Source organism: Leuciscus leuciscus (assembly GCF_965113295.1).
Source record: "Leuciscus leuciscus genome assembly, chromosome: 13".
NCBI lineage: Eukaryota > Metazoa > Chordata > Actinopteri > Cypriniformes > Leuciscidae > Leuciscus > Leuciscus leuciscus.
In genome coordinates, this window is record NC_138737.1 from 17,538,477 (window position 1) to 17,781,325 (window position 242,849).

General features: G+C 37.3%; 7 protein-coding genes and 3 long non-coding RNA genes across 18 annotated transcripts; 8 read left to right on the top strand and 2 right to left on the bottom strand.

Moving 5' to 3' along the window:
- Window positions 1-11,606: 11,606 nt before the first annotated feature.
- On the top strand, window positions 11,607-41,091 carry fancc (FA complementation group C). 2 transcript variants are annotated; one of them, XM_082188250.1, is made up of 15 exons: window positions 11,607-11,850; window positions 14,432-14,597; window positions 18,628-18,715; window positions 19,280-19,374; window positions 25,682-25,789; window positions 26,514-26,578; window positions 26,708-26,872; window positions 26,981-27,137; window positions 29,944-29,999; window positions 30,689-30,788; window positions 31,067-31,142; window positions 37,118-37,211; window positions 38,249-38,423; window positions 38,542-38,733; window positions 39,991-41,091. In XM_082188250.1, exons 2-15 carry the CDS (start codon window positions 14,442-14,444, stop codon window positions 40,129-40,131), a joined length of 1,668 nt encoding a protein of 555 aa, XP_082044376.1. In that variant the 5' UTR covers window positions 11,607-11,850; window positions 14,432-14,441; the 3' UTR covers window positions 40,132-41,091. The 2 variants fall into 2 exon arrangements, with proteins under 2 accessions (XP_082044376.1, XP_082044375.1); XM_082188249.1 differs by lacking the exon at window positions 39,991-41,091 and having other exon boundaries at window positions 38,542-38,989.
- An 82-nt stretch (window positions 41,092-41,173) lies between these two features.
- aopep (aminopeptidase O (putative)) lies at window positions 41,174-125,731 on the bottom strand. 2 transcript variants are annotated; one of them, XM_082188247.1, is made up of 17 exons: window positions 125,672-125,718; window positions 121,147-122,048; window positions 119,352-119,518; window positions 119,103-119,247; window positions 117,037-117,303; window positions 106,904-107,093; window positions 105,939-106,045; window positions 98,936-99,038; window positions 98,747-98,854; window positions 96,978-97,021; window positions 92,629-92,689; window positions 87,585-87,647; window positions 86,940-87,023; window positions 58,070-58,186; window positions 47,409-47,495; window positions 46,926-47,081; window positions 41,174-41,410 (listed from the first exon to the last, which is right to left on the bottom strand). In XM_082188247.1, the coding sequence occupies exons 2-16, from the start codon at window positions 121,884-121,886 to the stop codon at window positions 46,941-46,943; spliced, it is 2,424 nt and encodes an 807-aa protein (XP_082044373.1). In that variant the 5' UTR covers window positions 121,887-122,048; window positions 125,672-125,718; the 3' UTR covers window positions 41,174-41,410; window positions 46,926-46,940. The 2 variants fall into 2 exon arrangements, with proteins under 2 accessions (XP_082044373.1, XP_082044374.1); XM_082188248.1 differs by lacking the exon at window positions 58,070-58,186 and having other exon boundaries at window positions 125,672-125,731.
- LOC309512588 lies at window positions 47,502-53,616 on the top strand. The gene is made up of 2 exons (XR_014211093.1): window positions 47,502-48,333; window positions 48,388-53,616. It is a non-coding gene; the product is annotated as an uncharacterized lncRNA (long non-coding RNA).
- On the top strand, window positions 60,309-61,716 carry LOC309512590. The gene is made up of 2 exons (XR_014211095.1): window positions 60,309-60,444; window positions 60,483-61,716. It is a non-coding gene; the product is annotated as an uncharacterized lncRNA (long non-coding RNA).
- A 193-nt stretch (window positions 125,732-125,924) lies between the features above and the next one.
- On the bottom strand, window positions 125,925-180,285 carry dock8 (dedicator of cytokinesis 8). Of its 5 annotated transcripts, none has more exons than XM_082188243.1 (48): window positions 180,133-180,285; window positions 168,415-168,520; window positions 160,141-160,316; window positions 159,563-159,634; window positions 159,329-159,437; window positions 156,869-157,081; window positions 156,660-156,745; window positions 156,371-156,437; window positions 155,243-155,392; window positions 154,280-154,360; window positions 153,699-153,855; window positions 153,482-153,606; window positions 153,120-153,210; window positions 152,846-153,008; window positions 151,602-151,719; window positions 150,922-150,992; window positions 150,684-150,828; window positions 149,876-149,977; window positions 149,607-149,702; window positions 148,560-148,794; window positions 148,188-148,352; window positions 147,879-148,051; window positions 147,011-147,106; window positions 146,823-146,918; window positions 146,547-146,696; window positions 146,277-146,390; window positions 143,940-144,095; window positions 143,710-143,846; window positions 143,438-143,601; window positions 143,123-143,274; window positions 142,307-142,489; window positions 142,083-142,209; window positions 140,901-140,988; window positions 140,655-140,751; window positions 140,434-140,568; window positions 139,150-139,302; window positions 136,424-136,582; window positions 136,225-136,325; window positions 135,733-135,925; window positions 135,425-135,568; window positions 134,817-134,948; window positions 134,239-134,373; window positions 133,929-134,018; window positions 133,476-133,712; window positions 133,224-133,367; window positions 130,070-130,176; window positions 129,096-129,266; window positions 125,925-127,066 (listed from the first exon to the last, which is right to left on the bottom strand). In XM_082188243.1, the coding sequence occupies exons 3-48, from the start codon at window positions 160,266-160,268 to the stop codon at window positions 127,015-127,017; spliced, it is 6,060 nt and encodes a 2,019-aa protein (XP_082044369.1). In that variant the 5' UTR covers window positions 160,269-160,316; window positions 168,415-168,520; window positions 180,133-180,285; the 3' UTR covers window positions 125,925-127,014. The 5 variants fall into 5 exon arrangements, with proteins under 5 accessions (XP_082044369.1, XP_082044370.1, XP_082044368.1 ...); XM_082188244.1 differs by lacking the exon at window positions 180,133-180,285 and adding an exon at window positions 179,778-179,899; XM_082188242.1 differs by lacking the exon at window positions 180,133-180,285 and adding an exon at window positions 176,640-176,803.
- On the top strand, window positions 162,085-164,140 carry LOC309512589. The gene is made up of 2 exons (XR_014211094.1): window positions 162,085-163,354; window positions 164,024-164,140. It is a non-coding gene; the product is annotated as an uncharacterized lncRNA (long non-coding RNA).
- On the top strand, window positions 176,903-197,396 carry cbwd (COBW domain containing). Of its 2 annotated transcripts, none has more exons than XM_082188252.1 (16): window positions 176,903-176,978; window positions 181,478-181,605; window positions 181,822-181,908; window positions 182,402-182,498; window positions 183,898-183,989; window positions 185,120-185,179; window positions 185,269-185,306; window positions 190,104-190,150; window positions 191,845-191,931; window positions 193,372-193,416; window positions 194,225-194,281; window positions 194,991-195,042; window positions 196,114-196,182; window positions 196,317-196,382; window positions 196,511-196,640; window positions 196,798-197,396. In XM_082188252.1, the coding sequence occupies exons 2-16, from the start codon at window positions 181,506-181,508 to the stop codon at window positions 196,869-196,871; spliced, it is 1,101 nt and encodes a 366-aa protein (XP_082044378.1). In that variant the 5' UTR covers window positions 176,903-176,978; window positions 181,478-181,505; the 3' UTR covers window positions 196,872-197,396. The 2 variants fall into 2 exon arrangements, with proteins under 2 accessions (XP_082044378.1, XP_082044377.1); XM_082188251.1 differs by lacking the exon at window positions 176,903-176,978 and adding an exon at window positions 181,039-181,196.
- Window positions 197,397-199,048: 1,652 nt separating this feature from the next.
- Window positions 199,049-200,705, top strand: foxd5 (forkhead box D5). The gene has a single exon (XM_082188253.1). The coding sequence runs from the start codon at window positions 199,560-199,562 to the stop codon at window positions 200,520-200,522; it is 963 nt and encodes a 320-aa protein (XP_082044379.1). The 5' UTR covers window positions 199,049-199,559; the 3' UTR covers window positions 200,523-200,705.
- Window positions 200,706-202,920: 2,215 nt separating this feature from the next.
- Window positions 202,921-238,121, top strand: pgm5 (phosphoglucomutase 5). The gene is made up of 11 exons (XM_082187488.1): window positions 202,921-203,594; window positions 206,177-206,339; window positions 208,472-208,618; window positions 208,723-208,848; window positions 208,937-209,127; window positions 210,163-210,317; window positions 217,971-218,086; window positions 223,156-223,291; window positions 223,657-223,840; window positions 235,055-235,192; window positions 236,661-238,121. The coding sequence occupies exons 1-11, from the start codon at window positions 203,337-203,339 to the stop codon at window positions 236,748-236,750; spliced, it is 1,704 nt and encodes a 567-aa protein (XP_082043614.1). The 5' UTR covers window positions 202,921-203,336; the 3' UTR covers window positions 236,751-238,121.
- LOC309512079 (uncharacterized protein) lies at window positions 223,847-232,893 on the top strand. 2 transcript variants are annotated; one of them, XR_014210883.1, is made up of 3 exons: window positions 223,847-224,326; window positions 224,589-230,890; window positions 231,153-232,893. XR_014210883.1 is itself a non-coding variant. In XM_082187484.1 (2 exons), exon 2 carries the CDS (start codon window positions 224,798-224,800, stop codon window positions 230,687-230,689), a length of 5,892 nt encoding a protein of 1,963 aa, XP_082043610.1. In that variant the 5' UTR covers window positions 223,847-224,326; window positions 224,589-224,797; the 3' UTR covers window positions 230,690-232,893. The 2 variants fall into 2 exon arrangements, 1 of the variants encoding a protein (XP_082043610.1); XM_082187484.1 differs by having other exon boundaries at window positions 224,589-232,893.
- Window positions 238,122-242,849: the final 4,728 nt, after the last annotated feature.

The window sequence follows — 242,849 nt, forward strand, 5'->3', positions numbered from 1 at the left end:
GTGTGTGTGTGTGTGTGTGTGTGTGTGTGTGTGTGTGTGTGTGTGTGTGTGTGTGTGTGTGTGTGTGTGTGTGTGTGTGTGTGTGTGTGTGTGTGTGTGTGTGTGTGTGTGTGTGTGTGTATAGCCCTCATGTTTCATTGGTCTCTTGTCTAGTATTGTTCTTTTAATCCACTGTTTGGTGAATTTAAGTTCATTTCAAGTCTTTTGTTTATTTTGTATCTGTTCATGTTGGGATTCTCAATAAACTACACTTGGGTTCTGCAAACTAGCCTACAGTGGACATTTGTTATAGTATACAAAAACATTGAGACATTTCTCAGAATATCTTCTTTTATGTTCCATGATCTATAGCGGGAGGGAGGGGATCGCAAAACTATCACCGGAAACATAATGGTAAAAATTTTGTGTGCATTAAACCATTGCAATACACACTATCAAATTATTTAAATCACCGGGAAATTCACCGGGAATATATAAAGAATATTCGATAGATCTCTCAGCCCCGGTTATAACTGACATCAGTGAAGTACAAGCACAAGTTAATCATCTCAGAATTTTTTTAAGGAGCCTTATTCAAAGAAGAGAACATCTCTCTGCCAAGACAGGCTATATTCTCCAGCACTGTTTGTCACTGAACTGTTAAGCTATTTGTTTGAAGTGTTTGGAAACGTGTATTTATATTTGCTAATTTAGTGTGACTGCATGCAAGACAGCTCTAGAGAGAGAGAGAGAGAGAGAGCAGCCATGAATCAGGATCTGCACTGCAAGCCGTTTCTCTCTGATTGCTCTGTCAGTCCATCTGTGTTTTGGCAAAGACTCTAACTCCATGCTTGTTTGTGTTAGGCCAATACGTTTACTTTAATCAAAGAGCGTACACTCCAACTTCGCTGATTAAATCCTCCCCATACCCCCCATAATCCACCCTCATCCAACACACACACACACACACAATCAGACGCACAGACATGTTTAGCCCAAGTATATAGGACATAATAAGACTGATCAGAGCAAGATGCTGTATTAAGATGCTTTCAATTTGGTTCAACTCTGACTTTACTATGAACCGTGACTGTTAACCCTTAAATGCATGAATGCCAATCATTATTACATATTCGGGTCTTTAGCGACCCAGATCTATATCTAACACTGATGGATCATACCTGTTGCGATAATATAAAACTCTCCTTATATTAGAGTTACAATTACAGAAGAATAACATTTTTAGTTTGAAGCTTGGAAGGGTTCAGTTTGAACTAATTTCCCAGTACATTCAGCATCTGGCTCATATTCCCGATCTCAAACATATTCTCAAAACTACCACTTTCAACATCTTCAAAATCAATATTTTAATCGCTGACAGCTTCTTCACCAGATCCACCATCAAGTGACAGTGTCACTAATATTTGTGTTTAGTACTTGCTCTGCAGTAAATTGCAGAGCCATTTCAAGTTTTGCTAATGATACTTCCTATTCTTTTTTTTTCTGCCTGCGGTAACTACGAGTGAAACGTCACTTCATCATTGTATCAGGCATTGTCACCTTGTGGAATAAAGATGAGTTGCATTTATTCAGTTATCAAAGTTTCAATTATTGTAGTGCTGTAAAAATACTTACACTGTTACACAGCTTGGGTTGTTAGCGACCCTATACAATTATTACAAAAAATGTATGGGAAAACAGGCATTATTTTATAATTTTGTCCGTTTTTTCTTCTTACATTGTTTATAATTAATTGATTGAGGAATACTAAGAAAGTTGATGTCAAACTGAATGGGGAGGGTAGTGAATGTTGTCCCATGCACATCATATTTTGTTGATCTTGGAACAACATTCCTGTCCGAAAATATAATCCGAACCCTATCCCTACCCCTAAACCTAACCCTACCCATAAGTCTCTAAAATCAGAGGGAATAATAGGTGAATAACACTGATGTAGAAGCACCTAACCCTGGTTGTAAGCCTAAACTTGACATAAACTTGTCCCTCAAATCTGATTGGTTGATTGGAATGCTGTTCCAGAATCAACAAAGATATTGATCCAGGAACACGTTGTACTTGGTGAAATCAGGTTCTGCCATTAAGCTCACTGGTGAAATCAGGTTCTGCCATTAAGCTCACTGGTGAAATCAGGTTCTGCCATTAAGCTCACTTCAAACCACGCAGCCTGTTGAAGTAAGGTGTACTTTTAATTTTCTATTGGTTTTTAACATGTAAGACAATAAGACAGGTGACATCATCTATAGGCCAATATTCTACTTTTATATATATATATATATATATATATATATATATATATATATATAATTTAATATATGTGACCCTGGACCACAAAAACAGTCACATGGGTCAATTCTTTTAAAATTGAAATCTGAAAGCTATTTGAAAATCTAGAATCTGAGGGTGCAAATAAAATTTTACATTGAGAAAATCGCTTTTGAAGTTGTTGATTTATGTTGGCGATTGTGCTGTATTCACTCACAAAAATAAATGTTTTATATATTTACGGTTGGAAATTTACAAAATATCTTCATGGAACATGATCTTTACTTAATATCCTAATGATTTTTGGCATAAAAGAAAAATCGATAATTTTGACCCATACAATATATTGTTGGCTATTGCCACAAATATACCCGTGCGACTTGTGACTGGTTTTGTGATCCAGGGTCACATATCATTAATTATGTATTGTGCATGCTGATTTCCACATTTTTACATTTACATATAAATTATTTGTATATTATTTGTATTTATACATTTATTTTATTTAAAAACATTTATTTTAAATTATGTAATTAATTTAATGTAATTTAGCAAATCTCAAAATGAATATTATTGTATTAATTTTATCATACTGTACATTATTATTCACTCATAGTATTTAAAAATAAAAATGTTCACATTACCAAGAATAAAAAAATTTAAAAAAAATAAAAGATTTAGAAAAAACGGGACGTGTTGAACGTTCAAAGAACATTCAAAAATGATGTTTTTCATAACTTAATGGGAAGTTGAATGTAAGCAAAACGTTCTTAGAACATGTTTTTGTTAACAGTCCATAAACTTACAGGAGAGACCTGAGACATATCTAGGGACTACAACATGAGATTAGAGAACTAACCACACAGAATATCCTAAAAACTGCATACTGTATCAACACCTTTGCAACCACTCGCATTGTGATGGTGAGTTTTGCATGGGCATTGCAAATGTAAAATTATATTTGCGTTTATTGTGTGTCTGTCCCTTAAAACATCATAAACTTTGCTAAAAAAAAAGGTCACACTACGAATCTCTGTTAAAAAGAAGCGTATTCGGTTTGTAAACAAGAATATATAAGCATTCTCTGTTTCAGATTGGTCACAGAGGATTCCCTTCTTCCCCAATGAATCCCTTACTTCCTCACTAGGCAATAAAGGACTATGCTGAAAAATGTTTGGAATTGCAGTAAAGCGGTTCAGAAGGTGACCATCTCTAGTCATGAAACCTTAGGCTTTCTCACTAACTTACAATAGGATGCCAACCACATAGAGAGCATGGAGACTTAGCAGCCTCTTTAAAGTTTGAAGATCTAAATAAATGAATTTATGAGGACATAAAAGGTGTATTTTTCATACTTTTTTTTTTATAACTAGCTAGTTAGCTAAAAAAACAAAAACAAAAAAAGACAATATGTCATTGTGAAGATTGTGAAGGCTTGTCAAAAACAGATTTCTGAAAGACTTATCCAGAATTGTGCAACATCAGTGCATGTGGAATGAGACAAAGAGTGAGAGAATGGTGGCATAAATTATTTTTATACAATAAACAATTTTATTTTAATATATGCATGTAACCCATTAAGAGAGTTTGAGAAAGGCAGAGGAAGAACCTCATATGATGCACATTAACTCAAATCTAAAGACTAATAAAGACCTTGAAGCTATAAATTAAAATCAGATGATCATTATTCATCTTGGTGTGCTAACCATTAGTCCTCATCTACGATCACCCTCTGATCATTGAGAATGACAATCTTGTCAGGAAGGACAAAGGGCCATGTAAGCGCAATTAACTCCATAGCCAACAACAAAGACAACAACCACATCTTTTTAATTTTCAGCTCGGATGATGCCATTACATGAGCATGCGAACACACAGACCATCTCATTTACACATGGCTTAGAGATCACAGCTCTCATGAACTCAACAAACAGGCCAAATGAGATCTAGGGCGAAATTTATTTGAAAGTGAGCAGCATCACTGTGTCCTGTGCAATCCAGAGAGCAGTGTACTTGAAGTGAGCATTCTGTGTACAGTGTATTGTCTCATAAAGTAGGCTACAGTATGTGGATGTTTGTCCATGTCACTGCAAACTAATTTTAAATTTCAATGTTACTGAGATAACAGCAGGAAAGTTTAAATTGTTAAAAAAAAGCTTTGCATAAAATGTAACCTCAAAAAAAAAAAAAACATAAGATATAATTTCCACAGTTGGAATGAGAGAAATGAAAAGTGCATCAACTCCATCCACCTACAGAAAGTCCACAAATATCCCTTTATTGCCCATCTTACATGCTATTCACTATGTGAATCACATTATCATGATAACTAATCAGTCTAGCTTTTCTTAATCACTTTGCGCTATCCAACGTGAGTAAGCTAAGCTGTTGGCGTTCTAACTGAAAACCCCAAACAAGGAAAATGTTTACTTTGAGGCTTTTTAGCTTGGATAATAATTGTCATGAAACTGCTCTGAAACACAGGTTAAGGATTCAAACACAGCTGTATTTAGGGTAATACATAATCATAATCCATTAAACAGGCATAAGGTCAAAACCACAGGCAAACAGTCCAAACATAAAACAAGGTCCAAGACACGGAGAAAATCAGAAGATCAAAACCAAGACACAGAGAACCAGGATAACACTCATAAATGCAACGTGACACTAAACAAGACTTCACAATGAGTAAATGAACACACAGGGTTTAAATAGGCAACGTTAACAGGGGTAATGACACACAGGTGGATGTGATCACGGAGTCTGGGCAATGGATTATGGGAGATGTAGTCCATGGTGGGAAAGCGAGGGAGTCGGGATCGAGATCATGGTAACTCCAGTCAGTGGTTGTGACAATAATATGTCATTTAAAAGACATTAATTCACAAATGTTCAGGATTGCAATTGTCTACCTAATCAGGCACTGAATAGAATGCAAAAAAATAAAAAATAAATCTTCAATTTTCAATGGGATTTTTCAATCCCAAACTTCAATCTTCCAGCACCATTTATTCATCATGGGATACTGAGCATGGATTTTAATACAAAGCCTGTGATACACTATTGAGTAATGAGGAGTGTGCAGTCGATTTCTCCCCCAGAAACAGACAACAGATTCCTCCACATAAGATTTATGAATTCTGTGCAAGACAGGACATCTGTTTTTTCATCTCCCTGCTTAAAGATGTTCCAGTCTCTTGATACCAATTTTTACTGTCTAATTGCTTTTGCTCTCTTCAAGCTGAACTTGAATATTACTTTATGTTTAAAGCCATTAAACATTTGTTTCACTTCCAATGCTAATTTGTCATCAGATGAACATAGTAGCCTACGCATTGTGCGCTCTTACGAAAGAATATTGGGTTAGTGAGTCATATGTTGATTCAGTAGCTGCTCTGACGGATTAGGTGATTTCATTCAGTGGAGGATTTGTCAGACTAATTCAAACCAGCAACTCCTACATTTGTGACAGTTCATTTTAAAGAACTGAATCATGATATGTTTGTGAACCGGACTACACAGGTTACGCTGTTTGGTTGTTTTCTCGTGCAGCCCGTGAGGTGTGCTGTTGCTATGCAGGAATCATTGCTGTGATCAATGGCACACTATTGGGGCTTTGCTGTGTCATAAATACGTAGAGTTAATACAAGTTACGCCAACCACAAATTTGCTGATTAATTATGCAAGCATAGTTTTATGTTCGGCATGAACGTACCACCATTTTCTCACTTTATGAGACCAATTATTCCACTGTACTACGAGTTGAAAACCATCCGTTTACATGTGTAAAGGCCCATTTACACTAAGAACAATAACTATAAAGATAACTACTATATTAGCGTCCACACCAATGGACAACAATGTTCTGTTTATTAAAAGCGCATGCTGCAGTTATGTTGTCTGCCACATTAAATGCTAATGCTCATTAAAGTCGGGTGGATTTTTGATTGGTTTGATTGGTTGTCTTCAGTCTTCAAGATGTTTGCTCTTAAACAATCATTTAGGATTGATCTATTTTTAGAGTTTACTGTGAAAAAACATGCTGTTTTAAAAGAGAAGTCACAGACAATTGCGCGTATAGTTTCAGTTTACGGCCCTACACTGTAAAAAAATATTGTGATTTTAACGTAAAAATGCTACAGTGAAAAACTGTTAAATGGTTAAGAGAAAGTTTCCTTACTTTATACGGTAAACAACTGTGATAGATCTAACGGTACATTTAATGTAATTTTACTGTAAAATACTGTTAAATTTACAGTTTTTGGAAGTGAAAAAGAACAAGTCATTGTATAATTTACAGTGAAAAAGCGTAAATTGACATTCCCACAATTCCCTGCGTAACACTTCACATTTGATGTATTTTTGTTGAAATAACTATGTTTCTTCATAGTTTTCTTAGTTTTTTCTAATCAGTTATGTACATTAGGGTTTTATATTACATTTAATGTTGTTAAATTAATGCTTATTGCATTTCAAAAATTTCAGGTGTGTTACCATGATGGTGTTTAGTGTTTGTATGAATGCCACTGAGCAGCTTCTATTATGTTATGATTAACTTTCTTGTGACAGGGCTGCTAGTGATGAACTTTAATTCATCATGTGACTTTCATCTCCACTATGATTGGTGGTTGTCAGTGTGTTACCATGTGCAAAACAGATATAAATACATCAATAGGTCAATAAATTAACATTGTATCATATAATTAAATGCGGTTTATTACTGTAAATTTAAGTAAAATCTAAAAAGTTCTGGCAACCACAGCTGCCGGTATTTTACCGTAAATTTAACAGATTTTTTTTTACAGTGTATGATTGGCTCTTTATAGGTTTGAAGTGTATTTTGTGCAAAAATATTGATTGTTTTCAAACAGGTTTCATTAACCATCTCCAAGATTTCCATTGATCAGCGTACAGATAGTTCCACCCCAAACTGATTTCATTGGTCGAGGCAAATTTTAATCAGATCAGCGTTGGATGGATTACTTTTCTCCACATGTTAACAGAACACGAGATGGTCACTGGAATACGAGAAATAATTCTAACATCGAAGAAGTTAAGGCTCATTTACACTAAGGACACTCATACTGTGCAATGGGGGACAAAGTACCGTTACTCCCAGAGGGTGAAAATGCCTTCCTTTAAATGGGCGGTCAGAATACCGGCAACATGTGAGTAGAATCTATTATTTTATATTTTTATAAGAGTCTCATTTTTACTCATTGCACATTTCACACCAAGCTCAATTTAGATGCAATCAAATGTTGCTTTATGCTGCACTTGATCGAAATTAGGGCAATGAGAAGGTTAGTGGCCAGAGAAAGTCCATTCCTATCCAAAGCATGGTAACCTAAGGAGAGCCAGGTTGGTCTGGCCACACCTTGTCTGTGTGCTTCTGTTCTCTGTGAGTTAGGATCCAGTCTGAAGCCAGCTGGCTTGGATTCTGGTTCATGTGGGCGGCAGTAATGCAGGCAGCCAGCACATTTTCATTCAATATAAATAAAGAGATTGGAGGGAACTCTGCCGTTTTGTACAGGCGGTCATATATTCAACATTTAACCGCATCGCATGTAAAACTACAAACCCAGATTTGGGACCTCTCTTGGAAACAGAACATTCAGCGGAAAAAAAGTGGAAAGAACGATCATTCCAGCCCCGTCGGGCAAGAAGTGGTTAAGAGACCCGCTGCCAGGTACAGAAATGAAACTGGTCTGGATCTGAACTGAACTAATTTGTCAGCACTACCATCTGTGCAGCTCTCGGTCTCTGGCTCGAAGACAGGCTTCAGCGGTTGACATCCTACTCCAGTCAAAATGCTTGGAAGATATGAGTGTTTCTCATGATTTGGCCAAGGGGAAGCTCTGCTCCTACCACCCACTTAGTGATCTCAGCGCTGGACATGGCTGCCTTCTGCCAATACCCCTTCCATCATTTCGGCCCCCTCCGCCCTTGCTATTTTCTCACATTGGCTCCTTTTTCCCCACATTCAACAACTCTCTTATTCCCCCACCTTATGATCGACCATTTTGAGCTCAAGGAAAAACACACATGGTTTCTAGCCCAGGCATTAAACCACATTTTTCTGTGTGTTCTTTATTCCTATTTGGATGACCAAAGAAGTTCCGCTCAGACCAGATGTATTTTTATGTAATGACCAAAGGAATCTGGCCCGAACTGACCTAAATGTACTTTTGGGAGAATAAACATTCTGTGACTGTGTGTGTCCAGTCAGAAATGCATGTACATTAATGGGATTTAATTTATTTTTAAATCAACTTCTTTGCAATTAGAGCATCACTATCAGAGAATCGATGGCCAGTTTAAACGATGCATTAAGATTTAAAAAATAAAAACATAATTAATCCAAGAAGAATGCCCAATGTAATTGTGTTATTGTTGAACATTTTATATGCATTCACAGATGAATGATTAAAATGAATTATTGCAATAAATATTTGTTTGACTTGGTAGTGTGCATAGAGGTTTTTCTGTGCAGCCTTTCCATTTGGTGAGTGAGCCAGAGGCACCACCCAACTCTAAGAAAAACACACACATGCACGAGCACACACACACGCAAGTTTGTGTGTAGAAAACCACAGGGGTGGTGAGCTCTAATCTGGAGCCACTAGCCCACTTTAAACACATTCCCCAAGTTATAGACTCTGTCTCACACCAACCTTTCGCAAGAACACACAGTCTTTCTCTCTATCCCTGTGTCTCCACATTACAACATACATGTAACATACCAACACACACACACAAATGTGGTACCATTACCTCTGTTTAAACAACTGTTGTAATTCGTCTGCCCTGCATCTGCTGAGGTGGCCTTGAGGAATCACTGTTCCCTAAAACCAGCTACATAGCCTCGGACCTCCGTGCATTTGTTTTTGCTTCCAGGGGGACAGCCGCATGCACAGACCCCTGACTTCTTGACTTCTTGCTGCTGGTATGCGGTCGACTCCAGATCCTCCAGATCCTGCTCTCGGCTGACCTTAAACAGTCTCCCCATTGTATGAGGCTCAGAGTATGTACCTCATTGTGATTGCACGTCACCTCCTAAATGAAATGTGTGCATAACATCATCGAAATTTTGCATTGGAGGCCATTTTTTTAGGGGAATAAAATGTCGAAGACTTTTGTGTAACAAACATGTTCAACAGTCAAATAGAATGATGAAACTATACATACTGTACACATATATATGCAGCAATTCAGATAAATCCAAAGATATGGCTCTATATTAAGGTGTGAATCTAACAAAACCTGTCAAAAACAAATTAAAAATAAAAATAATAATAAATAATAAATAATAAATAAAATAATAAAATAATAAAATTTAAATGAAATTAAAATTAAATAAATTAAAATTAAACTAAACTAAATTAAATTAATTTAATTTAATTTAATTTAATTTAAATTAAATTAAATTAATAAAACAAAACGAAACAATAAATAAATAAATAAATAAACAAACAAATAAACAAATAAATAAATAATCAATCTATGGGGGAGAGAGCTTTCTCTTTTGCTAACCCTATTGAATGTTCTTCCTTTCACTGATAGAAATGCTCCCACGTTAAGCTGGTGTAAGAAACTTAAAAACTCATCCTTTTAAGATAGCTTACAATGATTAATTTGACTTAGCCTATGCATTTTAATTGGGTGTTGCGTTATTTAATGTTGTTACGCCCATTCTGGGTTTGAGTTAGTTTTGCACTGTTCCCAGTTTAGTTGCCCTTGTCTTTGTTCATCATCAGCTGCCATGCTCTTTGATTTACCCTCATGTGTTACACCAGTGTCTTGTTAATTTTCTCGTTTTGTCCGTGGTGTGTCCCTGACTGCCTGTATATTTATAGCCCTGTCTTTGTCAGATCTTGTCTCACAATAGGTGATGTTCTCATTTGTTTGTTTTCATTAAAAACTGCCTTCAAATAGATCCAGCAAGAACACTTTAGAACCATGACAATTAACATTCATCCCAAATTACTATTATCACAATGCAAACAAAGGTTACAATTTCTTTTGTTTTTTTTTGTTATATTCTAATTATTTGTACTATTATTTGCTACTATTGTTGCTATTTTGACACTTAATCCCATTTCTTCTTTATCAGATCCTCCTATTTCCTTGTTTTTAAAGACAGAACTCCTGACATCAGAGATGTTAAATCAGAGTGTAATTCCAGTAAAATTACAGAGAACAGCTCCCCGATAAGCCATCATGCCTTCAAAGACATGGAGGACAACAGATGTTTCCATTAAAGGCTCAAAATAGATACATAAACAACCTGCCACCTATTTTTCCCCCCCGCATTGCACCTTAATGCTGAATAGGCTCTAACCGCACATATTGGTGTCCAGCCTGCAGCAGATCATGCCTCTGAACATCTCTTTTATTATCAGTCCATTTGACTGAGCTGTAAAGTCCTGAACACAAGTTTTTAAATAAATTGCGTTGCAAAACTGGAATGCTTTCTTGTTCATAAAAGTTTTCAAACAGCTAAGTAATAATACATAAGAGTTTACAGGCCAATAAGATTAATCTTATAGGCAATCTACAGTAAACCACTTTACAGGAGATCTAACTCTTTGGACAGAGCCCTGAGGTTCTGTACTTTAAAGATGTTGAAACAATTTTTAAACAGTGCCACCTAATGGTCAAATGCAAAACAGTCCTGCACTAGTCCTGCAGGAGAATGTGAAGAAGGATCAAGCATACACAAAATATTTCAAAACGCGCGATTAATGACGTAATCAAATACCATTTAAAGCTTTAGAAAGCATATAAATGGGTGGATGAACGCGCTTTTATGTTCTGGGTGAACGATGTTAAATGGAGGTCTTTATGTTAAAACGTTCTGCAAAAAAATTAAACCATGCCTTTAACATTTGTTTTATGCTGCATATTGCTATTTTACAAAGAATTATCTCAGATCCTTAGTCTTAAACAATTAAAATAATCATAAAAATAAAATATAATAAATAAAGAGTGAAATAAAAATAAACCATTTTACATTTCCAACATTACTGAGATTTCATTGAATAGCCTTAACTTGTGTCATATTTATTATATTAGTGAAGAGCTGAAAAGCAGCAGGTGGAAAGCAGTTTCTCATTTTATTTCAAAATGTATGAAATGTATAAAATGTAGTTTTCATCATACATATTATCAGACAGTCATGTGGTGGAAACATTTGACACATTTGTTGGTTCAGATAAGTGTGAAAGCTTTTGTGTGATTTAACAAAACAGTATTTTCCTGAATAATGTACAGGCGCTTCAGTTCATGCTGCGACTTTGCCCCTCCCCTTTTAGAGGCGCGCAGCCAATAGCAGATGACAACATCCGGTTTAGATGTCTGAGAGGGAAGTTCAGAAAGATTTTTACAGCATCTGATGCCGCGAAAATTCCGTATTGCGTTTAATAATCTTATATACAGTTAGCTTAGATTATTGGACAAGTAAGACAATACATGTACGTCAACAGAAAGCCTGAGCAAAATAAGGAAGCAGTGAGAGTGCAGAACTGTCAAACACGACGGCAGAAGTCTTCGCAGACCGTCGTCGCGCTTAGCCTGCTGATTTTGAAGGTAACATCTGGGTTTACTTTGTTTATTCAGATTACAATGAAGCCTTTGGTCTGACTGTGTGTGATTTATGACTGTCAGAAGCAGGATGCGCATTTGCGAATCATACTATGACATTGCTGCTTGCTCATGAATATTAATTAAGTTACGTGACCTAATAAATATTCATGACTTTACTCTTTATAAATGTTTGTTTGGAGGCGTGTATGTACTCAGACAGAAGTTGGAGTCAGAGAGAATACAGACAAATATGATATAAATTATGTACAATATAAAACCAAGGTAAAAATAAAAAATGGTACCCTTCTCTTAACCTTGTAAAATATAGTGTGCTCAATATTAAAAATATTAAACATACTTCCTAAATGTCTTAGCTCTTTAAAATCAAGATGAGTTTCAGTTTGGATTTTGGAAAGTTTGAGGAAGCTCATGACATGTCAGACATAACCCAGTTATAGTAACGTTATAGCCTATGTATTATGTTTAATTATTACATGTATGTTCAGTTATGGTGTATTGTGGATGTTGTTTAGCCTACTGGTTTATGTCTCCTTGAATTCTTGACACTAAAAGCTGCTACAATTCACTACAAGTAAAAACTGTTTTTTAATTCACGGGTCAATTTTGAGATATTGTGTCCTGTTTGGCTTTTCATACCATGTTGTTTCAGACTAGTGAACAGAAAACATCCGAAATACACTTCAAGGGTAATTTCACCTAGTTTCAACCTGCTTTGTGTGTTGAAAGTACAGTATATGTAAAGGGGCAATGTTTAGGGCTACTTGTTCTCTGTGTTACCTGGACAGAGAAATTCAAATTTATTTGTCAGCAAAAGTCCACTGACAGAACGGCAATTTCTTTCAGTTTTTTCCAAAACAAAAAACTGTTTCGTCGCTGTGTTTTCTCTGGATTTACAATTCTTTGCAAGCTTTAGCCACTACAACATACTGGAGAATAACTCACTCCCACTAAATGTTTAGGCTACTCTTTGATTTCTAGCAACTCGGGATCAAATCCATTATGACTAAAAGTTTGCTAAGAGCTATTTCCTACTAAAGCAAGTTGGTATTTGACTCTGGTAAGCGTATCCTTAGCAGACTGGTACTGTCTTGAATGGCAACAGGCCCAGTGCATTATGGGTGTTTTAAGTTTTTCTACTTGGCAAAAAGGAAGACAACAGCCTTTTTTCTCCGTTTTCTCTAGTCATGTAGCACCGATAAAAAAAAAAAAATTCACCTTTCTACTGCATATGTTGCCAAGTTTTATTAAAAGCCCATTTTGGCAGTGATGAAGTACCCCCTTGTACCCCTTTGTTTATTTAAAGGGATAGGCTAGTTCACCCAAAAATAAAAATTCTGTCATCATTTACTCACCCTCAAGTTTTTCCAAACATGCATGACTTTCTTTCTTCTGTTGAACACAAAATAAGATATTTTAAAGAATGCCGGTAACCAAACAGTTGATGGACCCCATTGACTTGTATTGAGTGTACTTTTTTTTTTTTTCATATTATGGAAGTCAATGGGGTCCATCAACGGTGCCCATAATTTGCTCTTGACGGTTGCTTATGTCAAGAGCCAAATTATACATTTGTAGTCACTTCTTTACTACAGCTTTTTTTTCTGTTTGGCATACAGTCAGGATATTAGTATGTGTTGGTACACGTCAATGTTGACACTCTCCAGCGCATAACATATAGGCCAAACCATTTACACTTGCATAGATTCAGCTAACGCTCTACTAGTATTCTGTGTTGGAATTACACCCATCTTGGCCGTGGCAGTTTATTGGCCAGGCGGCTATGTCCCCCGAAGGACTGGTGAAAGCTGTGCGGGGATGACAAGTCAACAAGGAGCGTTTGTTCATAGTTTGGTTAGATGAAAAAAAGGAAAGAAAGGCTAATTATATATTTACATTGTCTCACCCAAGGGATTTTTCCAGCAGGGGTGATGGCAAGACATTAAACAACTCCGCCGTTACGAGCAGATCATAAAAACACTCCCTTGTTGTGTTTTTCACAGACCTGTCATTAAGACTAAGAACAACAATTACCCACAAACTCCTGCTCCTGCACACACAAGCTGTTTGAGCGCTTTTTGTACCCCGTTACGCCGTGGTCACGGTGTGAGAACCTCGCCTCCCAGCAGGACACAGATGAGGATATGTCTCCATTCATGGCTTCAGCCTTGTTCCGTTTTGTTTATTTGTCAAAAATATTTCAGTGCTGAGTTAAGAGCGTTCTAGAAGTTTAAAATAAAGTCCGTGAAGACTTTATTGCACTACTCATTGCCTCTTTTATCCCCCCCCCTTTTTTTTTTCCAAACTGGCCGGCTCATGAAATAGAGGCTGATGACAAATTAAGAGACCTCAATTGGGTAACACATTTTCAACTCCCCATTTCCTGATTACAACCCCTGTCATCTCAGACTCTGTACAAAAGTCATCATTACTATGGACTTAACTCTCCTACTTTTTCTGGAATGAGAAACACACTTTTGAAGTTGCATGGTCCAAATGTGTAGATCTGCTGGCCTTTCAAGGAATTGTTCATCCCCCAAAATCATTTATTTATGTGTCTCTGCAGACTTCAGAGGATGGCTGCTGTTTCGGAGACAGATGTGCAGTTCTGGATGGCTAAAGCAGTGAGCTGGGGCGAGGCTACATCATGTTCCGCCCTTCTGGACACAAGCAGACATCTTGATTATCTGAGGAGTTTTCTCCAGCAGGTTCTTCTGGGGTTGCAGCAAATGGTATGAAACATTTCAGAACACACAACTTGAGCTTCACAAGCAGGACTTTTTTTCTGGAATTTTGTGAAACATTTGACACAGTCCTCAGCTGTTCTGTTAAACGTTAGGATCCGATCCAGTAAAGAAATGTTGATCTAATGTTGTTCTGCACAACAATATTCTTCATTCTTCACCAGGAGATTTGTAGCATTAGAGTTTACACCATCTACAGAATGGTCATCTAGTTGTCCAATAACCGACTAAATGGTTTGTGAGGTCAACTACTTTATGATTTTTAAATAATTTATTTTAATACAGGGTAAGACAGTAAGATTTGTAAGACATTAAGTCTCCAAAACATTATCAATTTTATCACTATCAATTTAGTGATTGCATTTATAAATTTCTTGTCAACATTTCCACTGTCTCCAAAACATTATAAATGTAAAAAAAAAAAAAAATTCTTGAAGTGTTCTTAACTTTATTAAAGTGTTTAACTAGAAACTATACATGGAATGAAATAAATTCATAAACACTTGAAAATTATGGCATGCATAGCAAAACATTACTGATTAGTTTGTATTTAAATTTATTTGATTTGATTTAAATTAGCAAACAAGTTTAAATCATCAGAGGTCACAACCAATTGCCACTGAAAACCAAATACTTAAATATGCATTAAAATAAAGGCATGAAAATACATTTACATAATCCACTTGCATGAAACTCTGACAACGTTCCTGGACGAAAGGGTCATACTTATTACTGAGTACTGTAATATTTTTTTTTAACTGTGGTGCTTTAAAAAAAGATAAATTAAGAGATCCAACTTCTTTGAGAGATTTTGAGCATACTGACAGCATGTTATGCTTTAATGTGCTGAAAGTCTCACTGTGACCAAGAACTAAGAAATGGAGTCGATTTTGAAAATGATTAGTTTTGTACATTTCTCCTGCTGAGTTCATAGAATCTCCTTCAATATTAAGGTCAGTGCTTTAACTAACTCTTTTAGCACCCCTAACAGAAGCCGCTCTGTGCGAATGAAGGCTGGACATTGGCACAGCGGCGGTGATGATTTAGTGGGCTAATAGCCACCCAGGGACTGCCAGCGTTAACCTAATGTATCCCTGCATCAAGTGTTGCAATTTTGGACGAGGTATCATGGGTTAGGGCGACTCTGTGAAGGACCAGTGTTAAGAAAAATTCTGCCTCCCACTGACTCTCCTCACCTTGAAAGAAGCTCTTTATTCAACCTGCAGCCGCCTTTCGCACCAGCAGTTCTCCCGTTGGTTCTGCACATCGTGCCGTTTGGTGCCTGGCATGTCAGAAAAGAAAACAAAATCTTGCAGGCTTTCTTATTTCAACTTACAATGGCTGCCCTGCCAAAATGCAATCACACCTTCCGTTTCCATCACGCTCAACATGCGTCAGCTACCCTGACAGCATTCAGCAATGTGAAGGGATCGGGATTTCTTAATTGGCACTAAAGCTTTATTCCCGGCAGAGCCTCATAAAACGGCCCGAATGAAGTGGATATGAACAGCAGTGCTTGGATGAGTTAAGGATGTGGCTCGCGCCTGAGGATGAAAAATGTCTCGTTTATATCAATTTCCTCATTTGCATTCCATCAGAACCGGTTTTCCCACTCCCTGCTTGGGACTGCTGGAAAGAGGAGGATTCACGGTCCCGTAAACGGTTTTCTTCCTAAGCCTGGCACAGTTGGGTGCCCGCTGGCGATGCGCCCGTGCTCAAGGGGAGACTGAGAGATGCATGTTTGCGTGAACACATTCCATAATTGCTGACTTGTGAATGTGTATATAAGACTTTTTGCCCTTTAAAACCCATGAGAAAGCATCCCTGGGATAGTACATGCAATTACAAATTTGCTCTTAACCCTTTGATGGAGCTGGATTATCACTTTGTCATGGTCAGATGAATGGTCTTTTCAAGCTGTTTTTCAAGAGTTTACATTAGGGCAGCATAATTAGTCAGATTAAAATTTATATTGGGATATGGTATAGTGAGATTATTAAAAAGCCGCATATTTTATTTGATCTATTTATAGGTATACTTGAAAATTCTAAAATTGTATTAATTCAAATTTAATCAAAATGTTTAAATGGTGTTTGGGGACCCAAGGTGGCTCCAAAATGTTTCCAGGGAATCCGCAGAAAATTGCAAAATATTTTTTTATGGTTGTTAAAGCTGTAAAACAGATTTGAAATAATATTAGGTTTGAAAAGCATTAAATAATTTAATTGAAAATTCAGGTTTATAGATAAAACATTTAAAGTGGGGATAAAATGATAGATTGTCAAAATATTTTCTAGATAATATTTTAATAATTTATTTTGGCTCCAGTACAATAACAATATAAAAAACAATTATTTAATTTTGCTAACGACACATTTATAATATAATATTTTTTTGATAATATCATGCTTTCTCTCACATGAAAATGTAGAGCTGCCTTCACATTTTAGGATCATCCCTAAAAAAATCATGACATGACATAAAATAATCCCTCCATTAGATGTTATAAATGCAAATGGCAGTTCTAGAGCTACAATAATTAGTTTAGTATGTGCTCTGTATTTGCATTCATTATTTTTTTGGCTGCCACAAGGTCTTTTTCCTTTTGTCAGACTTGACGTGTTAAAGTTCCACAGGAATGGTGTCATTCTCTTCATGCGTGCACTGAAATCATTTAGCATCCAACAATGTATGTGCCTATGGAATGTAAAAAGGCTCAGATCCTTTGTATGGCTTCCAGTGTACAGTAAATTGGCAAGGCACATCTTGAACTGATGCAAAAAGCTGTGATCCTCAACATGCCTTTGCATTAGCACGCTGGTTTTCATTAATTACGTAACTGACTTTAAAGAAATGATCAGTGACTCTTTCTGTCTGTCTGTGTGGGAATTGCTTTATAAAAGACCATCAAAAGGTTTTTTTGGGCTCAAATAGTTCTTCAGGAAATGATGATTAATTTTTTTCATATTAGCTAGTTGTTCATACTTTTGATGTCGGCTAACTCGGCAAGTGGCAGAACTTCATTGTGCACTTAAACTGTCAGTATTACTTTAAAAAAAATATTTTGACCACAGCTCATGAGTTGAGACAGTATCTGGTGTTGACAGTTCATTTTCATGACGAAAATTGTAAGCAATATAGTTCTGACATTAGCTCGTTTGTTCCTGCGGAGTTCCTCTCTGCAACTATGAGTTCTTCCGTGATGTGCCAACAAACAAAATGGGCCTCTAAAATGGCCCTTATTGTTGCATTACAGAGACCTTTGTGAAATACATAAAAAAAAACTAAACAAAGTGATTGGCTATTGTGGCAAGAGAGGCATCTATTTTAGGGTATAAATGAAATGTGTGCTGAATCTTCATGCAGCCAGTGCTGATGTGGTTATCATGGAAGCTGGTATTGCAGTGGAAATAAAAAGGGTCTTAGGACATATCCTTGTGGAATACAAGATGGTATGACTTTAATCATCTAGAAAGAAAGGTTTTTTCCATCCATTTCAAAACACATCCATCAGGTGTGTTTTATATCCGACCAGCCACCTGACTTGTGTGATGTATGTTCTGTATTCATGGTGTTGGAGCACCACGGAAACACCAGACTGTTTCTGATTGATTCACAGATGCCAACTTTCACACTATACAAGTTATGACTCAAATTTCAATGATATAAAGGGTGTGTCATTAACATAATCTATGAGATGAGTACTGTATATTTGGAAAGGTATTAAAATTGAGTATCCATGCTTTTGCACATTGAGCTTTAGTACTAATGCAAGTGATGAAAGTTTGAATCTTGCTTGTAACGTTTTTCGATATTGTTCAACCCCATTATTTATCAGTTTCTTTATACTATACAATGGAAAAAGCCAAAAAAACCTATTGTTCAATTGTATTATTCACGTGTGTATTATTAATATTAGGTATGCAATGTGAAAGGCAGTATTGCAGTTTAGTTTTCATGATTCCGATGCAGAGTTTTGCTATTGATGTCTGAGGTGTGTGTGTTTACTGTATAACAGAGCTCCACTAGTGAGGCCATGAAGACGTTTCCTTTTGTGGGCCAGTTCCTGGGAAGACTTTGTTGGAACCCATGTGTTATTGCGGATGGTAAATTTACGACTCTTCTACACTTGGGGGTGTGTTTCCCATTTAAGACCAAGAAATGTGTCTGCATGGGTTGGGTATTTACACTAATTTTCCAATGAACCCTGTAGTGGCCTGCTGGGCATTTGTTCTGTTATTTGGCTTTCTTTCACTACCTCTCTCGCTCTCTTGTCTGAACACTATTTCCCTTCCCTGAAATTTCTTATCAGATTATGTGTTCTTCACATGCAGCCTTAAAAATGACTTGGAAAAAGTTGAAAGATCTATCACTGTACTTTTTACCCCGTTATATAGTTAAACAATTATATTATGAATTTGATTTAAAGTTGTATATATATTTGTTATAAATTTATATTGTCAGCATAACAATTTGAGTGAAAAGTTGCATTGAAAAAGTTCTAGGTTTAAATGAGATATTTCGTTTTAGTTTAGTCTACAATGTGCCTGATTATAAATGCATTCATGCATGCATGCATTTTCATGGGTTTCCCATTAGATGAATAATGTGTCCATTTTCACATCTTATAAATGGCATTTTGTCCTGTGGTCTTGTTTATGTATGCTCAGAGAGAAGCCAGAGACTCCTGCTGCGGTGTTTGAGCTGTCTGTACAGCGCTGAGCCACTGAACGCTGTTGAACGAAAAGCCAACACTTGGATCAAGGTAAAGCCAAAAACATTTCACCCCTTAAGGTTAATGAATGGATAAATAAATTGGCAAAGAAGTTTAACAAATTGATATCCTTACAGAAACAATTTATATATTTTGGAATATATTGTTTAATTTAAAGTGTGAAGATGAAAGAAAAAAACCAAAGGGGTCATGAATTAAGAAATCAAATTTTCCTTGATCTCTTAACATAAGGGGCCCTATCTTGCACCCAGCGCAATTGACTTTGTACACCGACACATGTATCATTCCTATTTTGCACCTGCGCACAGCAGAGTTTTCCCTCCACAGACGCACGTCGGTAAATTAGGGAATGAACTTGCGCTCCCGGGGACGGTTCAGCGCAAAGAGGAGGCGTGTTCCGGCGCAAACGTTCCCTGATGCTATTTTGCAGGTTTAGAAAACAATTCCGCCACTGACCAGGAAAAACCTAGTCTAAAGTCAGTGGCGCGTTGCGCATGTTATTCAAATGCTATTTTGAGGGCGCATGCTTGGCCATTATCAATGTAGTGTGTGCAGAACGCGCATACACTTTGATTCTCTCATCTACACAGAAGCAGCAGTTTTCATTTTTGCAAATCATAGGCTACATTATTACAAGGAAAAATATTAATTTTTCATAACGTCCATGAAGATGTGAAAAAATAGGCATAAATCTAGCTTACACATTTATCCAAATTATCATACGCCTGTTTAACCAAAGCTAATTTGGGTGGGTTTCTTCCATCCCCAATGTCACTTCTCTGTCTTTAACGGCCCTGACGAGAACATTGGTCTCCTCGGCTGTGAACCGCTCCTGGCGCGCGCCTGGCAAATCCGCTGTTATAATAGCAAACCGCCATGGAACAAGCGCGCCTGCTCTTAAAGGGAATGTGAGATGACGCTCTGATTGGTTTATTTCACGGTACGCCCAAACCACACCTATGAATAATGAAGCTACTTCAGACCAACCCATTTTAGATTTGTGTCGGGCGCAAGAGTCATTTATCCCGCCGGTATAATAGCAACAGCGCCCAAGACCCACCCACAAAGTTACTTGCGTTTCGCGTTTGATACTTGCGTTTCAGATCGTTAAAATAGGGCCCAAGAGGTCATTGTGCTATAAAAAATGTCCTGTAAAATTCAGAACTGAAAACTTCCTCATTAGGGCAAAAACAATTCCTACGTGGATTCACTTTTTTTATTTTTTTATTTTTTTTACAAAGTTATATATTGCGTCAGTAAGTCACTGTTCATTTGTTTGCTTCATTTTTCTGTGGATTCATTTGTAAAGAATTTTCTGAGAAACAAAACAAACGATGATGCAGTGACATTGGATCCAACAGTAATGTCACAACTCACAAGAAAAAACAATGTTTTTACTTTGTCTGTTGCAGATCGTTTAATATGTACTCGCTTTACTATCACTTTTCTGAAAATGATGAACGACAAATATAAGAACAACAGTGTGACAAACAATGGTACAATCATAATACGTCTACACGAAACATGCATGATGTGCCGATTAATCTAATTGCACACCAAAAAGATAATTTCATTATTGATAAAGTCATTATTGTGTTAAATGATAACTGTGGCAACTCCAGGTACTTAAACTTTATTTGCCTCTACCAGCGTACAAAGCATATGTAATATGCATAAATGTTTCACGGGTGACAAATGTTATAAGTATGTAACAAAATAAACACCTTTCTGTTGTGTCTTTGTTTCAACTTGTAATAAAATACAAGACTACCTCACAAATGCATAAGGAATAGATATAAATAAAAATGGTTTACTGCCAAGCTGTTGCTGACTGAAGTATCCTTGGTATTTGAGGTGTAGGTTTGTTGTCTTCTGGTCCGGGATCAGACTCTGGCTCAAACATGTATGGCTGAACATGCAGTTAGAATGCTAGAATATTGGGACAAAAATACCCCTGTATGAGTTTTTTGTCTTATATTTATATCATATGATATAGTTAAGCAATATCTTATGAGCAACGAATGCAATATCACAGGAGTGCGGTTTTGTCCCGAATAGCACAAGCGCAAATGTGATATTGATTTTATCCAGCAGTTTAATAAATAAGAAATGAATATTGTGTTGTTTTAGACTCAATATTGTATGTTTTTGCTCAATTTTGCCAATGAAAATATAACAAAAGCCACAGCAGAACAGTTGTGCGTCTCCGAGCAACACAGCGGTGTCTCTTTCAAATCCTCGTTTTGAACGAATCGGGTGAACCAATTATTCAATGGCCCATTCATAAAGAGAACCATTTATTTAATTCCTGAATTTGAGCCATTTAAACAAATCGAATGAATGAATGAGTCAATTACTCTCTCATAAAGACATTTTCTGCCACCTACTGGCAGTTTTAGTTTCTAATTTAAAGTATAATTTCATACTTTAGAGATTAATGAGATTTAAATGGCTATTAAAAGGATAGTCCACCTAAAAAGGAAAATTCTGTCATCATTTACTCACCTTCATGTCGTTTTAAACCTGTATTACTTCTTTTTTTCTTTTTCTTTTTTTGCGGAACATAAAATAAGATATTTTTATGAATGTTGACTTCCATTGTAAAAAATACTGAGACATTTCTCAAATTATCTTCTATCAGACGGAAAGAAAGTCATACAGGTTTGAAACTATATTAGGGTGAGTAAATGATGACAGAATTTTCCTTTTTAGGTGGACTATCCTTTTAATAGCCATTTAAATCCCATTAATCTCACGCCATTATTTAATTGTAATTGCAGTGTAAATGCATTCATGCCACATCTGAGCTGCAATAAACGGTCTGTAAATATATCTAAATACCAATGCAGGTGCAGCTTCTGAAAAAAAAAATTGCCATTGTAGCCTAAAAGTTTATGTGTAATAAATTCCATGTTGAATCAAATTAAATATTTCTTTCTAAAGCTGCTTTTTTATGCTCATTTATTCTCATTTAACACAATAATGACTTTATCAATAATGAAATAATCTTTTAGGGGTCATTTCTCAGCCAAATTTGGTGTGCAATTCAATTAATTTATTGGCACATCATGTAATTAATTAAATAAAAAATATTAATCGCTTGACAGCCCTAATCATTTAATTAAAATTGTCATTAAAAATGGCAAAAATCTGACTGATTAGAGTTTAAAAGCACATGCTTTGAAGGTTTAAGCCCTTTTTTGCTTGTAATATACCTAATAAATATCATACTCTTCCAGACCCCAACAGTTTTCAATCTGCCAAAAGTGTTTTTGAAATTGTCAATGTACACTTTTATATTTGAATAGATGTAATCAGGGTTGGGAGAGCGGGGTGATGAAAAAGAACTCAAATAATTGTACACTTTCAACTTTTTACAGAGTTCACACAGATGGTTTACCATAAGCAATACAGAACCCCTCGCGTTTCGTGTGTGCATTCGTTTGATTATTTTTTTCATCTAATAAAACATAGCGCTAATTAAAGCAGGGCTTTTAAAGTAAACTTTTAATTTGCCAGATGTTTTTTGACCTATACGAAGGGAAGTGGAGTCAGAGGGAGGTGTGGGTTCTCTGTCAGGGGTTGAGACACGGTATTTAATCTTACATTATTTATTTGCTTAGCTAACAATCCCTAGTGCAGCAGCAGTGTGTGTACGTATGGTTTGTTGGAAAAAGATACAGGACAAAAAAACAGAGAGATTAGGACTATTTGTGTGAGGAAGTTACAAATTATATGTGCTTGGGCATTTACTTGATAGATGAAACATGGGAAGAGGAATACAATCTGTATTGTTTCCAGTGACTGGCCTACAAAAGGTCCAGAAGGTTGCTGTTTTTGACTTTCTTTTGGTATAGAGGTCAGTTTATTGTCAAAATTACACCTTGATACCATGGTAATCTCTTGCTTTTCCAGACATTTGAAGTACCATTTGCAGTGGTGAAGATAATTTGATTATGAGGGCACATTAATAAAAAAAAATATATAAAAAAATAATGATGTGCATGGATAAATCATTTAAAGCTAATACTGAAATATATATAAAAAAGAATTGTCAATTTGATTTCATGGTGACTTTAAGGGACATAGTTGTAACTTTTCTACAGGTTGAGTCAGGAATTGTGCCACTTTGTGTTCTCTGTTTAATAGCAGATCACATTCTCATTTGTTCTCTTGTGCTGAAATAGAATTACTGCCCAATGTTGTCGGTCTCTTTCTTGTTGTGTTTTAGCAAATTGATTTGGTTTGAGTTGATTTCCTAGGGGTCTATCTTCTCCTCTCAGTCTGACGTCTTGCCTCTTCCAAGCCGTTGATCTCTTATTTTTCCATTCTCGTGTTTGTTGCGGTCCTAATGGACTGTGTGTTTTTCCGTTTATCCCCATTCCTTGTTTGTTCCGAGCGCTGTTTACTGTCACTGTCAACATTTGAAGACTCACCCATTAGAGAAAGCCTTCATGTCGATCAGCATGAGTTACAATGTGAGGTCCATCTGGGATGATTTCAGCTGACCCCCCAGAGCCCCAACGGCAGTGATGGCCTGTGTTCCTTTAGTCACTCATCATGAATAAACAATCGGTCCTGTCATTCACAAAGCCATCTTGGTCGTGTTCTTCATGTGGGTGGTTTAGCCCAGAAGAAGAATGACGATGCTTCCACTAGACATTTTTGCCTGTTATTAAAGGGCCTATTGCCCATTCTACTGTAAGCCTTTGCTCTGGAGCGCCAGCCTGACTCGCTCTCTCCACATCACAAAGACCAGACCAAGTCTGATGGCCCCTCCGCTCCTTCAGGGCTCCTGGGGGTCTGGAACAGTCTTTAGGGAGACTTGTGTGGTCTCTTTACAATCACCTCTGCAGGCGCATTCGAGAACTATTTTAGGCTGAGCAGAATGACCCCATCTTTACTATTTCTGTCACTTTGTCTTTTGATGTGCCTTTATTTTTCTATTGTTTGAAACCCCTAACCATAAGGAATAAACTTTGTCAGGAAACTTACCCCTGCCCCAACATGAAGAATTTGTTAGCCTTCATTAATGCATTCAAAATCTGCTTATAACTTGTAAATCTGAAAACGGAGTCATAACTGAATGCATAATTTGTTTGAACGTTACTGTTATTACCAAGTTATTACTACCCCTTTTAACCAAAAATGTTTTTGAGAAATTCTTTGAAATGTAACATTTTATGTGAACTACAGAAAAAACGTTATGCAAGAAAAAAATATATTTCGTCAATATTAATGAGAAATGTAATGTGCATATATAGATATATAAGAACATATAATAAGACCATATATTCTGAGAATCACAAGTTTTAACTTCTTTGAAATCAATGGATATAATTAAATTTCTTTGAACTTATAACTCATGACTGCTCAAACACGGTCCGAATTTGAATAAATCTCACATATTCATTTTCTAACATAACGACTTCAACATTACTGTGAAATGTTTTCAAACAAAATATATACATTGAACTTGCAACAACTTGCGTCAAAAAAAACAGACAGTAAAATAGGTGGGCTCGTTTGACTAGAAACCACAAAGACCTTAAGAGTGCCCTAGCAACTATATAGCAACCACCCAGAACAAGCAATTGTTTGATTTTTAGCATTAATAGTTTAATAATGTATGTTGTTAGCTTGTTTCTTTGAAGATCTTTAAGCTAGAGTCACGTGATGCCTTGATCAGAAAACATCTGAGAAGTGAATATGTGCTCCTCTCAAATACTCTTGTTTTCTTTCTTTTCATTTTAGGAATATTGCACAAGTTGTTTTGATTTAGCCTGGGCATCCATGTGGTTTAGTACTGTCTAAATTACCACTTTGAAGACCAAAAAAAAAAAAAAAAAAAAACCCAGACAAAACAAAGAAAAAACATCATGGCAGATGCCATCTTTCTCCACCTCAAGGTAGAGAAAAAAACTAGAGAATATATAAGGTCTGCATTTCATTGGCCTGTGCTGTAGCCACAGCCCAGCTTAGAGTTAAGTGTGATCTGCGCTGTGTTTTTTGCTGTTCAGATGGTAGTAATTGAGCCTCTTTGGGTCTGTGGAGGACATCTTAGCATACTGTAAACCTAAAGAAACCACATGGCCCCACCACAAGCAGACATGTTTTCTGTCAAGGCTTAAACCCTGTGCTTTCATAAACAGACAGGCCTTGCCACCATTCCATTGTCTTTTTACCTTTTTTTATTTGTATGCAACATGGAGATGTATTTATGATGAGCAAGTAGTTGTCCAATTATAGATGTTATTGATGTTTCATGGTGTGTGATTACATTTTCCCAATAAAAGCTGTCGTCTGCATTTTTACATTCTGTGTCTGTTCTGGACAGAATATGTTGTGTCATCTGATCTCGGAGGAGGAGGGCAGTGTATCTCATGCTACAGTAAAACATGCTGGATCAAGCCCGAAGCGATACCACTCAGAGGCTCTTCAGAAGGTTTGGGAATCACTGTTCTCAGCCTTGGCATATTGGTTAATAATGACATGGGTGGTGTGATGGGTAATAAGGCCTGAGGCTAAACGATTTCTCTTTTTCAGTCTATTGATGATTTCGATTGAATAAATTTTTTCCCCCAATCACAATAACGTCTTTTTCTATTGCCAAGTAGGTTGAAAATGTTTAGTCTAGAAGTAAAATACTGTGAAAAGCATAGCATTATTAACCAAATTAACACCAGGAATATTAATATTGAATCATTTATGTTGAAATAATGATTTGGACCAATAAAATAGTACACAGTAATAAACAGCAATATTTACCTATATATATATGCATGTTTGATATACAAATTTTATTTATAAATACCACTTATGTATTCATTATGTAGACATAATGAGGCAGCATATGAAAAGTGACAGTAGCCATTTCACCTTGATATAGATGACTGTTTAAAAATGGACTAATAAAATCATTTTAAAATCATTCACAATGTTCACATTATCATTTTACATCACTGGCAAAATTATAGTGAATACATTGTGAATATTAGATATCTTTCCCTGCCGTGTATTTTCCACTCATTTACATGATAAATGAGTTGTTCATGTTCATGGTTATTATAAACTGAAACCAAGTTAAAGTCTGAGTTGATTTTTAAATTGCATTTTTATTACATTTGTGAAATTATAGGCAAACTGTTGTGTCCTGTTGTCACTTTCAGGTGGTGGCATTGATGACAGATGAGGTCATTAAAAGCTGTGACGGCTTGCCAAAAACATCAGCAAGGTAATGAACGCTTAATCTCACACTGGATTCGCCTTTAGAGCACCTCTAACAACAGTTATTATTAAATGCCTTCTATATATATATATATATATATATATATAATCCACACTAATTAATCACTCTTTGTAGATGTTCAAATGAGAACATTCACACCATGTCGACGGCATGCGCTGCCTTGGTCACATGTCCTCAGATGGCTCCTCTCATTGGAGCTCTGTTGAAGCATTCCATGTTGTGTGGCTCTTCCTGTCTGAATCAAGAGTTTATTAAGGAAGTCAGTGAGGCCTTGATCAGGTAAGTGTCGTTACAGTGAAACACTGTAATGCAGCATTTAATGACAGCACACAGATGATGTCCGCTCTTGACCAGTGTATGTTTTTCCTGTCTTTCTTTCTTACACAGTAAGAGGCTTGTGTTGGAGGATGAGGCTGTAGTGACCCTGTGGTGTCTTAGCCCCACCTGTCTGGAGGGGGCAGCAGTGAGTTTACTGGAATCGGTGCTGTCTGACCATGAATCAATGACACAGAGTCTGGACAAACATGTTAACGACTCATTACTGGTACGCTTGATTTCTTCTATATTACCATTAAATGCTGCTATTTTTTTTAAATTTTTTTAGATGGGTCTCAAGTTTTGAGACCACATTAAATATCTGTCATTTAAACTGCTACTTTTAAAATGTTTCACTTTTTGATGACACCAAATGTTGTATAGTTGCATTTGTCTCTTAAAAACGGCCAAACAGATATATCAGCACCTTACAACAACAGACCATCACCGTGTTTATTAGCAACAAGTTCACACTGTTATGTTTGGTGGCAACTAGTACCGCATGTCATAATATTTGCTTCGGTTGCTAATTCATTTTGTGCTGCTGTGTTGACAGTAAAACTATGGTAGTAAAGAAGGAATTTGATGGTCTGTTGTTCGTATGGTACACAACGTATGAAGATTAACAGCGGTACGCCGGCCTCAGACTCAAACAGTGTGACGTGAACCAGACCCGTGGTCCAAACACATCTTTATGAGGCTGTTTCATTCCTACATAAAGAAACTTAAAATGACTGAAATCAAGACCTTATTTACGTGTCTGTCTAAGGATGTCAAACAGTCATCATGTACACTGATGTTTGAGGTTCGTTGAGGTCTGTTTAGCATCTCATTCTGAACTGTACAGACAGGTAAAATGAGGCCCAAATGCAGCTGCATTCAACTCGTATTTGTTTGTTAAACTTGTTAAACTGTGCAGTGTGTTTACGTTGCAGGAACAAGTTGTTTAAACCGCAATCAAAAAGGGGAAACCAGAAATTAGTTTCACATTTCTGTTTTCATCCACCTTCCTCAAAGCTGAGCTCCAATAACAATAAACAGCATCTTCCAGCATCCCACTGCCAGAAAGAGGATGTTTTTGCTATTCTGTAATTGACCCTCCCTGAAGTGTTAGGAGAAGGTATGGATGAGTGTTTGGAGAACCCATCTGTTTTCACTAGGGAGAGAACGCTTCGGCCTTCATAAAAAGCAGACAGCTCTTTCCTACGCCTCTGCTTACATCACGGTCTCTTATGTGAGATTTTAGAGACTTAAAGCGATAGTTCTCAATTTTGGGTTTTGAAAATTATTGATAATTTATTCATCCTCATGTCATTCCAAACTTATATTACTTCTACTGTAAAACACAAAAGGCGAATTTCTGAAGAATACAATGGTTGCTCTTTTCCATTTAATGAAAGTAAATGGGGACTGGGGCAAAAAACACCATACATTGTCCGAAAAATTACCATGAAAGTGTAGTAAAAGTGGCCCAAACTACTCATGCTCTATATTTTAAGTCACAAACTTAAGTCATGAACAATATATATTTTTTTTTTTTTGATTATCTTCTCCACTGTAGCTCTTGACAGCTCCAGTTCCAATTAAATATAGAAAGTCATACAGGTTTGGAACAACATGAGGCGAGGGTGAGTAAATTATTGCATAATTTTAACTTTGGGGTAAACTCTCCCTTTAAGGAGAAATACTTTTTTGAGGCTGCCAAAGGGTTAGGTGATCATGCAAAGCCCTCAGGTTTGATCCTAGACCGGAAGGCACCTGTGAATTTATACCGTTGAAAAGTTTGGGTTTATTATGATTTTTAAATGTTTTTGAAAGAAGTCTTTTATGCTCAGCAGGGCTACATTTATTTAATCAAAATACAGCAGTGGAAAGTGATGCATATTTTTTTCAGGATTCTTGGATGAATAGGAAGTTCAAAAGAACAGCATTTATTTGAAATAGAAACATTTTGTAAAAGTATTAATTTTCTGACCCCTAACTTTTTAACAGTAGTGTATGACGATTGTCTGATGACTAGTGTCTGAATCGCTTATTTATGAAGATCAGGTGAGGAATTAAATGGTGTTGTGTATCAACATTTCGGCTCCAGGTGCATCTGAATTATTGTGCGAAAAATTGCTTGTGATTGCAGTCATACAGTTTCGTTCATTGGTTTTATGACTTTGGCTGTGAGTTGGTGAACTATTTTCTTGACGTGATCTTTCTCTTTCTTGTTTCTATTGCTCTGTCTTCTGTTTCTGAGACGGGATCATACCATCTAATATTTGTTGCCGAAATGCGTCTCTTTTTATTGGAGCAGCAAATTGGCGGCATTTGGCAAGCGTTGAATAGCTGGGGTTACGGGAATATCTGAGATGTTTGGGGGGTGGTGTGTGAGGATCATGTGTGTGAGTGTGTGTGTGTGTGTGTGTGCGTGCAGAGGGGAGATGAGGGTGCCTGTAGGCTGGGTGTGGCAGATGTTTTAATGGTCCCAAATGAAGGAGAGAATAATGAGGCTTCTCCCTGTGGCCTACACACACACACACACACACACACACACACACACACACACACACACACACACACAAACACATGCGCAAACAGAGACAAATGTTCTGAGGATCAAAGACCGCAGGGGCACATGTGGGCTCTCTGGAGCACTGATGTTTTGGGTCTGGGTGAAATGTTTTTATGGCATTCTTTGCCCATATGAACTATGGGTATATTAATGAAACCTGTTCTATTAAAATATGTGCATGTACGTTTACGTGCTGCACCAGACACGCATGTACAGCTGCTTGGATGTCATTTTTTTTACTCTCTTTCACATGAATTTAAAACAGATGATATTTGCTGTATAATAAAGCAATGTGCGTTTTGTTGGTAAGAAACTTGGCTGTTAAACTTGCAGCAGTGAATTATGGGTGAGGATCTGTGGGAGATGCCAACGGGTCCTCATTATCATTGCAGCATTGCCTCCTGGTGGTTGAGAGAGTAGATTACAACCAGACAGTGTTCCTAATGCACTGCAATGTTGTTCTTTCCCCCACCAGCCTCAAGCTTCAGCCCATTACTGCCACATCTTTCTCACAGTCACTGAGATTTACAGGTGAATATTGGCTTGTATTATTTTTTTTAGACCTACGCAAAATCTGTCTGCAAAACACCATAAAATGTGCCCCAGACCATCTTTGAATCCATTCTGCTAAAATAAAATAAAATAAAATAATTTAAAAAAAGACACCATCTTTTATATACATTTATACTGTATATAATATAATATATTAAGTGATTATATAATATATACAGTAGTGGCCAAAATTGATGTCCGGAAGGGATATTTGTTTTTAATAACCCTACAAATGTGATTAAACCATCAAAATATGAGGAAAATATATTTATATTTTTTTAAACAAAACACTACTTGGTTATGATATTTATCTTACAAAATTATTTGGCAAAAAAGGCAAACTGCTACAGGTTTTATTTTACTATGCATAAAAACCCCCAAAAGCTCACAGGAAAAAGCATTCATTGACTACAACATATTCAGTTATTCATATTTTGTTGGTTCTATCAATTATTATATAAGTACTGTCCAATAATATTATTTTTATTATTGACATTTTTCTGATTTAGGCTGCTATTGGAAGCTTTCAAAGAATACTAAACTGTTACCCATATCTTATGTTTTGATGCTTTCTCAATCAAAGCATATATTAGAGCTTTAGTGTGAATGTTGTTTTGTTTTTAAACAAAAACAGTATGGATTTATAATGTGTGTGTGTGTGTGTGCAGGAATGTGTTGACAGAGATTGATGAGAACCTGGCCCTGAGAGCCCTCGTACAGGTTTTCACTGCCTGCTTCCTCCAGAGAGTGACTGGACAGAAACCGCAGGTACAAGCTGACTTCATGAATGTGAATGTGTCATTTCGCTGGCACTAGCAGCACCAAACCGAATCACAAAAAAAAGAAAGATTGTTTCCAAAAATACGAAATCCCACAGAGGCCATAAACAAAAGAAAACAACGCAGAGAAATAACAATGCATGGCCTCTGTGGAGTTTCATGTGATTGGCAGGTCTGTTTGGTGCCACTAGTGGCTCTCAAACGACACAAAAGAAATATTTCAAAGTTGGACTTGTTGTGATATCTGTGTGCATATATGATTTGTAGGATCGTCTACCACTCAAAGCCTTCTTCCCAAACGTGACGCCCAGTTTACTCTCTCCTTTACTGACAGCACCGTCAGGTACAGCATCACATACTACATCTGAGAAAGCTCTTTTGATGATATAGAGCATCAACAGTTTATAGCACATAGGGGGGAGGGGGTGGGGTACGCTGTGCCACTTTTTAAATTGGTTTCAAATAACCAACTTAAAAAGTGGCACATCGTTTACAGTTTACCCCTAATATAATGTATGTATAATGCTAAATAAAGCTTTAAAGGAGCTGTATGTAAGAAATGTATTTCAATTAATCATAAAATGGCCCTGATATGTCACTAGATATTAAGAAATCATGTTCATTTCAAATACTTATATCACTGACAACAGTAGTCCGGCCAGGATATTGTCATTTAAAAAGTGAAGTTGCAGCCCTCAACTGATGTTGATGTTGTCATCTTGTGTTTTGGCCTGAAGCACCACCCTCCACCTATCTACCAATCACGAAGTCCGTAGTGTTTCGGCACCGGGGTTGCCAGCTCTGCTCTAGTTACCACAGCTACGTAGCAGCCTACGTTCTTGCTGGATCCTGCACCCTATCTGGCAACCTCGAGTCAGGGGGAGGGAGAGGGGATACACCGCTCTACAGTAATTTGAAAGTGATTGCAGTACCAGTTTTGGCCACAATCTTACATACGGCTCCTTTAAGTAAAAAAAGCAAAAATAATATTTTCAAAATATCTCTTTAGGGGTAAACTGTAAGTTGTTATATATACATTTTTATTTATTTTTTAAATATGAAGAAAATAAAAATTTGTTTATACAGAACCAACAAAATGTGCAGCAAAAATGCTTTGAATGTGTTTTATTCACATTTTCTGAAAGAAATACAAATTTATTTAATAAGAAAAAAAAATTCCAGAACATCTGGCACACTTTACCCCACAGCTGTCATTTTGTGAAAAATACTTAATTAAAAATTGTATTATTATAAAGATTTTATATCACATGTATTACAAGAAAAAAAACAAAAGAAAAAAAAAACTTGTATACTAGACTAGAGGATTGTTCAATAAGACAAAATCCTTGTAAAAAGTTTTCATTTAAAAATAAATGGCTGATCCTTAACCTGAAAATCACCTGATTTTATGAATTGGACACACTACAGTTCAAAAGATAAAAGAAAAAAAAGAAAATGAATACTTTAATTTAGCAATGATGCAAAAAAAATGATTAAAAGTGACAGTAAAGTCATCATCATGTTACAAAGCATTGATATTTAAAATAAATGCTGTTCTTTGGAGCTTTCAATTCATCAAAGAATTTCCACAAAAATATTATGCAGCACAACTGTTTACAACACTGAATAATAATAATATTAATAATAATAATAATAATAATAAATATAGCTGCAAGCAGCAATTATCGGGGCCAAGCGCAAGCAGATGACAGGATATGCCAACATGGCTGAAAGTGTCAGACCAACGGCAACAATGAGCAATTAAAGACATTTAAAGGGTCATGAAACCCCCCTCTTTCAGCTCAAGTCTAGCTCACAATCTTTTTGAAAAATGCAACTTAATTGGGCGTGGTGGCTGTGAGAAGAAGGGAGGGGAGTGGGTGTGGTATGGCACGGCAGGGGAGAGGGGAGGGGAGGGGGGGAAACTGTCATCGCCAGTGGCCCATGCATGCATATCGACTGTCACTAAAAATCAGTGGTAAAACGTGAGGAAATGCTAGATTTTTTTAATAGCTGGCAAAGTTACAATCTAATGAAATACACGGACACCTTATTTTTGTCCTTTTCAAAAGTAACTGAATGCCCTGCTACATATTAGCCTACTACAGTAATCATAATTGTATTTAAAACATTTAAATGTACATGTATAATTATGTCATTATAAAATAAATATTTGTTTATATACACACTATAAATGCATATATTTGAAAGTAATACATTTTCCGCTTAAAAAAAAAAAAAAAAAACACCTTCCGGACATAGCCTATATCTACGCGCCCCCTAAACCCACATAATAAAGATGGACAGTGACATAGAAATTTGCACAAACTAAGCATACGTTCCATACAATTGAGGTATTATCGAAATATCTACATTTTAATAACGAGTGATTATTTAACAAAAGGCATAACGGTCAGGGTTACGTTTTAGACACACACACACACCTCTGAAGCGATAGAAAAGTCCTCGGGACCGCATCACTCGCAAGACGAAACCTGCATTGGTGTACAAGGCCGAAGTCCACCATTCTCCAGTTGAATGGTTGCTACACACACATAGTTTAGATGTGTCCGTGGTTGATGGCCGGAGTCTAGCCCTGGCAGAATCGCGGGGAAAGATGCACTGGAACTTTTGCACCACGAAAACAAACGCGCGTCCCATCATTGCCTCTCTCATCTACTACGCGATATCACAGTTTGACATGTCTGTCATTGGAAAGTTCCACGTGGTGTCATGAATAATTAAGAGAAAGTGTCTTCTCATTGGATAAGAAAACTCAGTACATGAATATTATACGAAAACGGTTTCGTCTATCGACACGAAATCCATAACTTTTGTCCTAGACTGGTTTGGTTCCGATCTGGCGAAAAACCTAGGACTAGTTTGCAAAAGTAGGTTTTGGACAAAATTGGACATAACTGAATATTTTGCGGCCCAAATCGAAATCGGTTTGTCCGTCTTGAGCCAACGATCGCAGTGATGTGCGACACTTGAGTCTAGGACAAACGGTCTAGGAGTTATGAGCGATTTAGTACTTTTGCACTAAATCTGTAGCTGTAGCGCAACGTAAAATTTGTTTGCGCGGTATTCGAGAACGGTTTGACGAATCAACACGAATTCCATAACTTTTTGTCGGCACGGTCTGGAGATGATCTGGTTCAATTTTCGTGAAAATCGGAGCAACGGCCTAGGAGGAGTTCGAAAAAGTATGTTTTTCAGAAAATTCTAAATGGCGGAAAACTTTCCATGACGGAAAATGACGTCATAGAGTGCCATCGAATCGTCTTGAGCTAGGGAATCAGAGGAAAATGGAAATTTGTTTCTAGCCCTTGTGGTTCAAAAGTTATTAGCATAAACATGAGTGCAACTTTGGACAGTTGGTGGCGCTAGAGGGAATGAGTTGGAGACTCCAAATTTGCTATGGTGACTGTTCAGACTGTCTTCTATCAGTGTGCCAAATTGCACAACTTTCCCGCAAGCGGTTCTATGGGCTGCCATAGAAGCCCAGTCGGAAGAAAAAGAAGAATTATTTTTGGTGCGCCAACAGATACAATAGGTGCCTACGCACATTCTGTGCTTGGCCCCTAATAATAAATGTTTCTTGAGCATCAAATCAGCATATTAAATTAATTTGACTGAATTTATTGAAGACTGGATTAATGACTGGTGAAAATTCAGCTTTGCCATTACTGGAATAAATTACATTTTATATGGACATTTTATATATTAAAATAGAAAACAGTCATTTTAAATTTTAATAATATTTTACAAAATTACTCTCTTTACTGAATTTTTGTATAAAATCAGCCTTGGTGCGCACAAGAGACTACTTTCAAAAACATTTTAAAAAAATCGTACTGATCCAAACTTTTAAACGGTAGAGCATATTTGTAGACCTTGATCAGCTTGTGATGACACAAAATTAATTTACTTCCCATATAAATTACTTTAATTTGCTTTAAATGGATTATTAACATGAAAACAAATCACTATTCTCACGTACCTGTCAGTCATAGGCATATATACGGTCATATGACAGAAATTGTGAATGTTTCCTAGAATAAGGGGAGACACAGCTACATAGTATAGTCTAATTATATCAGATCGCCAGCAAATTACAAGACACACCAAATCTCTTTCTTTTACTCATATACCACCCAAAACAATAACCTCATCAACCGACTGAACATGACTAAAATATCGGTTTTGTCTCAGTGAGTGGCTTGAGCTTTATTTGAATCCTTCATCCTAAACCTCCACCATCTGAAGTGTCCAAAAGCCTGGCCTTATCTCCCTCCCTCCATCAGAGCAGTCCCACACAAACAGGCTCCTTCCTCCTGTACCCACCCTGCCCGCTTCAGGCCGGTCCTCTGATATCTATCTCTGGCTCGGCTCCCAAAGGCCCAGGGTCTGCAGCGCCTCCTAAACTCCGGAGGATATCCTCACAATGCCACCTATTCTATATCCAGCACAACAGAAGAATAGCTGCAGGCCTCAGGTGTCTGCTCCGCCAGGGGCTCTTTTTTAGGATTATTTGTTTGCGCTGGTTCAGTTGTCAGTGTACATGGAATGATTGACATGAAGGGGGCCTTCGACTCTGAAAGGAGATTTGTGAATGCCAGAGCTTAGGTATTTACCTCATCTAGCTAAGGATAGGTCATTATTCTTGAATGTGGGACAGTTCATCCAAAAATGAAAATGTTTCCATTATTTACTCACCCTCTTGTTGTTCCAAACCTGACCTTTTCTTCTGCAGAACACAAAAGAATATATTTTGATGAATGTCTGCTTTTTTGTCCATAATGATAGTAAATATACAGTGCTGAATATGTTTTAAGGGGCTAAACACCCCAGGTAAACAGGGTAAACAGTTTAACTGAAGTATCACCATACTTCCCCAGTTGATTGATTACATTAAGAATTGCATTCATTCTTGTGTCCACAATTTTTTGTCAACATTTTCACAATTCGCTATGTTTTTAGGAAAAAAAAATTCATAAAAGTCAAGCAAATGATATATGAACAAACCCCTCTGTAAATCCTTCAGAATATAGATAAAACTGTTACTGTTTAATGAAGTGGAGATTTTTGGCTCAGAAATGCATTTTGAGAAATCGGACTTCAAAGATATTGTATTTAAAGGGGTCATATAATGCCATTTTTTTATTATTATTATGATTCTTTAGGGTCTAAATGAAAAGTTTGTAATACACTTTAATTAAAAATTCTGATTAGTATTGTAAGAAAACACTCATTTTACCTGGTCAAAAACAGCTGTTTTCAGCACGCCATTTAAGTGCATGTGTCTTTAAATGATAATGAGCTTTGCTCACCCCGCCCCTCTGTTCTGTGCAGACACAGTTTGTAATAACACAATAACCATAACGTGTTGTTCATTATAAACTTGGGATTATGAATTATATTGAGAACGTTCTACATAGAAAACATGATGTAATGTACCCTGAGTGTAAACCTTAGCCGCATTCATCGTGAAGCGTGTTAGCGATTTGCAAAGATTAATATAAAGGTTAATAAAACGTTACACTCACTTCTTCTGGAGGTGCAGCAGGAACACGAATAGTTGGTACCGATCCTTTTTTCAGGAGCAGCTTCTTAGCAAAACCAGCTTTATACTGACCCTCGTTTATAAAGCAGTCTGGTGAGAAATGATTTGCGCAAACATGAAAGCATTGACGTTGATCGTGGGGAATATTCCCTTTGAAAACAAAACTCAGCCACTGTGTCTTCAGCGGTTCGGGTTTAGGAACATCAAAATGATGCTGTGTTCCTTATTACACCCAAGAACAGAACACCACAATCGCTTAGACGCCATTCTGCTCCAGTGTATCAACAATGTCCGCACGGACTATGATGACAGCTCGCTCAGGGCGGGTCTGTGTTGAAACGCTGCTGTCAATCAACAATCGTGGGAGGGGCGTCCGACCGTGTGACGTCACACGGTCAGACGGCTCAATTTGAGACGGGGGAAACATATAAGGAGATTAAAAAAAGACCACTGGATGGATTTTTATCATTTTATGATGGTTGTGTACAGGCACTGCCAACACACATTTCAGTACAATCAACTTGTAAAAGTGGATGTACCATTATATGACCCCTTTAAAATCTGCAGATGCAAATAGATAAAGTGCAATAAAATAAACAAAGATTGGTCAAGAACATTTTAAAGGCCTATCGAAGGGTCGGTTGAAACTATTTGAACCGGAGGTTTATTATCAGTGGGTGAGTTAGGTATCCAGCTCAAAATCAGTTTCCAAAGTGTCTGATTTCTGCGTTTCTCATGTCACCCTCTTTCAGAGGTTCCCAGAGAAGCCTGGCGGGATCATCTGAGCTGGATCAGAAGTTTACTTCAGAGCGTGACAGAGAATGAGGAGGCGGGGGAAGATGTCAGGTGAGATGAGCTTCAAAACACTCTGCACTTCATTGCTCTCTTATCATCTGCCGTGCTGTTACTTGAGAGATTTCCCACGCAGTAATCCGGTATGTTTCTGGCCAGCTCAGGCTTGACACAGGAAGGGTGTTTGGACACAGATGACCGGATATTCAGTGATAGGTTTTCACTTTAAGTACATAGCTGCTCTTCACAAATGCTTGTCCTGGAAAAATACCCAAAAGGTCTATCCACACCAAGTGGAATGTCCTGAATGACTTTTAAAATGGGTTGCAGTACATTAACCCTTTGTGCTACATACATAACCACCCCTTTAAAATCCCATTTATAATATATGTGTATATGTAATATATGCACATAAGTATAAAATATGTTTTTCATTTAGCCAGACATACGGTCGATTTGTTTCATCCTTGATGCGAGTAGACCTATTGACGCCAATTCTTTTCACATTTGGTGCAAGTAACCCTATACTGTAAACACACATACACTACCGTTCAAAAGTTTTGGATCAATAAGGTTGAATATTTTTATTCAGCAAGGATGTATTAAATCAATCAAAAGTGTCAGTAAATCAGAAAGATTTCTATGTATAAAAAAAGCACAACTTTTCAACACTGATGGTAATAAGAAATGTTTTTTGAGCAGAAAATCTGCATATTAGAATGATTTCTGAAGGATCACATGACACTGAAGACTGGAGTAATGATGCTGAAAATTCAGCTTTTGTTTATCACAGGAATAAATTACATTTTAAATATATTCAAATCGACTTCTGTGAATATTTCTAAATGAAAAAGCAAATAAATTGTTGAATCAAAGTTTGAAATTCATTGAAATTGACAGATTAAAGTATATACAGTATATATATATATATATATATATATATATATATATATATAATCACTTTAAGCTATCCATTTCAATGTTCAATAAGAATTAATATTGTCTCTCTATCTCTCTTCATAACACATATGTAACAGTAAATAACTGTTATGTTCTTCCATTGTGTGTTTGGGTGGATGGTGATTTTCCAGGGCGTATGAGTCTGTCTTTGAAGCTTGGTTCCTGCTGGTGCAGTGTGGGTACTGGGTGGACACAGCTGTTGAGCTGCTTGTTCTGGCAGAGCCTGAGAACGCCGAACCGCTGCTGTGGCTCCTGACGTTCTTCCACCACCCCACCAACAGAGGGCACCAGAGGTCCCAACAAACCGTAAGAGATCTAATTATGGCGCTGAAGTCAGTCAACCTTACGTCACAAGTTAAAAACAGCAAAGTGAAGCAGACTGGAAAATTACTGATGGTTTCCTCCTCTTTGTTTTTAATCTCAGGCAGTGGCCAGAGAAGCCTGGACTCATCTAAGGATCCTGTTTCTCACTCGTCCTCCCCTTCCTAGTCACCTCAGTGCTGTGAAAGAGCTCCTGTCCTCCTCTCTTTCAACAAACCTCGTCTTGCATCTGTTTTCAAACTTTGCAATCTTTTCCCATGGACCTGTTAGCATTATCACTGAAATAACTGACAAGGTGAGGTCTTCACTGATTCAGTTTCAACACATTGTGAAATTACATTTACGTCCACAAATGCCAAGGGTTTACTCATGCGAACCCGGTGGCCTATTCAAGACTAGACGAGGGCTCTGCTCAGCCCAATTAAGTTGTCATCAGTGCCTTTATTGATCCTACGCTAGTTCGTGTGGTATGCAGAGAACAACAGAATAAAATAGGCTGTTGGGTTTACAACACATTTAAAATCAGAAGCGTTTCAGTCACACACACACACACACACACACACACACACACACACACACACACACACACACACACACACACACACACACACACACACACACACACACACACACACACACACACAACACACACACTTTAAAAACAAGTTTACCCCCAACTGCTTGAATGCTGAGAGTCGCTCTTTTATGGCAAGGTTAGGCCTCAAATTTGTTTACATACAGGGATAATTCATATTGATGATAATGATATTTTGAATATTCATGCAGGTGTTTCCCATACAACGACAGTTCATAGTGACCATGGGCTGTCAAACTCTGAATCTGACAAACAGAAGACAAAAAGAATCATAAAAGTAGTTAATCTGATTTGTGCTTTATATTCCAAGTCTTCTTAAATCATGTTTTTTTTTGTCATAATTTACTTTTTATCTTATAATTTCAATCTAATAACATTGTCATACTTTCAACTTTTTATGTCAGTTGTGACTACCGGTAATTAAAACAATTTGTCATAATTTTAAGTTTCAATGTCATAATTTTGACACATGCCAAAATTATGACTTTTTATCTTGCAGTTTTGAAGTTTTAGGCCATATTCCCTTTTTTAATCTCACAATTTTGACTTTTTAATCTCATAATTATGGCTTAGTATCTCATAATTTCAACTTCTTATGTCATAATTATGATTTACCTATGCATGTTTATTTCTCATGTGGTGGAACCTTTTCTGCTTCTGTCATATTGAAACGCTTTTTATAGAACGTTTTTTTATACAATTTCTATTTTTTATTTTATATATATATATATATATATATATATATATATATATATATATGTGAGTCTCAATCCCATCAAATCAGCACCGAACTAGTGAATGCACCTCTATTTTTTTTAGTTCCATTGAAAAATGAACAGCATATGGGCTTTGCAACATGAAAATAGATAATGATTAATACACAAACTTAATTTCTGTGGTCCGGTGGAAATTGTGAGGGCTAATTACCCAAATGTGTGTGTTTTTTGATGCTGGCAGGTGCTGACTGAGGCCGCTGTGAAGCGCAGGGCACTGTGGATCCTCGCTTGGATACGCTGCAGACTAAACAGTGCTGCCTCGCGGGACGACAGAGTTCATTCCAGGCTGAGGACGCTTCAGGACACCCTCCTCCAAACCTGAGAGACTCACATAAAAACTCCTAGCTTCGAGAGCTTTCTGAAACTATTTATTAGGACAAGGAATCCTGGCGTGGCTCAGTTACGCATCAAAATGCTGGGTGGGACGATATGGCATTTATAGAAGAGAAGCCCAGCTGCCGTTTTTAACTTTAAAAGCAGTGGGTGTTCTTCCCCTAAACCCAAGAGGGGCCTCCGCACTTGATGTATTGAGCCAAATAAAAGGAACACATTTATTTCTATCTGTGTGTTTGGATGACATCAAACGTGAATCTGAGAGAGTAAATTTCCACCGATGTGACTGCTGTCAGATCTGCGGTTGTATTTCGTGAGTGTTTGGACTCGGCGTCTTTGTTGTTTGACTGCGGAGCTCCGTCTAGCTAACACGCCGTTTGTCTTCGCTCACTGTCCTCCCACACACTCTTTTGACAGGAGAGCATGCCGGAGTCCTTCTCACCACATGATCGCTCACATCTGCGCGTGTGTGTGTGTGAATCCCAGGGAAGGGCCTCCTGAATAGTTTAGTCTCTGTACTTTACACTCTAGACTCCATCATCACTAGTGCTTCTCCGTGGGTCTCTGTCTCCCTGTAGGACCATTTCCTCTGAGCGTTTTTCCCTATTCAACCCTCTCAAGCACGTGTTGATCACTCAAAACGGGGTCATACTGAATTTAAACTATAAGAATATCACCAATGTCTTTCATTTGAAATGCTGTTAAATTAAAGTAGATAAATCGTCACATTTAATACTAGTATAACTGCAACCAGTTGAATATTCATTGAACAATTAAAAGGCTATTATATGAGACAAAGAAATGTCAAATCGGCAACAGAAACGTCCCTGAATGTGTGAAGTGTTGTAAAAACACTAACAGTGAGTATAAGGTGACATGTTTAGCATGTAAATATGCGTCATCTGCGCATATTTCTACCACAAACATTTTCTTCCTATCTGATCGGGACTCTGGGACTGGACAAAAACAAGCTGTACCTTGGTGACTACGTTCAGGTAGCCCAGCCTTCCAGTACTTCAGAATGACACACATTTGAGTACAGTATTTGTTTTTAATTCTTTCTGACAATACAAAAGTATGACATTTTGGCTTTATTTCATGTCTTCTAGCTTGAACATTGAATTGTTGCAATGATGGAAAACAATCGCCCTAATAATGACAGTGATTTGTTTTTTGTGCATATTCCATTTGTCATTTGTTGTGACAGAGGGATCCTGCTTGATTTCCCTGAGTTGAACATGTGACTGCCGACCAAACAGATCTGAAACCTGCAAAAGAGAAGAGCCAGAATCACTACAACATGAAACATTATGATTCATTCTCAGGACATCAGAAGTAATGTATCAAGGCAAGATACATTTATTTATATAACACATTTCATACAAAATGGTCATTCAAAGTGCTTTACATAAAAGGATTTTAAAGAATAAGGTAACACTTTAGTTTAGGGTCCAGTTCTCACTATTAACTAGTTGCTTATTAGCATACACATTACTGTTTATTAGAACTTATAAAGTAAAATGAATGCCTGCATGACCATATTCTACATCCCTTAATCCTACCCAATACCTGAATGTAACTACCTTACCAACTATTAATAAGCAGTAATTAGTTTATTGAGGCAAAAGTCGTAGTTAATATTGAGAATTGGACCCTAATCTAAAGTGTGACCAAACTTTCAAACAAAACCAAACTATCTTTTTTTTTTTACCATTTATAATAAACGTTCTACCTTTTCAGTAGTTTATTTTAAATGGGTTTAAAAAATACAAATATTCCATGTATTTCTCAATAAAAGAATGACTAAAATGCTATTTAAAATAGTTTTGGGGGAATGGCCCCAAATGGCATTTAAGTAATTTTACTATGTAGTATTTTGTCAGTAGTTTCAATTTTAGTTCACAATAACAACACTAATGCGTCTCCCAAGGTTGGCACAGTTAAAATGCAGTGAGATACATGTGTGTGGATAGTTGTCTGTGGACCAGACTCCTGTTCCTGCTGAACTGAGCCAGTGTTTCTACAGTACTGTAATCAGCTCAGTAGGCACGGGAGGCCAAGTCCATCTATCTCTCGCACACGCTCACATATGACTCACGCTGATGGAAGGATCAGATATGGGATAATACGCTTCAGCTGAAGGTGCTTAGCACTTCATTTCCCACAAAATATCTCCTAATGACATTTTAAATACGGCCCGTGCAACTAATTCCATTTTTACTAGCCTTGGATGGTAATGCATCTTTAAACACTTTCTAAATATAGTCATTTATGGCCAGCTTCTCCTCAGCTTCATATTTAACTCGTACATCTGTCATGACTTTAGAAGACGGCATGCTGGCCGCTGGCCGTCCCGCTAACTCAATCTGCTGAGGTCCTTTTAAGCACAACTTCCTGTCTCAATTGCTGTCTTTCATATTTCACCCATCAAAGCTAAAAGTGGAGCTGTTTTTACAGTCCAGAGATGCAGATGTTTTGGTCTGTGTGGCCGGGTCTTGCTCCATTCCTCCTGTCCACATTTCCCAGAATTCCTCTGGATTACATTTGGATTTTGTGGCCCAGCAGTAGGAGAGAGCAAAATCATTTTGTTTTTCGCATAGAAGTACATAGTGACTCTATAAGACGCTTGAGCCTATGGAGAAGAAAAAGGAGGAGGAGGAAGACAATAACTCCTGCTCCTCATCTCACTGTGGGCTCCATTAGCTCAGTCTGTTTCTCTTCAGCCCTCATTACAGCCATCTCCACCATCTCAGACTCAATCTTCATCTGTCATGCCAACCCGAGCGCTCTCGGCAAGAGTTTGTTATGCTCGTTTTGGAAGGGATCTCACAATCAGCTCATTACGAAGGCAACCGCGTCGTACTGCACTGCTACGATGAAGTTTTACTCCACAAACCCTCAAAGAGCATTTGCACAATGATATATGAATTCTCAGTCTGATGGGAGAGATCTGAAAAAACTGTATACTGGAAAATATCAGGTTATGAAAACCAGGTGTCAAAGTTTTTGGGGCTTTTGTTTTTTAGGCTTGTTAAGCCCAAAGTATACGCCGTTGTTTTTTACATGTACGCTAGCGTATGCGTACAGTTGAATGGGTAGCCTTTTAAAGTGTACTCCATTTGATAGCGTGCGCGAACATAGTCAACGTGTGCTCTAGAAAGTTTCATCTTTGTTTGTTGTTGCAGTCTCTGATATTTTGTTGTTGTTGTTGTTGTTCTGTCTTTCTAGTTAAATTTTTTACTGTGAAACAACGGCCCGGGCCAGTGCTGCCACCTTGTGGAACAACTGATTAGTGCAAAACAAATTCAATGCGTATATGCGATCTGCACGTACAAAGTACATGCGGTTACAAAAATCGTGTGGTGCGCGTACTATTCTGGTGACGAAATTTGCGTCAGTGAATTTGCGAAATTTATTGTTAGAATAAAACAGCATCTTTCTCCATTATCGACCATACTAAGTTAATTATGAAAACAGGAAGATCATTTGTTTTAACCTAATTCATTATATTATAGCCTGATTTGTTATGGAGTGCTCTTAAAAGTAGCTGGTGAAAGGCTTTGTACTGTTAGCATCACTGAACCAGCAGTGTTGTCATCATTAATAGGGATGATGAACAGGATGGTTGACTAGTCGCCACCAACTAATCACTAATGGCAAGTTTGACTTTTATGTCAATTTAGTTTATTATCTTTTAATACTTTAGCTGCAGTGCTTTAAGAGGATAAATTAAGAGATGCAACTTTGAGGAAAGAGCCTTAACGTAAAAGAGCCTAAAAGTCTGATAGTAGCATTACTGACCTCAAACTTTTCAACAGTAGGAGATTATTTGTTGATTTTCTGTCCCTAGCCATGATGTCATTTTCTTGAGCGATTAGCCACTTTCTCTAGGTGTTATAGGCTTTCTCAAGGCTTTCTCTAGGTGTTATAGACCTCATTGGTAAAGACTGCTGAGAAGAAAGTCTTCTAATACAAATTAAACTACAGACACCCTCCACCGACTTTCTCTCTTACAAGTTGTCTTCCGTTTCTCGTGAATGTATAATAATGACACTTTTAGCACTTCACATCTGCATTGGGATGAAGAAAAGAGGGAAAAAGCCGTTCCCTGAGGTCTCTCTCCGTCTGTCTGTCATCCTCTCATCAGGTGCAGAACTTAGCCACTGTGAACAAAGAGTTCAATCACTGTTCACCAATCAGCTAAGCTCTGCACCTGCTCTGAGAGTCTCTCCTCGACACTCGTTCACCCACGCCGTCGTTCCTCCTCTGCATTTTCTTGTCATCCTGTCGGAGGCCCACAGAGAAAAGCCACGTCGTCTTTTATTTCTGTTTTCTGGAGCTGCGTGAAGACGGTGCCTCTGGTTGCCATAGCAGCCGTCCGAGCGGCGGTTGTGTGGTAATCCCTGGCAATGTGATTTTTATCTTAAGTCACAAATCAGCACGCCAGGAACCCACACAGCCAGCAACATGAAAGGCAAAACCTGCAGATCCTCTTGCTCTCCTGCGATTGAGCACGCTTGGCTGGGCCGCCGATATGTCCCTCATTATCCCCATCAAGACGCATTTCACAGGCCTCCAACTTTCAGATTTCAGCCCGACACATTTCTCAGGAGTTCTCTTACACTTGTGGGATATTTTTACTGTTTCTGAAGTACACAGGCTGAGTCTTAAACAAGGCCTGCTTTTAACATCTAGAAATGAGGGAACATCTCTCTGGATGTTTTTTTGACATCAGCTTTCAAACGCAGCTGAAGATAGAAAATAACCAATGATGTGTACGAGTGTATATGATAAAGAGAATTTTTTTAAATTAAAATCCAGTTTAAAATATGTGACCCTGGACCACAAAAACAGTCACATGGGTCAATTTTTTGAAATTGAGTTTTATACATCATCTGAAAGCTGAATAAATAAGCCATTGATTTAGGATAGGACAATATTTGGCAGAGATACAACTATTTGAAAATCTGGAATCTGAGGGTGCAAAAACATTGAAACATTGAGAAAATCGCCTTTAAAGTTGTCCATTTATGTTCGCGATTGTGCTGCATTCACTCACAAAAATAAATGTTTTATATATTTACGGTTGTAAATTTACAAAATATCTTCATGGAACATGATCTTTACTTAATATCCTAATGATTTTTGGCATGAAAGAAAAATCGATAATTTTGACCGATACAATGTATTGTTGGCTATTTCCACAAATATACCCGTGCGACTTGTGACTGGTTTGGATTTTCACTATTTTCAGAAAAGTTTTTAAAGGTTTTGATTTTTTTTTATATTTTAGGGTTTCATTTTAATTTAAGTAATTTTGTTATGTGCTTTTGTCATTTTTATTCATTTTTTTATATTTCTATTTAGCTTTAGTTTATTTTTCAGTTTTAGTTTTAGCCATTTTAATACTTCAACTGCCCTGGTAATAAAAAGTTCAGATTATCTGATATCCTCTCTATGAAAATTTACAGTTATATGCATGTTGGTTGACTTTCAAATGTTAATAAGCAATGAAGTTTTATTCAAATATTAATAAAAGATTATGTCAAACTACTTAACTACTGTTTTCCTGTTATCATATCAGGACAGTTTTCTCACATTTTTTTATTTATATCCCATAAAAATATATTTTCATCATAGAAAAGTATTTTTTAATAAATGATTAGACGAGTGACACACCATTCACCCAAAAACGTATTTAAGCGCAGCACCCATTATTCAGGTCTAATAGCTTTTTGTTTAGCGTGCTTCAAAACAACAGGTGTAACCTGCTATCAGAGTTTAGCACATTTCAGGGCACGTCCGAGCAAGGCAGGCGCCCAGTGTGTGTACCGAAGATTTATTGACAGCGGCTAGACGCTGACCTCTGAAGACAAACAGAATCAAAATGCTGCATTAGCGATGCACAAATTGCAGAATGATCGTTTTGACCGGCGTGATTCATCCAAATCAAGTGACATAAACCACAACGTCTTGGAAAAGCTGCCCGTCTCCTCCGAGTCCTCAAACAAATAAAACTGTCTTGTCGGCAGATTAAAAGCACCACAGCTTCACCAAAAACTCTGGAGCGAGACGACTAATGGATTTATCTCAGGGCCCATAAGTTGTCTCTTTCCCATTGGCTGGGCAGCGGCCTGTGCTGCTCGGTTAAACAGAATAATACCTTAGCGTGATGTTGAGATAGGCGGCTTCAAAGCCAGACAATTACTCTTTCTTCCGTTCATGGTTACCACAATATATCAGTCCTTCACAGCTTTTAAGGAAGCAACAAATTATGTGGACCCAGGGAATCCCTCCCTTGTGGAGGCAGGAATTTCATGCAGTAAGGGCACAGGGATCCACCTCTTGTCTAAAGCCCTGGATAAAAAAGCTGCTGACCCGTTTCTTTTCTGGTGCTTGGGAATTGTTTGAGGAGCACATTCCGAATTCATCATAATACAAACAGATCTTGACAGGCTTCCTGGAAAAGTGCAGATGAGGCAGGCGGGAGCTTCTGGAAGAATGTGAATGTGGCGTTGGCCAGGACACTGGGAGTGGATCTTTAATAATGTTGGGAGTAAAAACAAAAGGGCTTTTTTTAGGACTTCTGCATCTGAAAGACTTTTTTTCAAAGCAGCTCTTACATAATATAAGATTTTTTCGTTAAACGCGTCCAAGTAATGGGACTCTGAGCCATTCAAATCTGTTGACGGTTCATGAGCTGATTGTGGAACCTTTTTTTCCAGAATGAGCTGAATTGACTTCAAACTACAGTCAGGGTCAAAGGGGACGTGACACTCTTACCTGATTTGTCTGAATTCAGAGGATCATTTCCTCCACAACGCTGCGTGCTGATTGGTCCATGTCATCTTTAATGAAGGATAGACAACGGCGTGCTAATGCTTGCTGCCGGGCATCTTCCTGGACCATCAACTCACCGTACAAATACACACCCATGGCCTAGTTAGTACACACAGACACACACACACTAAAATCAAGAAGTGTTCTTTATGAGGGAAAGAGATCTAAGCTCTGTTCCTAAACCTAGTGAGCTCCCTTACTGCCTACTACCTACACAGGCAGCTCCCTTCCAAGGCAGCATCTTGACTGAAATATCATAATATACATTTATAAGTACATATAAGTATATTTTATAAGCAATTTTCCATTTTATAGCTCAGTGCATTGTATTCTGGGATTGAAAAAATATGAGCATGCCTTAAAAGGCTGGCCATAAAGACAGCTCATTAAGTTTGGGAACAAAGCGCTAGAGAACCACTCATGTACCTGGTCATGGATCAGAAAGAGCTCAACGTCTCGGTATGCCGCTGTGTGTTTATGCTTGACCGCAAGTTCACACCAGCGATGTTTCACCTAATAAGAAAGAGACAGATAGAAAGTGATTAAACAAGATGAAAGCAGTCCAACAGCTCTGTAATAACACTGAGCTCACAGGACGTCACCATCTGTAAGAATCACACGCATATGGGGAAATCTGGGAAAGCGCATGACTCTGTGGTTTTGTTATCAGTGTGTTTTATGTTGAAGCAAGCGTGTGTCAGTGGAGGTGTGTGCTCTGTTTACGCTTGATGTTCTCTCTCTCTCTCTCTCTCTTTCGTGTATAAATGGAGGCTGTGTTAGCGCAGCAGAGCGGAGAGATCACAGACTGGCTCTGTCTCTCCCTCGTTCTCATTCCCGTTCTGGTTCTTTGCTGTCATTCAACTCTTTCCTCACAGTGAACTAACAACAGCAGCGCTGAGCACGGCCCAAAGCCTGACCTCATACACGCCAGGGGGATCTCATTACACATTTGTATCACTGGCACACTCATCAGTTTTTAGGAGTGACCGTATTTAAAGGAATGTTCCATTTTCAGTATGACATTGGCATAATGTGCACTCTTAAATATAAAGGGTCCAAAAAGTGTTTTTCACAGTGATGCCTTGGAAGATTCATTTTTGGTTCCCCAAAGAACCTTTCAGTGATCAGTTCTTAAAAGAACCATGACAGTGTGGTCATGTGTGAAGAATATTTGAATAGTCTAAAGAACCTTTTCCACTATAAAGAACCGTTTGTGTAATGGAAAGGTTCCATGAATGTTAAAGGTTCTTCATGGAAACATCAAATCCAATAAAGAACCCTTATTCTTAATAGTGTACCGCAAAAATAATAAGTGACTTGTTTTCTTGTTTAAAAAAAAAAAAGGGTTACAGTAGCCTGGTTTCCATTACAGATTTGCGCAAAATTTTTTGCGATATTTTCTAAGATGTCAATAAAAACCATTAACCGATGTTATGCGACCTAAAACATTTTTTTTTTCCTCTCACGATAAGTCATTCCAAACATGGCAACGGATAAATTGTGGCATTTCTTTATTCTTGAATAAAGTTTAATAAAGAGCTGTCTCGTCTTCGTGTCCAAACATACCGTGCCGTCTTTAAAGAACTTTTGACTTTAACGTTATGCCAGGTGACCTGTAAATGCGAACAAACTTTCCATTGCAGTTTTGCAAAGTATTCCTTTTTTGGATTGCCTGAAAAATCACCTCATGTGAGCATAAAAACTTTTTAGTTTTTGCAAAATTGACGTGTTTTCATTGGCTGTTTTTTCCATTCGCAATTTCAATTTGCGCAATTTGAAGGGTGATGGAAACGAAGCTAGTGAGGCACTTACAATGTGAATGATTCAAATTTTTGTACTTTATAAAACAGAAATCTGAACCGTATAATTTTATAAAAGCACTTAAATTAATTATATTAAAATGCATCAAGTTGTTTAAATCATGAATTTTTAGTCGTTTGAGGGTTTTTTTAACAAAAAAAAGGTAAAGTGATTTCTTTCACACATGTTTATGCATTTGGCAGAAGCTTTTACTTAAAGTTAACACGGTTGCGTTGTGTGTCTAAACTATTGAGTACTTTAAAGTTTATGCATTGGCCCCATTCACTTCCATTGTAACTCCTGACTGTAAGCCAGATTTGAGGAGAGATGAGTTGAATTATAATTTTTTTTTTTTTTTGGTACCTAACATTATGCCTCAAATGCTTTCAATTTTGCTTAAGTGAATCTGCTGATTCAGAGGATGGACATGAAAGTTCTGCATCATAATAAGCATGTTAGTGATCTTAGGCAAAGTCTTTCGCTCCCCCACACGCAGCAGGGGTTTAATTGAAGCTGAATAGCCGGGAGTTTTCGGGGCCTGAAGGTGGCAGGCAGTTTAATGATTAATGAAGTTAGATTGTGTGAGTGTGTGTACAAGTGTGTGAGAATGTTTGCTTTAAAACGAGGTGTGAAGTGACTCAGGAAAACAACAGGAAGCAGCGGCACTGCAAAGAGCCTTCCGGTCACAAATCACCGTCTATTTAAGCAACATGTTCAAATGTCACAGTGCAATTACGAGGAATGAGGTTTCCGCAGTCTCCTCTGTCTTCACCTGCCTGCAAACGTTATCATTTCAGCTGATCGCTGTTGTGTTTCTTGTTTTGTTCTTTCTCTTTCATGTGTCAGATGTTGTGTCATGCATTTTTTTTGATCAAATGTTGTTCATGAAAAAGTTTGCACAGACATGATTTCAGTATCCACTGTTCAGTCAGTTTCACAAAATTAACACTTTTACTAAATTTACACTCGCCAAGTGCTATATGCACATAACAAAGGTGCTTTAGCGAGAAGATAAAAAATATATGAAATCTATGGCAGCACATTTATAGATCAGAAATCTATGTGGCAACTTATTCCCGGTTGGTAAGCCAGCAAATTGAATTAATGAGGAACAAAATGTTTGTGACTGGTAAAATTAGTTTTCACCAATTGACTGGCCTGATTTATGATGATGCGAGTGGCTTGTGCTCTTTGAATCAAATATGGAAAAGCAACCAAGCATCCATAGGAAGAAAATTAAATAAAAATGAATCAAATATTGGGAAAGTTAGAATGTGTTAAATTATAATCCTATATTTTGCACTGTATGCTGTCTATTTTTTTAATGTATAGCTATCATGGACTTTTTAAAAATAAAATGTAATTTTCAATGAAATAAACTACATAAAATAGATGTAATGTCAGATGTAAAATATGTTTAGATTTTTTTTTGCTTTTGGTTTTGATGTGAAAGTGTACAGTAGGTCTTGGGGCGCACAACACATTTCAGAAGATAAATGAAATCAATATATATAACATTTGTTTTCTTTGGCACAATTTTTTTGCTATTTAGCTATTTTTAAGTGAAAATGTTGGCAGGCAAGTTCAAAATTTGAACTGTTGGCTGGGCATTGTTAACTTGTGAAAGACTTGCGAAACACACACTCACACACATACTTGTATATGTGTTTTACGGGGACTCTCCGTAAAGGTTTTTGTACAGAAAACTTTCTGCATTTTTTGAATTTTGAAAAACACAGGACACAGGAAGTCTCTCATAAACCATGTTTATGTTGTAATACCCATGTCATTAAAGACATTTGTGTCCTCATAATAAACCACATATACGAGAACACACACACACAAAAGAGAATATCAAATTGCTTTCCCGTCAGGGTCACAGAACACTCGTAGCCCACAGAAGCCACAGTGACAACAGCCACATACTAGAGAAAACACACATCAGTAATTAGCAGTAAGGCAAATACCTTAGATAAACACACAGAATAACACATCTGTCTAGACACAAACAGCAAGCAAACCTGTGTGTATGGGATAAAGGTTCCTCTCGCCTGGGGTGTGGTAACAGTTAATGATAACAATGACCTAAACTCCCACAACAGGAAGACATTTTGTTCAGTCAGACAGCCTGACCTACATTAACCTAACCTAAGGACACTTGAAGAATCCAATAAACTTAATACGCACGCAGCATTAGGTATCTCACTCATTAAAACTGATGGGAATAGGAAGGGTTTAAGAGGTATTGGTGAATGTGAGAGAAAAATTGCTTAAATGATGATCTGTTGGCTTAAAGGGATAGTTCATCCAATTACTTACATTTCAGACTATTTCTTGCATGAAGCTTTACGTCTAGCATATGAACAGTATGGACTACTGGGTGGACGTTTTTAGGTAATACATTTAAATGTATTTAACTTAAATACAAATTTAATTTATATTAAATAATATACATTGAATTGAATTATATAGATTTATATATACACTAAATTGAACTTAAAAATACATATTTAATTTATATTAAATAATATACATTCAATTTAATTTTATACATTTATACATACACAAACGTTCAAATGTTTGGGTTCGGTAAGATTTTTTTTAAATGATTAGTTAATTTATACTTTTCTGCAAAGATGTATTAAATTGTTCAAAAGTGACAGTAAAGACACTTTACAAAAGATTTCTATTTCAAATAAATGCTGTTCTTTTGAACTTTCTATTAATCAAAGAATCCTGGAAAAAAAAATCATCCTGTTTCCATAAAAACATTTGGTTTTAAACATTGGTAATAACTTAATTATCAAATCAGCATGTTAGAATGATTTCTGAAGGATCATGTGCGACTGAAAACTGGAGTAATGATGCTAAAAATACAGCTTTGCCATCACAGGAATAACATATTCCTACATATTTTTAAATATTTAAATAGAAAACAGTTATTTTAAATTCTAATAATATTTCACAGTATTACTGTTTTTACTGTATTTTTGATCAAATAAATGCAGCCTTGGTGAGAATAACCAAAAACACTGAAAGATCTTACCAACCCCAAACATTTGAACAGCTGTGTACAGTATATATTTAATTATAGATATTTGTCATCTTAGAGCCAGTGGCCTCGTGGGATAGCAAAGTGTTGACTAGCTGCGCACTTCAGAACTTCAACAGATGCGGTACATCATCCAGGTATCAGTTGTTCTGCTGCTTTTTGCATTTTGTGTAGCAGGGAAGTATGAATAAATTACTGCAGAAATGATACGTAAAAGAGCGACCCGGACATTCTGTAAGATATCACTTTTTGTGTAGAACATAATCGTAGGAATTTCAGGGTGAGTAGATGATAATATTCATCCATTTGTGGGTGCACTGTTCCTTTAAAGTGAGGTCAGTATGTCTGATCACTATTGGCTGACCTCTGTGTGTCCACAGCGGACTAAAGTAACATGCCATGAGCATCAGTGATTACACTGCATCTGTGGGAGCGTTTCTGTGTGCATGTACACGTTTGCTTGCAGTAATAAATTGTGGAATGTCCCGTGTAATTACTGCGTCTCTCGAGGGAGAGAGAGAGAGAGAGAGAGAGAGAGAGAGAGAGAGAGGGAGGGAGAGAGAGAGAGAGAGAGAGAGAGAGAGAGAGAGAGAGAGAGAGAGAGAGAGAGAGAGAGAGAGAGAGAGAGACACACACACACTGCAGCTGTCCTGCCTCAGGGGTCTCCCCAGGAATGCAGCTCAACTCTGATCCCCTCTGCAGCTGCCGGACCGGGTCTAAACGGGGCACAGAGGAGGGCACAGCGACACACATGCACGTAAACCCATAACCATGCATACTCAAGCTTATTCCCAAACGGTCACATGCACACCAATACGTGCCTTTTAAAACGAGCAGGTTAAGCCATGTTGGACACATGGTGACATTATGTACTGAGATTGCTATAAAGATATGCCAGCCTTTCAAGAACTTCCTGATACAGCAGATGGCGGGACTACAGAGGCTCCATCATAACCAGACAAAAGCCTCAGGTCATTTATCACCAGTGATGCAATATTTCATAATACGTCAAGAGCGCAACCTTTAAATGACGTGGGTCACGTCACCCTGGGAAGAGATCATCCAGAAGTCCCTGTTTGATCTGTGAGTTTAATTACTGTGCGTTTTAAGTTATTTGGTTAATGATGATTGGGCTTTCTTGTAGTTTTAACGTAGTGAAACGTGTTACAGTCATTGGGTCTCATTCATTAATTATTGAGTACAGAAAATGCAGTTCCCACGCAAAATTTCCCAGGTGCATACACACATTATTCTCATTCTGATGTTGAGGAAAAAGGATTATTCTAAAAAGAAAGCACGCCCCCACAGTGAACATAATACATGCTCAAATCACCATTTAACAGCCTTTCTGCGCCTGTACAGGTGCAAACGCATCCTTGCGCTCTCTAAAGAGGAGCTCTCATATACGAAAAGCAAGATATTTGAGTAAAACCAAGTGTGCCGTTTTCAGAGTCACTTGTAATTACTTGTTCACAAACATGGTTTCCAAAAATGTAACACAGGCTCATTGGAAAAACGAACCTCTACCTAAAGTACATTTTTGCAAAACGCAATGTAAGTAGACGATAATAATACATGTTTCTTGAGCACCAAATCAGCATATTAGAATGATTTCTGAATAATCATGTGACACTGAAGACTGGAGTAATAATGCTGAAAATTCAACTTTGCATCACAGAAAACAATTATTTTTAATTGTAATACTATTTCACAATATTACTGTTTTAACTATATTTTGATCAAATAAATGCAGTCTTAAGCATGTGAGACTTCTTTCAAAAATATTTTAAAAATCTTACCGACCCCAAACTTTTCAATGGTTTGAATGGTATATATTTAATTGGAAGATATTTTTCCTCAACTTTTATGCACAACCAGATTAAGCTATAATACACATACCATACAATAAGTAATAATTATTGTATGTTATTTATTTTATGGGGTTACTAGTTATCAGATTTTTTGGTCACACTTTAATTTAGGGTCCAATTCACTATTAGTTAGTTAAATCACTATTAACTAACTATTAACTACAACTTTTACCTCAATAAACTCCTAATTTACTGCTTTTTTAATGGTTAGTAAGGTAGTTGTTAAGTTTATTGGGTAGGATTTTAGGTTGGACCCTAAACTAAAGTGTTACCGATTTTTTATAATAAAAATATTAATAAAAATAAATATATTTTTTGGCTTAACAACATTCCAGGTTTCTAAAGCCAACCATTTTATCCTTAATTTAAGTGCAAACCTACTGATGAATCATGATTTCTATGTAAAAATGTTCACACCGAGGTTTTAAATATTTGAGTATGTGCGGTAAATGAAAAAGATTCTTGTTTTATGCCGTCACTGTTTCATGCTTTTTGGATTCCAATAAAATGCTTTTCAAATGGAACGGGTGTCATCTAACCTCTCATCAAGCAGCCCATGTTGTGTTTCATGTGATTTTTTTTCTAGGAACACACATACTATTACAGAGCACATCTAGAAAACTTCTGATATGCCTTTTATCAATCGCTCTCTTCCTGGCCGGTTGTCCGTGTGAACTTTGTGACCGGGTTTTGAGAGTAGCTGTGATACAATGCGTTCTGTGTGCCTGACCAACAGATGGTATTCGCACTCACGCGCAATATACACACGCACACGAGTCCTCACATGAAACAGCATACCACAACGCTTAGTCCTCTTGCTTTTGCCTGTGCTCGCACGAAATACACGGCACACATCACACACCGAGGACTGAGAGGTGCTATTCTCTCCTGATTGGCATGCCTAATCTAAGCGGAATCCATCCCAAATACTGTTCAAACACCTCAGAAACTCCTACGCAGGGTTCTGAAGTACGATATTGTGTAATGGAATGGAGGCTGTACTGAAGGCGGATTAACTTAAACCGCGTCCTAAATTTGACCCTCTAGTATTCTTCTAAATGAATCATAGTTTCCTTATTCCTTTATAATTCAAGTACAAACAAAATATCTTCCAACACACACACACATGCGCATGTTGGGTTTTCATATTTTAAGGGGACTTTCCGCAGACATAATGACTTGGTAACACTTTAGTTTAGGGTCCAATTCTCACTATGATCTAGTTGCTTATTAGCATGCCTATTACTAGGATATTGGCTGTTTATTACTTATAAAGCACATTTTAATGCCTTATTCTGCATGACCATATTCTACATCTCTTAATCCTACTCAATATCTAAACTTAACAATTCCCTTATAAACCATTAATAAGCAGTAATTAGGATTTTATTGAGGCAAAAGTCGTAGTTATTGAGAATTGGACCCTAATCTAAAGTGTGACCAATGGCTTTTATACTGTACAAACTATATATTCTAGCCCCTAACCCTAACCCTACCCATCACAGAAAACTTTCTGCATTTTTACATTTTCAAAAACTTCGTTTTGTATGATTTATAAGCTGTTTTCCTCATGGTTGTTAGGTACTGACTGATTGTGAGGGCATTGCTAGGTGGTTCCTTACTAAATGTGTGCAAAACTGCCAGAATGATATAGGGCCCTATTTTAACGATCTAAGTGCATGGTCTAAAGCGCAGGGCGCAAGTTCACTTAGGGCGTGTCCGAATCCACTTCTGCTAATTTTAATGACGGGAAAAATGGTCGGCGCGCCAGACGCATGGTCTAAAAGGGTTGACCCTATTCTCTTAATGAGTAATGGGTGTGTTTTGGGATTTACGTGCGTTAAACCAATCAGAGTCTCCCATTCCCTTTAAATGGCAGTTGCGCTCACGCCATGGCAGATTCGCTTACATGACGGAATTTGATAGTGGAAAGACTGAATACGTCTCCAGAGCACAAACAGAACTACTCGTGCGCGAGGTAGAAGTGCGCAAGCAGATCATCTACGGGACAAGCCGGATTACACCTTATCTTTATGTACACAATAATAATCTTTTACATTGTAATCCTTTTATTTTTTATATTTGGCATGTTTGTGTGCGGCTGTACGTGCGTCCCAAGCAGAGTGCACATTACTAACATGCTCTTTAAATAACAAAAAAATGTATATTGCGTCATTGACTTTAGACCAGGTTTCAGTTGGTCAATGGTGCAGTTTATTTCTGTTGCCTCAAAATAGCAACGTGCCAACAATGCGGCAGAATACACCTTGTTTTCAGACCAGCATGCCCATGGGCACACAAATGGGCGCAAATGCATTTGCCATTTAAACAACGTGGCGCAGGACATGAAAATGATAACTGCGTTGGACTGAAACTAGCAAAAAACACTTGCATCAAGCTAGGCGCTGCATTGCGCCAGGTGTAAGATAGGGCCCATAATGTTGAACGTAGTTGCCAGGCTACACTGGCTGTTTGCTAGATGGTTGTTTACAGGTCCAGTCAAAAGATCCCAAGCCCCAGTTCTTAATGATATTCTGGTCTTTAGGTATGGCTCAGAACCCTCCATCATCATAAGTCCACAGGATGTTTCCACCCATTTTACTGTGCACCAGGTGAAAATTAAAAGTCTGATCGCTTTACAAAAGTAAATAGCACACCTCTCTTCAACAAGCCACACAATCTGAGGCATAATTCACGTCTGTAAACGAGTCATGACGAGTTTAATACTCAGGGTTAGGGGTTTGTTTAAATCCCTAACCCTTAGTTTGAGCAATATTAATGGCCATGCTTGCCTTTGCAAGTACCACTAATTATGATACATCTAGTGATTCATTTCTTATGTGAGAACAACGCCCAGTCGTGACCCACATAGACTGAGTGGCGCCGACCACACCTCTCATTTTTATTGTGACCTTAAAGCGATCTACAGGCAGAGCTAATAATTATGCACGGCTAATAAGGATTCACGTCTATTTTAAAACATGAAAATTATGTGTCAGCAGCAATTCATGAAAGGAAAAAAGGAGGCTAAATGGTGACGGTGTTTCAGAATGGTCAAAAAATGTCTATAGCGGGCAGGAGAATTAAATCTGTCTGAAAGAAAAGATGACCGTCGGAGCCTGGGAGAAGCAGCAGAGAAAAGAAGCCAGAGAGCGGGTGGGACGGAGGGAGGGGCACGTGGTAGTAATAACCTGATTTATTTTTAGAGGGCCTTTTGTTTTTCCTGGAAGGTCTTGATGAAAACCTCCCATTGGGCCTCGGTTTGAAACTAACTGTGGTAGTCTGGGACTTACTGTGGTCACATTTCGTATTATCTTACATCATTCGTGCTGCCAAATAGTGCTTCGTTTCAAAAGAACGTTGTGGTAGGTCACTGCCGGCCTGCCAAATTTTGCTCCCAAACAGAAGCTAGCCTCCTCTGAATTGACTAAGTATCACAACGTGGCCTAATTGGCTGCCGGGACAGTAATTGAATCAGGAGGCAAATACCACAGAGGTTAGCGTTTGGCTAGCGTGCGCTTCTCAAAGAGAGCAGAGCACGGCCCGAAACCCCTGTAAGTCTTAAGAAGAAAACTCCCCATAATCTGGGAGAAATCAGATAGCTTCACTTGCGTTTGTCTGATACGGCCAAGCGAGAGGACGTTTCAGGGAATTCAAGTAGACATGATATTTTCGAAACCTCTCTATCTTAAACAGAATGATGAGATTACTTACAAATAAATGCAAGCAACTTATTCACTGTGGTAGAAGAGTAAATGTCAGCAGTATTAGTGTTACGGTATACAAACTCAAGAAGGAGAACAACAGAAAATGATAAGACTGATGGATTGGTGTGGTTTTTCAGCTGTGAACATAAGAGGTGTTGGTGGAGACGTGACAAATGAGTTCAGCCTGCCTCTAGTCAATATTTGAAAAGGTGTGGAGAGGAAACGGCAAAAGAAAGAAGGTATTAAACACACTTTTACCGTTCAATAAAATGAAAACTAATGATTGTTTTTTTCAAATAGTTCTCCTGAACCTTCAGACTCAGAAAAATGCTTACTTACAGTAATCTCTGCATATTAAACTGGCAGAGAAGAAACTATTTTAACATTGAAAAGAAAACTATGACCTACTAAGACACTAATATGATATATAATGAATGCACTGAAGCCATAAAACAGATGTTTTTAATCTTTTTAGTTTCCTGATTGTCTAAACCTAGAATTCAATGTAATTATTGAGACTGATGACTGTTTTGTGGTATCATCAAGATAAATATACTGATGGATAAGCAGTACTGATGCTGGGAGCAGGTCTGGCGGCAATGTAACCAATCAAATGCAAGAGTGTATGGTGTAAATATATGTAGAAGTGTTGATTACCTCAGCATCCTGAGCCTGTAGGTTATAAGTAGTCTGAAGGAGTCTTAGCGTTGACAGACTCAGTTTTGGTTCCTCTAGAAGAAACTCCAAAAGAAGCACAAGCTGCTCTGGGCTCAACTGAAACAGAAAAACAAAAGGGTTGTGAATAATTTCATATAGCTAACATACAGGGGCTTTATGCACTTAGTATTTTTGAGGGGGCACCACTTTGGGAGAGAGAGAGGGGGGGCATAATATAATAAAACTTTACTTTAACTTTCACTGTAGTAATTACTGCATGTCAACATATCCGATTATTCTTTTGAATTATCGGAGCGAGAACATACATTATTAACGCATTTACTGTCTCTATTCCAGAATATTAGGCCGGCAACTGCATATATAAATCCTGCATCAATTTAGTCTTCCACGTATTTTGTTGCTTATAGAAAAAAACAAATTTAAAGCATATAAGAACTGACACCGCAAGGCGAACTGCAGCTTATCTCAGCATTGTGCACTGCTTTTTGTGAATCAGAGCCTTTTCTTTGAAGTCCTGCAAACCTAACGTCCTCAATTGCCTTTAACGTACAGTAGAGTTCAGTCGATTAGTAAAATAATTTTAACAGAAGGATAAAAATTTATTTTTTGTACAATTTTGGACGGATTCCCCCAACGAAAAAACGATGGTTCTGCACGAATCGCCAAGGCTGTGTGATTTTAGCTTCAAAACTAAGAAATTCACCAAAGGATGACAACTTTGGGGAACTATTCCTTTTGTACCAACAATATTCTAAGATTAGAGTAACTTCATAGTTAACTACGCAATGTGTAGAATATCGGATATCAATAAAACACGCCGTCAAATTATATTTGAATGGATTATTGCCGCTTCCATAGACATCAGTGCATATTTTACAAACTATAAATGTTTTTGCTAGTATTTATCTGTATTTAAATGTCATAAACATAAAATAAACATATGGTTGAAAACTGAACAGTTGTGATATACGTCTCTTGGTTTGAATGGGCATGACATCTCAGCTAACATATACAGTGGGGTCCATATATATATATAGTTCAAAAGTTTTAGGTCTGTAGTTGTTTTTTAAGAAATTACAACTTTTATAGAGCAAAGATGAATGAGAGTACAGACATTTATAATGTGCTGTTCATTAGTATTCTTTTTTAGTAGAAAAATGCACAAAAATGTTAAGCAGCACAACTGATTTCAACACTGATAATAATAAATGTTTCTTGAGCACCAAATCACCATATTAAAATGATTTCTGCAGGGTCATGTGACAATGACATTATTTTATATTTGTAATTTATTTCAATATTTACAATATTTTAATATTGCTAAATATAGTAAAATAAGAAATTAAATGTCAACCAAAAAACATCAAAATTAATTTGATTGGTTATTAGTGAAATAGTGAAGAATCATACAGTAACGGTTTCTTCTTCATTCTCTCTTTTTTTTTTTTTTTATGCTTTAAATCATAATACTTTGTTTATATAGTTTAGGATTCAATTTTATTTAGACCCCTAGATTTTTTTCATTCATAATTTAAATAAGACTTGATCGGGCACAATGTGAAACGTAGATAAAGACTCAGACGAAACACACCACAAAATGATTTAAAGGTTTCAAATTACATCCACGAACCATGACGGCATTTTCAGAAGGTTGAATAAGACATCAATGCTGTCTTTGAAGCGCATCAGAGAGCCGAGCAGGAAAAGAGAAGCACGTTTCGAGCACGAGCTCGCAGTGGGGAGAGCATTCCGGCGAGGTAGAACGAGAGGAAATAATTAAACCTTCCTCCTTTAAAAGAGCTCCTCTCATAATCTTCAGAATAAGAAGAAAATCACATTTCTCTCACTTCTCAAAAAAAGCAAAGTCTGCATTATGGTTTCTAGAGTATAGACAGCTAATGGAAGGAAGGAATGCTTTGGGATTTGAGTGCTGGAAAGATGCTTTAAAGTCTCATCTTGCAGTATGGAAATCAGGCCTAAACCAATTATCGCATGAAATAGCTATATTTACATGGGATTATGTTTCTTTTTTAATTCTTAGCCTGCTTACTCTTGTTTTAACCCATCTTTCAGTTGCTAAAACTTAATATTCCAGACGTAAGGAATCGTACAAAGAAGCAAGTCACAACAGTCTCAGACAGGTAAAAATGAAAAGCTGTACATTGCCATGATATTATCAAAAAATTCTGCTGCCCTTTGAAAGACATGACAGAAATTATGATTTATCCTCATAACGCATGCCGACAAGCATTTATAAAGGCACAACATGAGTCAGAGCCAAATAATCAAGAATATCGCTGACCTGACAGCATGCTTATTTTATTTGGTGTGTGTGTGTGTGTGTGTGTGTGTGTGTGTGTGTGTGTGTGTGTGTGTGTGTGTGTGTAAGAAGGAAGACCGACAAAGGAAATTCTCTCCTGCTGCTTTTATCTCAAGTTAAAAATCCTGTCAAAATTTATGCTAAAAATGCAGCTGTGGTTGACAGAAATTCTCTGTAAATATCCAGTGATAATGTTTCAGCTGTTACAGGCTGCCACTTTTGTGCCTGTATATTTTACAGTTTATAATGAAATACAACTTTTGATTTTAATAATGTATTAGTACAGTAAATGTTGTAATTAACATTAATTTTGATTAATAAATGCTGTAGAAGTTTTGTTAATTCTTAATTCATGTTAACTAGGTAACTAACGTTAACTACTGAAACCTTATTGTAAAGTGTTTCCAAAATTTGTCTTACTATAAACATGACACACAAAAATAATGCAGTAAACATGAACTAAACAATGTGTTAAATAAAACATCTAAATGTACAGTACAGGCCAAAAGTTTGGACACATTACTATTTTTAATGTTTTTGAAAGAAGTTTCTTCTGCTCATCAAGCCTGCATTTATTTGATCAAAAATACAGAAAAAAATGTAATATTGTGATATATTATTACAATTTAAAATAATTGGTTTTCAATTTATTATACTTTAAATTATCATTTATTTCTGTGATGCAAAGCTGAATTTTCAGGATCATTACTTCAGTCTCACATGATCCTTTAGAAATCATTCTAATATAATGATTCATTATCAAAGTTGGAAACAGTTCTGCTGCTTAATATTTTGTCATAACCTGTGATACTTTTTTTTAGGATACTTTGATGAAAAAAATAAAAAATAAAAAAAGAATAAAGAAGCAAATGTTTTAAAAATAGAAATATTTTGTAACAACAATATACACTACTGGTCAGTAATTTGGGGTCAGTAATGTTTTTTCTTTCTTTTTTTGAAATAAATCAATACTTTTATTCAGCAAGGATGTGTTAAATTGATCAAAAGTGATAGTAAAGATTTATATTATTAGAAAATATTTTTTTATTTTGAATAAATGCAGTTCTTTTTAACCTTTTATTCATCAAATATATTAAGCAGCAGAACTGTTTCCAACACTCATAATAAATCAGAATATTAGAATAATTTCTAAAGGATCATGTGATAGACTGGATGTCACACGTGACACTGAAGACTGAAGTAATGATCCTGAAAATTCAGCTTTGCATCACAGAAATAAATGATAATTTAAAGTATAATAAATTGAAAACCAATTATTTTAAATTGTAATAATATATCACAATATTACTGTTTTTTTTCTGTATTTTTGATCAAATAAATGCAGGCTTGATGAGCAGAAGAAACCTCTTTCAAAAACATTAAAAATAGTAATGTGTCCAAACTTTTGGCCTGTACTGTACATAAATGATAAGTAAGAAGAAACTTGAATATTTAAATAAAATGCAACTTTTGGGAACATAAACAAGGTTTATATAATGTTAAATATAATTGTTAAATATAACATAAAATGCAGTCTCTAAAAATAAAAACCATCATTTCTACAGGATTTTGCTGAAAAATAAAGTCGACTGTCCCATTAGATCTAATATAATTTACTAGATGGTAAAGTAACTTAGTTGACCAATTAACAGGTTTTTACTGTAGCATTTCTGCAGAGAGAGGGAGGGAGAGAGAGAGAGAGAGCAGACTGAGGCTGGAGATGGAGAGAGAAACAGGAAAACGGAAATGGTGGAGTGAGCGAGGGACACGTAGACAGAGCTGGCAGAAAGACTGATGTGGTGGGAGATGGGTGGTGGCAGGCCTGCTATTATTACTCCATTATCACATCAGGATCTATAGAGCAGTGATGCACAGTCTCCTCCCTCCTGTGCCACTTCCCTTTCTCTGTCCGGCCAAACCCACACGCACACACACCACACACACACACACACACACACACACACACACACACACCGCTGCTCAGCCTGGGACAGCTCTCATCCGCAGCTCCTGTTGTATTAAACTAGTTACACCTTAATATGGTGAATGAAGTAAGCAACAATCATTAGCATTAGCATTTTCAAATCACTTCTCACGGACGCAACTTTATCAACGTCTCCATCGGTTGAAATATCCTTCCCTAAAATGGTTGGGAAATGTAATGCTGCAACCGCCTAACCAAAATAAGAACTATATTTGTCTACATTACTGAAAGAGGGAACTATTTCACTCTTGACTGCTCTGCGACCATTCAAGACCTTAAAAGAACCATAACCCAGGACAAAATAACTGCATCAAAAGCAAAATTATAGTAATTTGACCGTGAGAAACCCAATAAAGTCATCGCACTTTGAAGAAAAAGTGGCAAGGGTCAACTGTTTTTCTCACTCAAGTCTGCTGTGAAGAATTAATGTGGTGGAAAGCAAAGACTTCTCACTTTGGGCCGATAAGCGGGTGCATCGCCGCTCTGTCATTAAGAGGCATTCACAGGCCCACCCAAGATCATCGGATCCGCCGCCTTTGAAAGACGAGAGGAATTTAAAGTCATAAAAGATAGAGGGGAGACGAAAGTCCTCCTCCACACTCAATTTGCCTCAGGGAATGGCAATTGTTTCGAGATGGCAGTAAAAAACTTTTCCACACAGGGGAACAAACAGCCCTGCTGTGCCCAAGTCCACTCATCTTGTCAAAAACAGGGCAGAAAAGAAAACAAGGTGATCAGCTATCCGGGGGAAACACCCTCCGACAATACATCACTCTGCAAAAAGCAAAACGGGGTTTTCCGTCACTTGCTTTGACCCAAGGAGAAAGTTGAGGACTGGATTTTGGTGTCAAGAAGGTTTTATGATACAAATACAAATATACAAAAGATTAAAAAAAAATCTTCCTATTGATTAATTCATTTAAAAACTACAACATGACTTAAATACAGCTTTTTTATTATGCATGTTTTTTTTTAAATTATTATTATTGTTTTTATGCACATTTTGAAGGGAATAAAGACATAAATATTGATAAAATAATGAAAAAAGACCCCAATGAAAATGATTATTTCTTAGAAATAATATTTTAACAAATCTGCTTCACTGCTTAATGATATTTTTGTCCACCAAATTCATGTGGTGTGACCAAGGCCGCATTAATGCACGGGCTTACCTGGGCTGAAGCCCAGGGGCCTCCCAAGTTCGGGGGCCTCGAGGTTCCTCCCATGTTCAGGTTCATGATGAGCTGAAAAGGTCATATTGTTTTAACTTGTCAGATTTTGTCGCTGTATGTCGCTAGTCGCTTGTGGACGTTGGTAGTGCTGTCGCTCTAATGTTATGGTGCATTCACACCAAACGCGAATAGCGCGTCAGGCGCGAGTGATTTCACAGTCAATGCAAAGACGCGTTTACGCACGTCGACTAGAGGTCCCGCGGCGCGAAGAGGCGTGTCCACTACAGCGGCAAAAGTCCGCTCAGTGCCGCTGGCAACGCTATAACGTCTCCGCTTTGGGGTGTGTCTGTTTCAAGTGTGTTTAATCTAAGTTTTTTTCAACACACGGACAGTATAATCATCAGCGATGCACGCGATTACATTTAGAAATAGACAAGCTTTGTTTCCAAATGTACCAAGCAATGATCCTTTCAATTTTATAAACTTTTATAAACCCAGCCAATATAATCACAATTAAAAACATCCAAAATAAAATCTTTAACATGTATATAACAACTGCAAAGCGTCTAATTTGTAAACAAAATGATTTACGCACTAAATCCAGCATAAACTCACTGAGACTGTCGACAGTTTCTTTTCCATGCATCATTTTATTATATCCATGTTTGTGGTTAGTTACAGTAAATCATATAAAACAGTGAAATCGCCCTCGAACTCTTCTGTCTTGCCTGCACTCCAGACGGTGACGGGAGCTGAGCTTCACTGAAAGGCTTCTTTCCTATTGGTTGTCGCTCGCGAAAATCGCTTCTCATTTGCATATAGTTGAAATTTAGTTGCTGTGTGTGGTTGTTAAATAAAGTGTCTTGTGTTTATGTGCTCAGTGATATGTTAATAACAATGTTAAAATTGAAAACAATATAAAAAAAACTCACTGTTGTAGGTCTCGAAAGAAATTAATGCAATCTGTGATGTAGATTACCTAAATATTACACTTTTTTAAAATGATACTCTATAAATCGAGGGGATGGGGGGCCTACACAACCTCTCAGCCCCGGGGCCTTACATTAGGTTAAGGCGGCTCTGGGTGTGACTACAGTGCTAAAAAAAAAGACATTAAACAGGAAGTGATACCATTGATACCATGATATCATTTCCCCATCATGACTATGTGTCCAGGTCAATGAGAATCTTAAAATATCATATTTCATACATCAAATATATTCACATAGGTTAGATCAGGCTGTAAAATGCCACTTATGCCACTGATATTTATGAATTAATGACTCATCATGATTTAAAAAGAAAATCATACTGTTTTTTAATACTAATAATTTAGATGTAAACCTATATGTACAGTAATCGAGGTGTAAGAACAATTTGCACCACATGATATTTAAAGTCATTAAATAAAAAATGTATGATGTTTAAAACGGTATAAAAGTTTGCAAAACCATTGATGTGTGTTAACCTAAATTTAAAATAAAAACATTGGTATTCATCCTTAACTCTTGTAATACTGAACATAAGAGTGCCTGAGCTCCAGACAGCAGAAAGCAAAGGTGAACATCTCCACTCCGAGAACAAACACACACCGATGAAACAGGACAAAGTGATTATTCAGTGAGATCACAGGCTAGAAACACTTGTGTGACAATGTCAGCAAGGCTTTCAGCACTTGCTCAAGGCCTAATTGTTTTACAACCCTGAATTCAGCATTTTGTCATTTGGGCCAAATCAAACAGAAAACCCTGAAATTCATCGTTCGCCATTAACACACTTGCCTCTGTGAGCCGTACGGACGTCCCGTCCACCATAAGACTCCCTCCACGAGCACAGCTCCACACATGCAGTCACTCTGGCCCGAGTGTGTGTTTGGTTTTCCGCTGCCTTTTTCATTTCTCTCCACATGAAAGACTCTTTTCATGCAGTGTCCATTAAAGCCATGGAAAAGTTAGCAGCGCGCAAATAAACAGAGCGAGGAGCTTAATGAAAAATGATGTACTTTCAAATCAGGAGAGCTTTCCTTTGCCTTGTTTCATCTCAATCGCCTCTGTTTTAGTCATCGGTACAGTATCCCACCACTTCTAACAGAGTAATCTTAATAAAATGCTTGATTGTCTCCAAAAACCCTTTCAATGGAAGTCAAAAAGACGCAATTAGAGTTTGTATAGAGGACAGACAGAATTTATCACTTCCCCGACGTCTCCTATAAGGGGGGGAAAACTGTGAGCGAGAAGCAAGAGGACGATGTGGTGGGTAAAGAAGAACAGTGACTCATTGGTGCTGAGATTATGTTTCTGTTTGTGGAAAGTGAAAGAACACACACACAGACACACCCTGCCACCGTTATTTCTACACAAGCTACAGGAAAAACAATGCTATGGGATAGTTTTAAGAGAAAGTTCAGCCAAAAATGAATGTTCTGTCATTATTTACTCCCCCCCATGTTGCTCTAAACCTGTATGGCTTTCTTTTGTGGAACACAAAAGGTGGATTTTTGCAGATTAATTGAAAGTGAATGGAAACTGGGGCTGTCAAGGGGCTCTAAAATGACAAAAAGTACCATAAAGTATCATAAAAGAAGTTCATACAACTCATGCACCATATTTCAAGTCTTCTGAAACCATACGAATACTTCTATTGTGTCTTTTGTCTGTGCTTTTGGGTCCTTTTTGAGGCTTGAAAGCTTCAGTCCCATTCATTGTAATTGTATGGAAAAGTGCAAGCAGCAAAATTCAAAATTTCTCCTTTTTTGTTTCACAGATTCGTAAAAGTTTATAACGACATGAGGGTGAGTAATTAATGACAGAATTTTCATTTATGGGTGAACTATTGCTTTAAGTGCCTTTGCAAACACCATAAAAAAAAAGAAACAAAAGGAAAAGTACTTTATATGTATGAAGGTATTCCGTTCAAACAGGGATTGCAATATGGTAGTGTGTGTTATCCTGTGCAGAGGGAAATTCCCTTCAATTACACTAACAATGTTCTTACACAAAGTCTTATGTTCATTCAAACTGAGTGACAGCTTGGAGCAAAATCACATAGGAAACCAGTGACATGTTCCACAAACACAGGAAAAAGGCCAAATGTTCTTTCACCTTTTGTTCTCTGAATGTGCGTCTGTGTTTCAAACGTGTCTGGAATATGAATCTAAAATGAAATGAATAAAAATAAGTCAGGTGCATTGTTTTCTTAAAAAATGAACCCATTAATTAATCAAACATAAATGGGGAGCTGTAAAACAACATGGACATTGACTTTTTTATCATCAAAGTTTTAGGTAAAACCCTAGGAAAAATTATAATTTTAGATGCTGTAAAGATCACCTTTTTGTTTCAGTTTTAAAACACTTTATTACCCACTTATAGCAGTTCTACACTGTCGGAGCTTGACATTTAGTTTTACTACCCAAAAACATTAGCAATTGGACAAAATGCTAGTGAAATAATTATGTTAATAGAAATGTAGACAATGATTTATTGACTCTCCTGTACTTGACATTTCACTTGTTGCATAGCAACTCTTTTAACAGCATAAAATGAGATTATTTACTTGTCTTTCCATCACGTACACTAGGGTCCAAATTATTTCCTATGCTACCAAAACATATTTGATGTGTTTGATTCAGGATGCTTTGATGAATAGAAATGTCAAAAGATCAGCATTTATTTAAAATAGAAATCTTCTGTAATAATGTAAGACTTTACTCTCACTTTTGATCAATTTAACACACCCCTGATCATATAGATCATATGAATAATAGTATTAATTCCCCAAAAAGAAAGAAAACATCTTACTGACAGCAAATTTTTGAACGTAACTGTCTCTAATCATTATAACTACAAAAAACATGGGATTCGGGTTTCTAAATCTTTTTTCTTCTTTTTTTTTGTTTGTAAAATTCAATCCAATTCTCACTATTAACTAGTTGCTTATTAGCATGCATATTAGCATATTGGCCGTTTATTAATACTTATAAAGCTTTATTCTGCATGACCATATTCTACATCCCTTAATCCTACCCAATATCTAAACCTAACAAATGCCTTACTAACTATTAATAAGCAGTTATTAGGAGTTTGAGGCAAAAGTCGTACTGTAGTTAATAGTTAGTTAGTAGTGAGAATTGGACCCTAATCTATTTTTTAAAGTATTGGTATAAGACTGTTATTTGTGAAAAGTGCTCACTCTTCTCCCCCCTGCATCCTGCCATTGTTAATGCATTTCCAAGGTAACAGTAGGAATATTAATTTGTAGACGTTCAATTCGTATTCAGCTGTGATGTCTTCTACTGTACTGACTTCACTCCAACAAAACGTCACAGGCTTTGGCAGAACATCTGGAAACGAGATTTAAATGTATTTATAATTATTACTATCTCAAAGATTACTGTAAATGTGCGGCATATGAGTACTGAGAGGCTTCTTCACCAAGCTTAAAAAGTGTAAAACGAGGTTAAGAATGCTGAAGGACGTAAGTGAATTGATGAAGGACGAAGCAAAGCGTTCAGTATAAAAGTTAAATGGATGCAAAAAACCTGGAGACAGCCTAGTGAACTGATGTGAATTTCTCAAAGCGCTCGCAAAAGACTCACTTTCATCTGCCGCCACAATAAAGCAAAACCTTGGAAACGGAGATGTTCTGCCTCTGTGAAACCTCATGCGTTGGGTCCCCTCGAACCTTTGCCCTGTGGAGGGTCTTGTGTGTAAGAATGCACAACAATCACTCCCTGTTATTCTTGCACATGAGTCTGTGCCTAAGTGGCATTATTAAAATGCCAAGTGTGATTTCTATGGCAGTTTTACTGCTTCTGGGCTTTTTATGCTGTCTGACCACAGCCTCATAAAAACACACTCCGGCATTGACAGACGACATAACACCCGGCCTGGGGTACTTGGGTTACACTTGCTTTTTTTCCCCTGTGTCTTTCTCTCCCTTATTGTCTTTATCAGGACTTCTTTGTCCCACCGGTTAACTTTGCCTCGGGGTTCACTTCCAAAAGACTTAAAGCCCCCTGCCTTTGAATGTGGTAGATCTCAGAGTATCTTTGCTGCTGCAGGACGATAAATGATGACACATGACGCATGGCGGTGAACACACATTAGCTCTATAGTTCAGGTAATATAAGCCTCTGAGTTTTAGCAGCATTAGGGTGCACTCGTCACCACGGGGAAGGCAAGACTTTTGTGAATTATAGATCATATGAGGGCAGGTCTGCCCTTTATAAAAGCACACTGACTGTGATTGTGTCAACACACACACACACACACACACACACACACACACACACACACACACACACACACACACATATATATATATATATGTCTTAATCAGGATTTTGTCTTGTTTTCCATTATAAATATTTAAACCTCCTTAAAACGAGATTGATTTACTTGGAAAGCAAATTTATATAAAATGTTAAGGGCCAGATTTACTAAACAGGGCAAATTAGCATGAGAGCACAATTCCAAAAAAGCGCCAATGGGAGTGGAAAGTTCTGCACGTGATTTACTGACGACTCGCAAATGAAAGAACACAGATGTAGCCGGATCATTTCCATAATGACAAACACAATCTACAGAGAGCAGCGCGAATTTGCATCAGGTTTAAGACACTTTTTTGGTGTGTTAAATAATGGCGCAAATACCAGGAAATTGACGAGAGCAAACCTTTCTAAATCAACTTGCGTGATTCATTTAAATACTCTCCTTCCATAAATTCTGCGTCTGAATAGGAAACTCCAGCAAATTCATATGCAACAAAGTCAGCCGCAAAAATAACTGTCCACGCCTTTTTTAGCGCAAATATTTCATTGCGGGTCTTTAGTAAATCCTGACAGTAGCTTTTAACGCCAAAAGAGGGTTTTTGTTTTATTTTATTAATCTAACCTAAATTTGTGAGGTTTATGCTAAAATATAAATATATATAGTTGCAAAACAATATAATATAGATACAATATATATACTATAGAAAAAATTGTGTATTGAACACCTTTTATATATATTTAAATGCATTCAATACTTTTTTCTATATTATATATTTTGTATTTATATTATATAATTTTGTTACTTATGCAACTACTTTGTTTACAGTAGTTATTCATAATTTTCTACAAGTATCCAAATATATTTTGGGCACACAATATTTTTTTTATAATATAGTAGAGTATCTTCACTAGTCTTGTTTTGGTACTGGAAAAAAAGACAAAAATACTGATTGAAAAATTGCTTTTGCAACAGTGATCTGCCTTTTTTATTGGAAAAGAAAAGACAAGGAAGTGGAAAAAAAGACAAAGAATACGTGTAGGAATGGGACCGAGATCACTACGTCACAGTTCTAACAGCATTAAAGGACGTTGGGTTAAAAGAATAAATAAATCAATAAACGCCCTTTTTAGAAATCCACCTGCCCTTGTTCAACAGGCAGCTGAAGGAGATACACTGACTCTGTGACTCACATTCTGAGTCTGAGAGCTGGTTCCTCATAAGACAGGAGAGTACGGACAGATCCATACCTGTGCATTATCAAGCAGACAGCAAGTCGACGAGACGTCACTAAGTGAAATAGATACAGTGCGTCCGTTTCGATCTCGACATGAGGGTTAATAGAGAGAAATCTGTCACGGAGATGGAAAAAGTATGCATAAAGATGGCCTTGAATTTCCAAACCTTCTTTGTAATATGTCAAACTAAGTTTCTTTCAAAGCAACAAAATTGATTTATAGCAATCCAAGCTTTAACACTCCAAGTGCAACAGTGTTGTTCGAGCTTTTGTTATGTTATTGGATAGATATAGTAAAAAAGCCTCTTTGTAATATGTCAAACTAAGTTTCCTACAATGCAACATCACCTAAAGATAAAGTGTGTAATTTCTACACCAATAACAGCACCAAGCGGAATTGCTTTCACATATCAACTGTATTGACCCTTCACATCTTTCACCAGCTTATAAAATCCCTCCTTTTGTGCCCCTTTACAGTAACACCTCCATCCCTATGGACCTATAGAGCTCAATGTATGTTGGCGCATTGTAATCACGAGTCCTCCCTCCCTCTCGTGTCCAGCAGCTGAGAAAACAAACATGCCATAGATGTACTGCCTCTAGATACCATGCACTTGAAAGTCCTATTATGTTTGACTACAGCTGTCCTAACAAGAAAGGTTGTGTTGACCTTGCCCTTCGAATACAGATAATATCCAGAAGCTCTCGATGGGTATTGCGATACAGTTGTTTCTGGGATCTGTTAGTTTCCGTCACCCAAAACAAAGCGTCAATAGTTGTGCATCCTCATCTACCGTCTTGTCTAGTTTGCAATTTGCCCTAAACTTTAACTTAGTTATCAACCACATATTAGCGCACACTAAACCCAAAGGTTTAATCAATGAAATCAATTAGCCTACGGTAAGGTTCGATTAGTATAAATTAGTTAACCTTTTGGATAACACGAACTAACAATGAATAATACTTTGCCATTCTTAAACTATGCTAATGTTATTTTTACATATACTAATATATTGTTAATATTATAATAAATTATAGTATTTTAATCAACTAAAACAATTAATAAACAATTAAATTAAAGCTGAAATAAAATAAAATATAAATATTAGATGAAACTTAAACTTCAGAAAATCAGAATCAGAAATTTTGCCTTGGCAGCTAATTGAAGTAAGTTGAAGTACTACAATTACTAAATCTAAAACTGATAAACTAATAAAACTAATAAAATGACAAAAGCGCATAAGAAAATTACTAAAACCAAAACAAAAATATTTTTTAAAAAGAAGCTAATTCAAAATATTAATAAACACCACAACAGTATATAAATAATACTAAAATAACATTGATTACAAATGAACATGAATTCACAACAAACAATTGAATTTGTATAAATCAACATTGATATAAAATAATCTATAGATTAATAAATACCTTTAAAAAATTGTTGATAGCTAATAACTAATGTGAATGAGTTTAACTTCATTGCAATGAACCATAAAATGTAAAATTGTGTAGTTGTTACCTTAAAGGTGATGTGTAATCTCATCCAGCCTGACACATTAACATTAGCTCAACCAATGATGTGACTTTGTGGCTGGGCTATCTGTTTGGCTGACCAATGGGAGACGGGGGGGATGGGGGTTGAACCTGGATACATGTGAAACATGGCGCTATTTCTAGCCAATGATTATTTGTTGGTGTAACCTACTATAATAAAGTTGGTTTAGTCATCATAAATAATTGACTTGAATAAGATTTAATTTAGAAATGACCACATCAGGCTATCTGACATAAGATGTTTTACAGTGTGGGAGGGTGAAAAACAGAGAGAAATTAGGAAAACAGGGAAACGTCCTCAACCCACTCCGTAGCACAGCCACATAAAGGACAGCTTTGACGACGAGAACAAAAGGTCTACTTGTTGTGTGCTTAATATCTGCAAATTAGGTGACAAAAACAAACAGCTGTGGGTGAAACGCAGAGAAGAAAAGGGGGGTCAGTGCGAGGAAGGGGGCACGTGTTCAAAGCATAGAGAAACAGGCCTGTATCGTCGCAGGTGCTCGGTGAACACACACACACAGACACCACAGCGTCTACTATATGGTGACTGATTGGTAAACAACGAGAGACGGCGCAACAGGGAAGATCAAAGCAACATATCTATTGTTAATAAAAGCACCTGTTGAAAGACACTTTGATGATACCTGTTTGAGAAGGCATCAAAGCATGAAGAAACCTTTGTGTTTGTCTACAAACAGCTCCTGACACCATAATCCAAACCAGAAGATGGCTTTGAAAAGCATTGCATCAACTGGCATGCATGTTGTGGTCTAGACCGAAGGAATTTCAGGATTTGTCGTCCAGATGTCATCGCTGGGTTACCTCTGAGTGACCCCTAAATATGACTGCACATGCCATTTGAGGATCCTGTTTTTTTTGTTGTTTTTTTACCAGCTACCATCTCATAGGTCACCTGTTCCACAGACTCACTCCACATAAGCTCCTTGTTCATATTGAGTTACAATTTAATCAAAATGAGAAATCTGATTAGACTCCTCAGACTCCTGGAATATGCCATCATATAAGCTTGCCAAGGGCTTAAAAGCCATTTAGGGTGCTTATATCTGCATGTTTTGTGACCTATGTTTCTGTATGTACATAATTACGCATAAAAGGGAACATATGTTTCGTCATCTGTCTTTTAGCAGGAAATGTATAGGCTAAAAAAAAACAAGAGGAAGATGGAGAATATGAATTTTACAGATAGATTATAGATAGATACAGATATAAATATAAGCCTACAGCTGGCATGCCATAATTGGTCATTTACCATTTTTATCAGATGATACAGTCAGTATTCATACTGCACATACACAGGCAGACGTTTCCCCATGTCAACTGAATTTCCTCCATATGAGTCCGAGCGGATTTGTGAGACAGGGGAGAGGAAAACAAATCTCACAAATAAATGAAAATGTTAGTGAGATAGCATCGGTTTCTGCTAAAAGCCTGCTCGGGTTCATCTCCCCGTGTGCTGGCATAGTAGCTGCCACCTGGCGAGACCCTGGCAGGAAGCGTTATGAAAATGAAATGTTAGCCTGTCTGCAGGGCTGGACAGAGGTCTGGTGACTGGCTGCCAGCTTACAGCCCCCTGCTAACCTTCAGATTAGACCTCAGAGCTCACGGGGGTCCGCAGAGAGACTAAGCCCAGATATCTTTCTCAATATTCGACGTTCCTTTCACGCACCACTGGAGCTTTGGGCCCAAACAAAACATAAAAAAGGGAGGAGGTGAGCAATGTCAGGGAGTAACTTATTTAAAGCAGCAATGCTACTGACTAGTAGCATGATAGCAGTTCAGAAGTTTTAAAAACAGTAACAAGCTACTTTTTCCAACAAGTAGCTGTGTAGCGTAACAAAATGCAACAAAACCCCAGTTCGCATACTTATGCACTACTCCATGCCATAGTATAAATACTGCATTTAGTGCATTTACATTGAAAATTTCATCAAGAAGTGCTCTTCAAATACCCAGATGATGCACTAATTTAACTGAAAAAACAAGGTAAGGAATGTTGGACACTTCAAGCACTTAATGGTCACAGCTTTAATTATATAAAAGGTGGGGGAGGGGCTATGAGACTCCAATGCTGGATGGCACGCTAGTCATCTAAAATTCACACACTAAATGGTAAAGTCATTTGAGACGTACTACTGTTTTTTTAATGTAGCTCTATGTAAAATGCTCTCTGTATATTAATATTGCCCATATGGTAATGTAAGGTAAGGCATTACTGACATAACAGTACAACTTTCTGTAAAGCTGCTTTGAAATATTGCGTATTGTGAAAAGTGCTATAGAAATAAATTTGACGACTTTGAAAAAACATATAGTTGAGCCTATAATAAATTTAGCTCTGCTAAACCATTCTCTCGCAGCTTGCTCAAGTACATCGCATTGGAAAGTTCTGTTTAGTTTGGGTTCAAGAAGAGCAACCAAGTTCAAGTCCCTGCACAGCAATGGATGAATTTCTGAATTTTAGAGTGTTTTTATTGCTAAATGTTTTGTTAAATGCTGATATGTGTAACTATATTTTCAACTTTGATTGTTTTGCTGTATTTAGTGAGCTGAATCTTGTACAATTTAGGGGTTGAACGGCTTCAGATTTTTTTAAGTCGACATTTATGTGATTAAAAGTTAAGTCGACGTCAACTAGTCGCTAATGATGTCATTAATGAACAAATAAGCCTGAACCTCGAGCTGAGACTCAAATGCAGGTTTTCTTGTGCATAGCTATGGCATATGACACAGCGCTGCCCACAATGCTATTGCTCCTACATAACAGCTTATTTACAGATAAAGTAGCATAGTAAAGATTACATTTATATGACTGCATTAGTGAGAGAGCGATTGTGTGTGAATTAATTCTACCTGGCAGAGTCTCTCTACTAATAGTGAAGCAGTGGATTTTAGTTACTAAGAAATATATGCTAGAACTTTTCAGTTTCTAAGCCATTTTACTGATAAATCGCAGAACAGTGTTGACAATACATTTTGGCGCTAGCTACTGAATGTTGTGCGAGCTACTGTCTGTACAGTATGAGTGTGCGTTACAATCAGCAACAGCACGTTTACAACGGCAATTAACATCCCTGTACAATAAGCTGTTTAAAACATGCATTAGACTTCAAAGATTTCTTATCCTGTTGCGCCCTCTATAGGCCATGATCAGCGACTAGTCGACGTCAAGCTTAAAGCGTCATGGCAGAGCATTAAAGTCGACTAGTCTGTGCAATCCCTAGTTCAAATCTTAACTTGGTATGAAAGTATGTCGTATAGCTTAAACATAAACAGACCATTTTTGTCAGTAAGTTATAGTATAACTACTTTTTACATTTTAGTGCGGCAGCCTTCGAAGAAGCTTTCATACGCATGAAAACTGACTACAGACGGACCGTTTCATGCAGCATCAGAGGACTGTGGCAATGGCCCTTTAAGAAGATTAAAGACTCCTGACAAGCAGCACGGGATGAGTCATCCTTACACATGGAGACTAATACGTGGCAGTGTCACAGCAGACGGCTGCAAACAGACCTGCTCTAAACATCTCCACCTGCTTTAACACTTTGATTCAGCTTTAGATTCCGCTCAGTATTGCATGCACAAATCAATCCGAGAAAAACAACCGCACAGATAGGCCACAATTGATCTTTAGACATTCTTTCGCAATTGGAAGTTTGCTTACCAAATAAACCAAATTAAAAGGTCAAGGTCACATGACTCATCAATAGTGACTCATATTCGCTTTTGGTCCGGATTAGTCAGAGATTTGACACTTACTAAAGGTCACTCTTGGAGCTTTCTATGTTTCTCACACTTGGAAACTTCTTAAAACCAACAAAATCTCCCATTACACTGACGTGTCTGTCTTTGCATCACTTCTTATGAAACAGGAGGTCAAAAACACTACTCCTACTGTACATGCTGAAGATTATTTTACCTTTCGATTTTCTGTTCTCAATCTAGGGTTTCAGGTTTATAATAGGCTGCAGGGATTAGAACGACAACGCAAAGGCATGTGAATGAACAGTAGCTAGTGGAGGGAATACTTACTAGTACAAGAAACAACAAATGCCACCCCACCCACATACAACAAATTAATTTGGACGCAAATATATCCATAAAAATCTGTGCGAACATATGGTCATCTTTTAATTTGAGTGTCATATTGCAGAGCAGACCTCCAGAGAGAATGAAGCAAACACAACAGAAGGCTGTAGTGCGATGGTAAGTGCGTTTTAATGTGCTATTGTCATCCTCCCTTTGTGCCCTAGCAGCGCTGATTACAGCAAGCCTTCCAACACGAAGTCCACTGATTGTGCCAGTCAGGCGGGCATCTATTTCTGCCCGCTATTCCTGTCTGTACCATTACTACTCGCTCTCTGGCCCCTCTCAATTCAAGACCCAAATATAGTGCCATCAAATGGATCTGATAAGGGCTCATTTTCCTGGCCCACTGCCAGCAAGCAAGAAAATCACTGAAACCATTTCACAATGGCATCAGTCCAATGGCATTTTGATTTGTTGGGGGGGGGGATTCTGTTTATTTTTAAATTTCGGTACAAACTTTTGGTGGTGTGGGAATTCTGAGAAAAACAGATGTGTTTCTTTGCTGAACAGAGATTATGTACTTCAGATTTAAGACTATGAGGGGAAGTTAGCATTATAGGTATGAGAGAATTAATAACAGTGTTTTGTGCCTCCTCTAAAGGATGAAACATATAGCAATATTTAATACAATATTTAGCAATTTCTATATACAATACCATTCAAAAGTGTTTTTTTTTTTCATGAAAGTAATAGTTTAATTCAGCAAGGATGCATTAAACTGATCAAAAGTGACAGTAAAGACTTTTACACTGACATCAAATGATCAAATTTCATATAATAATATCTCATCCTTCTTTTTAATCTTCTATTCATCAAAGAATGCCAGGAAAATGTACCATAGATTCCTGTTTTCAACATTGACAATAAGTAAATGTTTCTTGATTTTTGCAGGATCATGTGACACCGAAGACTAGAGTAATGATGCTGAAAATTCAGCTTTCCCATGCAGGAATAAATAAAACTTATATAAAAAAAAGTTATTGTAATTATAATTCACAATATTACTGTTTTTAAATGAATAAATGCAGCCTTGGTGAGAATAAGAGACTTCTTTAAAAAAAACATTAATATAAAATTTGTAGTCTGCTAAAAATAAATAAGAAAAATAAATTGCAAAGTTTATATATATATATATATATATATATATATATATAAAAAAACACACAGACACACACACACACACACACACAATACATGCGGAATTATGGCACAAAAAAAATAACTTCATTGCAGGAAGAGTACATTTCCAGCCGCATTTATTTAATAAAAGCAACATTCTGTCATTAAATATGACAATATTGCTCCATAGCAATTTGCCACCTAGTTATTAAATCTAGTTTTTACTTGAATTTGACACTAGCAGTGTATCTACAGTATGTCATTAGGTTAAGGCCGAAGAGTCATTAATGAAGCAGATTTCTTTAGCAAATTGAGTTTAGTAGTTCAGAAGTAGATTAGTCCATTTGATTGTCTCTAAACTAACCTCTTGTCACAACCTTTCTGAAAAAAAGAAAGAAAATGCAACCAGAAGAGTCACAGCATTCATAGCCTAAAGTCTTATTATGATTTTCTCCTTTGACGGAAGCACTTCGGCTAAAACAGCCCAAATTGATCTGTGCGCCTAACGACAAACAAACCCCCTTTAAAAGTGCAGTTATTGGATTCATATGTGTCTCCCTCGATAATCTCCACGCCTGTGAGCCCAACAGCATTAAGCCCCTGCATTAAAGAGTCTGCCGTGTATGCTGTGGGCTTTACAAGTCTGCTCTGTAGACCTTCAGAGAGTGGAAGTGTGCGAGGGGAGGGGGAACTCAATGAGGCTAATAGTACCATAGTGGTCCGTGAGACCCGCCGTCTCCCTCGCTCATTACCGAAAAGCTGCTTTGCCTCTACCAGACAGATGTTGGAGAGCGGCACTTACGACCAGTGAGAAACGAGATGAAGTGATGCCGAGTCACTTCACTACGTTTTTTTATTTGTGACCGTTGATTTCATTTCCCACCAAATGAGGCCCAAGGAACATGATGCAAAACATGCATGGAGTCGTTTAACACGAAGCTCGTTTGAGCACTATATGCTACCTCTCATTTAAGAAACCGAATTTATCCGCAAATTGGTATTTGTCATAAATCCAATTGGAGCTTGAATGTCACGGTTGTGGAAATACTGAGGGGCGACCATATGTAATCAGTTAAAGCGATGTGTGTCTGTGTATTTCCTAACTGATGCCTTTTCCATGTGCACTGGAAAGACAAACACAGATGGTATTTAATGACACTAGAGATGTTGCTAGCTATTTTTTCGGTGAGGAAACCACTCACGTTAAAAGCTTTGAGCCCTATTCCTCGGAGAAAACGTCAGCTTAGGCTTTCGATGGAAAAGTTAGACTGTTTGCTGATTAAAAACTTAATGATCTGAATCAAATGATACAATGATATTTGTCTCTCTTGCATTGAAGAAACTGTCGAAACAAACTTATTGTATGGTTGTAGCTGTAGCCGAACTCTCCACCTGACTCAAAAATCACAGTACAGGCCATAACTATCATCATCATCATCACTAAGGGCCGTCATTGGGGCAAAATAGTTCATTCAATATGCTGAAAATGTTGTTCCACAAAAGAAAGATATTTTTTTGTCAGTGGGGTCCAAAACACACTGGAAAGAAAGCCATACAGATTTGAGTTAATGATAACAGAATTTAGATTTTTGGGTGAACTATTGCTTTAAGCGTATACTGAACACCACATTAAGACCCAGACGTCTCCAGACACATGTTAAAGTGCTTCTATGCTGGATGGAGGGAAAAATGGAGAGACCGCAGAGTTCTGCTTTCATGCACCAGGAGTGGCAGAGCCTTTTATATACATACTGTTCATATAATGCTCTGGCTTTTAAAGACCCTGGGTCTACATTACAACCCTCTCCGTTGTTCTCTAGCGAGCGAGCGCGCCCAATTACCGTATCAAATAAAAGCCATCAACTATATGAGGTTTGCTGATTATGATGGGCTTGCATAGGAAGTTGGACGCAAGAGCTCTTTTGAGAACATGGCTTATTGCATCCTCATATAGTACAAAGCAGGCTGTGGAAATTATCAGCCATGCAATTCACAATAAAAATCTGTGCACAGGCTAACGCTAATACACACGCATACCAGGTATACAGCCTCAATAACAGGAAAAATGAACGAGCACTGCCAGTGCGGGCCTTTACGCCAATGGTTGTCACCAGGTAGATGTTGTAACTATACAATCTGCATGCAAAAAGCTCTTACTACATTGACGAACATTGTACCGAAACATTGTTTTTTGCAAGCGATACAGTGGGGAGAACAAGTATTTGATACACTGCCGATTTTGCAAGTTTTCCCACTTACAAAGCATGTAGAAGTCTGTAATTTTTATCATAGGTACTCTTCAACTGTGAGTGACGGAAAATCCAGAAAATCACATTGTATGATTTTTAAGTAATTAATTTGCATTTTATTGCATGACATAAGTATTTGATCACCTACCAACCAGTAAGAATTCCGGCTCTCACAGACCTGTTCGTTTTTCTTTAAGAAGCCCTCCTGTTCTCCACTCATTACCTGTATTAACTGCACCTGTTTGAACTCATTACTGTATAAAATACACCTGTCCACACACTCAATCAAACAGACTCCAACCTCTCCACAATGGCCAAGACCAGAGAGCTGTGTAAGGACCTCAGGGATAAAATTGTAGACCTGCACAAGGCTGGGATGGGCTACAGGACAATAGGCAAGCAGCTTGGTGAGAAGGCAACAACTGTTGGCACAATTATTAGAAAATGGAAGAAGTTCAAGATGACGGTCAATCTCCCTCGGTCTGGGGCACCATGCAAGATCTCACCTCGTGGGGCATCAATGATCATGAGGAAGGTGAGGGATCAGCCCAGAACTACACGGCAGGACCTGGTCAATGAGCTGGGACCACAGTCTCAAAAAAAAACATTAGTAACACACTACGCCGTCATGGATTAAAATCCTGCAGCGCACGCAAGGTCCCCCTGCTCAAGCCAGCGCTAGTCCAGGCCCATCTGAAGTTTGCCAATGACCATCTGGATGATCCAGAGGAGGAATGGGAGAAGGTCATGTGGTCTGATGAGACAAAAATAGAGCTTTTTGGTCTAAACTCCACTGGCTGTGTTTGGAGGAAGAAGAAGCATGAGTACAACCCCAAGAACACCATCCCAACCGTGAAGCATGGAGGTGGAAACATCATTCTTTGGGGATGCTTTTCTGCAAAGGGGACAGGACGACTGCACCGTATTGAGGGGAGGATGGATGGGGCCATGTATTGCGAGATCTTGGCCAACAACCTCCTTCCCTCAGTAAGAGCACTGAAGATGGGTCGTGGCTGGGTCTTCCAGCATAACAACGACCCGAAACACACAGCCAGGGCAACTAAGGAGTGGCTCCGTAAGAAGCATCTCAAGGTCCTGGAGTGGCCTAGCCAGTCTCCAGACCTGAACCCAATAGAAAATCTTTGGAGGGAGCTGAAAGTCCGTATTGCCCAGGGACAGCCCCGAAATCTGAAGGATCTGGAGAAGGTCTGTATGGAGGAGTGGGCCAAAATCCCTGCTGCAGTGTGTGCAAACCTGGTCATGAACTACAGGAAACGCATGATCTCTGTAATTGTAAACAAAGGTTTCTGTACCAAATATTAAGTTCTGCTTTTCTGATGTATCAAATACTTATGTCATGCAACAAAATGCAAATTAATTACTTAAAAATCATACAATGTGATTTTCTGGATTTTTGTTTTAGATTCCGTCACTCACAGTTGAAGTGTACCTATGATAAAAATGACAGACTTCTACATGCTTTGTAAGTGGGAAAACCTGCAAAATCGGCAGTGTATCAAATATTTGTTCTCCCCACTGTATTTATAAATAATATTTCAATATTATTAGACATTTAATCAATGATAGGTTTTCTTTAAACAAATTCAATTTAACACAAAAACCATGTATCAAACCAGGCCATACACACTTCAAACACACCAGCACATGTGCAGTGTTTAGGTTCTCATTACGCAAGTCAGTCATTCAGTTGGCAATACTGGTTACAGCTTTGAGCTGATCTGCATCTGACTTTGAAGTTTAAATACATTCAAACTTAAAATAACTTTTCTGGTCAAATGATTGCATGTTGTATAAACCCCTCTGATGTGAGGAATGTGAAGTATAGTGTGTGTGTGTGCGAGTGTAATAAAAAGCACATGACTTCATGGTTTATTCTCTCTAGCATTTGTTCCTCTCCACAGCCTCTGTCCTTCACTTGCTCCTCCGCAATTGGACATGGACCCTGGATCATTCCCACACATGCAGACAAGAGACACATGTGACATCTCTCTCTTTTGGACAGTACGTCCACGCACACTCCAACATGACAGAAAAATCTCAGTATTTTTGTCAGGTTTTCCAGTAAAAATACACAAACATACATATATAAGAATTTAAATTTACTAGCGAAGCAAACATGTTTTAATTCTTTTTTCTTACTTTACTGGAAATATTTTATTTTTCAGAATGTACTGTTATTTACTGTTTACACTTAAATCAATCAATCAATCAAATATTAATTTAATTCAAGATATATTAGCTCTAATTTCATAAAAAAAATAAAAAAAATGCAATAGTTTTACTGAAAAAGACAAATACTGATTAAGAATATGTTTTTAGAGAATATTTATGGATTAAATGTATTTTTACACATTGGATAATTGTTTCCCCCTTTGTATTTAGCATAAATGAACAAAACTAAAAACAAAAACTAAAAAAAAATATTTACCAATGCAACCAAATTTCTTTATTCAAGACATATCTTAAATGTATCCTGTTTTAAGAAAATGTCAATTTTTATTCTTTAATAAAAAAAAAAAAGACAAATTTATGATTAATTTTCCCTCCTTTACAAATCTCATGTTATCAGAGAATATTTCTTGAATAAAATTACTTTTACACAATGGATAACTGTTTGTTTCTGGTATTTGGCATAAAAAAAAAAAACAGTTATCAATGAGATAAGAAAAAAAATACATTTTATCCAACATATTTCTCAAATAAATGTATTTGTTTTAAGAATATTTCGATATTTTTTTAACTGGAAAAAATCTGAGAAAATGATTTTTGTTTGTTCTTTACAAACCCCATTAAAATATGTCATTTTAAATTTATCCTCAACAATATGATTGTTTTCTTAATCTTGAAGCTTTATGGTGTATATGCATTTGTCTATGCGTGTATGAGAGGCACTATCCTGTCAATATCCGTAGTAGCCCTTTTATATTCCTGCATTTTCCCTGACGTGCAGTTAGCTCATGTGAGGAATGAGTCAGAAGTAATGGAGGAGACCTCCCCACCTCTTCCCTTCACTTCTGGCAAAGGAGGGGCTGAGAGTGAAAAGGTCAGGCTTGTTTTGCTTTTGTTTATGAATATTTTCTGTTAGTTGTTTTTCATGGATATCGCCAAACTGAGCTTGTCTCTAATAACAGTGAGATTCCAGCCCTGGCAGTCGCACATAACCGCACATTTTTGGATTGAATTGTGCACTGTCTGATGCCAAAATATTCACTAAATGCAGACATCCCCCTCTCTATCACACACACACAACTCCAGACATTAGGAACTATAGTCTGTCATTTTGTGCTCTCAGGTCTTTGGAGAGGATTTGGATTGAGGGGCCTTACTTCCTTTACTTCTTCCTCCAAATCCAAAAATCAGCTTTGGGTTCAGGATGCGGATCACGGAAAAAAAAAACGTCAGGAAAAGAATGAGTTTGAGACTCTAAGGAACAGAAGGAAACAGGTCACGGCAATCAAGAGCTCTGTTGGACATCTCAGTGCACGGTAGTAAAAAGGAAAATGGGTTTATGCTGTCAGAGGCCTGCGAAGATAAACTTGAGTGGCGTACATTACCGCAAAATATCGAACAGGCCACAGGAACATCCATTTGGCTATGCAGAGTAACGGTAATGTCAGCACACAACAGGAACTTGGACTAGGCTCAAAAACACACAGTCCCGCAAGTAACCGCTTTCATCTACATTCCAGCGAACGTTCAAAGGAGCACACGACTGTATAAAACAAATGCCGAAAAAGGAATTGAAGAAATGACCGTGAAGAATAAAGATAAGGTGTTTGGTGTATCTGCATGTCACTATGGTTTCAGGCGCTGCGGTCTAAGTCTATGTTACTCATGAATGTGACCTTAATTTCAGACAACCCAGCATTCCTTTCCTTGACACTGTATATGCAAAGAGAGATTTCACAACAGCTAAACCTTAGAGCATTGAGGAACATCATATAGTGCTATAGCTGTAAGATTACCTGTTCCTAAACCACCACAGCTTAGTTCATACGATGGGGTGCTGTGGTTAAATGAGGGTGATGCAAACTGGAGTCTGGATCGAATTTCATTTACCTATCGCTTCCTCATATCTTTCTATCCTTTCTTTACTATCCCCTATTAATAGAAGTGTCAATAGGGCCAAAAAAATGACAATAAAACTGGACTGGTTTGGACCATGAATGGAGCACCTGTGCAACTTTTGAGAGACTTAATCACAGGGTACCTGAGAGGAACTGTTCCTGTAATAGGAACACCACTTTCAACACAACTGTCATAGGTATAATTCCAAGGAAGAACACATACACTGAACATATATAAGGGTTTCCACAAAAATATTTAGCAGCACAACTGTTTTCAACTTTGATAATATTAAGAAATGTTTCTTGAGCACCAAATCAGCAAATTAGAATGATTTCTGGAGGATCATGTGACACTGAAAATTCAGCTTTGACATCATAGGAATAAACTATATTTTAACATATACTTAAATAGATAAAACAAACATTCAAAATAATTCACAATATAACTGTTTTTTGGGTCATATTAATGCAGCTTTGTGAGCATCAGACACACACACACACACACACACACACACACACACACACACACACAACATTTTCAAATCTTACTGACCCAAAACTTTTGAATGGAAGTGTAATGATAAAATGTATAGCTTGAATGCTCTATAAATCACTTTGAGAATGCAAAATTTTCTTGGGCAAATTCTAAATATACCACATACACCACTTTTTATAGCTTAAAAAAGAAAATAACAAATAATAGAAAATAATCTAAAATAATATAATCTAACATAATCTAATATAATATGAAAAATATTTTCATACTATATTTTCATTTAAACCCCCCAAAATGTGTAGAACTTTATAGTTTGTGATCTTTGAATTCAGCCAAGAGGTCAATGTGACATTTAGATCCTCTAATGGGCACACATTTTCTCATCACACGAATTCGCAAATCAGAGTTCAGAACTTTCATAAGCAGTGAAAGCAATATTTCTTCACATTCGGGTAAGCTCGCGTTTTCAGTCATCCCCATTTGCATTTGTGTTAACGGAAGTCAAAAGAGCAAGTCTAGTATGACCACAGCTTATGTAACTTGGCATAAAAGTTTCTGCCACTGAAATCAATCAAATAAGTGTACTGTGAGTCTAATAAAGTAGTGACTTTCAAACAAGGACACCTGTGGCTCAATGTCAATATTACACATTATATAAATGGTTAGCAGCTACGTGGGAGGCTAGATAATATATGAGAACGTATGGAGGCCGGTCCCTCAGTCTCTGTGATTAGCCGGTGCAGACAGGCTCTCTCATTAGCTTGGCGTTGGATGAAAATGGTGCAAAATGAAGCTCATTATCACAAAGCGTAACTAATATAGCACAGCAACTCCCCAAACACACACACACTCAAATGGGAGGCAATAAAAAAACCCATTCTTTTCTGGGCCAAAACTTTCATTTCACATTAAAGTGACCCTGATCTCAGTCTGGGGTTAGCGGGGGGTGTCTGGACCTGAACAGTGCCAATTACCTATGATGTAATTACCTATGAGAGCGGAGCGTTTGCTGCACTGCCTGTAGGGCCCACATGCTCTCCTCTCGCCCCTCCGTCGCTTTAAGGGCCCGGCCTGAGCTTGATTTATGGGGGAGCCGAGGATGGGGCGCCTGCTTTTGAAGTCCATGAATGTGCAATATAAAATACACCTGGAAAGAGCCAGGGGCTCCCAGCGCCTTACACGAGCAGGGGGTGGGGTGAGAGGAAGGGGGCATGAGGAGAGGAGGGGTCACCAGTGTTTCCTTTCAGGTTGGCTTTTATGGCACCACTTCAAACAATCGCTCGCGCTCTCTCTTTCTCTCTCTGTCCCCACCCTGGTCATTGTACAGAGCCAACTGGACTGTAATTGGTCTTTCTTCTCTTTCATGGGCCTGTCTCTCTCTCTATACACCCCTATCATTGTTCTCTGAAGTAACATGTAACAAATGTGTCAATTCACCAGGTGCCAGAAAGACTGAGCTTCTCTACTCGTTCAGAGAAGTGCGGTGTGGGGAGGTTTCACAGCTAACATCTGTAAAACATCTTCAAAAATATCACATATAAAAAACGATCAAACTTTGAGCTGGATGATGATGATGAGAAAATTGTATGTGCTAAATCAGTGAGGACATATTTCACTTGCTGTACAATAGTTTGACCATGTAAATAACATGGCGCATGAATATGGTAATCATTAGATACATTGTATGTAGTGGTGTCCAAAAAAGCCGGAAAATCTGGATTTTACCTGGAAAAAGTTTTAAAATTAGGATTTTAAGTAAAGAAAATTATGACATAAAATATATAATATAATAGCATTGTATGTGTAATGTAATATGTAATGTCTTTTTTATATTAAAAATCCTAACAAAAATTCTATTATAATTAAATTCTTAAAATGTATAATTTCATTTCAAGGTTTAGGATTTTGAAAAACTTAAAACAAAGAAAAATTATGATATAAAATGAAGAATACTGTATAACATTATATTATTTATGTCATAACTTTTCTTTGTTTTAATTATTCAAAATCCTAATTCTAAAATGAAATTAAACTATATTATATCAAGTTTTCTATTATTTAAAATGATTTATTAATTTTGTTAATTAAAAAATATATAAAAAAATAATAATAATAAGAGCAACATACTTTAAACAGTGGACTCAGACATTTGGATCCCACTATATATCAAAATACCACTGAATTACCATCTGACATCATCTCTATTGCATGGTTATACTTTTACTAAGGGTTAACATCTTCATCAAGACAAATGGTAGCAGCTGTAAAACGTGACACATAAGAATGTCCTTTTTCACTAAGACAAAGTAATGTCTATAGTACTTCAGAATATTCTCTTAGCTCCAGCCACTGAAACACACACATACACACCTACCACTGAAGTGACAAAAACAGGATCTTGGCGCAGACATTACATCAGTGCTGAAACTTGAAGATGACATAACCTAATCCCACTAGATAGCACACACAATACACACACCCAGCACACACACATGCAAGAGTTTATGATGCTAAATCTGCCGCCTGATTTGTGAACATACTTTAATAGAGGCCCGACCGCACTGTTTGGTGTGCAGCCAGTCGCCGTGCAGATTCCACATGTGCGCGAGTTTCAGCGAGACAAACTGTTTGACAATTTGGGTAAAGACTTGACTTGAATCTGTATACACGTACGCATAACTTCGAAGTTTCGATAAACACAGAGAGAAAAAGAGTACACAAAAACATCATGCTCATGCACACGCATAAACTCACACGCTCAATGAGCAACAGGTATCTTCCTTGGCGGGAGATCAGCCATTTTGAAGCTAAACCCCAAAGGAGTGACTCATTGCCATCACATGATACGGCACATAAAAAAAACACCGGCCATAAGCTATTTCAGGTCGTGCCTTGATTTCCCCCCCACCTATCTTCTGTTGTCGGGTGGCCAAGGGGCGGACACATAAGATGGGTGTATGTGTGAACCTTTCTCCAGCATTCAATGCCCTCCAGTGCGTCATCTGCGTACTAAAATCTGATAGCCCTGCTCCACAACGAAACTATGTGCAAACTTGTGCGAATCTTAAACGGGCAATCTGAGAAGAGCAGAAGTTGGAGGACATCATTAGGCATGATTAACCAAAACTATGGACGTTTCCTAATCCTGAATGACTGAACTAAATGGGAAATTATTAAGGAAAGATGCAGTGAAGACAAACGGGTGGGGTGAGATCTATTTAAAGCCTGCTTGGCAGGGTCTTACCTCTTTGAAGTTAACCTTGGGCCCTGATCTTTTCCGCTTGCTGCCCTTTCCACCAGAGCCACTGAAGTGAATCCATTTTGCAACCTGCGGAAGAGGCAGAGGAGGGCGGGAGAGAGAGATAGAGATAGAGTGAGAAGGTGAGAGAGACAAAGACATCGTAAAATACCTGCCGCGCCACATTTTTCGCCTACTTCTCTGTAATGGAATAGTTGAATATGATGCACTCCGCACATACTAGCTCAATTCAACAGTTTCAACGCTGAAGGACGTCATTCAAACATCAGAAAAATAGATACAATGACTGAAAGACACTCAATAAAGAGCATCAGGGTAAAATCCCTTACTTTTCAACACAAAATACACCTTCTAACACTGTGATTTCCTCTCTTAGCCACTGAGTGATGCTGCAGGTACGAGAAACAGCAAATACGATCCGCAATTACACAATAAAGACGATTCGAACCACAAGCATTCTCAAATACTTTCTCAAAACAGAAGATCCACAATTATAAAAGTTACCAAAAGCTCTTGAATTAAGTAAATGAAGTGCTACAGGTCATACATGATGAACTATTAATCTTCAAGGGAAGTAAGATATAAACAGGTGTTCAATGGGAGCTTTAAGAGTTAAAAAAAGTGCTTTACCTCTTCTCTGACTTCTTGCACCGCTGGAGTCCGCAACCATTCTGAGCAGGAGTCCCTCAGCCACTGAACAAGAGGAAGAGAGCAGCAGAATGTTGAGTGGAGAGAGAGAGAGAGAGAGAGAGAGAGAGAGAGAGAGAGAGAGAGAGAGAGAGAGAGAGAGAGAGAGAGAGAATCACTTGTTCCTTGATGGGAACTAACCACTCGACACGGCGAGCTCTGCGACCAGGAGCACGAGTATCAAACCGAGGACAAAATCCCCTTATTAAGTTGAAACGGAGGAGTTCTCCTCTAAAGATCCGTGCTTGAGATCTTCCGCACGCTCGCTCTGCACTTAACCTTATTAAAGCTCGCACCGACGGCGCACTGAATACCTTCCCTCACTGAGAGAGGGAGGAAAGAGAAAGGAGGGGAGCGAGTGAGAAAAGGAGGAGGCAGAGAGATGAGGTGTGCGTGGGGGGGAGCAGACGGCAGTAAAAGGTCTGTGAGCGGAGCTTCATTGTAATCAACAGTGTTCACTCCCTGTGCAGTCAGAGGAGGGGCCGTATGTCTCTCTCTCTCTCTCTCGCTCTCCGTCACACACGCAAGCACGCACACACACTTCTCTCGGGGCCACTGCTCTCAGGAGGACTGTCTCTTTAAAACTGATGAGCTGTGTGTGCATAGAGGTGTGTAAACACAAAGGCAGGTATAGAAGGATTTCACAGACAGGCTGACACGGCCTCTCACAGGTAATAAGAAACATGTGGGAGATAAGAGGAGAAAAACAGATCCCTGTCAATTACAAAAAAGTCAAGTGATGGTATAAGTTATTAGTACATTCATATACCATGGTATATCAAAGGTAGTTCAAGAAATATCACAGTACTTTTTTGTTACCACGTGCATTTTTACATCTTCGGAAGAAAATGTGCAGTGTTGTGGGTGGTTGCCAAGGTGTTGCTATGTGACTGAGTGGTTGCTAGGGGGTTATTTACTCGCTCAGATTAAAAAGAGCCCATATGCTTCAAGTCTTGTTCAGACAGGCAGCAAAAAATCAGATTTATCTGATTACAATCTGACTTATAGCAAGGGTGAAAACCAGGGTTATTTTAGTTTTATCTTAATTTATTTTTCAGTTTGTCCAGTCAGATTATTTTGGGCGTTTGTCTTTACTCTGTGTATATTATTGTTGTATTTTTCTGCATAGTAATAAGTATGTTAAAAAATATAATTATAGTTTATCAAGTTATATTACTTTATTTCAGTTAACAATCAAATCTTGCCACGCTATTCAAAATAATACTATTGTAAATAATCAATGACTTATTAAATCTTTGAACTAAACAAGTTTATTCAATCACAAAGTTTGAATGTCCCTGTTTCCGTTCATTTATTTTCAAGATCTGAAGTAAATTATACCTTATCCATTTCATTATGGCTATTAAAGTCATGCACAAAGAACTCAAATTAAACCATTTTAAAATTATCCAAAACACAATCAGTCGAAACCTGTTTTGAACATTGCATCCTGCCGTCACAGATGGTTAGGACAAAAACTCTCATTAACATATAAAATGTTGTGTCACGTCTGGTTAGGACACAGTCTAACTATGAACAGTCAACCTACAAAAAGAAAAGAAAAAGTATTTTAAATATGGCTTGGGTTCCTATTTAAATGCAAGTCTATACATTTTTCTGGCCATTTTATTTTTCCAAAAATGTTAAGTCTTAGAAAAAGTAGCACATCTCTCCTCATGTGTCTTTATGTGCGTGCATGACTTTACTAGCCACTTTAAGAGTTAAAGAGACGTATTTTTGCTACTCCAGGGAAGAGAGAAAGTCTGCGATATGTGTGCTTGTCTATGTATGTGTGTTTTTGTGACTTGTGTGCACTTTCGGGAAAGGAGAGTGGGCAGAGCAGAATTTGACTCTCGGGCTGCAAACTGCCATTGTTAACTTGGATACCACACATAGCAGTTTTACGGCCCAGATTGCCTGGTTCATTCCCGGCACAGCCAGGCCTTTGTGCGCCTGCAAGACACTGCAATCAGCCCCCTCTCACAGCCAAACTCGTAAAGTACTCGCAAACTCCCATCTCACGCATGCTGACAGTATATACGATAAATGTAGTATTTCTGTATTCGTACGTCTGTATGAACTCCAAAAACCGGCCTGCTCAAAACTAAATTGGTGTTGAACAGTTAACAGTGGGATGCTGCCCTTGTGTTGGCGGCACAACAGCGACAGCTGCTTTTTACGATGACAGACGTGCTAACTGCTCTCACAGCTCTCTGTCTGAACTTGAGATGGATTTTTTTATACTGTATTATCTGTCAAATGATCTGATCCTTCTTACTTTCTTAATACATATTCCTGGTTTTAACGTGCTTTATATAATTCATTGAACAAACCAATCGTTCATCAAAAAGGTTCTTTTAGGTTACGCACATGCTATAAGTCTGAAGGTCGTCGCCCCCCTGCGCACAATTAAACATAGCTTATTGTTTTCGTTCGTGTTTATGCACACTTTACACAACTAAAAGCAGATTGCGCATGTAAATTATAAGATCATCTACCTCACCGACTGTAATTATGATCCCAAAATGGCTCATTTTGAGTACAATTTCGTACACAAGTGTTGATTCTTGACAGCATGTCAACAAATGACACGAAGGCATGGCTTGCAGACATTTTTACACTGCTTTGCACAGAAAAATATGGATGGATAGCACTTGAGGAGACATGGGATTTCATTAGCTCTGGTTTAATGCAATTCGCTCGCTAGTGAGTTTGTTAATACTCATAGACACGATTTTACCTCAAACAGATCTTTGTCTTTTTTATTAAAAAGAGGAAGCTGCCCACCACAAGATTGTGTGCTCTAGTAGTATATGCATGCTCACTCAGACTGTAAGAAGTGGACAAAAAATACACACTCAAACTCGTCCCTCAAACACACACACAATTCCTCTTTCAAGCCTAAAATAACTGGAAATGAACTTGCATCTGCTCACTAAAGTGGCAGTGAGCTTGACATTGGAGTGAATGCCACCTACTGTATGCTGCGTCCCAAATCCTAGAGAGCTGCTTAGAGCCATGTACATTAAGGCAATAGTAGCAACGCACAGATTGCTACAAAAGGTAGGAAACTTATACAGTCTCTTAAAGTGACAGCAAAATAATTTACTCACCCTCATGTCATTCCAAACATGTATGACTTTCATTCTTCTGTAGAACACAAATGAAGATACTTTGAAAAAAAGTTATTATTCAATGAAAGTCAATGGGGTCCAATGCTGTTTAGAAGTCATACAGGTTTGGAACAACATGAGTGCACTATCCCACTAATATACCTTGTTTTTGCGAAATCCTAAAGCAGAATTGCATGTATCCTTCATGGAGAAAACAAAACCAAAATCTATTGCGACAAGCTCAGTGAAAAAACATAAATCCAAGATGGTGGAGAAAGCAGGTGATTTATAAATTCTTAAAACATTTAATTCAAAACTCAAAAATATTCATAAAATAGATCAGCATATTTGAAAAGTGATTATTCTTCCCAATAATTGTATGTGCTATGTATTTTTAGCGCAATTGTAATTGCGCTCTTAGCTTAGCAACATGCTAGCATCATATTCTATTGAAATCAATTTCAAGTCAAGTGTCTTGTGCAGAGAGCTACTTGTGAGTTTCAATATTGGTTTGCCTATGAGGTTCCAGGACATTTAGGATTCTGCCTTAGAAGACAGCGTCCTATGTAGGCAAAAGGATGCATGCATAGGTTTTTGAACAGAGCTCTAGTTCTCTAAAACCAGCTTAAATTTGCCACTGTGAATTCCTAATGTCCTGAACCACAGCTATTTCCATACAGTCGCACCCAAGCTAATGATCTGAAAGCTGCTTTGCTTTTCTCTACAAAAGGTAAATGTCAGGATTGGGATTTGGTAGGCTGCTCTGAGCGTATCCTTTCAGCAGCAACCCACAGCGAGTGGAGTCAAGGGAGGTCATGAGATTCAGATTGTCCCAGCCTTAAACCCACCTCAAAATGCAGATATAGCAACTTATTATGCTCGCTCAAATGTTTGCCATCTTAAAAATAGCACAATGAAAAAGAGAGCTCCGTTCCCATCTCATCCCTCCCTTTTGTATGTGTGTGTGTATGTGGCTGTGATTGTTTATTGTGGGGATCGACTATTTCCTGCCATTATTTATTTAGAGGAACGTTCAAGAAGAACATGTTTTTAAAGCCAAAGTAACGGCTTCAAACAGGGGGGAAAAAACAAGGATTTTATCCAAAAGTGAAACTGTTCCCGTGCTGATTTTGGCAGCCATGTGTCATTAGATCCAATGGCGGCGTCAATGAAAATGGCACCGCATGTCAGTCTGGTTGGCCAATGAGGGTAAATCGAGCACAAAACTAAAACAAACTGCACAGGAAGGGAGAGATTAACGTTTGAATGCATTTCTTTGAGACATAGACTCAGGATGGATGAACGGAAAGGCTTTTGTGGTCTTCTCTGGTTGTTATAAAACACACAAAAAACATAAAAAAGATTTTCCAATCTTAATTCAACGAGAGTAGATTCCACACATGCAGCCTACAATAGTACTAGCTGGAAACATGATATCTTCAGTGTGGAAGTGAATCACCTTCCAAACTGTACAAGAATGACTAAATTCTATAATAAACAGTGGCCAATGCTGAAAGAAAAAGACAGATTTATGGCTTCATATTAGTCATCAATTGTTTAAGAGCTTGTGGCAGCCCAGTTTAGAAATGCTTGAGAGGTTAAATGGATCTTAAAGCAAGAGGGAAGCTGCTTCATTCATGCCATGTGTCAGTCCTGGAGAGATATATGCACGCGCTCTATGTTCTATTGCTCAAGAGGAAATGGATTAAAAACGGTTTTACATTCTGGGTGACAGGCATGAGAGGTAGCACCAATACATCTTTTACATGTTGTGTAACAAGCCTGCTTTTATTCCTTTTGCATAATCATAGAGTATATAATCTGGCTTGAATGACCAAACATCTCAAAATAGATCTTGGCTTTTTTCTTCTTACCTCTGGCATTTCAGGTGTATCTAACCAGTCTGAAAAGATGGTTTCAAGTCTGATGCCCCGACTGAAAGAGAAAAGTGATACATTCAGTAATTGTTGGAGGAGATCAAGTACTTCGGCTTTGCTTTCATGTGCTTTAAAATCATGTAAATCCTTTAAATTAAAAGCATTCTTAACAAGAAGTCTACATGCAATGTGCGTGACTACCTGGGTTTTGAATAGTTCAGAATTTAAGATTTGGCTCTCTTTCAATTCATGAGTTAGACTTTTTAATTGAATTGGCCACATGCGACAGGAAGTTGAATTGGAATGACAGGAAGAGGAATGACTAAATCGCAGTTCAACACAGTTTGCAACAAAACCCGAATAATTAAACTTTTTGAATGAATTATTCACTATTGATTATTCTCTTATTTTGTCCCTGAATAAAAAGGAATAATTAGACGTATTTCCCTAAACAATGTTCAATACTAACAATTAAGTCATTAAATCCATTTTCATTTTTTTCTCCATACAATGCCACAAAATGTCCAGATGACTTTTTTTCTCCAAAACACCAAATGTATATCAATTAGTAATATAAAATATTGAGTAATTGTATTTCATTCTGGGAAATAAAGTGTTCCTCCACTATGACCTAAATTTATTTTCATTTTTATTCCATTTTAATGTGACTTCAAATTCCAATTCCAATTCCAATTCCAATCCTGTTTGCTATCTCAATTAAAATTCAACTGGAACTGAATTGTGATTTTCAATTCAACTCTGTATAGATTTGCTTTTCTTCTTTCCCCTCAAAGTATTTTTTTCTCTGGCAGTAATTGAAGCCATTCACCACTTACTCCAAATCAATCTTGTTAATGTGCAAGAGCGCAGACACAAACATGCACACGCACACGCACAAACACAAAGCACATATAATCAACTAAATGGACTGTCTCAGACAGGAACAGTGTGTCTCCAACACTTGAGGCCCTTTGACACAACAGTTGAGCACATTAAGGTGATGACAAATGAAAAGGATGGAAATTTCCATCCCAGCATTGAAGAGGGAAAAGCCCTCAGTGTCAGAGCAAATCACTAAGCTCACCGGACTGTGATTACTAAATAACAGCGCTGTCGTGCCACAGCATGTTGTTGCAGAATAAAAGCAAGGCTCATTCTACAAGCAAATATTCAAATTCATGCTGAGATTCATTTGATGAAACATGAATGCTAATTAAAAGAACCTGTGAAGTACACTTAATAGTGCATGTAAACACTGTTCGTTCTGATATGATTAGTCATGCTTTTATACACAGTGCATTGCGAAAGTATTCATTTTTATTTTATTTTTTGCATTTTATGTTGCTGTCTTGTTAAATTACTTTAAATTACTTTTTTCCCCACATCAATCTACACTCCATACATGATAATGACAAAGCAAAAAAACAACAACTTTGCAAATTGATTCAAAAGGAAAAACTGTAAGTATTCAAACCCTTAACTCAGTACTTACTTATAGCACCTTTACAGCCTCAAGTCTTTTTGTGTATTATGTGACAAGCTTTGCACATCTGCATTTGCTGATTTTCTGCCATTCTTCTCCTCAGATCCTCCAGATCTGTCAGGTTGGATTGGGACCGTTGGTAGACAGACATTTTCATTTTCAGACATATTCGATTGGCTTTAAGCCCAGGCTCTGGGCATGACATTCACAGAGTTGTCCATAAGCCACTCTTGCATTGTCTTAGCTGTGTGCTTGGGTCATTGTCCTGGAAGGTGAACCTTCTGCTCAGTCCGAGGTTCTGAATGCTCTGGACTAGGCTTTCATTAAGGCTAACTCTATATTTTGGTGCGTTGAGCTTTCCTTCAACTCTACAAGTCCCCCAGTCCCTGCCGCTGAAAAACAGCCCCACATCATGATGCTGCTACCACCACACTTTACTGTTGGGATGGTATTGTGCAGGTGATGAGCACTGCCTGGTTTCCTCCATACATGACACTTGGAACTGAGGTCCATCAGACCAGAGAATCTTGTTTCTCACAGTCTGAAAGAGTCCTTTAGGTTTTTTTTTTTGTTGCAAATTCCAAGTGGGTTTTCATGTGTCTGCACTAAGGAGAGGCTTGAGTCTGGCCACTCTGCCATAAAGCCCAGATCGGTGGAGTGATTTTTATCCTTCTGTAAATCTCCATATATGATCATGGAGCTCCATCAGAGTGACTACCAGCTTCTTGGTCACCACTCTAACCAAGACCCTTCTCTATCGATTGATCAGTTTGTCCAGGAACCCAGCTCTAGGAAGAGTCCTGGTTGTTCAGTAGTTTAACATAAGGCAGCAATATAACAAAATGTGAAAATAACGAAGGGGTTTGAATAATTTCGCAAGCCACTGTATGTCTAATTAATAACTTCTAACTTAGTTAAAATGGAAAGCATGCTGCATACTATTGATTACCCAATGCCCCTTAAAATGTGATCATCTTCAAGCTTTCAAAATTATGTTATCCCTTTGTTTTATGCATTATTTTGATGACTGCAAACAAAGTGTTAACAGTAATGAAGTAAAAATAACTGTAGTAACTGCTGGTATTTTGGAGAATATTATGGTAACTGGCCATTTTTATAAGGATCTTCTCATAAACTTTTAAGAAAACTGTTCATAGTATAATAAGCATAGATAATTTGTGATATGCAAAGATAGTCATTCATATGGTCAGATCAATATAACTATAACTACCACTGCCTCATTTGAAATAAAAATAAACATATTGATTGAAAATAATACAGTCACTATACTAAATAGTATATTATAGTAGTGTAATTATAGTAAAATCATGGTAAATTTCTGAAGGAAACTTAAAAAGCATTCTGAACTTGCACTATAAACACACTGCTAATGCAAAAGTCGCATCCAAGAAGGTTTTGTGGGTGGCTGCCAGCGTGTTGCTATGTTTGTGTTTCGTTGCTAGGGTGTTTTTGGTGGTTGATAGGTGGTTGTTTACTGGCATGAGGGAAATTAGCCCACTCTCACCTCAAGCCTATACTATATTCTGGTACAGTACATATGGCTCAGGTGACTCTCTAAATGTACTGTATGTCTAAAAGGGATTTTTTGTCAAACAAGGAATGTTAATTTGCTGAGAACATGAATAGAAACAAAAAAAGGGGGACATGTAAAGCACAGATATCTGAAGTGAGTCAGGCAAACATTAACAGAAGCTGTCGTGGACTTCCTTAACTGGGGGGTGGTGTAGGAGGAACGGTTTGCCATGGAAGCATTGATTTGTCTTTGATCTGACACAAGGAGGCCCATCTGTGATTGTTTCACCACATCAGTCTGCCGTTCCAGCGTTGTGCCGCCATGAATGTTTACACTTCTGAGCAGCAGACACAAATATTGAACGCCCTTACCTTTCAGTTTAATGTAATTTAATCAATCATCAGCCAGTGGCTAGGCCTTAATGAGCAAATGGAGACTACATGAAACCGAAAGAGAGACAGGTGAAACAGAAGAGGAGAAATGAAGAGAGATGAAGAAATGAAGATCGCAGGTAGTAGAGAAAAGGAAGAGAGCTGATTGTTTTACAATTTGCCATGGTACCAACATAGTCAAAACCAATGCTAGTTAAAATCCATAATGCTCCTGAACAAAGTGCTTTTATTAATTATTTAACAACTTAAAAATAAAAACGGTATTACTGTACACATACAGTATTAAAATAAACACTGCTTCAAACAAGTAAAGAATAAATTAAATAAATAAAAATTATATTGTTGTTTGACTATAGTATTACCATTAACAAAACACAGCTCAATTTACACAGCAATGCCTAATGTACAGATCTGATATCTGATATGGTATCCAAAGACATAACTCACTATATAAATAACTCACTAAAGATGTGCATTTTGTGTTTTCTGCTAGCATACGGTAGCAGTGAATATGCACAGTTGAAGCATGAAGCAGCATGAACTCAACACTTCTATCATTCACCATGAAAAAGATCAGAACTACTCTAGACTTCCCACTGGCCACAAAGCATAACAAGATTATGAAGGGCAAAGAAGTCTCTTCATATTTCTTCTATATAATACGTTTTGGGGCAGTTTTAATAACAACATTATGTCAACATGAAAATGATGAAACAGTGAAAAAGGAAAATAAATATTGATGATACAACGGGTGAGTTTGGGCAAGAGAACCAGTGGAAAAATCATTTGAGGCAGAGCTGGAAAAGAAAGATTCCTGCAGAGTCTGGTTTAAATACCTACAGTGAAAGTTCCCCACACTAATAATAAAGGCAGAGCAGCTGAGGAGTTCACTGAGTATGTGTTTTTGAAAGCCAATGTTGACACCATTTCATCATACCTGCTCATTGCTGGAAATGTGTCCAGGAGCATCTGCAGGAAATCCTACAAGAGACAGACCACAGTATAAATGAAAAGCAGCGTGTGAATATCAAAGCTTCAAGCAGAGCATACGGTGTTTAAAAAAAAAAATACTGAAATGTCTTAATGTATTTCTCCACTAGCCTACTACCAAGGTCCAAAACTGGCAATCGAGCTCAACAGTCGACCTCCGGGAGCAAAAAAAAAACAATCCCATTAATTTTCTCCATAGGGGAATTGATTTTTAATGATAACTTAAAAACCTTTAAAGACAGACCTATTTTACTGTGATCAAGTCTCCTACACTCTCAAACGACTTAATATATTTTATGTTCATTGCAAAATATACATATTATATACAAATAATTGTTTCTATATACATATTCAACATCTTTAAATCAAGTTTTATATTCATTCATCATTTTATTTCGATTGTCAATCACAGTGCTTCATAGAATTATAGTTTTTTCTCTGGTTAAAGCTGTAAAGTACACACTCTTGTACCTTTGTCTTTTTGTCCGATTTACTTTTTTGCTTCAAATCATAGTTTGTAATGTTTTGATTCAAATCTTTAATGAAGACTTAGTGAAAAAAAAAGGTCAAAATACTTCCGGAACCAAGGCAATTGAAAAAGTGGACATCCACTGTTGCACTCTGTGGCAAGCAAATTGAGAAAATAGTAAGCTCTTTGTATCTCTCTATGAAACAGCACCTGCCACAAAATTATGTAGACTATTTGTGATCATATTTCCATTTTGGTGGCATAATATGAGGGATACTTCATATAAGTGTTGCCACATGATTTTCTGGAGGGGAAAAAACCTTTATACATCATAGACAAGATTCAGTTACACTTTATTTTGATGGTCCCCTAAGACATTTAGTTGACTATAAGTAACATTGCACCTACAAGTCAACTAACTCTCATAAGAGTATTAGTTGAGTATTAGTAGACTGTTAGATGTAGGGTTAGGGTTAGTAGAATAAGTTGACATGTACAGTAGTTGCAAAGTTACTAATAGTCAGTAGAATGTCTGTTGGGGACCATCACAATAAAGTGTTAGCAGATATTAAGCAGAGAGTCTACACTACTCTAATGAGAGTTAGTGGACATGTAGGTGCAATGTTACTTATGGTAAAAAATGTAATAAAAAAAGTCTAAAAGGGACCATCAAAATAAAGTGTTACCCAAGCTTCTGATGATAAACTGTCCACTACAAGCTTATAGAAGAATGCAAGCTGTGCCAGTACATTGCAGAGATTTGCATCCAGGTATTTTTATCCAAATTTTCAAATATGACTGGATGAAAACAAGACATGAATAAAAATTACATAAAAAATGTATACACTCACTTGAGGTGGATCAATTTTGTAAACAGTAAGACAATGTAAAAACTTTATTTCCTAGATCAAAACAGCTTCCCCTCACCTCAAGTCATTTCACTGACAAATTCGCTTTGAGAGGAAATTATTATTATTTTGCAGTTCCTAATAAAGTTACTAGCCAAATAGCTATTAACTCTTTTCTATATTTACCAGAAGCAATTTGAAATCTCATTTGGTGCATTGTGAGTGTTAATTTTGAACCCTGGATGCAGCTATGCGTCAAATCAAGTCAACAATTACACCTTTAGGGGAACTGGTGCATACTTTCTCTGATACAAGCTGATGGAATGACAGTGAGGTTAAAAGCTACATTTGCGTTCAGGCTAAAAATTAATACACCGCTCCTGTGCAGGACACACTCACCTGAGACAGAATGAGCTGCCCGTGGAATTTTCCCACAAACACTTTGAAGAAGTGCAGGAACTTCTCTTCGCCAACCTGATCAGCCAGAAACTTCAAGAGGAAGTAGCCCTGAGAAAGAAAGAGAGAGAGAGCAACTCTACATAACCCAGAGGATTTCCCAGAGTCTGCACTTTGAGCTATCAGACGTACCTTCAGATAGTGCACCTGCATGAAGGGTTTTTCTGGGTTGAGGGCATGTTTCACTAGTGACGCACCTGACTCGCTCACTTCCCCTGTGTTCTCTTTATTGGGCCTGTGAACAAATACATATGCAAACACACAAACACCACATGAATCAGACTGTGGTCTGCAGAGTTGGCATTTGCATTTCGGAGGCCCATTTCGAAGAAACAGTCGAAGGCCCCAAGAAAGTGACATGTGAAGGCCAAGTATGGAAACCCATACTCGGAATTTGTCCAAGTTAGTGAGAACACATATTAGGGGTAGTGAGTAGTGAACAGTGAACACACACACTGCAAACAGCAAAAATATTTGTTATTGTGGCGCCCAGGGAGCAATTGGGGGTTAAGTGTTTTGCTCAAGGGAACCTCAGTCATTTCCTGCCTGTATTGAGAATCAAACCCGCAACCTTCGGGTAATCAGTCTGACTTTCTTACCACTACGTTAGAGACAATGATAGGCTTGAGAGCAAAGCAATAAAAATGAGATAACAGGGATTAGATAAGTGATTTAATAGGAATTAGTAATACAATATGAACATAGGAATAAGCTACATCAAGAGAAAATATTTATCCAGCAATCTCATAATGTCGTGTTCAATTGACATCTGGGCAAGTGCGGACAGTCTTTCTTGCAGCATGGTGGAGTGCAGGAATAATTTATCGCAGGCGCAAGATATAAATATAGAAAAATAAAATGATGGGGGAAAAAATGTAATGAAACTAAAACTGCCAGTAGGTGGCGGCAAATCGTTGTCTTAATGAGTGAGTCATTCAATCATTCAGTCAAACAATCAGTTCAAAACGGCTGATTCATTCAGGGACAAAGCAAGTGACTGAATCCAAAAGCTTGTTGCCTCGCTGCCCTATCAGGCAATGACTTTGCAGGCAGTGTTTGCGCATGGAGGTACATCACAAAAAATATTTCGGACAGACTTCTGAGGCAGCATAACGGTTTAATGATCTACAACAAAATAGAGCAAGCTTTGGTGGTAACTAAGCAAATATTTAATTGCTACAATAGCAATTTCTCGCTAGAAATAACATCGAAAGTGGAAAAAGCCGGTAATAAACGTACATTTACACAAATTTCAGATGCCATATAGTATATATTTTTAGCCCTTCACTGTTGTATAAAATCAATAAGCTTCAGATTTGCAATAGTGCCGATGTTCCGGAAAACAGCACTCTATATCCTGAATTCTGAATGTATAATATAGGCTATTATAAATCTTAAAAACAAAAACTCATACAGCAAAGAATTTTGCCCTATATATCTTGACATTTTTGCACCAGGCCCCGACCATTTCCAACCATGGTGTGTGCGAATCGTGATGGGGGTGGGGCTCTTTTTAAAGCACAAGCCTTGAGTTGTGAGGCCCGTTTCAAGTGAACGGGTGAAACATAGCAAAGGCCGCTACTGGTGATCTCTTTAATGCAAAGTGCTGCATCTACAGCACTCTGGATAGGAATATACTTACATCAGCATACATTAAGACCTCTTAACAGTTTACTAAGTGTATAAACAATTGCATTTATGAAACCATTACGTCCCGGATAGCTTTTTCTTTCTATAGCACCATAGATAACAGTAATGCTGCGTTTTATGGCTCTTTGTTACATGAGTGCACATTAAGATTACTGTATGATTCAAGTCACGAGACAGGTGCATTTTTTTTTTTTTTACAATAAAGATGCATTGAATTGAATATATATTAAGCAATATCATTTGAGTAAGAAGCAATGACTCGCTCATAAAAACTTAGCTGCATCCGATATCCCTACTTCCCTGAAAAACAGTATGCGAAAACAGTAGTATGTCCAAATTCAAATAACAGTATAGGTGAAAAGCACCCGGAAAAAGGAAATTTGAAGTATTAATTTAAAGAGAGTATGGAATCAGCATGAATGAATCAATGTTTTGAACAATTCGGTTGAATGAATGATTCAATGACTTGCTCGTAAGGACAGTTACACTAAATCCCAACCACTAATGCACAGACAGTCTGTCTGGAGTATGCAAACACAGACAAGCCAATCAACCAATTAATCATAATAGGAACTACCAAATTTAGATATTAGATATTTAAAGATCTTCAGGACACTCACTGACATGTAAAGCATCAGACAGGCTGCATTCTCACAACTCGAGTGTTTCCTTCCTTATGGCCAAAGGTACTGTATATTGCAAGAGACAAACAGAGCTTTGAGTGTTGGCCATCTCTGCATTTAATGACGACCTCGGTTAAAAACTATTGATCTTCTTCAGGAGATTAACTGGTCTTGCCAATAAAAGGCTCTTGTAAAGATTTGGTCGATACTCAGGCGCCGCTAACACAGACAACAGCATTTATTCTTACTTTTTTCTTGCAGACAAATGGGCGTGTAGCTATATGCGTGCAGTGTTTTTCTAGCCATCATAACCTGCTTTTGTTTGTTTCTTTGTGTCACAGATTTGATCCTGATAAACTTCAGTATGATTGATCACGCTCTAATGCCTTATCTCTGGGAGCATGTGCACACAGTGCAGGTCTACGCTGTAAAATTCCACAGAGAAAGTAAAGCAAGATCTGGTAAGAGGGACAGATGTTTTCCCATATATGGAGATCTAGCCTATGGAGATGGAAAAAAACTGTTTTTCACTAATACTTTTAACCAGGAAAGCTTATTCAGAAAAACTTTACATTTCCTGAACAAAATAACAGTGGTGATTGCCTGTGCAAAACTAGCCACTATGATGAGTGTTCTGGTTGCTCCTTTCATGTCTCTATGATATTCTGGTCCCTCATGTCCCTCCTCCAATGAACTGTACAGGATTTCACCTGTGCTATAATCCACCACTCAAAATGATGAATGTAATACATATAATAATTAAATTAATAATAATATAATTTACCCATTTTTATTGTCTGCCAGTCAAAATAACAAAATAATACATTATCAATTAATAAGAATGAAAATGATCATTATTATTAACAAGCTGCTCATTTACATAAAACAACAACAATCTGTGAGTTCATGTCAAGCTGCCGCTTCAGATCCTCTTCAGGATCCAGTTACAGGTCTAAAGGAGTCAAAATGGCTTCAGCTACCTTCTAGCTGTATTTGGGACACTCACTTGTGCTTGTACATTATTGATGCTTACATTTGGTTCCCCTCCAAAAATAAAGAGCAATGTCTCCCTCCTTTCCCCTCTCTCTCTCTCTCTCTCTCTCTCCCTCTGTATGGGAGGGAGTGATAAGGGTGAGCTCCTTTAAAAGGCATGTATTATTCCTCCTAGTCACACAGGCTTTTACATGTGTTTGTGGAAGTGCCCACAGCTGTCCAATGAAAAGGGTGACAGGTATTTATCAAACACAATGGGTAGCCTTCCTTTCCAGACGGATGCATAGATGGACCAACAAATAAACAGATATTCTCGAGTGTCAAAATCAATGAGAATGACTGGCGCCTCCCCTATGTCTTTTTCCCAGTTGAGGAAATGTTTTTTTTTTTTGTTTTTTTTTGTACAACTACAATCATGGTGAAATAAGGTTTAGTTGTAAAATATGGTAAAAAATGGTTGAACGCAAGCACAGTTTGTAGTCTAAAGCAATGTATCGGCTATAACTTTTACTTTTGACATTAGTTTCTTGGTAATCTATGTAAGGAGGGCAACAATTTAAGAGGCCATATTATTCCATTTACAAAGTCTTGATTTAGTTTTTTTGGGGTTATTAAAATAGATTTTCATGCTTGAAAACATTATTTTGCACATATTTTACATTGTTGCAGCTCCTCTCTACCCAGTCTGTCAGTAACACTCTGTATAGTTCCCGGTCTCAATGAAGCCCCTCCTTCCGAAAAGCGCAATGTGCTCTGATTGGTCGGCTGGACCACTGTGTTGATTGGTCAACCATTTTAAGCTTGTTTCAAATTGCAACTCCTTTACCGTAACCGCAAGTTTCCAACACACTACTAATGCAACTCAACTATGCCTCATCCCTTTTCTTTCTTTTTTTTGCGTATGCCTTGGGTATTAATTATTTAAACGAGGGATATTGTGAAATATACGTTCCCTGAAGAAAACTCAAGACTACAATAGAGGCATTTCAGAGAGTTCAGAAACAGCGCTTACTGATATAGAGAATAACTCTTTGGCGTAAACTCTGTCCTTTGTATCTTTGCAGAGCTTTTTCATGCTCTACATTACACACCAAAGAAAGTAAAAAATGTTTGACAAACACTATAGTAAATACAAAAATCATAATAGCTGTTTGAAAACATATGTAAATAACATTGTTTAGCTGATAGTTCTGTATGTATTTAAACTTTTCCATAAGCGCCACCTACTGTCAGAGTGAATTTGCATTTTCATTCAGCCCATCTGCCGTTTTTTCCACATCTGAACAGTGTGCATGTGCATGCCACACATTTTTTTTTATTGAGAACAGACTTTTATATCAGAAACATACTTCAAGCAAGTGCTGAAACGCAGCTGAAACATGCCAGTGATTGGACAGACATTTTGAACAGACAAGTGATAATGAGAAAATAAACATTTGAATGCTTTTAATGCTTTTTTTAACCGACATTAAAATATTTTTTGTAGGTGTGAATAGGCCTTTAGGCCAGAAACATACTTCACACAAGTACTGAAACGCAGCCAGGAGCAATTGGATAGCGCACATACTTGCTTACAGTTATGAATTGCGTTCTGCCACATTTTGCAATGCAACTACATACAAAGCTGACCTTGCGTGGCTGGAAGCTAATAATTGAATGCAAGTACACCCACTGTCCAAGCATTCGCGGTTGCATACACATACTTGCTGAAAGTTTCGGCCTTACATTTACATTTATGTACTTGGCAGATAATTTTATCCAAAGTGATTTACACTGCAATCAAGGTATACATTTGATCAGTTCTTGTATTTCCTGAGAGCTGAAACCGTGACCTTGCAAGTGCTATGCTCTACTGTTTGATCTTTGAAAATGCCCTAGATTTGAATGGCATGTTTTCCTTGTCATAGTATTACTTACCGAATAGTTTACAAGACATTTCTATGTTTTATTCACAAGACGGGCATTCTTCCAGACTGTCTGAACATTTTATCCCTGAGATTATAGTGGGTGTGGGCCCCTTAAAGCGGAGGAAGGGCCAGACACATGCTGTCAGGTGGATCCTCAAAACCTGCTGGTATTGTGACAGCTGAATTCCTGACAAGCTCTATCGCTCTCTCTCATTTTCTCATTCTTAAAAGTTAAGCCAAGGTGATCTACTCCTACCACAAACCTACATAAAACCTTGTGATACTGTGCTCTTCATATGAGAAAATTACATTACATCTCATATCAAATAATACTCATGCAATGACATGCTCGAAATTATTCTGTGCAGTTGAAATGTCATATCTTTTTTAAGCTCTCGTTAAAATCTTGAGCTTACCTGGAAATTTGATCGCGTAAATATGGTATTTCACCATCATTTTTCCAACAGAACATTAGTTACACATATGTCACTGCTTATTACCATGAACTTTATAGGTCCAACAATACACAAAACTAACATGACAGGCTGAAAATAGGAAAAAATTGTGATTTAGCCAAACAAATGCAAGTATTAGCCATATATATTACCATGTGACAGATTCATTGTGGAAATATTACTATATAGTTAGATTTTATGTATTTGATGACATTTGACATCAACAAAAAGCATGAGAATAACTTATAGTCAAAGTAATCGCAAAGGCTGCTAATGAATTAATTATGTATATGTGCAGCATGTTTCATAGTGAGGTGCAGGACTGTGATCAAAGGATCGATTGAATCACAGTAAATGCTGCTTTATCTCTGCAGCGCTGTGAGTTTGACAATTTGTAATTTGAAAAAGCAACACGTGCCACAAATCTTTCCAAACTTGTAATGAGAAGCATTTACAAAACTGTCGTTCAACAAATTACATTTTTTTAAAATAAATAAAAATGAATTATGTTTTACTACAACTCACTTCATAACATCAGTTGTGTGTTTGAAATAACTTTCTTTTGTGATCTGACGACGTGGCTTCATATCACAGAATGAGACAGAAATGATATTATTTTATAATATTCTATACAGTGATCAATTCTGTCGATTAGCATCTCCTTATAAATATATTTTATTTTGAAAATACCAGAGATATCTAGAAGAACACAGATAAACCATATATTGTCTCAATCATATGTTTATTGTCTTCATGTTTCATCAGTCAAAATGTCTCTCAAATTATGACAAATTATGTCAGTAAATGCAAAATGTGGGAATCAGATTGCAGATATTAAATAAGACTTAAAGGGTTAATTCACCCAAAAATTAAAATTATCCCATGATTTACTCACCCTCAAGTCATCCTAGGTGTATATGACTTTCCTCTTTCAGCCAAACACAATCTGAGTTTTTGTTTTTGTTTTTTTTATCGATTTTGAAGATTTTGAAGCCCCAAAAAAACACACACCCATCCATCATAAAAGTAATCCAAGGGCCTTCTTAATAAAGGCCTTCTGAAGCGAAGTGATGCATTTTTGTAAGAAAAAAATATCCATATTTATAACTTTATAAACTAGAATCACTGGCTTCCGTACATGAGTCGATTTGCGGTGGAACCCTGACCCGACACATGAAGTATTGACAAAACCGGAAGTCTAAAATTAGGATTTTTAAAGAGAAATGTCAGAGGAGCTTGAGTTTGTTGCCTAGCCCTATTTGATTACAAATACTATTTTAATTACAAAACACTACTTTAAGCCAACTTTGTAACTGAGAAACATGTTAGTTTCAAAACTTCTCTTAAAAATTAACTTGTTCTATCGTGGCCTTTTGTATGTGCAGATGATGGATAAGCCCTTGCATGAGGAGTATTGAGAGTATATGCACTTAGAGATTGAAAGTTAGAGAAGGAGGAAAGCAAAGCAATGAGAGAGAGAGACAGAGACAGACATGGCCAATCATACCTGAGGACCTGCAGCTCTACTTCAGAGTTCTGTAACTCATCGCTCAGTCTCCTCCAGCGTAGCAGAGCTTTTAACTGTCTCTGCTCCTCAGCCTCTCTACAACCAAACTGGGGAAGACAAAAAAGTGAACAAAACAAATCAAACAACTGCAAATTAAGTGAGTCTAAACACAAAAGTTTCATTTTAAAGGTGAAGTGTGTCATTTCTGCACCACTAGCGTCATCAAATGGAACTAACTATTGTTTTCAGGGAATAGATGTCTTCAAATACTCCCCCATCAGTAATTGGTCAGACAAACAGATAGCCCCGGCATTGGTTAAGCCAGCACGTCTGTTGTCGGGCTGTTCAGGATGCTCCAAAAAAAAAAAAAAAATAGCACCAAAAAGCCCCAGAGTTTATACTCTTCAGGGGAATCAATCTATGAATGACCCACTGATAGCAGTCTCTGCATATTGAACTGGGATAAGAGAAAGTAATTTAAAACATCAATAAAATTACACACTTCATCTTAAAATGCAGCTTGTTGATTCTTAAGACATATTGGAAACATTCCATTAGCACAACAATAGTTTTCAATTCAGAACCGGTAAACACAGATTATAAATACATTCTGAATGAAGTACTGTGTTGATGCGGCGCACAATCACACTTCACAAGCTTGAGTTTGTGTCTCATTATTAGCTATCTCAGTCATTACAGGAAGTGAAGTCTTCCAGTTAATGCAGAAAATTCCATTTAATTTTAAACTCATTTTACACTCTGACCAGTCAGCAAGTGCTCTAATAGGTGTGTAATGAATTTTGGCAAGCATGCTGCATAAGATTCTTTCTTTTTTTTTGGGAGCTTTACTGTTTGAGAGGTGAAGGGGGAGGGGGGGAGGGGGGGGGGGGGGGGGGTATAAGGATGAAAACTTAGATTGGCAGCAAATAAGCGTTCAAAGATTCAACTTTAGTTTATCGTGATACCTTCTGAACGTGGTTCCAGAACGCATCCTCTAAATAAGTGGCAAAACCCTCGCTGATCCATTCTTCCGTCCAATCCCGCGCTCCAATGGCCAGCCCGAACCAGGAATGGGCGATTTCATGGCACACTCTTGCCCCACAGAGGTTCCTCTCACCCGTTAGCACGCTTTGAGACAGGAACGTGATATGTGGACTAGAAAACAAAAGAAAGATTTATTTTACCATTTAAAAGGGGAAGAAACTTAAAAAACAGACTAGGATTAGACGCCGTGGTTGTGCTGTAATTGGTCTACAAACAAATCATTGGTTATAATGTAACTGCGGGTGCTGAGAGCTCAGAGCTCTGACTTCAGCTCCGATCTAGTTATAACATGTTATAAAACTCAGCCACCCTGAAAGAACATCAAAGTGTGGGATTTTCTCTGCCGTAGACATACTATCGTTAAGGAGGTGGAGCTCTCAGCCAAAATGAGGCCTGTTTGCTGCCAGTGGATTTCAGAGTAGCCACCCGTGCCGCACCCTTCACCAAACAATCCGGGTGCATTTGCTAATAGCAGCAAATTACAAGGCGTATAACCGTCATCAGATGTTACCGGGAAAAGTTCCACTGTGAAATGTGCTGAACGACAACACTGTAAACTGGAAAAAATGTCAACTGTAAGATAAGGCTCTTTCAATTGTGTAAGAAAAAACACAACCTCAGGATTCAGACTGCACATAAAACCAAATGAAATATAGTATTGTTTGCCTCCTCACCCGAAATTACCTTGAGTGACCTTTTCAACCAGATAGCCTTGTGTTTCGCACAGCAAATGGGCTGTTATCAAGACCATGTTCCAAACAAAGTTCCTACGAGTCAGGAAAAACAAACCCGTTTCTTTTGTGTCCTAAGGCTTTGGTTTGGCCACATAATGGTTTTCAAATGTGACACATACTGTCGTAGATAGCCGCGAGCGCTTTTCTTCCCCTCACAAAATGAACCTGATAAAATAATCTGAGGTGTTTTATGTATGCCTTTTTACCTTTTCAGCCAGACGTTCACCTTGCCTGGGTCTGGAAAGAGTTTTTTTCTTCCCTACTGTTGCTTTCTTTACACAATGACCACAGCGACAAGCAGGAAATCAATAAAAAAGGTTGGCCTTGACTCTTAAGTTGAAGGTGGCAGGTGTGCCTTTCATTCACACAGTTATGGTTCCCAGAAGTCATCGATATGTTATTTTAGCGGGATTCTGTGTGCCCAAAGAGTTCTCTAAAGCAAAGCTGAGGGACTTTGAAAAAAGCCCTGTTTCTAGATATAGATGACAGAAAATGTACAACACTGTTAAAGAGAAGTGGTAAACAACAGAAGCTTGTTCTTTAAAGGTGGACACTGTTCAAATGCCAGGAAAAAGGGATTTCTTTAGTAGCCACAGAACCTTCTTTTCAGATGTGAAGCACCAGAGTCTGTTCACTGACCGACTAATGCATAATTCTCACAAAATGGGAAAGTAGTTTCCCAATATAGAAATCTCTAACCTGATTGGAATAAGGTTGACACAACAACTTATTAAATAATAACTGGATTTGCCTAAAATTGAACAGACAGACAGACAGACAGACAGACAATCCAAGTAAAAGTTGGATCCAAAACTGGATCCAGTAGTTCATCCAAGACTGAACTACACAGGTTCTCTTTTACTGATGCCACACACAAGCAAACACATGTAAGTCAATAAACCAAGAATTCCTGGAGGATATCTGTACTAAAATATTTAAGAATCACATCTTTTCATCAGAGAACAGAATATCACCACCTGCCCTGTAATTACCAGAGGAAACACTAAAAGTGGAATGTAAAGGTTCAGATTTCAAACATGGCAAAATCATCATCATAGTCATACTCTGATGTATGGAGTTATGGAGGAGGAAAACTTGGTGGGAATAAATCATTCCCCATCTACAATAAGCCTAATTGTGTTTATTGGTACCCTGCCTAATTACATTATCTTTTTCCAGTAAAAATATTTAAACATACAAAATAACAAGATAAAGCTACTTGAGAAGCAAAATTGCTTAAAGGGACATGTCATCATTTACTCACCCTCATCATGTCATTCTAAACCTGCATGACATTTTTCTTTTGTGAACACACAAAACAATATTGGACCCCATTGGCTTTCATTGTAAGGAACAAAACAAACAAAAACAGAAGAAAAAGAAGAAAAGCCTAAAAACATTTGTCTAAAAAATGTATGCCAGTCTGGTTTTTGTGAAATCATACTAAATTACCTAGATACCGAAGTGATGCTTATCCTTATCTAGTCCAGTACAATACTTTTTTTGAAGTTGAATAAAACAAAGATAATTGGCATCCGTTTAACAAGAAAATATTATTTCAGTCTTTATCCTTCACAATTTCACATTTTATATATCTTGTTAGTTATTTATCAAATTTACTAGCGATATCTGAGTGAAAATGTTATGTATGAATGCATTTTAATTGAACTATAATTGGCCTTGGAATTGTACGTGAATTTAATACTTCAATGCATTAGATCACGTATACTTGAGACAGCAAAACCGATTGTTGCTCAATTATTGATTATTGCTTTACAACTGCACATTGTAGCTCTAAAAAGCTGAAAAGGTAAGAAGAACACTTTTAAACTACATCATACAGTGATAGAAAAGCACTAAAGGGCACCAGCCTCCAACAAATGGGTAGTTATGCCCCTGAATTCAGATCATTAACCACTAGGCAATAAGCAACTCCCAATGAGAAGTGTATGAGCTAGTGCCATTTAAGACATTCAAAGCCATATTTATCTTCACCCCCCGTCTCCTCAAAGTGGCTCCATAATGTGCTGCCTGCACTTATTCTTTCTCTTTGTCTCTTATTTAATTTCCCACTCTCCTCAGTCTGATTGCATGAGCTTATTATAGATGGAAAACCCTGGAAGAACCTCGCAGAACAAACCTGATCTACCACAGTCCCTTTTCTTCCTGGCTTTCAGGCTTTAATGGGTGGTATTCCTGTCTAGACTGTAGATTAAGTTGTGGAGCTGCAAAATGAGGTGTGATTCTCTCTGTGGGCCCTGTGGGGCTCCTTTTTGCATGCCAGACCTTTTTAGGACAGATCACATGTGTCAAACATGTAAATCCTGGGAATAAATACCCACACACAGAGGCCGCTGCAGTGCAGAGACTATCAGGATTTGTGGCGCACGCTCCATGAAGCAAACGCAGCCTGTTGCAGATCACAACAACAATGCAATCCATATGTGGACGTTCTACCTACCATATGAGTGGGAAATCTGGAAAATAGACCCACGCTCGCATCGCTGCTGATGTTTATCGCAGAGTGCCTCATGGCACCATTTTAACTTGATTGCTCCACATTAACGTTACAGAGGATTGCTGAAGAGCGTTCGTAAACCGAGCCGGAGGCGCTCATCAGCGCCAGGAAAACCATCCGGACTGAGAAGCAGCAGCAGATGTTTATGCAAAGCTTACAGTGTGCAAGGCCCCATTATGTGAGCTTCCTTCCAACGTTCAAAGCTATCTTATGAGTGAAGTCATTGGTTGAGAATGCAGAATTCTGGCACGTGTGGAATGCAGGACACTGAAAAAAGACAAAATGAAATCAAACTTGACCCCGTTTACTTTCTTAATACAATATATTTGTCTTTGTAATCTTTCATAAAAAATATAACTATAACAACACTGAAACAACTTTTCTTTTCAACTGATGTCATAGATCCCTCTTATTTTTCAGTCTCCTCTGATCCACCCACTCTATATTTTGAGCTCATTTAAAATTTTGCTTCACCCAAAAATGTAAGAATAATGCATATACACAGCCACACACACACACACACACACACAAACGCATGCACGCACAACAACAACAACAATCAATTCCTGATGGATAAAATTATGGCAAAAGTCTCAACCAACATTTTTTTCTCATTGAATATTCTATTTCACTCAGAAATGCATCAGATTACACAACTCTGCCAACCAGGGTTATTATTATAGTTGACTAAAACAAAAACCATTAAAAAAAACATTCTGTTACTTGAAATAAAATAAATGTTGAATAAAATAAATAAATAAATAAATAAAGCTATCAGCTATCCGGCCATCAGAAGCACAGTAGGCTATACACGTTCAACACAAAAATTAAGTAAAGTTGTTTTTGACTTAAATCACCAAAGGTCAACAGAAAAAACATTTGTACATAAAGTAAGATTAAATACATAAAGTGTATTTGTATTATTTAATGTAATATTTCATTGTACACATTTGAGAACACAGTAAAATATATTTTTATTTTTATTTCAGTGACAACAGTCTACATAAAATGAAGTTTTATTGTGACTTTAGCTGGTTAACCAGTGTCAATTTCTTGTTCTTGTTTATAAGTGCTTTTGCAAATCTCTCTCCAGCTTGTATCCTGACTCCACTGGTAGGATGATTAGCTTGAATCTAGCAATAACACCCTCTCCTAGTGTGCAACAGACTTCTAAAGATTCTTTGTGCTTGGATTTGTTATATTTGTGTCTGGTCGGAGGTCTGGGGGAAGAAAGGCAGCTTTCTTGGCTCAGAGAATCAGATTAAACGCAATGGCAGGCGCTATTACAGTGTCATCAAGTGATTCAGTATACACATAGCAGGGACATCTGCCCAGTCTTTGAATGGCCTCATCCATTCTGGATTTTCGTGTGGTAGATGCTCCTCCAGGGATGCTGGGTAATGGCTCCCCACCTCACACTTTGCTCTAGTTTACCAGCCTCTACTGCCACTCCTACTGCCTTAAATCAGCCCCAGGGCCAAATAAACTCTCTCTGTGCCATACAGATTTGATTCATTTAGAGGCACGTTCTGTCCCACACAGCAAAATCCATTTGTTTTCTTATATAGCTCTCTATTTACAGTGGAGAATATGAGTCTGGTCTGAAACTGGAGTGAGAGACTCCATCCACACCAACGCAGACAGTTTTTTGGAATCAACCTGTCAATGAAGACGTGGCGGGGAAAAAAAGGGATATGACTCAGGCTGGATTTCCAGAAAGGGGTTAAGTATGAGACGAAGGAAGCAAGGGCTGCTGATAACAACGCAGGAATGTAATACTAATAACAACCTGCTTTCTAAATCGGAATGCTGCTTATTTACACTTAAAGAAAGAAGAGGGGATTTACGGCACACGTGGGTCCAGGCGGGGAGATCTGGAAGGTGAAAAAGCACCTAATGATTTCAAAACAGCCTAATAAAGTCAAAAATCTAGAAATATATCTGCCTTTTAAACATGCTTCCCTGTCCTCCAGGTGCAGGCATGCTCTGAATTCTTTTGCTCGTGGTGGCTTTTTTACACACACAGCCAAAGGAGGGACAGAAAACCCTCTCTGTGGACTCTCGGCAGAGAAAAACATCTCATCCCTGACAATTTGATTAACAGCCATCTTTCGTGCCAAAGTCCCCCTGGTCTGAAAGATGCTCTCTGTCACACACTTCTTAGGTTACTCAGCAATCAGAGAGGAGTGAAACAAGAAAGTAAAGCGAGAGAGAGAGAGCGAGAGAAAAGAAAGAGCGAGAGAAAGGGCTATTTAAGTGGTGTTATCTCAGCCTTCCGAGCTCCTTGGCTATTCCAGCACATTCCAAAAGCTTCACATCCGTCGTCCACATTACACTCCGCACCCATGGGACTCCACTTTCCTTTCCCCATATGGTCATTTTAAGTCTAAAGGAAGGGCATGTCAGCAAAGAAATGAGTTTGGTACTAGATAGATATTACAATGAGTTAAGTGCTACCTGTAACCACTAAAAAAACTAAAAACTGAGCCAGAGTCTCCAATTACAAACCAAAGTAATGCTGAAAAGTGGCACTACTTCATTGTTTGGGACATTCATGTGTGGCCCAATCAGAATATCTAATCAGACCTTCCCACTCGGTAGAAAAAACCTAATATTTGACCAATTTCGACAACCAAAAGCAGAGACAGCCTGATTATAATAAGAGCATTTCATGCAGCCAGAAACTCGCCGATATTAAAATGTGAGCCTACATTTAAATAACGTTTTTGCTTTTTCATTACCCCTGGTCCACATAATGCCTGTGTTATTCAGAACTTCAAAATCCAATCATTTATTTCATGGTGTTGTAATCTAACATACTCTGGTGAGTCAGAACGTTTGGAGGATGATTAATTCGCCCTTAAACATTTCGAATCCCGAATTTGTCGCATGTGGGTGGTGCATGTTTCTAAAACTGGTAAAATTTTTATATTGTTTTGTTAATCTTTGGAGAGTTTACATAATCATAACTCCGCTGAATACCAAAATCACTTCAAAGTCCTAAATCACGTTGTCCTACCCTGCGTAATATATGTACCAAAAAGCGTGTGCGAGTGCAGCTCTTGAACAGCAAACACAGCACCTCTGGGAAACAAACTTCTTCTTTATTCCTTCTATGCAATTGCTGACTACCTGTTCAGGTGGTGAAATATGAAGAGTAGGTTGCCCCCAGGCTGAAGGTCTCTACTTCTCTGGGCAGAACATACCACCTGCTCTTTCCTCCAACAAATAGTCAACATGAAAAGCATATTTGCCCCCAAAACTGCTCAAATCCAGATGGAGCACATAATTCACACAGTAGAATGACAGACAAATTTTGACTTTTCTAGGTTCAATAAAAGCTCAAAGAACAGCATTTGATGCATAATGTTTTTTACCATAACAAATCATTTTAATGTGTCCATCCTTCTCTTTAAAAAAAAAAGAAGAATATAAAAATAGAGGTTAATCTGAGGCACTTACAATGTAAGAGCATGTAGCAAAAAAAATTATCACTTAAAGAAGAAATGTATACTGTAGCTAATAATAGTTAAAGCACTTCTATTCTTCTGTTAAAGCTTGTAAATTATTTGAGCCGTAAAGCCGTTGAAATCATAATTTCTAGTTGCTTTAGGTTTGTAGGATTTACATCATGGCAACAAAATTATAAAATTGGATATAACTTTACACAGAAAAGGTAAGCCATTTTTTCCCACACTAAGTTCATGTTAACACACATATTATTATTGTCTTGTGGCTATCCTAAGACAGTGAGTATTTTAATATTTATGGATTGGCCCCATTTACTTCCAATGTGAGTGCCTCAAAGAAGTTGAAATGCAGGTTTAATTTAATTTGTGGTATTCAACTTTGTAACAGCCATCTGCCCTGTTAATTAAGCTTAAGTTGTATTGAACCCGGAATATTCCTTTAAGCTGTGAAGAGCTAGTGAGATTTTTAAGGCATGATTCTGCATATCCCCCCACCCCACACTCTCCTCGGGTGCCAGTCCAAACCGCCTCAGAGTTCAGACAGATCTAACAGGCTATATAAGGTCAAATGCTAGTCTCAGCAGCAGAGTAATTGCCAAGTAATTGACCGAGATGAGCTATTTATACAGTGTAAAAGTACACAAAATGCACTTCAAGTGGGCTGGCCATTACTCATGAGAACGTCTGGATGCATAATATTGAGCAGGAACATCCCAGAATTCCTTTAACCTGTCTCTCTACAAATTATTTATGTGGACATATCTGAATCTCTCCCAAAAGCACTACTGATGGTGGTGGTGTGCTTGTCTTAACATACAGCAACAATCCAATGACTTAATTGGCAGCTGCAACAATACAGCTTTGGATTCTACATAAAAGACATCAGTAAATAAAGCTATTACCCACCTACTGTCACTAAACACCTTACATCATTGACATAGCGTGGGAAAACACAATGAAATAAGATTTCTCTAAGCTGCAGAAGCCCTCAGTCTCGCAGAAAAGCAGCCGATGCCCATATTTGCACATCTGGCATATGAAGTATTCCAACTATGTCCTGCTGTGGCGTAAAAGAGGTGTTAAGGGACAGAAAGTGAGCGCCTTCAAAGTTGAGGAAAGTGCTGTGCCCTTCCTCTGAAGATCTGACGATACGAGCATCTTGTGTTTACGTCATCACCTCGTAGCCGTCACAGCCCAGAAACTTCCCTACGTGATCGGTCAGCCATACACAGGATGGAAGTGTGATGATGTTCCTCGCAGTAATATTTCCTCAAGCTTCAAAAAGCCTGTCATCAGATTCTAGGACTTCACGAATAAGACTCGGAGGAATCGAGCCAAGAATAACGTCCCGGTGGGATTGCTGTTTTTTTTTCTGCACTGGGACAGCAGTCATTCGGGTATTTGGGAGGAAGCACAGCGCACACTATCAGGCCTGGCCTTTCTTGACTTCTTAATCTTTACTTCCTTCCCTCCAGAGAACCACCAGCAGCACCACTTGTATGTCCAAAGCCCCAGCTGCAAATGAACAAGCATGATATAAAAGCAGATATTGGCTTGGCCCCAAGGATTTGGGCCCACATACTTCCCAATTTTCAGATTAAACAGCTCCTGTCTCTGAAGTGGTTCCAGGAGCGAATGGCTTTTGTTGCTGGAAATAATCAACACATCCTCTCCCACATCCTGGGGGATCGGCATCTCAAAGTACCCCTCTCCTGGCCCCAAATGTACTTTGTTGATCACTCTTTTTCGCTCTGATTTGTGCTTCAAGAATGGCCTGGAGGACTGTACCATTCCCTAGAGAAGGGGTGGCCGACTGTCTCCTGCTGTGATCCGTACAGGGCAAAGGACAGGGAGTATGAGTATCCGTTTCTCTCGCACACAGACATATTTCTGTCATCCACTGGCAGTTTTTGCAAGGAGGCTACTAAAACCAGGCTGTAATAAACGGTGAGTTAACTAAATTCTCTCCAGACCAAAAAAAAACCTGCAGTCCTGAGTCCTGTGCATCACATTAGCTCAAGCAGAAAAGGAGTAACTAATTCAGGAAAAGAAAAACACAGGAGTGACCGCTGTTAAGATGCATGCCCAGTGCTAATTAGAATGTGACATTTTCTCTCTGTGAATGGCTGGAACCAGCCTGGGGCACTGGGTAATGACCTCATATCCTGTGGAATACTTATTCCTGGACAAGGAGATGGTGGGAAATACAGGAAGACCTGTGGTCACCTTTCTTACTAGTGTTTGCTTATATTCAAAGCAATTGCTTCACTGAAAATTGTGCAATGCCTGAAATTCCACATCGAATTCTGGTTAAGGAATGATTTTAAGAAAACAGAGCTTGGTATACTTTAAACACAAACAAAAACAAAGTGCACGCATATGATTCATTGAGTATTTCCTGAACAGTGACCTTCCTGAGCAGTGTAAGGAAAATGAGTTCACTGCAGCCATTTAAACAGATCCAACAGGTTCTCACCACCTAAAGCCACCCAGACTACTAAACAAACAGCATGGTTAGCCAAGAAGAGCATTTAAATTGGTCAATTCATAAATAATGTGGCATGCTGGAGGGCAATGCCCAAAAGGAATCAGTGGGAACAGCTGCCAAGCAATGGCTTGATATCTGTGTTTCACTTCTAAAAACCTCTGCTGCTTTGCAGACTAAGAGACAGGTCAGTGTTTTAGTTTACCACTGTTGATGAGATACTACTGATACATATATACGTATGCAGTGTTAACTAACATGAGACTGAGAGGGAAAACCAGTTTTTCTGTAAGTTGTTTTCACTGAAAAATAACTGCAATTATGTTTTAAAACAAAACAATTCAGCCAGAAATTATCATGTAATAATCCTCATTTTGTTTCAAATCTGTACGACCTTCTTTTTTCCATGAAACACATAAGGAGACATTTTTGAAAAATGTCCTGGTCATTGTTTTCCATGCAATAATGATGAAAAGAATACAATGCACCAAAAAGCTTCAGAAGACTTGGAATAAAATGCATGAATTGTATGGACCACGTGTATGATATTGCATGATTTATAGAGAATTTTGTCCTTTTTAAAGATTTGAAACATTTTTAACATTTATTCATTGCAATCGCCAAAAAAAAAAAAAAAAAAGAATAAAAACCATCTCCTTTTGCATTCCAAGGATGAAAGTAAGTGGGGGGGATTTGTAAATCATGACATTCCTTTAAGTAGCCAAACAGGGGATAAAACGGATCAGTTCAGTTCTACCTCTACACATTATTTATGATTGCCGCACACTACAGATCAAACAAAATATTATTATTTCAGAATCACATTTGAGATAAATGCACCACTTACCTGGCCATGCCCAGACTGGAGAACCCTGAGGGAACAATGAGCACATCTAGACGTGAGAATGGATGGACACCAAGAAGAGAGTGAGCTGCAGTCATACAGAGAGGCAGTAGGGGTAGAACCATATCCTTTGCCTTTTGCAGGTGGCAGGGTGGGGCAAATACCCGGTGAGGAATAACAGTCTGTGTCCTAGCAGCGCTAAGCATGAAGCGACAGGGATAATCCACGTGGGAGCAAACATATTGCTGATCAGCGCTGTCCAAAGAAAGACTGCAAAACAGAGAAATATGCCAATATTAACGCAGAATACACTATAAAGAGTATTAGTTGTAGGCTTTGATTCAGCATATAGTAAACAAGAATCAACACAGAGTCACTACTATATGCAAGGAACCCAAGTCCAATCACAATTCAGTATGCAGATAGATGAAAAGGAAGACCAAGACACACAAAAGTGAGAGCTGCTAACTATGAATTAATAATTAAGACCATTATTCCATTAGCAATATAATATGCAAATATTGTGACATTTAATCAATGTCATCACTACCTAAAAAGAAACAATTCTGCATTTGTTTTATCACTGTTTTTACTTTGGAAAGTATTTGGAAACCTATCTAAACAGAAAACCGGGATGTATGATAGAGATGTGTGTATATTATTGGAATGTAATAAACATAATCACTTTTTTCCATATTTATTTTATAAGGAATATACGTTACTATAGAAGTGAACTCTTTGCAAACCAAATTTATCACATAAAAAAAAATACTTTAAATTATACATACACCTTTGGAACAAACTAAAAACAAAATTAACAAACAAAAAAAGCAGTGGAAACATGTTTTAAAAGTAGGGCTTCGCGGAAAAATTGATATTATCGAGCTCGCGATAAAATTTACGTCGATAACGACGATAAACTATGGACATTTGTACTCGACATGGATTAATCTAACAGCCTATCACACAGCAGGAAAAAACGCGACATCAGCAAGTCAGTGTATGTCGCTAATACTAAACAGTGATTTCTGTGTGAATGAACGGTGCGTTTTGTCTGATACACAAACTCACTCACATGTGACGCTCACGGTGTTTTCAGCGTCTATACCGTCTCAATATGTGCAGACCTGATCACATAAACTTCACCTCCAAAGCTGAGCTTTGAGAGTCACTTTACAAGCTTTTCACCGTTTAATTTGAGAAAAACTACCGTCAGTTACACACTGAAACTAAATGAAACATTTTCACGACAACCCGTCAAAATAAAAGTTCGGATTAACTTCAAGAAATGATGACTGAAATATATCACTACTGTATACTAAAATGTACTTCTCAAAGTAATAATAATAATATTAATATTTCTAAGAAATATCATACAACCAAGATATTTTTTCATCCATGTTTTAAATTTATACACTGTTGTACAGTATCTTATTTGACAAAAAAATAAAATTGCAATGTTTTGTTGTAAATTAATGTTGTATTTTCACTTGATTACATTTTAAAAACTCGATTAAATTGTTAAATTTGATATAAATTTGTATTAAATAATAAAACTGAATTTCTCATGCAATATCGTTCTGTTTATTCTAAGCGCGTGCTTGTCTGAAGCTTTAATACAGAGCTTGTTACAGCAGGATGGAATCTGATTGGCTGTCAATGTTTTTATCGTGCATTGGCTGGATAAAATCGTTCTGAAAGTGATTCCAAAAATATAATTTATCTGTGACATTATCGTTATGTGGTGTGGAGGCGGCTATTCTTTAATATTGAGAAAGATTTTTAGAACTATATCTTTATCGTCCTTGGTGTGAACAGGCCTTAATGGGTTTAGATTTTTGGGTGAACTAACACTTTAATGTTGTTAATAATGTGGTAATACCTCTTGTTCTTGTGGCATTGAATGAAAATGTATCAATGTCATTGGGAGATTTTCAAATCTTAAAAACTGTCAAATTTGCCAAAATAATAAGCTACCGAAGATCTCCAAAATCTCCAAAAAAGCCTGAACAGTCAATATTTTTTTCTAGACTTACACTTAGTCACATCACATGAACAACATAGCCTACCTTGGTACTTTGACACAAGTTTCGTCTGTCTTTTCCACCTCAAAGTTGGGAACGTTTACTCCAGCCTCTAGCCATTGCCCTACTGCTATGGTAAAGGTAGAGGCTGGCATTGGCATCGTGACATAATAATCCCACTGCAGAAAACCTGAACGGAGTAGAGAAAAGACTTCAGAATTTTCCATATTAAAATGATTGCACTAAATTACACCTCCGTGATTATAAACAGCTGAATTAGGGTTTCAACTGTACCTGTCTCTGCAGGCTTAGAAAAGGCTTCATTTTCCCCACTCATAAGAACGGTGTAATCGCACGGAGCTCTCACACATGCTTGCCACGTTGACATGGCAACAGGTGGCTCCTGGCACGGGAAGAGGGCTCTGTTGTTGATGGGCGAGCCCATGGTATATACACAGCATCTAAATGATAAGGATGGGTATAAATATACTTGCTATGTTTCTTGCTATGCTTTTCAGAGATGGTGCTAAATCTAAAGCCTCGCAGCTTTGAGATGTGAGAATGTGAGAAGATAAAAAAAGAATCTGAGAAGATAAAAATAAGGTTGTTACAACAATACCAAGAAAACATTTTTGCAGGTTGCATGGCTTACAGCTTGATCCGTGTAGTCTGATTCATGAACAAATAACTCTTTTAAACCGTTCTCTTTAGTGAATCAAAAACATACAGCGCAACCAGTGTTGTCCGATTCACGAACAAATGACGCCAATCCTTTTAATGAATCATTCAAAAGATTCACGAACTTTAGAGTTTTTTGTTTGAATCAATCTGACGAATGCTTCACTGAATTAACATTGTTGTCATTACTTTTATTGATGGAATTTTATGTGTAATTTAAAAAATAGAAATATTCCTGTAATGTACCAGGAGGGTTCCCTTTACACTCTTTAAAAGAGGGGTTTTGTGCCATAAAAGAGACTTTAAACAGTTATTAACCCTTGTCCTTTTTTTATTATTATTATTTATTTATTTATAATTTTGTCTTTGTTAATGCCGACTGCATAAATGTTGGCACAAATGTGCATTTTTATTGGAATTTTACTATTTCACCCCCATTTCCTTTAATAAATCTATTTTACACTATATAGGTAGTTACACTCAGGACCTTAAGAACAAAAAAGTCCCAATTGAAACCCATTAAAACTTTTAATCCCAGTTTATTTTGAATAGCCATTTAACTATACAAACTACTTTCATTCTGTTGGCAAGGCTTCAAAATTAAAAAATTTACTAGCTTTGTTCCTGTTTTCTTATGGATATTATAGAGCCATTTTGATAAATTATGCAGCTATAATTGTGTGGGTGTGCTGGTATGAATGTCAGAGTGTGGTTTGTATGCGTGTAAGAAAAAAACTGTGTGCATGTAATATTTGAGAGAGAGAAACTCTACTGTAGTGCAAATCACAAATTCAACCACTATGTGTGCCAGTGAAGCTTTGCTGGCATCTAACGGGGAAAATTTGTTTTATTTTTTCTTATTTAAAGCAATTTCTTTTTGTTGAGATATCAACCTCAAATTTGGAACACAACTTGTTTAGACTGATGGCTTTGATTTTCTAGCAGTTTTAGAGTACAAAATGTTTCATAAAATATATATTTTATATAAAATAATGTTCATAAATCACTCTGAACTTTTTTTGGTTCGACTTTTTAAACTTTTTCTTTTTATTTCATCAATAATCTGCCAAGGGTCTTCTTTAAAATGAGAATGAGCTTCACATTTTTAAGACAGTTTTTTGACACAGACATTTTTGCCCAGAGTAACTTTTTAAATTGAGGGTTAAGTGAACTTTTTTTTTTCTTAGCACGAAGAAGAACCATTTTCTCACTATAAATAATATTTTGTGGATTGGAAAGATTTTATGGATGTTAAAAGATCTTCACTGAACCATAGATGCCAATTAAAGACCTTTATTTTTAAGAGTGTATAATTTACAGCATTAGCTGATGCGGCAAAAAGGACATTATAAGTCTGAATGAATACCCAGGCCTAGTTGTTGGTGCATGTAAATATAAACATGGTTGGTACCTGCTATCCTGGTCTTTTGTCCACCTCACAGAACCACCTGTGGGCTTAGTTTCATACCAGATTCTGACAGCAGACGGGAAGTCATGAGGGGAGCAAACCCCTTCCTTCCTGACCTGAAGACTCCACTGGTCCACGTGGAACCGTAGAGGTTGTGCATTTAGGACGGCAGGGGAACGGCTGCACTGAAGGTACAGCTCGTGCTGCGATCTCCAGCAGACTGAAGGCATAGAGACCAGCCTCTGTACCAGACTGGATGACGGATGATCCGCGTTTGCATACCGATGGTCTACGTCAAGTTTCTTTAAATTAGATACTGTAGTTACATCCAGCTCCTCCACTTTTGACACCATCAGGTCACAACAATCCAGCACCAAGGTGAATTCTTCACTATCATCACCCCAAAAGACATCACTGACATCATTTCCTCCACTCAATCGTGATGGTTCCTCAGGGGATATCAACTCATTTGGCTCAGGTGTGATGGGAGAACTTACGTCATGTTTAGATGTCACCTGAGATATGTTTTGCGCCTCTGTGTTTGATACAGATCCCGGTTCACCTTGCTTGCAGGAACCAATAGCGGGCTCCAGAAACAGAACAATGCTGCCACCAATGACCTTCCTTTGAAAGTGAACAGTGAGGTCAAGCACATAGTGTCGGACGAGCATATGGTTGGTGTTAGCCCGCAGGGGCAGGTCATCTTTATTAGGATCCAGATCAACATCAGGGTTACTTTCCATAACTGATGGGGATGTTCTTTAAGCAGGAACAGATCTTGAAACCAGACTGAAATATCATTAGGAATAATGTTAACAGAATGCGATTTGTAAAAAATTATTCGGGCTCTCACAAAAAATCCACTCGTTATTCAGTCTGCATCTGGTCCTGAGGCATTTAATAGCCTGTAATTATAAATGTTAAAGAAAATATTACTTGAATTAATCTATTAAAGGTAAATATACAATCTCACCATTAAGCAGCAATACTGATACTTAAGATAGACCTCTTGAATAGCATAAACAACCCCAGGCCATCATACATTCTATTATTCAGTACTATCCGAAATAATTACATGGGTAGTTGACATGAAATTTCATGCAGTGTGACATGCTAACTATTTTGAACAATATATATATATATGTGTATGTGTATGTGTATGTGTGTGTGTGTGTATGTGTGTGTGTGTGTGTGTGTGTGTGTGTGTGTGTGTGTGTGTGTGTGTGTGTGTGTGTGTGTGTGTGTGTGTGTGTGTGTGTGTGTGTGTGTGTGTGTGTGTGTGTGTGTGTGAACACTTTCCATTACACACACACACACATACATAACTTAAACTAAAACTTTGCTGATGTATGGAAAAGTTCATGTCTATACTATTTGTGAACTATCAAAATAAAGATTTTTACTAAGAACAAGAGCAATGTTTCAGTATTTCACTGTCTTGTAACTGAGCTGACATTTAAAGAGTAGATTAAACTCCCCTTCAGACTCTTGAAGTGTACACTTGTGTTCTCTTTCGGTGCAAATGGGAAATATAATACTGTAAGTGGTTCTTAAAGTGACAATTTACAACCAGAGGCCCATAATTAGGTATTAAATCACTCACTTATAGACACTTCCATCAAACACTGTAAATAACCCTTTAAGATAAATACTACTTTCTAGGTGATGACAATAGGCAATCCATTCATATTCATTCTTTCAAAGCAGTTTTTCTCAATTCTGGAGTAGCCTAACCCAGCACTGCACATTTTGGATATCTTCTTTAGAGCTTTTCAGTTTGTAGCCCTAAAACCTGGAAGGTTTTTCAGTCACAGTGGGTTTTTATAATGGGTGATTTTGATTTACGAGTAATAGCCTACATAGGGACAGATTTACTAACAGCTTGCACCAGCCCAAACCCTGTTTTGGCATTAAAAAGCTATGGTCAAGATTTACTTAAGACAGTTATTTTTTGGGCTGACCTTATTGCATATGCATTTATGTAGGAGTTTCACTTTCAGACGCAGAATTTTATGGAAGAGTATTTAAATGAATCATGCAAGGTGATTTAGTAAGGTTTGCGCTAGTCAATTTACTGGTATTTGCGCCATTATTTAACACCCAAGCATGTCTTAAACCAGACGCTAGTTCGTTCTGCTCTCTGTAGATTGTGTTGGTCATTATGGAAATGATCCGGATGCATTTGTGTTCTTTCATTTGCACATGGTCAGTAGATCAAGCATAAAACTTTCTTAGTAGTTTAGTTAAGTAAATCTGGCCCATAGTCTGTAGTTACTAGTTAACATTACTGTTACGTTTTCTTCTACACCATATATTAAAAAGGATGTGTTGTCCTTGACAAATAACACAACCCACAGTTGTAGTCCAAATATAGCAATATCTAAGCAACTTTTTAGGTTAAAACACAGTGACTTAAAGTTGCGATGAAACGACAGTAGTTACAGACCATTCATTCCATATTGTGACGTACATCAGAGTAAAGCGGATTATTCACACACATGACCAGCGTCGGCCAATAGTGAGCCTAGGTTCTGACGTACAACCCAAGTGCTGCGCTGTTACACTACATGAACTCACTCAGAGACCCACACAGAAGAAAAAGAATAGTTGAATAAAGTCGTTATTTTTGTGCACAAAAAGCATTCTCTAGTCACTTGGACTATTTTAACGATGTCTTTACTAACTTTTCTGGGCTGGCAGATGAAATTGCATAGCAGCCTATGAAGGAGTGAGACAGCTCTCAGATTTCATAAAAAATTTCTTAATTTATTTTGAAAATATAAGACTTTAAAAATCTTTTAGTGTGGCCCCAGCTTCAGATGACATTCTCAGATACTGCGATTTCATTGTAATCCTTCTCACAACGTCACTAAATTCACCATTAACTACTCACCTGAACAGTTTATAAAGTGGTATATGGTATCATTGAAATCCTTGACTATCAAAACATAGTGGTGAACAGACATCAAATTTTCCATGCTATCATGTTTGGTTCAGGAGATATAATACAAAATACATAATTCAGTTATGGCGGAAAGCAAAATGGCAGCCATGGCCGCCACGAGGCATTTTTGCAATGGCTCCATTTCTGAAAATGTTCAGGGCCGCAAATTGTACATGTGTACCAAGTTTCATGCTTTTATGAAAAAGTGAACATAATTTTCACATCACCTGGACTAATGGGAAAGGAGTTGTAAATGGCAGTGAAGCAATGCAACTGATCCCTTAAGACTTAAGTCACATGACAATGAAGACATGGCACTATTTTCAGATTTCATTCACACTGCATACATTCATACTGTAGAACATACTTTTGTAATGGTTGTGAAATTTGTTGTATATAGCTGATGACTGGATAGAAGGTTGCAGTCGATTGTAAGAAAGTGACAGAGTTTAAGCAGAATAAGGGACCGTTCACTCACACAAAACACATTTTGAATTTCCACTGCACTACTTTTCCATTGTTTTTCAATGTAAACATGGCTCTACCTGTTGTTCTCACACCTTTTCGCACATGGCATTCTCAAATCACGGCGCTCAAGTTAAGGTAAGTTCTTCCACTTTTCAAAAACGCGTCACTAAACCTTGCGCATTTTTCCATTCAACTTAGCTGGCTCTTTCATTTCAACTGCAAAAAAACATGTTCCGTGTAAACCGGCCCTAAATAATTGGAGAATGCACTGTGTCATTTCACCAGAAGATTGAGTTATGACATTTTGTTTAAAATTGAATGTATGAAACGTTTACAACAACATGCATTTAGAAAATAGATATTGTGAATTTCTGCATGAAACAGATGTTGCGATAGTTTTTCTTCCCTATTGTGATGTAGTGAAGCTGCTTCTCAAATAAGAAAAAAAAAAAATAATGTAGGGTGGGACTTGATTTTGTCTATTGGGAATTGATTGGACGGTTGGGGTTTGCCCTGATGTGAGTGACAGGTTGTCCCGCCCTCACGCCAGTAAACACGTCATCAGAGAAGGGAAGTTATTTTGATTAAAGATTATGAGAGGACACAACTTTTAAAAAATAATGATGTGCACGGATAATTTATAATAAATACTGCAATATTATATTAAAAAACAAACAATTTTGATTTCATGGTGACTTTATGGTATTACTGTGTGCAATAACTCAAATTGACCTACAACCTACAAATTGACGTCGCAAATAAACGACTCTATTTAACGCAACATAATAAGACTTATTAACAGAAGTTTCAAAACCCATAGTATGTGTGGATCATAGAAGGGTGTGAAGTAGTGAAAGTGAAACAACCAAACTGTGCAGAGCTAGAGGACTTCAGGACCAGAACTAAGAACCACTGTTTTACACTATGACATCCATACAGGTTTAAGGCGCTTCTCAACAAATCAGCTTTAAATCTCTATTCCTTGTTTTCTTTTCTGATTCTCCAGATTTTCTCACAGAAAAGTATGCAACTGACAATAAACTGCAATAGCTGTTTTGTACCGCAGCAATAAAAGCTAAAAATAATTGTATAGATACTGAGAGTTGTTTCACGAACCTGTTCCTCCCTGTGACAGTTCTACAACGCTTGAAAAGCCGCTGAACCGCCGTCTCATGTGATGTACGTCATCACGCAGCGCCAGCAAGCTGTGTTGTATCTCATAAGGATTTACCTGTGTCCTGTCTGCATACTGTTTATGGAAATTGACGAACCACGCCAATTAATTCGTTTATAATGCAAGAACAGACCCCAGATACTGCTATCAAAAGTCAAATTAATATTTCATAACATAATCTTACTGCACAAAAGGTTATAAGCATGTGGCTTTTTATTAAGTTTATTGGCAAAAATATTTATGTACACAGTATTTAGTCATTTGTGCTTTCAGACAGAAAACCAAGTTGAAATTGTAATGACCTATGCACTTACAACCAACACACAGTTCTCATAGTTTTCAGAGTAATGTGTAACAGACAGAATGAAGCACTGAAAACAGAAAGAAACAACAGAGCTTATGTGCAGTGCACTTGAAAAAATGAGAAAGGGAAAAACTATTTGAGAAGAATGACTCAATTGTTTACTGGAATATTTTTATCAATGAACCAAAGAAATAAATTTGACACCATTTACATTTATTTATTTAACATTTGGAAAAAGGAAAAGGTAAACATTTGATGTGCTTTTCTCTGCCCTTTTTAACAGATTCTTCTGTCTCTGTAAACCTGCTTTACTTTTATTCTGATCGGATATGGTCACATTTTAATAATGGAATAGGAGCTAAATATTCTCTATAAATAAAATATAACTATATATACAAAACAATCAATCTTACAATTACAATATACATAGAAAAAAAGGAATAGAGTAATCATGATTTAAACTATATTAGCTATGTAAACGTACAAATGAAGAGGTGATCTGTTTTATACCATTATCGCATCTTAACTGTCGTTTTTTTACACCTTTGACGCTCTCAGTTGCTTTTAAATAGTGATCAGGCTTTCGTTCTTGAAGCAGTTCATTTAAGGTTGTAGGTTTTTTCCTAACATGTAACGTGTAACAATTATTGTATTAGTTAAAAATACAATATGTTGTAACATACTAAGGAAGATTAACATCATAACCAGAAAACAAGTAATAAAAAAAAAAGTGACTGGCAAAGGTTTTTTGTTCTAAAAACAATTATAAACAAATAATAATGCAAGTTCTAAATCCCTGAAAATCAATTCCATATATATATACAGCATACAGAATACAACAATCTAGGATATTTTCAGGGGCTTTTAACACTGTGCATGAAACTCTGCTCGAGTCATCTAATTATCAGCTGACGAAGCTCTTGTTTCCTGGCACACTGCAACATCCTTCCCTTGATATCCTCTAGAGACGCTCTCTTGACATCATGAATTTTCATCTTGTGTCCGACGGAGGCTCTGCCGTTTGAAGGAATCCCTGTTGTTACAAACACAAGAGGGAACAGGAGCTTAAGCAGTGACTGCAATGTTAGAATGAAATATCTCCACAAAAAGAGCTGCACTGTGCAATATGAGTGCTCACATTGACCACGTTCACACAATCAATGTTTGGCATTGTGCAACCCTCAAATTGTCCTGTCTCCTGTATATAAAGCATCTCATGGATCCAGCTCTATACAGATTTATCTGCATATACAGAAAATGGCGAACGCCGCCACTGAATTATAGTTTATAATGCAAGAATAGACCCAGATACTGCTATCATAAGTCAAAAAATAATCTATATATTTTAATAATCTATCTATAAATAATCTATCTATATATCTAATATCTATATCTATATCTATATATATATATATATATAAAACCGATAACCAAAGTCAACTCCTTTCTCTAATTTGAGATATCTTTCACTATGTCATTACTGAAGGTATTAATTAATAGATAATACATATTTAATTAATACAAATTATATTAATATTATATTATATGTTTCTATCAAAGAATATTGTGGTTTTCTCAAAAGTATTAAGCAGCACAGTTTAACTTCGATAATAATAAGAAATGTTACAATTACGTCATAGTTATTTCATAAAATTATTTCATTTCATAATGAAGCATCATGTGGCATTGAAGAATAAATTACATTTTAGAATATATTCAAACAAAAAAGTTGTTTTAATTGTAATATTTAACATAATTAGTTTTTACTGTATTTTTGATTAAATAAATGCAGTCTTGGTGAGCACAACAGACTTCTCTCAAAAACATAAAACAAATATTTTCGACCCCAAACTTTGAGATATATATATATATATATATATATATATATATATATATACACACACACACACATATACACATACATACATATACATATATATATATATATATATATATATATATATATATATATATACACACACATACACACACTACTTTAGACTACTGACTGTTGTATGGAAAATCTAATTTTACTGCTAAAATTACTAGGATATTGGCTGTTTATTAGTACTTATAAATAATAATATGATATAATATAATAATGCCTTATTCTGCATGATCATATATTCTACATTCCTTATTTACCAATACCTAAACTTAAAGCTGCCGTCGGCAACATTTTTTTGATCATATTCAGTGTAATCGACACTATAATCCGACAGAACAACATAAATAAGGTGGTTTTAGAAAAAAACCCGAGCTTCTAACTCCACCTGGAGCGTGTTATTTGTTTTGCAAAAATCCAGCGCTCCCGCTTCATCAGGTCCAATCAGCGCAGGGGGGTGTGAGATCTGACTGTCAATCACAGGTCGTGCACACGCCACAGATCCCCCCTCACTCGCGCACGTTAATATCACATGCACACGCCACGCCTGAAGTTCGCCTGGAGATTGCATGAAGCGTGATGGCGGAGAGAAAATCTACTAACAAGCTTCCAATTCCTCGGTTATTGCTATCTATGGATAGATTAGCCAGGGCAGCCTACCTCCGAGTCCATGGTGTTGACAGATGCTGAAGAGACGGACGCGTTCACAGAAAATCAGGTACACACGCACAGTGACGCACTGACGAGCACGACCTCGATGGGAGGGTGCTCGCTGGTAGTGGGGAGGGGCATGAGAGTTGTAAACATTCAAAATTTTGGCTAATCGACCCAATCTGCCAGACTTGCCGACGGCAGCTTTCACAACTACCTTACTAACTATTAATATGCAGTGACTTGGGACTTTGAGGCAAAAGTCATAGTTATTCATGAATATGTGTTCCCCAAACTAAAGTGTGACCAAAATTTGTTTTAAAGAATCTTTGCATAAACCTTTTCCATACAACAGTCTCCAACATATCATTATAAAAGCAAAGTAGTTCATAATGACAAATCTTCATTTTGGGGGGTGAGCTATTCTTATAGCAGCAATTATGGAAGTACTACTGAACACGAGAGAATATTTCCATCATTCACTGATTGCTGAGTCTAAGGTCAAGTATACCACTAATGGGTGTACCTATTCTCGATGCGAGGTTTGATGATGGGCTTGTAGAGCTCAGGTATCTTTCTCTCCAGCATTGGCCTCAGATTCTCTCGCAGTTTGTTGTAGTTTTTCTTCATCTCCTGCTGGTACTCCTTCTGATCAGGAGTGATGAGTTGCTTGTTCTTCTCGACAGCCTCTCCACACCTGCAGATACGCAATCACAACAGCATTAGCAACACAACAAGCACAGCCGAGCACCAGACAATGAATAATTGGTGCAATTATCTGCATTTGGACAGAAATAAACAAATGAGTTTGATAAGAAAACTCGACAATTAAGTTTTATTCCCCAAAAACTTGCTCAACAACAAAGTCACAAAAGCAACGCTGAGGAAAATGTGCTCTAGATCTACTTTTAAAATTGATTTTAAATGGCTCTATACCTTTCAAAATATATCTTAAACGGTCTAGTTATAGAATTAAAAGGCTAACGTCTTGGCATAAATAACAGTAACTTGGCTAGAGAAGGTTTGTGCTAGCTTGGCTGGATTATGGAGAAAAATAAACATATTTTAAATTACAGTAAATATTTGTCTGCACGCTGGCAGCAATCAAGGCCCAGAATCCAGCATGAACTATTCCGTCTGTAAAAAGCAATATGTAATATTTCCATAAAAACTGTATACATCTTGGGAAAGAATCACTGTATTCAAAATCTTAATTCGTTTCGAGTCTTGGTTTAAACATTATGATGATTATGCAAAACAAATGCAGCTGGGTGACATTAAGACGGGGTTTCTCCGCTTGCAGAAAAGCCCCTCGGGTGTCTTTCGCCCACGTATTTCAGCGAACTTTCAAATAAAGAACTTTAAACAAACCAATCACTATAAAATAAAGACACTTCCATATTTGCTTTGATCCTACGATAGAAAACTTGCTTCATTCGATCATACTTCACTGAAAAGTTTGTGTGCATATCTCTTTTTCCACTGGAAACGGCAACTCACCGCAGTATGAACTCTTTGAAACACAAACGAAGTTTGTTGTGATGACGGAAGAGCTTGGGGTCTGCTGGGATTTCATTCAAGAAGACCTGGGCCACCTCCAATGGACCCTGCAGAGACACACAAGAGTGAGAAAAGGAAAGAAAAGCCCCCCCCCCTCACTCCCACACCGCTAACGGAGAAAATGAATGCTTCATCCATTGGAGGCCACAAGGTAAAGTCAACACATAAGGGAAAGATCATGAATAAGTCTTTGTGTGAGTGATGTCACTGTGGAGCCAGGAGCAGAGGCATTGCCGCGCTCTTTGTATGTTGTTTCTCCAGAGGGCATTTATCACGTAACCGCAGCCATATGCACAGGATTTAGATATGTTTTAAACTTGATTGGTGTTGTAAACTGTCACTTTGGAGCTTCAGACATCACTATAAATACAGAGACGCCGGGAGCATCATTATGAATGCTTGCAACCCTAAAATTTACATTACTCTTTTATACTGTACTCACATTACCTAAAGTATTCAAAAACCACATCAGCAGTAGAAGAGGCATGGAAGGAGTCTGAGTGACTGGAAAAGTGACTGAGCCAGTATTTATGTCAAGGGATCAAAGTTTGGTTGGTTGGTTAGCATGGGTTCATTAGCCTCTGCTGGTACATGCAGTAACTACATCATCTGAACGCAAAAAGCATCTTTCCCCATTGATGGTTATTTGAAATCAGCAAAATAATTTTTCAAAATAATTGACTTTTTTTATTTTTTATATTTATTAATAATACATAAGCAGTAAATGGTGAATTGACAACTAAATGTATTTTCAATGTGTATATATATATATATACACATTGAAAATACATTTAGTTGTCAATTCACCATTTACTGCTTAATAAGGGTTATGCGCAACATACTTCCGGGTTCTACAAAACAGATATAACTACTTCCGGTAGTCAGCTACTGAGGTAAACACAGCGTAGGAATGGCGACCTTTTATAGCTGGTGTTTACAGGAGTTACCCATTCTATCCATTTCAGATGTACATCGTATTGCTAAACGGACTTCCAGAGCCCCGAGTACTCCGTTAGATAAAGGATTTAAGTTTTACGCCTCCTCATTTATTCATGATTATGAAGGTATGTAAGTTAGTATGTAGCTTTTGCTAATGGTGTAGGTTGTAGGTGTAGCTAACGGTGTAGAGTTAGCTAACTATCAGTAAGTTAGTTTAGACTTGTATGCTATCATAGTAGTTTAACCTTTTATATTTTCTTGCAGACGATTAAAACAATCAAATGAAGACTGCATTTTATTTTTTTTATAAAAAAAAAATTTCTGATACTTAAGCATTCGTGACATTTAATTAAAACAGAAATAAGATTTGTTTTCTAAAAAAGCGAAAAATAAGTTACCTCAGAGATCACCTACTGCTGCAGATGCGTAAGGTAGTGCAAACCGGAAATGCTTATACCTGTTTTCCGGTTCGAACGTTGGGCGTTCCGCATAACCCCTATTCTGTTTAGTATGTTCACAGTTCAGTAATTTATGGGAGTGACAACCACATTCTAAAACGGAATTAACTCTTTTAACTCTTAACTCGGAATTAAATGCAGGTAGTGAAAACCGCACTTACAAAAATTCTACAGTCAGAGAGGGAGTTATTATTGGGAGATACGAGGGTCCGTGGCTCTACCATTGGAGAAAGCGTAATGGCTAACTTTGATCATGTGTGCCTTGATAACCAATCACATTACAGCCTTGAAGTCATTGAATTTCGTTCAGAGTTGTGCGACAGAAATCACAGGGAAAGTGGAACAAGCCTTGACTCATTCCTCTTGCCAGATCAGTGCTAGAAGAACAGTGAACAAGCCCATAATAAACCAAAACAATTCCAAAATGCTTTATGCTGAAAGTAAGACCAAAATATCGCAGCCCGTACCTGCTCACTTTAATAACTCCGTAAACTCGATTATTTAATGAGCCAAGCTTAAACAACAAGCCCCATATCATTATAGCACCTTATAGCACCTTATAACTTTATATATATTTATAATTTATAATCTTTTTATTTTATTTTTTCTATTTTTTTATTTTATTTTTTATTTATACCTGTTACTTGTCACTTGTCTTGTCACTTTGTATTGTATGTGTACTGGAAGCTACTGTCACCAAGACAAATTCCTCATATGCGCAAGCATACTTGGCAATAAAGCTCTTTCTGATTCTGATTCTGATTCTGATATAACACCTATAATAAGTGGACATGGCAATACGTCAATTGTGCTTTAGTTAAAATTGATGAATATAACGAGTCTTTTGTCGCTGTAATATTTTTTGGTCAGAATAGAGGATACCAAACACACGAGATGGCAGAACGTTGCTTTGGTTACCAGGGTGTCAATCATCACCATTTTGGGAGCGAGTTGTGTCCCGTACACACATGGAATGATAATTTAGGGGACTCACTCCCGCATGTAAATGAGGTTGTCACTCCTGAAACTTTCGAGTGTGTACGTGGCCATATATACATTAACGCTAAAAAGTTTGGAGTCGGTCCTATTTTTTTTTATGCGTTTGAAAGAAGTATTTTAGCTCCCTAAGGCAAAAACAGTAATATTGTGAAATATTATTACTAATTTAAAATGACTGTTTTCTATTTGAATATAGTTTTAAATATCATTTATTCCTCTGATGGTGGTTGAATTTTCAGCATCATTACTCCAGTCTTCAGTGTCACATTATCCTTCAAAAATCATTTGGTGCTCAAGAGATATTTCTTATTATTTTCAACGTTGAAAACATTTTTTATATTTTGAGGAATAACCAGGATTATTTAATGAATAGAAAGTTCAAAAGAACACCAATTATTAAATAAAAGTCCTTTGTAACAATAAAAATTTCTTTTTACAGTCACTTTCGCATCCTTGCTATTTTATTAATTATTTTATAAAAAAATATATAAAAAAATAAAAAAATATATATATTCACATTATTTTTTATTTTTTTTACAAAAGAATTAATAAAATAACATAGCATTTTTAATAATTATATAAGATATACTAATATATCATAAATAGATGTTTTACCAGAGCATACATTTTAGAGGGCTTTTTACACAGCTCTGAATAGTTACTAGTGAAGGGTAAAAGTGTACATTCAAGTTTCAGACCTGATTGACAGTGGCTGTGACGGATCCCTGCAGAACCATCTGAAGCATCACAGCATCTGGCTTCTCTCTGTGCGTGGCTTCAGCCAGCTCTCGAGTCTTCTTTTGCATGTCCTCAATGGCCACCTCGATGGGCGTGAGGTCAAACTGAAAACATAAAAAAAAGTGTTGGGGGATTGATTGAGCAATTAGTCTATCAAATTCTTTTATCAAACTACTACTGCAGATGCAGCAGACCAGGGTTGTTGTGATTACCTCCTCCTTCTGAATGACGTTGATACGTGTCTTGATGTAGGGGAAGGCATGCATGGTGGTTAGGATGGTTTTCCTCTTGTATTGCTCATTGAGTTCCCCCCGCGGCCGCCCACTCTTTGTGAACGGCGTAGTGTACATGAAGCGGCGAAGGTTGAAGTTCTTCTCAAAGTTGGTGAGGCGGTCTTTCATTTCATAGTCATCAAAGAAAGGCTCCACAAAGGTAATCTGTACGTATACCTGATGTGATGTATGAAAATCAGCACACTATGTTAGGAAATCTCAATGGCACTTAAAGGATATATAAATCATTAGTTGATTAACATTAGTTGAATGAGGCAATTGAGATTTGACTGTAGAGGCAGACGACGGCCTTTCAAGCTAATGAGGGTCATACTGAAGAGAACTTTTGATTGTAATCGTGTTTACACTGGCACAAAATTTGATGAGACTTACCTTGTTGGGATTCAGCTTGTTTCTGTCTACTGGTGTAGAATCTTTAATCATTTCCAAAACTCCATCTCCAAAACACTCACTGTAGAAGTTCTGGAAAATTAGAAGACAAAGAGTTCACTACTAATAAGTTGCTCCTGATCAAACGAAATGTGTAAGTTACGTATAATATCAGAGCAAATTTCAGACCATTACATTACTGCCTAAAAGTATCAAAACCTGTAATTGAAACCTTAAGAAAAACTTCAAACTTCAAATTCATCTTCATCACAAATGCAGTTCAGAACTTCAGAGGGTTCCAGAGAAATTTCACCTCAAGCCGGTGGGATATCTCCGGTAAATGGGTGATTCCTGGCTCTTTGTAGATAAATTCTTGCTCATCCAGGTCTCCAAATTTAGAGCCATAAAATCCTACGCGGAAGTAGGTTCCAAACATCCTCTTGTGACCCTGAAAAGTAAAAATAAACATTATGATAAAAGACAGCAGCTGATGCATGATTTTAGGTTTAAATTTATATAAAGTTTTCATTTTATGTATGTTTTTCCACTACTTTTACTGACTTTTTGTCTTCACACTGAAAATAAATATTTTTTGAAGATGTAAATAAAAAGATTATTAAAAGTAAAGTTTGCCAGAAATATTAATTCAGTTTTCTTTCTTCAAAATTAAAAGTACACATTCTATATCCAGATTTCAAAAGTGCTCATAAAACTAAATGTATAATAACTATTAAATAACAGCTAAAAGCGGTTTTAAATCGTTTTGCCTCAAGTATAACATGTCACAACATATCAACTTCCTCCCAACTGCCCACATACACATTAGACAGTTTTTTTTTTTTTTCTGCCTGGCAGACTCATGTAGGAGGACATGTCGTTTGTATGCTTTACCTTTTGAATGATGCTCTCAAAAGCCCTTTGGAGCTTGTCATGTGTGGAAGCGAGCTTCCGGAAATCTCTGTGGGCCTCCAGTATAGGCACGATTACCTTGTACACCTCATTAACTGCCTCGTACAACCCGCCCTGTAAGTGAACAATGGTAAGCAGTAATGAACAGTATTTTTTCATTCTTAAAAAAAAAAAAATATATATATATATATATATATATATATATATATATATATATATATATATAATAAAATAATTATATATATATATATATATATATATATATATATATATAAACACACACACACACAATTAAGCTAAACCTATTAATAACACACACACACACAATTAAGCTAAACCTATTAATGTAGTTTACGCATTTTTTATCTTTCAATTATTATTAAAAATATATAAAATAAAATAAATACTACTACTAATAACAACAATTATCCATTTATACCTATATCTTATACATTATATATAAAAAAAAATATATATGTATAATGTATACAAGTAGTATCATGGTACAGAAATGATACAGAGTATCATAAAAGCGAATGGGCTGCTAATTTGGATTATGTCGTTGGCGCCTTGCTCCACGGATAACTCACATTGCTGAACAGCTCGGCAGCCTGTTCCAAAAGCCCAACTAGGCCACTTTCTGTGAAGTAGCGTCCCGAGCAAACCCCATCCTCGTCTGGAGACAATATGTCGTCTGAGACTGCAGACTCCTCCAGCACATTAGGAGAGATGTTCTGGTGGGGAGAGACAATTATTTACCACAGTCGGACATGGATCTCATTTAGACCGAGCCGTGTGTGTGAGGGTTCGAAGAGCAGCCGAGACATAATTCACGCCTACTGTTGTTTTTCGGAAAGGGAGCCGATTCAAGCGTTTCCTACTCACGATAATAACTCACTTGAAAGGTGACGCTGCCCACAGGCAAGTATTTGTGATCCTCCAGCATGCTGAGATATTCAGCTACCAGGGCTGCGGCATGGATCAGACACATGGCTGACTCTGTAAAACACTTCCTGCTGTTGTGCTTCTCTGCCATGTTTTGGAGCCAGGTTAGACGCAGGTCTGGAGAGGTCTGGTAACCCTTTGCGATCCTGGAGCCAAAGCAAACAATAGGTTTATTCAAAAACTAGGTTAATGCTCTGAGGAAATAAATACAATTTTGTTCATAATATCAAAGAAAAGTGTGGACTGGCATATTCACTCAAGTTATTACACATGTGAGGCACACTGCAGGGCTCAAATGTGCCACTCGGTTACCATAGTAAGTCCAAAAATAGTAGACAAACAGTAGAAACCACAGCAAAATGGGAAGCAGAGGGAAAAAAACCACAGGACTGGAATCCCTAAGCCAGATGCAGACTTGGTTTTAGCTGCAGAAGAAAATGTTTACCTATACATGAGGTCCATGAGCATCTCCGGATCTTTCTGGAACTCCTTCATCTTGACTGTATCTGAGAGGATACTGTTTAGGTTCCTCAAGAGTTCATCCACCTATGGAGACATACACCAATAAAGTAATTCATTACAACAGATGATCTATGACAATGATTAGTATACTTCTTGATTGGGCTGGATGTCTAAAGGTTTACCTGTGAGGGCAGCTGTGTAGATTGCATTTCCATGTCCTCTTCCGCATACGCTAGGATAGTTCTGAAAGAGCGACGTAGGTACTCCTCATGGATGTCTGAAGACTTGCCAACCAATGAGGCCAAAGACATTGTCACCTGCATTTTGACTCTGGAGAAATTCTGCAAGGGCAAAAAACAAGGGGTCAAGGTTTGTCCAGCTAGCCCCTGCTGGTCAATGATGTAACTACAAAGTCTAGCAGCAAAAAAATAAAAATAAAATAATAATTTTGTTCTTTAACATCAAATGTAGAAAGACTTATTGACTAACTACTCTGGAAAACTCAATCCAGGGTCAAAAAATGATGTGGTCCCATGAGCAACGACGGCAGCATGCAGTTAAAGAGTTATAAGCCATGAACCAAACCAGCAAGCCACTAGGTGAGTCACATTACAAACTTTGATTTGAAGCAAAAAAGCATTTGAAAATCTGCCAAAAATTACAAGACATAACAGCTTTAATGAGGGAATTAACTACAATCACATTAAGTATTGCTAATGACAATAAAATTAAATAAACTATGGAGATATATAAATTGATAAAAAGATCAATATATAAACAATATATTTTATGTTTATTGCAAAATATGCATACAGAAATATTTAAGTAGTTTGAGAGCATAGGGAGACTGACTTGATTACGTAATTTGCAGTGCTTCATGGGAGTGGGCGGACGCAAAAGTGTTCATTTGGCGTGATTTGAGTGTTTCGTTAGTCTGATTGGCAGAGATTTCTTTGCAGAGTCATTAGTAGAATCATCCGTAATGTAGTTACACCAGTTCACACCAGAAATTCAGCTGTTAAAAACGGTTATTTAAAAAAACGTTAAACTGGGACTGTAGATGAAAATAAGCTATTGTGCTAACTCTGACACATAGCATCAAAGGAAACATTTATGTTTAAAATTGTACATGGTCCTTTCAAAAAAATTCAATAATAATAATAATGTGTGCTGATGGCTTCAAAAAAAGCATATGCCCACGGTAATGACTGTGCAATGACTGTTGCCCTCTATTGAGATTGATGAGAATGCCAACAGATAGCTTTCTCCGTGGCAAAACATTGATTTCTTACAGGATTAGTTTACCCCCAAAATTGTATTCTTTAAAATTTAAGTTGTTATCCACTGGCAATCTCCGCCATAACTTTAAAATCTCATTTGCATTCATGTATATTCAATAATGCCAGGTCTCATATGGTTCTCAACTTAAATGATGGTCTTTCCTTCATGCAAAACTATCATATTACTTTAGAAAATGTGGAATACATTGTATGGACCACTTGTACAAAATGTATATGTACTTTTTTTTGCCTTTTTGTAGCTCAACAGCACCCTTTCTTTTTTCACTTTCATTATATGCAAAAAAGCAGCATGAACATCCACAGAAGTCATACAGGTTTGGACAAGCATTTTTGGGTGAACTATCCCTTTCATTTCAAGTCTTGTTCCAAAGTATGAATGTCCAAAGCATCATGACAGCAGAGGTCTGATTACTGCCTGAGGTTTCCTATTTAGAAAACAGCCCTTCCCCCAGAAGTTCCTGTCAACCAGAGCTGTGTCATTTATCTGGGTTGGCCCTGCTGAGGTTATTGAAGGTTACATTGTCAGATACAGGTGTTAGGCTGTGAAAGGAAACGCCACACTGCCAGGCGCGGTCGGCCATTGCTGTCATAGTTTCAGATCATTGATTCCAGGGGAGGCTTGAGCCAGGAACTGAAAATGCTCCATCCATCTTGCTTAGCATCAGGAAACTGCAAAATGATCCCCCATTAACCCCTGTATAATTGCCAATGGATCATTTCAATGGCACCATTATGTTTAATTGAGCGTATGCGTGAGGCATCTCTGTACGTCGCCAATATCGCATCAGGTCAGTTTTGCCGTGAAAAACGACTCGACATCGACACTGCTGAGAAGATTAATTCTGAATTTGTGCTTAGACCTGACTTCACTGTTTTCACAATTTAATCTAACGAGAGAAAAGGCCTTAGGAAACATTAAAACAAAGCAGAGAGGGGGGAAAAGACGGCCTGTCGCAAAAAAGGAATCAACATGACTTATTCAAGGTTACACTAATGACAGGAACGACTGCTGGAGCCTTTTACAAAGCAAACAAGCAAACAAACAGACAGACAGGGAGAGAAATCCATCCTTTCCCCATTAAAGATGAATGAGATGGCAAACAACACGGCCATCTGGTAGGGGAGGGCTGAGGGGGTGAGAAATTGAGTAAACAGAGGAAATACTCCAGCCATCAGCCTGGTGCATTCAGAGATGGCCGACCAGCAGCGACAGGCTCGTGTTATCAGACGACAGACAGACACGGAGAAGAAAAACATTACAGGGACCATTGTCAATGTTAGCATTTTAACAGAGAAAAAGACAAGGTGAAAGTGGTTTTCATTTATTTGGCAATAGACCCTACTGAAAAATCCAGCATGAATGTTGGTCCAGAGTGGTTTGTGTTGGTTGGAGCTGTTATAGTGTTGGTCTGGCTGGTGGACCACCATAGTCATGCTGTTCTCAAGCAAAACTGAGCTGGTGTAGCTGGTCTACCAGCACTCCCACTTTCCATGCTACCAGCATCACATGCTGGTCCCAGTATGCAAAACATACCTATGAAGGTGACCAGCAATGCTGGATTTTTCAGCAGGGGAGGTATTGAGTGGTCTGTTATGCGGTGTCTTACACTAGCAGAGCTGTAGCTGTATCTCATGATCAGGTACAGCGTAGCACAAGCCTGACTCCTGTTGCCGTCCACACAGCTGCTGCAGTAATGAAGAACCTTCTGACACAGGTCTGCACACTGCTCGGCCTCCTCCTCAAACAACAGGTCGCCAAACTGAAAAATATTACTGTCATTGATATATTCAATATAACATACATTACATGATTACAGGAAGGGGAGACAGGGGTTGGGAGGGTTCTTTTTATTTGTATTATTATATGCTGTAGTATAATCATATAATTATTATTGTACATCTTTATACCATGGTCTGTCTGAATATTCTGTTTTATTGCACACCTTCCAGCCAATCAGAAAAGTTTAATGCACAGGTAGTTCCAAATCAGCTGAATCCTGGTTGAATCACTGTTCTACATTAATGCGCTGTTTTCATTTTCATTGATTGCTTTCATACTTGATCTCTGTGTCTGATGCAAAGTGGGCAGAATATGTTATCTAATGAGCCGTAACTGACGGAAATAACCGTCAATTTTACCCTTCCGGTCAAATATTGCGCTGCGAACATCAATAACAGCTTTAAGTTGTCAATGTTGACAAATGACCATGGTATAAGTGGGATACTCAACGGCTAGCTGTGCATTAAACGATTTTAATGCATTTCGAGGAGGCAACCACCATGTCGCGCATTAAAATCGTTTAATGCCCAGCTAGGCATGGATTATCCCTTACATATCATCCAAAAGACCGGGTGTCCCCAATGTAATCTTTTAAGAATCAGCTATTGAAAAATATGGACTGGATCGGACCTATAAGGATTGGTTTGACTGCTAAACTGAATATTGAGGAAAGTGCATAACTCCCCTCAACATCTATAGTGCTTACTCACATACGTATTACTGTACGTATATGTCAAGGTAAATGTTCATTGACACACTCTTTTCATAAATGATGTCAGCCAAGTGACAATTTATCAGGTTTTTTTTTTTTTTTACAATATAAAAAAAAATAAAAAAATTAAAACTGGTTTCCTGGTTTGACCTCATTATTTTAAATCTCTCTCTCAAATCTCTTTTTTTTTTCTTCCTGACAGCATCCAATAATGAAATTAACCCTGTAGACAACCAACCCCAATCTAGCCTACAGCTTTATGATTTAGAATGAATTACACTAAAATAACCCACAAGAAAATGCTCTTATATAGTTGTGAATAAAAACAAATTCAATTTCATCACATTTGAAAAAGAATTGGTGTGTACTGTCAGCTGAAACAATTGCACATGGCAGTACCTTTACGATGAGAGCCCGTAGGGTGCTGAAACAGTGCGACAGGTAGGTAGTGCTCTGGTTACAGGTGAGAGAGTGCAGCAGAACTTTCAGCACTCCACCAACCACATTATCCTTGCAATCTGCCAGAGGAACTGCCTGAAAGAAGAATATCAAGCAAAAACATTTATTCATGCGAAAATGTCCAAATATGTTTTGGGTCCATTGTAAGAGTTCTCGGTTACCTGTACGATCATCTCTAGCAGGTCAAGGACTATGAGGTTGGTCTCAGTTGCCAGGTTACCACAGATTATGGCCTCCTGATCCAGCTCTGCTTTGGATCTGAGGAAACAACAATAGTAATCAGAACAAAAAAAGCTTATTTTTAGCACTAGATTAGGGCCATGGAGAACTAGAACCAACAATGAATGAGAAGCACTGCAGGTTAAACAGATGTGAACCGTGAAATGAAGGTACTATTTTACGCTCACTTGTCCTGCCTGTCGTTTGTCTGGCGCCACTGGGTAAGGTCTTTCCTCCAGCGTAGGTTCTCTCTCTGACCCAGCGTCCGGTCGTTACCTTGCAAAGCACACAGCCAACACACAAAGACGGGACATATTTAGAAAATATCTAAACAAAGGAAGTCTGCGGACTGCAAACATGTAAAATTAGACCGCATTTTACATGAAATGAAAAATTCTTTTAGTGCATTGTGGAAAACGAATAATATATTATTCATTGGGCCAACATTTACAGTCCCCTCTGCAGTTAATATTTCTGTAATTATTTATTAATCTGCATGTGGTTTCAAAAACCCATATGACTTTCTTTATGCTGTAGAGAACAAAAGGTAAAAGTTTATTTTTTTATAAATATCCTGTAACATTTAATGAAAGTGAATGGAGACTGGAGTCAGACTTACAGTAACTAATAAATACAAACTTTCCTCACAAAAAGTTAGTGTGTGGTTTCAAAAACAGTGCATGTAAAGTTATATGAAATACATTTTTGTATGCATTTATATTTGGATATAAATGTACTTATAAATGAAAATTAAATATTTATTTAAATGTACTGTATTTATATTTTGAATTGCAATAATTAAATTAAATAATTAAAAAAAGATAATTGCGAGTTTACTTCTCTTTTTTCTTAGAATTGTGTGATATGTAAAGTTGCAATTGCGAGTTACAAAGTCAGAATAAAGTAATTTATATCTCGCAATTCTGACTTTATAACACAATTGCGAGTTATAAAGTAAGAATTGTGAGATAAAAACTCGCAATTCTAATAAAAAAAACTATAAAAACGAATTTCAGTGGAAAAATTTAATGAAAAAAAAAAAACTATAATTTAATTATAAAATAATATTTAGCACCAAATTAATAGCACCACATAATGTTAGCACCAACAAAAAACGAAAAAATTCCCAGCTGCCCTCCCTTCTCCATTTCATTTCATCAGTTAGCCGCGTTACCCGGAATGGTGCGTAAACTATTCCCACGAAAGTGATGTAGAGTTTGACAAATATATATAGAATTTATAACACATTTTGTGTTCTATGGAAGAAAGTCACATAGGGTTAGGGGAAAATGAATAACAGAATTTCCATTTTTGGGTGAACTGTCCCTTTAAAGGCTAAGATAGAAAGTAAAACATGAGATGCAGCTCACCTCCCACCCTTTTCATCATTTCTCCCCTGGCTCCATAGCCTCCCAGCAGAACCTCCTCCAGACGCGCTTTAGCCTGCTGAGACTTCTGCAGGGCCTGCGTGCTCACCTTATCCGAACTCTGCTTCCCCTACACACAAACAATACATCACGTGAAAATGTTCTAATGACATCAGAAAGGCCATCCAGAAGATGTATTCCTCTTCAAAGTGCCTGAGTGTTTTTACCCTATACTCAAAGCAGGAGATGCAGATGGCGAGGAGTTCCAGCAGGCGGCTCAGCTGAGAGAGAGGCATATCCACGGTCCAGCGCTGGATCAGATTCTGGTCTGCATTCTTAATAATCCACAGGAAACACATCAGCAGATTGCGGCTGGTCTCTGCTGTCAACATGTTGCTGGATTTTCCCGTCTAGACAAAGAGAGATTGTAAAAAAATATTCAAATGAGAATTACTGTTTCTTTGGAATATCTCGGATAAATAGACAAATATCCATAGATATTACACGGCTCTCTGGAATACTTGATTCTGATTGGTCAATCATTGTAAAAAACTGTCATATCACAATAGTGTTGTAAACTATTGTTGAAAACTAAAACTATTAAAAGTTTAAAATTAATTGAACTAAAGCTGAAATAAAATAAAATATAAATATTAAATAGAAAAACTTAAACCTAACAAACTTTGCCTTGGCAAAGAAATTAAATAAGTTGAAATTAAAGATCTAAAATGATTAAAACTGGAATAAAAAATAAATTAACTCATAAAAAAATAAATAAAAAAAACTGATAAAAATGACAAAGGCACATAAACTTACTAAAATTAAAGTGAAATCTGAAAAAATTTAATTAATACTATAATAGTATATTAATAATACTAAAAAACACACTGATCACTCTACATATTTTCATATTTATTTCCATTTATTTACAATGTAAATTACGTTATTAATACATTTTATATCAATATGCTATAATATGCTATAATATAATATAATATAATGTAATATAATATATTCATTCTATTTAAAAACCTTGTTCATACCACAGAGGTCATAGATGCCAGTGCATTTCTCGCTAATGTGTTGAAAGGATTTCCAGCGATTGCCATGGCAACAGACTGATTGATGGGGGTGACGCTGTCAGTGTCATCCTCAGGTCCACCAGACTTGCCTTTACCGCCACGAGGTTCAGACACTGAGAAGAAAACACATACATTCACACATAAACCATAGGTCTGAAAAGCGTAATCCATTTTAAACTCCCATCAGAGAGCCATAATCGAGCACTTTGGCTCACTGCCTAAAAGCAACTATTAAGCCTAACTGAGATTAACAACTAGACTTGTGTAAGGCAGTACCTGTGAAATCAAGATAATTGATGGAGTCAATGATGATGCCCACTAGAGGGAGGTAGAGAGCAGCAATCTTGGCCTTGACCTCTGACCTCGAGCAGCGCTGGTCCAGATCGTGAGCGCATAATAAGCTGTATGTGGCATTAATGGCCTTTTGTTGAACTCTCCCCCTACACATGCACATAAAACAAAATTATTAGTTTGTCAAATGCACTCTTGAAAAAAAATTCACTAAACAGATGTTGCCACTTTTGTGCCACACATTAAATGTGACCGACCCCTCTGACTCAATGTCCAGTGCAGTACTGAGTTCGGTCAGCAGCAGTCCGGTCAAGTAATGCCGTTGCTTAAAGTCCTGCGACAGATCAAACATGGCTGCGATCTTGTTGTCCTGAAAACTGCACGAGCTGGAGTTCTGGTGACAGAGACAGATGACACTCATTGTTTCCAAACACTGCGAGTATCAGATCAGTCATAACAGCAGAATGATGTTGTTTTTTTGACTGACCTGTGAGGAGACAGAAGGTGACGGGGAGGCGGGGGCGGAGGCAGGGCTGCTGAAGAACAGGCTGAGGTTTAGGTAGTGCTCATGACTGCACAGGATCCTCAAAAACTCCAACCTCATACTGATCAACGTCGACATGTTCACACTCTTTGCTGCCATCTGTGAAAAAGAGTGACAGTTAGTTACATATTAATGCTGCAAATATTAAAGGGATACTTCACCGATTAGCATTAAGCTTTGTATCAGTAGAAACCCGGTAGTATTTTCGAATGACCGTGCTTCCCTCCCTCATGTCCCCCTGAGACGAGAGATTTCTGTATTGAGTGTCTGGAAAAAAACCTCAGATGACGCAAAAAATCATCCTTTTGCGTCATCAGGGGCTTTTTTTGGCCAGAGGCTAAAGACTACAGCCAGTAGTAGGAGCTAGTTCGCATGTTTTCAACCCGCCCATAGGGGGATCTCGCGATAAAACGGCGTATTTTCAGTTTCGAGTCGACTAGTAGCCTAGTTGAATAATTTCTTCCAATACTGCCCTTTGTGACCGGTAGGCGTGGCTTGGGAGTGGCCTCGTAGGGCAGCGAAGCAAGTGCATTCTGGGAGTTGTTGTCTTTCATCCACATAAGCCAAAAATACATTTTCTGGCTTTTCTCAGTCTAGAAGGCACCAACTTCTAAATTAATTTCACATTTCTACTACATAAATGACCCAATTTAAATACACATTCATCTTTCCAGCGGTGAAATATCCCTTTAATTAGTGGAGCTCAAAAAGGTGGTGCAGGATTGAGTCCAGTCTGCAACATTATCACACTTTCCCTTTTTCTCCAAAAATTTTTTATAGCAGACCAACAAAATAAATATACATTTATACGTACATTTTATAAAATTAAAAACTAAATTTAACTATAAAACTTTAGTTAATAAAATATTTTATCTATCTACCTATTAGGGCTGTCCCCGACTATGGATTTTCATAGTCGAATCAGAATCGTCATGTCTTGCCTATAGTCGACTAATAGTCGAATCATGTGTATGGGGGCGGGGCTTTAACGTTTCAAAGCCACGATGTACAGAAAATCACACAAAGATATAGAAGAAAATGTATAAAAACATTTTTGATCAATAAAACTAAGAAATAACAAATAACTCCAGAAAGGCCACACTACAGATTTGCATTTCACATGCAAATCAAATTAAATCGGGCCAGCAGGCCAGCCTACAGCACAACATCGATGCACCGAAAAAATAAACAATTAATTTACTAAATTAAATTAGAACAGAATATACCTTTCTAATAAATAAAAATACAAAACGAAATAAATCAGAATCAAGTCACAGGATGAGGAGCAAATGTGTGCAAAATGCCTAAAGTGCAGGGGAACATATATTCAAAACACAAGCCACAAATAGTTAGATTAGATAACCCTGACAGGTTAATAAATAAAATAAAAATAAATAAATTATTAAAATAACGATAGTAAAGTTTTGAAATCACTTGTACCCTACCTGATCAAGAGAACAAATCCAGTCTTTCACTCTGTCTGTCCGTTGGAGTCTTTTCAAATTGTGCGCGCGGATAAAATACATTCTAACGTGAAACCCAGTCTATGCGTGAAACATGTTAACGTTGGCCGGCAGAAGTGCGATCATGGTTTTCCTGATGCTAAATCCAGCCTTGGAGAATATCCTTTCTGATGGTGTACATCCACACTTTAGATTTTCTTATCCCAGACATTGTTAAAGATTTAAATCCTTGCCGCGAAGACACTCCTCTGTCGGTCACGGATTGAAAGTGAAACTTAAATCTGTCACGGGGTGTTTGGATTTATTCACGCACGTTAAAAAATATTTATTAAAAGCTTCTTTCTTTGCACATTTTTATATAGGCCTACAGCATTATCATAATAGGCTGAATATTAATGTATTGACATAAAAGCTAGTTCTATGTGAAATCAGACATTGAGCGCACTCATATAGCCAAAGTGGCATGATCCTCGTTTCATAACACCTCTGCGAAGATTCGACCGTGAGATCGGTAGTCGAATCAGGCTCCTCCTATCGAAGCATTGAATCTTCGACTATTCGGGGTCACCCCTACTACCTATCCATCCATCCATCTGTCATTCCATCCATCCATCCATCCATCCATCTTTCATTCCATCCATCCATCCATCCATCCATCTTTCATTCCATCCATCTATCTATCCATCTTGCTTTACTTCCAAAAGTCATGCCTTAATTTTTTATGCTGGACATGCTTGTGATGTTCACTGAACCGAGAGGTTGTGAATGATTTCCTGCTGTTAAGATAACGATTAGAAAATGAGATGAGCTGCAGTACCTGGTTGCAGTAATTCTTCACAAGCTGAAACACAAAGCCTCGGTCCATCAGAGACATCAGGTCATACAGGAAGAAAGCCAGGCTGACGTTAACCTTCTCTGCCTGCTCCAGCTCCTGAAGACAAATCAACACACACATCTCTTCTCATTATCACTGACAAATAACATTCCTCCAAATCTGACCTCTTGTTATTCTCATGCGCTCCATGTTTACTGAGTTACAAAACAGTTCTTGAGTCAGATTTTGATCTGTTCAGATGGATTCAATCACCTTTTGCTGTTTTACTAAAATGTTCCCAATCTCAGCAGTAACAACGTTGACTATAGTGGTAATGTCATCTTTGAACCGGTCCGAAAATCGATTCCTACGAGGGACTGCCTTCTTATCCAGCTGAGACACGTGCTGACTCATGCTCTTCACCTGGAGTGAGTACATTTGGACAATGAGAACCAGAAAAAAAAAACTCAAACAACATCTTGCATTTGGAATTTCAAAGACAGCCAAAGTTGGCTTGCTCAGCAACATGTACATATTTAAACATCTTACAAGAAGTTCAAAAAAGAACCAGGCGTATTTGTAGACGTTCTCTCTGCAGACTCCAGTGCTGACCACCATCTGAAGAGCCAGCTCCTCATGGAACAACTACAAAGACAGATGGATCTGCTTGTTTAGAAACACATCCTCTGCTGAAATGACAGACAGCTACGGTAATGAAGTGGCAGTTAAAGAGTCACCTTTTTGTTTGTGGGACGTGTGCTTGCTGTGGAGCTCTGTGAAGTGTTGGAGACATTTGTAGCTGCTGACATGCGACAGCCTGGAAGATTTAAAACCTGGTGGAAACCAAAATGAAGAATGAAAAAGTGTTTTATGTCAAGTCAAGTATATTTGTATAGCGCTTTTCACAATACAGATTGTATCAAAGCAGCTTCACAGTATTAAATTAAAATAATACAACAAGGTTTGTTTCTAGTGGAATTTATTGATTGATCAAATTAAATTAAATATCCCCAAAATATCCCCAACTGAGCAAGCCAAAGGCAACAGTGGCAAGGAACCGAAAAACTCCATCATTATGTGCCTGTAGAAGAGCTGGGTACCATTCCAAAAAAAGCTGGGAATACCTTTTAAAATTTTCATTTTAATTTAAGGAATTGTGTCATTGTTGTTGACTAAAATTGAAACTATTAAAAATCATTGAAAATAAAAAGCTGAAATAAAATAAAATATTGATATTAGATGAAAAACTGAAAAATAAAATGTTTTGCCTTGGCGACAATTAGAAATAAAGTGAAACATTAGTTGAAGTGCAAACAGTTGAAGTGCAAACATTACTAAAACTAATTAAATGAAAATAAAATAAATAGATATTTTAAAAAGACTAATAAAATGACAAAAGCACATAACAAAAACACTTAAACTAAAATATTAACAAAAAAAAAACGCTAATTTAAATTAATAATAAATAATAGAATATAAAAAAAAAAACGATGATTCCATATATTCCTCTTCCTACATCCTGTGACTCGTGAACTTTGACCAACACTTTGGTTAATGAGCTGAAATTTAGATTGGCATGTTGAGGCTGCATTTGTGCATATGTACCTTTCCCAGAATGTTATTGACCTCTGCGTCCTCTGGGGTCTGTGGTGCTGGTATATCAGGGTTGCTGCTGGAACGAATCCGTGACTGAAGCAGCATGAAGCCAACCGTGTTGGCTGAGGTGCGAGTCAGAGTGCTGTATCGGCTCTCTGGGTGAGCCATCAGACCTCCTGTGCCTGGTGAACGGAAGCCTCGGATCAGTGACAGACAACAACGGAGTCAATCCCAAACCCACTAAAAAAAACTGATTGTTTTGGAATGGCGAAGAATGACATCATTCGGGGTCTAGATGATATCACAGCCCTACTGTACCTGTGGTGTGGATTTCATGTTGTGTGTCAGGCAAGCGGAACACAAAGTAGAGATATGTTGCAAGGAGACAGTTCCTGCCCTGATGGTCCTTTGCCAGCTCCTGACTGTTGTGAAGGCTGTTGACAACCGACACCACTGACTCAAATGCAATCTGGGCCAGATTTGCTGCACAAAACAAGATTAAAACCCTGTAAAGTCAGCTGACAAAACCAAACATGCTTACTTGCCTTTGCAGCATGCAAAAATCAGAACGTTAAATTAGTAAAATGTCCGAAAACTCTGAAGAGAATGTACTTGTATGCTGAAAAAATGACTTTGTTTTTCCAGTAAGTGTAATTCAAAAGCTAAAAGCTCTTCTTGTCTGAAACGCACCAGTCTGTCCAGCAATGACCATGGGCTGCATGATGAGCCGGAAGAGCTTGTCGAGGACCTGATGGAGAAAAAGCACCAGCGGCTCCAGCCTAGAGGAGGACAGCGAGATGATGCTGAGCTTCAGCTCGTGCTCAAACATGTTTTCAGAAATCTTCTCATCTCCCACTCGGATGGGGAACGTGGTCTTGCCCTCCAGAGCGTGACACAGAGTAAAGAAACGGTCCAGATGATTGTCCTGTGATTAAATAAAAAAAGATTCAGTAACAGCCACAAGCTTCTTAAATAAATGTTCTGTTACATAACATTGCATAATATTATTAAAAATGTTTGAAATGTCACCTATAGAAGCTGATATTTTGATCATAGTATATTTCATATAATATAATACAAGTCATTTTTATCATTTTTTTAATATTCATTTTTAGCTATAATTAATTTTTATTTCAGTTTTACTCATTTTAGTACTTTAGTAATTTTAGCAGTTCTTTCAGTAAGTTGCCAAGGCATTTCTAATTTGTTTTTCAGTTATTATCTAGATTTAATTATATTTCAGAATTATTTCAATTAATGAAAATGTTTTTAAATAATTTTAGTTAACAATAACAACACTGAAATAAATCTGAAATATAATTAAATAACAGTTGTAATTATTAACAAAACCTAAAATTATGGACCTTAAATATGAAATAATTAAATAAAATAAATGTTTTTTTTTTGTTGGTTTTTTTGTTAACAATAACAAAACTGTTTTAATGAATATATATTTCTTGAATTGTAATTCAGTTCATTCTTCTTGTCATTCCATTTCCTGTTGGGTAGGTCAATATAATTCAAATTCCATTGAATTTTACAGAACACTAGTATATTTTAATGCTTGAAATTCAGCTGAAAAGGTTTGTTGGTGGCCGACCAGCACGATCTTTCACGTGACATTGATTACCATGCATGGAGGTCTTGCTAGTTAACCTAATTAAGAAGCCAGATGGGAACATCAGCAGCATTCAAAGCATAACCAGCAAGGAAGTGAGTTCTGAGAGCGTTATGCACCTGAGTTTGGACGGAGGACACAGCTTGTAGCTCAAGGTTGAAAAGTCCTCTATGATTCTCAAGCCACTTAACTGGAGGTACCTGAGCTGGCAGTTTCTGAAGGCATAAAACCCCACAAATGAACAGAATTTACACTATATTCAAACAAATGAACACACAAAGGCACAGATGAGTCATAGATTCTGTGCTTAAATAAGACATTGACGTAAGATTATAAAATGAAATGACTGGTATCCAAAAAAAGGCAGATGTGAAATGGTTGACTGTACCTCTGGGGGATGCAAGGAATAGTTCATGGGAAGTTTGTCCAGAACGATTGGCAGGCACTGCTGTCCAGTCTGCAGCCTGTCATTGTTCAGCATGGGTAACCACTGCAGGGAAGGAACTGGGGTCATGACACTTACATTTATGTCTCTTCTTGTTTGTGTAGACATCACTGAAACTCTCTCTAGTGTGTGTGTGTGTGTGTGTGTGTGTGTGTGTGTGTGTGTGTGTGTGTGTGTGTGTGTGTGTGTGTGTGTATATATATTATATTATATTATACTATATTATATTATATTATATTATATTATATTATATTTTAAGGCTGCATTTATTTGATCAAATTTTACAGTAATTTTTTTTTATTTTGCTAAATATTATTACACTTTAAAATAACTTTATAATATTATTAAATGTAATTTATTCCTGTGACGGTACTAACGCAAAATTTTCAGCAGCCATTAGTCCAGTCTTTAGTGTAACATGATCATTCAGAATTCATTCTAATATGCTGATTTCGTGCTCATTAAAAACATTTCTTATTATCATCAATGTTTAAAACAGTTGTGCTGCTTAACATTTTTGTGGAAACCGTGTTAATTTTTTTCAGAAGTCTTCAAATAAATGCTGTTCTTTTAAACTTTCTATTCATTAAAGTATAAATATTTTGTAACATTATAAAAGTCTTTACTGTCACTTTTGATTAATCTATTGCATCCTTGCTGAATAAAACTATAAATTTTCTTCTTTTTTCAATCTGACTGACCTCAAACTTTTGAACTGTAGTGTGTACAAACAATCTGTTCAGTCACTCACTGAATATCCAATGAGAGTCTCCATACTTCCAGTCTGGTTCTGTTTCTGCTGGCAGCTGATATGGTAGAAAGTGAACAGCAAATGGTGTTTCTCTGTTAAACGGGCTGGAAGACGAATCTTTAGCTCGTCATAGAAATCCGGAGACCTGCAGAGCAAATGGAAACAGCCACTGACTACTCCACCCTTATATTTGCTTGATACATTGATCACTGGAATTGTTGTTAGAGACCATGATTACCTGTTGTGATATGTGACTGGAGTGTAGACCTCTTGAAGAAACTCAGGGCCACTTGATTTTCCATAAATTACCTTTTGAAGGAAAGCGCAGAGGAAAATAAAGGCGAGTACAAAATGTATAAAATATGAAAACATTTTGAAATATGCTCGTCACACACTAGTTACACATTCACAATCATAATATTTTGGCTGATGATTTTTATACAAACAATTACGATTTGTTACTTAATTGTTTGCCACTTAGAGTGTAAGCTTTATATATTTTGTACCTCATAAAATAAAATGACTAATTTAGTATTTAATTATAATATAGTTTATATCATATATTATATTTTCTTTTATGGCTTTGTAAACAAATATCTACAGTGTTAGAATGACAGTAATTTAATATAAAATAATAATTATATTTACAAATGTTTAAAAATTCTCTTTTCGATCCACTTCAGTCTACTTTCAATTCTAACTGATATTTTTTAGAACCCAGCTAACCTGATTTTTTATTATATTTCTATTATTTTATTATGTTATATTAAAATATGTATTATTATTAATTTATTATAATTATAATAAATATAATACATTATAATCCTAATATTATATTATTTATATTACAATATTTAAATGCAATGGTAATATATTTTCGACACACATATAGACACATAAATGTGGTTTTGCACTCACAGGCATAGCACAGCTGGAGTCCTCACCACTCATGAACTGGATTTTAACCGTAATGTTTCTTGCTGAAGTCAAACGGTTAGTAAGATTCAACCTCAGAGGATACACGTACAACAGGTTCCTGTAACAGAATTAACATTTGAAGTCCATAATTGGGTGTAAAAACATGAACTGACCACTAGATGGCGCAGAGCACTCAGAGTTCTACATTGATAACAAGTAAAAAATAGCTGAATGCGTCATACATCCAATTATAAATATCACATTAAATATGAGATATGAGATTTCCTGTTGTGCTTTTGTCTGGCTTATATCCATGTAGCAGCTGTTTTTTAATGCAAGTTTATCCTATAATCAATCAAATAAATTAAACAGTTTTATGTTTTCCATAATCTATCCATAAACCATAATCTAAGCAATCCTCCTAGCCCCAAAAACAAAAAAACAGGGCCGATTTTGAAGGTGAGGCAAGCTTCTTTGGGCTTGTTTTGTAAGACCAGATTGCTTGTTTTTCTTATGAGACCTGCCAACACTGATATGCAAAAAGTTTTTCATGCACTCAACCTATTTGTTTTCATAGTCAATGAATGACTAGTATCAACCACAGTTCTGCCCTCCAAATTCTGACAAACATTATTACTTAGAACTAAGATTTATTCAAGATTACTGATTAATCACTGCAACCCAGTTCTGCTGGATCTCAGCTTGACAATTCACGTGCGTGCGTGTGTGTGTGTGTGTGTGTGGTGTTTAACCTAAATTGTGAACTAACAAGGACTAACCAGCAGTCCCCACGAGGGAAATTGATTAATAAACATGCTAAATGATGCTTATTTGAAAATGTAAAGATTCAGAACGTTTTCTATGTGTAGTTTTAGGGTTAGGGAAAAGAATATACCATTTGTACAATATAAAAGTCATTATGTCTTACAGAGATACCAAAACCTAACATATGTGAGAAAGTGTGTGTGTGTGTGTGTGTGTGTGTGTGTGTGTGTGTGTGTGTGTGTGTGTGTGTGTGTGTGTGTGTGTGTGTGTGTGTGTGTGTGTGAGAGAGAGAGAGTTTGTGTGAGAGAGAGTTTGTGTGTGAGAAAGAGTTTGTGTCTGTCTGTCTGTCTGTCTGTCTGTGTCAGAGAGAGAGAGAGAGAGAGAGAGAGAGAGAGAGAGAGATAGAGAGAGAGAGAGAGAGAGAGAGAGAGAGAGAGAGTGAGAGAGAGTGAGAGAGAGAGTGAGTATATATTTATTACCGGTATATATTGTGAGGCACATAGACTTCACTGGAAGGGAACTCCAGCACCTCTTTAACTGGCCGTGGATTTTTCTCAGATACAGGCTTGACTGGAATCAGTTCGGGGGACAGACACCCAGGCACCGTCTCCGGGACTGGCGACACTTCCAGTTTCAGATAGCCTATCAAACAACATACATATGATGTAGGATGAGTTTTTCAACTTTTACACAAAATACTTTTTCTGTGGAAAAAGTGGGCAGCAAAAAGGCACACTTGAGTCATCCACTCACCAGGTATGAGTTTAACACGTCGCTGATTGGACGACCTCTTGATATCTGTCAGGAACTTGAACAGGTCCTCATCGCTCAGACGCTCTCCTTCCTGCCGCCACATATTTCACATAATTAACATCTTTTCAAATGTGTCTGGATTCTTTAATGGAGAGTTTAGATGATAAATGTTGCAAAAATGTAGTGTGATATTATCTAGAGCTAGCTGAAAAACGCAGACACCATTTAATCAGGAGAATGTGAAGAATGGAAAAATGTACTTTTTGCACTATGGAACACTCCCTTTTCACAGACGGATAAAATCAAGTCCCTCTAAAAATGTTGTTGAATATTCTATTCACTCTGAATGGTTCAAGCAATACCTGTTTGATGAACGTGCACATTGTGACAGCTGGTTTAAAGCCAGACAGGACATAGTTGTCATCCGTCACGCTGAATCTGTCAGAGTTACGTCTGGGCAATGTTTTCTTTTCCGTACCACCCCTGCCTGTGTCCAAAATTCAAAATTGTACATAATTACGGATTAACATTTTTGCAGGGTGATGCTTTATATTAATAGACCACCATTCAATATCTTACCATTTATACTGTCTGTGTCACTTGTGTCTCGTTCCAGTGTAGAGTTGATGGCACTCATGATGTTGACCGTAGCGAAGGCAAATGGCATCCTGTAGCGGCCCAGTCTGTGACAAAACCCCTCTGCCTGATTCTTCAACTTCTCCAGCTTCTCTTTGTTCTGAAGGACACAGAAAAAGGATTGAGCTTCATAAAAAGATAGTGGTTTTATTCATCATAACATTTCTCCTTAGTGAAATCATGTAGATTAACATAATTTGAGAAATAATTGACTAAATTATACACACTTTATGGCCAAGTATGTGGACACCCTAACAATCAACTCTTTTGGGTTTGTTGAACATTTAATCAAAAAAAAAAAAAGCATGCTTCTACTCTTCTGGGAAAGCTTTCCATTAGATGTTGGCACATGAAATGTAGGGTTTTGAAGGTGTTCTTCTCCACCAGACTCAGTGAATTATTACTTTATGCAGGGGCATTGTCACAACTCTAGCCAGACCCGATTATTAGAAGGGGGAGTCAACATACTTTTGGCCATGTTGTGCACATTAACAATGAGAGAAAGTGACATTTTCAATAGTTACCTTAGTAGCATCACTCTCCCTCAGTACCATATATGGTTCAGCACAATCCCCGATCTCTCCTTGCTGAAGAACCTTCTCAATCTACACATACACAACACCAAAACACACTATTAATAACACTATTGTTTCACAACTCTGCCATTTATCATCATCTCCATAATAATTTCTACTATTATGGGAATCATCACTATTGATCCTATTGGTCCTGATATGGACTGATATCTACAGAGCAGGTCACTGACAAAAATAATACACATATATAGACTAACATTTGTTTGGGGCCAGTAACATTTTCTTCTAAAGAAATTAATACTTTTATTCAGTAAGGATGCATTTAATTTGTTTAAATGTGTCAGTACAGACTTTCATAATGTTACAAAGATTTATATTTAAAATAAATGCTGTTATTTTAAATTGTATATTAAAAAATGTATAAAAATTAATTACTGTTTCCACAAAAAAATTAAGCAGCACCACATCATTTCAACATACTGGAGAAAAAAATGCAGCCTTTCTACCACAGTAATAAATTACATTTTATATATTTAATTACAATTATATATTTATTTTTTAATATTTATATTTATTAACACTTTTTTTCATATTGTAATAATAATCCGCAATATTAGTGTTTTTACAAAGAATTTATGTAAAATTTCAGCCTTTCAAAAACATAAAAAAAAAAAAAAAAGACTCAGATTTCACTGGAAAAAATAAATAAATAAAATGATTATTATTAATTGACAAAGTCTCAAAATGGCCAGACACCTGTGAATTAATCAGACTGGGCAATATATATATATATATATATATATATATATATATATATATATATATATATATATTTTTTTTTTTTTTTTTTTTTTTTTTTAAACCAGATGATAAAGTAATTTCAATATAATAAATGTATGCATTTTATTAATTTCTAAAATGACCTAGTCCTAGACATTTACTCAAAACTACCTTAATGACCAGATAAATGTCTGGAGAGGGGTAGGAGATGGAGAAAATTGCAGATCTGGCCAAAGTGGAGGTGTCAATGTTGGGAGTGTGGGGTCGCAGGAAACCCTTCATGTGATCTGAGTTCAGGTCAAAATGGAAGTTCTCTGAAATCTGAAGGAAAACAAATATAACATGATTTGCAATGGACAGCAGGAAACAACCAACCTGCTAATGATTTCATCATATCACTAAAGAAACAGAAGGGAAATTGTGGTGCACAACAAACAAAAGTACTTCCTTACACTTCAGACAGAGTGAACCAAATCAGAATTGAAAGACAGCTCACTCAGAGTCACATTAGCATAGTTTCTCCCTAAATGAACTCTAAATCTCACTCAATCTGACAAAAGTCATCTTCAACATTGTGAAGGCAAGTCTTAAACGGGCATATCAGGAATCTTAAATTATGTTTTTTTCTCTCTTAACATTGTGAAATGGGTAATTCCTCCCATTCCAAAACACTCTCTACACCAAACCATGAAGAAGAAAAAACATGCTGCATAAAGTCCCTATTTAGCATGAATCATCTGGTCTGTCTCATGTATTAACCTTCTTCAGTGAAAGCTAAAGCTAAAGAGGATTAATGTAATACTTCAGGATATTCCTCCCAAATATATCTGCTGTCTGTCCATTTAATATGAAAATACACATGCCACTGCATTTAGTTAACATTATAACTCACTAATTCCTTAAGATCCATGACTGTCAGTCAAAGACATTCTTGAATTTGCTGTACAGTTTAATGTTCACTGGTTTTATAGAACTCGGTCTGAACCGTTCAGACTATATTTTGTGACCCATTTCTACTTTATAACCAAGTTGTTTTAGATGTTTACAAAGACTAAGTCCAAGGATGTTGATTTAACAAAATAATGTTTATGGCATTGGATAATGAAAAAGTCTCATTAACGTCCAGCTTTGTTCAGACTAAAGTCGAGGAATGTGGGAGGACTAACAGAAAGAACACTCACAGGAAGAATATTTATTAATTATGTCTCCTCAGCTTAAGCAAAAGGGTCTAAATACAGAAATATACCACATATTTTAGTTTTTTATTCATAGCTCTTAAGATAACTATCAGAAACTGACCTTCTTCTTCTCTTTTGCGTCATAGAGGGCCATGGTTGCAAACAGAGGCTCAATTTCAATCTCAAATCTGTAGAAGGAAAAACATTCTCTCAAAACCATATTTAAACCATGGAGAGCATTTCAACCTCAAAGTAAAAAATAAAACTGGTAATATATGAGATGTAATGGTTTAAAATATGAAGTTAAATCACTTTGTGAGATATAAAGTTGTAAATAGAAGAAAAGAAGGTCTCAAGTTTAAACATTCAGAGAAAATAATCAATAATAGTGGACAGTGAAGAAGTATTACTTGATGGTCTGACATCGCACTAGTATCCTCTGCCCAAAGTGTTCCTTGGGACAGTCAGGAATGGGCCGAATTGCTACTGCATCCTCCTGTACACATTCATGGGGAGATTGAAGACAATATTTAGTTTCTAATTCAATACTTATGTTAAAAAAAAAAAAAAAAAAAAAACATTTCAACATTTAAGCCTGTATTTAAAGCAAGTGCTGCACCTCATCCACAGGCGGGTAGAGGCCAAAGAGCTCGCCATAGCGGTAGCTATGTCTGGCCTCCTGGTTGAAGCGATCCAGTTCCTCCGGGCTGCTGAAGCGCAACAGACTCTCCACACGACGGTCCGGCTGCAGAGCCCGTAAGTTGAAGTCTGAGCTTGTGAGGGTGGTCCGTGTTGGATCATGACATAGTGCTGGCAGGGACGGTGACTTTTCCTGAGGGACAGGAGAGGATATATGGAGAGACATTTAGATATTATGGTTTCAGTCTGGGGCCTGGGGAAGCACAGGAGGCCAAAAGAGGGTCCTAGGGGGTTCAAGGAAAAGTTTTTATTTTTTTATTATATATATATATATATATATATATATATATATATATATATATATATATATATATATATACATATATATATACACATATATATATATACACACATATATATATACACATATATATACATATATAAAATAAAATACAAAATAACAAATAATAAAAATAAGTATAGTTCACATTTATTACAATTGAAAAGGTTTATATATAAAATAAAATAAATGATAAAAATAAGTGTTTTTTCACACAGTATTTGGGTATATAAAAGGGAAATTTAGGAAGTAAATCATATTTGGAGGTCTTTGGACATTCTTTCACTCTTCCATTTGTCCTGTTGTCGACAGATTCAAGTGCGTGGAGTATGTCAGAAACTGAACGTGCATCTGTATACTGTATCCAGTGTAGACAGCGTCAGGGATTATAATAGGTTCTATTAGCTATTGACGCAACGCTCACATCCAGTGTAGGCAATCGTCAGCCGTTAAGCAACTGAATGCCAGTGGGCGGGGCCTATGGTGCGATGATGTATAACTATTTGTCAGTGTCTTGCTCTGGAGGCAGTCATATGCAAATGTATTTGCCCATGAGACGTCAAATATCCCGCTAAATCAAAACAAGCCTTGTTTTAAAAAAAAGCTTGATTAAATGCTTTGTTTATAACGAGGACGTTTTAAGCTATGAAATTTACAGGATGTTTTAATGGTACAAAGACCTCTTATATGTCAAAAAATGACCCCTTTGAGAGCACAATGGATATACAAGCTAAAAGCAATGGTTCAGATTAAGTTCATTCATTCACTTTTATTATTTGACACCCTTTACTGTCAAAAGTACAATGAAAAACAATAGACACATAGAATTAAGTAACACATAGAATTAACTATTTTCCAATCTTATGTCTTTTGATTCTGACTGAACTAGCAATACCACATAGCTGCATGTGAATTAGAGCAGAGGAGCTATGTATAATTCTGAGACTAATGCTTTTTTCCAGGAAGATCATAAGCCTTTGAGATGGATGAATTCTCAAAACCCTAGGAGAGATTTCAGTTAATCGCCAAATATAAGAACCATATGCACTAGCTCTGATAGTGGGCATCATGCAGAGTTCCCATGATACATTGCGTCTAGCCTGTGTAATAGACCTTCCCGTACCATTTGTATTCTTAATCTACTTGCTTAAAGACACACATCACAGAAGAGAGCTGGCTAGCGGGGTCTTTGGTACTCCTCTGGATTGCTAATAACCCCTGCAGTGAATGCGGAGGCCCTTTAAAGGATCCGAAACTAAGGGAGGATTTTGGTGTTCCCGCAGACTCTCAATCTAAACTCATGAAAAATACATGGAGTGAAACAAATCTTTGTGGTTTGGATAATTAAATCTTGGCAAAGCTGCATTGGGACGGAAGCAGTGAAGACAGAATGAATATTCATGCCTCATTTTGTCCCTGGACCCTGACAAAAAGGGGTGGGATAGAGCCAAAATAGTGGTCATAGGGACAAAAAGAAAAGAAAAAATACCAAAGAGAAAGATTCTGCTCATTTTATACTCATCTGTTTATGTCTTTACGTTGAATTAAGAGGAAATTAATTTGTTTTGTATGGGACTGAACACACATATGCCCCTTTCACACAGAGATCTTGGAAAACACAGATAATGTGTCCTGGGATTTTTCCCGGGATCATTTGATTTTAGTTAATTCACACTGCCAGTGATTTTATGGAATCTGTGCGTGCATTAATACACATCCCGTAAAGACACGTGACATCAGAATGTGACATGTTTGCAGAAATTTTTTCGTCCTTCCTTTGTTCCTTAATGAACACAAACTTTTTTCTTTGTTCCTTGACAAACACAAACTTTCTTTTTTGTTCACTCTAGCAATTTTCTATGGCAATTGTCTGGGATCAACACTCTGACGATAAAGGTGACACACTTTATCGGCTTTAATATAATAATAATAATAATTATTATTATTACAACAACAAAAAAAGAGGAAGATAAGTGTCCATGGGGCTGGGTGGTGTACTTGAGTGACACTAATAACAATGTGTACAAAAATCCCAATTAGCTGCTTTGTTGTAAAATGACAGTTGTATATAAGAGGAAATGTTTTATAAACTGTGCTTACCAGTTGGTCTTGTTTGTCAGGCTGAACGTCAGACTCAAACGTCTGTCTCTGTAATAATTTGTTAGCGTCTGTCCTCTCGGAGTACGCAATCCATCCATAACCCTGAGTTCTGTGAATAACAAACACAATTCATTTGTAGTATATCATTGTAGTATCTATGTGTCTGATGTCATTTATTGGAGCATTTAAAATTCAGCCCTAAGGAGGGACAGGAAATGAAGTCTGGGGATTTACCTTCTGCTAACCACCAGCCAGGGCTGCGTGTAACTCTGAACACAATCCCTCACATGGGGATCCAGCTCCACTCTGAAGACACACAAACATACACATTATCCATGAAGTCATGAAGTGAGGAACATTGTTTCCAGGTCCAAGCCTCAACTCGTTTCAATTGAGAATACTATCTCAACAGCTGATTATGAGCACTTTTTATTCATATTACACATTTAAGCTAAGATTTTTTTTTTATTATTATTACAGTGAACACTAGTCTCTGGGCTCACGGCGTCCCAGATACCAATATTATTTAATAATATTTGAAAAGCTGAATTACTGTCTCACCACCTGAGATTCTGGTAGAGAGATAAATGTTTGTTTCTTCAGAGACCCACCAAATACCACCATGTATCGGTAGAACCCATATTAAAGCTGAAAATTGGCCGATTTCTACTCTAAACCTAGTGAATTGCCTACCTAGACTGCGTTATAGGCACGTCAACTGCACACGTTTCAAAGGAGTTGTAGAGTATAAACACTGAAATTCATCTAGTTGACCTTCTCAACCCCAACAGGGAGCATCAAGCAGCACCTACCCTTCCTCCGCGACAGAGGGGCGGATGGTCCTGCATTCCCTCTCCACCAGCTCCACCTCCAGGTTGTCGTCAGGAAACTCCCCCAGCTCCTGCATGAGCTCGGGATCTCCACTGCGCAGCTGTGACATCAGGAACTCATCCAGGTCTACCGGCTCAACTGCTTCATATGATTGAGGCTATATAGAAAACCAGGACATACAATCCCAAAAAATTAGCTCTTGGATTGGACACATCATGCTTATTTGTAAGACATCGCCTGTTGCATTTGAGACATAATCCAGAATGTAATAGTATGAAACAAAAGTAGTGAAAAGTATAGGAATTAATCCATTTAATAAAACTTTAAGTAAAAAAAATATAAATCTATAACAGGCCAGAGACCATCATCAAAAATGAATGCCTCACTTCTCTTGGCACTAAAGCATTTAATCCAACATAATATTAGTTGTCTATCAAATAAGATATGCATTTAATCTCCCTCTATAACAACTAATGAAAGGCCTAAATATAAAAACACACACAGAGAGAACTAGAATGTTCTATGACCTCCATAAAAAACAAATGAAACAATGGAGGCTGGTAGCAATAAATCTTTTTATAGCTGTTGACATTCAGATCATAGCAGTAAAAGAATGCATTGCCTACAGTTGTATTCTTCTGTTAGTAAAAAAGCTAGACTGGAACAGAGAGCATTCTGTCATGACTCGAGGCAGACAGACCCAGACCTGCTGAAGATCATTAACAAAACTGCTGCAACGCTCTGGAAGGTTGCGATCTTTTGAGACGTTTCATAGAGATGGATTATTCAGAAGGCTATTGGACATTAAATCATCAAACTAACGCTAGCCTGCAGAAAGATAGGAAAGCATGTCAAATAAAGGATTAAATAAAGTGTAATTTTATAATAACCCTAGCAGCTAGCTAGTTATGTAACGTCTCTGTGGCGAGCAAGTCGAGGCTCGAGGGCCGTGGGAGGACGGCGCGACAAGCACGAGGCCGGTGCCGTGATTACTGATGAGCGACACCTGCGCGTCGTGCGCGACGCACCGGTCTCGAATCTCTCACGGAGGAGCGGAAGCATAAAAGGAGGAGCGACGACAGTGGAGCTCGAGAGAGGCCAGGCCTGGATTTTATGAGTTTGGGTTTTTTATATGTGACAGCAGTCGTCCGTGAGGGACTGCTGTCTTTACTTTCATTTTGTATTTGTTTATTTTATTATTAAAGTCTTTAAATGTTCGCCGTTTCCCGCCTCATTCTTCCCATAACAACGAACTGTGTTACAGTCTCAAACGTTTGTTTTTCACAATCTCTTATCTTTTGCAAAGTGTTGTACAGCAACACTATCAGTTATCTGAAATATGCCCCTATAACACAAGGTCTCACTAGAACAATTCTGATAAAACACTTTCTAAACAAAGTATCACATAGCACACCTTGAAAAGCATTTAAAGGTGTAGACATTGAATCCCACCACAGGAGAAAACAATCAATTTAGATAAGTAAACAAACACTGTAGCCTACTGTATGTTATCTGATTTCATCTGATCTCTATGGAAGCCTGTTTACACCACAGAGTAAAAAATAAAAAAGGTAACAGAAATAACTTTATACTTTTTGCCAGAAACAAGAGATAACATTGAAAAATATGAAACATAAACGGTCACAGAATACGGAGGATCTTGAGGTACAGAACAAGGAAGCAATAACGAAATATAAATTCACAATTATCAAAAAAACTCACAACTGAGGTACAAAGTCACAACAGTAAAACTTAAAGCCACAATACTGAGAAATAGACGCAAAAGTGAGTAATGATTTGAAAAATAAATATAAAGTTGCAGTATGTGAAATAAAGCTGCAATTGTGTAAAAAGATCACAATAGTGAAAATACAGCCGCAAAAGTGAGAAATACTGTCGCAATGTGAGAAATAGTCTCACTCTCAATAGCGAGAAATACAGCTGCAGAAGTGATATAAAGTTGCAATAGCATGGAATAAACTTGCAATTGCGAGAGATAAAGTCACAATATTGAGAAACAATTGTGAACAGTGAGTAAAGTCTATTAGCTTTTATTGTTTTACTCAAAGGCGTGAAACAGGCTGTACAGCAAGTGTTTGCTTAAATCTCTAGTGTCACACCTGAGGCAGCACAAGGAACAAGCTTGTACATATTAACAACTGTGAAAAAGCTCTGGATTTAAAGTGCCCCTATTATGCTATTTTAAAGTTTATTAATTTTGTTTTGAAAGGTCTCCTACAACAGGTTTACATGCATCAAAAGTAAAAAAAAACACTTAAATTTTCTCATAATTTTTGCACATCACCACATTGTTCAGTGATTCTCAAATAACTGGATGAATGCATCAGTCTCTCTAAATCCCTCCTTTCCGTGAGCTACTCTGCTCTGATTGGCCAGACGGCCCAGTCTGTTGTGATTGGTCTACCGCTTACAGTGCGTGTTGGAAGATAACGCACATTACCAACAACGCTTCAGCTCACGAGGTTTCCCCAGTCCTCAGCAATTGTACACTGTAAAGACAGTAGCGGTGATGTTGATTTTACCAACATTTGAAGAACTTATTCAACCCGAACCTCCATCGCAAGGACGACTTGATCAGGACGTTTCTCACTGAAACGCTACTCAGTTTTACGTACAGATGTTAACGCCTCACTATCAGCATTAACAAGTGTATGTCTATCAACAAACCCATGTGTGTGTATTTCTAATTTATTGTGATGCACATGCACATGCAATAACGGTGCATGTTAGCCGAGCACTAACCTGAATGACTGATGTAACATTAAAGTTTGCAAAACAAATCTTGTTCCATCCTTTATCATTACACAAAGAATTAAGAGCGACAGACAATCTGCATTTATAGACAATTTTAGGTAATAGTGGCCCACAGCTGATAAGCAGAAGTATTTCAGTAAGACAGTGATAACGTGAGTTAACCGGTTAGTCAGAAACTTACACAATATAAAATACAAGTCTACATATTTTGAACACCCAGTAGAAAATATATACATCAATAATTATCCATTTACAGGTTGTGATTCTGAGGAGCAAGCTGGTCCAAATAAAACTAGGTACTGACCCATCTTTCTAGAGCAAGCGTTTTGCAAATTCTGTGATGAACTCAGAGATTTGAGAAGCAGTCGTCAGTAAAATGATGTGATTGTGGGCGTGTCAAGTTGTTCGCAGGCGGACAACGTACAATATAGAGAGCCTAAGTCCCTCCCCTCCGCTTCCGGCTCATGGGACCTTATTTCGGAAAAAATATGTATGGTAGTCAATGGCGAGAGAAAACTTATATTTTTATTCCATATGAACTGTGCCCTGAATTACACATATGATGTTTGTCAATTTAAAAGCTAATTATTAAAAGTCAAGAAAGTCGCAGTTTGTCATAAAACAGAAGAGTAACATTTAGTTTTATGTGAAAATCGCTCAATGAACTACATCTCTCGTCTCGCACTATGTTCGTCACCAACAGTCTGTGTGCAGTCTGGTACAAAACACTCAGGCATGACGGCGTAACGTTACGATCATAACTTAAGACTATAGAAAAAATGACAGACGTTAGCTTCAGTAAAGTTAGCTTCATTCATTGAGAGAAAAGGTATGACGTCACATGTGCGCCTTTTGGTTTTGTAGTCTTTGTAATTACGTATTTTCAGTCTTATACCTCAACAGTTTTACATCAAACTGCGACTTTCTTGACTTTAAAATGTATCTTTTAAATTGACAAACATCATATGTGTGATTCACAGCACAATTCAAACGAGATCAAAATATTTGTTGTCTCTCGCCATTGACTACCAAACAATATTTTTCCAAAATAAGGTCCTGTGGTGGTCTACCGGAAGGGGAGGGACTTAGGCTCTCTATAGGCGGGCACTATGCAAATGTATCTTCTAGTGACGTAGAACCGTAAAGCAGTAGGATTCGGAAAAAAACGACAGTTTAGAGTCGATTCTTTCTTTTGGGAGACAATAACATTGAGTTATGCTTATAACTGTTCCCAGAAGGAGGGAAACGAGGTATAACACATGACTATGGGATATCGCGCTCTTGCGCCATCTGCTGTAGAGTGTGTGTTCTGTAGACGCTAAAAGATCTACCTCGGCCCTGTCGAACCGGTCCCAGATCTGCGCCACTATTCTCGGGTGCAAGCGCCACTCCCTGACCTGTGGTCCTCTTCTGGACAGCAGGTCTGCTCCGCCATTCAAGCGGCCCGGGACATGTACCGCCCTGAGCGACGCTAAATGTTCGCTGGCCCATATCAGGAGCGTCTGTATCAGTTGCAGCAGCAGAAGAGAGCGGGTACCTCCCTGTCTGTTTATGTATGACATTACTGTCGTGTTGTCCGTTCTGACTAACAGTTTGCCGTGCAGGTGCTGCGCAAAGTGTTTCAGAGCCAGAAGAACCGCCTGCAACTCCAAATAATTTAAATGACGCTCTTTTAGTCCTGTCGACCATTCTCCCCTTCCAGGGTTCCCCTGGCACCGAGCTCCCCATCCATGTAGTGACGCATCTGTTGTCAGGGGACTCTGCCTAGGGGAATTTCCTCTCTCAACAGAGCCAGGGATCCCCAGGGGATCAGAGCTCAAACGCACGCTATGGTTATCGTCACTTGTCTGTTTAAATGCCAGACCAGTGCTCAGCGCCCATCTCTGGAACACATGCAAAAAGAAGAGACCCAGCCGGACGACTGCTATTATTGAGGCCATAAACCCCAGCAGTCTCGACACTGTACGAAAACGCACTCGCCTTCCCAGCCGAAAAAGACTCAGGCAGCTGCGAAAATTCTCATCCCTTTGAAGTGACAGCATTGCTGTTCTGTGCCGAATCTATCTCTAAACCGAGATATGAAATCCACTAACAGAACCAGGGAGCTCTTTTTGAGATTAAAAATCTCGTAGATGGGAGACAAGGGCTTGTTCCCTGCTGTATGCAGCCAGGAGAAGGTCATCCAAATAGGCGAACTCTCATGCCTTGATGATGCAGCGAAGTCAGTGCCGCTTCTGCACACTTCGTGAATATGCGCAGTGCTAGGGACAGCCTGAACAGCAGGACCTGAATTTCGTATGCATTGCCCTTGAAAGAGAACCTCCGAAATTTCCTGTGATCCAGGTGTGTATTGAGACATGAAAGTACGCATCGGTCAAATCCACCGATGTGTACCATTCCCGGGGACGCATCCGGATCAGCACCCGAGGCCAGAAGCGGACAGTGCCTGTCCACTGCACCATCGAGCATCAGCTCAACAAACGCTATGCTACCGGCAGTGCTCCGGGGTTGGAGAGAGCCAGCTCAGAGAGAACAGAGAGAAACACACCGGGCAGTGCTCATGAGTATCTTTTTCGGACAACAAGTACCCACATGTCATTGGACAGGGGCGAGAACCCTTGTTTTTAGCCATTTTGCCAAAAAAAAAAAAAAAAAAAGGTATTAGGTTTTGTTAGCAATGCTAAATTTGTGCTATTAAAACTTTTCTCTGCTTGTGCCTTTCGACAGAAATCACCACCGTGGGCTTTCCTCGTGAAAACTGTGGCATGATGGCGTTCAGAATGTTTACATTCACAAACAGCTATATTACACACTGCATGAAAGGGAATATTCAAAGAACCATGCACAATAAGGGCACTTTAAATATAACAACTGTTCAAACTTTTTTTGCTGTGTGGTTTGTGTACATCATCAGCAGTTGACAGGGGAGGAGCAGTGAAACTGTTGATAAACAATCATATAGTCTATGGGTTATATCATCTAACCCCAACCAGTGATGGGAGACAAAGGTTACAAAAACACACCGTTTCATTTATCTGTTCTGCATCATCTAACACACAGGTTTAAATGTCAGTTTTTATTCAAAGGCCTACTTGTGCTTCTTTGAAACATGGAGGCAACCACAAAACAGTTCCTGGTCTTTATTCAACACCATCAAGCTTAATATAACCCACCCAGTCTGCGTGTGTTGTGTAAATTTAGCTTAGTTTCAATTCTCCATCTACCAATTGAAGGTAACCAACATACAGCAGACAGAACAAGTGCATCTGAAACGGATGAAAGAAAATACTCACCAAATGCTTCTTGCGAACAAACTACTGGCAACTGACAAGATGGCGTTGCACGGAAGCAAAAACGACTTGTTTCTGCAAACCTCTTCCTTAATAGGTTTGAGCCGTATGAAGCACTCTATCTTTTGGTACTTCCAAAAGCAGGATGTGACATCACAACCACAACCCTTACTGGGTATGTTGAAATCGCAGGGGCACATAAACACTCATAATAGTCAAAAGCGTAAGGTTAAGTTAAAATCTGATTACGAGTCAAAGCCAAAGTTCTGCTCTCCACTTTAAGGAAGGAATTATAAGATCACTGTCAAAAAGTGAGTCATATTGTGGACCATTATTGTAAGTTTACAGTGGCAACGAGCTTTAAAATTTGCTAGCAGTGAGAAAACTAATCAGACTTAACTGACAAATTGTGCCATGCTATTGGTTTAAAATATAACTTTTACAGATAGATGAATGGGTTTATCATGCTGTAAAAAACCTGTACACATCAGGGCACTATACTGTAATGCGTAAACCCATGAACTTCTCAAGTATCAAATTATAACTACTTAATCATTTTAAAGCATTATTACTGAAGTATAATCGTTTTTTAATCCAAAGAGAAGCTATATTTCATTAATATAACAGTTTCATTTGCTTTTTTACAGTCTCTCTATATTGCGAATAATGGGTAAACATCACAGGGATGATTATGTTTCTATGAAGACAACAGCTTCTAAAATCCATGGATATTAAAGATGAGTGTGTGTGTGTGTGTGTGTGTGTGTGTGTGTGTGTGTGTGTGTGTGTGTGTGTGTGTGTGTGTGTGTGTGTGTGTGTGTGTGTGTGTGTGTGTGTGTGTGTGTGTGTGTGTGTGTGTGTGTGTGTGTGTGTGTGTGTGTGTGTGTGTGTGTGTGTGTGTTTGTGTGTGTATGTGAGTGTAAGCTGGAAGGCACCAGCTGCAGTGGTCTGGGAAGCTGGCCTCTGACCCATTTTCAGCAGAGAGGAAGCACACGCAGGTTAAAGCTAAACCACAAGCATATACACATACACACTTTGTGGGACTTACCATTCATTTCTAATGTTCTTAGGTAAATATAAGAAATATAGAAATATATAATCTAGAAATATATTTGATGTATATAAAACATTTATACACAGCAGTGGCCAAAATTGACATTTTTATCAGGGAAAATTGACATCTTTTTGAAATTGACAAAATTTAAAATGTATTCAAATATTATAAAAAATGTGTTCAAGATTTTGTAAGCATATTGCATAGTTGTGCTTGAAGTTGATTGTTGTATTTGTGATAACGCAGTTAAACACGCCAAATTGTGTGGACATCATTTTTGGCCAGGCTGTCACTCAAAAAAATGATGAACACATGCAAAAACAAGAGAGAACCAATGAAGTATGAATAACTGATTATGTTTTAGTCAATGTATGCTTTTTCTTGTGAGCCTTTTGTTTTTCTATGCAATTTTATCAGTAAAATAAAACCTGTAGTTGTAGCTTGCCTTTTTTTTTGCCAGATAAACACCTTAACCAAGTTTAGTGTTTTGTCTTCCTTAATATATATATAAAAAAAAATTTTTTACAAAATATTTTATATATAAAAAATATATAATTTTTATATAAATAAATAAATAAATAAATATATATATATATATATATATATATATGAATTTGTATGGGTTAATCAAAACTTGTAGGATCATTAATAACAAATATCCCCTCAGGACATTACTTTTGTATAAACATACACATATACGTGTGTGTGTGTGTCTGTGTCTGTGTCTGTGTCTGTGTCTGTGTCTGTGTCTGTGTCTGTGTGTGTGTGTGCTAAAATATATGTATTATATTTATTTCAATTATAAAAATTTAACTATTAAAATGAAATAAATCAATTCATTGAACAAAATATTTTATATTTTGACTGCTCAATGCCATGACTGAACAATCAGAGGGCAGTATTTCAAAGAAAAGTGTAAAAACTATAATCATCAACAATCAAACAATCAAACTGCATTCGACAGTGATGTCAAAGACATTTACATACACCCATTATCACATCCAGAACACATTTATAAACATTTATAGTCTACGAATGACCTATTTGTATGTACAGAATCAGTTTGTTTCTGTGAAGTAACTCTAACTGAAGTAAGATTCTATTGAAGTACCAATCAGTGAAAGTGCATCACTCACTACGTTGAAGCCGAAAGAGCCAGAGGCGCTGTAACTGTGCCGGTGATGCGGCAGGGAACCATGGCTGATCCCACTGAAGTGTCTCCGGATCTCTGCAGAGGAGTGTCTGAGACGAGAGGGAGAGACAAGGATGAAGAGGGTAGAGAGGAAATAGAAAAGAGAGGTGCAACACTGGATTATTCTCCAGCGAGGGCTATTGTGCAGACACCAGGTGCTTATTTAGACACTCCTCTCGATGTGACTGTGTGTGTGAGACGCAAAGTTACACACATATTCAATGAACCTTCCCATCTATTACCTCACTCATTACTCTTCATTAAACACGGTCCCCCTCATCAACCTGAAATTAAGTTAATTGCTTAGGTGTATTACAGTAATAAATCAGAAGAGCTCAGTAACTGTGTAGTTCATAGTCACCCCAATCGCAACAGTATTATATATATATATATATATATATATATTTTTTTTTTTTTTTTACATTCACTCTTAAAAATAATGGTTCTTTATTGGCATCAATGGCTCCATGAAGACCCTTTAGCATCCATGGATCCTTTCCATTGCAAAAAATAAATAAAATGTATAGTGGAAAAAGGTTATTTAGATAATTAAAATCTTTTTTTAAAACTGTTCACTGAAAGTTTTTTCGGGAACCAAAAATGGCTCTTCTATGCAGTGTTGGGAAAGTTACTTTTAAAAGTAATGCATTACAATATTGCATTAGCCTACTCCCTAAAAAAGCAATTGCATTACTTTTTTTTATAGAAAGTAATGCGTTACCGTTACTTTTGCGTTACTTCTTGTTTCACCTGGGCTGGGCTTGCTTGTTTATTTTTTAATAACAAAAAATATCGAAATGCCCTTTCACATTAAAAGTGAAATGAATAAGCCTCAGGCTGAAGGAAATGCAAAATCACACCTATACAATTGAGGGTGCAGCTCAAACAAACCAATCAGATGTGCAGCCATTCTGGATTGTAGAAGATTAGGATGAAAGAGAAGAAAGTTCAACACTTACTTCAACAGTAAAAACAACAACAACAACAAAGAAACTTAAATGTGACGTTTTACTTAAGTCATTTCTTGCTTAATTCGTATTGTTGAATCGGATCATCAAAAGTCAGCAGCCAAGACATTGGTTAATAAAGTGAGATTAAATACATAAAGTATATTTTTGTTATTTAACATATTTACTTATTGCAGGTTTGCATAATATTCTGAATTAGCATTTCACAGTTTTTACTTATTTTGAGGAATACTGAATCTGTTTTTGTACAAGTGATATAAGTAAATGCCTGGCTGCTACCACCGCAAACCCTCTTTTGGCGTTAAAAAGCTACTGTCAGAATTTACTAAAGACACGCAGTGAAACATTAGCGCTGAAATGGCGTGGACTGGGTTATTTTTGCGGCTGAGTCTGACCTTATTGCTTACGCATTTGTAGGAGCTTCCCTTTCAGATGCAGAATGTAATGGGAGGAGAGTATTTAAATGAATCATGCAAGGTGATTTACTAAGGTTTGCGCTTGTAAATTTAATAGTATTTGTGCCATTATTTACCGCCCAAAAAAGCATGTCTTAAACCAGACGCTCATTTGCGCTGCTCTCAGTAGATTGTGTTGGTCATTATGGAAATGATCCGGCTGCGTTCGTTTTCTTTAATTTGCGCGTCGTCAGTAGATCACACAGAACTTTCCAATCTCATCAGAGCTTTTTAGGAATCGTGCTCTCGCGCTAATTTGCCCTGTTTAGTAAATCTGGCCCTTAGTCTAGAACAGAGGACTTCAATCCTGCTCCTGGAAGGTCACTGTCCTACAGAGTTTAGTTCCAACCTGCTTCAGCACACCTGGCTTTGTATTTTGAAGCGATCCTGAAGAGCTTGATGAGCTGATTCAGGTGTGTTTGATTCGGGTTGGAACTAAACTCTGCAGGACATTGGCCCTCCAGGAGCAGGATTGAAGACCTCTGGTCTAGAACTATACAATAACCATCATGTTTTCACAGCGTTACTTGTGTTACTTATTTGAAAAAGCAACTCAGATATTTTGCTGTAAAGGTAAAAGTAATGTGTTACTTTACTATTTAATTAAAAGCAATCTGATTACTTAAAGGACAAGTTCGGTATTTTACACTTAAAGCCCTGTTTACAGATCGTATCTGATGAAATAGAACGGTTAAGATTAAAATTTGGACACATGCTCCTGTCCCGAGAATTTTAGGTTTATTTCGCTTTTGTGGACCTATTTTGCCAAACGCGTCACACCCGTGATTCTTCCGTTGAGAGCTTGAATAATAGACACTCCAGCCCAGTTGGTGGCGATAATGCACCTTTGCCAATTGCAAGCAAACCACTGGCATTTCATTGAATACACAGAAGAAGCAGAAGAAGAAGCGGCGGAGTAATACCGTAAAGGTGCTGCGGTCTCACAGCACGTCCTATTAAGTCAATGGAGTTGGACAAAAACTACGATAAAACCTGTTGGAATGCATCTTTTTCAGCGATTTTTGAGGGAATATATCAGTGAACACCCCTGACCACTCGGTGAGTTTCACGTCTTTGTAAACGAAAGTTTATTGTGTTTTTAGGACGGAATCTTCCAGTGCATATAGACAACCATTGTGGGGGGGGGGGGAAGCGAAATAAACCTAAAATTCTCGGGACAGCAGCATGTGTCCAAATTTTAATCTTAACCGTTCTATTTCATCAGATACGATCTGTAAACAGGACTTTAAGTGTAAAATACCGAACTTGTCCTTTAACTCACGTTACTTGTAATGTGTTACCCTCAACACTGCTTCTATGGCATCACTGTGAAAAAAAACCTTAAGAACCTTTATTTTTAAGAGATATAACAACCATCCGCTACCTCGCTCTCAAATTATTAGTATGAACTTAAAATATCCATATCAATCAACCACTAGATTTAAACCCATGACATTTGCCTTATCAGCCTAGCTTCTTAACTATCATCCCATGATTCTTTTTGTCACAGTATACTTACATTATTATCAATGCTGTTTACATTTTATTGTCTCTTCAAATATTGATGAATTAGAGTGTGATATCAAAGACTCCATTGTAAAATGTTGGCTGTGAGGCGAGTACAACAACAAACCCTTCTGTAACAAGCAGTATTCAGCTTTTGAGAAGCACGCTGTGACATTCCCAAATGAAGCGTAAAATGATTTAGACACTCTTAATGACATGTTCCCCGAACACTGGATAGGGTGCGCTACAACAAGGTTACCACTAAAGCAGAGACGATACTCATTTTCACCAAATCACTTCAGTCACATTCCCACAGTGTCTCAGCCAACAATTCCCACAATGCAGCATGTTTTTCTCATAACTTCCATTGATATGAATAGAAGGATTCGCCTCAGAAGCGGAGAGGTATTGAGCTTGGCAGCCAGCCTTCTGGGCCACAGCATACAACAGAGTGCTATTGTGCACCTGCTTAAAAGCCCCCCAAAATGGGTCACCATTCATAACGCTGTTATGTTTCCCCCCAAACTCATTTACATGGATTGTCTGTTGTAGGATAATGGGGTTCCTAATAATCATTTGCACTTTATATTCAATATATTTGAGGAAAAATAAAATTAAACAACATTACAAAAAATCAGCCATTAAGTCAACGACGCTGTAGCTGCTGTTATTATTTTTCAGGACTTTGTTCAGTAAATTGTGCCAATACAAAATATAAACTTGAAAGGCTAGAGATTTTTTTTTTTTGTCACTGCTTTTCTATATCCACAAAATCAGCCACAGACTTTGTTTAACTACTTTAAAAGTCAAGTCTGGGGCAGGACAGCATGAAAATTCTATAACCGCAAAGACAAACAGCAGTGAATTATAGCATGAAGCCTTTTCTATACTGCAGATAGATCACAGAATACCGCATAAATACACAACATGTTCACGATTTGTTCTTAATAGTGCACGTTCTTAAAAAAAAACAAGTTAAAACTGGTGTAATATCTCACTGAAATGCTGCATCATTGTGTAAAACCTTATGTAAGATGAAAAGCTAAAATAATTACATTACAGGATCAAATTTGTCTATAAAGACGGAATGCTGTTTTACTCATCTATTGCAATAACAGCAGATATTTTATAGAATTACCAGGCATTTGATTGCAGTGGTAAGTGTTCTATGACAAATGTAGCTATGAAGAAAAAAAACAATTAAACATGAAAGGCTGTGATGGGTGGGAGCTACACTTCTTTTCCACAAAAATTTTACAGTCTTAGTATGACTGGAATATTCATCACAATAAAATTAAGTGTTATCATGGACTATGTTCTCGACACAATGAGATAATGACATAGAGTGCAGAGAGATGAATCTCAATTTGACCCTCCATCTGCTCCATCGACTTTCCATCAACTTTGACAGGAGCTGTAATTATAGGGAACATTTCACGCAAACAAACACACACGACATGCAAAGAGCTCACACTTTATGAGCATCCATCTCTCTCCTGGATTTGTTTGACTTTTTGATGATGATTACAATGCATATCGCTGCATCAATTTAAAATACATCTGTGTGTGTTTTTTTAAATCAAGGATGCTCCAATATTGAAATGAAAAAAAAAAATCCATTTTGTCCATAAAAGTCAATGGTAACGAAAACTGCTAGAATGCCAACATTCTAGAGTTGTGGTGAACTATACCTTAAAAAGGTTGAATATTTGTCATAATGTTTCTCTATACCTTTGACTTAGTGCTAAATATATTTAATAATCTAAATAAATGAATATCTAATTTCGGACCATGACCATTTCTAGTATAAATACTATAGTTCAAAAGATTGGGGTCAATAAAAAATTGTATATATATTTTTTAAAGAAACCTCTAATGATGGCAGCATTTATTTGATCAGAAATTCTATTTCTGGTTTATTTATTTTTATTTTATTAATTTTATTCCGGTAATGGCAAAGCTGAATTTTCAGCATCATTACTCCAGTCTTCAGTGGCACATGATCCTTCAGAAATCATTCTAATATGCTGATTTTCTGCTCAAGAACCATTTCTTATTTGTATTAATGTAGCATTTAACATTTAGTTGTAATGCTTTATTTTTGTGAATAAAAAAAGTTCAAAAGAAAAGCATTTATTAAAAATAGCATTTATTCTAAAATATTGAAATAAATCTTGTATTACATTATACGTCTTTACTGCGTTTTGATCATTGTAATGCATTCTTGCTGAAAATTATGAATAGTATTTTTTTAAATATTACTGACTCATAAACTTAAACTGCACTATATTGACTTAATTTGAATTAAACTTTCAATTCAATTATGTAAATAAACATACACATTCTCAACAATATACACATTGAGAAAGAAATCCTTAGGATATACAGTAGTTTCAATAACCAACAGTGAAGAAGTCAACAAAAAGAAATCAACAGTTGCTCTTATTACAGATCAAGTACAATGACAAACCCTCTTTAAAACACAATTACAGCCATGACAGCAACAGCACATTCCACAGAGAGCGGACTATGATTGTTTGTCTTAGTTGTCTCAGCCAAGTATGACTGTGGGTCAGGGAGCCTCGCAACAGTATTGTGCAAGAACACTGCTGTAGTATGGAACTTCCCTTGAAGGTCGACATCAGCTGAAGATAACTGAAATTTAAGAACTATTCTCGTGATACGGCGAGCATTTCCTTAAACTACAGCCTTGCTGCTGACTGAGGGCTTTCGTTTACAGTCTGCCACGTCTCATTACATTCTGTTTTCACCACATTGTCTGTCCTACAACATTTAGTGTCACTTCTCATAGTGAAATGCGGCTGGAAAAATCAAAGGATTGTGAAAAGGACGGCGGAATAAAGAGCAAACAAAAACCTCAGGGCACCCTTCTTCAGAACAAAACACAGCTGTGCTCAGAGGACTTTTCATGTGTGAACGCATCACTCATGCAAATTAATGTGTGGTCACTGAAAACGAGAAGGGACAGGGAGGGTGGTGCATGGGCCAGGAGAAATCTGCAGCGTATTTGCTGACGTTTTCCCCCTTTTCAAAGCTGTCTGCACGAGACAGCACGAGTTCGGCTTGTGCAATACAGCTGCTGCCGCCACAGCAAGTATCAAGCCCCCTGTGGTTGCACTGGTTAGGCTGCACTTGCATGAAAATCTGGGAATCATTCTGTTGGCTGACCAGCTCAGTGCTTTTTAGAGCTTGCTTGGTTTTGTTTTAGAGACATGAAGATCTATAATCCTTATAACTGCCTATAAGCTCTCTTTACCATCAATGAGTCATTTTGAATTTCCTATTGTGTCCTTACAAAGAGGAAGTGAAACAGGACTGATAATTACTTAATCATAGTTACCAAATACTGCTGTGACAACAGATATAAACCTAGAGCACACTATTGAATAGTGTGATATAGGTTTATATATCTACACATTATATAGGATTCACATTCATACGTTTACTATTTTTTTCTTGAAAGTTTTCATAGGACTCACATGGTACGAATTCATGAAATTGCCACTTTGTAAAATAGTTGCATTTTTCTCTGAGATTTGGGTTGGATGGACAGATCATTTTTTTATTTAAAAAACTAGTTGATACTGATAAGCAAATAAATCATGTTATGGCAAATAAAAAAATTAAAATTGATATAAAAATTATCTTATATTTTATCTAAAAAAACTACAATCAGTCAGTGAAGTGCGTTGAATTTATGCATCACAGCATTATAACGTATTAAAAATAATGTTTACAAAATGGATATTCATTCTGATATTTGCTAAAGATTGCATTTAACAGTGTCAAATTGTTAGTGTAAAGATTAATTTTAAGTTACTGTTAGATGAGGTAATTTAAATGTAAAAATAATGAGCTGAACAATTAAATATACAATATCTAATACCAACAAATACAAAGAAATCTCTAATATGATATGATATATTGTACCACTACAATCGTTTCACACTTTCTTTGCTTCCCGTCTGATTCCAAACACAAATGAGGACATCATATCAAATCCTGATGCAGATCCAGCACAATAACAATTGTGCTGATACAGGATACTACTGAACATGTGAAACACTGTTTTTCAGCTTTGACAAAGCCATTGAGTGCTCATGTATACCAAAGATTATTTTTTTTTCATCCAAAACATACACATACTGCATAGAGGAGCAGCCTGGGATTCAGTGCACAATCACAATGCCATTTCAAACCTCCAGCATCTGTGTCGCCAGTCCAAAGCCTTAATCAATATGCTTCAACCACCATGAAACGGTTGCCAACTTACAACTGAGAAAACACAAAATCTGTGAATTCCACAGAAAAGCTAGTGGTTTAAACACACAATGTGACTTAAAAGCTAAATTAATCATCGCATTCATTCACAAATGCCTAAAGATTGACTCCCCTGCATGATTCCCATAATCTGCAGAAACAAATGGAGTGTGGCATATGACAGTTGTGCTATGAATGAACCTTTGTGTGCCTGTGTGACATAAACTCACAAGACAGAATACGGATCATTACCCTGCATATGAGCACTTTGTTCCCTTTGTTTTAATACCGGACTCCCTTCTTCCACAATGTCTTTAAATTCATTTCCTCCCCACCTGCAAGTGCGATAAAACAGGAACAATACAAACTTCCACTTTAACTTGACACCTAACAGGGGTCAATCCTCCTGAGCTGTAATAAGCATGAGAAGGAGGATCGTGGAGGAAATGATCATATAGGCAGGAGCTCCAATTTTAGAATTACAAGGAAATGAATGAAAATTGCTCTGAAATGCTTCGCAGTATTATTTCTTTCATTCCTACTTTCTTTTAGCCTGAAGGGGTATGTGGAAGGCATGTGAACAATAACTTTTACAGCACAGTTATCTGAACGTAGACCATCTGCAGAAAGTAACAGGTTGCTAGTTCAAAACTTATTTATCTTAAACATGAAGGTTCCAAAAAGGGGTTTTCACAGCTATCTGAATGCTGTATCAATGCTGTACCTCATGAACTTATCTTTATATCACATGGCATTATATCAGACTAACAAGACTATCAAGTCTAATGGTGCCAGACTTGTAGCTTATCCCAAACGTGTGGCTGCCTGTTCCGGAATTCACCCAAACTCCCTGAAGATTTAACACTGACTGCAGACAGACAGACAGCTCCAAAAGTCAGCTTCCCTGGGATCAGTCAGTGCACGAGCTATGAGGTCCAGCCAAAGGAAAAGAACATTACCTGTTGATTTTGAGAGCGAATGCTCTCCGCTCTGACGCTGGCAGAGAAGACATGCGAGTCTGGTATCAGTCAACGCAGAGCCGCGGAGAGCAGGACGGAGCGGGGGTGATCGCTGATGGCATCGCAAGCCTCATCTTCGTGGTATCAGCGGCTTTACTGGGCGGAAACTTCCGCATTTTAACTTCAACCCAAACAGAGTGGATTTACACGAGAGAGAGAGAGAGGGAGAGAGAGAGGGAGAGAGGGAGAGAGAGAGAGAGAGAGAGAGAGAGAGAGAGAGAGAGAGGGAGAGGGAGAGGGAGAGGGGGGGACTACTAAACGATGTTATGAAGATTAAGGGTGAGTTTGCTTGATAAACAAATGGGTTTAAATGGGTGACGACATAGCAGGACATTATAAACACAAGTGTCGGTTTACGTGACTATATGAATGACCCATTGATATCCTTTCTTTGTAACAGACAATTCATATAGTAAAAAATATGTTTAAGTAAATTTCATTGTTAAGATTAGATGTTATTGTGGTTTCCGACGAATAGCCTTTGAAGTGCAAGTCCGCAGAGCCTTGACACATGGTCAAGTTGATTGGTCAGAGATATGTGAACTTGCACAGCTGCGACCCCTGTCGACCGTGAATTGCGCTGCAACAAAACATTTCTCGTTAAACAAATAGGCTACTTTTGTTAAAGGTACAATATGTAAGATATATTAAAATATAGTTTTCCAAACTTTTTTCTGCCACGGCACCCTTTTAATTTTTGTTTTACATTTGTGGCACCCTACACTAGTGTTGTTATGAAACTACTTTGATACGATACCTTGAAATGTACAGATTTTCAATACCACAGGGAAGAACCGCCTAGTCGCCTACTGTCATTTAGATATTTTTAATATTATCAAAAAAATGGTCCATCCATTGAAAGTCTGGGAATCAGTCATTTCTTCTGAAGATATCACTTTATATGATGGCATACTACAATTGCTCAATTGCCATTGCAAATCTCACCTAAATGTTTGCTCACTCAGTGTATTTGTGTTTTTATATTGGTTTTATATTATTTTAAACATTAATTAGGCCTGTCGCCACTCAACATTACAGTATAATTGAAAGCTATCAATTTTAACATTCATTAGGCTCCAAAAAAATAACAACTTTTAATTTAAGTGATCTTAAAACATTCTTCACATAATAAATGTTATATTTACCTGTGCCCTTTTTCTCACAACTCTTTACATTCATTTAAGACTTTATTTAACTAATTTAAGACTGCTCATGAGGATACTCAACAAAACGGTCATTTTGGCATAACTTTGTGTTATTGGTTCAAGCGCAAAAGAGAAGAGTGTATTCTGGCGCGTGCCGTTCTGTGCGTCATGTGTGTCAGCTTATGGAAAGCCAAACTGTTCACAATTCGCGTGCTTTTGACCGCCGTATCAATATTAAAACGGCGTCTTCATAACGCCGGTAGGCGTTAAATAAACGCCGTCAGGCGATAAGTTAACGTCACACGCCGCCACGCGTTAAAATAACGCCACTCGCCGATAGATGTTAAATTGACGCCACACGCCACTCAAAATGCAGATGTATGAGCTCATCTATATGGCCCCTCCTCTACTGAGTTTGAGGACTCTACGGCAAGTCGGAGAGGACAATCTAGTTTGGAAGAGCGCGAAAATGGCTAGGAGAGGATTTGTTTTGCGGTGTAAACACACTATAAATGACTGCACTCGCCTTTTACTCTCTGATAATCCAGGGGCTGATGTCTTTCAGTCATCATTAAATAGGTAAAGATTTCTGTAAAGATAATATATTAGCATTAACGTACGTCTTAATTAACGTACAGTATTAAAATGTAATATTATTACATGGCTTGGCTGAATTCCAATGTAGAATGCGGTCTGTTATTTCTTGATAACAGACCGCTGCGAACAAAACAGCCCATTGCTATGGACGCGGAACGGACTATTTTCTTTGGCGGAAGCAATACAACCGTTTTTAAAGCAATAAACTCCTTTTTAAATCAATAATTTGTGTCAAATTAATTAATTATTTTGTAGGTAGCCATGTAATAAGCCTGTCGGGCTTGTTATTCGCTATAACGACCGCCTCTCTATACTTTATCCCTTACATATTATGTACAGTAACGTTACCAGCACAATTGGTCATAGAATTGCATTGCACATTCTTTACACTTACAACCACCCGACGTACGTTAATGCTAATATATTATCTTTACAGAAATCTTTACCTATTTAATGATGACTGAAAGACATCAGCCCCTGGATTATCAGAGAGTAAAAGGCGAGTGCAGTCATTTATAGTGTGTTTACACCGCAAAACAAATCCTCTCCTAGCCATTTTCGCGCTCTTCCAAACTAGATTGTCCTCTCCGACTTGCCGTAGAGTCCTCAAACTCAGTAGAGGAGGGGCCATATAGATGAGCTCATACATCTGCATTTTGAGTGGCGTGTGGCGTCAATTTAACATCTATCGGCGAGTGGCGTTATTTTAACGCGTGGCGGCGTGTGACGTTAACTTATCGCCTGACGGCGTTTATTTAACGCCTACCGGCGTTATGAAGACGCCGTTTTAATATTGATACGGCGGTCAAAAGCACGCGAATTGTGAACAGTTTGGCTTTCCATATCAGCTATGTGAATAAGACGGACGTTGTGACAATATTTTCGTGTGTATTTGACCGTAAGCGCAACACGCCATGAAAAAAAGAGGCAGCTTTATGTGAACGCACTAGGAATGAAGCACGGGAATGAAATCATGCTCAACCCCTGCAATTCAACGCCGAAAACTTAGGCTACGATTTGCATTTTTATTATAAAATTGTGTGCGTTATTTGTTGTTAGACAGACATCCGAGATTGATGGTAGGCTACATAATTAATTTCTTCTTCTTCTTCTTCTTCTTCTTCTTCTTTTTAAACACATTTGAGCAATTTTAAAATGTTTGATGGAGTTTTTACACAACACCCCTGCTCTCGTCAGACGGCATTCCAGTGAGCCGCGGCACAACTGGGAAACGCTGCATTAAAATATCCACACACACACACACACACACACACACACACACACACAAACACTAACACAATGTTACATATTTTGTTTACTTGTGTAGCCTACTTACATTATTCCAAATGTTTTCAACAATGTTTAAATCCAGAGACATTTGCAATTTTAACCAATGACATGGCCCGTGACATTGCGTCGCCTGTCAGTGGAGTCATGTCCCCACAATCAGCTTTCGGTAGAAACAATTTTAAAATGTTTGATGGAGTTTTTACACAACACCCCTGCTCTCGTCAGACGGCACTCTGGTGTGCCGCGGCACAATTGGGAAATACTGCATTAAAATATCCACACACACACACACACACACACACACACACACACACACACACACACACACACACACACACACACACACACACACACAAAAACACTAAAACAATGTTATATATTTTGTTGACTTGTGTACTTACATTATTCCAAATGTTTTCAACAATGTTTAAATCCAGAGAAATTTGCAATTTTAACCAATGACATGGCCCGTGTCAGTGCGTCGCCTGTCAGTCATGTCCCCACAATCAGCAATGGAAACACAGTGCTTTCTGAAAAAATCTGAATTTTCAATCAGAGCCGACGATCTCTGGTAGTGTTGCATTCCACAGCTGTTTGTTTTGCACATTCGTGATGTTCTGTCATATCCTCATCTAGGGTGTTGAAGTGAAAACGACAACTCCCATGATTCCACACTCCATTCACTGCGTCATCAAGCTACGTCTTTGTTATTGTTTTGAATGAGCCAGCAGTGAAACATACTGAGCCTTTAAATGCAGTTATTATTTTGAATTAGCTTTCATTTTTTATTTTCTGTTTCCATTTTGATTTAAGTTTAAAAATAAAAAGTTTGTAAAATATGTATTTGTCATTTCTATTTTTCTGTTTTTAATTTTATTAAAATTTTAGTTTTAGTAATTTTAGTAGGCTACTTCAACTTTAACATATTTCAGTTAAAGGATTAGCCTACGTTGTAGTTTTCTGATACTCACCCCCTCGTCATCCAAGATGTTGGGGTGAGTAAATTATCAGGAATTTTTTATTCTGAAGTGAACCAATCCTTTAACTGCCAAGCAAAAATAGACAATTTTTGCAACCCTGTTACTAAAATTTGGGTTTATAAGCCAGATTTATATATATATACAGTAAGATGTTGACTACCTCGTCTGGGACAGTTAGTCTACATTTTGATTTATTTATTTGTTCGTTTATTTGTTTTTACGACCCTTCTATTTTGTCACTTGTTATGCTCAACCCTAATGATGAACAATGCTAAAAAAATAAAAAATAAATGAAAATCGATCCGTTTTTACATAGGAACTCTCACTGCAAGTCAATGCGCAGGTCGGACCGTGATTACAGACACACCAGCATATTGCCCCTTAGTGAAATATTGCGTTTTTTATTACAAACTGGACGACAGATATCACTCTGCAAGTCACGGTTTAAAGGAATACTTCATCTAAGAGCTCGTATTTCGTAAATTGTAAGTTGTCTTTAATTTGTGTGTATAAGCTTCGAAATGAATAACGTTACATGGCGCTTGCAGAGTAGTGCCAGACCGCTCTGTATTGACAGCGAAAATGACAGCACATGTGCCTCTAAAATCAACGTTCTGATCTGTCAAATATGGTGAAATATAATATATGTACGATTTATATTCGGCCCACCCTGAGTAATCTTATCACTGAAGAATGAATGTCCTGTCATATGCATTTATAGAATATAAACCCCTCATTTTATCTGAACTCCAATTTGTGTTTCTAGATTTTCATTATTTTAAAAGATCTCAGTAATGGAAGAAGAGGATGAATGTCCGGAGTTAGTTCCCATCAAGGAGAAGCCCACTGGACCCACAGCTCAGATACCTGTTACCATCATCACTGGATACTTGGGTCAGCTTTTAAGCAGTAACCATGTCTATCAATCCAAAGTGCATTGATAAAGCATACCAAACCTTTTTTTAAATTTATTTTTTTTACTTACAAATATGATTCTTCTATAGTATTAAAGTAAAAAATGCACAATAATATGCAAATACAGGTTATTATATCCTTAAGCAGAAGAAACTACAATTTTACTCCATTTATTTCTCTCTTTTCCATATACAGGTGCAGGAAAGACGACACTTTTGAACTACATATTAACAGAACAACATAATAAACGAATAGCTGTCATACTTAATGAATTTGGTGAAGGTAAGTTATAAAATGAGCAAAGAAATAAGCGATCAAAAGACCTCTAGCGTTGTTCTTATGCCTAGATTTTTTAATCTGTCCTGACAGTCCCTCTGGATTTTTCACTGTCATGACCAGAAGAGGGCAACAAATTCATTCCCTATTTCCTCAAACAGTGCAGTATAGTAGCACCTTAACCCAAAAATGACCATTTTGTCATCATTTACTCACTCTCATGTTGTTCCAAACCTTTATGGGTTTCTTTTTTCTGTTGAGCACAAAAGAAGATAATTTAAAGAATGTTGGTAAACAAACAGTTGACAGACTTCCATGGTAGGAAAAAAAAATACTATTACATTACATATACTATTATTACATACACATACAATACATATTTTGCCATCATTTTCGTCATTTGGATCATATTCATGAACATGCATCAAAAGTGCACAGATTATTGTAATGTGGGTCTGCTTTGCACATAAGCTTGACTCTGTGCTGTGTTGTCCTGCAGGCAGTGCTCTGGAGAAGTCTCTAGCTGTGAGTCAAGCAGGAGAGCTCTACGAGGAGTGGTTGGAGCTGAGGAACGGCTGCCTGTGCTGCTCTGTAAAGTACGCCCTTTCAAATACTGGGACGAATTGTCTATAAAGTATATGGGTGAATGTAGTGGGTGTGTGTGTGTGTGTGTGTGTGTGTGTGTTTCTTGTAGTTGTGTGAAGGATAAATATAGTTCCATCTGGGCCACATAACTATTGTTGGATTTTAAGATGGATTAACTGGAAACCCACTATTTCTGCCTGCCTATTACATTCCAGTGACTAAAGAACTGTTGTCCTTGTTGAAACTCTTCAGTTTGATTCGTTCAAAATTGAGTTTAAAAAGAAATACTGGTTAACCTAGGTTAACCTAATTTCTCATTTAGGGTCATGACACATTGGGTGTTGTGAAATGAAGGTACAACATTTTTGACGATTTTGATGTTCGCAGGTCAACTTGACCCGCAATTTCGTGGTTAACCGCAGCTATACAGACCCAATATATATATATATTTAAAAAAAAGGGTTTTTTTGGTCAGTTTCTCAACTACCCTCTTAGGTTATTTAAATTTACATTATCCAAAGAAATGTACACTGCGTTGACGGCATACATTTTTATCAGTTCAAGAATGTTAATATCGCTGGGAGTCAAACTCATGATTTTGGCGTTGCTAGCGCCGTTCTCTACTGTTTGAGCTTCAGGAAAGCACACAAAAATAAAACAAAAGCATTTAAAATAACATTTTAAATGGTAAAATTTCAATACTGTTTGTAATATTCATATTTTTTAAACAAATGGTTATACAGTTTTAAATTAATTTGTTGCTTATTTTTTGTTGTAGTGTGTGAGAAGTATTAATATTAAATGTTTACTCTTTTTACCTTTTTTTTCTTTTTTTTTTTTTAAATGTGATTTTTCTCTCTCCAGGAATTGTATTTAATCCAATTAGGGTCAATTTGACCTGCAACATAAAAATCGTACCCATAATTCAAACATAAAACTGGTTTTAATTACCAATCATTATGAAAACATTATATAATTACTGCTGTGTAATGGAAAATAATGAACACGTACACTAATGTTCAGAAGTTTGGGGGCAATAAAGAGTTTTTTTGAATAAATGTATGAAGACTTTATTCAGCAAGGATACGTTAAATTGATAAGTGACAGTATCACAGTAAAGACATTTATAATGTTACAAAAGATTTCTATTTCAAATAAATGCTTTTCTTTTCAAACTTTCTATTTATCAGTCAATCCTGGAAAACTTACTTGACCATCAAATCGACATATTAGAAGGATTTCTGAAGGATGATGTGACACTGAAGCATTTTACAATATATTAAAATAGAAAACAGTTTTTAATTTTAAAAACAAATTTTAATTTACTACTTACAAACTTTTGAACCATAGTGTACAATTGCATATATTAAATTATGTCAGATAATACATTATCAACCCTTTCTTTTACAGAGACAATGGTTTAAAAGCTATTGAAAATCTAATGGAGAAGAAAGGAAAGTTTGACTACATCCTTCTAGAGACCACCGGATTGGCAGATCCAGGTATTTTATGTGCACCAGCAGACATTTATTTGTAACACAACAAATCTCCTTGTTATGATAGCTAATGCATCCATTGGCCAGCTTGCTCAAATGTTGTTATTATCTGTCATCTTTTGTATGGGAGAGCTATATATGTTACATCCATGTTTGTTTACACAGATGTTTAGATTATGCAATATTTTACAGTTTTAAAATATTAATTGTAAGGAGTTCCTCAATAGACACAATCTACCTTGTCTTAGTCCTCACTAGCATTTAGCTTTTAAATGTAACTTTTACTTTGCAAGACAATTTAGACATCTTTGTGTATAGGGATTTTTCTCATACATAGCAAAAAGCACTATAACCCAATTGAGAGTGAAACTGAGATCAATGGAAAGGCAGGAAGGGTCAGCATCTCTGTAGCCAGACTGTGTACATGAGTGATAGATGTCAAGGGCCAGTGGCGTGCAGGACCCTCAGAGCTCAGACACAAGCCCCTCTTCACTGCTCTGCACTGTCATTGGCTGAGACAGGCCTGTCACTCCTGGGGGCCTCAGGGGGATAAGCCCCTCCCCTTCATCAGAAGATGCTTGTGGGCTGAATGGTTGATGTTCCTGGTGTCTTTCAAGAACATTGCCTTCATTATACTTCTATCAAATATTTATAGAGCTTTCTTATTCTACCTTGACAGTTTGACAAAACTCCATTATGTGAACAAGATGGCCTCAAATTGTAACATGAAACTGTGAAATAACTTTTACAGGAAAAGTTGGAAAACATGGAAACAAACAAAATTTACCTTGTAGTTAAAATTTTTGAAGCCATCCATAAAATTTAGTTATGCATTTTAAAGCACATACCTACACCCTAAACCTGTATGAGTTGAGTATTAAGGCAAAATGTGTTCAATAACTTGATGAACACTGCAAAACCTATGCTAAAATAAAGCTTAGTATACTACCCAATTCATTTTTTGCCACACCTTTCAAAGGTGAGTGCCATGAAACTATATTTTGCTTAATTTTATTTAAAAAAATTAAGTAGAATTATGTGATTTCCCATTGTATATTTACAGTGAATAGTAAAATAATTATAACAAATGTGATATATATAAATGTTAATTTATTTATTTATGTTTTCCAAACCAGGAGCAGTGGCTTCCATGTTCTGGGTTGATGCAGAATTAGGCAGTGATGTCTACCTGGATGGTAAATAAATAACTAATAAATGTTGCCTCAGATGAAGTCATTAATGATGTGGCTGTCAATATAATGCAGTTTCCTCATCTCCCACATAGGCATTGTAACGGTTATAGATGCTAAATATGCAATGCAGGTAAGTTGCTGATCCACACACGCTTGTATTATTCTTAGCAATACACAGATTGAATTGATGCACACTTGAATTCTATGCAACTTGTGTTGTTGGCAACCATAAACAGCCAACACTAGTGAACTATTTTACCTATTAAAGTGTTTATTCACCCAAAAATCCTATCATCATTTACTCACCCTCATGTCATTCCAAACCCGTAAGACTTCCGTTTATCTTCGGAACGCAAATTAAGATATTTTTAAAGCTGCGGTCCGTAACTTTATTTGTGTTCAACATTTACAAATATTATATAATAAGCGAGTACATCATGAATAAATTTTCCTAACCATGTTTTTGTCTTATCCTGAATTACTGCAGTACACCTATAATAAGTGTTTATGTTCGGACTATTTTAGACTGGTTCGGGTCGTACCACTGCAGAGTAGCCCAGTACCTGCGTGACTCGACATAGACAGAAACAGAGAGAAGTAGCTCCGGATACAATGTTCTTCTGTAAGACGCATGAAGTTCTGTTTATTATCCGCTAGAGCGCCAAAAGCTACGGACTGCAGCTTTAATGAAATCTGAGCAATTTGTGTCCCTCTATTGACAGTCTACGCAACTTCCACTTTGATGCTTCAAAAAGTTCATAAAGAGATCATAAAACTAATCCATATGAAGGGAGCGGTTTAGTCCATATTTTCTGAAGAGACACGATCGTTTTAGATGATGAACGGATTGAATTTAGGATTGTATACACATATAAACATTCATCAATAGCCGCGTTTCCACTGTCGGGCCAGGGCCGGGCCAGGGCTTTAAACGGGCCATGCCGGGCTGATAGCCTCGGGCTAATAGCACCGGGCCTGCGTTTCCACTGTCGGGCCAGAAGCTCCACAGCGCTTCACTAAAACACGCCCGTAACACGCCTCTCTGGAACAACGTCACACTAACCCATTCACCAACAAATGGAAGTTTTATCAGAAAACTAATCAGAAATCACTGGAAACAGCGTTGAAAACAAACATGATAAAAGCGGCCGTTTGCTGGCATTTTTGTTGTTTACTTGAATATTTAAAACCCAAGCATCGATGTTTTACCACAGGTTTACAATAAAAAGTGATACATTGATCATAATGAATTAATTTATGTCAAAATTGCACATTAGTCACTCAGAAATAAATTACCGTTAGGTCTATTTCACAAAAGAAAGAGGACACACTTACTTCTTCAGTCACGTCTGTTTCTGTTTATCTGGTAGTTACAGGACATATTTACATCACATTTAGAAAGAATGATAATTTCTACAAATATATGCCACCAAAAATACGACCTGAGGAGCTTTAGCACTCTCTCGACTCCCATACAGATATTTTCAGTCAGAGAAACAGAGGAAGCTCCCGAAAAAAAAGTTGCTTTATTTTATGATAGTCCGGTATAAAGAGACGAGACGTAGGCTACGGACAGATAAATAAAAACATGACTGTGATAGCCTTTATGATTGGTCTGATTTCTTCAAGCGTTCACTATGTTTTTTTACTATGCGTATCTTCAGGCGTTTACTATGTTTACTATGGTAATGGTTAGCGCGCATAGTCTTTTGCATCACAAACACAAGGCATTCAAACATGAACGCGAGTTAAATTATTTTAAAAGTCTTTAATGCTGACAGAATCATCCGGCGCTGCCGTCTCCCGACTCAGGTGAACTCCGCCTCTGTTCATAACCACTCCTCTAGCCCGAGCTGGCCCGCTCTGGCCCAAGGTATTCGACGGGCCAGAAATCCTGGCCGTTGGCCCCGAGTAAGCCCCGATCAAGCCCCGGAAGTGACAGTGGAAACGCGACTGGCCCTGGCACGCACTAGCACGGCCCGACAGTGGAAACGCGGCTACTGCAAACATCATTTGTGGTAAATGGAAGCTCAATCAGGCTTGCTTGACGTGCGAGAACCAATGAGGTTCATTCTCATGTTACGCAGCATGTTTGAGCTTCTGCAAGAACCAATGAGGTTCATTCTCATGTTACGCAGCATGTTTGAGCTTCTGCAAGAACCAATGAGGTTCATTCTCATGTTACGCAGCACATTTGAGCTTCTGCAAGAACCAATGAAGTTCATTCTCGTGTTACGCAGCACATTTGAGCTTCTGCAAGAACCAATCAGGTTCATTCTCATGTTATGCAGGACTATTGAGCTTCAACAAGAACAAATGAGGTTTGTTCTCATATATCAAGCAGATTTGGTTGAGCGTTTTTTATGTTCGCTGATCAATGTTTATATGTGAATATATTTGAGCCTAAAGCCTAAATTTGATTTGTTCATCATATAAAGCGATTGAGTCTCTTCGGAAAATTTAGACCATTTAAACCATTCAATTCATATGGATTAGTTTTACGACCACGTCAAAGTGGTAGATGTGTAGCTGTCAATGGAGGGACAGAAAACTCTCAGATTTCATCCAAAATATCTTCATTTGTGTTCCGAAGAGGAATGAAAGTCTTACGGGTTTGGAATGACATGATGGAGAATAATTAATGACAGAGTTTTTGGGTGAAATAACCCTTTTAGAATTATTTGTTCCGATTAATATTATCTATAAAGTTAACTATTTATTGCACATTGGCAAATTGGCATAACATATATTTTACATTCTAAAAAAAGCAATAAGCCATTCAATACAATTTTACCTTGGTTAAAGAGGTCTTAATCAGTCATCAATCTTTGTTTTAATTGAAGACATAACAAGCCTTTTATGTTTTATGTATTATGTATATATAGGGATGTACCATTATTACAGTTCTAGCCAAAATTAATATTATTTGTTTGTTTGTTTTGTTTGGTTATGGGCAATAACCAATACATTTCTGATATAAAAATAGAAAACACTAAAACTTGAATAAAAAAAAAATCAGTGTTAACAAAAAAATTGGTAAATAAAAAATGGATACATTTTAAGAAAGATAAAAACCTTTTAATTTTATTTTATATTTTAATAAACACAAAAGTAAACATTTTAAGAATCAGCACTACAATGGTTGAAAAGAAATTTGTTTGATACAAGAGATGAAATGATCCAGTTAAGAAGTCACTTTAAAAGGTTTGATATATTGAATATTAAAAAGTTTGATACTTTTTTATTATTTTTATTAGTTGGTTTAAATAGTCCAAAATACTTTGGGAATCAACTCTGTATAAATGTATTAATGCTGTTTATGAGCTCAACTTTGCATTTGTTTATCGTTTTTTTGTGCACACACACACACACACTCACACACACACACACACACACACACACACACACACACACACACACACGTACACATAGTGTATATATATATATATATAAATTCAAAGCTGGCCTTGTAACCATTGTGTAATATATATATATAATTATATTCAAATAATTTGTTACTGGAAGGCATTATGTTTACAGAAAAAAAACATTTATTTTAAATTGAATCTTTAAGTATCATATCCCACTGAAAAATCTCCCCCCTTGCCGTTCCTCTTCACACTTCAGGCCGGGAGCAGGACAGTGGTACTGACACCTGGGTAATAGGCTGTCATTTAGTGGTGTCAGTCTTGGCAAGTCAGTCTTTTTATTGCAGAGGTGGCACCTCTCGACACTGCGGCCCTCTGGGGTTCTGTGAGCGCCTGTTGAGGTGAAGACAGGGGAGGGCTTGATAGAAACCGAAGAAATAATGGATATCAGGGCAAATCACTCTAATGGGCCTGTCACCCTTTGTCCTGCTCTTTCATTGTCACTTGATATATTCATCCATATAAGAGATACTTTAGGGTTTGGGGGGCTCAGGTGAGGTGTCTTCTCTCAGGGTTTGACTTGCAGAGACATGCCCATCAGGTGCAATGTTTTCATTGATCTCTGCCAGTCGGTTTGAAAATCGTGCAGACAGATGATGAGGCTTGTCTCTCTCCCAGAGCTCAATGTTATTACATATTGAACACAGACATTGAGACATCCCTCCTTCCAGTCAGCAGAGACGACTGGCAGCACGTAGAATGACACAAATAGAATTGTTTTCAATAAGCAAACTGTTCAGAAGTTATAATATCCTGGAAATTGGATTTCTTTTAGTGAGTTTGCATCTTGTAAATGCAAACTTGTCAGTTTGCTCATCTGCTCGGATGTTAAAGACATATTGTTAGATTGGAAGCTGTAGAGAACAGAAGTGTTAAGCCTACAGGACCTTATGAGACATTAAATGTTCTTATCATTCTATTCGATATTATAAATTATATAATTCCAACTCTGAATTCTGATTGCACGAGTTGCATTCAAGCTGCCATAAAAAAAAGCCAATATTACACACACCTGTGACTGCATATCATCACTTGAATATTATATGCATCAACTTGTGTTGCTTGACAACTATAAACAGATTACACTACTGAACTTTTTTTTTAACTATTAAGAATTATTTGTTTTGATTAATATTATCTAGAAGACTAACTGTTTATTGCACATTGGCATATAATTTACCTTCTAAAAGCAACAAGCCACTCAATGCAGTTTTACCTTGGTTAAAGAGGTCATAATGTGCACTATGAAAAAGGGATATTCATTGTAAAATTTGATAAACATGACATTTTAGAATGTTATTAAATAATTGAAAAAATTATATTCAGCTGAGAACCAATAAGGTGCTAATCACTGAAATAATTGTGCATCACTGAAATATAATCAAAATAAAAAATTAATTTATACGACAAAAACTATGATTATGAATTTTGTTTGTTGTTGTAACAGTTGTTTTGTATGTGTTATGTAATCATTCTGTCATTTTCTATTTGTCTTCTAGCATCTAACAGAAGAAAAGCCAGAAGGTCTTATCAATGAAGCTGCCAGGTAAAACCTTATTTAATTCATTAATATCCTCCTGAGACCCAGCCAGAGACTTTTGTCCTCTCTAGAGGACGTTATATTTTAGTGAATTTCTCTGAGACCATACATGTCACAGGTTTAAAGAGCACATTCAGGGCTTTGCGGAGATACCAAATGTTTGGAGGTTTGACCATGACCACTCCTCCTCCTTGGTCTTTAAAGATGACTGACATTGACCGAATGTCCGAATCTAGCACTCTTCGGCAAATATGATATTTAAATCTGACTAATTTTCAGATTGTTTGTTGTAAATGAACATCTCGGGAAAACATCATGGGGTTTCAAATTAAAATATGACTTTCTGTTACGAAACAGGGCATTGATTTCATACACTGTAGAGGACTTGGATCATGTTTATCAGGCATTCTGGGGAGACACAACAAATGAATAGGGAAAGAAAATATATATCAACATTCCTATGAAATGAGATATTTTTATGAAAAAGTTGCTAAGTTATTACGCCCATTATTACACTTCTTTTTTCATTGCATGTTGCCACAAGAACACATTAATATGCAAATTAGATGTACAGATACATTGTATAGTGTATATATATGTCCACGTTTACACTTATATTGTATTAACTAACAAATCATTCTGTTATATCTTTCATAACATAGTTGATAATTGTCTTTATACAAAGTTTGGATAAAAAATAGCCTTAAACCTAAAAATGTTATTGGTGAATGGAAAAACAACATTGTTTTTGCCTAAAGTGTCTTCACATTTTCTTAATAACTGAGTCCTGGTGAGGACATAAAATATGAATAAAATATTTATTGATTTATTTTCAAAAAGATTTCTTATTATCCAAACAATGTAATGACATTAAAAAAAGCTAAATTCACACAAACTTTGTTTCTGGGATATACAGTATAAATATGATGTTCGACGGAAAAAGTTTAAAGTCTTCATCATTACAATAAATAACTTAATTATGCATCATACAGTTCTATAAGAATCCAGAAGCCATTTTTTTTTCCCCCATCACACCCAGATTTTTATGAGCACCTCTTGTGTGGTCTTTCAAAATACTATTTGTGACTGTTATCTCTATTAAACATTACAGCTGGTGCTAATGTTTGTGCAAAAACATATCCGATTCCAGCCCAGCTCCCTCCACCTCACCTGCTGCGGTCGGGGTGTTTTTGTTGGGGTTCGGAGGCATGTCGGAATGCTCACAAGTGTCAGAGGCCATAAAAAACGCTTCTGCTCTCTGTTTATGTTTTCCTACCACGCAAAATGGTGGCGCCTTTTGAGTATGGCACGAACCATGCCCACCCACACACGACTCAACAACAGGCAGGGGGATGGATGAAACACAACAAAGACTGTTTGCACACTTACACACACACATTTAGATACAAAGGGAGAGTGGGACATTGAACACGAGCAATAAAGAGAGTGACAAAAGAGAGAGAATGGGACGAGATGTTCTCGTACTGTATTGTTCTATTGATGTATTATACGACTGTAATCACACATACTTGCGTACAGCAACTGTAGATGCACATAGAAGCAATTGGCTTTTTATGACGAATAATCCATATGCGACCCTCTGAGGTGTCGTCTGCCTTTGTCGCATACACATTTAGGAAAGATGGGCAGCATTTATCAGGTGATTGTGAATGGTGCTGAATTCTGCTTTCTTTTTTTAGGCAGATAGCTCTTGCTGATCTGACCATCATCAATAAGACCGATCTAGTGAATGAGACTGAGTTGCTGCAGCTCAGAGATACAGTGAGGTGAGAACTGTCAACCTTTATATTCCTATAGGTTCTTATTAGGGATGTACTGATTATAAAATTCTGGCTGATAATGATTTTTACCAATAAGTGGCCGATATTATTATTTTTTTAATAAAAAATGACAAAACCAAAATCAATCATTTTAAATGCTACATGTCAATCCAGGCATCACACCGATATAATGCACAGTGTTTTTAAAGATGAACTTTTAGTCAAAGGTATAGTACTAGTTCTACACAACTGGTCAAAAGTTTGGAATAATGAATGATCAAAAATGCAGTAAAAACTGAATTATTTTAAAATATTATTACATTTTAAAATAAAATGTCTATTTTAATATGTTTTAAAATGTAATTTATTTCCTAAAGCTGAATTTTCAGCATCATTACTCCACACTTCAGTGTCACATGTAATCACATTATTACATTTTATGTAATAACTTTTTTTTTTAAATATCTTTAAATAAATGTATTTTCTGTCACTTGAATCAATTTAATGCATCTTTGTTGAAAAAAAGTATAAATTTCTATATATTTTTTTAAAGATCTTACTTACCCCAAACTTGTAAATGGTAGTGTATCACGGTTTCCACAAAAATATTAAGCAGCACAACTTTTCAGTGTTGAAAAAAAATTAAAAATGTTTCTCGAGCATCAAATCAGCATATTAGTATGATTTCTGAAGGATCATGTGACATTGAAGACTGGTGTAATGAAGCTGAAAATTCAGCTTTGACATCACAGGAATAATTTATATTTTATAAAATATATTAAAATAGAAAATAGATCAATTACATTTTAATAATACTTTTAAAAAAATGTGTTTGATGAAATAAATTACTTTTTGGTGAGCATAAGAGACTACTTCAGAAAAACATTTTTAAATTCTTAATTTGTCCAAACTTTTGGCCGCCAGTGTATGTTATTCAGTAGATTATGGTGTCTGTCTTTAATATGTCACGAATGTTTTGTGGTGAAGACACCACAACATTTTTATTAATTACAAGTGGTACTTGCTTAGGCATGTCACTTTTGCTTGGGGTTAGAGATTTGAACCCCCTTACTCAAAGTATATTAAACATTGCAATGTACTATTACTTTTTAAGCAATTTTCTTTTTTGCATGGTGAACAATCAAATGGGCAAAAAAAAAGAAGTGAAACTTGCTTTTAAGGAGGTACCCTATTACCCCTATTCATATGTACCAGAATGTCTTAGAGTATTGAGGGTAGACTCATTTGACTTACAGAAATGAGTAAGAACTATTCAGAACACCTTGACGACCACATAGCCACGTCCTGACAACCAAACATAATATAACAACTTGGCGTTGTAATGTTGACCTTTGCTCTTCTTACATTTGTTTCAGAAAATGTAAAAAAATCGAACTGTAATGATACTAGAACTTGTGTACATGTGCTCTGTCTTCTTCATTATAGATCAATAAATGGGCTCGTAAAGATTTTGGAGACACAAAAATCCAGGTGAGGCGATATGCAGAAACCACCAACACAAAACATGCACTTTATTCGGATCCATGATAAAAATGGTGTGCGTATTGTGCTGTTACTGTGTTTTTAAGCTGTTTCAAACTTTCTGCATGCATGCAACAAATGTCTGTTAGATTTTAAGACCTGTAATCTTATATGTACACTAAAAATTTTTTTTTTTTTAATACAGTAATTAGTTTTTTAATGTTTTTGAAAGAAGTCTCTTATGCTCACTAAGGCTGCATTTATTTGATGAAAATAACAGTAAAAACTAATATTTTGAAATATTATTACAATTTATAATAACTGTTTTCTATTTTAATATAATTTAAAATGTAATTTATTCCAGTGATTTTCAGCACCATTACTCTTCAGCGTCACATGATCCTTCAGAAATAATTCTAATATGCTGATTTGGTGCTCAGGAAATATTTCTTATTATCAATGTTGTAAACAGTTTTGCTGATTAATTATTAAAATTATTTATAAAAAAAAAAAATTGAAAATAGTATTTTTTGTAACAATGTAAACCTTTGCTGTTTACTGTCATTTCTGATCAATTTATTGTATCCTTGCTGAATAAAATTACATTTATTTAAAATAAAATCTTACTGACACCAAACTTGAACAGTAGTGTATGTTCAATCAATTTCATAAAATGCCCTAAGAAAAAAAAAAAAAAGTTTTTCAGCAGTGTTTAGGCTTGTTAAGGCACTCTTTATCTTCTTATCTATTAAAGATATCAAAGACAGATATACAGTTATACATAAATACGAATTAAGTGTATTTTCCTTTCTCATAGGGTTGATCTGTCTCAAGTATTAGATTTACATTCTTTTGATACCAAAGATGGCACAAGGTAAGTGTTTTTTGAAGAATAACAATTACAGTACTTAATTCTTACTGAAAGTATAATGGCGATTCTGTTCACCAGTACATTTTCCCAGAGGATTTTGTGCATCCGACGAAGATCAAACACTCCATTAACTCATGCTAATGTTGATGACTTACACAAAAACCAAAAATGAAACACCCAGTTTAAGAGTAATTACAGTGAGACAGACTACATGTAAATGACTCTGCCCAGCTGCAGAGGATTATAGCCGGTGTCTGCAGTAAAGGTACAGAAGCACTTCCACACAGACTGCCTTTCAGCCCCGACTGTGGCCCATTTGCCCCCCTGAGCACAGGCTGCTTGTCTGGGATGACCCCCCTCTGGTCTGCTGTGTGGTACTCACAGCCCGACGAATAATCCGCAGAGCTACGTTTGCCCTCCCCGAGGGGTCAGAGCCCGCTTTCCCGCTCCCTCGCGCGATTTCTTCTTCTTTCTTTCTGCATTAAGCTCAATCTTACTGTTACTAAACCCAAAAGCTCCTCCGCATCACACCAGCGGCAGGATTAGGGGCCGGCCCGTCAGTGTAGTCAAACCCTTTGAAAGGTTTTAGCTAAGACTGTACATCTGTCTGATGCATTTGTGTATGTAAGAGAATGTTGTTTATTGAAGGTATTTGACATCAATCAATGTACTTGTTTCTCATTTAAATGTCTTGAAATCTTGTGTTCTGCAGGTTAACTGAAATGCTGCAGCTGGTGAAAACAAGCCAACCACATCTAGACAAGGTGAAGATTACTTGTTTTATGACATTTTGAATTGGCATATAGGAAAAAACAATCCAGCTTCTCTTTCTACAAGGAGGTTGGTTTAAACTAGGAGCTTCGTTTAATGTTAAATGTTCCTCCTATCCTTGAACCATACTCTCTATAGGAGCTCTTATCATTGGACGGGTCACTTTCCCGCATCCACCCAGTCGGTCCCACCCTCCCCCTTCAGAGCCAAACTTCACTGCTCTTTTCATGTAAATGAGAGCCCTGTTTTCTCTTGTTATTCCAAAGGAAAAAAGGAAGTGTAACTTTGTGTAACTTTTAGCACAGACAAACAATGGTTTAAGTATCTGTAAAGGGCCCATGTAACACCCCAGAGAACTACAGCAGAATGGGCGCTAAAGCAGTGTAAGTGTTTAAAACCAAGGGGAAATGCATTCAAGTGTTGTACTGATGCTGTTTGAGATTTTAAAGGCTTTACTAGAAACAGAAATGATTAAAATCCCGTATAAATTTCTGCTGCTGATTTTGTTGCCTTTTGTGGCATAAAATCCTCTTGATAACACAACAAATGCAGCAATCTTACACTACTGTTCAAACTAAATTCAAACTTGTATTCATCAGGGATGCATTCAATTGATTAAAAGTGACTGTAAAGACATTCATAATGTTACAAAAAGATTTCAATATCAAATAAATCCTGTTCTTTTAAACCTTCCATTCATCAAAAAATCCTGGGAAAAAATTGCATCACTGCACAACTTGTTTTTACATTGATGATAATAATCAGCAAATCAGCATATTGGAATGATTTCTGAAGGATCATGTGACACTGAAGACTATTAATGATGCTGAAAATTCAGCTTTGATGATCAAACGAATAAATTACATTTTAAAATACATTCAAATAGAAAACAGTTATTTTAAATTGTAATAATATTTCACAATATAATTTCACAATATTTTTTTTCTTACTAGTTTCCACTCCAGACTTTTGAATCAAAGAGTACTGTACGTTTGTAATCATTTGAAAATGTTTGTGATGGGACAAATGTTTAATGTTTGGGTTACGTATTTGCTTTATTTCAGAGTATGCTGACTGTAACATTTGAAGTTCCTGACAGTGTGTCAGAAGACCTATTAAATATATTCATTCAGGTACAAATGCATCATATGGAAGCATATAAATAAAACAAAATTTAATTAAATATTTACACCATAACAAAATGTCTTGAAATGTTTTTTTTTTGTTAGAGAAATAAAAAAAATATTTTTTTTTTCTTCTTCTGTAGAACCTCCTATGGGAGAAGATATTTAAGAACAAAGCAGGATTGGCGATGACAGTTATCCGGTTAAAGGTAAGGATACACTCATCTGTATATTCTTTAATTATGTCAGCCACCGAAATGCCAAATAAGCATTGCCTTCAACAATATATCATGTACAAGCACTATAATATTCATCAAATCTGTTCTCGTTGTGGCAGGGGATCTTCTCCATCCAGCAAAAACAGAAGAAGGTGATGTTGCAGGGGGTCCATGAGCTTTATGAGCTGGAAGAGACTCCAGAGTTCTGGGCAGATCACGAGCCGAGACTCAACCAACTCGTCTTCATAGGTGAGAAGTGCTTCCAGATATTAAGATGCAATGCCTATATAGAACTCTTTGTAAAATGCTAAATGATTAATCTACCCGTTGAACATTTTTCATTGTTTATTACGTTTCAAAATTGTTTCATAAAAAATTTAACATTTACTCTCTTTTTTTTCTTCAGGTCGAAATCTTGATGGCGAGATTCTGAAGAAAGAGTTCATTTCGGCCATGTCAAATACAGACAGCGTGGAGTAGATGATGTCAGACTGAAATTGTGGACAATCTACCAGGCCATGCATAGAAACCATACAACACTAATAACCTCTATCTCATAAGACATCTGTGGAATCACTGAAAAATGCAGCTGTTTCTGTTTGCAACCCACAGGGAGTTTGCAAATCCTGCAGCAGCTTAATAGGTGCTTATCATGCTCCATAATGTTTTAAAAGTGTTCAAATCTGACACTTATGGACTTAAAAATCCTTTAAGCATCTCTATGCCACACTTCAAACCAGTAAAATTCACTGACATGTCTTAAACACATTGTAATTTATGTTACATTTACATAATTTTTCTCCAAATACATGTCTGCAAATGCGTTATATTTTGGAACTGGCGAAAAACCCAGTCTTTATATTAAGAGTATGATGTTATTTAAACAATTCATTTGGGTGATCAATTACTAATCATTTTACGTAGGCTTTTTCACAGTGTAAAGTGTAAAATAACAGTAACCAGTAAAATAAATGTAGTCTTGAGTTACATGGCTTGCTCTTCTAACGTGTTAAATTTGTCTTTTTTTCAATGTGAGAACCATCTTTATAAGCACCCACTTAACACTTTCTGTGATGAGGCGAAAAATGGCTATTTAACAAACATTGGGAAAATTGGTTGGCAGAGGTTATTTTTTGTTGAGTGTTGAACACACATTATGATAACTAAGCAAAAGAAAGCTTAATGAGCTTACATTGAATGTAAACCACTTTGGATGAAACATGCACTGTAAAAAATTATATCAATAAGTTATGACAACATGTGTTTTTACATTGCTTTAACTCATCAAAATAAGTTTTTTTGTTATAAATAAGTTAAACATTTTAATGTTATACAAGATTCAACAAAGTCAGTTTAATGTAATTTAAGTTGAATTGACTTAAACAGCCAAGCTGGTTGTACTTAAACATTTTAAGGAAGCAACTTCTTTTTACAGTGTGTTTACAAAATGTGCCACAAATTTCATTATTGCTTCACTAATGCTGCTCTAATATGTAAAATATTATAACATAATTTAGTGATGTGCTAGAAACTACAGTAAGAATATTTTAATACATTTTATCACACTATAAATAATTTGCTGAATTTTCTTTTTTTCCACACTTTGTGTTATTAGAAACCTTAATGTTCAGTACAAACACTAAGATCAGTCAATGTCTTTGGATTTCTTATTAATGACAATGAGTGCTGTAAATAGTTAGTTTACACAACTTTCAAGCACTCATACATTTACATGCATCCACTTCCACACCATCCACAGCTGAGGAAGTGGACGGTGGGCTCCAACCCTTTCATTTGCAATTGAGATGACTGTGAACAGTTTTAACACATATCCGCGCACAAGAAGGTTTGCTTTGAGGATTGCTGCGCTCATTCATGCCCTCCAATAAAACTCGCTCCTGGCCTGTAGCCTAAAGCTGCGTCGTTTCCTTTTTGATTCTGATGTTGATAGGCTCGTTTACCGGCATTCTTCTTTCAATGCGGGGAGCCGGGCCATGGCCATTTTCATGGTCACACCACCTGCGGGTATCTTGAGGTGACAAACCAAACGAAACCCAGGGGGTATCGGGGAAAAATCAGTCTTTTAAACCGGTAGTTAGGCGTGGTGTGAAAAGTCACCCTCACACATCCCAGCTCCCACTGTGCAAACTTGCTTCTGAATTGGAGAGGAATCCAAAAACATCGAATAACGTGTGCTGACGTAGTAAAAGATTCAATGACGTGAAGCTCTTTTTTTGGTGCGGATTTAAAACGCAATTGATAAAAAACGTTGAAATCACGATTTGTGTAATGCATATATTTCATGAGTTGAATTACAATTCGTGTTGATAGGCTACTTTTGTTTGATGTTTGAAATGGCGTAAAGAGCAATGCCAATTTGGTTCCTAAATTATCTTTTCATATAGCCTATGACAATGCATTCAAATAAGGATTTTTGTAGTTTAAGTTTAAATGTTTAAAAAAAGAAGTCATTGTGGCATAACTATAAGAAAAGCATTTTGTGCATGTAACAGAAAATCTATAAAATGAGGCTCAAATATTATACCCTATAAAGGATATTAAAATAATACACTAATATTAAAATATATATTGCATGTATATTTGAAAATAATTGTTATTTTCTATTTTTATTGTTTATTTTTTACACGTGTAAAAAAATATAGCCTATAGCCTAAGCGTTTTCTTTCCATGTGTTGGCATATGCGTTTTAAAGATCCATTATTTGTAAGTGCATTTAATAGGCCCAATCGATTTAATATTTCAATACTTAAGTATAAATATTTTAATATTAAGGATAAAAAATGTATTGAAATAAAAAAAAACTCATAAAAGTTGGTCCTATAAAAAAAGTAGGCTAATTAATAATATTGGCTATAGCCTACACTTTTCTTGCAGTGGCCAACAGTATACAGATGCTCTAGTCTAGTGGGATGTTTAGGATCCACATCTCATATGCGAATTGTTTAAACAGGTCAAAGCCCCCCACACCTGCCTGCCTGTCCTGAATCCCTGCGGTGACACTCCACTCCTATTGGTCTGACCCTCGGCGGACCAAAGACAGAATGCGTGTGGCCTCTCATAAATAGCCCTCATTTCTTTGAGTCCTGCAATCCGACCACAACATTCACCAACCACGAGTCGCGTCCAGCACATTTGGGGTCTCCAACAATGACCCTTACCCAGGATTACGAAGAAGTTCCGTGTACCCCCGTCTCGTTTGAAGACGATGAAATAAACAACGTTGGAGGAGACCACAGTGATAGCGACCGAGAGTATTTCATCATGCCTTGCAGGGACCCCGATCACTCAGGGTCCGAGTCTTCGGGAGAGAGCGAGAGCAGCTTCTCCACCGCGTCCGCTCCAAAGCAAACCTCCTCCGTCAAGCCTCCGTATTCCTACATCGCCCTCATAACCATGGCCATCCTCCAGAGCCCGATGAAGAAGCTCACCCTCAGCGGCATCTGCGACTTCATCAGCAACAAGTTTCCCTACTACAAGGAGAAGTTCCCAGCGTGGCAGAACTCCATCAGACACAACTTATCACTCAATGACTGCTTCATCAAGATCCCACGAGAACCTGGAAACCCGGGGAAAGGGAACTACTGGTCCCTGGACCCTGCGTCTGAGGACATGTTTGACAACGGCAGCTTTCTGCGCAGAAGAAAAAGATTCAAGAGGAACCAACCCGAGTTCACCAAAGACAACCTGGTGCTCTACCACCACCCAACGTTAAGTTATCGAGCATATGGGCGACCTTACTGCGTTTCTGGGCCGGTGCCAGCCCAGGCTAATCCTATTGGATATTTGCCAGTGCCGGATGGCATCATGGTGCCCCCTCCATATTTCCAGTATCAGACTCTCAATATTAAGTTCCACGAAGCTCCAGAAATCCAGCTAAGGCCCGAGCCCAAGACCCAGAAGTGTTCGTTCAGCATTGACAGCATCATGGCTAAATCAACGGCGTGTCCTCACAAAAACTCTCCTCATCATCTCACACCTGACTACGGTTATGCCTTTCCCAGGCCAACATCATGTGTGACTCCAAGTTTGGTACCTGTGCCACCAAGGACCCCTCTGCTCAAGACTGTTCCTTTCACAGAAACTCTGCGGATGGTGTATCCTCACTGTTGAACTGTCTGGGGGGAAAGAACTCTTGTCATTTTAAATCGGCTTGTAACATAAGATATTTCTGTCATTGCTCTTATATGATAGTTTTAATGTAAATAAATAAATAAATGGTAATATATTTGCTAGTCCTGGAAAGTGGATGTATTAAAATGCCTGTTTAAATAAATCATCATTGTCACATTTCAATTTTGTGTTCTCATTATTCGTAGTTCTTCGGTTTCAATTATCTCGTCAAAGTTTTCAGAGTTAAATGAAATAGACTAGTAAGTTTTGCTCAGTTTTTTTTATTTTAATTTTTTATTTATTTTTGTTGCTTTTGGGAAAAGTTGTGAACGTTGAGTTGGGTAATGTAGCCTATAGGCAACTGCAATTCTTAAAGAACTGCATGAATGAATGCGCGTTCAAAACTCGTGTTACAGCGTGCATACACTGTAAAAAAATTCTAACCTCTCCAAGTCAAAATTTTCTAGTGACTGGTCACATCTAAATTTTTTAATTGTCCCAAGTGCAATTCTTGTTGCAATAGTCTGTTAACATTGGCTCAATGAGAAATAATAAGTCAGACTAATTGAAAAATGTAGATGTTATCAGTCACTAGAAATTTTTGACTTGGGGATGTAATTTTTTTTTACAGTGTAATAGCCTACATTTCCCTCTGTCAATGCTTGCAAGACATTTTCTATAATTTTATGCCCACTAGATGGAGACTGAAGCTCGTGTAATCAGTCGCACTCAATGCATTGATTTCACAAGCATTCCCCTATTGAGACGGATGTGCTTGATCGATTATTTCAATTGAATTTTGGACACATTTGATTACTATTTTTAAAGTTTTTGAAAGAAGTCTCTTATGCTCAACGAGCCTGCATTTATTTGGTACAAAAAACAGTAATATGTGAAATATTATCAAAATTTTAAATAATTTAGCCTACTTTGAAATATATTTATTTCTGTGATGCAAATCTGAATTTTCATCAGCTATTACTCCAGTCTTCAGTGTCACATGATTCTTCAGAAATCATTCTAATATGCTGATTTGGTGCTCATTTATCAATGTTGGAAACAGTTGCTGCTAAAAATGTTTTTGGAACATGTAATCATTTCTCAGGGTTCATTGATGAATAAAAACGTTTTGAAAACAGCATTTATTCAAAATAGAAATCTTTTCTAACTGTATAAATCTTAACTATCACTTTTTATAAAATTTTCTGAAGAAAAATAAGAAAAAAAAGAAAGAAAAAAATGTAGGCCTACTGACCCCAAACTTTTGAACGGTATAGTGTATATTGTTACAAAATATTTCTATTTTAAATAAACGCTGTTCTTTTTATTCATCAAAGAATTCTGAAAAAAGTTTCACAGGTTATAAAAAAAATTAATGTTTCCAACATTGTAATAAATCAGCATATTAGAATGATTTCTGAAGGATTATGTGATACTGAAGACTGGAGTAATGGCTTCTGAAAATTCTGCTTTGCATCACAGACATAAATTATATTTTAAAGTAGCCTATATTAAAATAGAAAACCATTATTTTAAATTGTAATAATATTTCACAATATTTCAGTTTTTTCTGCATTTTTGATCAAATAGCCTAAATGCAGACTTGTTGAGCATAAGAGTCTTCTTTCAGAAACATTAAAAATACTAGGCCTAATGTTTCCAAACTTATGACCGGTACTGTAGTTATCACTTTGTCTAATTGGCCGAATGCATTTTCAGCTCAAACAAACAGTTGTCACACTTTTCACTTCATGTATTTATCACGGTAGGTTTATTTTGAATTTCTGCGTGAATAGGCCTTCATGCCTAACTATTATGAAATATGAACGCAAAATATCAAACCATTGTTTTGGCCACGTGTGAAACACGTGTGACAACATGCCCCAACCTAACTTTTATGAAAAATACCCTTGTATCCCCAGAACACATTTCAAACCTTTAAAATACCTAACTAGTTGACTGTTGTTTGAATGTATTTCAGGAGCTACGAAATATGATACAGAAGTTTAGTCTGAAGTAGGCCTACAGATTTCACAAAATTATTGTAATTTAAGAGTTTTTAATTTATTTATTTTTTATTAGATGTTTGAAACGCATTGCTATAGAAAACATAACTGGACTTTTGCCTCAAACATTTAGGCCTGAGAAACAGCTCTTGTGCCAACTAGCCCCGCTCGCTCTCCCTTATCTGTTTTTGGCATTGGAGACTTTGGTCAGTTTATTATTTCTCTCTCATTCCTTTCTGTCTTTGTGTTTAATGTTATTACATTTTATGAATGTTATGACATTTCTGCATTTGATCCGGTGTGCGTCAGGTGAGAACTGCCGTCCACCTTAGCTCTTCTTGTGGATCCAGTGCGCCACGGACAGTAGAAGCGTCCGATTACACAGCAGCACACTGTCACTATTCGCTCCCCCACACATCATGGGCTATTTTTGGCCAGTGCGTTAGCTCATTATATAGAGTTTTCTTCTACCCTCCCTGCCTTTTGGCAAACAAACGTGCGCGTGACAGTTCGGGAGAAGAGTGTCGGTGAGCGGAAGACCTTGTCTTGGAATCTTTCTTTACCCTTTCACCCATTTATTCTGTGTTTTGTGCCACTATACCACGGTTTGTCCCGGTGCGATGAGAAGACAGCTGCTGTACACTAGTTTTCCAAAGAAGCGTCACGGGACGCGTCTCAAATAATCCACTGCGACTGAAGCGCACTGCTCGCTGCCTCCGTGAACTTCTTCTGTTGCTTTTGACGACATTTAGAACATTGTTTCACACCTCATTACATTTTTACGGTCCCCAAAGCGTTGCAGAAGATCATGGAGACTAACCCTATACCCATTTTGACTATCCAAACGACCCCCTTCGACGACCAGAGACCAGGGACAAATGGATTGAGAAAGAAGACAGCTGTTTTCGAAAGTAAAAAGAACTATCTTCAAAATTACATCCAAAGTGTGCTGTCCTCCATCGACTTGAGGGACCGTCAGGGATGCACTATGGTGGTGGGCAGCGATGGAAGATACTTCAGCCGGGCTGCAACTGAAGTCATCGTTCAAATGGCAGCTGCCAACGGGGTAAGGTGATGGTGTCTATACTTTTTCAAAGTCAAATAAAAATCTAAGGCCTGTTTTTCTAGTACACTATTTTTACATTTTTAAATTATATTTATTTATTGTCTATGATAGATTTTTTAAGTCTAAAAATGCATAATTTATTGATCATTTCCCACTAAACTTGATAGATATTATAGGCCTATATAATTAAAAGTGCATTTATAAATATAATTAGATTAGTCTATGTAATAAAAATGCATTGTTTATTTATTTATTATGTTTTCTGATCTATATCATCAAAAAGGTAACATAATTTAATTAAAGCTTATTCATTTATTTGTTTATTTATAAATGTTATAGATGTTCTAGTCTATATAATAAAAATGCAATGCATTGTTTTATTTATTTATTATTTATTTGTCTGACTTATATCGACTTATCATCAAAAAGTAACATCAGTTAGATGAATATCTATTTATTGATATTCTATAATAATAATGTTTTTTCTGATCTATGCTATCAAAAAGGTAACATCAGTTAGAAAAAAGCCAATTTATTTATTTATTGATACATTTTCTAGTCTATATAATAAAATGAATTGTTTGTTTGTTTGTTTATTTCCTAATAAACTATAGATTTTGTAGTCTATCTAATACATTTTTATTTATTTAATAGGTTTTCTGATCTATATCATCAAAAAGGTATCAGTTAGATTAATGAAAGCCCATGTATGTATTTATTTATTTATAGATTCTCTGATTTATATAATCTAAATTAATTTACTCATTTATTTACCATTGGTATAATCATTATTATCTTTGTTGTTATATTTGATTATGATCATTTCAAGTGTCTTGTTGCAAGTGTTCAGTGTCTGTTGGACATGTTAGTTTTATGATTCAGTATAACATGTCATGGATTTATACTTTTGGTATCCCAAACTGAGATGCACGTTTTGTTGGAAAACCCTGAAAAGCAACAAACTGAGTATGAAAGAAAGTTTTAGAGTTAAATCTCTTTCCTGGCCTGGCCAAATATCCTGTCTTTATCTGTTATGCCATCCCTCCCCTGCACACTCTTCCTGGAGAGCCGCTGTTTCCCTTGTTTTGACCTCATGTTCATGTAAACTATACAGGGAAACCCAGAACATATGGCCACGAGCCAAGATGCTTCATCAGCTTTGTTCATCAACCTTTATGGCATATTTTATTGTGCTTCTAATGAAGATGTAAAGTTTAGTTCAGTCGGAGCATAAAGCCTGAAGTCACTGTTTTGATGCTCTAAATACTGTTATTCCATTAATATTATACAATACAGCCATAAATCCTCCCTCCTTTAGTCTCTTTCTTTGTATCAGTGACATTCTTCCATACAAACTTGGTAGCTCTCAGAGACATGATATATAGACACTGTGTATCCAGAAGCAGCACCATATATGGATAAGCTGTTCAAAGAGTGCTGGGAATACAGTTCACACTCACTGAGCTTCAACCAAGAGATGCATGTAAAAGCAACGGGATAAGCAAACTATCAGTGAGGTATTTAATTAGCATATTGCCACAAAAAAAAAGACTAGAGTCAGTGCACTTGCTCATCATTATAAATACTTGAGTGAGAGATGCCAAATACCTCCCTATTAATAGAAAGTGGCTGATCTTGTAAAGCTTAATGAGTCACAAAGTTGCTGAGATGTCTGGGCTGCTGTCTTGTAAGCTAGAAAGACTGAAACAAGCAGTATCTGTCAATATTTAGAGCGACTGACAACTGAGGTTGCAATTTATGGAAGCTTGGATTGTATGTCAGGTCTACTTTGAATGATTAGGTATTGTTAGCCTGTATTGCAAGTAAAGAAGCCTGTACACGTCTGTTTAGTTTTGTCACTGAGTCAGCTCGTCAATCCCACAGGAATGAGCTACCAGACAGATGTAGTTGTTGACCTGGTATGCAGTAGTAGCCATGACTGGCGCCTCGGAAGGGTGCAGGTTTAAAGCCCACCACATAATGTTATGATGACCCCTGGTGAAGGTCTGGAATTAAGCAAAGAGGCCATTCAGGATCGAAAGTGCAGGTTTACATTTGTCATTTCAAAAACCAATGGCTTTCGTTCTTTTGTGAAACACAAAAGAAGTTATTTTGAAAACTGTTTTTGTTCTTACAATTAAAGTCATTGGAGTCCAAAACAACATTGGACTTTCAATGTATGAAAAAAAGTTTTACATTTTCTCATATTCATATCATCTTTCCTCAATTAACCTAAAATAATATTTACTTATTTTGTCATATTCGTTGTTTTTATAATCTACAGGGGGAAAAATGCAAAAAAAAAAAATACTTTTAGATGTACAACAATAAGGGTATATATTACCACTCCAAGATACTAATATGCACATTTTAGGGCCAGTATCTAAAGTATACATACTCACTTTTACATTTTTACACTTGACTCTCTTTCTTCTGTAAACCCAAAAGTAAAAACAACAACAACAAAAAAAAACATTTATTGTTTTTTCCTACAGTGAGAGTTCAAAACAACATTGGACTCCATTGACTTTCAATGCATGGAAAAAACCTTTACACCACTGAAACCAAAACTTCAATTTCAGATAGGACGCCTAGTCATTGGACATAACGGGATCCTGTCCACCCCAGCAGTCTCCTGCATCATCAGGAAGATAAAAGCCAGCGGTGGGATCATTCTCACTGCAAGCCACAGTCCGGGAGGCCCAGGAGGAGACTTTGGGGTTAAATTCAGTGTCGCTAATGGAGGTGAGAACATTACGAAGCATATTGAAACACCCTGCATAAGAGCACCTTCAGAATGATAATGATACTTTCAATATGTAATATTATAATATCAGCCTAAGGGAATTCGCTGGGCCAATAATGTCATGACATCAGCTTAACGTTACCCTTTTCTAAGCTGTCATGAACAACTATTTACTGAAAACACAGTAAAATATCTTCTATGGACATGTATTGTAATATCCATGGACCTAAATTTACCTAAAATATATAGCTTACCTTAAATTTATTTTTGCTTTTACTTACACCATTATTATAATGAGATTATTATTATTTTTTTATCATGCATATTACTGACTAGTGTATATTACCATTCAAAAGTTAAGGTTTATACGATTTTTTTATGTTTTTGCAAGAAATCTCTTATACTCACCAAGACTGCATTTAATAAAAAATACAGTAAAAAGTGTAATATTGTAAAATATTATTATATTTGAATATAGTTTAAAATGTGATTTATTCCTGTAATGGCAAAGCTGAAATTACGCCAGTCTTCAGTGTCAGATGATCCTTCAGAAATCATTATAATATGCTGAGTTGGTGCTCAATAAACATTTCTTATTATTATCAATGTTGAAAACAGTTGTGCTGCTTAATATTTTTGTGGAAACTGATTTTTTTAGAGGATTATTTACAGTTTTTCTCAGTCGCTTTGGTGCATTTCTCACATCACTATTTACATTTGCACAACAGTTAGTTCAACCTCCACAACATTTAGTCATTTGTGCACATCATAGTAGCAGTTTCTCATTCCTTCCAACAAATTGCAAATGCTTTTGGACATGCATCAATTGCTTTCATACAACTCTCTGCTGTTTTATAACATTATCATTTGCTTATGTCATGTCAGTCAAAATTAACTATACTTGTCAATGCTGAATAGTCATTCCATATAAAACTAAATAGTCCTCATTTCATTGCTTGAGTCATTACATACAAAAATGTTGAACTAGTTGTCAAAATCTGTCAAGCAAATTTTTACCAATTTTTGTAAATCTTTTTTTCCCCTGAAAATCTCTCCTAAACTGAACAATTTCTTTCAGGTGAATCTCAGCTTTCACTGATGAGAAGGGGTGTGTGAAGCATTAGTTGCAACCAATGTTCAGTTCCAATATGTACTGCAATATTGTTTCCAGTTGTGCACAGCTCTACCCAAAGGGAGTTTATGTTTGTTGTAAATAAGGGTGTATTTTTTTCTTTTGCACAATGCTGTGAACAAATTAGAATTGCAAAGAGCATATGCAGTAAAAATGTGAAACATACATATTCAGTGTCTTGTACTCAGTTACTTCACTAAATACAGTAATGTGTAACTTTACTGTATTTTTCAAATGGCTGTGCAAACAGTATATAGTGCTGTATTGAGCATTCTCAGGTAGTGTCACCAAGATCTGACTTTTTTGCATTGGAAAACATTTACAGAGTAAACTGTCATAATGAAAACATGACAAAGCCATTCGACGATCTTGTTCACAAACAATGTTGTCAGGACTTTTCCTCTTGATGACACTGACACTTTCATTAACATGAATACTTGCTTTTGAGGAATGAGCTATCCATGTTTGAGCAAGTGACACGCTTTTGCAGGTTATCAACTAGGTTTTGTAGTTTTTACTAATTGTTTTGAGAACTGCATTAACTGTTGTGCAAATGTAAATAGTGATGTGAGAAATGCACCAAAGCGACTGAGAAAAACTGTAATGAATCGAAAGTTCAAAAGAACAGAATTTATTTGAAATACAATGTTTTTATAACAATGTGATGGTCATTCTGTATTTTTTCTTCTTCTTCTATTTTTTTTTTTTTTTTACAAAAACTTACTGACCAGTAAACCTTTGAATGTTAGTGTATGTTAGCAGCATCATATTCAAGATGTGTCAATCTCATCTCTCTGTGAAAGTTATAGATAGATAGATAGATAGATAGATAGATAGATAGATAGATAGATAGATAGATAGATAGATAGATAGATAGATAGATAGATAGATAGATAGATAGATAGATAGATAGATAGATAGATAGATAGATAGATAGATAGATAGATAGATAGATAGATAGATAGATAGTTGAAATCTGCCACTGTTTCTTGTTCCCAGGGCCTTCTCCAGACACAGTGATGGAGAGGATCCATCAGGTCAGTCGCACACTAGAGGAGTACGCCATCTGCCCTGACCTCCACATCGACCTGTCCCGCCTTGGCCGTCAAGACTTTGACCTCGAGAACAAGTTCAAGCCCTTCAGAGGTGAGCGGTATAAACTTACTCTAGTGTTTTCATTTACTTTTATCACAAACTTCAGGTTTACACTGATGTACTGAACATAAACACGTTCTTTCTCTGTTTTCCAGTTGAGATTGTGGATTCAGTGGAGATCTATCTAAACATGCTGCGGGGAATTTTTGACTTCGGTGCCATCAAGAGCTTGCTGACGGGTCCAAACCAGCTGAAGATACGAATAGATGCAATGAATGGAGGTAAACTCTTGTGGACAGTTGCAAATACCTATATGCAGATTTATATCTGTATGTACTGTAGAGTCAATCTTCATGTCGTCTGTTTCAGTTATGGGACCATATGTCCGAAAAATCCTATGTGATGAGCTCGGGGCTCCAGCTAATTCTGCTGTTAACTGTGTCCCTCTGGAGGACTTTGGAGGCCAACACCCAAACCCTAACCCTGCTTTCGCTGCATCTCTGGTGGACTCTATGAAGGGGGGAGAGTTTGGCTTTGGGGCTGCTTTTGATGCAGATGGGGTGCTTATCTCTTATCATCTGACAATCATTTACAAATCACTTACACAAACAGAAAAAATATGTAAAAACTTCATAAGAATAATAATCAAGAAAAGAGCAAAAGAATCAAGGCTGTCGAACAAAATTATTGCTGGATTATTTCCTGCATCTTTGTCAGGGTCTTGTTTTGATTGCAGTTCTTTATTAATATCTATCTATCTGTTTTATTTTATTTTATTTAACGAAGATAATATTTATCTTGTTTATCTTTACTTATTTCATCTTCTTTCTTTTCATTCTGTTTTTGTTGTTGTTGTTGCTATCTCTATTTCAAAATATTGCAAACAAGTTAGAAACAGGAAATGCTGTTCATACTATTGAGAAAAAATAAATATTTTTTTTTTTTAAATGTTTTTGAAAGAAGTCTCTTATGCTCACCAAGGCTGCATTTATTTATTTGGTGTTCAATAAACATTTCTAATTATTATCAATGTTGAAAAAAGGTGTAATGTTAATATTTTTGTCGAAACTAGTGCTGTCAAATCAATTAATCGCAATAAAATCGCAATAAAAAAAGTTTTTGTTTACATAATATATGTGTGTGTGTATACATTTGTTTAAAATATTATGTAAACAAAAACTTTGATGTTAGAGATGCGATTAATCGTGATTAATCGAATTGGCAGCACTAGTCGAAACCATGATATTTTGTTACATTATTAGAAAGATCAAATGAACAGCATTTTTTTTTATTAACAATGTAAAGGTTTTTATTGTGAATTTTGATAATTTTAATGCACCCTTGCTCAATAAAATTATTTATTTATTTTAAACAAATCTTACTGTCCCCAAACTTTTAAATGCTAGTGTATGTATTCTTCATCATTTTCAAATGATAAAGCAGCTGGTTATTTAATACACCAGATCAGTGAACAAGAAATTAATATCAAGTAACCTATACATTTTAGATAAAAATAAATAAGATGATGCTTGTTCAATCAAATTAGGACAGAGCTAACTGTTGTATAATTTTGGCTATGTTTGTCTTATGTACAGGATCGTTACATGATTATGGGTCAAGATGGTTTCTTTGTGAGCCCGTCAGATTCACTGGCAGTGATGGCAGCAAACCTCTCCTGCATCCCTTACTTCAGTCAGAGAGGAATCAGGGGTTTTGCCCGCAGTATGCCAACCAGCATGGCCATCGACAGGTAAGAAAACCTTGCTAATTTACAGATTGTGAAAAATAAACCTGTTTTTATCAAAAAGCACATTCACAGAAATGTAGGTGTTAAATGTTGCTGATAGGACTCGGACTCCTGTAACATCCCAGATAGCAACATAGTGTCGGCCCAGATCCGGCCCACTTCTGGTACACCTGGATTCCACACGGCCCAGATGTGGGCCGGATATATATAATACCTCATATAATACCGCTGAAATGCCATTCACAGACATGCTGCAGACTATTGAAATTTAAAGTTATCAGCAAAAGCTGCTCAAACCACTCTGTCTGATATGAATGTACTACTAAACCTTCAAAAATTCAGCAAGACTGTTATGCAGAATCTTGAATATTAATTATGTACTTAACTATTAATTACAAACCGATTTGCTTGCACTTGTATTCGGTGAAACAAAGAAACTGGTTGGTTGTACTTAGTTTTAAAATAATTTCCACACAGCTTGCTTCCATTTCTTTTCTTGACTTTCACATTTGTTTGTCAAATTAAGAGACAGTGACATTATCCCTTAATATACTGCAGGAGTTCAGAGCTGTTTAAAGAAAAGCCAGTCAACTCTCAAAATAATTGATAAACTGATGACCAGGGAGGAAATAATCCATCAGGATCTTTCCACTATCTCGGTTACTCTTCTTGTGCAAGACACTAAATGGTAAAAGCATTAGTGATGGGGCCAGAGGTTACAGTGTGGAGACTCACTCCCTAAGAATAACAGTGTTAGCTCAACCCTGCGCGAGCTCCTGCAGACTAAAAATAATCATGCTAAAGACCTGTCTGCTTTGAGACAGGATGTTGTGCTATGAGAAATTAATAGCAATTTCATGCATTTAAATGATTTTGTTTAAATGTAAAGGCTTTTAATCCAATTTTCCTATCCTATTGCTATATTTGTAGCTTATTTTGTGGCTCTGTGGTGCTATCAAAACATTTCTCAGTCTGATACAGCAACAGCCCCATCAATTGTGTCAGTTGGGGGCGGAGTTACCTGTTTTGCTGACCAATGGGGAACAGGGAGTGTTCAGAAAACCTGCCTGAATACAATTCTTAACTTTTTTAGTTCTGTTTGACATTTAACATACACACTTCAGCTTTCAAATTTGTTTTAAAAATAACAAAAAACGGAAAAACTGACAAACCTAAACCGTCTTTACTGGTCCACTTCTCTTCTATGAATTAAGTTTGCAACTTTCGGCAATGATAGAATGACATAAGGATGAGTAAATGATGACAGATTTTCATTTCTGGGTGAACTATCCCTGTAATGCTGGCAGTCAAATAGGAAGTGACGTTATTTAGTGCTATAATCAGTCATTAAAAACAGCCAGAAACTGCTTATTGTGTCATAACACCAGAATTAAGTGTGATTTCCTCCCATCAGTATTGTGTTTGTTCTGTGACTCATTATTCACTTCCTGGAGGCTTTGCAAGGTTGATTCAATGTCAGTAACACACTGTCAATGAGACTTTAACTACTGGTGTGGCTAAGATAAAGAAAGAAAGGTTGAGTCTACATTTGGCCTGAGTTTGTACCTTGTTATAAAGTATAGCCATAGCTAAGCAGAGTGTTATATTTTCCATTCTGTAAATGATCGTTGAGTAAGAATGGGTGCTCCCAGCCTAGAGACAGTTATAGATTGTTTCCTTTCATTCTCTCTTACATTGAAGTCACCCTCCAAATCTGAGCTGTTGTCTTCCATGCTAAAGGTGCGGTCACTTCATGTTACATTCACTTCCATTTGATCGCATGTGAGCGTGGCAGCATGGAAACGGTAGGATATTTGTAATAGTTTTGTTTTTTGCTGCATATTAAAGTTCAAGTTTGGTGCACCCGGTCCCAGATAAGTGGTGGATAATTGATGGATGGATGGATGGATGATCTGCAAATTTGTATGGCAAAAATATTCTGACCAATAATGGAGTAGTCTCTGACTTTTTGACTCAATAAAAATTATATATATAGGCCTACTTCAAAGCTGAGTTTTCGTCTTTATACCAACATCTAATTTTATGGATGTAGCATCACGGAAAAAACGAATGTTTTCAGTTGCGATGTCATTGTAGAAATGTGAAAAATCGTTTGAAAATTACAAACCAATCAGTAATATTTGTGCCATGTATGCCATCACCATATCATTCTACAGCAATGGTGTTGTATAAGTATACAAATGATTAAAAATAATAAATATATAAATTATACTTGTAAACTGAATGTAAATATCAAATTAAATAAATAAAATGCATATATGTGACCCTGGATCACAAAACCAGTCACAAGTCGCACGGGTATATTTGTGGCAATAGCCAACAGTATGGGTCAAAATTATCGATTTTTCTTTTATGCCAAAAATCATTAGGATATTAAGTAAAGATCATGTTCCATGAAGATATTTTGTAAATTTCCTACCATATATATATAAAAAAAATTGTGAGTGAATGCTGCACAATCGCGAACATAAATGGCCAACTTTAAAGGCAATTTTCTCAATGTTTCGTTTTTTTTGCACTCTCAGATTCCAGCTTTTCAAATAGTTGTATCTTGGCATATATTGTCATATCCTAACAAACCATACATCAATGGAAAGCTTCTTTATTCAGCTTTCATATGATATATAAATCCCAATTTACAAAAATGTACCCATGTGACTGGTTTTGTGGTCCAGGATCACATATTTTTATTATATTTAATTATAATTAATACATTTTAATTATTTTATTTTTATGTTGGAGCCAGTAAAAATGTTGGAAGGACAACTAGAAATGGCCTGATTGGCAAGCAGCAAAAAATATGCAATGTTCAGTTGAGCCCTGTTTTATTAGGCTACTGATTTGACTGGAGTCTTCATCTCTTCATCATTAACAACTGAGATAAACATACTTTTTAAATGTTCACACCATTTTAATTCACAACACCACCAGGAAAGAGAGTCAGGTCAGAAAATGAACTGACCGTATTTAGTTCGCAGTTGAAATCAACAATAATCAAGACATTTTTATATTGTGAGTCCTCAAAAGTCAGATTTTGTAGTGCTAGATCTGGTGATAGAGAATAACTGTATTCTCTTTTCATGAATCTGTATCATTCTGTCCAACTAATCTGAACAGTTTTTCTGAGGCATGCATGTCCCCTGGGGTGCGAGTTGTTGGAGCAAGGCATCTCTGCTGCTGTAAACCTTTTTAGGCGACAAGTGAGCTCTAGGCTGTGGCTGTGTTTATACCATGGACCTCTCGGGAGTGTGTGTTTGTGAAGTGGCTGTGGAGATAATCTACTGGAGCATGTGTGTGCTGTAGGTCTGGTGTGTGATTGCAGCTCTTTATATGTGCGCATATGACTGTGTTTAAGGATGGAAGGATGGAAAGGAAACATCTGCCGTGTTCCCTATACACGTGGGAAGGGGAAGAGAGAATGTGTGCTATCAATTTGACCATGTACTAGGGATGAACTGCTGAAATATGGGGAAAGTACACATGAGAAAATCCAGTCGAATTGTAACTGCAGTCTAGTGTGTTTGCTGTAACCATATTTTAAACCCATTTAATGATATAAATACTTCTGTATATAAAATCCTGGGACTTTTCACTGTTTGTATCACTCCGCTTCCCTGTGTTTGCACATTCAGACAAGCTGTCAGTCTGTGCATTAGTGGTGGGGATTTTTCTGCAGGCAATCGTTAAATTAGTAGGTGGTGAAAAGGGGCTGTTTTTAAGAGTGAGTCATTGAGTAATTCACTGAACCAATTTGTTCAACAGCTTTGATGCATTCAGGAACACAATAAGCAACTCTCTTTATGAACGAATCATTGAATAATTCACTGAACCGATTCGTTCAACAACACTGATTTATTCAGGAATGAAATAAGCGGCTCTCTTTATAAGTCGTTGAATTATTCACTGAACTGATTTGTTCAACAACACTGATTCATTCAGGAACAGAATTCATTCAGTTATATTTGCTTATTCCCTTTTTGGCTCAGTCAATTTTTTGCAATTCCATTTAGTAACGCTAGTGATGGAAAAATTACATACTTGATATAAAATTATATGAATCTTTGAACTGTAATATGCATAAACAGTTCATGATTTGTATAAGCTTAATGACGCATTATGATATCAGTGAGAAAAAAAATATTTGTTATGTTTTTCCTGCTTAAAATTTGACACTATAGCAATATCAATAAACATTATCATTATTTTTTAATTTATTTATTAATTATAAGTTTGTTGCCTCAAGGCAACATTGTACCACAATGGACAAATTAAAACATTTGACATTTTCATGAAGAAAAAAAATTATATATTTATTGAAAACATCAATTTATTTAACTAAACACTTGAACAAACAGATTTATCAAGTTTTTATTGAATTACACATTTCATATTTAATAAAAAGTAACATTTATTATCCAGCTGTTGCCCTCAGGCAACATTGTACCATTGTGGAACGCAAGTACTACAAACCATTATATCAAGTTATCATATCAAAACATTAAAAAACATCAAAACATGCTGTGTCAAGGTAAAACATTTACAATCACTATAACATTATCCTAATATGAAGGCCAGGCCTCAACAACAGCAAGATCAAACATTTGGAAGACCTCCCCGGCCGACCTAATGACCCGTGTGGGGTCCTCCAGGGGCCCGTCGGGAACCCCCCGGAATACGAGACCCCTACAAGTCCCACTAACCCTCTATTTGTCCGATTGCCCACTATAGTAGACAAATGTCCTGTTGACCCCACCTCCGGTCTCAAGCCACGCCCCCGTCCCACTAACCCACTATTTGTCCGATTGCCCACTGTAGTGGCCAAATGTCCCGTTGACCCTCCCTGACTTGTCCCAAGCCACGCCCCCATCCCACTAACCCACTATTTGTCCGATTGCCCACTGTAGTGGCCAAATGTCCCGTTGACCCTCCCTGACTTGTCCCAAGCCATGCCCCCGTCCCATGGACCCGCTATTTGTCCAATTGCCCACTATAGTGGCCAAATGTCCTGTTCACCCTGACCGGCTCCAAGCCATGCCCCGTCCCACTAACCCATTTGTCCGATTGCCCACTATAGTAGGCACATGTCCCGTTGACCCCCCTGACCAGTCCCAAGCCACGCCCCTCTCCCACAAACCCACTATTTGTCCGATTACCCACTATAGAGGCCAAATACCCCATCGACCCCCACTGACCACTCCCAAGCCACGCCCCTTTCCCACGAACCCACTATTTGTCCGATTACCCACTATAGTGGCCAAATGTCCCGTCGAACCATGCCAAGTTTTCAGTTTGCAAAAATACAGATACATTTAGATAATTCAAACTCTTTTCCTTACAAATAAAATATAATTGTATTCATACGTAGTATGCCTGGCATGGCCTTATGTGATTCCATTATGGTACAATGTTGCCTCGAGGCAACAAGCAGTTTTATGTAATTTCCTATGATAAATTTGATGATATATAATGTAAAGTTTTTTGAAAATACTTCTTTACTTACCAATGAAGGTGACTCTGATTTTTTGTGGCTGATTATTTGGACAGAAATTAGTGAAAAATGCCCTTTTCAGTGGAGAAAATATGGAGCCATGTGACATGTGCATGTGTGTTGAAAGAGGGAACAAAATGTACCCCTGTGGGTCATGTGACCACTCTTTTGCATTTTCTTTGGTTAGTATTTGAGTTCCCCTCCCCTTAGAGAGCATTGAACAATTACATTTTATTATGTTTTTATAAAAAAAAGCTAAAATAGACTATGTTGCCTGGAGGCAACACCGTACCATAGAAGCATTCTTTCAGTATTTGTTTTTTAACTCTTTTGGTCATTGTCGTCTGTGTGTACTCACAAGATTAGACTTTATAAGGTGGTAAAGTCCTTAAACTATTTGTTTATATTGTAATAAAGCAATTTTAAAAGCAATTTTACTTTTAAAAATGTTTGAATATACCTTGGAGTAAGGAATGTAAATGGAAATCATTTTAGTACAACTGGGGTAGTTTACCAGCTTAATTAGACTGCCTGTCAAGTAACTCATGCTAACATTATGCTAGTTGATAATTGAGTTTTATTGCCAGATTGAGGTTAGGAACAGCTGCCGACTTTAAAACTCAGCCGAGCGTGTTATTTTCCCTTTTTTTCATTCTTTTATAGACAGAATTGTTAAACATCCAGTCACACCCTCATGAACACATATGCATGCAAAATATTTCCGATGCAAAGTTAGAGATAGCGCTGCTTGTGTTGGCCACAAATATGAGAATAAATCATCGAAAACAAGTCAACAGGTCAAAGATTCCGGTTTGCTGTCCGTGTGCCAGGCTTTCCATTCTACTCCATGTCCCTTGAGTCAATAACACTTGTTTTCCCATATTTAGTAATTCCACCCATGAGTAAACAGCTGCATCCTAGCTCTCCTCATTTACATCGGTTCCCTGTCATCTGTCCCTTCATCTGATGGGATCTCAGCAACTCATTACCCATAATGCCAGATTGCAGTGTCTGAAAATAGTTATGACTCTAGCCATTATCCAAGATCAACAAACAGAGAAGGAGACTTGTAACTGCGTTCCTCTTCTTGTTTTCTCGACCTATTTCATTTTCATAGTCATGAATGAATACAGTTCCCAAATACAAAACTTGCTGTCTTAACAATAATGTAGTATGACAAATTTTGCTCAAATGTAGGCCTACATTTTTTGTTTCTGTGACAGCTCGCAGAAGTTTGACAGTATAAGCAAGTTAAACAGGTGTAGACTACACACCGATGATTAAAGTGCTGTTTGCTCCTCCAGGCACATGGCTGAATCTCAAAATAAATGTCAGCCAAAATGTCAGCATGGTTTCGTTCTGCTTTTTGCCTTATAAAGACACTGAATTGAGAAGACGAAATATGCAGTTTGATTAATGAATCAGTCCAAAGAACAGGTACTAAATGTACCAGTGAATTAGTAGAAAGCTTAATGGTGATCACTTTGCTTATGAGTATATCAAATGATCATTACATCGACATCCATCTTCTTTCACAGTCTATCATTTACATGTATTATAATACTGTATTATTAGGTTTCCTAAAATATGATCCATGTGGTAATATGACAAAATCTGCCTCTAAAAAATCCCATTTTCACTTTTTAGAGTGTAAAGGCCCATTCACTCAAACGACGATAACTGTAAAGATATAGTTAAAAAAAATAGTGGAGTCCAACGTTAATAATAAAGAGGAATAATATCTTTGGAATCACTTTCAGAACAATTATTATTTTCCAGCTGATGAATGATAGAAACATTGACAGAATCCAAATCAGAATCCATGCTTAAAAGAGCTTGATCAATTAAAGTGGAAGATGACATAGCTTAAGTGCGCATTTATTATAAACAGATTGTTATTGTCCGCTGGTGTGGACGTTAATATATTTATTGTAATACTTATCTTTATAGTTGACGTTCTTGGTGTGTACAGGCCTTTACATTGCAGTGCCATATAGCTATAGTAATTGCACAATTTTAAAGATACTTTGATAAGGAAATGATGCTGTTAGCCAATGAGATACAGTCCTTCTTTCAGATATGATCTCGTCCAAATGAATTCTGAGTAGGATTGCACTGGAGTACTCATGCTTCCTGTTTGTTTGCAGGGTTGCTAAGGCTATGAAGGTGGCGCTTTATGAAACTCCCACTGGCTGGAGATTCTTTGGAAACCTGATGGATTCTGGGAGGTGTTCGTTCTGTGGAGAGGAGAGCTTTGGAGCAGGTGGGTGCCATCAGAGTCTGTGCACTTCTCTAAGAGCATATAAAAGCCCTTCTCCGGCTTTTAGAGTTGAAAAGTCATCATGAATGTTTTGTCATTATTTACTTCTTATGTTGTTCCAAACCCCTATAATGTAATTTTTCTGTCAAACATAAAAGAAAGCATGTTTAAAAAATATAATATTTTATATCATTGACATTTTTAGAGGTAGCTTTTTGTTAGGAAATGCTTTCTGACATTTTGACCACATCCAAAATGTAGATCTTTATCAGTGTTCCGCTATAAAAGGAAGACAGGCTGGTGAATCATCTGAAATAGTGAGAATGTGAGAGTGGTCTCTGCTGGCAAAAGCAAACTACTCCTCTGCTTTTCTCACAAAAGCACACAGGGTGGGGGCACAGAAGAAGGAGGTAAAGGAGTGGAAGAAAAAGGGATTTTCTGGATTGTAATGGTTTTAGTTCTCTGGTCCTCTCATGTCATATAAAACGTCACACAACGCTTGAACAACCAGACGTGTTCCTGCTTAATAAAGGTGTTTCTTCAACGACAGGCACTTTTTTTCATGTCACAGGGGTTTGATTTTATTAAAAGTAACAAAAAACTAACAGCTAACTAATAGCAACCAACTTTTTTCCCCCTTTTTCTTATGTAAAAGTGACATTGAAACTGCATTTGAAAATGTTTTAACGTGCAGGTATAATTTATATTTGCTTAAAGGGATACTTCACCTCTGGAAAGATGAATGTGTATTTAAAATAGGTCATTTATGTAGAAGAAATGTGAAATTATTTTTGAATTTGGAGCTTTCTAGACTGAGAAAAGCCAGAAACGATTTTTGGCTTCTGTGGATGAAAGACAACAACTCCCAGAATGCACTTGCTTCGCTGCCCTAGGAGGCCACTCCCAAGCCACGCCTACCGGTTAGAGAGCGCAGTTGAAAACAAGAAGGCTAGGCTACTAGTGAGGCTCCGTGACGAGTTTGCCCGGTATTTCGAGATCGCCCAAAATGTCCGGGATTCGGCTTTTGCGTTCTACAGTCGCCATTCATTATGTTTACTGTGGATGAGGACGAGGCTGAGGGCCGCGGGAGAACGGCGTGAGGCCGGTGGCGTGATTACTGAGACGCACCGGTCTCGTTTCTCTCACGGAGGAGCGGGAATTTTCTTAGCAATGTTAAAACGCAAATCAACCGATCACTTGTTTAGCGTTCATGTAAACACTACATTCAGATTCACCAATCGGAATGAATTCAGTTAGATTGAAACAAAAGGTGTGCATGAAAACAATGAACGGCGACTGCAGAAACCAAAAGCCGAATACCGGACATTTTGGACGATCTCGACGGCCGGACATGTCCGGGAAAAAGAGGATGGTGACCCCTTTCTCCTACTACTCAGCTTTCTCCACAGAACAAGAGCCTGTTAGCTTAGCTTCCAAAGAAAGACGGATGATATGTGTACATTCTGTGAGTGAGATCCCACCCTCTATGGGCGGGTTGAAAACATGCGGGACAGCCCCTACTACTGGCTGTAGTCTTTAGCCTCTGGCCAAAAAATCCTCAGATGACGCAAAATGACGATTTTTGTGTCATCGGAGGATTTTTTCCAGACAAAAAATACATAACTCTCTCCTCTCAGGGGGATATGAGGGTAGAAAGCACGGTAATTCGAAAATACTACAGGTTTTCTACTAATACAAAGCTTAATGCTAAATCCTGAAGTATCCCTTTAATTTTTTATTATCCAGATATTTTTACAAAGCTTCTACATGGTGTTCAAATGACTCATCTATAGATTATATTTTTTCCCCTTAACAATGTATTCAGTCTTAAAATATGAAAATTTGCCATAAAAATATTTTTATTTTAAACCTTTTTTTGCTTCTATTCAAATTGCTTTTATTTATAGATTGTAGTTTTTTTCAGAACCATATGTTCAGTATTCAAATATGAAAATTTTTCATAAAAATATTTTAAAACTATGATTATTCAAACATAAAAAAAAATGGTTTTCAATAGTTTTTTGTTTGTTTTGTTTTTGGGGTGCCAAGGAGATAGTGAAGAGCTTAAAATATGAGACATGATGTGTAAAGAAAAATGAAGGTAAATAAAATTGGCCATTAAACAGTAAATTACTGTTGGCCATTTAAAACAAAGGTCCAAAATCACAATTTCCACCACAGAATGTTATCAAAAAATTTTTTTTGTGGAAATTACATTTATTTGGTTCAGAAAAATAGCAAACAATTCAGTGATATATAGTATGTACTGTATATGCACAATTAATTCATCCAAAACTTAAGTCATTTACTCGCCCTCATATAATTTTAAACCCGTTGTTTTATGTTTCACAGTTTTTTTTATTTATTTTTTTATTTTTATTATTTAAGTACCTCTTTAATTCCACTAGGCCAAAACTGCCTATTTGAAGAGTTCAGATGCAAAAGCCTCTAAATTTTCTTATAGAATGATCATTTTTATCAAGCTTGTGTATTTAAGTTCAGTAATTTCACTTAAATGACAATTAATAGGTAATCTTCATTGCCATTTAAGTGAAAATATTGAATTTAAATATACGAGCTTGATAAAAATTATCATTCTATAAGAAAATTTCAGATGGCATTTAGAGGCTTTTGCATCTGAACTCTTCAGTTGTAGAAACTCCCATATGTGAAGGTGAGCCCCTGTCTGGTATTGAATGGTTGTGTTTTGGTTGGCAGCTGAATGTGGAATAAGCAACTGGCGCTGAATGATGTTGCTGGGCAGACAGACGCTTGACCCTGTGGGCGGCAGGGTCGATCTGTAAAGCCTCTGGTGTTTTACACCGCCACGAAGACCTTGAGTGAGACACGAGGCATTGTCTGTAGGTGTCAAAAGAGCAGCCCGCTCATTATTCACCATGTTCTGACTTTGCTGCGGGATTGTAGAGCTATCATGGGTCAATTGTCAGATGAATTTTCACTAAACACTCTCTATAGACATGCATCATTATATGGTGAGGCAGATATCTGGCACAAATTGAGTGTGTTTATGGAATATTGGCATTAAGCAAGTTTCCCTTTTGGCTGAGAACCAGGTCGTTTCTGCGTCAAGCTTATTGTTTTGTGAGCTGAGGGAAAGTTAACAGATAATAGTCGGACAAGCCGATAGATGTTTAAATCTGCTTTTTGAAATGAACTTTATTGTGTTTTATTGATTTGAAGGGTCAAAACTAATTATACAACAATGTTACATTGGCTTACAAGCGTCTTTGGCTGTTGATGTGATATGCGGTAGGCCTGAGCATTTTTTAGTACTTCAGCATTAGTCACGCACAGAGAACAGCTGTCGGATACACTTCTTCTGACATTTGATTACATGAAATAAACCAGATCAAATAACAAAAGTCATAGAGAATATGTCAAGCAGATGAGGAGTTGACCAGGGGAGTGAGGGCTTTCATTTTGTCATTATAATCTCTTGATTTAATTCAATCTCAGTGTAACCTCTCCGGTTCTAAGCGGGATTCGAACCAGTGTTTGCAGCATGTGAGGCGGGTGCACTAACTGTCACATGTATGTTCTGTGTGGCTTTAGTTCTTGTCCCTGTGTTTTGGTTTGACCTAGGCTGTGTCGGAAATCACCCCCTATGCCCTTAAATAAGTCACTATTTGAGGGGACAGGCATTTGTAGTGGTGTCCAAAACCATAGTGGTTGTTATTGAGTGCACTCATACTCATTCAATCCCACAATGCACTGTAATTACGAATGTATAACCGATGTATACTCAACAGCTAGAGAATACCTATAATGCGTAACACCAAATGAATTCCTGCAGCAGAATCATCCATTCATTTTCCAAACCGCTGGTCCAATGTGAGTACAGTATAATATCATACAGGTATAAATTCCTTTTTAATTGATTATTCAATTGTTTAATTAACGTATATACATGCTAGTTTCCATAACTGCCAGTTTTCTATGTTTCAAATGATTGTTAAACAGCAAGCTCAAAAACGACCGCCCTTCTGGAGTTGTGCCGAATTCTGACCCCTGCCTGATTATAACCCCCTAGTATAGTTAGGTTTAGGATTAGGTGTGGGGTTAGAATTAGGCAATAAGGGGGTACTAATTTGGCAGGGAGACAAAATTCAGTACAGCACTGGTGCACTCAGTGTCCGAATTCACTCACTCATTTTTATTCACTCCTTCAAGTGGACCAGGACTAGGAATAGTGAATGAGGGTAAAGGGGACGATTTAGAACACAGCTCTAGTGATTAGTCATCACCTGTTCATTGTTCTGTTGATTGCCATCAATGTGTATTTAAGCCCTCAGTTTCTTCAGTCCTTTGTCTTGCGTTGATGTTGATATTGTTATACTAGTGTTAGCCTACTCCTTTTGTTTCCTTTTCCTCTTGTCTTTTGGATTATATACACAGCAAGTGTGACAGTAACAAGGACGCTTAAGATCACAGCAACTAGCGTCGGTCGCTAATGCAACTCTTGAGGCCAGGGGAGTGAGGTTTACCACCATTACACTCACCCCCCTAAACCTCACTCCCATTTCGGCCACGGCACCAATGTAACCCCTCCAGTTCTACTCACACCGCTCCGAGAGGGAATCCAATTGGCGTTTCTAGCATGGGAGGCGGGTGGCTAACGAGGAGGTTAAAGACCGCAGCCACTAGTGTCAGTCTCTAGTACGCCACACAAATATTAAGCAACTCTTTTCAACATTGATAATAATGAAATGTTTCTTGAGCACCAAATCAGCATATTATAATGATTTCTGATTTCTATAATGAAGGATCATTTGAATACTGATGTGATAGCTTCGGAATTCAGCTTTGCATCACAGGAATATCCTATTACCTATTAAATATATTCAAACATGCAACAGTCATTTTAAATTGCAATAATATCTCACAAGAGCTGTTTACTGTATTTTTATGAAGTTAATGCAGCCTTACTTGAACATAAGATACTTCTTTCAAAAGCATTTAAAAATGCTTACAGACCCCACATTTTTTAACGGTAGTGTAGATGGAATATCAAAATATGTATCTCTTTATCTGTTTATCTTTATCTCTTTCAGGTTCAGACCACATCCGAGATAAAGACGGCCTGTGGTCAGTTCTGGTATGGTTGTCCATAATGGCAGTGCGCAACCTGGGAGTGGAGGGAATAGTGAGAGATCACTGGGCCAAAATGGGACGCAACTACTTCTGCAGGTGAGCTGAACCCAAATAAGCATCTTCCCAAGCTTCATTTCTAACATCAATCTCTAGGTCTCTCGGGGCATTTCAGGATATTTCTTTGTGTATACAAACAGAACCCACCCGCTCAATGGCTTTTCCTTTGAGACTGAGTAGGCAGTATCTCTTTATTGTGTGCCTGGATTGTTTTTCCATTTCCCATACATGTTTCCCACATTCACCATATTTAGCTCTACTTGTAGATGTCATGTGAAAATCCTGAGAGCTCTCCAAATGGTCATGAAACAAGTATTTATTACTGTAGGTATTATTAGGTAACATCCATCTTTTACAATGATGTACTATAGTGTTTGTTGGATTTATTTCTTTATATCTGCCAGGTTTGACTATGAAGGAGTGGACGGCAGGGCAGCGTATTACCTCATGAGAGATTTGGAGGCTGTTATCACTGATAAAGCTTTTACCACTCAGAAGTTTTCTGTGGGCAATAATGTCTACAGTGTGGAGAAGGCTGATAATTTTGAGTACATCGACCCAGTGGACGGCAGTGTGTCAAGGAAACAGGTCAGTTCAACACCTTGAGATGACATGAGAGATGGCCTGTCAAGTTAAAGTCACACTAAACTTTATTTACCTCCATTCATACACATGCACATGAAAGATAGGAATCACTTCTTTATTTTATGTTGTTTATTTGGCAAAATACTGTGTTGCTAAATAGGTGTACAGTGCATTTTCAATGCGAGTTGAATGCATAATTTGTGAAAGACGTCTCATGCTCACCAAGGCTGCATTTACTTGATACAAATACTGTACAGTAAAAATAGAAATATTGTGAAATATTATTACATATTATTATTAATATATTTTAAATGTAATGTTATGTTCTGTTGTTTATCTGGGCATAAGAGAGACCTCTTGTGGCGACTCCTAACATAGCGTGCTGTTTACATTTACTAGTAGTCTCGCGTCAGTTCAATGTCTCTCGGTGAATTAAGCAGTCTCATATTTTCTCTTTGGATTTAATTCGGCCAGAAAACACGTTTGCCTGTAAGTACGAAGTCATACAGTTATATCATCATCTAGCACTAAGAATACTAGTAATGAGATCCTTTGTTTATGAAGTTGAGTTCGTTCTAAATGTGTATTTTGATCGCATATGCTAAACGTTAGCCTCGTAATGTAATTTCCTATAGAAGTTAGCATTAAGCTAGCGCATTTATTTTTATACTTTCAACAGATTAAATGTCAATATTGTTCTTGAACAACTTATGTATTTGAATTGAATACTCAAATGTATTGTTCTTTGCAGTTTTACAGTGCTTCCTGAGTAAAGTTTGGAAAGGATAAACAAGCTTCATTCTTTGTCTTGGGGAAACTGTTAGCTATCTGCCGAGCTGATGTAACAGGCTATGTCACGCCATACACACACAGAAGCGGGGGCAGAACAGTAAAAAGGCAACTCTTCTAACGGCCAGCGTTTGTCGATCTGTGAGTAGAAAATCACATAAAGCAACCATCATGGCACACAGAATAGAAGAAGAGGATTTGGATGGATTAGAAACCAGATCACAAATATCTAACTGCTCAAGAATCAGCAGACAATCTGCAGCTAATTTTATGGCATTGAAGGCACGGGCTAAAGCAGAAGCTGCACGTGCGGAGCTTGCATTTGCTAGAAAAGAGGCAGAGCTAATAAAACAACAAGCCATTCTAAGCGCCAGTTTGCATGAACTGAAATTAGCAAGGGCATTGGCTGCTGCTAACGCCGAAGCTGAAAGCCTTGAAGCAGCTGCTGAGGAGGAAAATGAACTGTTAAATCCACTTCAGCAAACAAAAAAAAACACAATGCCTCTAACTCCAGTCGAAATTCATTGTGGAAATGCTGCGATGCAGATTCCTATTACACATCCAGGTCACCAGCCTTATCAGAGTGCAAAAGCAGCCAATACAGTAAATTTAGCTACAGTTTCACAATCAGATGCAAGACCACGGACTACCTCACCAGTGCGCCAGCTTTTCATGGACAGCAGTGAAGTGAACAGATGTGACAATCAAGTCAACGCGTCACCAAGTGAAATCAGTGAACACAGGTTTCTTGAACAGACTCAACTCCACTCGTACAAAGGAGAACCAATCTGGACCCCAAATCAGATATGCAGCACTGCACAGAGAAAATCATACAGCTATAGTGAGCTCTCCCACAATGTGAAACAAACCAGTGACGATTTCAAGCCTCCCCAGTCTTACTACACACAGTCACTGCCTATGTTCAACACAAGCCCACCCAGTGCAGTGGCTGCAACAGACCTAGGGAAGTACCTGATGCGACGAGAGCTGGTGAGCTCAGGCCTACTGAAGTTCGACGACAAGCCGGAGAACTACTGGGCCTGGAAGGCGTCTTTTATCAGCTCTAATGATGACCTGAAACTCTCCGCTAGAGAGGAACTTGATTTGCTGTGCAAATGGCTCGGGCCCTCGTCAGCTGAGCAAGCTAAAAGGATCAGAGCGGTACACATTCACAATGCACCCACAGGCCTCAAGATGTTATGGCAAAGACTGGAGGATGTTTATGGCTCACCTGAGGTGATTGAAAATGCTCTTCTGAGAAAAGTTGAGGAATTTCCTAAGATCTCAGCCAAAGAAAACCACAAATTAAGAGAACTGGGAGACATTCTCATGGAACTTGAAGCAGCCAGAGCAGATGGATACTTACCTGGTCTCTCATATCTCAACACCTCCCGTGGAGTAACCCCAATAGTCCAGAAACTCCCTCTCAACCTACAAGAGAAGTGGATTACTGTAGGATCACGTTACAAAGACCAACACAGGGTGCCATATCCTCCCTTTGGAGTCTTTGTCAACTTTGTTTGTGAACAGGCAAAAACACGCAACGATCCTAGCTTTGCCAGCATTACAGGAGCATGGTATGCAACAAAGACAGAAAAGAGTGTTTATCAGCCAGCCAGTCATCACGTGAGAACATCAGTTGCTGTAAGGAGGACTGAAATCTCAACAAGTGGCAGCGACAGCGATAATACAACAGTAGTTCGGAAAAAAGAGGATCCCGACAAACAGTGCCCACTACATAACAAGCCTCATCCATTGAGAAAATGTCGTGGCTTCAGAAACAAAACTCTCGAGGAAAGGAAAGCGTATCTGAAAGAAAAACGCATCTGTTTCAAGTGCTGTGCTTCATCCACTCATGTCGCTAAGGACTGTAACAGGCCTCTGCTGTGCCAGGAGTGCAACAGTGACAAACACCTGTCAGCGCTTCATCCAGGGCCCGCCCCATGGAAAACTGATGTTCATGTGAGTACCGTGGATCACAGCGGGGAGCGGCAGCCGCTGGAAGTCATTCCGTCTGTGACGTCCAAATGCACAGAAATCTGTGGGAGTGTGAACACGTCAAAATCCTGTTCCAAAATCTGTCTCGCTTTAGTGTATCCTACTGGCCAAAGAGACAAAGCCATGAAGACCTACATTGTTCTTGACGAGCAGAGCAATAAGTCCCTTGGAAGAACAGAATTCTTTGAACATTTTGGAATTCAAAACGCAGGGTCGAGGTACACTCTGAAAACATGCTCAGGAGTGGTGGATACAGCAGGGCGACGTGCCAGCAACTTCATAGTGGAGTCAGTAGACGGCAACATCCACATTCCCTTGCCTACTCTGATTGAGTGTGACATGCTGCCAGACGACAGGTCCGAAATACCATCACCAGAGGTAGCCAGACATCATCCTCACCTCAAACACTTGGCAGACAAAATCCCAGCCCTTGATCCCAACGCGTCCATCCTCCTTCTACTTGGGCGAGACATAATCCGGCTGCACAAAGTGCGTGAACAATGTAATGGGCCACACAATGCACCGTTTGCGCAGCGACTCGACCTTGGATGGGTGATAATCGGAGATGTGTGTCTGGGAAGAGCACATAAAACTACTACTGCCAGCGTCTTCAGAACCAGTGTGCTGATAAGCGGACGCCACTCCATCCTTAACCCATGCATCAGCAACTTAATGGTCAGAGAGAAGATTGACAACGCTGTACCACCCCACACCTTTCCATGTGTGTCTCATACAGCCAATGAAGCAGATAGCCTGGGAAGAGACGTGTTTCAAAGAACACAGCGCGACGATCAGCTTGGCCTGTCCATCGAAGATGAGTTGTTCCTTGACCTCATGGATAAGGAAGTCTACATAGACGAAGCAAACTGCTGGGTAGCACCGCTACCATTTAAGCCGAACAGGCCGCGTCTGCCCAACAACAGACAACATGCTGTCAATCGCCTCGCCTCCCTCCGTCGCATGCTGGAGAAGAAACATGGCATGAAAGAACACTTCTTCAACTTCATGCAAGCAATGTTTGACGCTGACCAAGCGGAGCTTGCACCAGCACTGAAGCCACAACAAGAATGCTGGTACCTACCAATATTCGGTGTTTATCACCCACAGAAAAAGGACCAAATACGTGTAGTGTTTGATTCCAGTGCGAAGCACGAAGGCACCTCCCTTAATGACGTTCTTCTCAGTGGGCCTGACATGAATAACACCCTACTTGGGGTCCTCATGCGTTTCCGCAGGGAACCTGTAGCGGTAACTGCAGATGTCCAGCAGATGTTCTACTGCTTCATTGTACAGGAAGATCATCGTGATTTTCTACGATTTTTGTGGTTCAAAGATAACAACCCAAACAAACACATCACTGAGTACCGCATGAAAGTGCACGTTTTTGGCAACTCTCCTTCCCCTGCAGTAGCCATATACGGCCTGAGAAGAGCAGCCTTGCATGGAGTAAAGGAACGGGACAGTGAAGCTACACACTTCGTCATGAGAAATTTCTATGTGGATGATGGGCTTTCCTCATTCCCCACTGACGAAAAGGCCATCGCTGTACTGAAAAACACAAAAGAGATGTTAGCAGAGTCAAGCATCAAGTTACACAAAATAGCCTCTAACAGTCGTACTGTGATGGATGCCTTTCCCCCTGAGGAGCGGGCCAAGGACTTGGTGGATCTAGAGCTAACTGTTGACCCCTTGCCACTGCAGCGGAGTTTGGGACTCTCCTGGAACTTGCAGTCAGACACGTTCACGTTCCGTGTATCTAGAGAGAAGAAGCCATTTACTAGGAGGGGAATCCTGTCTACAGTCAATGGACTTTACGACCCCCTGGGGTTTGTAGCACCTGTCACAATCAAAGGAAAGGCCTTAGTCAGGGAGTTGTCTGCCGAGCAAGCTGAATGGGACGCTCCTCTGCCAGCGCCGAAAGAGGAACAGTGGAGAATGTGGACGGACTCACTCTGTGAGCTTGAGCAGCTTCAGATTGACAGACCCTATGTGCCAGTTTCCTTGTGCTCCACAAAACACAGAGAACTCTGCATCTTCTCCGACGCCTCCACTATGGCCATATCAGCAGTGGCCTATCTCAAAGCAACAGATAAAAATGGACACACTCACATTGGATTCCTCATGGGCAAGGCAAAGCTGGCTCCTCATCCCCCGCACACTGTTCCACGGCTCGAGCTTTGTGCTGCTGTCTTGGCTGTTGAATTGGCAGACTTAATTACTGAAGAACTCGATGTAGACATCCACAAAGTCACATTCTACACAGACAGCCGGATTGTGTTGGGCTACATAAACAATACAAGTAGAAGATTCTATGTATATGTCGCCAACAGAGTCACACGCATTAGAAAGTCTTCAAGCCCGGAACAATGGCACTTTGTCAGCACAGAACACAACCCAGCAGACCATGGGACTCGCTCAGTGCCAGCAGCCATGTTGAAAGACACCAACTGGTTCAAAGGTCCAGCCTTCTTAGCCAAAGACACCTCACCGCCAGAGGAGTTTGAGCTCATTGACCCTGAAGCAGACGCAGACGTACGCCCACAGATCCAAGCTTTCATAACCAAGACCTACGAAGGAGAGCTGGGATCAAACCGATTTGAACGCTTCTCCAGCTGGAAGTCACTTATTCGAGCCGTTACCAAGCTCATACACAAGGCCAGGTCTTGTGCAAAGGGCTCAATCAGCAATACAGATGAGAAGACACAAGCAAAACTAATAGTCATCAGAAACGCTCAACACGATACATTTGCTGAGGAGATGAAATGCCTTTCCAGAAGTGAAGTCGTTCCAAAGTCGAGCCCTCTGAGGAAACTGAATCCAATTGTGGATAAAGACGGTCTGCTGAGAGTAGGAGGACGCATTTCTTTGGCTGACATACCCTGGGAAGAGAAACATCCAATCATTGTTCCCAGAAAACACCACGTAGCAACCTTATTGGTGAGGCATTACCATGCAAAGGTCGCTCATCAGGGAAGGCATCTGACAGAGGGTGTTGTTCGCTCTGCTGGACTGTGGCTGATTGGAGGCAAGAGACTGGTGTCAAGCATCATACATAGATGTGTGACCTGTAATAAGCTGAGAGGAAGAATGGAAGAACAAAAAATGTCAAGCCTACCTTCTGAACGACTCGACCCAGGTCCTCCGTTCACAAATGTTGGTGTCGATGTGTTCGGCCCATGGACCATAAGCTCAAGACGAACTCGCGGCGGCATTGCAGAGAACAAACGCTGGGCAGTCATCTTTACTTGCATGGTAACAAGAGCTGTGCATATCGAAGTGCTCGAGTCTCTGTCCTCCTCAAGCTTTGTTAATGCACTAAGGAGATTCACAGCTGTCCGTGGTCCTGTTCGCCTGTTTCGTTCTGACCAGGGAACGAACTTCATTGGGGCATGCAAGGAACTTCAGATCAAACCTGATGATCATGAACTTAAAACTTACCTTCACAACCAAAGCTGCACCTGGACCTTTAATCCTCCCCACTCCTCACATATGGGTGGAGTGTGGGAGCGTATGATAGGCATTGCCCGCAGAATACTGGATGCACTGCTGTTACAGACAAACACTGCCCACCTGTCTCATGAAGTTTTGGTCACACTCATGGCTGAAGTCATGGCCATTATGAACGCTAGACCCCTTGTTCCTGTGTCATCCGACCCAGACATGCCCACAGTGCTCACACCTGCCATGCTGCTTACACAGAAAGTCGACCCAGTGCTGCCACCAGCAGGAGAGTATGACCTTAAAGACCTATACAGCAAGCAGTGGAAACAAGTACAGGCGTTGGCCGACTCATTCTGGAAACGCTGGCGTCAAGAATACCTGGTGCTACTCCAACCAAGGAGAAAGTGGCTCATGGACAAGCCAAACCTGAGTGAAGGAGATGTTGTGCTGCTCAAGGATGCTCAGGTCAAGCGGAATGAATGGCCTGTCGGAGTGGTGGTAAACGCCATTCCCAGCAAAGACTCTAAAGTTCGCAAAGTGGATGTTAGGGTGGGCAAACAGGGTACTCAGCGGGTGTATTCTAGACCAGTCTCAGAAGTTGTTTTGCTTGTAAAAAGGGAATAGTGTTATAATACATTATAACAAGCGGGGAGTGTTATGTTCTGTTGTTTATCTGGGCATAAGAGAGACCTCTTGTGGCGACTCCTAACATAGCGTGCTGTTTACATTTACTAGTAGTCTCGCGTCAGTTCAATGTCTCTCGGTGAATTAAGCAGTCTCATATTTTCTCTTTGGATTTAATTCGGCCAGAAAACACGTTTGCCTGTAAGTACGAAGTCATACAGTTATATCATCATCTAGCACTAAGAATACTAGTAATGAGATCCTTTGTTTATGAAGTTGAGTTCGTTCTAAATGTGTATTTTGATCGCATATGCTAAACGTTAGCCTCGTAATGTAATTTCCTATAGAAGTTAGCATTAAGCTAGCGCATTTATTTTTATACTTTCAACAGATTAAATGTCAATATTGTTCTTGAACAACTTATGTATTTGAATTGAATACTCAAATGTATTGTTCTTTGCAGTTTTACAGTGCTTCCTGAGTAAAGTTTGGAAAGGATAAACAAGCTTCATTCTTTGTCTTGGGGAAACTGTTAGCTATCTGCCGAGCTGATGTAACAGGCTATGTCACGCCATACACACACAGAAGCGGGGGCAGAACATGTAATTTATTCCTGTGATGGCAAAGCTGAATTTTCAGCATCATTACTCCAGTCTTCAGTGTCACATGATCCTTCAGAAATCATTATAATATGCTGATTTGCTGCTCAAGAAAAATGTCTTATTATTATCAATGTTGAAAACTTCTGCTTCTGAATATTTTGTGGAAACCGCAATACTTTTTACAGGATTTTTTGATGGATAGAAAGTTCAAAAGAACAACATTCATATAAAATAGAAATCTTTGTAACATTATAAATGTCTTTACTGTCAATTTTGATCAATTTCATGCATCATTGCTAAATAAAAGTAATAAGTATTAGTAAAAAATCTTTCCGACGCCAAACCTTTGAACGGTAATGTAAATAAAAAAATAACACACACACACACACACACACACACACACACACACACACACACACACACACACACACACACACACACACACACACACACACACACACACACACACACACATCTATGGTTTTAAATGTACAGTATGAGAAATAGTTGTTCATTTTGAGATTTACATCTAACAGTGTTATTAAATTATTAATGCTTTTGCAAAATTAACTTTAAATGAGTTTTTGATGATGGCTAAGTTAATCTACATAAAAAAAAAAAGATAAAATGTATCACAGTGATGAGATCCAAACTGCAAACACGATCATGCTTTAAACTGACTGAACAAAAGTAAATGAATCTTTACAACATGTGTCTTTAATTAATTTGAAGTCAACCATTATAAAAACAAATGTGCGCATCGGTCCCATAGCGCACCTTATTCATCTGAGATAATGGGGAAATGTCTGAGATTTTGCAGCTTAGTCGCTCGTATAAAGAGCTGCCAGGGGGTTGTTGAGCATTAAGGTTTTATGTTCAGCAATTATATGCTATTTAGTGTGGCACGCGCACCGACCACCCAATGAACGTGGGCTCAAGTGGGATTCCTTGTTTGGGCATCCACATTCACACTTAGCTGCTTATGTGTGTACGGTGTACGCGGCCTGGTTGAAATGAACAATACACACGTGCCGACGAGACTCTGTTCATATTTTCATTCAGCTGCTCTCTCTCTCACTCCTTTTTTGGAGGATGTGCTAAAGCACACGGAGGCGCACATGTGCTTGATAGTAACAGGAGAAGGATGTTTCGATGGATGCTTTATCTTTATCTGGCCTGGATTTGCTGTACTAAGATGCAGAGCCCTTGAGTGGTCTGTGTCACACACACACACACACACGTGTAAATACTTGCGGAGCCTTGTGTTTGAAGTTTACCCAGCTGACTCACACTGTTCTGACCAGGAATGTGTGGAAACCACCTTCTCCCTCTCCAAAACAACCTCTCCAATCACAAAAAAGGGATGTAGTTACAGCATCTACTAGCAGGGGCTAACTGGATGCCAAACCTTGACCTCTTGACATTAGCATTCACCCTTTGCCTTTCGACACCTCATCCGCTTCTCATCTCATTTATATCCTTGCAAATCAGCATATTAGAATGATTTATGAATGATCATGTGACACTGAAGACTGGAGTAATGATGCTGAAAATTCAGCTTTGCCATCACAGGAATAAATAACATTTCAAAATATATTCAAAGAATACAGTTATTTGAATAATGTTTCACAATATTACTTTATTTTTGATCAAATGTGAATTTAACACATCTGATCTAACCTCATGAATTGGTGTGATTTCACACTGGTGACATGGGGTCACGGCCTGTCGTTCATTCAGTGGTCTCCCGTTGACCGAGGCGGCACAGTCACTTCAGTCATCCGCCCGGCGTCTCTACAGCTGAGTGTGTATTATTACAACAGACATTCCTCCCAGTGCCGGATTGTGTCAGCTGTCCCGGTCCTCTTCTCTCCTGGTCTGTGGGGGGGCCACCGAAGAGAAACTCAGCTGTCGGAGACCATGACATACGCAGATACACACACCAACATAGATATTACATCTATAACAGTGGTTCTGGTTTCGCTTTGGGATTTTATATTGGACATAGGCATTGAACGTACTTAAAATAAAAATGTATACATTTTTAATAATAAAAAAATCTATCTATCTTTATCTATCTATGTCTATCTATCTATCTATCTATCTATCTATCTGTCTGTCTGTCTGTCTGTCTGTCTGACTGTCTGACTTTCAGTCTGTCTGTCTGTCTGTCTGTCTGACTGTCTGTCTGTCTGTGTCTGTCTGTCTGTCTGTCTGTCTGTCTGACTGTCTGTCTGTCTGTCTGACTGTCTGTCTGTCTGTCTGTGTCTGTCTGTCTGACTGACTGTCTGTCTGTCTGTCTGACTGACTGTCTGTCTGTCTGTCTGTCTGACTGTTTGTCTGTCTGTCTGTCTGTCTGTCTGTCTGACTGTCTGTCTGTCTGTCTGTCTGACTGACTGTCTGTCTGTCTGTCTGTCTGTCTGTCTGTCTGTCTGACTGTCTGTCTGTATGTCTGTCTGTCTGTCTGTCTGACTGTCTGTCTGACTGTCTGTCTGTCTGTCTGACTGTTTGTCTGTATGTCTGTCTGTATGTCTGTCTGTCTGTCTGTCTGTCTGTCTGTCTGACTGACTGTCTGTCTGTCTGTCTGTCTGTCTGTCTGACTGACTGTCTGTCTGTCTGTCTGTCTGACTGACTGTCTGTCTGTCTGTCTGTCTGTCTGTCTGTCTGTCTGTCTGTCTGTCTGTCTGTATGTCTGTCTGTCTTACATGATTTTTGAGGCTGAGTGCATATCTGTCTCCTCTTTCTAATTTGGTAGCTTACTGCTTTCAAATGGCAGATTATTTTCTGCAAAATACTGTGTGACTGGATGAACAGCATTTGACACCTCTTCTTTTTTTTAAAGAGCTCTATTGTGGTCAAGGGAGAAACTTTGTACAAGCCACACTTGTTTTTTAGTTTTTAGTTTTTACTTTTCACCTAACAAGAACTAAACTTCTCATTCACTCTTCATCTCACTTGCTGTCTCTGTGTTGTTATTGTTACATGTCACTCATCCACTGCTGAGCAGTTGTCCAATTGGATCTTGCTCGGAAAATAGTTTTCATCTTGCCTGTCATCTAGTGGACATTATTATGAACTACAAGTGTTGCTGTTTGGGAAATCCAAATTGTAGAGCTTATACTTTCATAAAATTACATTTTATAAGAGCTGCTAAGGAATGTGAATGTGCCATGTTGAATGTTTGACATATTTTCACATACAGTTTTATTTGTGCTTCACAATGCTTTTTGAAATGACATTGTTGTATAGCATACTTGTCAGTGTTAGATAAGTCACTTTAAAAAATGTATTAATTACTAGTTACTAATGACATCTTCAACAGTGTAATTAGATAACTACTCTCTCAAATGTATTGAATTACTTATTACTTTCTAAATCAACCTCGACCAGTTGAACAAAAAAAAAGGGTAGACATGAAACTGCTCTTTTTAATTTAAGGGAGAAGGTTACATTAGAAACATACATTTTAACATTAGACGGTAAATACTGATTAAATCCAATATAGAATTGTTTTAGTCTATACAGTATTTAATGCAGTTACGTACATCAGAAGACAAAATTAAGAGTTATCCCTTTACTTTTCAAGGAAAAGTAATTCAATAACAGTAATGAACCACTTAGTAATGCATAACACCCGACACTACTAGTTAATGATTTTGGCTGGTAACTGAAGGTTGTAGGTAAAAAAAAAGAAGAAGCAACTTTATGATTAATCAGAATTGTTAGCACTAATATGAGCTGCATTTCTTCACTTGTCCTGCAGGGCCTAAGGATCACCTTCACAGACTCGTCCCGAATCATCTTCCGGCTCAGTGGTTCTGGGGCCGGAACAGGGGTCACCATCCGCATCTACGCTGAGAGCTACGAGAGAGACCCAGAGAGACACAGCAGAGAGACTCAGGTGAAGACTTCACTCGAGTTTAACACAGCATCACTGGTGTGAAAGCTCAGCAGGAGTGATTTGTGCTTATGAACCAGTGCACTGCCAAAGTGCTTTGGAAGAATTACAAAAAAAAAAAGCTTAGTTACAGTTTAGTTATGCAATGATAACAAAAGCCTAAACAAACATAACACTTAATAGGTAAGTGTAAGAGAAACCTTCCGTCTGTGTAATATTTATTAATCATAATGTGCTTCATTGCTGCCATAACATCATACAAATCTGTTATTGAATTTTTTTGCCACATATCAGTTATTGATGTTAATTTGTTTTTGTTTTGCTTGTATACAAGTGATATGTCATCAACTGTATGTGGAAACAGGTCATTTATTATCCTCATTTGACCAGAAAGGAGGGGTTAGAGGGATCGAATCCATATATGGAACAGTTAAGCAAAGAGAACGGTTTGGCCCGACAGTGGAAAAGAGGCTATTTATCGAACTGTTTCAGACACTGTGAGAAAATATGTGATGATGCAATGTATATTATGAGAATATTAAATGTTTTTTTACATTGAATGCATGTACACCTGTAGGTAACCTCCCAAACAAAATTAGGAACCTTTAAAATAGCATAATAGGGCACTTTAAAGACACATTCCAAGTTCAGTTCAGTTCAGTTGACAGCATTTTTGGCATAAAAATGATTTTGACTCATCCCTCGTTTTCTTAAAGCAGAAATCAAGGTTACAGTGACGCACTTACAATGAAAGTGAATGGGGCAATTGTGTATGTTTTAAAAGCATAAACGTGAAGCTTATACTTTTATACAAGTACTCACGTATTCTTCTGTTAAAACTTGTGTATTGTTTGAGCTGTAAATCTGTTTAAACCATTTTTACAGTAGTTTTAGGGTTTTAGGTGTTATGTTTTCATGGCAGTAAAGTTGTAAAATTTAATGTAACTTTACAGAGAAGTTATTAAGTATCTCTTTCACACTAAAATCATGTTAACATGCATAATGTTCAAGTCTTCTGGCTGCACTATCGAAACAGTGAGTATTTTAATGTTCATTTAAGGTGACATAGTAATTTTTTGCTTTTATTAAGAAGTATTTTCGACATTACTTACTCACCCTCAAGTTGTTCCAAACCTGTACGAGTTTCTTTCTTCTTTTGAACACCAAAGACGATATTTTAAAGAATGTTGGTAACCAGAAAATTGAAGGCACCCATTGACTTTCATAGTAGGAAAAAAAAGCCAATGGGGCCCATCAACTGTTTGGTTACCGAAATTCTTTAAAATATCTTATTTTGTGTTCAACAGAAGGAAAAAAAACTCATACAGGAACAACATGAGGGTGAGTAAATGATGACAATTTTCATTTTTGGGTGAATTAATCTTTAATGCAGTTTAATGCAGCCACTCCATTAAATGTGTCTCATGATACTGGCAGTCTATTTAACAAGCCTTTCTTTTGACCGTTGTAGGTTGTGCTGGGTCCTCTCATTGCCATTGCTCTAAAAATCTCCAACATCCACGAACGAACTGGAAGCCGAGGCCCCAGTGTGATCACCTGAGACCAATCCAGCAGCACACACACACCAGGGGCCAAGTTCACTTTCCTCACTCACGTCTGATCCGTCTTCATTTGTGCCTTTTACCCTAAACGCCACAAAGAATGTGCCAACTCTTCGTTTTGCTGCTCTTTTACCATTTCTCACCTTTTCCTTTCTCCTCTCTCATTTGTCTTTACAAGGGCCCCTGTGAGGTTTTCTCTTCTTTTGCACATTTATAAACTCATGCAAACCACACACACACACAAAATACTGTTTAATTCAACAAGAATGAGGTTAGAAACAGAACATATATAGACCACTTTGTGTTTTGAATCAGCTGCATGGGGTCTAAAACTTAAAACCTGTTTGCCTGTATGCCTTTGTTTACAATGTAGCTGTTACAAAGAAAAGTAGGCCTATTCAATGCAATCGCTGAAACGAGGGAGCAATGCTGTTCAGTATTTACTTATTTCTGTGGAATTCACGTTAGAAACACAACATCATAATCTGTGCAACAGCTGGGGCCTCATTTCTAAAATGTTACATTTGATCAAGTTCATTTCTAAAATGTGAGTATCCTGTGTAATTCAGAGAACGTACGCCTCTGTTCCAGATGTGAAATCTAGAAAAATCTAGAAAACGCCCCAGTTGTCATCCAAATCCTTTACTTGAGAATGGTGAACTGCAAGAATTGCTTAGATTTCCAAATACCTGCAGTATAAATCTGAACATTGCAGTGGATTTTTGCATGTTTTATAAATGAGGCCCCTTTATGTCCAACAATGAACCACTAAAATAATAAACATAAAGATTGTCTTGAGGAACGGTTGTGCTATAATTTTACGTTCAATCTTGTAATCTGCTAACACTGGTTTTGATTTGGAATTTTCTGACCACTTTCTGAAATGTCCGCCAGATTAACTTTGTGGCGTGAATCAAAGTAAGAAATGTTTTAAAGGAATGTTTGGCTATGAATTGGTCCGCTTAAATTATGCTTAGTAGTTATTTTGTTGAGCTTTCATTTTTAAAATCCTGCATGAATCAGTTTGTGTTTAGTGTCAGATGGATTATGTGCATTCCATTGTGTGATGAGAAACATGCCTCTAAGTTTATTATTATTTGTATTGTTATTATTACATAACATTTAAAATATTTCTTTTTTGAGCCAGAACATCAGTGTTTAAGATATTTGTGAGGATTTAAAAATTCTGTTGATCCTAAAAGTGCAAGTCCCTTAAAACCCTTTACAAATGACTCCAAGGTGAAAACAAATGCTCCCTTTTGAATGCTATTTTGATGGAGGATAGAAAAAAAGTAAATTACTACAATGGCATTAGCTGTAATTAATTTTGTATCCTAAAACGTGCATAAATAAACTTCATCTTTTGTGTGTCCTGGCTTCTTGTTATTGTCATACAATCAGTGAGATCAAAAACTCATACATGTTATTGCTGTCCATCTTCTGTCTTATTCATTTCACTTCAGAATATTCAGTCAAGTATAATAATTAATATTAATAATTAGATTTACCAAATGTAATTATGCTGGCTTAAAACAACTTAAAACAAAGTATGCAAAAATCTGTCATACTTTTCTTTTTCTTCTTTATTTAAATATATAAAGAAATACTATATACATTGCCAGTCAACATTTTTTAAGTTTTGTTTTTTGTTTTATTTGATTAAAAATGCAGTGAAAACAGTAATATTGTGAAATATTATTACAGTTTAATAGAAAGATTCGAAGGAAGTTAAGGGTTCCTCATGGGGTTTTTGAGTGTAGGACAAGCAATTTTAAGAATGGATGGATGGATAGAAAAAATATTTTTAATCAAGTGAGGTATATGCTTAAGACAAGTATAATTCTTATATTTTACAAACAAACAAGAAAAAGAAAAATTACCCTGAAAGTGAAAGCGAAATTGATGTAGACTCCTGCACAAATAAAAGCAAAACAGCAAAGGCAGAATCAGAATCAGACGGACTGCAAACAGTAGGTGTTTGTTTTTGTTCATGGCGAATTTACATGGGCTCAACTCAGATGAAGCTGAAGAAAAATCTGCTGAGGATTGCAATTCACATCTCAATTATTAGCTGGAGGGGACTTTCGACATGCCTGGTGAGTTGCACATGAACAAATGTATGATTACAAAGAATGCCTATTAGTTAAGGTTAGTGAAGGATTACGCAATAGGGGTCCATTTCAACTTTTAAAGTTGTTGTTTTTCCCCCCAAAAAATATGCATATATGTTTTGGGTCAATAGCAAAAGTAAGTCAGGTAAACCGTTTTTTTTATTTTTTTATTTATTTTATTTTATTTTTAACCTGTTCATTGAAACGAACTGCTCGAAAGAACCAGTTCGCGTAAAAGAACCAGACTTCCCACACTCTAAAAAATGCTGGGTTAAAAACAACCCAATTTGGGTTATTTGGCAACCCAGCGCTGGGTAAATATTGGACAGAACACATGCTGGGTTATTTTGACCCAGCAGGTTGGGTTTTTATACATTAACCCATCTGCTGGGTTGTTTTTAATCAGTGCTGGGTCAAACAACCCCCATGCTACATTCATTTTAGATAATAATAATAAAAAAACGAATAAAAAAATACAAAAATATTAATAACAATAATAACACTACTGTTTATTGATTCAATTAAAGTGTTTATTCCAGGAAATTAATATAATCATAAATACATTCATGTTAAAAAAAAAAAACAGACATCTGCAACATAAACGGAGGCCCACAAAAATCATTTGTGCTAAAATGTTGGTATGTTAAAAGATTATAAAATGGTAAGATTCTCAAAATTCAAAACTCTACTCTTATAAACTGTAAAATGGCCTATAGCTAAAGATTCTCTTCACAAAGAATACAATAAAAAACACATAAGTACATACATTGCAATTCACTTAAATAAGCAATCATTTAGTCCTGTGCAGCAAAAATGTGAAGCACATAAAAACCCTGCGTATAAACAGTAAGTACATACATTGCAATTTATTTTAAATAAGCAATAATTTAGTCCGGTGTAGCAAAATAAAAACATGAAACTCTATACCTATAAAAATTATCTTCACAAAAAAAAAAAAGAACAAAAAAAAGAAACTGAGTCAACTGTTCCAGAGTTTCCCCATTCACCAAAAAACTGTCCAGCCATTCCAAGCTCCAAGACAAAGGGGAAGGGTTTTGCTTCTCTCTGCCTTTCCAGGTAAAGCACCATGTTGGTTCCAGACTAAATGAGGGAAAGACAATATCAGACACAGATAATTATTTTAAAGTGTCTTAGGTTTTCATAAGAGCAGTCTTAAATTAGTTAAATACCGTCTTAAATTAACTTAAAGAATTAGTTCACCCCAAAATATAAATTTCCTAATCATTTACTCACCCCAATGCCATCCAAGATATCAATGTCTTTCTTTCTTCAGTGGAAAAGAAATTAAGTTTTTTTGAGGAAAACTTAAAAACAGAGGCACAACAGAGAAAACAGAGTGGACTTAAATGGCAACCAACTATCCCAATGTTCAAAGAAGGTTCAAATGTCAGTCTCAATGCAGCTTCAGAGTCTCTACACAATCCCAGTCGAGAAATAAGGGTCTTATCTAGCGAAACGATTGGTCATTTAAAAAACAAAAACAAAAAAACATTTATATACTATTAAACCACAAATGGCCGATGGTTTCGCTAGATAAGACCCTTATTTCTCGACTGGGAGTGTGTAGAGTGTGTAGACATTTGAACCTTCTTTGAACGTTGGGATAGTTGGTTGTCATTAAAGTCCATTCTGTGTAGAATAATCCTGAAATGTTTTCCTCAAAAAACTTAATTTCTCTTCCACTGAAGAAAGAAAGACATGGATATCTTGGAAGACATTGGGGTGAGTAAATTATTAGGAAATTTTCATTTTGGGGTGAACTAATCCTTTAAAGAGTTGTGAGAAAATGAAATGCGTGTCAGATCCAAGCAGCAATAACCATAAACGATTAAAACGATTTATCGTGCAGCCCTACAAACAGGTGTAAAGAAATGAGCCTGCTCTTTTTGTCCCCTGTTGTTTTACTTACCGGTTGTACATCAATGAATGAGGTTCTTGCCTCTTGAACAGTTGGCCGAAAGGTTTTGTGGCCAATCTTGTACGCAGGCGGGGGAAGAATGACAGGCAGGATTGTAAGTGCTAGTATGCCTTTGGAATCTAAAAATAGAAAAATGGCAAATTAGAACTTGTTCGTTCATCAGCTTTTAAATTAAGCAAAGTGCATTTCTAACTAAGGTCAACTTAGAATGAGTGAAATTAGCTTAAATATATAACAGTTAAATATGTACTCTGGTAATCTGAAAACATTTAGTGTTATTAAAGGTATAGTTCACCTTAAAATGCAAATTTACTCACCCTCATGTCAAATTTACTCGCCTCATTTACTCACCCTCACGTTGTTCCAAACCTGTACAAGTTTCTTTCTTCTGCTGAACACAAAAAGATTTTTTAAAGAATGTCAGTAACAAGATAGTTGACGGTAGCCACTGACTTCCATAATAGGAAAAAAGTACTATAAAAGTCAATGGCTACTGTTAACTGTTTTGTTACCAACATTTTTTTAAATATCTTCTTTTGTGTTCAGGAGAAGAAAGCCATTCAGGTTTGTAATAACATGAGGGTGAGTAAATGACGACAGAATTTTCCTTTTCAGGTGAACTATCCCTTAAAGCAGTGCTTTTCAAACCCATCCTTTTTTTTTTCTCTCCATTCTGTCACCTGATGGAGTGTGGGTTCCTTGCCACTGTTGTCTCTGGCTTGCTTAGTTAGGGGCACTTAATTTTCAACAATATTATTGATTTAATTGCACTGACAATATCAGATGAGAACTGAACTGAACTGAATGACTCTTTAAGCCGGTTTAAGACCAAATTGTACTTCAGTAACTACTTTGATTATCTTTACATAGTTTCTGAACGTAACTGAAGCAACACTGAACTGACTTCAAATGAACAATGACAGTTTTTGATAAGAATTGTCCTGAGCTGGACGATGACATCACTGTTTTCTGCAGAAATGCTTAGCCAAATTGAACTAAGGCGCACGCACCCAAACACAGAGAACATACTGCAGCATAATAAAATATTTTATGTAAAGCTACCTTTCGAAAATGACTAACAAAAACAGTTAAATAATAGGTAACGTTAGACTTACAGCTTTTTTAGCATATCCAGCCACTAGCCAGTGACGTAACACTGCATCCATCCAACACCGCCGAGTCCAAGTAACCCGCAACATTTCTGGAGATAAAACAGACACCAACAACTGTACTTATACATTGTGACCGTGTTATAAGTGGAATAATTGATGACAGACCGTGTAAAAATAATGAATGTTATGTGTAACGTAACGTTAGCATAACGGTCGCTAGTTCGACAGACGCAAAATCTAGACTAAAGCATTTGGTCCGTCGTCAATAATTCAGTTCATTTCAACATAACTTCTTGTTGACTTTATGACTTCTTTGACTAAAGTTACTTAACGTTAGGATAGTTTTAATAAAACAGGGTTGCTCACCTCTACGCTCGCTCCTGCTTGAACCTCTCGTCCTCCAGTTGACGTAGTGTACGAACAGTGTGGACAAAAGCGCGCGACTCGCGAGGATGTAAGCGCTGGGCCAAAATTTCCAAAACAAACCCAAATGCTGGGTCATTGTCAGCTGATTACGGAGAAAATAACCCAGCAACATAGTCAAAATGCTCAACCCAGCATTTGGGTTTAAAAAATAACCCAGCATTTTTTAGAGTGCAGTATCGGGTTTGGCCACCAACTGCTTTAAAGGGATAGTTCACCCAAAAATGAAAATTAGCCCATGATTTACTCACCCTCAAGTCATCCTAGGTGTATATGACATTCTTCTTTCAGACAAATACAATCGTTATATTATAGTTATAGTTAAATAAAAAAATGTCCTGGCTCTTCCAACACTCTAAAAACTGCTGGGTTGTGTTAACCCAATTTTGGGTCAAATATGGTCTCACCCAACGTTGGGTTAAAAAATGCACTTTAAAAATGGACAAATTGCATTTTGGACAAAATCAAAAATGGACAAAAATGCAATTTAAAAATGGACAAATTGTATTGGTT

What these genes read in the sequence shown, in the direction of transcription:
- fancc (XM_082188249.1), top strand. Translation starts at nt 14,442, where the DNA reads ATGGCTGCTGTTTCGGAGACAGATGTGCAGTTCTGGATGGCTAAAGCA. An exon ending in ACTCAGAGGCTCTTCAGAAG is followed by an intron (nt 25,790 to 26,513) that starts GTTTGGGAATCA and finishes TGTCACTTTCAG; the next exon opens with GTGGTGGCATTGATGACAGA. An exon ending in ACAGTCACTGAGATTTACAG is followed by an intron (nt 30,000 to 30,688) that starts GTGAATATTGGC and finishes GTGTGTGTGCAG; the next exon opens with GAATGTGTTGACAGAGATTG.
- aopep (XM_082188247.1), bottom strand. Translation starts at nt 121,886, where the DNA reads ATGGAAAGTAACCCTGATGTTGATCTGGATCCTAATAAAGATGACCTG. An exon ending in TTCTAAGCCTGCAGAGACAG is followed by an intron (nt 119,248 to 119,351) that starts GTACAGTTGAAA and finishes TACTCCGTTCAG; the next exon opens with GTTTTCTGCAGTGGGATTAT. An exon ending in TGCAAGAAGTCAGAGAAGAG is followed by an intron (nt 87,024 to 87,584) that starts GTAAAGCACTTT and finishes CCTCTTCCGCAG; the next exon opens with GTTGCAAAATGGATTCACTT.
- dock8 (XM_082188242.1), bottom strand. Translation starts at nt 176,692, where the DNA reads ATGTCTTCTCTGCCAGCGTCAGAGCGGAGAGCATTCGCTCTCAAAATC. An exon ending in TGTGCACGTTCATCAAACAG is followed by an intron (nt 153,211 to 153,481) that starts GTATTGCTTGAA and finishes ATGTGGCGGCAG; the next exon opens with GAAGGAGAGCGTCTGAGCGA. An exon ending in ACTCCAGCTGTGCTATGCCT is followed by an intron (nt 150,993 to 151,601) that starts GTGAGTGCAAAA and finishes TTCCTTCAAAAG; the next exon opens with GTAATTTATGGAAAATCAAG.
- cbwd (XM_082188252.1), top strand. Translation starts at nt 181,506, where the DNA reads ATGGAAGAAGAGGATGAATGTCCGGAGTTAGTTCCCATCAAGGAGAAG. An exon ending in CATCATCACTGGATACTTGG is followed by an intron (nt 181,606 to 181,821) that starts GTCAGCTTTTAA and finishes TTCCATATACAG; the next exon opens with GTGCAGGAAAGACGACACTT. An exon ending in ATGCTAAATATGCAATGCAG is followed by an intron (nt 185,307 to 190,103) that starts GTAAGTTGCTGA and finishes TTTGTCTTCTAG; the next exon opens with CATCTAACAGAAGAAAAGCC.
- foxd5 (XM_082188253.1), top strand. Translation starts at nt 199,560, where the DNA reads ATGACCCTTACCCAGGATTACGAAGAAGTTCCGTGTACCCCCGTCTCG.
- pgm5 (XM_082187488.1), top strand. Translation starts at nt 203,337, where the DNA reads ATGGAGACTAACCCTATACCCATTTTGACTATCCAAACGACCCCCTTC. An exon ending in CTGCTTTTGATGCAGATGGG is followed by an intron (nt 209,128 to 210,162) that starts GTGCTTATCTCT and finishes TCTTATGTACAG; the next exon opens with GATCGTTACATGATTATGGG. An exon ending in ACCAGCATGGCCATCGACAG is followed by an intron (nt 210,318 to 217,970) that starts GTAAGAAAACCT and finishes GTTTGTTTGCAG; the next exon opens with GGTTGCTAAGGCTATGAAGG.
- LOC309512079 (XM_082187484.1), top strand. Translation starts at nt 224,798, where the DNA reads ATGGCACACAGAATAGAAGAAGAGGATTTGGATGGATTAGAAACCAGA.